The following is a 288,358-nucleotide window of genomic DNA, read 5'->3' on the forward strand; positions in this document are numbered from 1 at the left end:
AATGATAAGATAAAAACTAGGAATGAGTCTCTGGCTGGGAAACAGGGAAAGGAAACTATAATGAGACAGAACTCTGTGGATTATCCAAAACGTAAGATTTTAAGACATAGGAGCAGAAATAGGCGATTCAGCCCATTGAGTCAGTCCCACCATTTAATCATAGCTGATCCATTTTCCCACTCAGATCCTCTCTCCGGTCTTCTCTCCATAGCCTTTGATGCCCTGGCTGATTAAAAACCTAGCAATCTCTGCCTTAAATAAACTCAATGACGACCTCCACAACTGCCCGTGGCAATAAATTCCATAGATTTACCACCCTCTAGCTAAAAAATTCCTTAATATAGGTTTTAAGTGGACACCCTTTAATCCTGAAGTTGTGCCCTTTTGTCCTAGACTCTCCCACCTTGGGAAGCAACCTTTCTACATCTACTCTGTCCATGTCCTTCAACATTCAAAATGTTTCATTGAGATCTCCCTCATTCTCTTAAATCCAATGAGTTTAGGCCAAGAACTGTCAAACACTCATATATTAACTTTTTATTCCTGGAATTATCCCTGTGAATCTCCTCTGAACTTTCTCTTACATCAGCATTTCCTTTCTTAAATGCAAAGCCAAAAACTGCAAAATAATCTAAGTAAAGTCTCACCAGTGCCTTAAAAAGCCTTAACATCACATCCCAGTTCTTGCATTCTATTCCTCTTGAAATGAATGCCAGCATTGCATTATCCTTCTTCACCACCAACTGAATATGCAAGTTTACCTTCAGGCCATCCTGCACAAGGACTCCCAGGTTCCTTTGCATCTGAGTATTTGCAATTTTCTCCCTATTAAAAAAAAGTTTGCCCATTTATATTTTTCTACCGAAGTGCACGACCAAACACTTTCCAACATTGTACTTCATTTGCCACTTCTCTGCCAATTCTCTTGATTAACTGGGAAGATCATCCCTCTAAAGAGGAAACTTATTTTCAGAAAAAGCCCTGATGCCTGTAGAGTTCCCAGGTTTGCCTACGGGGACAGCATCCTTCTCTTTTAGCATCAGCATTAGCTTAGGGGTGCCGTGGAGAGAAAGTGATAAAGGCGACCACAATTGGATTGTCTAAAAGTATCGAAGAAGAACCTCTGACCACTGTAAGAATAGGAACTAGTTAAATGAATTGTCTGATCATTACCAATGCCACCATGTTCTCCATACCCATCTCTGCGGACATCCCTGCTTGCACATAAATGTTGAAACCATTGGATAGGGGGAATTTCTCTGATGGAGCCAGTCTCCACACCAACCTCTGGTACAGGAGGAGGATAAGCTTTTGACAGACACCTCCATTATATATAAATCAGTCCCTCTTTCCCCGTTAGATACTGACAGACCTTTTCTAAGTTAGGGACAATACTGTACAGTATGGCAGAAGGTATTTACAAGGAACTTCCTCAAATTAGGGTCCCACAAATGTTAGTTAATCAATGGGCCAGAAAAGTAAAATAAAAAGCCCCTCTTGTACTGTTGGCAATTCCTATGCTCGGCAAGTCCAGAAAACATTAATAGGACTGACTATCCCACTGCACAGCATGTCGAAAGAACTAAAGACTTGTTGATCCAAACCAAGGCTTTTATTAACTAGAAGACTGGAGCATATCACATGTAGGTCGACCAGTCCAGAATGACCTGGTCTGGCTAGGAGCAACCCTTTAAGACCTGCCAGTAGGTGTGGCTACGCTCTCAGCCAATCACAGTCATCCTACACTACCATCTGTACATAGACACATTGGTGATAGAATCTGTACTATCACACCCACATCAGCGATATTTGATTAATACCAGCGGAGAAAGGAAGAAGCTCCATTGCATGGCCTATTACATGATGCAGCCTGACTCTCACTGTGATCAAACTGTACACCTTCAATGAATGATAAAGGAGAGCTGAAGGCAAAACTACATGTGCACTTCAGACCAGAGGGATTGTGGGTCCTGGTAGACTGAATGGAAGAACAGAAAGGAAATTCCGAATGGGAAGTTCAACGTCCCATTTGAAAGTGACCATAAAACTGCCAACAAGATATCGGGATGATCATAAAACAATTGTAAAAGAGATTGGAACAAGAAGTGCAAGTAGAATTCTTTACGAAAGAGAGAGGAAAATTGTGTAAAAATCTGAAATCTAGATAGAAAACAACTTTTGAAAATCAACAGCCACCGGTAGAGGACCCAGAACAAGTGCCAGAAGGCGTATGGACACAACACAAAAAGCACTTGGGGAAGTACCTCACAGCATAAAGTTACTTTAAAAAATAATGTGCCATTGCCATACATTAAATAGCATGGTAATAGCAACTGGATCCAAAGAAGACATCACTCCAGTAATTGACTCACTATTGCAGCAAGGAGTGCTGGTGAAAGCCCAAAGTCTGTGTCCCACCCCTATATTACCCAGGCATTTTGTCTAGGACCTGAAACCTATTAATGAAATGGTCATTCCCCTATCGTTCCACTGGAACCTAATATCAACATTATACTTCTATACCTGCAGAAGCTAGCAGCTTTATGTGATATGTGCTCAGCATTCTTCTCCATACCTTTGCACAAGGATAACCAGTATCTGTTTGGTAGAATATTTTTTAATCTATGCGCTTTAACTTTAGATAAAATCTTCATATCTACATTGAGTTATGAAATAAGTCTATAAAATGAATATTCTGTTGATTCTTTCCCTTTTTTTCAAAGTAAGAGATATATTAGCCTCATTAAAAAAGATAAGGGAAGTTTCCCATCTTTAAATGAATCATTAAGCACAGAATCACCCTTCTTGGGTAGAAATGGAACTGAAATTTTCTAAAAAAACTCATCTATGTTGGCAATTTTATGTTCCATTTTACCCTTTCCTTTTCTAAATTGGTACATAATCTGATAATGAGAAATAGGTTGAGAATATGGGCTCAATTTAGAAAATGTTTTGGTTAAAATAGTTTTTCTCTCGCTAGTTCCATTACAGATAACCATCTTTTTCAGCTGTCTATGTTAGATACAGGCTTTAACGAATGGTATAGCTATCAAAAATTATAAGTATCTTTTTGTTCGAGCTAAATTTAATATTTCTAATAGACAATTTTTTAGATATTTACATTAAGCATTTTGTTCAGTCCAAACTTTCTGATTGTCCTTGAATCTCAAATTCTAATATTCATGATTTATTGTTTAACTTACAGTTTGTTCATAGTGGATTAATATTGTGTATTTATAACAATTTATTGGATTTAAGATCAATCTCAGTGGCTGGGATTAAAAATGATTGGGAACGTGATTTGAACATAACATTTTCAGATGAAGTTTGATCCTCCACTCTTAACTTGATTAATGATTCCTCATTTTGTGCAAGGCATTGTTTATTACAATTTAAGATGGTACATAGAATACGTATGTCCAAACTCAATTTATCTTGCTTTTATGCAGATGTTGTTGCATCATGTGAGAAGTGTAAAATTTTTGAAGCTTCATTGATTCATATGTTTTTGGAGTTCCCCAATTTAGGAAGATTCTGGGAAAAAAATTTCCAAACTTTATCAACAATTTTTAAGAACAAAATAGAACCATGCCCTATAATTGCTTTGTTTTCTTTCCGCATGAACTGGATATACCTTTGTTTGCATTCCAGGAGAAAGTTTTAGCTTTTTATCATGTTGATAGCCAGATGAGCAATATTATTGAAATGACTCATACTCAGTGGCTTCATAATGTAATGTACTATTTAAGATTGAATAAAATTAGATATAATATTTAAGATAGAAAGTTTCAATTTGAAAGGATGTGGGGCCCATTCATAGAACATTATCATGATTGGAAGATTAAATTTGGATTCTCTGTCTGGTTTCTGAAGCCTGCTATTTGGTCCATATCTATACATCCTTTTCTGCAAGGAAAAGGTTTACATCCGGTACCGCACATCCGGATGGCAGACTCTTCAATCTGAGGCGCCTGCAAGCTCACACCAAGACACAAGAGCAACTTGTCCGTGAACTACTCTTTGCAGATGATGCCGCTTTAGTTGCCCATTCAGAGCCAGCTCTTCAGCGCTTGACGTCCTGTTTTGTGGAAACCGCCAAAATGTTTGGCCTGGAAGTCAGCTTGAAGAAAACTGAGGTCCTCCATCAGCCAGCTCCCCACCATGACTACCAGCCCCCCCACATCTCCATCGGGCACACAAAACTCAAAACGGTCAACCAGTTTACCTATCTCGGCTGCACCATTTCATCGGATGCAAGGATCGACAACGAGATAGACAACAGACTCGCCAAGGCAAATAGTGCCTTTGGAAGACTACACAAAAGAGTCTGGAAAAACAACCAACTGAAAAACCTCACAAAGATTAGCGTATACAGAGCCGTTGTCATACCCACACTCCTGTTCGGCTCTGAATCATGGGTCCTTTACCGGCATCACCTACGGCTCCTAGAACACTTCCACCAGCGTTGTCTCTGCTCCATCCTCAACATTTATTGGAGCGACTTCATCTCCAACATCGAAGTACTCGAGATGGCAGAGGCCGACAGCATCGAATCCACGCTGCTGAAGATCCAACTGCGCTGGGTAGGTCACGTCTTCCCAAGATTGTGTTATATGGCGAGCTCTCCATTGGCCATCAAGACAGAGGTGCACCGAAGAAGAGGTATAAGGACTGCCTAAAGAAATCTCTTGGTGCCTGCCACATTGACCATCGCCAGTAGGCTGATATCGCCTCAAACTGTGCATCTTGGCACCTCACAGTTCGGCGGGCAGCAACCTCCTTTGAAGAAGACCACAGAGCCCACCTCACTGTCAAAAGACAAAGGAGGAAAAACCCAACACCCAACCCCAACAACCAATTTTCCCTTGCAACCGCTGCAAACGTGTCTTCCTGTCCTGCATCGGACTTGTCAGCCACAATCGAGCCTGCAGCTGACGTGGACATTAACCCTCCATAAATCTTCATCCGCGAAGCCAAGCCAAAGAAATACATCCTTTTCTGCAAGGTAACCTTGATTATTGGGGGGTTAGGTTTTTTGTTTTTTTTATTAACTTGTTAATATGGGATTAATTCTGGTTTTCATAGATCATATCATTAGACAGAATTTACCCTTTGTTTAGACTGAGGGATTGTCTAGAGTTATTCTAGAAAAAATATTCTAGAATTATTTTTAAGAGATATTTTTAAACAAACAAATATGGATAGGTTTTTTGATTTACATTTATATTAATTTTTGATATGTTTATGACATGACCTGTTATTTGCTTTATTAGAGGACTTTGTATGTAGGATTTATATGTTAAGCTCAATAAAAAATTAGTCTATGATGGGATACTTGACATTTCAAAGCAAGGAGAATTTAAAACCACTGTTGCTAGTTGAGAGTAATCTTGAGTAATAAGCGCGGTGCCAAGAGGTCAAAATAAACAAGACATGAAATCTCTGGGAACCAGGGGGAGAAGGTGGCTGGAGATACACCTGGATCCAAATACAGAATAGAGAGAATTGTTAAGTTAATCTCAAAGATTAATTGGTTCATGTATTGAAAAATGTATTTGACACGAATAGAATATAAGAAAGAATTATGACAGTTTATCTGTTTTCCTACAAAACATGCTGAAGTTTAAAATTTTGATGGTGGTGAATGCTGCTTAGACTCTCCATAACTCTGAGAGTGAATCTTGAGTTACATCTTTGAGTTAATTTCCATGATGGGGGTTGGTGGGTGCATGGGATTGACTACCAGAGGAGGTGGATGAGGCAGGTTCTGTTGTAACATTTAAGGAAAAATTGGATGGATACATGGATAAGTTTTCAGGGACCTGAGACAAACATGGGACTTGTGTGGGGGGACATTTAGGTCAGCTTGGCCAGGTTTGGTCGAAGGGCCTGTTTCCACACTGTGTGACTCCATGACTCTATAATGTGCTCACTTATTTTAAAGAACTATCAAGTTCCTAGAGATTTGTCCTTCTTTGATCATGTTATTTTTAACCATCTTATTTTTTTTCTTTGAAGAAGACCGCAGAGCCCACCTCACTGACAAAAGGCAAAGGAGGAAAAACCCAACACCCAACCCCAACCAACCAATTTTCCCTTGCAACCGCTGCAATCGTGTCTGCCTGTCCCGCATCGGACTGGTCAGCCACAAACGAGCCTGCAGCTGACGTGGACTTTTTACCCCCTCCATAAATCTTCGTCCGCGAAGCCAAGCCAAAGATTTTACTCATATTGGAACTGGTTTATACTTCCTCCTCTGGTTTTGATCTTCAGAGAATACAGATAGAATCTCATTTTATTAAGGCTACCATTATAGTTTCATGCTCATCCAATGTTAAGTACCCTTTGACGATTCTCAAGGATCATCTTTTGTTCCAGTTAAAGGCCTTCGACCTGAAATGTTACTAGTTTCTCTTTCCATAGACTCTGCCACATCTGCTCAGTGTTTTCAGACTTGCAGCATCTGGAAATTTTTATTTTCATATTTGTTTAATATTTGTGAATCTTTCAGTTAAACTGCAACATATGTATCGAACAATTGAGTAGATTCTTTATCATCCCACTGTACCAGTACAACCAGATGAAACAGCATTCTTCAGTTACAGTGCAAAACAGTGGAAATACACATTCAGGCAAGTCCAGTCCATATATACATATATTTAAAATAAAAATTCAGCTATGAATCTATTCAATTTCCAATGCTTCGCTATATACAATAGAACATTATAGACTATTTGTGAACATTGTGCTATTACTTAAAAATGTTCAGTTATTCAAGATTATTTTAATGTCATGTAATTAAACAGAAAATGTGATATTGAACGAAATTTCCTTTAATCTACTGTAAAGCAAAGATTCGCTATCAGCAAAAATTGTCTGGTGCCCCTTAGAGTCAGAGAAGGAGAAGCAGAATCTCTCCAGAGTCACTGAATGTCCAGCCTCTGCAATGACACAGGCTTTAGTCTAAACCGAGCTTCAGATATGATCAGGAAGCCTCCAGTACCCTCTCATATCCTGGTTCCGATACTGTTCAGCCAGTCTCGAGCCAGACACCTGCAGCCGCAGCCTGCGAGGTTCCTCGCCTTGTCACCAACAGCTCACCGCCAGTGGGCTTTACAGCCTCAGAGCCCCTCACTGGTCTGCTGCCAAGGTCACTGTTCCTCTACTTCTCCTTCTCAAACAAGGGGTGGTCTCCCCATTTTGTGGTGCACTGCACCAGTCTTCTTCTTCCCTGGAGTCTGCAACCCCTCATGGTTGCTGCCAATCATAGGGGCTGCCATCTTGGGCCCTGTAATGGAGGATTTAGACCAGCTTATGCAAGAAGGGATGCAGTTGCATCAGAAGACAAAATCTAAATTTCATCATGAGGCCCAGGATGCATATTTAGTAAATTCCGCCATGGGGCCCAGGGATGCATATGAATCAGTAGACATTATCCAACTTCCACCATGAGGCCCAGAGATGCAGTTGTCTTTTGTTGGTCACAGACTGTCAGGAGACCTTGAAGATAATTAAATCATTTGTTCAAAGAGATAAGATCTGAAGTAAACAACTTTTGGGTAATATAAGCCATGGTCCTACTGCTGAAGTTTGAGACTCTCCAAGAGGTGGCAACATCTCTCAGCAAGAAGAAGAACTTCAAGATTCCAACCAACGTCCCAGTCCGGGGAGGTGGAGAAGCTGCTACCGGCACCCAGACAACCTACTACAAGTGTCCGGTCGTCACCCCGCTTTGCAGTTGAGACCAGTCCAGGCATTGATAAGTATAATTGGGAAGGGCTTGCATGTTGTAGTGCGAATTCAGCTTTAGATTTAGTAATAAAGACTTGTATAAACTGAACTGCTCTCGGTGTGTGTCTATTTTCTTTTGGTAGCTCAAACACTGTGACCAATCTAAAATGAACAAAATGAGAGGTATAAGTTTACCCAAGACAATTGGCGCTGTGAGCAGGATTGGTCTCAAGATGTTTCGCCGAAAGAAAGAGGTGAGCCCTGAGCAGTTCTTTATTCCAGGATGGACTTCCAAAGACGATGGGTTTGGCATGTTGGCCAATACTCTGTGTTTGTTTGGACCACCCTTCAGTTGGGATGAGAAGTTAGATCCATCAAGTCCGCCTCTGGGAGAGCGGGTTGCCACTCTCCTTCGAGAAAGTAAATTTCCTGTTAAAAAGGGGACACTGACGGCCGGTTTTTGGCTGCTGGCCACAGTCTTACGCCACTCTGTTCAGCGTGAAGCAGAATTAGTTCAGCGATAAGTAGAATCTCAGCGTGAGAGAGCAACTAGAGGAGGAGCTAGAAGACCTGCAACAACGCTGTTCCATGATGAGTGAGATTGTTTGCACCAGTCAGGACCAACCCAAAGAATGGGAGGATAAGCATGTCCAAACGATCTGCCGTAATATTAAACTCCGGCAGCAGCTCTGTGCAGATAAGAAAAGGCATGGAGTAGAACCCGATCCACATCGTATTCATGCCATGATAAGGAATGGCGATGATCCTGATGTAATTGATAAATGGGACGGGAATATCTGGAATGATGACCATGGTAATAATGCAGATACTCCTCAGCATGTGCCTAACATACTGCACTCTCCACCTGCTGTTCATGCCGCCCCATAAGGCAGCAGACTTCCCAAACAGACGGAAGGGGGGATGATGTAAGGGTAGAGATTGAAGGGATAGATACCCCGATCTCCCAAGCGGACCCAGGGGAAAATACCCGAACCCCTGCTTATGCTCAATGGCCCACCCCCTCTACGGAATGGTCTAGGCCTCGTCCCGTCCACTGGGCAAAGGACCCTGTGGGCCAAAGTGTGAGCAGAGGACAAGAGCAGTCAATAATTCGTGACTTCTCTATAAAAGAGCTGGCTGCCATTGGAGATCGATTTAGGCAAAAGGCAGAAGAAACTCTGGCAGCCTGACTCCTGCGTGTTTGGGAGCAAGGAGGGAGTAATTATATTTAACCCCTGAGGAATTGTTCGGATTAGGAACATTGACTACTGATATCCGGGTCACTGCTGAGCTCCGGGTTAGAGGAAGAGATGTGGATTACTTACTTGCCACTCTAGGGGATTCCCTGCTACGAGTATACCCATCACCAGTAGATTGGGATTTACATTTACAGAACAATTGGGGCACCCCAGAGGAGGGTACAGCAGTAATTCATCACCAGGCCCTGGCCTCTGTCTCGTATGCAGGGCATTTGAGGCTGTGGGTACATGGGGGGAGCCCTGATGAAGAGATATTCACAGCCGGAATGCATACCCGATTGGTTCGTTCCGCCCAACCCACTGTAAGGGGACTAGTTCTGTCCGTAACTAGTCAGCTAATTGGGCACCCTGAGGCGGTGCACGCCTTATCTGGGCTTAGAGAATTAGAGTTGGAAAGTAAGATCCACTCACATTCAACCCAGGTTAAATCAGACAAGCAGGATAAAAGGAGAGGGACTGCTGCTAATAACGGACCGACAAGAAAGGACCTTTTTCTAACCTTGTTAAAGTTAGGCGTAGCTAAAAGTGATATTGATGGGAAACCTACTGCAGTCCTTTATGCCCTTTATAAGAGAAAGGCAGAGGAACATCATCCCCAGCTGTTGAATCTTCCTGGCCCAGCTGTGCCTTCTGCTCCCACTGCTGCTCCTATCGAGTCAGCTTCTCTTGCTCCAGTTATCGTGAAAAGATACAACAAATGGTTAAAAAGGCTCTTATGGATAATAGTGGCATGTGGGCCTGGAAGCCCCCGAACCCTAATAAAGCATGAGGGTGTGGGCAGGACCCCCATGTCTACTCCATTGAGATACGGCGGATACACGGGGACCCACGGCCCTACATACCGTTAACAGTCCAATGGGGTGGGGGTAATGACCGCCAATATTTGGCCTTGGTCGATACTGGTGAGGAGTACTCAGTGATTCCGGGTAACCCTGATCTCTGGACTGGACCGACATTTCGAATAGAGGGGATGGGAGGAGCGATCACCTTGGCGAATGAAATAAAAGTCCGCGCCACGGTGGGTGATGGCCCTTCCCCTATATGGTTACATGCTCTGGTGGCTGCCACTGACGAGTGTATCCTGGGTATTAATATGTTGACCGGTATGGCCCTTAATACTAGCCAAGGGGGATTTGCATTTGGAATTCAGACTATTACAAAAAGACTAGTGGTGGGTCGGGAGAACATTTTCTGGGAGAATTCTCCCAGAATCACAATGTGGCTTTCGTGCAAACACAGGAACTACTGACATGGTCTTTGCCCTCAGAGAGCTCCAAGAAAAGTGCAGAGAACAAAACAAAGGACTCTACATCTCCTTTGTTGACCTCACCAAAGCCTTCGCCTTGGATGCCCCCCAAAGTTCCTCAACATGGTTATCCAACTGCACGAAAACCAACAAGGTCGGGTCAGATACAGCAATGAGCTCTCTGAACCCTTCTCCATTAACAATGGCATGAAGCAAGGCTGCGTTCTTGCACCAATGCTCTTTTCAACCTTTTTCAGCATGATGCTGAAACAAACCATGAAAGACCTCAACAATGAAGACGCTGTTTACATCTGGTACCGCACGGATGGCAGTCTCTTCAATCTGAGGCGCCTGCAAGCTCACACCAAGACACAAGAGTAATTTGTCCGTGAACTACTCTTTGCAGACGATGCCACTTTAGTTGCCCATTCAGAGCCAACTCTTCAGCGCTTGACGTCCTGTTTTGCGGAAACTGCCAAAATGTTTGGCCTGGAAGTCAGCTTGAAGAAAACTGAGGTCCTCCATCAGCCAGCTCCCCACCATGACTACCAGCCCCCCCACATCTCCATCGGGCACACAAAACTCAAAACGGTCAACCAGTTTACCTATCTCGGCTGCACCATTTCATCGGATGCAAGGATCGACAACGAGATAGACAACAGACTCACCAAGGCAAATAGTGCCTTTGGAAGACTACACAAAAGAGTCTGGAAAAACAACCAACTGAAAAACCTCACAAAGATTAGCGTATACAGAGCCGTTGTCATACCCACACTCCTGTTCGGCTCTGAATCATGGGTCCTTTACCGGCATCACCTACGGCTCCTAGAACACTTCCACCAGCGTTGTCTCTGCTCCATCCTCAACATTTATCGGAGCGACTTCATCTCCAACATCGAAGTACTCGAGATGGCAGAGGCCGACAGCATCGAATCCACGCTGCTGAAGATCCAACTGCGCTGGGTAGGTCACGTCTTCCCAAGATCGTGTTATATGGCGAGCTCTCCACTGGCTACCGAGACAGAGGTGAACCAAAGAAGAGGTCCAAGTACTGCCTAAAGAAAGCTCTTGGTGCCTGCCACATTGACTATTGCCAGTGGGCTGATATCACCTCAAACCGTGCAACTTGGCGCCTCACAGTTCGGTGGTCAGCAACCTCCTTTGAAGAAGACTGCAGAGGCCACCTCACTGTCAAAAGACAAAGGACGAAAAACCCAACACCCAACCCCAACCAACCAATTTTCCCTTGCAACCGCTGCAACTGTGTCTGCCTGTCCCGCATCGGACTTGTCAGCCACAAACGAGCCTGCAGCTGACGTGGACATTACCCCTCCATAAATCTTCGTCCATGAAGCCAAGCCAAAGAGAGAAGAAAGAAAGAAAGAGTGGTGAGTCGGGCTAAATGGGATCCTGTGATGGTGCCTCCCCCTCCCCCCCCAAACCAGTATGCATTCCACAATATCGCCTCCCTGGGGGGCAGGAAGAGATTACTGCCACCATCGATGCTTTGCAAGAAGAAGGGGTAGTGAGGCCCACAACGTCGCCCTTTAATAGCCCTGTTTGGCCAGTCCAGAAGCCGGATGGCTCCTGGAGAATGAAAGTTGACTATCGTTTTTTGAACAAACATGCCCCACCACTTGCTTCGGCAGTTCTAGAGATTGTTACCCTTATTGAAAAAATTGCTACTGGGAACTCAGGAACATGGTATGCTGTCATTGATCTCACTAATGCCTTCTTCAGTATTTTTATAGACGAGGTCTCACAGGATCAGTTCGCCTTTACCTGGAAGGGGCGCCAGTATACCTTCACCCGCCTCCCTCAGGGCTATGCACACTCTCCCACTATTTACCACAGCCTAATTGCCCATGATTTGGAGACGGTGCCAGTATCGCCTTCCCTCTCAATTCACCATTATATTGATGATGTGATGATCCAAGGGGCCACGGAAGAGATGGTACAGGAGGGTATGGAGAGTGTTCAAAATACCCTGATGCAAAGAGGGTGGTCCATTAACCCCGCCAAGGCACAGGGCCCATCCCAGACAGTTATCTTCCTTGGAATACAGTGGCATGCTGGAGAACAGGTGGTTCCCGATAAAGTTCGCAATAAAATTGCAGTCTTGGCCACTCCTACTAACAAAAAAGAGACCCAGCATTTCCTGGGGTTATTGGGATACTGGCGGCGCCATATTCCACACTTGGCATTGCTTTTACATCCTCTATATAAGGTTACCCAAAAGAAAACAGACTTTGTATGGGGTGACAATCAGGAAAGGGCATTCCAGTCCACCAAGCAGGCTATTCTTCAGGCCTTGCCCATTGCTCCCCGCATCCCAGATACCCTCTACGAACTACAAGTCTCTGTTACTGATGATGTGGCATCCTGGAGCCTCTGGCAGAAACAAGAGGGCCGCCGAGTCCCTCTGGGATTCTGGTCACGTACCATGCCCGACGCTGACACTCGTTATTCTACTTTTGAACAACAGTTACTAGCCTGTTACTGGGCCCTGCTGAAAACTGAAAGAATGACAGGCGATGTAGATGTTCAATTGCGACCTGCACTTCCAATAATGAACTGGGTCCTGGTTAATGACGCTAATCTAAAGATTGGGCGGGCTCAGCAGTCTTCTATTGTTAAATGGAAGTGGTATATTCAGAGTCGTGCAACCAGACGTCCTGAAGGGGTGGGCCGCATACACGAACAGGTGGCTGATCTTTCGTCTCGTCATGAGGACGTTGAACCCGCCTTGCCAACTCCCCTACCCCCTTCACCAGTTCATTGGGGTAAACCATATGATTTGCTCACTCCAGCAGAACAAGAGGATGCTTGGTTTACTGATGGTAGCAGCCGGTGGGTGCAAGGAAAGCAGAAGAGGAAGGCAGTGGCTTACCATCCCAGGTCTGAACTCACTTATTGGAGGAGGGGGATGGTGGCTCCAGTCAGTATGCTGAGTTGAAGGTGGTCACTTTACCACTAGACCCCCATGATCACCCTCTTCGCTTGTTTACTGATTCCTGGGCTGTGGCTAATGGACTAGTGGAATGGATGCCTGATTGGCAAAAGAACAACTAGCTGATACATGACCTCCCAGTATGGGGAAAACAGTTGTGGCAGCTGTTGTGGGATGCTTCCCATCATCGTGAGATAACAGTATATCACGTTGACGCCCATACCAATGCGACGACAAACATGGCACAACATAATGCAGTAGCAGATCAGCTTGCCACTATCAGCCGCGCCGATACTGTCCCCCTGGCTCGATGGACACACGAACAGAGTGGCCATTTGGGGGAGAAGGGATCAGCTATGTGGGTTTGTACACATGCCTTACCTGTCCATCAGGACGACGTCCGCATGGTCGTGCGTACATGTCCAGCATGCCAGCTTGTGAAGTCCCGCACCGTTCCTCCTGGTCCGCATGGCCAAATAAGACGGGGAGCTCGCTCAGCTGCGGTCTGGCAATTTGATTACGTAGGCCCTATGCCAGACTGTATGGGTAAACGTTATGTCCTAGTAATGTTGACACCTTTTCGGGCCTGGTTTTTTGCTTTTCCCACCAAGACGGCTGACCAAGCTAGCACTACCCAAGGACTAAACCATTTAATTTCTCATTATAATGTACCAGAAGAAATTCAGACTGATAATGGCTCACACTTCTCCGGGAAGGAAATCTGTGATTGGGCAACTGACAACAGTATCTTATGGATCCACCATATTCCTTATTACCCACAGACAATTTGAATCATCGCCTTTTGAAGGGAGGTACACCTTTCCACCGACTTCTTTACGCTTCTGAACTACAGCCTATTCCAGAGGAAAAACAGTCATTTCCCCCCATTCCCGAGCTAGAGAATGCCAGACAAAAGGTATGGGTGGCACCATCAGGTAGTGGCCCTCCTGTAAAAGAAGAAATAGTGGCACCTGCCCAGGGTAACACTCGTTGGGTAGCTATTGAGGGACAGGATGATTTAGTTTGTTTAAATACTGAACGCTTACGGCATCGTGAATGACATATGTCAGGCTTCTTTGTTCCAGATCCTCCGTTTTGTGCTCCTGCTGATCTGGCTTAACAGCTGCTTTGGTGCCAGCAATTGGATTTGTAATGTCGAGGACGTTCCGAGGGAGTTGCCCGTGGGGGACACGCCTGATGCATTACACCAATGAGGTCCTCGGTCACCCGCCTCAAGTGCAGCTTACATAAATGTTATTGCCGGTCACGGTTCCTTTATTCTATTTGTGGATGGACCAACTGAAGGAGTCAACCCCTACTTCTGTGATGGTCGTTTTTGTACCCGCTTTTTGTCTTGTAATAACTCTGCACTGCCTGTCACTAAGTGGTGGGAGGATTCTGGTTCTGTGGAGGGTTGGTTGTCTACTTCACCATCTAACATTCCTTCAGATTTGTCCGACAATTCCTTTCTCCATGTTTCCTCTGCGTACGCTCACCGATTGAATATATCTGATTGTTGAATTTGTACCATAGGCCCTTTGCATACCGGTACAGGCATTCCCATGATCCCCAATCCTTTCACCCAAAAGGAGGTTGCAGCCTGGAAATATTTTGATCCCTCCAAAGGCAGGGTTCACATTGATGTTAATAAGCCTGTGCCTGAGGAGGCCCGGTTCTTTAGTCTAAGTGAAATTTTGGGTATTTTTCAAGGATGGCATATTTCTACCCCACCTTATAAAATCACACCCCCCTATTTTATTGTTTCTCAACATGTGACGGGCTCTATCTCCTTTTGTAAGTTCCCCGATAGGCCTGCTGATGCACTAGGATACAGTGACTGTCTGGCATATTCCCCTTTTATTTCCAAGCACCCTATGAACGGGACCTATTGGGTTTGTGGGTCTCGTGCCTTTGCATGGTTACGCCTTACCTGGGGTGGTTGCTGCTATTTGGGATACATCGTCCCCTACCTGCATCATATTTCTGCCATCTTGGGCCCAGACCCCATGGTTACTGGATTTAAAAATAAACCATCACTGGGTCCTTTAACTCTCCAACCAGATGGCATTAACACCAACTTTTCCAGTTTCTGCTATCCTGCTCTGCTTTTCCCCCTCCCTCCTTCCCTTCCCCACTCTCCTCCCTTCCCTTCACCTAGCCATCCTTCTACCTCGATCACAGCTGACCCCTCCTTTCCTTCTCTACCTATCACCTGCCTTTGAGACCACATCTCCCCCCTTACTCTTTTGCTCAGACACCTACTGACATTTTTCCAAACCTTGATGAAGGGCTCAAGCCCGAAACGTCGGGTATATATTTTTACCTTTGCTATATAAAGTACAACATTTGACCTGCTGAATTTCTCCAGCATTGTGCATTTACAGTTGAATCCAATTTTGATTCCCTCCCCAAAGCCCATCTTGGACAGCAGTCTAGAATGTACGTGTGCAATATCTTGTTAAAGGCCTTCTGATCCAAGCTGACGAGGGCAGGTGTCCACTTATTTGTCCTACATGCTATATCTGAGCAGCAGGAGGTTGTCAGCTTTTCCTGCCTGTAACAGGGCAGATTTGATCTGGGTGGATCACCTGTCCCAGAGCAGAATTGACCCAATTGGCAATGGTTTTGGACAGGATCTTGGAACAATGAAATGGGCCTCAACTGCTGATGTCTTCCCCTCTCCGCCATTTAAACCAGGTAACATCCTGGTCAACCTCTTCTGTACCCTTTCCAACCCCTCTTCTTCCACAGAACATAGAACCATAGAACACTATCACTTTTTTTGCCTCGTCCCACTGATCCACATCCATTCCATAGCCCTCCATATTTCTCCCATCCATTTACCCGTCCACGTTCTTCTTAAATGTTCCATACTCACATCACTCTCTGTGTATAGAAGTCCCCCCTCACATTCACCCTCAACCTTTCCCCTTTCACTCTTTACCCATGTCCTCTGGTTTGTATCTCACCTACCCTCAGTGGAAAAAGCCTACCTACATTAACTCTATCTATCCCCCTCATAATTTTAAATATCTCTATCAAACCTCCCCTCATTCTTCTGTGCTTCAGGGAATACTTCCTTCCTGTAATCCTCTCCTTTCACTGAGCTGTGACTTGAAAAGCTTCTAGCATTGACCTCGCACTTCCAGTACAATTTCTTTGGTTGCCCACCCGCCTTGTCGCTGCATCGTAACACTGAGCCCCTCTCCTGATGGCAATCAGAACGTGGTCCTTCTCCGGCAGAGCGCGAGCACGTGAGCCGGGTCCATCGCTAGTTGATTGACAGCTCAGATTGCCGAGGTCGTCTCGCGAGAGCGGCGTGAGAGGGCGGAGCTAGCCAAATTATATAAATGCCGCAGAGGGCGGCGGGAAGGTCTCATCCCCGAAGCCACAGCAGGAACAAGATGGAGGAGTACGATCTAGACAATGCCCTGGAAAGCGCGTCGCTGCCTTCGCGCACCTTCCTGTTTGGTGAGAACCTAGGCCGCTGGCGCGCAGGTTGGGGGTTGTGGCCGTCCGGCGAGGCGAGGCGGGTCGGTTCCGCTGACCGGGGTCCCGCGCCATGTGGCGGCCCACGTGTGGGAGGCCCCAAGGCCTCGGAGTGCAGGCTCGACTTGAATGGCGGATGCGTGGCGCTCACTCCTGGAGCGGGGTCGCAACGTGATCTGCCCGAGGGCGGCGGCGGCGGGGGGAGCTGAGCGTATGGCTCCGGGCCGGCGGTCTCGTTGAGTGTATTTCAGAGGGAGGGCGGGGGCGGGCCCGGCCCTTGGCCCGGGGGAACGTGTGTGGAGGCCCTCCGGCCCGGCCCGGCTCCGTCCTCCGCCACGTGTTGAACGCCGCAGCTTCACCTTCTCTCCTTTGGCAGGTTGCGAACTGAAGGCTGGTGCGAAGGAATTTAAAATGGACGTTACGGACGATAGTGCCGAGCATCAGCTGTCGCTGAGGACGGTAGGTCGCTCCCTCGCAGGGCATCTGCCGCAGTGAGCGTGGCCCACGTTTAATCCTGTCGGCGGCGGTTTTAATGGGGAAAATTGGGCTTCGGACTGATGGGACGAAGTTGTGTACGTTCGAGAAAATTCTTCCAGTGGCTCTTATAAATCACCTGATTCGCTTTTTTTTCGGATCTAAGACAAACTTCCTATAAATAAAACCCTGATCTAAGGAATCCCATCCTGATAACTTTTCTCTGAACCTTATCTCGCATAGTGTTTCCTATAATGTGTAACACATTATATATTATGCAATACTGTCTTGTAAAGTTCTGTCATGAGAATACATGTAATCACAGCCAATGAAGGCAACCATCCTGAGAGCCTTATTCATCATTTAATTGTCTGTTTTGCCACTTACAGGAAAGCCCTGCTGTTGACTGTATGTCAAATCCCTTGTTTGTCCTCTTAAACTCAAAACACAAATGCTGGAGGAACTCAGTAGGTATTGCAGTGTTCTTAGGAGGCTTAAAAAAAAGTAACATGTTTTGGGTCTTAGCCCTTCTTCAAGGCATACCTTATTGTTATCGTTAACCTGCTGAGTTCCTCCAGCATTTGTGTTTTTACTCCAATCAGTGTCTGCAGACTTTAGTTTCACTCCCCTCTTGATGTGTGCCCTGTTGATTGAAATTATATTTCCCATTACTCTGCCCAGTTTGCCACCTAATCCAAGTTCATTAGTAGCCTTGGGACAACCTTGCTTGCTATTGTTGTATACCTCAAAGGCCTCAAAACTGATTGAGCACTCATGACCTGATAATGAAAGGCTCAGCCTCCCTTTGGCCTCTACTTGGACTTCTTGTGAGAGCAGTAGTCATCAAATTTGTCACTAATGTGACTTTTGTTAAGCAGGCCAGTGCATATCTCATACATAGTACAACAGGTAAGACGAGGTTGCAGATGGATGAGGCACAGCAAGCTGTGCTGACGCGCGACTGTCAATGTTCCAACTCTTTGATTTTACCTGGCTACTTTTGATAAATTTATAAAATGTCTTTGGCTTTTTCTTAATGTTATCGGCAATGATCCTTTTAATCTCGTAATTTTTGTCTAAAGTATATTAATTTCATTTTACAGGTTTGTCTTGGTGCAGGTGCAAGTGATGATTTACACTTAGTAGAAGCAGAAGGTTTGAATTTTGAAGGCAAGAACACAAAGATCACATTAGCAGCTTTGAAGTTATCTGTGCAGCCTACGGTAAGTATGCAATAAATAACATCTGGAATGAATGGCTGTGGAAGAAATGGCTTGTGCTTTATTTGCAGCTATGAATAGTTTATATAGAGAGAAAAATAAGCAGGGTGGTTCCTCATTCTGTTTTACTTTAAAACCACTCTTGCTCCATGCCTATTTTCCACATCTTCCATGAAGACAAGTTGTAGACAAAATTATTTCAATGTATGAATTTCAGAGTTCAGATCATTATTATCCTAAAAATTTATTTGACAAATCATTGTTCAATTGGCTTCTAAAGAAGTTTAGATGTGCCCTTTCTTCCAAAAATATTTTCTTGGAGTCTACAGATAAATATTTCTTCTGTATTCAAATTCTCAAAAATTGGTGTTCTGTAACATTGCAGTTTGTCATATTTTTTCCAATTTGCATTGCTGTATGTGGTGCAGATGTGGCTTATTCCTTGCACTTCTGCTCCAGATCAGTTTCCCTCATTCTCCACCTATATATCATCTCTAAAAGAATAACTTGTTTGAGAGAACAATTGGAAATGGGCAAGACGGCCCTAATTCCACAACCTGATCCATCTGTATCTTTTATATTTGACCAAAATTTAATCCTACCCCATTATTAAATACCCCACAAATCAGTTAATTTTAGTGGAAGCTAATCCAACACAAGTTACTGCCAGTATTTAATATTCCCTCGTCAGTTAATTTTCTGCTCTCCACCAATGCAAGAGAAATCGGAGAATACTCACTCATCATCATCCACCTACATTTTCATTTTTTCTAAGGAAAAAAATTGGATTATATTGTAATACTGATAAATACACACACACAAATCATAGTCCACAAGCTATTTAGGTTTGTTTTGTCGACTAATTTGGATATTCCCATAAAAAACCTGATAATTTGGTAAAAGCAAATTATCAAAAGAATTTAATGTTCAGACAGCTTTCAGTATTTCTAACAGTTTCGAGGCAGTGTTTCCTGGAAATAAAATACATTTTCTTTTGTTTAAACCAGGTTAGTTTGGGAGGATTTGAAATTGAGCCACCTGTGATGTTCAGACTAAAATCTGGAGCTGGACCTGTGTATATTAGTGGACAGCATCTGATCGGTGAGTGGGCTCTAGATCTGGATGATGGAGATCAATGGGTGTGACGTTTAATTTTGTAGCCTGGAAACCTAAAAATAGGAGCAGGAATCCATTTGGCCTGTGATAATTGCTATTTGTAATTTAAGTGTCCTGTTTTCTCTGCACCCTTGATCCCTTTAGCCAATAGGGCCACACTGACTCCCTTCTGGAGTTTTTCTTTTCTGTTCTAATTGTTCTTGGGCAGTGGCCTTGTTTTGGACTTTCCCAACGTCAGGAACAATCTTGCTGCATCTAACTGCCTAGTCTTGTTGGAATTTTGTTTGCTCAATGAGATTCCCTCATTCTGCAGAATTCCAATGTGTGACTCAGTCTTTGCTTGTGCATGCTGCTGTTTTGCCAGGGATTGGTCTGTTGAGCCATAACTGCACCCCATCAATAGGATTGTGCTTTTAAAAGGTTGAGGACAAGGTGCAATCAAAATTAAAGAATGCAGGCTCCTGTATATTTTCCCCATTCCTACTTGGAGAGTATTTTGTATCTTTCAGCTGATTTGGAATCAGACGAAGAGGATGACAGTGTGTTGGAGAATGCTGGAGCAAAGCAAACAGTCAAGCGAGCAGCTCCTGAGGCATCAAAAGTTATGCAGGTGAGAATGCTCTGGCTTAATTTTTTAATTGCTGAATAAATTTGCCAGATTGCTGTGGCACTGTCACATTAGGTTTTGCTCAAGATTATGGAGGTTGTGAAATTGTTTGCTTCTCTTTGGTTTTCGCAGTATTACAATATAATCCAATTTCTTTTTCTTTTTAGAAAAAGATGAAAATGGAGGTGGATGATGATGAGTGAGTATTCTCCGATTTCTCTTGCATTGGTGGGGAGCAGAAAATTAACTGACTGGGGAATGTTAAATTCTGTGTTGGATTAGCTTGCACTAAAATTAACTGATTTGTGGGGTATTTAATAATGCGGTAGGATTAAATTTTGGTCAAATATAAAAGATACAGATGGCTCAGGTTGTGGAATTAGGGCAGTCTCGCCCATTTGCAATTGTTCTCTCAAATAAGTTATTCTTCTAGAGATGAAGATGAGGATGAAGATGATGAGGATGATGATGACTTTGATGAGGAAGATGAGGAGGATGAGGAAGAGGTAGCATTGGTGACCCCTCCAAAAAAGGTAACAAGTTGCTCGTAGAAAATCTAAGGGTTTTTTTGTGAGCAAGCAAATTGGTCTGTGGTACTGCTACACCACTGAAATAAACCCAAGAAATTTGGCCCATTGTGCCTGTTCTTCTCATCAACATGGCTGTGGACTTTGCTCTACTTTACTGGCTGTACCTTGTAATCCTCAATTCCCCTACTGTGTATTTAAAAAAATCTCTTGAATAAACAATTTAATAAGGCAATTTTTAATGCTTCAATTAGCAGAGATTTCTACATTCACTTTCTGGGAGGAGTTAGCGGGGTTAAATACTCCCCTGAATCTTGAAATTGTCCTCAAGACTTGTATCTAATATTGTCTGTCACTGGGAACAACTTACCTCTTATTTTGCTAATTCCTGTCATAATTTTGACTAGGATTACTTTTGACTTGGTCTCTCATTGGCCAGCCTCCTCATTTCCAGAATCAACACGATGAACCTCCTCTGCATTTTTTCAATTCAATCGCTCCAGCAATGTGATAATGTAGAAGCACTCTTGGGTGTGTCTTCATAAGAGAATGTTGCAATTTTTTAGTTTTAAGTAGTCTGGAGTAATGGTTTTCTTTCAAAAGTGTATGACTGTGCTTACACAACCTTTTTATATCTGCAGACTGTCCTCTACAGTCTGCTTTTCCACTCAATTTAGTGTCATCAGAAAGCTTGGATGTGGTGCACTCAATCCCTCCAAACCATTTATGTGAATTGGGGCCACTGCTGATCCTTGTGATCTCACTACTGAATGGCAACTGGAGAAGAACCTTCATACCAACTCTTCTGTTAACCAATTCGCAATCAATGCTGATGCATTGCTTCCAGCTCAGCCTGAAAAGACAGATGTCTCTTGTACAGGACTTGATTGAAAGCCTTTTATAAATCTTAACTACCATTTCTACCTTTTTCCATTACACTGATCTGCCATATGCAGAGCAGCCAGTTACAGAACCAAGAAAGAACCTGAATGAAATAAAAACATTGGGGATGAGAGAAATCCTCAGAGTGCTTTCCTGAATGTTTTAATTCCTCATTAATGCTACAATATGAATAAAACTAGATGCTAGTTGAATGATCAGTGAGGACAGTGTTCCTCATCTGGTGAAGTTGTAGGGGATATGTGGTGTGGTTGGAGTTGAGATTCAGATAGACCCATGATCTAATTGAAGGATCAATTAGCCAACTATGCCTGTAGCAGATGATGTAATGTTTTGTGTGTATGCTGGATGACATAGGTACTGCAAAACATCTCTTCCCCCCCCCTGTCAAAACTTGGTGTAGCTCACTAAAGCATTGGGTTTGGTAAATGGTTGTGATGTGAACATTTAAATTCTTTACTGAGTAAATGTTAATTTTCTCCATGGAGTAACTTTCAATTGCACTTTTTATTCAGAAAACCCCACTCAAGGGTACTCCTGGATTGAAGGGGGCAGGCCTGAAGGGAGCTTCCAACCAAAATGGCAAAACGCTTAAATCAACACCAGCTAAGCAGCAGTCAAAAGTTAGTGTTTGTATGTAATAACTTTAACATGTACCTTTTAAGACTTTCTGCCAAATGTTTGTGAGCATAGACTCTGAACAGGTGGCAATAAATCAAAATTATTTGGTTCATTGGTTGTTCAGGGACTATCTATATGTTGTTAATGTTTATGAATTCACTCTTCAGTGGTTTAAATTTTATTTAAATTTAGGGATACAGCATGGTAACAGGCCTTTTTGGCTCGTGAGCCTGCTCTGACCAAAATATGTGACCAAAAAACTAACCTTGTAAAGCTTTTGGAACATGGGAGGAAACCAGGAGCATCTGTGCAACTGCTGGGAGAACCTCGAAACTTTACAGATAGCTGTGCATTCAAATCTGGGTCACTGGCACAGTGATATCATTGCACTAACTGCTACAAGTGTTTCATTGGGATTCTCTCCCTGTTCATAGCTGGCACCCATTTCTTTTTTTCCCTGTTTTGAAGTACTTGTCCTTTTCCAATATTATTGAATTACTATCCACATGGTTAAATACCAGTATGCAGCACTATAACTGCTTAATATTGTGTGAAATTTACAGTATAAATTGAAGTACTTTGACTCTCTCCAGACACCAGAATCTACCAAGAAACCCAGCAGTAAGCCTCAGACACCCAAAACTCCAAAAACAGCTTTGTCTGTTGAAGAAATAAAGACTAAATTGAAGACTTCAATGGAAAAAGTGAGTGTAGTTGGGATAACCATTTGAATCTGATTACCTGAACCCACACTAACTGCAAGCAGGTTAGGTTGCCTTTATTTCACATATTATTGCTTAAGACTTTGTTCAGCTGTGGATTTAGAATTGTTGATGCCAACCCTAAGCCATTGAGCGTGTACTTCATGTAGCCAAAATCTGGTGAGTAGGGTTAAAAGTTGGGCTCAGACTAGTTTTAAATTCAAAAAAAATACTATTACTTGTGACGTATTGTTGGCAAAAAGTTTAGGATGTGCCTTCATAAATCAAGGCATTGAGTATAGGAGTTGGAGTTGTACAAGACTGGTGAGGTCAAATTTGGAGTTTGTGTGCAGCACCATGGGAAAGTAGAGAATAAAATTGAAGAGGTCTTGCAAGGAGAATAAATAGAAGTATACAAAATTAAAAGGCATAGGATAAATGCAAGAAGGCTTTTTGATAACTAAATTAACAGTGAAATAAATTTTTAAAGGAAATGTTAGAGGCAACTTCATAGAAGTGAGTGGAACAGACTTACCAGTGGAATTAAATAATGCAGTCTTTAGTCCGGGTGCAGGTCAGTGGGACATGGCAGAAGAATAGTTCAGCAAAGATTAGATTAGTAAAAGGGCCTGTTTCGGTACTGCAGTGTTCAATGGTTTGTATATAGGTATTGGAAGATGTGAATAAGATTATGTAATCCTTGTTATTTCCATTTGGACTTGTTCCTCAAGAGGCTATTAAATATGAGCATACTTTTAAATCCAGTCCTAATTTTGCATGTGCTTGAGTATTGTCTGGTCGTCAGAGATGGAAATTTTTGGGGGTGCTTAAGATCACAAGAATCATTCTACTATAAAGTCTGACCAAGACCTTTTAGAGGTTGGTGGGTGTATGGATGGACATTCTGAGGTGGCAATCGTGTTGGGTACTATTGGAATGTTTAGAGGGAAATGGGTGAAATGCAGGCAGGTAAGACTTGTGTTGGTTGGCATGGGCATACTGGCCTGTTACCATACTGCATGACTATAAACACCCATTGGATGATTCTAATTGTTTGCTACTTCTCAACAGGGTGCTGGCCTGCCCAGGGTGGAGGCAAAGTTCTCAAACTACATCAAACATGGTTTCAGAACAGAGGATCCAGAGGTAAGCATTGAATTAGGCTTTGATTGTCAATTAATATGGCAGATTACTGCTTTTCCTATGATCACTCTGACCAGAACATGCATTCAGGGAAGATGAGTTCCTTCAACCCTCCAACAATTAATATTTTGGAGGATTGTTTGTTGGTCAGGGTTAAATTAAGCGATGAGAGCCCATCAAAAATCAGTTTTATTTTGACTGCGCTTACTGTAGTTTACTGAAGGGTGTTACATAAAGATAGATGGTCTTGAAGCATGTCTTGGCCTAGATCTTCAAACTCTAGCACCCTGAATGCCTGCCTTCTGGTCATTCAGGCTTTAAGGCTTTTAATAATTGTTAAGTTTAACCACAAGGACTAGCTAGACTGATTGGGAAGATTATATAGCCAAGTTCCCACTATAAACTGAACTAACAGATATATAGAAAGAAAGAAATGTTCAACTTGGACAGTGGATTTCCAGTAATGGTTTGTTAGTTCTAATGAGGATGAGTTACTAATTTATGATCAAGTATGAAATGTCTGGTTGCTTTATCTAATGCATGGGAAAGAGGGAGCCTTTTCAGTGGATAAACTTGAGATGAATTGGCTAAAATGTCATTCCAAGGGGTGGCATGGTTGGCATAGTGGTTAGTGCAATGTCTTTACAGCGACAGCAATCAAGATTGGGGTTTGAATCCTGTGCTGTCTGTCAGGAGTTTGTATGTTTCCCCTGGGGCTCTGGTTTCTGCCCACTGTTCAAACATAGAGGTGTAGGTCCATAAGATGTAATTGGGTGGCTCAGTGTTGTGGCTTAAATGGCCTGTTTGTGCTGTCTTAATTTAAATGATTTTTTTAAAAAATATGAATAATAGGGCTTTGTCGAATGACCAGTAAGCAAAATTCCCTCAGGACCTAATCTGAGATTGTATGTACTGCAAACAAGAGGGATGGCAAGTGGTTAATCAAATACTTTGTTCTGTTGTGTGGTTAATCAAATAGTTTGTCAAAGGGATGAGACTCAGATTGTGCTTGTGGAAGAATGAGATGTTAAAATTGAAACAGCTTGGGGCTTTATAGGATGAATGCTGGGCTGATTTCCCATCACTGATATGTCTAGAATCAGAATTTTAATTGACTCTGATGTTAAGCGAGTCATCCATTGCTACAGCATTTGATGACTAAAAGAAAAAAAATGGGCTTGATCCTGGCCTTGTGTGGTCTTGGTACAAGTTTAATTACTGAGTTTCCTCCCACATTCCTATGTCTTAAGTGGGTTGAACATCTAGTGTATATTACCTTTAAGAGTTGGAAATGAAAGCAAATTGGTTAAAAATGAGTGGGTGAATTGAATTGCTCTGAAAAGTGCTGAAGTCCTGAGTGTACTAGAACATTAGTTGCATGCCCTAACACCACAGTGTTGACTAAAAAGGTAGTCCTCAGCTTCTAACCTATGTGAATTGTGTTCACCTGCACATACAACCAAAATTTTTTAATTTTTATGTAAAAGTTCATATTTTGTATTAAGTGGTCCCTGCTCCTGGCAGCAGCCTGGGGTCTCCATTCGTCCCCCCCATTGCAGCAACCCATGGTCCCCATTTCTCTCCCCCTGTGACCAAACCCAACAATATAAACTTGTTATCCTGCTGTATGTATAAATTAGATTTATAGTGTAAACATTGGGTACATGTGAACAGACTGTGATGCTTCTGGTAAAGAAATTATTTGAGAATTATTGCAGAGTGGAGTTAGGGAAGGAATTCTGCGTGCCAAGCAAAGTGCAAAAGTAGTTAAGGTTTCTGTGTAATCTGAGAGTAAAGCAGGAATGGGTCTATTTGACATTGTATGATAAACCATTTTGTCTTTTTAGATCATCAAGGAACTTTGGGCATGGAGACAGACTGTGAAGGAGAAATGAAGGACTGGCAACAGTAGTTCTCAGACATTACAGTGAAATTTTGTTCTTTCAAGTCAATAAATGTTTCTTTTACAATACTGTGGTTGGATAATAATATTTTTACTGGAATCTAAGCCTCCCAGCCCACCCTCACTAACCACAAATCACATTCATCCTGAGGACTTTGACATTGGCTGGAAGTTCTGTGGGCTCAGCTTGTCCCTGCCAAATCATTGCTTTCGTCACATTTTCCTGTACCCCTCAAATCCCCTTTCATTGATGGAGTATATACCTGGGTGTGAGTGCTTAACTCTGAGGCACTGCACTAATTATGGTCAGAAATGCAGCTTCCATGCCATTCTACTATTGCTATCTGGTTCCTGAGCAGTAAGTGACTGGTTTATAGTTCAAATTGGGGCTGAGCTGTTTGGAGGTTATAAAAGTCATAAGAATAAGTTTCCATCAGGGACATGACCAGTGAAATTTTGGGTTTCTAATACTCTGCACTTAAATCTTGGAAAATCATGGTCACAATTAGTTCTAAATTTATAGTGTTGGTACCATTTTTATATAAAAATGCATCAAGATCCTATTGCTAACATTGTAATATATTTTCTGTAAATCCAGGTTAGTGACTAAGCTTTTGCAAATTTGAGGCTCTTAAGCATGGATTGGCAAACTTTAAACCATCAATTTTTTTCATGGAATCCTTGCTCTCTCATTGACGACCCCCCCGCATGTAAAATAAATATCAGTGGAAATTTTCTCTAGCCTAGACATTTATCAACCCTTTGGATGGTCCCATTGACTTTTTGGGGTCAATATAGACCACTTTTCTGATCCCTGCTCTTTTAAGTTTTTTTGGGGGGGGAGCAGAGAATTTGGTATTGGATGCAATAACCCAAACCTACATGGATTCTGCAGAAGTGAACAGACTTGCTAATTGTAAATATGAATTGATACTTTTAATGTGGCTGACAAATGTGATTGTTTTCAATCACTATAATAAACTTGTAGGTATTCCAAGTTCTCCAAACTTTGAAAATGTCCTGATAACCTGAAATCTTTGGAACAGTTTTTTTTTGCATTAATAATATTTCTCATTGCTGAGATCAATTGAAAGTTCCTTTGCTCTTTCTAAATATTGGTGTTGCTCCAATATGCTGGTTCCAGGAGAGGACCTCCAATGTATGGACTTCTGGAACTTGAAGGTACTAAACCTCTCCCATGAATGCACACAGATGTGTGGTCTTGTGTGAATGGGTAAGGAAGTATTTCAATAGATTCTTATTACAAGTGATTTGGAATTGGCTTAGAAAATAAAACTTGAAGTTAACAAAGCTACAGTGTTTGGTGGGTTGGGTAATGCTTTGCAGAGGGAAAACTTGGGTTCATGACCTCAAATGAGATGCCTTATCAGTTTGCTTAGGATATGATTCAGCCATCAAAACTTACTCAGTACACTAGACAACAGTTTTTCCAAAAGGTTTGCTTCCTGAAAAATATTGGGAGATTTATTAACATCAAGCTGAACACAAGTATAATTTAAAATTTGCTGTATAATGTAGGAAGTTGGTGAAACATTGTTAACTTTTACTGAATTTAGCATTTTTAATTGCATAATGTTGCTGACAGTTTTTTAACTGACATAAAAATATTAGTTTGTTCTCCACATCTGATGCTGCTTGTGTCACTGTCCAATAATAGTTGGCTAGCATTGATGGATTAGTTGCCCTTGTGCTGCTTTTCCATGGTTGCAATGTCCTGGTGAAACTTTTCACCATGTTTGTCACTGACTTCACTAAGTTCAGCAGGGAAGTCCAAGTGCAAATGCAGAAAATGGATTTTCAATGACACATTGGCACGGTATGTGAAAGGAAAGGTAAGGTGATGTGATCAGCAGCCCAAAATCTATTGAATACACTTAAGTGTTCAGGAAACAGTGTTGAGCTTTTTGAAGGAGGTGCAGAAGCTTCATTCATAATATGGATTTCCATAAAGCCTTAAAAAAAGTGATGCCAAATGGTGGATCTGTAGTTGATTCCAAAGGTGACTAGTGATGCAAGCAGAGGTTTATAAACCTGCAGAACAAGAGGAATCACAGGTGGTGGGATAAATAAAATTAGACACTCAGCAGGTACCAAAGATGACCAATGTTTTTAATTGTTTTTATTTATTTTTGTAGAAGCATTAAATTAATTTTTGAATTTGGCATGTTTAGTCACACAATGATGCTGACACATTGCATTAGTTCAACTGACCCAAGTATGATTTGCCACTGATTTTTGTTTGAACTCAGTATCTGATGTCCAGCAAGTCGGCCAGCATTGAGTTTTCCATGGTCACAATGTCCTGGTGAAATATTTCACGGTGTTCGTCACTGACTGCACCAAGATCAGCGGGGAAGAAGTCCAAGTGTGAATGCAGAAAATGAATTTTCAGTGACATTTTGCACTTGATGGTTTTGTATAATTGAAGTAGACTTAAAATGGGACAGGAAATCACAAATACAGGTTATATCTAGTGGTATGTGATAGGAACATTTTAAGGTAATTTTCTTATTTTAATTTATTTTTCACACTATGAACCATATTAACCAAAATACACAAACATTTCCCTCTTGAATATAGTGTCCTTTTCTTCCCTCCTTCCCACCCACTCAACATATACATTACAATAAACCCATTAAACAATGTCATCACACAATGAAAATAAACAAGAAAATTATGTCATCTACTTTTACACACTGGGTTAGTTCATTTCATCTTCTCATTCTATCATTTTAGGGGGTGGAGGTCTGTGGTAAGCCCTCTGTTGTGTTCCATGTACGGTTCCCAAATTTGTTTGAATACTGCAACTTTTTTCCAATGGAATACATTTATTCATTTCTATGTACCATTGCTGTACTCTCAGGCTATCTTCTGATTTCCAGGTTGACATATATTTTTCTGCTACAGCTAAGGCTATCATAATAAATCTTTTGTGCTTCATCCAACTTGAGTCCTAATTATATTACTTAGAAGAAAGATCTCTGGATTTTTTGGTATGTTGCTTTTTGTGATTTTTATTTAATACCTGATTTCGATCTTCCCAAAACTTTTCCACTTTCTCACATGCCCAAATTGCATGTACTGTTTCCGTTTCTTACAGCGAAAACATCTATCTGATACTGTTGGTTCCCATTTATTTAACTTTTGGGATGTGATATATAGCCTATATAACCAATTGTGTTGTATCGTGTTTATTGTATTTCTCAGTTCCGGAGCATAGCTTTTCCCATGTTTCATTATCTTTATGTTTTGATCTTGTTCCACCTTTTTGGGTTTACAGCTTAATTCATAGTTCTCTTTCTCTTGCAGCTTGATGTCCATGTTTGTTATAAATCTTTTAATTATTATGTCTGTAATCACATATTCAAAGCTGCTTCTTTATGGTAACCTCAGCCTGCTTCCCAATTTATCTTTTAAGTAGGTTTTCAGTTGGTATGCAAACACTGTACTGTGAGTTATACCATATTTGTACTTCATTTGTTCAAAAGATAATAAATTATTTCCTAAAAAAAACAACTTTCTATTTTGATCCCTTTTCTCTCCCATTCTCTAAAGGAGAATCCCTATTGTGAAAGAGATTAGTTGATTTTGTGTCAGTAATTTGGTAGTTGGTAATTTGTTTTTTCCTTTCTACATGAATCTTCCAAATGTTGAGCAGATGGTGCAGTACTGGTGAACTATATTGCACCAGTTTTTCATCCCACTTATAAAGTATATGTTCAGGTACCTTCTCCCCTATTTTATCTAACTATCCTGATCCAATCTAGTTTTTTTCCCCTTGTTTGATAAAAATAGATATCTTAATTGTGCTGCTCTATTATAATTCTTGAAGTTTGGTAGCTGTAAGCCCCCTTTGTACCATTCTGTTAATTTATCTAGCACTATCCTCGGTTTCCCCCTTTCCATAAGAATTTCCTTATTATTTTCTTTGGCTCATTGAAGAATTTCTCTGTTAAGGGAATTGGTAACGATTGAAATGGGTATTGTATCCTTGGGAAGATGTTCATTTTAATGCAATTTACCCTTCCTATCAGTGTTAGTGGTAAATGTTTTAAGTCATCTTGTAATTTCTTAAATGGCTAATACCTAGGTATCAGATTACTTGTGTTTGCCATTTAAATGGTGACACTTAAACTTTGTGAAATCTGCATTATTCATTAGCATCGCTTCACATTATTTGCATTGATCTTATACCCTGATATTTCTCCATATTCCTACAAAATCTTCTGTAATTCTTTTAATGATAATTCTGATTCTGTTAAGTATACTATATCATCTGCAAATAGACTGATTTTATATTCCTTCTCTTTTATTTTATTTTCTGTTCTTATCAGTTCTGCCAAGGGTTCTATAGTTAAAGTGAACAATGAGGGAGATGGTGGACATCCCTGCCTAGTTGACCTGCTTAATTTAATTTGGTTCGATTTTATATAAATATATATATATATATATATATAAAATTGAACCAAATTTATATATCCATATCCATTTACTGTCACCTTCACCAATGGTCCCTTATATAATGCTTTAATCCAATGAATATATTTCTCTGGTAGGTTGAACCTCTGTAGTACTTTGAATAAATAATTCCATTCTACTCTGTCAAAGGCTTTCTTTGCACCTAAAGTAACCGCCACTGTTGGTGTCTTATTTCCTTGTACTGCATGGATTAAGTTAATGAACTTGCAGATATTGTCTGTTGTTTGTCCTTTCTTAATAAACCCAGTTTGATCTAGTTTTACTATTTTTGATACAGTCGGCCAATCTGTTTGCTAATAGTTTTGCTATTTTATAATCTGAGTTAAGTAGATATTGCTCTATATGTTGCTGGTGATGACCAATGTTTTTGAAGGCAAGAAGTATACTGACCTGAATTTCTCCAGCATTGTTTTTACTTCCATCATGGGGATTGCAAACTTAGAAGAAAAAAGATTTGAAATACTGTAATTTACATGCAAAGTAAATTAATAAGAACAGCCATTAAATACAAACTAAGCACTGATTCATTTCTAGATGGAGAAACTCAGCAGGTTATGTAGCATCCATAGGAAGTTGAAGGCAATATTTTGGGCATGAGCCCTTTTCCCAGAATTAAGGTGAACTGATAGATGCCTGAATAAAAAGCTGGAAAAGGGAAAGGAACATTGGTAAGGAGGTAAATACAGTAGGATAGAAGAGAAGCTGAGAAGTGATGGGGAAGAGAGCAGAGGGTTAAGGGTAGACAGAAGTAATCTGATTAAAAGGAAGGGAAGTGGGTGGGAACGATAGGAGGAGAAGGGTTTTTTGGAAAGAGACTGGGAGAGGGGTTAACAGATTGGAGAGTTGATTTATGACCTGAATGTCAATTATTTGTGTTTGGATTTGGAGATTATTCCATTTGCAAGTACAAATTTATGGTGAGTTTTTTTGGGGAAAAAAAACTTTCAGTTTTGTTAAAATGTAAAGCTCATGAAGTGTTTTACATTTTGTTGGTGTTCAGTGATACAAGGACAGCTTCTTCCCCGCTGCCATTAGATTATAAAATAATCTTTCAATGCACAGGGAAAGGATACACAAGATTATAATATACAGCCAATGAGAAAATAATAGTATCTTCATCTTCCCATACACGGAAGAAAAAAATTCACATACTAAAACCCCATACTCATCTGAAAAAAGTTTAAAAAAAAACAAAGCCTTTTATGCATTATAATTTTAACTTTTTATTGTAATGTTAGATTATATATGTATGTTTGCATGATGATACTGCTACAGCACACCAAATTTCAGGACAATAAATTCTGATTCTGAAATAAAAAGTTAGACTGTGTCCTGTCGTGCTTATCAGTGGCATGTAGAATTTCCAATCCCACCAAGCTCTGGAAATACAGGAGCATTTACCCTGTCAGAGCCCAATTGGATGAAGATGCTTATTCTTCATATACACTGTTAGAACCTCTGGAGGTCATGTGATGGAGTAGTGTCTAGTGGGTGTGGAAGAAGGTGCAGATACAAAAGGATTTGTAAAAAATAGATCCTGCAGATCTTGAGTGGAAAAACTCCAATAAGAAATAGAAATTGAAAGAGCCCACAGAGCATTGGTGCCGAAGCTGCAGTGAAATTGGAAACTGTACTTGATATTTCAATGTACGAGGGAGAAAATATTGGAACTGGCAATGAAAAGTGGGGGGGAAAAAATAAGGAACTACTGGAGTATAATGGGGAAAAAATATTCTTTTATATAGACATCAGTTTTGAACTTTTAAAGAAATGACAGGAGTTCAATTTAGCAAAAAATGTACTATAACTTTGTGTTGTGGCATCCAGCAATGTTAAAGTATTTATTCCTGGTGGACAAAATAGACTTTTCAGACACAGAAGCTCATCACTTTGCAGACTTATTACAAAATAAGCAAGAAGAGTAAAAGAAATATTAAAGGACTGTTAAGATAATGTATATAAATAAGTTGGAATGTTAATAGTTTTAGTACACACAGTTAAGATTTTAAAAAAAACTTTATATTTATAAGAACAATATATAGTGTTTTCTCTGGGGAGGGCTGGGAAAGGGGGAAGATATCTACCCACAGTGAAAACTGTTGATGTTTGCAGTTAATATCGCAACCTAGGTAGAAAGGGGAGGTGTGGTTGTCTTACGAGGTGGCAACTTTTGTTATTTTCTTATTAGTTGTGTTGTTCCGTATAGTAAAGATTAAGAACAATTTAAAGACTGATTTTGGAAGAAGAAAGATGGAGGAGTTGAAGTGGGAGAGAGCTGAAAATGGATGAGTACATTGAACTATATGACTATTAATATTAATGGACTCCACATCAAATTAAAAGAAAGTTACTGCACTACTTAAAGAAAGAACAGATATAGCACTTATACAAGAAACACACTTAACTGAGTTAGAACACCCCAAGTTGAAGAGAGACTGGGTAGGTCATGTAATGGCATCATAGTACAACTCAAAAGCCAGGGAGTTGCTATATTAGTTAATAAGAATCTGCCAATTAAGATAAATGAAGTAATATCAGACCCATTGGGTAGATACGTAATGATGAAGTGCCATATTTATTCAGAAGTTTGGAACTTGCTAAATATCTATGCACCTAATGAAGATAACTAGGAATTTATGCAGGACATCATTTTAAAGATAGCAGACACACTGGGACACATTTTATGAGGGGGGGGGGAACACTTTAATTTTAACCTATACCCATTGATAGATAAAACTAGGAAGACAACTAAATAATAAAGTAGCCAAATTTACAGTAAACTCAATGCATGGTTTGAAGATGATTGATATATGGAGAAAACAACACCCAAAATAAAGAGATGATTCATATTATTCAAACAAACTCAGAACCTGTTTTAGGATCGATATGTTCTTGTTGGCTCAGTTTCAGGGGAGAGTTTGAAAGACCGAATATAAGGCAAGACTATTATCTGACCACTCACCCTTGTTATTGACAATTGATTTGGAGGATATTCCACTGAAAACATACAGATGGAGGCTAAACCTTATTGTTAAAAAGGCAAGACTTTTGGGAATACATTGAACATATTTTGAGACAAATACAAATTTGGTAACAGATACATTTATATTATGGGGTGCAATGAAGGCCTTTATTAGAGGAGAAATAATTAGTTACATGACTAAAATTGAAGAAGAATACAGTCAGGAAATAGAACAGTTGGAAAAAGATTTAATGAGAAGGGAAGATATAGAGAAAGAGAGAGAATTGGCAGAGAAAAAAATAAAATATGATACATTACAAATATACAAAGTGGAGAAAAACATTATGAAAACAAAGCAAAGATATGAATTCGGAGAGAAAATCCATAAAAAATTGGCTTGGCAGCTAAAAACAGAAAAAGCAAAAATAAAAATCTTAGCAACAAGGAAGGAGGATAAACAGATTTCATATAACCCAATAGAGATTAATGGAAATTTTTAAAAAATTCTATAAGCAATTTTATCAAACCAAAAATTCAGGGAAAAACGACGAAATAGATGAATTATTATCAAACATTGAATTACCCCAATTACAATTGGAAGATCAAAATAAATTACTAAAACTCCTGACAATTGCAGAAATACAGGATACATTAATGACAATACTGAATGATAAAACGCCAAGCAAAGATGGATTCCCCACAGAGTTTTCTGAAGTATTTAATTACGTCCCTTTTAGAAGTAATGAAACAGATTGAAGAGACCCAGAATTTGCCTGACTCATATAAAACAGCAATAATTACAATAATTCCAAAAAAGGGAAAAGATCCGCTGTCACCAGCGTCATATAGACCAATATCTTTGCTAAATACAGATTATAAATTAATTGCAAAATTACTAGTGAATAGATTGACAGATTGTGTACCGAAATTAGTGAAGCTAGATTAGACAGGATTTGTTAAAAATAGAAGAGCGTCAGATAATGTCTGTAAATTTATTAATTTAATCCACACAACGCAAGTAAATAAAACACCAACTGTGCAGTTACTCTAGATGCAGAGAAAGCTTTCGATAGGGTGGAATGGAATTATCTATTTAAAGTACTACAGAAATTCAAATTACCAGAAAAATTTATTAATTGGATTAGAGCATTGTATAATGGGCCTTTGGCAAAAGTAGTAATAAATGGGTACATTTCAGACCACTTTAAATTGAGTAGGTCCACCAGACAGGGATGACCATTATCACCTTCCCTGTTTGCTTTGGCTATAGAACCATTGGCAGAACTGATAAGAAGGGAACCTAGGATAAAGGGAATAAAAGTAAAAGAGGAAGAATTTAAAATTAGCTTGTTTGCAGATGACATTATAGTATATTTAACAGACCCAGATAAATCAATAAAAAGGTTACATATAAAATTGAAAGAATATGGAGAGATATCAATATACAAGGTTAATATCAATAAAAGTGAAGTGATGCCAATGAATAAAGTCGATTATACAAAATGTAAAAAGGAATCCCCTTTGAAATGGCAATCACAAGCTATATGTTACCTTGGCATCAGGATAGATAATAATTTAAATTATTTGTATAAACTATCAACTGTTAATATAATAAATACAAGAAAATTTAGAGAAATTGAAAGACTTATCATTAACTTTAATAGGGAGAATAAACTGGATCAAGATTAATATATTTCCACAGATACAATATGTGTTCCAAACGCTACCGATCCCCTTGACGGGAATTTTTTTTGAAACTGAATAAATTAATAAGAAAGTTTTTATTGAAGGATAAAAAAAAATCAAGAGAGGCTTTGGAAAAATTAACATCAGGCTCTAACTTCTAGCTCATCATTGTTTAGAATTGGCCTCTGATGACAATTTCATCTGTAAACTTGGAAATGGATTTGAATCCGTATTTGACCACAGTCATGAATTTGAGGAGTATAGTAAGGCACTGAGTATATATACGGCTTGACAGTGCACTGGTGTTAAGGATTATGTTGGAGGAGGTAGTGTCACCAATCCTTGCTGCTTGTGGTCTGCAGGTCAGGAAGTGAGAGATCCAGTTGAAGAGGGGAATGCTGATATCAAGGTCAAAGAGTTTGGGTTGTTTATTTGGGAATATGAAGGTAGAGTTGTGATCAAAAAATAGAAGTTGGACGTATCCAGGTATCGCAGGAGAGAAGGCAGGTTCAGGGAGATGGTGTCTGCCATGGACCCGTTGTGACAGAAGGCATATTGTAGTGGATTGAGGCTGGAATCGAGGATCGAGGTGGTTCATGACCAACCTCTCAAAACATTTTGTGAAGATGGATGTCAGAGCCACTAGGCAATACTTATAAAAACAAGTTGTTTTGCTTTTCTTTGGCACCAGAATAATGGCGAAATTCTTAAAACAGGTGAGAACTTCAGCTTGCAGCAAGGAGATGTTAAAGATATCCATGAATACTCCTGCCGGTTGGATATCTCCTTTCAACATTTATATAACATACAGAGTCTGTATTTATTCCCACCCCCTACCCCAATACATGAAATCATATAAATTATATAGATACAAATATTAGTGGAGTCCATGAGCTCTACAGAAACCTAGGGGGAAAAAAAGTAAGGAATAAAAAGAAAGCTAAAAAGAAAACTAGATAAGCACATTGTCTATGTCATGTCCTATTTCCTTAATTCCACTCATTTCCCGACTGGACAGATTGTGACAATGCCCATATTTTGAAGATTTGATTGAGGTTAATGAATCTTAAAGAGAAAAATGTATATAACCACAGAGATTTAGGGAAGGAATTTCAGTTCTGGAATCAAGGTGACTGGAAGTATTGCAGCCATCCCCAATAATTCTCACCTTTCCTCTCCTGTCCTCCTATCCATCACCTTTTGTATGTTGATGTGTGCTCTTCCACCTGCCCTTTTTTCCTTCTCCCCAGCCTTTTAATTCAGGCAAGTGATACATGAATATGCGGAAGTCATCTACTGCATCCAGTGCTCCTGTTCTGAGATAATTAGATCAGCGAGGAAGATTAACGGCTGAAAGACCCACACAGGCTGCAGGCAACTTGCGGTCAGTGGACCCACATGGGCTGCGGGAAACTAGGTAATTGGAACCAGGTATTGGAACGGGGATCCAAGAGGGTGCTGAAGATTTCCTAATTGTGTTGGAGGTTTGGATCTGGAGCTCCTGTTAATCAGACAGGAGTCTGTGTGGCTGCAGAGACTACAGGAGTGCCAGAATGAATCCATGGTCATTCAGGGACTCTTTTTCTTCTCTTTCTCTCTTACTGTAAGTTGTGCCGAGTGACACAATTTTCTGCCTTGCAGCATGCAGGCAATTTTGTATAATGTTACACGTTCTGTTACATGCGTAATATTATTTGACAAACTAAAGGAATCTTGAATCTGACAAGTTCAGTATTTGCACTCTCCAGGAAAATGCCATTGATTGTTCTGTAATGCAGTTTGAGGAATTTGTCTCTTGCTGCGTGGCTCAAATACTTCTTCCTGGATTTTGCTCCAAATCATATTCAGATTTCAGATTTATTGTCAGAGTACGTACATGATGTCACAGAAATCTGAGATTCCTTTTTCCTGTGGGCACGGCAGAATTACCACTAATTGATAGTGCAAAAAATACACAATAAACAGGTAAACATGTAAATAAACAGAATTTAAAACAGATAATTAATGCAGAGAGAACAAAAAGAAAATCAATAAAGTGCTCGAGTTCTTAAATGAGTCTCTGACTGAGTTTGTCATTAAGGATTTTGATGGTGGAGGGGTAGCAACTGTTCCTGAACTTGGTGGTGCGAGTCTTGTGGGATCAAGACCTCTTTCCTGATGGCTGCAGCGAGAACAGAGCCGAGTGCTGCTGCCCTCCAACAACAGTGTTCCCTGTAGATGTATTCAATAATGGGAAGGGTTTTGCCTGTGATGTCCTGGGTTGTGTCCACCTTTGGAGGGCCTTATGCCCAGGGGTATTGGTGTTCACATACCAGACAGTGATGCAGCCGGTCAGCACACTTTCTATCACACCTCTGCAGAAATTTGCCAGGGTTTCTGGAGTCATACCAAACCTCCACAAACTTCCCAGGAAGTAGAGGCGCTGACGTGCTTTCTTTATGATACCTTTAGTGTATTGGGTCCAGGAAAGACCCTCTGAGATAGTGACTCCGAAGAACTCACCCTCTCCACCTCTGATCCCCCAACGACCACTAGATTGAATACCTCTGGCTTTCCTTTCCTGAAGTCAACAAATTGGTGACATTGAGTGCAAAGTTGTTAATGGTGCACCTTTCAGCCAAGTTTTCAATCTCCATCCTGTATAGGCTCATCCCTTTCCTTTATACAACCCACATTGGGCTAAACTTTTTTTTAAATTTTTTATTTTTCACACCATAAATCACATTAGCCATGATACACACTTTTTCTTTTTCACACATATACAGTGACTTTTTCTCCCCCCCCTCCCTCCTCCCAAGCCACCCCCCCACCACCCCCCCTCCCATCCATTTTAGGTATACAATCTAGGTTACATTAAACCAGTCAGACAATGTTGTCATTCAACAAAAATACACCAGAAATTCTACTGAGTCCATTCTTTTCTTTCTTTCTCCTTCCATCAACTTAGGTAATGATTGTCCCCGGTAGGTTTTCGCTATTGTATTTAATGTAAGGCTCCCATATTTGTTCAAATATTTCAATATTATTTCTTAAACTATATGTGATTTTTTCTAATGGTATACATTTATTCATTTCTATATACCATTGTTGTATTTTCAGATTATCTTCCAATTTCCAGGTTGACATAATACATTTTTTTGCTACGGCTAGAGCTATCTTAACAAATCTTTTTTGTGCATCCTCCAAATCAATTCCAAATCCTTTGTTTTTTATGTTACTTAGGAGAAAGATCTCTGGATTCTTTGGTATATTGTTTTCTGTTATTTTATTTAATATCTGATTGAGATCTTCCCAAAATTTTTCTACTTTCTCACATGTCCAGATTGCATGAATTGTTGTTCCCATTTCTTTTTTACATCGAAAACATCTATCAGATACTGTTGGGTCCCATTTATTTAACTTTTGAGGTGTAATGTATAGTCTGTGTAACCAGTTATATTGTATCATACGTAGCCTCGTATTTATTGTATTTCTCATCGTTCCAGAACATAATTTCTCCCATGTTTCCTTTTTTATCTTTATATTTAAATCTTGTTCCCATTTTTGTTTAGTTTTACCATTTGTGTCCTCATTCTCCTTTTCTTTCAGTTTAATATACTTTTTGTTATAAATCTTTTGATTAACATTGTATCTGTAATCACATATTCAAGGTTACTTCCCTCTGGCAAACTCAAACTGCTTCCTAATTTATCCTTCAAGTATGATCTCAATTGGTAATATGCCAGCGCTGTATCTCCAGTTATATTGTACTTATCTCTCATTTGTTCAAAGGATAAGAATCTACTTCCTGAAAAACAATTTTCTATTCTTTTAATCCCTTTTTTTTCCCATTCTCTAAAGGAAAGGTTATCTATTGTAAAAGGGAGTAACTTATTTTGCGTTAATATTAGTTTTGGTAATTGATAATTTGTTTTATTTCTTTCTACATGAATCTTCTTCCAAATATTGAGGAGATGATGTAACACTGGAGAAGTTCTATGTTGTACCAATTTTTCATCCTATTTATGTAATATGTGTTCAGGTATCTTTTCCCCTATTTTATCTAATTCTAATCTCGTCCTCTGGTTTTTCCCTTGTTTGATAAAAATCTGATAGGTATCTTAATTGTGCGGCTCTATAATAATTTTTAAAGTTTGGCAATTGTAAGCCTCCTTGTTTATACCATTCTGTTAATTTATCTAGTGCTATCCTCGGTTTCCCCCCTCTCCATAAAAATTTCCTTATTATTTTCTTTAACTCTTTGAAGAATTTTTCTGTCAGTTGTATTGGCAATGCCTGAAATAAGTATAATATCCTTGGAAAAATTTTCATTTTAATACAGTTTATCCTTCCTATTAGTGTTAGTGGTAAATCTTTCCAATGCTCTAAATCGTCCTGTAATTTTTTCATTAGTGGATAATAATTGAGTTTATATAATTGGCCGAGATTTTTGTTTATTTGTACACCTAGGTATCTTATTGCCTGCATTTGCCATCTAAATGGAGATTCCTTCTTAAATTTTGAGAAATCCGCATTATTCATAGGCATTGCTTCACTTTTATTTACGTTTATCTTGTAACCCGACACTTCTCCATATTCCTTCAATTTCTGATATAATTCTTTTATTGATAGTTCTGGTTCTGTTAAGTACACTATAACATCCGCAAATAGACTGATTTTATATTCCTTGTCTTTTATTTTTATTCCTTTTATATTATTATCTATTCTTATCAATTCTGCTAGTGGTTCTATAGCTAACGCAAACAATAAAGGTGATAGTGAGCATCCCTGCCGCGTTGACCTGCTTAAGTTAAATTGCTTTGATACATGTCCATTTACTGTCACTTTCGCTAACGGTCCCTTATATAATGCTCTAATCCAATTAATATACTTCTCCGGTAAACTGAATTTTTGCAATACTTTGAACAAATAATTCCATTCTACTCTGTCGAAGGCCTTCTCTGCGTCTAAAGCAACTGCTACTGCAGGTGCTTTATTTCCTTCTACTGCATGAATTAAGTTAATAAATTTACAAATATTGTCTGTTGTGCGTCTTTTTTTGATAAATCCAGTTTGGTCTAAATTTACCATTTTCGGTACCTGCTCTGCTAATCTGTTTGCTAATAGTTTAGCTATTATCTTATAATCTGTATTTAGTAAAGATATTGGTCTATATGATGCTGGTGAGAGTGGATCTTTCCCTTATTTTAGTATTACTGTAATTATTGCTGTTCTACATGAATCTGGTAAGCTTTGTGTTTCATCAATCTGGTTGATTACATCCAGGAGGGGCGGAATTAATAAGTCTTTAAATGTTTTGTAGAATTCTATTGGAAATCCATCCTCTCCTGGTGTCTTATTATTTGGTAATTTTTTTATTATCTCTTGTATTTCTACTGTTCCAAATGGTTCTGTTAATTTATTTTGTTCCTCTATTTGTAGTTTTGGTAGTTCAATTTTAATCAAAAATTCATCTATTTTCCCTTCTTTCCCTTCATTTTCAGTTTGGTATAATTGTTCATAGAATTCTCTAAAGTTTTCCTTAATTTCTTTTGGATTATATGTAATTTGTTTGTCTTTTTTCCTTGATGCCAATACCATTTTCTTAGCTTGTTCTGTCTTAAGCTGCCATGCTAGGATTTTGTGCGTTTTTTCACCCGGTTCGTAATATTTCTGTTTTGTCTTCATTATATTCTTCTCTACCTTATATGTTTGTAATGTTTCATATTTTATTTTTTTATCCGCCAATTCTCTTCTTTTAGTTGTATCTTCCTTCATTGCTAATTCTTTTTCTATATTTACTATTTCCCTTTCCAACTGCTCTGTTTCCTGATTATAGTCTTTCTTCATCTTGGTTACATAACTTATTATTTGCCCTCTAATGAATGCTTTCATTGCATCCCATAGTATAAACTTATCTTTCACTGATTCCGTATTTATTTCAAAATACATTTTAATTTGTCTTTCAATGAATTCTCTAAAAGCCTGCCTTTTAAGTAGCATGGAGTTTAATCTCCATCTATACATTCTTGGAGGGATGTCCTCTAACTCTATTGTCAATATCAAGGGTGAATGGTCCGATAATATTCTAGCTTTATATTCTGTTTTTCTTACTCTATCTTGCATACTAGCTGATAACAAAAATAGGTCTATTCTTGAGTATGTTTTATGTCTAGCCGAGTAATATGAATATTCCTTTTCTTTTGGGTGTTGTTTCCTCCATATATCCAAAAGTTGCATTTCTTACATTGATTTAATTATAAATTTGGTTACTTTGTTCTTTCTGTTAATTTTTTTCCCAGTTTTATCCATATTTGAATCCAAATTCAGGTTGAAATCCCCTCCTATTAGTATGTTCCCTTGCGTATTAGCTACCTTCAAAAAGATATCTTGCATAAACTTTTGATCTTCTTCGTTAGGTGAATATACATTAAGTAGATTCCAAAACTCCGAATATATCTGACATTTTATCATTACATATCTCCCTGCTGGATCTATTATTTCCTCTTCTATTTTAAATGGCACATTTTTACTAATTAATATAGCCACTCCTCTTGCTTTTGAATTATACGATGCTGCTGTTACATGTCCTACCCAATCTCTCTTTAATTTCTTGTGCTCCAATTCAGTTAAGTGTGTTTCTTGCACAAATGCTATATCAATTTTTTCTTTTTTCAGTAAATTTAGCAGTTTCTTCCTTTTAATTTGGTTATGTATTCCATTAATATTTAAAGTCATATAGTTCAACGTAGCCATTTTATACTTTGTTTATCTTCCCTTTCCGTTTTTCCATCATTACCTTTCCTCTTTTTCCATTTCTGTTTTCTTATTTTAAACCCTTTATAAGACAACATTCCTAAAACATCAAACATTTTCCTTATTCTCCTATTTATAACTTCTTTAGCCCCATCTCCCCTTCCCCTCCTGAGTTGTCCTTTATCCCTTGTTGGACAACCACATCTCCCCTCTCCATTTGGGTTGCGAATTCACTCGCAAGCGTCAACTGATTTTGCAGTGACCGCTATTCCCCCCCACCCAGCCCCCCCCAGAAAAGATTTCACTTTTCATATGTAACAAAGGTCACTCTTTTAATTCCCTCCTTATTCTCTCTATTCCATTACCTTCCCTTATTAATTCTTGTCTATACTATCTATATTTTCCTCTAAGTACAGATACATTCACGTATGCACATTATACCTATACACTCTTATACCTCTTTACCCACATACATATCAATCGTGATCATTTTTACTCTCATTACACGTCTTCATCCCTCAGTCTATTTTGTAATTGTTCTGCAAATTTTCGTGCTTCTTCTGGATCCGAGAATAGTCTGTTTTGTTGTCCTGGAATAAATATTTTCAATACCGCTGGATGCTTTAGTATAAATTTATACCCTTTCTTCCATAAAATCGCCTTTGCTGTATTGAACTCCTTTCTCTTCTTTAGGAGTTCAAAACTTATATCTGGATAAATGAAGATTTTTTGCCCTTTATACTCCAGTGGCTTGTTGCCTTCTCTTACTTTTTCCATTGTCTTCTCCAGTACCTTTTCTCTTGTAGTATATCTTAGGAATTTTACTAAAATAGATCTTGGTTTTTGTTGTGGTTGTGGTTTAAAGGCCAATGCTCTATGCGCCCTTTCTATTTCCATTTCTTGCTGAGTTCTGGACATCCTAGGATCCTAGGGATCTAATCTTTTATAAACTCCCTCATATTCTTGCCTTCTTCATCTTCCTTAAGGCCCACTATCTTTATGTTATTTCTTCTGTTATAATTTTCCATTATATCTATTTTCTGAGCTAACAGTTCTTGTGTCTCTATAGCTTTTTTATTAGATTCCTCTAATTTCTTTTTTAAGTCCTCTACCTCCATTTCTGCTGCTACTGCCCGCTCTTCCATCTTGTCCATTTTCTTTCCCATTTCAGTTAAGGTCATATCTATTTTATTCATTTTCTCTTCTGTGTTGTTTATTCTTCTTCTTAAATCATTAAATTCCTGTGTTTGCCATTCTTTAAATGACTCCATGTATCCTTTAATAAGAGCAAGTATATCCTTTATCTTGCCTTTCCCTTCTTCTTCTATTTCACTGTACTCTTCCTCTTCTTCTTCCTCTGGGTTGGCCATCTGTTGTTTCTTTGTTGCCATTGGGCTAAACTTGATTCTCAGATGTCAATCAGCCTCACCATTGTTTTACAAATGAGAAAGCACAGGTGGAAATACTGCAGGAAATTACTGTATGCATCTTCCTGATAACCATGACATGCACAGATCTTCTGCGTTATCAGGACCCACTCAAAGCCAAGAATGAAGAGTGATTTAAAAGCCTTTACAGTATGTCAAGTGAAAAACAAGATTATCTGACATCCTACATTATAATAGTGACCATCTTCAAAAAGGGAGTAATTTGATTACAGTAACGACTGAGCGGTCATCCCGATACCTGTGAATGGTTAAGTTGTAAGGATCTTTCACAACCACTGCCTTTCATGAGTGGCTCTTTGAATCTTGGTGCTGAATCCATACTAAAGACATAATCTTTAGTATAGCATCTGCATTAATACAGATAAAAATATTATGGGCTTTATAGTCCTCATGAAAACTTTTGAAATCTGTCAATCAAAAGGAACAATTAAGAATACTTAATTTTGGTTGTCCTCAGGAATTCATCTCCATTCTTCATTTGCAATGACATGAAAGCTGTGAGTTTAAGCAATAAGCCCTCCCTCTTCAGACTCAATCTCCATGTACTCAGGGCTCTAGCAAGACTACATCTTCACCCAATCATCTTCTCAATCTTTCGCACTTTAATTGCATCTCATGTTGCATCCCCTTAGATGAGCTAATCTATGGCTGAAGGGGAAATTACTCAACCTACATCACTACTCCTGAATCAACATCTGCCTATACTCAGTAGGCACTTTTAAGATGCAGCACCTGGGTAGCCCTCCTGGGACCCAGGTGCGATTAGTGGGGCAAAGGTGCTTCCAGGACCTTTTAAGCTGCAGGGGGATTGGGCGATTTAAGGGGGATTCCACTCCCGCGAAGATGTGTTGAATGACGCACCACGCACTTACTGGAAGTACTACCAGAAGTGATGAGTCGAAGTCCAAATGGAGAACGGGAATGAGAGCGATCTTCAGATACTGGCTAAGTAACTCTGCTGTGCTGCAGTACCATTGTCAGGCAAATGCTGCAGTCATTAGAGGAACAGCAGCAGGATGTAAGCACTGAACATTTCAGTAGATGCGGCCTGGTGACACATGCATAGGGAGCAACCAGGTTGGCCATTTTCATTTTTAAGCCGCCGGTGGATGCACCCTCGGTAAGTTTAACTGGGTTCCCTGACTACCTCTGAGGTAGGTCAGGAACCCAGTTGGATTTGGACCACACTGACCAAGTCAGACCCTTTCATGCTGCCACGTGAGTGGGACACTAACCAGGAAAATTGTCTGGTTAACCCCATTTTACACGGCAGCTTGAATGAGCCTAGTAACTGAGTTGTACTATGCACATGTTGCTTGTGTACAGGCACAGGCGGTTTCCTCACTTCAACTCATTCACTAAAATCTTCACTCTCTAGTATGTTTGAGAGGGTGGGCCTACTTGTAAAAGACCCCTCAAACAAGTGGAGGAGAGGAATCACCCATTCTCCAAATCCATCGGCAGAACAATGCCAGTAGCCTCTCCCAGGCCCCCGATTAGGTTCTGATTACAGTTAGCTCCCATGGCCAGACCACCCTTGCATGGTCAAGGCCAGATTGTTGAAGTAGGCACTCTGGTCAGTCACCAAAAAAACCTAGCCGGCCTTTTCAGCATTTATAGGAGACAGATAATATTGCAGACGTTTCGGGCTCCTTGAAGAAGGGCTCAGGCCCGAAATGTCGGCAATAGAGATGCTGAAAAGACCGGCTGAGTTCCTCCAGCAGAGTCATGGCCGGAGATCACCAGGAAGGCAAGGATAGCCCCCCTTCATTGGACCAAGCCACATTCCCCAGCCATCTCCCCCATCAAATACCTCGTCACCTGGCCGCTCCTGTTCATATCCCAAATGTCAGTTTTTCCCCTCCCCGACCAACCTGACAGAAGGCCCGCCCGCCGAGATCAAGCCAGCGCCTGAGAAACGCATGACGTCAGACGCAGCAGATGCTATAAATAACAGGCGTCCACGTCAGCGTCATTGCGTCAGATGCGAGGAGTTCGCCGATCGGTTTGGTTCGGATCAGAGCGGAAGGCGGACAGTCCGGGAGTCTGATCCCATTAATTTTAACCCAGTTTCTGATCGATATGGAGGCGGATGCAATCATCGAGGATAAAACGATCGAGCTGATGGTGAGTGGCAATCCCGGCGAGGTGTGGTGGCGGCGGCGGAGGAGGTGAGAGTAGCGGTGTCCCGGGCCTCGCCGGCTTCAGGCGCTGGGCTGAGGCGGGCAGGCGCCGGCACAGGCCGCAGGCTGCGGCTCGCACTCCAAGAGCCCCTGTTGACTCTTTGCACAGGCTGTAGCCGCCTTCATTGGTAATCGGGAACAAAGCAGGCGAAGATCCTACAGCGCATCCAAGTGGGGACAGTCGGTGATCGTAGCGGTGCAACCCTGGGCATGGGGTTGGGTGTCCAGGGTGAGCAGCGGGGCTTATAGAAAGGGAAGCCATAGAATGGGCAGGCCGGAGGGATGTTAAGAGAGGGCTGGTTGGACAGGCTAATGGGAGCAGGAGTAGTCTTCCTGGCCCTCAACATCTTTCCGCGCCATTCAATATGATCATAGCTGATCTAACCCGGAGCTCAGTACCCAAATACCCATCGCACTTAATCACTTGATTTTTAAAAAAAACTACTTCCATTTTAAATACATAATTATCCAGCCTTAATAACTCTGGTAGAGATTCTCTACTTTCTCTGAGGAAAAATATTTATATATCTCAGTTTTAAAGTGCCTTCCTTTAAAGAGTGGATGCCCTTAGGATCTATACTCTTTCAATCAGGTTGCTTTTCATTCTTCTAAACTCGAGAGAAAATAGATCTGGTTTCTTTAGTTGTTCGTGATAGTGCATCTTATCTTGGGAATCAACATACTGAATCTCCTGTGGACTGCCTCCAATACTACTGTTGTCTTTCTTTGAACAAAACTGCAAGATGCTCCAGGTATGCATCGCCATTACCGTGCACAATTATTCCTCATTTCTGAATGCTAACCCTTTTGCAATGCATGCCATTTGCCCTCTAATTACTTCTGCACTGGCCTTCTACCTTTTTGTGATTTATTCACTAAGCCATTTTCAACCTGTGTTTGGATATGGTCCCCTTTGGACTCTGCTCAAATTTTATGTGACCCCTTCCCTGTGAAGCAGTTAAGTTTCATTGGTTTGTTCCATATGTCTTTTCTACTGACTACATAAAAATACAGAAACAAATATTTTATTATTTCAATCCATTAATATGTTGTGGCCTCATGGAGAATGCCATTGCTAGACCACCTAGATCTTATTAGGTTCACTCAGTTGCAGTCTCTCTCCATTTGTATTTAATCTGCCAGTTGATTCTTCTTGCTGAAGTTCATGACTTCACACTTTCTCACGTTAAACTCCATTTGCTGTGCTTGATACCCTACATTTTGCCCCCTTCTCCAGATCATCAATATTAGTGAGGACCGGAAACTGATCCATGATGTAGTTTGGGATTTCTCTGCTACCTGGAAAGAGGCATTTGCTTCTATGTGATAATTGGTTTTTTTGCACATTTCTTCTAAAACTATGAACTTCTAGTTTGTACACCAGCCTTTTACTAGGAACAATGTCAAATTACTTTTGCAAGTTCAAATACACTACAATCCCTCTCTCTGCTTAAAACCTCCAAGAGCTCTGGTAAATTTGTCAAACATGATTTGTCTTGTTTGAAACCACATTGTCCAGTTTCTTTAACAAGGGAGTCATATTTGTGCTTTTCACATCCATTGACACCCTCAAGAAATTTAATGTGTTTTTAAAAACTAACCAGTGGGTTCAGCATCTCTGCAGTTAGTCCCTTTAATTCTTTCGGGTGTAGAAATTTGCCTGTTTTTAGCCCCATGAGATTTTTAATGCTTTGCACCATATGAGGAGGATCTTTATAAGTTCTTCCATCCTACTTGTATATGTCTCATCTACATTAGATGTGATAGGCCATTGGGATGTACAGGGAAGAGTGGTTAGACAGGCATTTTGGGTATAAGGGTATTGGGCAGAGCTTGAAATATGTTTGTTGCAAGGTGGAGTTATGTACACCAGTGAAATTGTGTGTTGGAGGGGTGGGTCAGACAATTGGCAGGCTTAGATTAGAAGTGAGTTGGGGAATGCTGTACACACTGGTATGCTGAGCATGGTAAAACGGAATGGCTGTGAGCTGAAGCATTGATGTGAGATGGGTTGCAAGAGGGAAAGTAGGTTGAGACCATCTGATCCAATAGATAGAAGATCCTGTGTAATGATTAAGGGAATGGTGTTTATGGTCCAGTGAGAACTGTGAATAGGAACCAGGTAAATGGATCAGAATATAATTTTTCTGGGTACACAACAATTGGTCAGAGCAGATATGCTTGTTGGGAAAGTACGTGTGAGGGAAAGAGAATGGTGTTGGGGTATAATGCTAGAGCAAAACCATCTGGAGTATTTTGTTTGGGAACAGATTTCATAGATGTCATTTCTGGTTTGCGGCATTTACAAAATGGACGATCCCTGTGAAGTGCTGGGTGAGGCTACAGCATAGTAATTGCATTGAATGTAGCTCTGGTTTGTGGAGTGGTATTGGGCTGGTTACACGTGAATTAGTATTTTGCTGTACTTAACCATATAACCATTTACAGAGCGGAAACAGGCCATGTCGGCCTTTCGAGCCCGCACTGGTTCACTTGAACAACTCCACTAGCTCAATCCTCTCGCTCTCCACCAATATCCCTCCAACCCCCTCACCTCCATGTACACATCAGGTTCCATTATTGTCACATACCACATTAAGAATGCAACATACACAAAATTCTAACTTTTGTCTAGCATAAGGTCCTGCAAAGAGAGTTCAGAGTTAGGCACTAGGTTGAAGGGCGTGACCTCCAGGATTGTGATCTCAGGATTGCTACCTACCCCACATGTTGTTAGTGGTTAGAAATAGGATGATAATGCAGCTTAACACATGGTGTATTAATTTGTTTGTTCATTGCACCCAAGATTATTACAGCATGCAGTTTGGTCTCATTACATATGGCAGTCTGTCTTAATAATGGATCAATCTGTCCAATTCCATAAAATATTATTAGGGCTGTCACCTTATTCATGGCCTTATTCCTTAACTGCCTTGGTTCCATTGGACTGAGACCCCTTGAGAAACTGTTTTGGGTAAATGAGCAAAGAATCAATTCTGTCTTTTAAGAAGAGGTTAGATGAATACATGGATATGAGAGGGTTGGAGGGTTATGGGCAGGGAGTAGGTAGGTGGAACTAGTTGGAGTTTCACATAACTTGGTGCGGACTAGAAGGGCCAACATGGCCTGTTTCCGTACTGTAATTGTTATATGGTTATATGGTTAAGGGATGTTTGAAAATAGGGGCAACATTGGACCTTTGGATTGTCTTGGGTGTTGTTTAAGATCAAACTGAAGAAAGAAGCAGTAGCTTGTATGAAGCTGAATGTGACAGGAAGAGCGCAGAGGACGAAGAAAGATAGCATTCTGATGGAAAGGAAAGGGTGGGGAGCTGGAGGAAGGGAGAACAATGAGCAAAAGAGAGACAGAGAAGGGATTAATGGAAATTGGAGAAGTTGATATTGATAGAGTCGGGTTGGAGACTGCACTTCGACACAAGCATCTGCAGATTTTTTTGTTTGTCTCCAATTGATTTCTGAATCTCTTTTGAACTGCCTCCAATGCTAGCATGTCTTTTTAAATAAGGGAACTAAAACTGTTCACAGTTCTCCAGGTGTGGCCTTTCAATTGCCTGTATGATTATAATACTTCTCTATTTTCAAACTCCAGGCCTCTTCCAGTAAATGCCAACATGCAAGCTGTCTTTTTTTTAAACTTGAAAGACTAGAAACTACTGTTTCCCTTGATCTAATAGTAGAAAAGATCCATAGAAAGAGAAAAATTGGCACTTTACAACATGGGAATTGTTAGTAATGGCCAACTTGTGTCTGTTTGCAGCACATCTTGCATGTGTAACTCGTGTTTAATTGAACCCAATGACACTGACCTGTGGTCTTCCCCAGCACACAGCCAAATTTAGGATTTAACAACATAGAAACTGGATTAACTGGACTTTGCCACTGGTTATTTCTTTTGAGCTCTCTTTCATCTATTCATGCATCATCTGAGAATATCCTTCCTATTTTCATCCCTAGTGATCTTGCCTGGCTTCTCTTAAAGTTAATCTGTGTTATTCAGTTAAAGACCATAAGACCTAGAAGCAGAAATAGGCTGTTCAGTGTAATCGAGTGTGATGATAAATTCCATATTCTTGGGTTAAACAATTGTTGTATTTATTATAGTTTGCCTTGCATTTATGGTTTCCAATATGGGCCTTTCAGATAAGTTTGAGCTTTGTCCTCACTTTCAAGCCTGTTCCTATTTCGTCTCAATCTTGTCATCTCTCAGATTTCTCAATTCTAGAGTCAGTGGTTGTTCCTATATGTTTCATTTTAAATGCATGTAGGTAAAATTTTATGCAATGTCCTTCCTGTTTGAACAGTTCTTGTTTATAATCTGTAATAGCATCCCCTCATTGTTGGAAAGATGGTTATGGAGAAGAGTTTTTACTTTTTCAGAGCCTGTGAATTTTTAACATAAAATAGAAATTGGTGTGCGCCTGTTAATTGACACCTGGTGCATTGGCCAGTTTTTCCCTGTCACTTGTATTCAAGTATTTCTGGTTGAAAGGGGTGCTAATTCTGCAATTTGTTTCTATGAAACCAAAATTTTGTACTGCAATGTATGTAAGTGTCTCCCTCAAATTGCATTTTATCTAATGTACCTTCAGGAATAATTTTTGCAGCCACTTGGCACGACTTCATTATGTAATTAGGTTTTGTATTGTGTGTATCTTTTGTATTGTGTGTATCTTAACTCTTTTTCTTATCTAATTTGGCTTAGCTTTTGGTTTCCTTAACAAACAGATTTGTTGCTCCTCAGTGGGTTTTGAGCTTTGTATTTTTCCCTTCATTTCTTGCCTCAGTTCCAAGTTAAGTCTCAGAAGTGTGTGGGAGATGGTGGATGTTGTCAGCCATGCTGTAGAATAAATTAATCTGGATTTCTCCTGTACAACTGGCTTGTCAGTGATTTGTGAATTGGGGCATGATTTGTGTTCTTTTTATTTAGGGCCTTGGTAAAAACACACCTGGGGTTTTGTGTATAATTTTGACATCCTGGCCCAAGAAAGCATATACTTATTACACAGAGTGCAGCAAAGATGTACTAGACTGGCTCCTTGGATGGCAACTCTGTCTCATGAGGAGAAATTGACTTGGCTGGTCCTTTTAATTCTCTTCCTGGAGTTGCAGTCGAAGAATCAAGAATATAGAAGAATGAGAATTAACTTCATTGGAAGTTACAAAATGTGTGAGTGTGTTAACAGTACAACAGGGGAGTAGATTTCCTTTGACTAAAGACTTTGGAAGATGGTTGAAGATCAACCAGGCCTTGTTGAATGATGGGTCAAATTTCATATATTCGTTAGCATTTCCATATCTTTATCAACACATTTTTACTGTTTCATAACATTCTTCCACAAATGCTTCACCAACTTTTTTCCTTGAGATCAGATGGAGTAATAGCTTCTTCCTCATTGGACAACATTTGCCATCCACCAACTCTACAGTACCATGCCTGTGACCAGAGAGGGCACAAAGATCATTGTCAACATGCCAGCAATTTATTCCTTCACTTCCTGTAGATACTTGCAAAATTATCCAATCCTCAAAAGCACGATAAACAAGGAAGTTCTCATAAATACATTGCAAAAATGTTTTTTTAAAAATCTGCCAGTCATGTTTTTGTACTGGTAGAATATCCCCAATTCCTTTCATGGTTTTTGCATTCAACCATTGGTTCTGACTCCTACCTTCCCCCTCCCCATTTTAAGGATGCTCTTACAACACTCAAGCAATACACCATTTTAACCTATATTGCTTGCTATCCAGCAGCCTTTTTTTTAAACCTTCCCTATATTTTCTGAACTCCAAGTATTAAATGATATGTCTTGTCCTTCAGAGATATTTTTTGCTCATTACTTCTATAGCGTTTTTTCACATGGCCATTGACAGTAAATGGTTGTATCCGCTACACTTTTTGCATTTAGATGTGTTTTTCTATTGTGGTGTCAACTGCAGCCCTCTTTCTGTCATCTTCTACTTTGCATCTTCTTTTCAGCAATATGCTTGCCAGTTTAAATGCCCCACAACCCTACTAATGAATCTTCTGCTCTTTATTACGTCTTAAGTAATGTCACAACTCCATGAGGTCAGCAATGAGTGGCAAGAAGTGGGTGGTTTTGAGAGATAAAAAAGGAGTTTAAGAAAGAGAATGAATGGGAGGAGGACAAAATTGATCTTGTTTGTCTCCATGCAATTGAAACTTCAATTTGCAAATACTTAGGCTCCCTTTATCTCTGAGGTAAAATGATCAATTATTAAAATCACAGTTAACTTCCTTTTAAAAGATCTTTGATGTTGCTCTAGAAGGAAAATTGATTTGTGTTCCAGATGTACTCCACCCAAGGAAATGCTGGGTTGCCATTACGAAACTTCTAGACATCAAGTGCACAAGCCATGTAACTTGACTGAGTCATGTTGGAACTATTTTGCAATTGTTCTTGTGATAATTATGCCCTTGCAACGTACATACAGTGTAAGTCAGACTTGCACCATGTGTCTCCAGCACTTCTGTGTATGGCACTAAAATCACAACATCTGCAGACTTTCCTGTGCCAACTTCCTATGCACTCTTCTATTAATGTCTTTGTAGACATTTTCTATCCTCCCATGCCTTTGATTCTAATTTTGTGCCATATGCATGTTTGTTTTTTTTTGTTAGCCAGTTATCTATCTGTAGCAATATCATCCAACATCATTGTTGTTTGTTAAACTGTTGGGATGCATCTTATCCAACATCTGATAATACAAATTCAATAAATCTCCTGGTTCCCTTTCATTCTCTTTAATTCAGACATTGTCAAAAACTTCTAAGAACTTCAGATATGATTTCTCTATCATGAAGCCGTTCTCTGACTCTAATTATGATTTTAAATGTCTTCCTTTTACTTTGAGCTTTTGAAAAACATTAGGATAGAGAAATCCCCAGAACTGGATTGGATAATTTCGCAAGTATCTACAGGAATTGAAGGATAAATTGCTGGCGTGTGGACAATGATCTTTATGTCCTCCCTGGTCACAGGCATGGTACTCTAGAGTTGGAGGATGGCAAATGTTGTTCAAGAAAGGTAATGGTGAGAATCCTAGGAATTATAGATCAGTGAGTCTTGTCAGTGGTGGCAAACTATTGGAGAGGATTATTAGGGACACGGTTCACAAGCATTGTTTTCTCAGGGATACTCAATATAGCTTTAAAGGGCAGGTCATGCCTCATGAGCCTAAATGAATTTTTCAAGGAGGTGACAAAAGAAATTGACAAAGGTAAGGCAATGGATGTGATGTATTTGGAATTTGGTAAGGAGTTTGACAAGGGCCTCATAGTAGGCTTATTCAGAAAGTTATGAGGTATGGGATCCATGAAACCTTGGCTTTGTGGATTTGGAATTAACTTGCCAACGGAAGGAGGTCAGTGACGAGTAGTGTTCTGCAAGGATCTGTTCTGAGATCCCTGCCCTTTGTTATTTTTTATAAATGATGGGTGAAAAAGTGGAGGGGTATGACACGAAGTGAAGAAATGTTGTGGATTGTGAAAAAGGTTGTTGTAGGTTACAACAGGGTATAGATAGGATGCAGAGTTGGGCAGCGAAGTGGCAGATGAAATTCATTTGAGAAAATTGAAGTGATGCAATTTGGAAGGTCAAATTTGAAGATGAATTATGTGGTTAATGATAGGATTCTCAACAGTATGGAGGAACAGAGATCTTTGTGTCCAGGTCTATTAATCCCTCAAAGTTGCTGTACTAGTTGATAGGGTTTAAGAAGGTGTATGTTGTATAGGACTTCATTAGTCAGGTTAGCTGCCAGTTGCTAGTCATGTTCCATAGGGTTTGACGTTGGGCTGCTCCTTTTGATGTTGTACATCATTTATTTAGATATGAAATGAAAGGCATTGTGGCCAAATTTGCAGATGATACTAAGGTAGGTGGAGGAGCCGGTAGCATTAAGAAACAGGGATTTGGACAGATTAAGAGAATGGACAGAGAAGTAGGAAATGAAAGTGGGAAGATGTACAGTCATGCACTTTGATAGAAGAAATGAACATACAGACTCTTTTCTAAATGGGGAGAAAATTTAAAATTCCCTGGTGCAAAGGAGCCTGGAAGTCCTCATGCAGCATGCCCTGCAGGTTGAGTCAGTGGTGAAGAAGGCAAATGGATTGCTGGCATTCACTTCAAGAGGAATTGAATGCAAGAGTAGGGATGAATGGGCTTGAATGGGCACTGGTGAGAAATGTTCCCTCTAATTTTATAGTAGTCAGTGTGCACAAAAATCTTGCACAATTCTTTTTCCTGTGACAAAAGTGTGCGTGCACTGAATGCTTGTGCAAATGTAAACTTGAAATTGCTTTTCAAGATAGCATATTTGATGGCATATATGATCCAAAGGCATACAAGACCCCTCCCATTTCAGTGGAGAATATTAATTTTTAAGTGTACTTACAGGTAAGCATTTAATGATATTGAATTATGTAGCTACAGAATAGCAGGGAAAAAAACCTGGACAAAACTTGCTGCTGGGACAACAGCAAAAATCTTTTTAATAATACTGCTGTAATTTACAAGGGAAAACAAAAGCAGGCAAGGTATAGGAGAAAATATTTTATAAAAACAAACTGCCACTATTGGTCCCTGTGCTGGTTCCACTGCCCCGCTCTTTCCTGGAAGGGAGCGAGACAATAGGATCAGCATGGGGACTGATGGTCGGCTGTTGGGGAGGGGGGGGGAGTAGAGGAGGTGGGATCATTCCGGGTCCTGTTGGGGTGGGGAAGTGGGATTGGTGTGGGGGCTGGTAGCAGACTGTCGGGAGGGAACGTGGTGGTGGGATGGCTGTGGGGGCTGGTGATGGGCTGTTAGGGGGGAGGGGGCAGTGGGATTGGTGTGGGGGCTCATGGGCTATTGGGAGTCAGCGGTGTGGTGGGATCAATGTGAGAACTGACAGTGGGCCCCTGGGAGAGAGTGGGGCAGTGGGACCAGTGCGGGGACTGACAGTGGGCTGTTGGGAGAGTCACCCGACAGCCTGCCACCAGACCCCAACGATAGATGAAGGTGATGCTAGTGAGCAACGTAGTGACGATGATCGTTGTGGGTGTTACTCACCATTATCACTATCTCTTATGGCTAATAAAACACTGTTGGGATGTTTTAATATAGTAAAAGTATAACCATTAGTTAACAGAAACAGTTAGCTAAGAGATTATTTCAGTTGATTTACTACATTATTTTGGGTAACTAACCTTTTGTGCGCCTTTAATTTCCATTGTGTGCTGGTTGCAAATGTATGTGTGTGCACATGTGTCCAGCTTAGAGGGAACAGTGCTGGAGAGATCTCACTTTTTTTTTTTTTTCTTTTTTTTTAAAACTTTTTTTAAATTATTTTTTAATTTTTTATTTTTCACACCATAAATCACATTAGCCATGATATACACTATTTCTTTTTCACACATATACAGTGACTTTTTCTCCCCCCCCCCCCCTTTCCTCCCCAACCACCCCCCCACCCCCCCCTCTCATCCATTTTAGGTATACAATCTAGGTTGCATTAATTCAGTCAGACAATGTTGTCATTCAACAAAAATACACCAGAAATTCTACTGAGTCCATTCTTTTCTTTCCTTCTCCTTCCATCAACTTAGGTAATGTTTGTCCCCGGTAGGTTTTCGCTATTGTATTTAATGTAAGGCTCCTATACTTGTTCGAATATTTCAATATTATTTCTTAACCTATATGTTATTTTTTCTAATGGAATACATTTATTCATTTAAATTTAGTAGTTTCTTCCTTTTAATTTGGTTATGTATTCCATTAATATTTAAAGACATATAGTTCAGCGTAGCCCTTTTATATTTTGTTTATCTTCTCTTTCCGTTTTTCCATCATTACCTTTCCTCCTTTTCCATTTCTGTTTTCTTATTTTCAACTCTTTATAAGACAACATTCCTACAACATCCAACATTTTCCTTATTCTCCTATTTCTATCTTATTTATCCCCAATCTCCCCTTCACCTCCTGAGTTGTCCTTTATCCCTTGTCGGACAACCACATCTCCCCTCTCCATTTGGGTTTGCGAATTCACTCGCAAGCGTCAACTGATTTTGCAGTGACCGCTATTTCCCCCCACCCCGCCTCCCCCAGAAAAGATTTCACTTTTCATATGTCACAAAGGTCACTCTTTTAATTCCCTCCTTATTCTCTCTATTCCATTACCTTCCCTTATTAATTCTTGTCTATACTATCTATATTTTCCTCTAAGTACAGATATATTCATGTATGCTCATTGTCTCTATTCACTCTTATACCTCTTTACCCGCATACATATCAATCGTGATCATTTTTACTCTCATTACCCGTCTTCATCCCTCAGTCTATTTTTGTCTTTACCCACATACATATCAATCGTGATCATTTTAACTCTCATTACCCGTCTTCCTCCCTCAGTCTATTTTTGTAATTGTTCTGCAAATTTTCGTGCTTCTTCTGGATCCGAGAATAGTCTGTTTTGTTGTCCTGGAATAAATATTTTCAATACCGCTGGATGCTTTAGTATAAATTTATACCCTTTCTTCCATAAAATCGCCTTTGCTGTATTGAACTCTTTTCTCTTCTTTAGGAGTTCAAAACTTATATCTGGATAAATGAAGATTTTTTGCCCTTTATACTCCAGTGGTTTGTTGCCCTCTCTTACTTTTTCCATTGTCTTCTCCAGTACCTTTTCTCTTGTAGTATATCTTAGGAATTTTACTACAATAGATCTTGGTTTTTGTTGTGGTTGTGGTTTAGAGGCCAATACTCTATGTGCCCTTTCTATTTCCAATTCTTGCTGTAGTTCTGGACATCCTAGGGTCTTAGGGATCCACTCTTTTATAAACTCCCTCATATTCTTGCCTTCTTCATCTTCCTTAAGGCCCACTATCTTTATGTTATTTCTTCTGTTATGGTTTTCCATTGTATCTATTTTTTGAGCTAGTAGTTCTTGTGTCTCTTTAGTTTTTTTATTAGATTTCTCCAATTTCTTTTTTAAGTCTTCTACCTCCATTTCTGCTGCTACTGCCCGCTCTTCCATCTTGTCCATTTTCTTTCCCATTTCTGTTAAGGTCATCTCCATTTTATTTATTTTCTCTTCTGTGTTGTTTATTCTTTTTCTTAAATCCTTAAATTCCTGTGTTTGCCATTCTTTAAATGACTCCATGTATCCTTTAATAAGAGCAAGTATATCCTTTACCTTGCCTTTCTTTTCTTCTTCTATTTCCCTGTACTCTTCCTCTTCTTCTTCCTCTGGGTTGGCCATCTGTTGTTTCTTTGATGCCCTTTCCTCCTCTTCTTTCTTGTTTCCATTGTCTTCTGTGGTCTCTTCTTGCTGCAGGTGTTCTGCAGCTGTCGTTGCCGGCTGTGGAGATCGACTCCCCAGCTGGTCCCCCCTCCCGTCGGTGTGTTTTTTTACATTCGCATCGCGCATGCGCGAAGTATCGCGCATGCGCGGTTGCGCACTTTTACTCGGCTCTGCGAGCCATTTTTGTAGTCCATTATTTACCGACCTGAGGGAGCGGGTTTCTCTCTCCGCAGCGGGCCTCTTCGGACAGGTAAGGCCTTCACCTTTTTCCTCCTTTGTCTTCTCTTCCTCTCTTCTTACCGTTGCTTTCGATTTTTCTTTTTTTGTCGCCATCTTCTTTCCACCTTTATACTCACTTTTCTGTAACTTTTATTTCTGTGCCTTTGTGTTTTCCTTTGTTTTTCCCGACTTTTCTGGAGAGGGCTGGAGTTCACCGTCCGGCCACTACTCCATCACGTGACTCCTCCTCGAGAGATCTCACTTGAAGTATTGTGAGCAGTTTTGGGCTCCTCATTTAAGAAAGGATGTGCTGATACAGGTACATAATCCTTTATCCAGAATCCTTGCAGGACAGTGTGTTCCAAATGTCGGATTTTTCCGGATTTCAGAACAAAAGCCAGCTGCCCCAGATTTAAGCCCACCTGAATTGTGCTGCCGTATTACACACCCTTCCAGTCGCGCTGCCGTCTCTCTGCCCACCCGAGTCGCGCTGCCGTCTCTCTGCCCACCCGAGTCGCGCTGCCGTCTCTCTGCCCACCCGAGTCGCGCTGCCGTCTCTCTGCCCACCCGAGTCGCGCTGCCGTCTCTCTGCCCACCCGAGGCGCGCTGCCGTCTCTCTGCCCACCCGAGGCGCGCTGCCGTCTCTCTGCCCACCCGAGTCGCGCTGCCGTCTCTCTGCCCACCCGAGTCGCGCTGCCGTCTCTCTGCCCACCCGAGTCGCGCTGCCGTCTCTCTGCCCACCCGAGTCGCGCTGCCGTCTCTCTGCCCACCCGAGTCGCGCTGCCGTCTCTCTGCCCACCCGAGTCGCGCTGCCGTCTCTCTGCCCACCTGAGTCGCGCTGCCGTCTCACTGCCCACCCGAGTCGCGCTGCCGTCTCACTGCCCACCCGAGTCGCGCTGCCGTCTCTCTGCCCACCCGAGTCGCGCTGCCGTCTCTCTGCCCACCCGAGTCGCGCTGCCGTCTCTCTGCCCACCCGAGTCGCGCTGCCGTCTCTCTGCCCACCCGAGTCGCGCTGCCGTCTCTCTGCCCACCCGAGTCGCGCTGCCGTCTCTCTGCCCACCCGAGTCGCGCTGCCGTCTCTCTGCCCACCCGAGTCGCGCTGCCGTCTCTCTGCCCACCCGAGTCGCGCTGCCGTCTCTCTGCCCACCCGAGTCGCGCTGCCGTCTCTCTGCCCACCCGAGTCGCGCTGCCGTCTCTCTGCCCACCCGAGTCGCGCTGCCGTCTCTCTGCCCACCCGAGTCGCGCTGCCGTCTCTCTGCCCACCCGAGTCGCGCTGCCGTCTCTCTGCCCACCCGAGTCGCGCTGCCGTCTCTCTGCCCACCCGAGTCGCGCTGCCGTCTCTCTGCCCACCCGAGTCGCGCTGCCGTCTCTCTGCCCACCCGAGTCGCGCTGCCGTCTCTCTGCCCACCCGAGTCGCGCTGCCGTCTCTCTGCCCACCCGAGTCGCGCTGCCGTCTCTCTGCCCACCCGAGTCGCGCTGCCGTCTCTCTGCCCACCCGAGTCGCGCTGCCGTCTCTCTGCCCACCCGAGTCGCGCTGCCGTCTCTCTGCCCACCCGAGTCGCGCTGCCGTCTCTCTGCCCACCCGAGTCGCGCTGCCGTCTCTCTGCCCACCCGAGTCGCGCTGCCGTCTCTCTGCCCACCCGAGTCGCGCTGCCGTCTCTCTGCCCACCCGAGTCGCGCTGCCGTCTCTCTGCCCACCCGAGTCGCGCTGCCGTCTCTCTGCCCACCCGAGTCGCGCTGCCGTCTCTCTGCCCACCCGAGTCGCGCTGCCGTCTCTCTGCCCACCCGAGTCGCGCTGCCGTCTCTCTGCCCACCCGAGTCGCGCTGCCGTCTCTCTGCCCACCCGAGTCGCGCTGCCGTCTCTCTGCCCACCCGAGTCGCGCTGCCGTCTCTCTGCCCACCCGAGTCGCGCTGCCGTCTCTCTGCCCACCCGAGTCGCGCTGCCGTCTCTCTGCCCACCCGAGTCGCGCTGCCGTCTCTCTGCCCACCCGAGTCGCGCTGCCGTCTCTCTGCCCACCCGAGTCGCGCTGCCGTCTCTCTGCCCACCCGAGTCGCGCTGCCGTCTCTCTGCCCACCCGAGTCGCGCTGCCGTCTCTCTGCCCACCCGAGTCGCGCTGCCGTCTCTCTGCCCACCCGAGTCGCGCTGCCGTCTCTCTGCCCACCCGAGTCGCGCTGCCGTCTCTCTGCCCACCCGAGTCGCGCTGCCGTCTCTCTGCCCACCCGAGTCGCGCTGCCGTCTCTCTGCCCCCTCGCCCACCCGAGTCGCGCTGCCGTCTCTCTGCCCCCTCGCCCACCCGAGTCGCGCTGCCGTCTCTCTGCCCCCTCGCCCACCCGTCTCGCGCTGCCGTCTCTCTGCCCCCTCGCCCACCCGAGTCGCGCTGCCGTCTCTCTGCCCCCTCGCCCACCCGAGTCGCGCTGCCGTCTCTCTGCCCCCTCGCCCACCCGAGTCGCGCTGCCGTCTCTCTGCCCCCTCGCCCACCCGAGTCGCGCTGCCGTCTCTCTGCCCCCTCGCCCACCCGAGTCACGCTGCCGTCTCTCTCCCTGAAACTGAAATGACATATGAGCCAGAAAGAATTACAGGGCTGCTATACTCTGGCGATTACAGAAATGTGGTTCCAGGATTCCATTCCAGACAACATACCTGGTCAGGTGCTGAATGACTGCACAGACCAATTGATGGAGGTCCTTACAGACTTCTTCAACTTGCCATTGAAGCAGTCCATCATCCCTGCGGGTTTCAAAGCAACCACTTTTATCCCAGTACCAAAGAGAGCAACAGTAACAGGCCCAGTGTTCCATTGTGGAATGTATCAAACCTCCCAGAAAAACTGGACCCATTTCAATTAGCCTGCAAATGAAACCATTCCATTGATGATGCTCGAACCTTGTCCCTTCACTCCATCCTCACTCACCTGGAGAATAACCTCATATGCCAGGCTACTGTCCTCATTGGGACTCAACACCCCTTTCTGTAACTGGACTCCAGACTTCCTAATGGAAAGATCACAGTCTGTCGAGGTGGGCAGCAGAATATCAAGCACTGACTCACCTCAGGGCTCTGTGCTGAGTCTGCTCCTGTGACAATGCCAGATTTCATTAATAACTTAGTAGTGGAGAGTGAGAGAGCCAAATTCCTTGGAGTCTACTAAATGAGTGACCTATCCTGGATACACAACATCTCCTCACTTGTCTGGAAGGTGCAACTGTGACTGCACTTCCTGAGAAGGTTGAGGGGGTAAGGCTACCAGCTGCCATGCTGTCAACTTACTGTAGGAGCTCTATCAAAAAAGTGCTGGCTGGCTGAATCACAATGTTGTAAGGTTACTGTAAAGCATTTGATCAGAAGTCAATCCACAGGACCCTAAGATCTCTGAGGTCTCTCCACCCCTACCTCCATCAACGTGATCTTCAAGGATCGTTTCCAGATGAAGGCTCGCAAAATTGTTGAGGACCCCTATCACCCGCATGCAATATTTTGCAGCTTCGCTTGTCAGGAAGGAGTATCAGAACCAGAACTACCAGGCCAAGAAACTTTGTTAATGTTGGCAGCGCCTGAATATCACGAGGCTCTGTCATGTGGGATTTTGAAAAATAGCGTTAAGGATTTGGACCCTCACACAAAGAAGGCTTATGGATTGCAATGTTTAGTTTTTAATGGAAATGTTGTTTCTTTTCTTTCTTTGGCTTGGCTTCGCGGACGAAGATTTATGGAGGGGGTAAAAAGTCCACGTCAGCTGCAGACTCGTTTGTGGCTGACAAGTCCGATGCGGGACAGGCAGACACGATTGCAGCGGTTGCAGGGGAAAATTGGTTGGTTGGGGTTGGGTGTTGGGTTTTTCCTCCTTTGCCTTTTGTCAGTGAGGTAGGCTCTGCGGTCTTCTTCAAAGGAGGTTGCTGCCCGCCAAACTGTGAGGCGCCAAGATGCACGGTTTGAGGCGATATCAGCCCACTGGCGGTGGTCAATGTGGCAGGCACCAAGAGATTTCTTTAGGCAGTCCTTGTACCTTTTCTTTGGTGCACCTCTGTCACGGTGGCCAGTGGAGAGCTCGCCATATAACACGATCTTGGGAAGGCGATGGTCCTCCATTCTGGAGACGTGACCCATCCAGCGCAGCTGGATCTTCAGCAGCGTGGACTCGATGCTGTCGACCTCTGCCATCTCGAGTACTTCGACGTTAGGGATGTAAGCGCTCCAATGGATGTTGAGGATGGAGCGGAGACAACGCTGGTGGAAGCGTTCTAGGAGCCGTAGGTGGTGCCGGTAGAGGACCCGTGATTCGGAGCCGAACAGGAGTGTGGGTATGACAACGGCTCTGTATACGCTTATCTTTGTGAGGTTTTTCAGTTGGTTGTTTTTCCAGACTCTTTTGTGTAGTCTTCCAAAGGCGCTATTTGCCTTGGCGAGTCTGTTGTCTATCTCATTGTCGATCCTTGCATCTGATGAAATGGTGCAGCCGAGATAGGTAAACTGGTTGACCGTTTTGAGTTTTGTGTGCCCGATGGAGATGTGGGGGGGCTGGTAATCATGGTGGGGAGCTGGCTGATGGAGGACCTCAGTTTTCTTCAGGCTGACTTCCAGGCCAAACATTTTGGTAGTTTCCGCAAAGCAGGACGTCAAGCGCTGAAGAGCTGGCTCTGAATGGGCAACTAAAGCGGCATCGTCTGCAAAGAGTAGTTCACGGACAAGTTTCTCTTGTGTCTTGGTGTGAGCTTGCAGGCGCCTCAGATTGAAGAGACTGCCATCCGTGCGGTACCGGATGTAAACAGCGTCTTCATTGTTGGGGTCTTTCATGGCTTGGTTCAGCATCATGCTGAAGAAGATTGAAAAGAGGGTTGGTGCCAGAACACAGCCTTGCTTCACGCCATTGTTAATGGAGAAGGGTTCAGAGAGCTCATTGCTGTATCTGACCCGACCTTGTTGGTTTTCGTGCAGTTGGATAATCATGTTGAGGAACTTTGGGGGACATCCGATGCGCTCTAGTATTTGCCAAAGCCCTTTCCTGCTCACGGTGTCGAAGGCTTTGGTGAGGTCAACAAAGGTGATGTAGAGTTAAATGTTGTTTAACAGTGATGTATCTAACAATGTGGTGGAATTGGAAGGGCACATGGTCTACAGGGTTGACAGAGTGACAAAAGCAATGGGTAAAAGTAGAGGGTCTGGTTTATGCATCTATGTGAATCAATCATACTAACTCTACCATTGCTAATACTTATTTCTCTGTGGCTCTGGAATACCTTATTATTAAGTATAGACCTTTTTATCAACTTTGAGTTTACATGTATCATTGCTATTACGGATAATGCTAAAGTAGCCATGAGAAACCTTATACTGTGCTCCCTTCCTTCTGTGCCTCCCTCTCTGAGGAGCTTAATTATTTCTACGCTCGGTTTGATCAAGAGAACAAGGAGGTCACCTTCAAAGTAGCTCTTCCACCTGATGAACTGCCTCTCTCACTTACCATCTCTGATGTTTGGGCCACCCTGTGTATGGTGAATGTATGGAAGGCAGCTGGTCTGGATGATATACCTGGCCAAGGCTTATTGTCTGTGCAGAACAGGTGGCCCGGGTCTTTAATCTGGCCCAGGCAGTTGTTCCCATGAGCTTTATGATTGCCTCCATCGTGCCATTGCCGGAGCGTCCCATCTCCATGAATAACTTCTCTCCAGTTGCACTCACCCCATCATTGCAAAGTGCTTTGAGATACTGGTTCTATCACATTTGGAATTCCGTTTGCCCATCACCCTGGACTCTCATCAATTTGCCTATCGTATCAACAGGTCAACTGTGGATGCCATTTTCTTGGCACTTCACTTCACTAGCTCCAACTCTTGTGTCAGAATGCTATTCATTGACTTTAGTTCAGCATTCTATACTGTGATTCCCTCCAAACTGATCACCAAATTTCATCAGTTTGGTATCAGCTCATCTCTCTGTAATTGGATCTTGGACTTTCTGACTAACAGACCCCAATCTGTTAAATTAGGCAATCTCTTCTCACCTGTATTCCCTTTTCACCTTTGACTCTGTTCCTGTATATGGTTCTAATTCCCATAATCAAGTTTGCAGATAACACCACAATGGTTGGCTTGATCAGAGGGGATGATGAGACTGCTTATAGGGTCAAGGTCTAGCACCTGGTTGCATGGTGCTAACAACAACTTGACACTTAATGCTCAGAAGACCAAGGAGATCATTGTAGACCAGGCCTGCTGGAAGCCACACTCGTGTCCCTATTTACATCATTGGAGTTGTGGTGGAATGTGTATCAAGCTTGGTTGATACACATTCCTTGGTTTCTATGTTTCCAATGATCTCACCTGGTCCCTGAACACCTCCATCCTGATTTTAAAAGGTGCAATAGCCCCTTTATTTTCGACAGAACATGAAGTACACCTCTGCCCCAGGATATTGATGGATTTTTACCGCTGTACTATTGAGAGCACACTACCTATGGCATCTCAATGTGGTTTGGCAATTGCCTCTTATCAGACTGTAAAGCATTTCAACAGGTAGTGAAAACTGCCCAGCGGATTATTGATATTTAATTGCCCACCATTGAAGAATGCTGTCTGGGCAAGGCGAAGAGCATCATTAAGGCTGCATCACACCCAACTATGTACTTTTTACTCTTCTCCCACCTGGTAGGCGCTGCAGAAGCCTTCTCTCTCGAACCATCAGGCTCAAGAAGAACTTTTTTCCCCTGAGGATGTGACCCTGCTGAACCTTAAATCACAGTGGCGAGTGGTCCTGCACTCACATTGTACTGTCACTACTTTTATAATTGTTTGCTTGCTGAATGCACTTGTTTTTATTTACACATAGTTATTTGTATATAGCACTTTTTAAACTTCTGTTTGGATGCTAATTGTATTTCATATGCTTTGTACTTTACTTGGCACAATGACAATAAAGTTGAATCTACAAACTGCTTCTTCCCTCAGACAGTGAAACTGCTGAATGACTGATGAACTGTCCATACAAGCTCTCTGCCACTCTATCTATTTATTTATATATAGATATATACAGTATGTGGTGCACATGCATCATATGTATGTGTTTTATCTGTATGCACGTTTGCATGTTTTTTGCACCGAGGACTAGATAACACTTTCAGGTTGTACTTGTACATTTGGACGATAATAAACTTGAGTTGTGGGTCGAAAGCCCTGAACTGTGCTATACTATCCCTTCGTCAGTGACTCAGACATTTTTATTCCAACAATAGATGCTAGTCTAATCACCCTTCATTTTCTGGCTTCTTGCCTTGGTTGAATAAGGATGTCATGTCACCAGTTTTCCAATCCTCTGATACTTCTCCATAATCTGTGGATTTTTTTAAAGATTAATAGTAATGGATCCATTCCGTAAGTAGTTTGTTTTAAATTCTTCGAATGCAAACCATTTGGACCAGGGGACTTGGAAGCTTTTAGCCCCATTAGTTTATCTCATATCAATTTTTAAATTATGGGTAATGATATTTCATTATTTTCCCATATTAACAGGATGTTTGTTGTGACTTCATTGTAATGTTGAATGAAAAAATGTGCTTAACTCCCCTGCTGCAGCCTTGACTAAACTCCAACATTTCTCTCTGTGAGCCGTGCAATCCATTCTTGTTCTTATTGGTAGCTATGGAATGTTTTTTTTAACAAGTCAGCCTGCCTTGACCTGATGAAGGGCTCAGGGCCGAAACATTGGTTATATCCTTTTGCTTCCTATAGACGCTGCGTGACCTGCTGAGTTTCTCCAGCACATTTGTGTATTGTCCCTGATATGGTTAACTTGATGTTGCACCTCTCTCCATATCATAGTTTAATGAGAGTGGGAAAAAAATTATGGGGAAAAGAAAAACTTCTGGGAACTATGTTAATTTTTGGAAGCAATCAAGCAAGTTCTGTAAATTCTTCAATTTGATTGTGATACTATTACTTTGTTCATCAATAGCCTGGATCTTTTTTCCAACAATAGAAGCTAGACTAATCAGCCTGCAGTCACTGCTTTATGCCTTACTCCATTTTTGAACAAGAATGGCAATTTTCCAATCGTCTGGTATTTCTTCATAATCTGGGGATTGAGGAAGGTTATAATTGTGTAAATCCTATCAAAATAGAACCTCAGTTGCATAATTTTTTTTCTGCAATGGTAATACAAGTTTACATAGCTTGGGAATTGAAGTTTTGTGTAAGAGGTTAAACATTAAAGATCAATAAGGATGTTAACAGCCTTGAATGTTCCTGAATGAACTAGAGGATGCAAGAACTCAGGAAAAATAGTGGTTTGACAGTGCTACCACTATATGATTTGGCCATATCATGGCTACCAAATCTGTCATGTGGTGAGAGAATTTCCCTGAGGGGTAATTCTTCCTTGAATTTGTTCTTCCCAACCTTCCTGTTGCAGATCTATTTGCTTGTGGATATATTGGTAGGAGTGACCACTAAATGGAACTTCTGGAGATGAAAGCTTTTTTATTGATGATACCTTCTGTGGTGTTCCATAGCAATATGACAATATTCAGTGGGAAAGATTTTTAACCTATCAAAACTGAGGCAGCATGAGCTAGCAGTAGTAGAAATGTATTCCTTCACAACTTTCAATGTTATGGCCTGGTTTATATTTTCATATTTGAGACAAGAATGAATTTTCCTCTGGTGTACTTCCTAGCTCGTCACCACTCAGAGCCATTTTCTGTTTGTCCACATTTTGTATAATCCTGGTACCATGTGGGTTGCCTGTGTGTACTCTGGTTTTGTTAGTCTATAAATATGTGTTGGTAGATGCATTATCATGGGATATTGCTCACCTGTGCACGAGGAGCAGTAAAATCTGGGGGTTATTGATGGAAATATGGGGTTACAGGGTTGATGGGGAAAAATGCTCTGAGAGCTGGCATAGACTTAATAGCTGAATGGGTTCCCTCATGTGAAAATATAAAATCGATCCACATGCTATGGTTGAATTATCAATGATAAAGTGTAGTGCTAAAGGCCTGTGATCCAGAATTATTGTTCCTTGAGCCAAACCACACCAATTGCTCAGGTAATGCACAACATATTGTCAAATGACAATGCCTCACTTTCCACATCTGTAGACTCTCTGCTATCCACATAAATAGTCTGCAGGGACAAGACAGTCTGATAGTTTACATTTTTTACATTTACAAGTCTTGTTCACTGAAACACAACTGCTGTTGCAAAACAAAAAATTCTCCCATTTGTAATGCTGTCCATGTGATCTGCTGAGTTAACTCCCCAACAGGACTGAAAGAAGTAATCACCTTTCAAATGAGAGCAGTGATTTCATGAGCACTTATCCACCATCCTGAACGTTCGATTCCTGCTCATTATGACTAGTTAATCATGTCCAAAAGATGAGGGATAAGGTTTTTTCAACAGTAGCTTCCACATTTGTGACCACCACTTGTAGTTCGCTCATTGAATCGCACAGCATCTGAACTAGATACTACATTGCTGCTAAATCAAACAATAAGAATAAATCAGTGAGCAGTATGGAATAGATCTCCATCATTGCTCATTGCTGCCCGAAAACCAATTTGGATGGACAGGAAATGCTGGTCATGTTGAATTCCCACGTATGAATAAAATAAATCCTGGTGCTGTGGTTATACAATAACAAAACAGAATATTTTTCTAATTAAAACTACTTTCTCTTTAAGTAGGAGGGGCTGAAGGTGGTCCTGATCTGAAAACTTTTGGAATTTTAAGGCATTAACTCCTCACTGGTTATATTTACATATTGCAATTATTTCCAGTAATCTTGTTGCCTATCTGCATATGGACACCAGGTTGGTAAGCAGTTCTTTCACTGGGTTGGGTTCCAATCAGGTCTCACTCAACTGCTTTATCCTTATTGTAATTCTGGTATCAACCACTTCCTTCATTGGCAATTATGAAAGAAAATTGGTAAGAGCTGTGGCCCTAAAGTCCCCAGTAGAAACAGTTAATTTGTGCTATTTATCTTTCAGTTTGGTACTTAATTGATCAAACAAGACTGGTGAACTGAAAGCAAGATTTGTTTAGTTAGTTTGACTGACTGGAGGGATATATATCACAGGATTCTGTGAAGACTACACAAATGTTGAGAGGAGACATCTGAAAATATTCTTGGCTTTTGGTAATGTTATGATCCAGAGGAAACATTCACAGTGCATTTTATATATTTTCTCCAGAAGTAAAAAGTTTCTTCTGTTTCTAGTTTTGTTTGAAATGCAAATTAACAATAATAGTGGTGGACCCATATACTTGAACCAAAATAATGAGTTTCAAAACAAGACAGAATATAAGAAGATACAAGAAGATTGTAATATAGCTGGGATTGAAAAATATGGAAAGAAGGTGGGTGGGTGGGTTTGAGGGTTTTGGAGAGAGTTTGGGTAGGATTGAGGTCCATGGGGACGGTGGTTAAATAAATCAGAAGGTTTAGAACTTAACTGTTAATGCCACTCCCTTTCCTGTTTTCAATAGTTGAACATGCTGTGTGAAAATGTTTATTTTAAACACAAGCTCAAAGAACTAGTGTTATTAAGAGTTTATATTTTCAAGCTTCTGTGGTGTGAGGTTTATTTTTTTGCTCTTTTGTGTTTCGTGACTATGGTATACCAAGGATAAATTTGTGTATGTTGGAATCAATTTATGCACAGATTACAATTAGATGCAAGGCATACAGTTACAAAACAGTATTTTCTAAAACACTTCATCCAATATCATATTTTGAGTAGATCAGCTGGAGCCACAAATACCAGACAGTGGCCCCTTTTGCATTGGCACCCTGTCCCAGGAATTAACTGGGAATTTATGGGGACAGAGTCCAGTGGAAAAGGAACATTGTCCAAATGCTGGCATCAAATGCTGGAGTGCTGATAAAACCAGTGGAAAAGGGACAGCAGAAAGTCACCCATTTCCAGTTGAAGGTAGAACTCTCTGATCCCTAGAGATGAGTGTGTTCAGTGGTAAAGCAATTAGTGCCCCAGATCAGGGTGGCCCAGTGGAAACAGCACAAAGGGCTTCCTATCCTGGGACACTGCACAGCCAATTAACTGGGATGCCAGTGGAAAGGGGGCTAGTCTTATTTGGCTTTACATTAGTCATTGTGCTGCAGAGAAACTGATGATTGCATTTGGAGTCATTGGATCAACTTTAATTTGGGAGGTCATGGAGTAAGTTAGAACCAACTCTTGTCTACGTCAACTATGTCATTCATCACCTTCAAATACCAGATCATGGTTCTGTCCTTCATCCTTCCAACATCATTGCATCTTTCTGTCAACATTTTGCAGTTTGCTTTTCAGAACGACATTGAGAAGGTGTCAATTCTCTTGAGTCAACAGGAAACTAGTTAAAGCTATATTCTGGGAAATTATTTGAGAAAGTACTGCAGTATTGGAGGCTTTGTGTTTGACATGAGATATTTAAACTAATCTCTCTTGGTTGGACGTGTAGATCTATGACATAATATGAATGAAAACAGTGAGATCGTGATCTGGCTATATCTAGAGCACACATGTCAAACTCAGGCCCGCAGGCCAAATTTGGCCCGTGATATAATTATATTTGGCCCGCAAGATCATATCAAATATGTATTAGAGCTGGCCCGCTGGCCGCCGCGCCGGTATAGCGCATGCACAGCTAATACTACAAACCCCAGAATGCTTTGCAAATGCGTTGGCGCCGGCCCATCAGCCCGCTAATCGCCCCCACCTCCTCTCTTTACTTTCATTAGCATCTGTGACCTGTCGCCCAACTCACACGTAATAAACCCCTTACGAAAAATAGCCGAACGAAAGACAGAAAACAGGACCTTTCAAGACAGGTGGGAGGCAAACTCTGACCCCAGAGTTTGATGAACTTGCATCTAAGAAGAGATGCCAAGTATCTGGTTTAGACCCAGGTGTATCAGAGTAAATCACAGTGTAGCAAGCTAAGCTTGGATTAATATTTTCTTTGGTTAACTTTGGACTGTTCATAGTTGAAAGATTGGATTTTCATTGAAGCAAGTTGTTATTTTTTTTGACTTGTTGGTTTGTGAAAAAAAAACATTTAGAAGGAGCTTAAAGGCTATAGAGAAATATTATTTATTGAATATTTTATTTCTCATTTGTTAATGCTTCTTCTGGAAAGAGTTTAACTAAAACTATTATTAAACATTTATTTTAATAAGAAAAAGTTTAACATTGCATATGTTGAAAGAAGAGAAAACATGCAGATGTTGTTGAAAATTTTCAATAAATATTTAGTTTGGCCCTCGACTTAGTCCAAGTTTTTAATTTTGGCCCTCTGTGAATTTGAGTTTGACACCCCTGATCTAAAGCCTCTCACCTATTTTGGAAGAAAAATCAGAGAGGAAAGTGAAAACAGGAGCATGTAAAGGAGAGATGGAAACACTGAAACCAAAAAGAAAGGGAGTTTGCCATTGCCTAATTTTAGATTTTATTATTGGGCAGCTAATATTAGATGTATTCCTCTTTTGGATTCTCTTATTTCGATAGTTAGAGCACCATTACCTTTTTCTGCTTCCAAAATAACCAATAATTTTGTTGTTAAACGTGCATTGAGAATTAGAAAACATTTTGGATACCATAGATTTCTGCTACCATACATATTGATATACAATTCGACCCCACCCCCCTTTTCAGCCTCATTTTAAAGGTTTTATGATATGTCTGGTGTACAAGTTGACCCCTCCCCACTCGTTTTCTGGCTGCCTGAAGTGCCCTGTTGACCGGCATATAAGCTGACACCCATAGATCACAATGCCTGAGATGGGCCGTTGATAAATCACCCCCACCCCTCCCCCTATAGATTGCGCAGATTGACCAGCTGGGTGTTGTCTGGAGGTGATTGCTATCATCGACACAACATGCGACAAAAATATGAAACTAGTTTTAAGTTGAAAGTGACAGAAATGGACAAGAAAACGAACAACTGTGTTGCTGCAAGATAATTTGGTGTGCTTGAGAAGTTGATAAGAGATTGGAGGAAGAAAGAAGAGATTTTAAGAAAAATACCAAAAAGGCAATGTTCTTTGAGAAAAGGAATCCCTTGATAGCTACTAACAGCATCGATGGGATTTTACAAACAAGTTTATACCATCCGCATAACATGCGGGAAAAGAATGCCACATCATGAAGAAAGCCTCTACTTCCTCAGGAGTTTGCGGAGGAGCTAGTGGAGTTGTTCAAGTGAACCGGTACGGACTTGAAGGGCCGACATGGCCTGTTTCCGTGCTGTAAACGGTTATATGGTTATGGTTAGCCAGAGTTGGAAAATTACATTGCAGAATGGGGAAGTGAATTGCTAATTAGTCACCTGAAATAAAATAAGAACATTTGCTCTGCAGTGGGCCAAGTCGCACCCAGACCTCAGTAAAGATTTTGAGGCTACAGTAGGCTGGTGCAATCGTTTCATGAACAGGAAAAATCTGATATTATGCCAAAAAACAAAAATTGCACAGAAACTACCGAAAGATCTTGATCATAAGGTTGTAAGTTTTCACCAGTTTATTATATGTAACCGGCAGAAACACCCGTTTGCATTGGCAAATATTGGAAACATGGATGAAATCCCCATAAATTTCAACATGATAGGCAATGGAAAGATGCTAAAACTGTGCAAACCAGAAGTACAGTCCATGAAAGGACCAGGTTTACTGTGATGTTATCGTGCATGGCTGACAGGATGAAGTTAAGACCCACGATAACCTTCAAACGGAAAATTAAGCCGAAAATGAAATTCCCTGCAAGTATTTTTGTACATTTTCATGAAAAAGAATGGATAGATAAAAATGGTGTAAAACTATGGATAGATAATGTTTAGAGCAGGCGGCCAGGGAGTTTATGCAAAGAACAGAGTTTGCTGGTCTGTGATGTGATTTGTTGCCACTTAACTGAGAACACTAAAAGTAGATTAGTACTACATAATACATGGTGGTTATCTCAGGTGGTTTGATATCTACATTGCAACCTCTCAATGTCTGCTTTAACAAGTCATTCAAAGACCATGTGTGTGAGGAATGAAATATATGGATGTTGAGTGCAGAAAAGTTGTTTACAAGAGGCAGGGCAACGTGTGCGGCATTGCTTGATGTCCTGTGTAACTTCATGCTCAAGGCATGGACAAAGTTAAAGTAGAGATTGTGATAAAATCATCTTGGCATATCTTTCAACATTCTGGTCCATGCTTTCAAACTCGGCAAGGGCTTTATTCATTTGTGAAAATGCCCTTAATGGTGAACCTATGGTTCCTCAATCCTCTTTTCCTCCTCCACAATGTGTTCTTCATCTAATTTGATTAAGTCCTCATTGGTCAATTCCTTTGATTCAAGATCTAATAACTCTTCCACATCTTCAATGTCGACTACCAAATCAAGATCCATTACAAGTGTCACAATGTTCTCTCTAATCTCGTCAAACACATCCTCATTCGAGCCTGTGTGAATGCAGCGTTTGTGACATTTTTTCCAAATTCCATTCATCCATCTTCCTGTAACATTCTCCCATGTTGCTGTGATGTTCTTGAGGCAATTAAGAATGCTGTAACCTTTCCAAAATTCATATAATTATGTTTGATCACTGTTGGTTGCTGCTATGTTGAGTGATGGTAACGAGTTTAAAAGTTTCAATCGCCCCTTAGTCCATCGGCTGAAGGATAGAAGTTGTGTTTGGTGGTAGAAATGACTCATTAATGTCGGGATTAAGGTCCAACCAATGAGGGGGATGTTATCTAAGATTTATAGAATCTTGAAAGTAAAACTATTTTCTAAACAATATTGCCGAACATTTGGAATGAAACAGTTAGCGAACCGGTCTTCAAACAAGCCCCTAGTCATCCAGGCTGTAAGGTTGGATCTGTAGAGGCAGGCAGGCTATGCTTGTTAATGCTTTTGAATGCATGTGGGTTCTTGGAGTGGTAATTGGCAAGGCTTCAGCTTAAAATTAGTATATTACCTCCCAGTAACAAGGTCACTCGATCCTTAAATGCTTTAAATCCCAGCATCGTGCAATCTTCTTTATGGATGTATGTTTGTTCTGCCATCCTCTTCCAATAAAAATCCCGTTTCATCCACATTGAAAATGTGTTCTGGTTGATAACCACCATCACGGATTAACTCGTCCAGACTTTCAATGAAATTTTGATGAACTCCTGAGACTTGTACATTGTACCTTCTTTTAAATCTACTAAACTAGCTATTTCTTGCAGTGAGGTTCCCAATGTAATCCTCTCCCATTTGCTCCTTTAATGGCTCGAAAAGATTTCTAGCCTTCGATTGAATCGTCCTTCGATTCAGTGGCGTGCGTTTCAGAATCAGGTCTTCCAACCATAACATTAATAACTTCTCCATCTTTGAATGGGCCCTCACCATTGCTTAGTTAAAATTATGCTGGTCAAACTTGCAGATCCTCTTATAGCCTCACGTATTCTCTCTGCATCCTTTAAAATCTTTGACATGGTGGAATGCAACAACTGTAGACTGCAATATTAGTGACCTTTATACCTTGGTCATGTTGGTTAATGGCTTTCATTTTTATCTTCAAAATTGTGGTTTTCCTCAGCAGTTCTATCACAAGGGATATGTTTTTCCTCTCGCTTGCCATGTTTCTAGTGCGACTACAGAATGGAAACTGCGTACATGGGCCTATACAGTGTAACGCATGCGCAGATGCATTTTTTAAAAATGCAGTATGTATGTGCGGGTGGTCATAACTTGCGTTGGTTGGAAATCGAGGACTACCTGTATTTACAGATTAAGAACAGTTTGAATTCCTTGGTATTGAGACTCCCTCAAGATCTAGAATTAAATATGATGGAGAAGATTTATAATTTTAAACCAAATCATAAAAAGATGATATCAGTTCTTTGAGTCATTATTGTTTTCTAGTGGTAATTCCCTGGACAAGACTAAGAAATTATGGGAGCAAGATTTTCAACAATTATTTTCTGATGCCCATCTTCTCTATGTGCCTGACATTCACTATTACATTTTAAAGTAGTGGATTGACTTCTCCAAAATTCAGTTGGCTAAATTCAATTCTAATGTTTCCAATGGCTCTGTCTGACCATGCCTTTCCAAATAATAAATCCTATCCCAAAACATAATCTCCAAAAGCTTCTTTATTATTGGCCTTTAATTTTCTGGATTGTCCCTATTTCCCTTCTTGAGCAAAAGAACAATATTGGCCACTATCCTACCATCCCCGTTGAAAGTGAGGATACCAAGATCTTTGTCAAGGCCTAAGGAATCTCTTCACCTGCCTCTTTTAATATATTCTATCAGATCCTGGGGATTTATCCACCTCAATGCTCTTCAGAAGACCCAGCATCATCTCCTGGTCTCAAAATGTCCTTCTTGATAAATACTAATGCAAAGAATGAATTTAGTACCTCATAGACTTCCACTGACTCCAGGCATAAATTCATTCCCTTGACTCATCCTATCATTTCCCTACCCCTCTTCTTGTTTTGAATGTAAATATAAAATGTCTTAGGATTTTCTTTAATCCTGCACACCAAGGACATACCATGGCTCCTGTTGGCCTTCCCAATACACTCCTTTTTAAAAAAAAATATTAAAAAAAAAATTATACATAATGACATTTTAAATATATAAACTTTTTTTCACAAACACAACAAACAAAAACAAAACAGTCTCTCCTCCCCTTCCATACATACAGATCCATTCACCATCAGGGCTTACATATATTTTAAGTATATAGAGTACAGTTGGGGAAACTTTTTAGATATATAATAGTTACTTTTATACCTTTTTTTGTTCCTTTTTATTACTATATCTGGGCCCCTATGTAGTCCAGGTCTAGCTGCCAGATCTTTACAAAAGTGTCAATTTATTCTTTAAGTTATATGTGATTTTTATTCCATAGGTGTACAGCTGTTAATTTCCACAGTCTGTCTTGCTATGAGTAGAGGGGAGTTGGACTTCCAAGTGATCACGATACATTTTTTCACTACCGCCAGTGCGGTCGGTATGAATGAGATTTGATATTTGGTCAATTTGTTGCTTATTTCCATGAAATTACCTAATAAATAGAGCTCCGGGTTTCCTGTGAAGGTCACTCCTGTTATCCTGGCTAATTTTTCTGCAATTTCTTGCCAAAATGGCCTCACTTTCATGCACGACCACGTGATATATAGAAAAGTTCCTGTCTCAGTCCCACATCTGAAACCCATCTCTGAAATTTTAGTTTTAAATCTGTGTTACTTTTGTGGGATAAGATACAATTGGTGTGTGTTTTTTAAAAAAAAACCAAAAAACTGAACCAATGCATATCTTGCATTTCTAATCAATGTCATGCTGGCCTTGCACCAATCTGACCAGCTTCTTTCTGAAATCACCACACCCAAGTCTGACTCCCATCTTTCCCTTGACCTCTGAAACCCTGGTTTTGCACTTTCACTCTGGAGAGCATTGTACATTTTTGTTATAAATTTGAGTGTATTCCCCATCCAGATCGTTAGTTCAATTTCACTAATTACAGGTGGGGTCACCATTGGTCTCCATCTTTATCTTAAGAATGATCTAAGATGGAGAAAACAGAAGAAGGTACCATTGGCTACTTAGTATTTGTTTTAATTGTTCAAAGGACATAAGAGTTCCTTCCGTGTAACATTCCTTAATATATCTTATACCTTTGTCATACCACAAATTTAATATTCTATTGCCCATGTTCGTAGGCAATAACACATTTTTATTGATATCCCTACGTTATTTCCTATACATTCATTAATTTCTTGCCACATTCTAATCATGTGTATTAGAATGGGGTTATTCGTATTTTTTTTTAATGATTTGACACTCCATTGCTTCCCCTCCTCCATCGAGTACATTCGCATTTGAACCCAAGACGGGGGGTTGTCTTCAGTGAAGAAGGCTGTGAGAAATCTAGCTTTTGCAGCTAGGTAATATGTTTTGAAATCTGGAAGTCTAAGTCCTCCCAGCCCGTAGTTCCATGTCACTTTTTCAATGCAATTCTTGGTACCATATTATCCCAAGGAACTGCCTAATATGGTTGTTTAGTAGCTTAAAAGTTTATAGGCAGCAATTTTTCCTAATACACTTCTTGAACTCCTCCTGCAACCCTTGTGCCTTGTATAATTTTAGTTTACTAAACTATACGTATACTAAATGTATTGTTCAAACATGATGATGGTGTCTGGATCACCTGTTAAATATTGAGTTTTAGATCTTGTTTAGCCTTTGGTTGAAAGAAACCTTCCATCAACCAATCTAATCCCACCAACTACTCGAAAACTTTGCCCTTGGTTTTGACCCCTCCAGCAAAGGAAATGGTTCCTTCCTATTTATCTTTGCAGTCTTAATTCATTACACAATTAAACCTCTGCCTTCTCTGTTCCAAAGAAAACAGCCTTTGCTTATCAAACTTTTTTCTGTAGGTGCAGTTTTCCAATCCTGGCTACATGTTTGTCAATTTTTCTCTAACCTTCTTCAGGCCACTTTTGTTTGTCATGCTGTCTGATGACTTTAATTGTACACAGTACATGAACTATAGTTTGATTAGTAATGTAAAGTTCTGGCATAACCATCTTGTTGTATTCTTGGTTTTTGCTTAAATATGAATGTATACTCCAAGGCTGCGTAATTATTATATTGCTAAGTCTTTCCTTTAAGACACTCCGAGCACCCTTTACATTTTTCTATTTTCACTTGTGGATAGGGTATTCATTTATTTGATTTCCCCAAATGCATTATCACTTCACATTTCTCTTCACTAAGTTTGTTTTGACAGTTTTCTTCCCAACTAAATTATCTAATTTTAATGCCTAAATCTTAGTCTAAAGCTTTGCTCCTGACTCCACCACACATAATTTTTGTATCAACTGCAATATACCTGTATTTTATCAGGGACTGGCTAACTGGGCTTTTCTGTTTTGAAAAATGCTAAACCTCCTTGAGAGTTCCTTAATTTCAATGTTAATCCTTCAGTGCAACACTATTTCCTTCCTCCTCCCCCCACCCCAAACATTTGGCGTTGCAGGTGCAAAGTATTTATTAGATTTCAGATTTATTGTCGGAGTACATGCATGACATCACATATAACCCTGGTTATATTTTTTGTATTCTAATGATTCTTTTTTCTGCTGGTTAGGCAAAAATTACCATTCATTGATAGTGCAAAAAAAAACTGTACTCAACGTACACATATAAACAAATAAAGAACTGCAAACAAACTGGGCAATACAGAAAGGAAAAAAAGTGCAAAAGTAAGAATCTTTAAATGAATCCCTGATTAAGTTTATTGTTGAGAAGTCTGATGGTGGTGCAAGTCACGAACCCCTTTCCTGATGGTAGTAGTGAGAAGAGTGTGTGTTGGGTGATGTGGATCCTTGATGATTGTTTCTGCTCTGCGACGGCAATGTTCCTTGTAGATGTTCTCGATGGTAGGGAGGGTTTTCTCTGTGATATCCTGGGCTGTGTCTTCTATCTTTTGCAGGTTTATTTGTATCCCCATACCAGACTGTGATATAGCCAGTCAGCACATTTTCCACCACACATCTTTAGAAATTTATCAGGGTTTTTGGAGCCATACCAAACCTCCACAAAGTCTGAGGAAGTAGAGCTGATGATGTGCTTTCTTTGCGATGCCATTAGTGTGTTGGGTGCAGGAAAGGTCCTCCGAGATGGTGACTCTCAAGAACTTAGTTGCTCATGGTCCACCTCTGATGCCCCACTGATCACTGGATCATTTACCTCTGGTTTTCCTTTCCTGCAATTAACAATCAGCCTTGGTTTTTGTGACATTGTGAGGTTGTTGTGGTGCAGCGTTCAGTGAAATTTTTACTCTCCATTCTGTATTCTGACTCACCGTCCCTTTTTATACAATCCACTACTGTGGTATTGTCAGTGAATTTATAGATGCTGATGTTGTTGTACTGAGCCACTCACTCATGGGTATAAAAAGAGTAGAGCAGTGTGACTAAGAATGCCGCCGTTTAGTGCTCCTATACTGATAGCAAAGGAGATGTTCTTGCCAGTCCTCACTTATTGCAGTCTGGAGGTGAGGAAATCAGTGAACCAATTACACAGTGGGTGTCGAGTCCCAGATCTTGGAGTTTGCTGATCAGTTTTGAGGGGATGAGGTGTTAAATACTGAACTCATTAAAGTCATTAAAAAGCATCCTGATGCATGCATCATTAGTTTCCATGTGTTCCAGAGTTTTGTCTGCTGTTTGTTTGAAATAAAAGTTTATTGAGAAATTACGGAAGTTTTAATTTGTTGTGTGCAATGTGAGAAAAAAATTGCTCGTCGAAGGGGAAGAACTGATGTTTTGACTCCACTTTGATCATAAATACATCAGCACACTGTCGCTTTGTTATTTGTTAATGGCAAAATGGACTGCTTTTTTTTCTGTTTCATTATTCGTGATTTGGTAACAACATTGAAATATTTTGACAAACCTCTGCATGTCAGAGCACTGGTCTTGTAAACCGGGGTCGCGAGTTCGTTCTTTGCTGGGGCCTCAATTCTGCAAGGGGTGCTGGACAGAGTGGCAACTCTGTCTTCCTTATGGTAGATAAAATTAAAGAATTTCATGTTATGTTGCATTCTAAATGTAATAACTATGTGACAAAAATGGAATCTTTACCTATACCTTTATAACTATTGACTAATTTTCATATGATTTCACTTTATTGTAACTTATCAAGGTTCTTCAATTCTCTCCATATACCTCCTTTAAATAACTCCAACAGTCATTCTTCGAAGTATGTTGGGATGATTTATTATGTTAATGATGCATATAAATCTGAATATAAATCCTAAATTCAGCAAGAAAACAAATCTCAGTGAAAGCTATCAGGGAAAAAGCAGCTACTTGACCCAAGTCGTCTGTATTAGAATGAATTATTATGAGCAAATAATTGTTTGGTTCTGTGTTCATATCTTTTTATACTATTTCTTTTCATTCACTTATCCAACTAGTTATCCTTGCTGTATGATGCAGTAATTCAGCAGGTCTTGCTAACTTCACTGAGAGGTTGTAGTTTATGCAAATTTTATTAACAATTATTGCTGCTGCTGAGCTTTCATCACCTGGTACACAAATTAACACGAGCCATTGGCAAGCATCAAACTTACCAGGGTTGATTTGAGAGTCGGAAGAAATGGGGGAAGGAGAGAATAAGAACCAAAAATAAATGGAGGTAAACAAGAAAATCTGTTGATGGTGGGGTCAAGTGCAGTACACACTGATTTAGTGCAGTATACACCAATAATAAATACGTTTCTTATTGAAAAGCACCCAGAACACATTTAAGATACATGGAAACATTTCTAACAGTGTACATTTGTCATCTTTTCCATTTACAAGTAAATGAGTTGTAATCACATCCTCCATATGGAAATGTAAGCATAAGAAGGAAGTAATGATAGCACAACAGTTTCCATTTCAAAAATAGGTGTAATGACTTTTTATAGAGGTAAAAAAAAAACAACTAAAATTGCAACTTCGAAATGGGTATATTGAGACCCCATGTGAATGGAAAAATAGAATATTGTTTAAACAGGAAGAAACCAACACAAGTTGCATGTAAGTAGAGCAAATAATTAGGTGGAATGCATTCGTAAATAGAAAACTGGATGGAGTACATATCTATCCTGCTGTCCAGATGTACAATTGGAGAGATCATACTTGGATAGTTTTGGTCTCTGGTAAAGGAGGTAATTTGGAGAAGGTTAATTCCTGTGAGGAAAGTTTGAGTCTGTGCTCACTGGAGTTTAGAAGAGCCAGGGGTGCTGAGAGTGAATTGAGAACCAGGAACATAGTTTGAGGGTAAAGGTTGCCTGTTTCAGAGTGCAATTAGGAGAAATTTGTTCTTTGCCTCTTGTGAACCTTTGAAATTCTCTCTGTGTCAGGAAGACCAATGTTTTTAAATGTGTCTTCCACTGTCACATATTAGGAGTTTGGGTGCTGAGCATTGAGAAATATTCTGCCACATCCAAGTGCACTTTCCTCTTATCACCTCATGTTCTTGTACTTGCCCCCTCTTTTTACCTTCACCTACCTATCTGAGCTGGGAACTGGATTTTTTTCCCTCTTAATTCAGAAGTGCTGGCTCTCATTGACGTTGAACAACTTGGTGCGATCAAACGTGAGGACTTTGTGGGAATTTTTTGACATGCTGTAGTAGGAGGATTCTTTCCCTCTCTGATTGCAAATTTTAATATTTAGATTCAGCTTTTTATGTAATGGGAATTTCCAGGCTGTATTCACAGATATTTTATTAGAACATTTTGGTTTTACTTCTAAATACTCAAATATACAATTATTCTAAAAAAGGGTTCATGGCAGCTAATATGAAGAGTCACCTGGGGGTGGGGGATGAATGGCCTACTCCCTATTTGGATGTTCAAATCCTTCAGTTATTATTCTAATGGATTGTTAGTCTGCAATAAAACAATTTGAAAGGAAACTAATTGACACAAGTAGAAATAAAGAAGATTTGCTTCAAATGGTACTTAACAATTGCAAAATCTTGTAACGTCTGAGAATAAAGACTAAGAAGCATGAAAAGGAAACAGAATATGCTAATGAAGATGGGAAATTCAGTGACTTTTTCTTATAACTATTGCATTATCCTTAGTTTCTGTATTGTAAAGTTCTTAAATGATTTATGAAGATCATTGAATGTTGCTATTGAATTTCAACTTCTCCTCTGATCTAAGGCTTCTGTTTTTAATTACTAACATAAAATAACCTACTTCAATCTGATCGTGTCTGGCTTCTAACTGCTTCTCTTCCTTCCTTTTGTTATCCTGCAGTGTTCTGTGCCCAGGTCTTTGTGGCTAGGCTGCTCCAACCTGGTAGAGAGCATGTGCGCACTGAGATGCCTGCAGAGCATGCCCAGTGTCAGATGTCTCCAGGTGCCTTATCTTCTTTACTTACTGTGTTTTTTTTTAATTTTTATGATTCTGTGACTGTTTATATGTAACCCTCTGAGTACTGACAAATTCCTCTTATGGTCTTTTTAGTGAAATTTGTTTGTGTGTACATGGGCAAACAAGTACAACAAATTTAAGGCTTGAAACGCGCATCAGCATGTGCTACATTGTATGGCTTGAAATGCAGTGGTAGTAGGGAGATTAAAACAGTTACAACTTTGGCTGTGGATGTGAACCATCTAGGCTGTCCCAAGAAATGAACCATCATACAGCTAAGTAGCATACTACTTACTTATTAGGCCCTTTCATACAAAGAAAAAGCCTGATTGTAAAGGCAGAGGCTCTCCACCCTTCTGTCAGGAGACTTACCTTCTTGAAAGCACCATAGCCTGCTCCAAGGCTCCGACTACAATCCCTTTCGGGGAAGGATAATCTCACATGAATGTACAGCTGCTGCAAGCTTCTGGTTAGGGGCGGGGTCCTTCAGGGCATTGTGCACTAGAGAAAATAATAACCCATGCATTTAGTTTAAAATTCAATTGTTATAGTATTGTTACATTTCATCAGTGAATAATGAGAGCATGAAATTAGTTTGGATATGATAAAAGCTTCCAATATTCTTTAGTTGAAATCCAGTAAATTCAAACTATTTGGAAGCTTCAGTATTAAAATTCAAGGGCACCCAGCGGGGACCATAAGGCAGCAGGGGCTGTCAGGTCAGGGGTGGCTAGCGGGGGCCGTCAGGGTGGAGGTCATCAGGGGCTGGCCGGTGCAGGTTGTGACAGCCTCGCCAGCCACTCTGGCACCTCACCAGGCCGCTTCAGCCTTTGGGGCCACTCTCTGTGGTTCAAAACGTGGCAGAGTAATGGCTGTCTTCCCTAGCTATAATCCCTCATGCAGCTGGAACTGTTCTGGGGAACAGAGCGGTTCCAGCTGCCTGTGGGGATTATGGGTAGGGAAGACGGCCATTGCTCTGCTGCATATTTATGATGGGTGGCACTACGGCACTAGTCGGCCCGGCTCTGTTGGGCACTATGAGGCACCGTTCGACATGAATGCCTTCCATGAAAGGTAAGTTTTATGTTTTCCCACCGTGCTTATAACTGGCCTCCAGGAGACCTGGCATGAAAGGGCTTATTGTCTCAGCTTGGACAAGATGAAGGATACAACACTGAAGGCAACCAGTCATTGTTCAACTGGGGCTCATTACCTCCAAAGCAGGAAGGCAGATTGACCAAATAAAGATGAGGAAAATTGAGCTGTTAATTTTACAGGATCGATTGCAGGATCTGTTGATGTAGCAAATGCTGGGAAGTTTGCCTAAATTCTGAGTGTTTCCGCGGCGCGTGCTCTCTCTCAGGTTGTGAGTGTTTCCGTGGCATGCACGCTCTCTTGGGTTGCATGCGTTGGCGGGGTGGGAGGGTGCGTGCGGTCTCTCTGGTTGCGAGTGTTGTTGGGGGGTGGGTGACAGAGCATGAAAGCTGTTGGCACTGGTACTTGGCCAGCCAAGCACCTGTGGTGTACCGGCAAATGTTAATGAGTTTTTGTAGTGTCCTTGCACGATTTTTACTACCTGGCCCAGTTAAATGATGTGCAAAATGGGCATAAGTACCATTGTAGAACATTAATTAGTCTTGAATGTATTCTCATAATTTGCAAAAGATTGGTAACCTTTGTGAAAATTTATTCCCTAAATAAACATATCTGGTCTGTAACTGTGCTGTATGCCTAAATGAAAAAAAAATCCTTCAAGGTATTGTGCACTAGAGAAAATAATAACCCATGCATTTAGTTTAAAATTCAATTGTTATAGTATTGTTACATTTCATCAGTGAATAATGAGAGCATGAAATTAGTTTGGATATGATAAAAGCTTCCAATATTCTTTAGTTGAAATCCAGTAAATTCAAACTATTTGGTAGCTTCAGTATTAAAATTCAAACTGATTCTTTATCCCCATCTCTTACAGCACTCAGAGGGTTAATTAATTTTGTAAAATCCCTTTTTGTTTTGCTTGAAGAGCTTGGTGTTTGACGTTTATGTGTTTGTATGTATTGTGTTAATGTATAAATTTGCAATGTTGCAACAACATTAATACTGAATGTGTCTGCATGCGGCATGTATTTTGATGTTATTTGCTGTAGCTGGTAATGTTTAGCTTTGAGGTTAATGCTGACTTTACGTATGTGTTCCAATCTGCCATCTTGTTCAGAAAATTGATATTGGCTCATGCAAATTTATATTTAGGACAGTAATGTGGATCATTTGCTGTGATGTGGATTCCAAGTATCTACAACCATTCATACTCAGGACTATGCCAATAAATTGGTCATTGACAGATTCTTGTATTCTTAACCTAAATGTAGTTTAGGTGGAACTCCCTCCACCTGGCTAGGCTGAGAAAAATGTGCTGCAGCACTGTTACATCTTCTGAACGTCGTCACTGTGGCAGTATAGAAAATGTCACTGGGAGTTTGCTCTAGTATGGTTTGCTAAACAGATGACCAGATGATCTGTTTTGAGAAATTTTATGGGAGGATGTCAGACTGACTCCCCTGCTATTGTTTCAGTAATACTGAGAGATATTTTCATTGCTCAGAGGGAGCAAAAGATCTTGGGCTATAATCTTATCCAAAAAATTGTACCTCCTGTAGCATACACTTAAATGTGAACCTAAATTTCATGATTGATCTTGGATTGGGCTTGAACTCTACAACCTTTGAATTCCAAGGTGAGTGTTCCTCAGCTTAACCATAAAAATAATCATGGAGATACAGGGCACTAAACAAGGTCCTTTAGCTCACAGAGTCTGTGTTGACTATAAACTGCTCATTTTTACTCCGTTCCTATGTTTACCAATTTTATTGTTTCCACATAACTCTGCTGAAGTTTCCATTTTTGTGCCCAGTTTTTTTGTCATTAATTATTCTTGGCAAACTAACTGATGGGACTGTATATACTTAAATGCAATTTCCATTGCATCACTGCACATTGAGACAGAGAGCCAAGTCTACCACTGCCTGATAGTATCCTGTAATTCTGTTAAGCAAGAATACGAATACAGGTGTACTCCCCTTTATAAATACTCACTTTACAGAAATGTGCTTTTACGAAGAAACCTGTGTTTGCTTTTACAAAAGGATTTTTGCTTTTATGAAAGCAGCGAGTCATAATAGAGGCTGCGCGTACATCCTGAGCAGCTCCTTCCCCAGGAACTATGAGATGTTAATAGATAGATGACCTTCTTCCTCTCTCTCCTACATCCCAGTCTCCTGTACCTCCCATCCAGTGGCATCACGAGAGTTGGTGTCACTCAGTGTGGTAACTCATGGTGTCCTCTTCCCACCCCACCATGGACCGAGTGTATAAGTACCAAGCATAATAGAAACAGGTGTGTGTTCCTTGTATGTCCGGAGTGATGGCAGTGGCACTGAGTGGGGGGGGGGGGGGGTGGCTCTGACCGGAGTGCATTAGGAGGTTAGTATTATTTTAGATTTTATGTGTTATTTGATGGGTTATTTTTTTGGGTCTGGGAACACTCAGAAAATTTTTTCCATAGAAATCAATAGTAATCACTTCCTCACTTTACACCATTTTGGCTCATGAAATGTTCCGTAGGAATGCTCTAGTTTCATAAAGTGGGGTTAAATAGTTATACCTGTATAACCATTTACAGCCAAGGGTGCAGTGCTGCCAGAGCTCACCAGGGCTCCACTCTGGCACCTCATGGGGCGGCTCCGGCACCACCATGTCACCATTTTTGGTGAGCTCCGGCACCTAAAAATTTAGCACTGCACCCCTGTTTATAGATAACAGTTATGTTGCATCATCATATGGCCTCTTGCATTCATTTGGCTTGGCATGAAGAATAATTTAGTTTAGATATACAGCATGGTACAGGCCATTTCGGCCCATGAGTCTGTGCAGCCAAATTTATACCCAATTAACCTACACCCACCATATGTTTTTGAACGGTAGGAGGAAACAAGAACCCCCGGAGAAAATCCATGGAGACAAAGGGAGAACGTACAAACTCCTTGCAGACACTGTGGGATTCGAATGCTGATCCAGTCCCAATCGCTGGCGTTCTAAAGGTGTTACATAAACCACTTCACCAACCCTGCCACCCTATTTTTTCCTAGTGTTTGAGGTAATGTTTCTGGAACGCCCCGCAGGGACACGTGCTAAGCAAGAATTGTAGATGACGAAGATGATAAAAGGATTGGATAGGCTGCTGGATTCAAGAACTTGCAAGTTGAAAGATTGAATGTTTGTGTCAGTATTCTTGCTGCAAATAGGAAGTCTACACAGAAGAATAGGGATTAAACTTGCGATATTAAGGGTTTCAGTTCCCTTGATTGGAGGACATGATTTCTCTGCTATTTGAATCAGCAGTCAATTTTTATAGGTTGCCCTGGTGCACAGTTCCTGTTTAACAATTGCATTTTACATATGTAAAGCCTGTGGTCTGCCATAGTTGTAGAAATGAGCATGTTTGCTCAGTCAGGAGGTTCTATCCTCGTTTTTTGTGCTTCTTCCAACAATTTCAATCTCAGGGCAGTAAGGTTAGTGTAGCAGTTAGTGCAACGCAGTTACAGCACCAGCGATTGAGACTAGGGTTCAAATCCCGAGCTGTTGTTAAGGAGTTTTTACATTCTCCCCGTCTGAGTGGGTTTCCTCTGGGTATTCTGGTTTCCTCTCACCCTTCAAAAAATGTACTGGGGGTTGTAGGTCTTTCTTTGGCTTGGCTTCGCGGACGAAGATTCATGGAGGGGGTAAAAAGTCCACGTCAGCTGCAGGCTCGTTTGTGGCTGACCAGTCCGATGCGGGACAGGCAGACACGATTGCAGCGGTTGCAAGGGAAAATTGGTTGGTTGGGGTTGGGTGTTGGGTTTTTCCTCCTTTGCCTTTTGTCAGTGAGGTGGGCTCTGCGGTCTTCTTCAAAGGAGGCTGCTGCCCGCCAAACTGTGAGGCGCCAAGATGCACGGTTTGAGGCGTTATCAGCCCACTGGCGGTGGTCAATGTGGCAGGCACCAAGAGATTTCTTTAGGCAGTCCTTGTACCTTTTCTTTGGTGCACCTCTGTCACGGTGGCCAGTGGAGAGCTCGCCATATAATACGATCTTGGGAAGGCGATGGTCCTCCATTCTGGAGACGTGACCCATCCAGCGCAGCTGGATCTTCAGCAGCGTGGACTCGATGCTGTCGACCTCTGCCATCTCGAGTACCTCGACGTTAGGGGTGTGAGCGCTCCAATGGATGTTGAGGATGGAGCGGAGACAACGCTGGTGGAAGCGTTCTAGGAGCCGTAGGAGTTGCCGGTAGAGGACCCATGATTCGGAGCCGAACAGGAGTGTGGGTATGACAACGGCTCTGTATACGCTTATCTTTGTGAGGTTTTTCAGTTGGTTGTTTTTCCAGACTCTTTTGTGTAGTCTTCCAAAGGCGCTATTTGCCTTGGCGAGTCTGTTGTCTATCTCATTGTCGATCCTTGCATCCGATGAAATGGTGCAGCCGAGATAGGTAAACTGGTTGACCGTTTTGAGTTTTGTGTGCCCGATGGAGATGTGGGGGGGCTGGTAGTCATGGTGGGGAGCTGGCTGATGGAGGACCTCAGTTTTCTTCAGGCTGACTTCCAGGCCAAACATTTTGGCAGTTTCCGCAAAGCAGGACGTCAAGCGCTGAAGAGCTGGCTCTGAATGGGCAACTAAAGCGGCATCATCTGCAAAGAGTAGTTCACGGACAAGTTTCTCTTGTGTCTTGGTGTGAGCTTGCAGGCGCCTCAGATTGAAGAGACTGCCATCCGTGCGGTACCGGATGTAAACAGCGTCTTCATTGTTGGGGTCTTTCATGGCTTGGTTCAGCATCATGCTGAAGAAGATTGAAAAGAGGGTTGGTGCGAGAACACAGCCTTGCTTCACGCCATTGTTAATGGAGAAGGGTTCAGAGAGCTCATTGCTGTATCTGACCCGACCTTGTTGGTTTTCGTGCAGTTGGATAATCATGTTGAGGAACTTTGGGGGACATCCGATGCGCTCTAGTATTTGCCAAAGCCCTTTCCTGCTCACGGTGTCGAAGGCTTTGGTGAGGTCAACAAAGGTGATGTAGAGTCCTTTGTTTTGTTCTCTACACTTTTCTTGGAGCTGTCTGAGGGCAAAGACCATGTCAGTGGTTCCTCTGTTAGCGCGAAAGCCGCACTGTGATTCTGGGAGAATATTCTCAGCGACACTAGGTATTATTCTATTTAGTAGAATCCTAGCGAAGATTTTGCCTGCAATGGAGAGCAACGTGATTCCCCTGTAGTTTGAGCAGTCTGATTTCTCGCCTTTGTTTTTGTACAGGGTGATGATGGTGGCATCACGAAGATCCTGAGGCAGTTTACCTTGGTCCTAACAAAGCTTGAAAAACTCATGCAGTTTGGCATGCAGAGTTTTGCCGCCAGCCTTCCAGACTTCTGGGGGGATTCCATCCATACCTGCTGCTTTGCCACTTTTCAGTTGTTCGATTGCCTTATATGTCTCATCCAGGGTGGGAACCTCATCCAGCTCTAGCCTTAGGGGCTGTTGAGGGAGCTGGAGCAGGGCGGAATCTTGGACTGAGCGGTTGGTACTGAAAAGAGATTGGAAGTGTTCTGACCATCGGTTGAGGATGGAGATCTTTGGACATTGGCGACTTCAGGGGTTTCTACGAGGCTCTAAAGGCTGTGTACGGCCCCTCACCCCAAGTCCAAAGCCCGCTGCGCAGCTCAGACGGCAAAGTCCTCCTCAGCGACAAGATCTCCATCCTCCTCAACCGATGGGGTTGTAGGTAAATTGGGTGTAATTGGGCGGCATGAGTTTGTGGGCCGAAATGGCCTGTTACCATGCTCTACGTCTAAAATAACTTTAAAAATTGACTGCCAGCTTTACCTGGTGCATTCGTGGAAGTTTCATCACATTTCTTGCGATCACCTCATTCAACTAATTAGCCTGTTCTTAGTCTCTTGCATTTTCATAATTGCAAAACATTTTAAGCTGTTTATAGTATCTGTAACATTTGTCGTAGTTTGCTCACAGCTGTATCTAGGAAATTAATCTTTCATTATTGGAAGCTCTGGGACAGATCTTGAGAACTTAACCAGGCATTTTGTATTATTTAACACTGACAAAGAAATACACTTTATGAGGAATTTGGTTTGCAGTTGTTTTGAATGAAGTTGACGATGCCATGTTGAATTTTTAAAACTGTTTGGTACTACTATTGGGATGTGCTTCTACGATATGCTGCATTGGCAATTCCTTCGGTTTGGTACAGTATTCTATTGATTCTAAGTGGAGAAAATGATTCAAGATCCAGAGAAATAAAATTGTGCATAGACTACTTTAAACTTGTTCCATCAATAGATCATAGCTAGTCCATTGACCTCTCCAACTACCAAACATCTGATGGTGCCTCAGAATATCAATTCAGCTGTGAAATCAGTTAATGGCTGAACATCCAAGGGCCTCTTCAGGAAGAGACTATAAGATTTATAATTCTCCTTTCTTGGCCCTGAAAGGTTGTCCCCTCATCCTATGAGTATATACACCATCAATCTGGACTCACCATTACGAAGAACAGGTTCTTGGCATATTGTATTTTTCAGAACTTTTATTGTCTTGTCAATTAGACCACCTGTTCTCCCATGTGTGAACAAATCATGTGTTTTAAAGACTTATTAATACTCTGGAACAAAGCCTGATGAATCATTAGTCCCTTTCACACTTGCAAGTTATCCCAGGAATTAACCACCAGTCGGCCTTTAAAGTGTCTAGTGTGAAAGGAAAATCTTCTCAACGCGGGTGTCAGATAATGTCATCTCACGCTGGGGATTGACAACCTCAACCCCTAGTATAATCCCTGGTGTCTGCAGAGGCCAGCGTTGCAATCAGGCAAGTGTGAAATGGGTAATTACCTTGTGGAATTAAAATGACCCAAGATTTTGCATGAGTGCAGGAACTTAAAGGAAGAAAAGATTAAAATGAAGGTACAGTATAAACTTTGCTGTGGGAAAGTCACAGTGGGGTTGGGGGGGGTGGGGAAATAAATAACAGTAGTGCTACAAACTTTCCCATGCTGTATAAATTGAGTGCTATTGCTATTTATTGCTCGCACTTTCCCATGGTCTCTTAAAAAGGTTTATTTCGGTCGATACAACAACAGGGGCTGAAGGGCTCATACTGTGCTGTACATAAAGTTTAATTATGTTATAATTGGGCATAATTAATTTTGTTCAAATAGAAGATCATAATACATTGATCAGAATTTAGGGCAGGTCCACCATTGCTCGATGCGTCCTGATGTCACCAGTAGAAGATAGAACAGTCCGAACCCTGGGAATGGCTCCCTGCAAGTGTGAAAGCGTTCAGTGTCCTAGTTAGGAGTGGTCAAGTGTGAAAAGCCAAAGCCACCATTGCTATCCCAGGACACTGAGCAGCCAATTTAGTGGGACCAAGTGTGAAAGGGGCTCGAAGGTTCTACCTTCAGCCCTTGGTTTTTTCAGAGTAATGGGCAATAGAAAGCATCAGTGTCCCAAGAGTGGCTGCCACCTCGCTAGATAATGCATGAACTACTTGTGTTTACATTCTTCAGTCCACATTTAAAGATGGATATTCAATACTATACTTTAGCATAATTAGAATATTTAATTCAGTTAAGCTAGGAAGTATGCAGATGCTGGGGTGGCACAAACATGCTGGAGAAACTCAGCAGCATCCATAAGGAAGTAAAGGATAACCAACATTTCAGCAGGGGCCCTTTGCTATGTGGCATTTATAATCTCTATTCTATTCTTTTTTAAGATTTGATTGCAAGGATTTGGACCTGGTAGTTTGCCTGATGGAAATGCTGCCTTGATGCTGCTGGAGGTTTCTGGTTTTTTTTATGGGTGTGATTCTCATTGTGCTAGATGAAGAATGAGCATTACTGATTCATGGATTAGGGATTTATTCTAAACTAGGCTTTATCAACCTCAAGGGGAAAAATAATAATCTACTGCAGCATGGTTTGGAAGTATAACCAAGGTTTAATTTAATATAAAAGCATGTAATATTCACATTGACCTAGCAGGAATCACTAGATATAAAGCATTTGCCTCAGCGCAGACTCTGGTAGCCAGATCCACTGATTTTCGAGGCTTAGCTCTTTGCAGGAAGGGATTTCAAGTTAGTATTTTTTAAATATTGGTCATCTGTACTGGAATTTGATTCTAAAAATGATCAGATAATGACTACAAATGAGCTGTCAAATTATAATAACATTGGACAACAAATTTTTTCAAAAGGTTTGCTTCCTGAAAAAAAACCAGGGCTTTATGATAAACAACCTCAAGATGAACACAAAAATAATTTTAGATAGGCTGTATCATGTAGGAAGTTGAAGAAACATTAAATTAACTTTTATTGAATTAAATATAATGATGCTGACATATTGCATTCGTTCAACTGACCAAAAATATTTTGCCGCTGCTTTTCGTTTCTACTCAGCATCTGATACCTCTCATGCATTGATGGATTTCAGTTGGTCTGATACCGCTTTTCTATGGTCGCAATGTCCTGGTGAAACCTTTCACCTTGTTCATCACTGACTGCACCAAGATCAGCAGGGAAGAAATCCAAGTGCAAATGTAGAAAATGAATTTTCTATGACACATTGCATTTAATAGATTTGTCTGGTTAAAGTAGATTTGAAATATGATAGGTAATCACAAAAGTAGACTATATCTAAAAAAAATGGTACCTAATAGGAAAATGTTGTTAATTTTTGTGATCAGCAGTACAAAATCAATAAAATACACCCAAAAATGTTCAGGAAACAAAATCTTTGTTGTGTAGTATAATTATACAATGGTGGTGCATTATTTTGACAGAAATAAATCAGTCCGTGATGCTAAACATTGTTTTACTGGCTGTTGTGGGAGCAACGATTTTTATAAAATCCAGGGAATTTTACTGCAGGAGTGCTAATTTGTTTCCCGAGAGAAATGTTTCACATTGCATTCATGAAGCATATTTGTGCTCAGTTTGCATAATGTGGATTTAGCACATTTGCAAATATCCTTTCAAAGGGACAGGATTATACAGCAAAGGTTCTTCCCAACTTGCAGCACACAATCGGCTTTTGATTGAACAGCGTGATCAGAGATTGGATGAGGAGTCTAGGTTCTTGCTCGTCATTTTAGTTGGTATGGAGTAAGGCTCAAAGGAAAAGAAGCAATTTTACACTTTATTTCAAATGCTAAGCAACAATATTGGTCCTTGTAACTGTGACTTTTTTTCCTGTTAAAGAAGCTTTCAAATTTATTGCGGTTACTGAGTAGGAGTGGGAGCCCAGGCTAACGTTTTACTCCCAAACCAGAAGTGCTGCTAACCCAGCTGAGATTAGGAATTCAGACGAGACTCTCTAACACACTAAAGGCCTACTTGAGGGGGCAGATAATATCATACACTGAAAATGTCAAGAAAAAATATATGATGGTGAGGTGTGCACGCAACCGTGAAGTGTGGAGAGAAGACACACACGTACATGAAGAGTCGAAGTCGAAGACTGATTTATTTCACTGGCAGCTCTGCTTACATTCTCTCCCTGCTGCTGACGACAGGAGTGATGTCACGGCAATGCCAATCTCTGATTGGACGGTGTTCCCGCTGTTGCTCATTGCGTCCCGCCATGCAGGTGGTCACCTGGGCCAAAGCGGGGTCAACGCGATCGGTGTGTTCATCGGCCATTTTGTGTACTGGGTTGCGTCCTGGTTAGCAGGCCTCCAAAGCAGAAATTAACAATCTGGAAAAATAAATGAAGGCATTATAGAACGAATATCAAAAAATCCAGGTCAAAGGCCAAACACCAAACTTTAGTAAATAAATAAATAGATAGATAGATAGATAGATTAATAGATCGATACAATATAAACATACAAAATGGAAAAATACATAATGACATCGAAGCAAACAAAATTATGATGGAAGAGAGAGCGTATAATGTTTGTCTTGGCAGGAATTAAGGAATGCTCGTGCACAAGAGTCCATAGAAGAATCTGCCATGAGGACTGCCTCAGGGCATCTCGTAAACTTATCGATCACTGAAAAGGTAGCGGTAGCCTCGTGAAACTGGAATTGGTCCCACAATGTCCATATGGACATGGTCGAAGCAGCGAATTACTGGTGGGAAGGGTTGTAGCGGTACTTTCGTATGAAAAGATTTTCGCCCTATACAGAATCACTGAAAAATCTTGAATATGGGAAAACAGGGTAGCGATCCGGTATAGTGGTGTTGTCGAGCTGTCTGTAATCTCCACAAGGTATCCGCCCTCTGGTGCATTTTTTTTGTGGATTGAATAGATGCCCATGCGCTGTCAGACCTGCGAATTATCCCCAGCTCTTCCATTTTGTGGAGTACTGTTTAGCTAACTGCAGTTTCTCCGCAGGCAAGTGACGTGAATGGGAGGACCCTTGGTAAAAATATGCTGAGTTACTCAATGTTTCGCGGTGGGGATCGAAAACTGCAGAGTAGTAATTTCGGGAAATTCTTCAAGTCTGGAGAACTTGTCAACAGTCATATGCAGGGCTTGAAGGCATAGCTTGAAAGATGGTACCATCCACCAGCCGATGCCCTTTTAAGTCCACTATGAACAAATGAGTTTGAAGGAAATTGGCCCAGAGTAACAGTCATGACACTGCTACTATGATAAAAGGCCGTATGTAAATATTCCCCTCAAACTGAACATTCATTTTTTTAGTACCATTTGTGGGTACTTTGGGACTATTGACTGCTGTGAGTTGGAAGTTAGGGGTAGGATAATGTGCACCGAAACCAGTTGGTGGAAAAACACTAACCGCTGATCCTGTGTTGACCAAAAATGTACATTGGGAAAGCTAATCTCAAACCTATAGAAGGCGCATAAATTTTTGGCCAGCCGTCATAGCCATTAACGAAGGTCGGCCAGGGCGTTTTCCGAGAATACACAGGGTGGCAGGCACCTATGTGCATTGACTCCCCAATGCTGGTCTTTAAAAACATCAGGTGAAAGTGTCGACAGGCTGTCTTCCTGACTTGAGACGTTGCCTCGTTATAAGGAGCTGGTGTGTTGAGAGCATTGGCTTGGGAAGTAGTGTCAACAATGGAGGTGCTGGGTGTGGACAGCTATGACATAGTGATATTGTCTGAAGACCTTTTAGTGTGTTTTTTTGCCAGCCACAGGCTGGGCCATGTCCATGTCTGCAGCTACTGCCCTGGGGTCTTCGAAAGAACTCTACGATAATGAGTCTAATGTCTTCTGGCACCTTCTCCAGGAAGAACTGTTCGAACAACATATCTGGCCATTGGCCTGATGTCAGGCACAGCATGTTGTACATTATTTTGGATGGGGCACGGTCACCCAGCTCTTCCATGTATAACAACTTGGCGGCCATCTCTTGATGGGACATGCAGTAAACTTGCAGCAGGCGCGCATTTAGAGTTACATACTTGCACTCTGCAGGCTCCAGTGGATCGCGCAGGACGTCACTGACTCGCTTGGCAGTGGCTTGGTCCAAGGCACTGACGAGGTGATGATAGTGAGTCGTGTCCACCTCTATCTTCCTGAGGTGAAATTGTGCCTCAGCCTGTCGAAACCAGAGCTCTGGTTCTGCTGTCCAGAAGGGCCGTAGCTTAACAGCTGCAGTATCCATATGGTCCAAAAGTTCGTTTTGGACTCATCAGGGTCACCAATTGTAGCCTCTGGAAACACAGTGGTGGCTGATGAACGCCAGGTAATGGCACACACAGTTGTAGGTAAATGCGAGCTAGTTTACTTGAGTCATCTGCATATTCTTTTAAAATACTGAACTCCGCGTGCTATGTCATGACGTCACTCGCATCCATGGAGTGGTATAACAGTGCTGCACTTGCCTTTTGGGCAGTATTCTGCTCTGGATTAAACCTTTGCCATGGTTAAAACTCTAAACTTGCTGTGGGAAGCATTTTAGACATGCTGACAGCCTTCATATAAATGATAAATGCCTTTCTTTAGTTGTAAACTTGCATGTTCTATCAGTTCTGAAAGTCCTAACTGAGCTTTGCATACACCTTGCCAGTAACTTCAACTGCATGTCAGTTTGGAGTGATGAATCATGGACAACTTCCACAACTTCTCCAAGATGTCACAACTATTTGTATAGTCAATACAACAGAGACTGAGGAGCACCACACAATTTTTACATACTTCAAATGATCACAAATCACTGTTTGATGAGAGAGGCTATTCAGGCTGTCTTAATTCACCTCGAAACCAATTTGCCACCGTATACCTATGTGCCATTGAAATATTGCTAGCTTTAAAATAAAAATACCCTAGTTGTCAGCTGCTCTCATCTGAGAGAATGTTTCTTGAAAATATTACAGAACTCAGATTTAAATTTATCTTTACCTGTTTGATTATTTACTTTGCTTTATTGAAGTACTGTAATTTATTTTGAATTTTAAAATTCCTATCCTTGCCTGATTTCTGTGCCTCTTGGGTTCCTCCTTTGAACTGAAAATTCATCTTTTTTTGTCAAATGCTCTTATCAATATACTGATGATCTCAAGGAAAAGTATCCAAAACAACATACTGTACAGTAAAACCCCTTGGTGTCCGGAATTCAATTAACTGGCAGCCATCTGCAACAGGCCAAAAATTGTGGAAAATAAATTTTAAAGATTAAAATAATAGGTAAAGATATGCAAGTTTAAAATTGTAAAAATAAATGTATGAAGTAACACATAAACCTTAGTGAAGATGGGAGCAAATATTCAACTACCGAGGGCCTTGGTTGTGCACCTGTTTGAATAAAGTTGTAGGAAACAGCAATGGCGTCATGCAGGATGAAGAGCTGGTTGATGCTGCTCACTGTTGGGATGACTCTCATAATGTGTCTTCCTATCTCTGCTTAGTAAGAGTCACTTTGATCAGAGGCTTTATCTGTAAACTTGGTGGGGTGGGGGTGGGGGGGAAGGTTTAATTATCTGTTAGGGGAAGGAACCTGCAGATGCTGCGATGTTTGAATGTTTTCAAAGAATGACTGAAAATAAAGTAAAATACTTTAAGGTTTATATATCCATTAAGTATAGTATTTTTGTCTTTTAAACTATTTATTCTTACTGCAGGTGTATTAGTTAGGCATTGTAAGAGTAAGTCTCAAACAACCGGAAAATACACTTACCTGGCATCTACTAATCCCCAATGGTGCCGATATCAGAGGTTTTACTGTATTATTAATTTATTATATTCTCTGATTTACAATCTGCAATGTTGACCATGTTGGTGATTCCTACTTTGGACAATAAGTGAATAGTAACCTCTTTTCAAATATATCCTTGATTATCTTAAAATGTAACCATGGTGATGGTATTGCTATTTTTCCCTTTGTGGGGTTCTTCTTGTTTGACTGAATTTAACTTTAATCTGCCATTAATCTTGCCATTTATTTACATTGTATAATTCACTCTAATTTTTGACCCATTTCATCCGATTAAATCTTCTCATTTCAATTTGGTATAATCAATATATTTGATCACTTGCATTGAATGTGATTATTGTATTAAAAAAAAAACTGTCGACCCACTTTTCTGTTTTGTACTTTATAAAAGTCATCCCAAGGATTAACGAGTTTGCTTAATGATCCTTCATTTGGGAATTGCGTAGTCAAATATCCTATTTTGTATTTGGGTATGATATTGTTCTTGTGAGATGTTATTTCTTCAAACACCTAATATTTCACTTCTAGATCACATTGACTGTCTTTTATTGTTTGATAATCCTGTTTAATTTCTGATGATGTTGCCCTTGCTCTGTTCAAACTGGTCTCTCTATCTCTGCACTTTGTTTTTAATGTTTGTGTGGATTGACTAGCCTGATTGTCAGTCTCACTGTACATTGGTATATATCTCAATAAACTTTAACTTTGATTCTATTGTACATGGAATTCAAGTATAAATAATGTGCTGTTCATTGTTTATTTTTTTTCCCTCCTTGGAATATGAAATCACTTTGATAAATTATCAAGGTTCAGAAATCCAATTGTCCAGAAGTCTTAAATCTGAATGTCAAATTCATTTTCTGAATTCATTCACATACCTTTTTTGTATCTATCAGCTTGAAAGAGAAATTCAGTTACAGATGTTCTACATGCTGGCTTCTCGTGACATGGAGTATGTGAAATCACATCTTGACAGGCAGTTGTTCTCGCAGCATTTGCCGATTCAGGTTTCAGTCTGAGTTGTCTGGACAAGGCTGAAATTATAACTAATCCTTGGGTCCATTATTCTATATTTTGTTGAAGTTTCGTGGCAGATTCCAAGGCTCCATGGCCCCGGTTTGTCGTAAAGCCAGATTGCTGATCACCAGCATTCATCTACCCAACTTGACCAGATTCTTTAAACCTGATTGGCATTGACGTCAACTGGTTTGCCCCTGGAGCCCATGGTCTTCCTTACAATTGGGCACCAACATCAGGTTCCTAATAAATGCTGGTGCCTGATCCCATGAAAATGACTCTAATTTTTGATCGTATAGAATTCACATACCATTGTCATTTTTCTTCTGTTGAAAAATCAGACTTTTTCTCTTTGTCTTGAATAAGGAAGTGGGTTAGTAATTCAGACTAATGGCAGCCCAGACTAGCCAGATCAGAATGGGCTACGTTATTAATGAGTTTGATTGTTACTGCTTTTTAAAGAAGTCTTGGAAGCATTTCTAAGGAAAAGGTGACAAACTTTTAACAGTTCCTTGCGTTATTCAGCTGCACGTACACTTTCTTTGTGCATTTCCTATCCATGGCAAAGTGCAGTATTCATCTGTTGTGCTTGAGCATCAACCGTCCTGCTGTTTTGAGCTGATCTGTGAACTACAGTAATTTTGGTTACATGTTGATGGTACATGAAACCATCAATGATCCATAATTACTGACACATTCTGGCACTTTTGTACCCATGTCCAGTGCCACTGGGAGTACTTTCAATGTCAATTTTTGAAGTGAAATGCACATTTAAACTTTTACTGCTACAGATGAAGTTGCTGTATTTTATGATCATTCCTCAACTCTTCTGTAAGTCATTTCACGTTGTCTACAATTTATTTGTTTGAATGGATATATCAAGACTCATCTGAAGTTCTGTAATTTTTGACATTCCCATTGGCTTGGAGCCAAAACATCAACTGCAAACACTGAGGAGCAGAGAGTCATTCAGCCCATCGAGTCTGCGCCACTGTGGTTGATGTATTTTTCTTTTCAGTCCCATTCTTTTGCCTTCTACCCTAAACCGTTGATACTTTTATTAATCAAGAACCTGTCATCCCCTGCTTTAAATATACCTGATGACTTGTCTCCATAGCAGTATATGGCAGTGAATTCTATAGATTCACATCTGTCTTACTGAAGAAACGTCCTCATCTCTTTTCTAAAGGGATCTCCTTTTATTCTGTTCTGATTCTAGACACCCACTACTAGGAACATCTTCATGTCTACTTTATTTTGCCTTTTGAATATTCGGTAGGTTTTGATGAGATCTCTCATGCTTGAAAACTCCAGCTATTGCAGGCTCAAATGCTCATCGTACCTTAACCCTCTCATCCCTGGGATAATTCTCATAAGCCTCCTCTGACCATCTCCAGTGACGGGCACATTAGTTGATAAGGTGCTCAAAACTGCTCACAATGCTCCAAATGTGATACCGTATAAAGCCTGACCATTAGAATTTCAGGTGCTTCACTAATGTTTTTCCATAATGAATACGGATGCAATCCTTGTTTAAAGCAATTGGAGGCTTCCCTGATCTGAATCTCGTGCATTATTAGGCTATAGCTTTGTAAGACGAGATCCCATGTATATTTAAATGAATGTGTTGTAGAGGGTCAATGATTGCTGAACTGATCCTTGATTGATAAGGTTACTCTCAACTATTTCAAATGTGGTAAAATGCAGATGTCAACCCAAAGTAATAAACAACAATACACCATCCAAAGACATCAACTCTTGGTGAATTAAAATAACTTTCTTGCAAATTTTAGTGAAAAAATGTCCACAGGACATCATAAAATAATGATAAAACTGGGAAGCCACCCAAAAAAATCTGGAAGAATCTCTAATCCTTGTTATCTATCACTTTCATAGAGATGTAGTTCTGAAACAGGCCCTGCTGCCCAATTTTCTCACGGTGTCTTCCTCAGCTGCTTGTCTCTCTAAGTTAGGCGTGTGAATGAGTACGAACTGGGGGTGCAGGTTAATTGGGCAGCACAGACTTGTGGGCCAAGATGCCTGTTACCAATGCTGTATGTCTAAATTAAAAATTAAAAGGTTGCCCACCTCCCCTTTAATGTATGTGCCCAAATATCTTTTAACTGTTAAACTTATTCCCATCTCTACCACTTCATCATTCCATATAACCACCACCCTTTGTGTAGGGGTGGGGGGGATGGCAGGGAGGAGGAAAGGTGCCCTCAGCTCCATTTTTAAGGCTTTCACCTTAAATGTACGCTCTCTAGTTTTAGACTCTCCTTCCCTGGGAGAAAGATTGACTATCCCTAATCAGTCTGTGTCTTTCCAAATGCATGTCAATCCTGTCTTTCAGAACCCCCTCCTGTAACTTAGCCACAACTGATGCTCACTTGCCTGTAGATCTCAGCAGCCTTTCTTGAGGCAACATTAGCCACTGTCTCTTCTGATACCTTACCTCTGGCTAAAGATGAAACAAATATTTCTTTAGGGCCCATGCAATTTTTCCCCTAGCCTCCCACAATGTCTCAGGTTTAGTTTGATGGTAACATTTGGATGTGAAGAGGAAAAGTTGAAAAACATTTAACACCTAGTATAAACAGAGCTCACACAGCTCAAAGTATGTCCCAAGTGTGTGTTGATAGACATAACATGCTGAATTTTTATCTGTGAGGCAAAGACCATGTGTAGGATAAGCTCATGTCCTGGCACCAGTGAGGTTTGAAGATGGGATAATCTTTCTAAAAAAACAATTAATCTATCAAAGCCTATTGGAAGGAACACCCCTAAAAGCTTCAAACTGGAGAATGGATAACTGAAGATGCAATTAATTATCCCTCAGCCCCCATAATGAGAAAGTTATTAACTTTTGAGCTCTAAATGATGAAACAAAGCATATTCCCGTCTACGATACTGAAAGCTAGAGGAGGAACACTGGCACTCAAGCTTAAATTTGCTGTGCCATAAAATTTGGAACATTGGGCTAAATCAAAGGTGATTTCTTCAAAGTCATTGTTTTTTATTAAAATGCAAAGAAAGCTGATTGTTATAACAGTTGAGGCACTATCTACTCTTGGAACTAAGGCACATGGACTTGCAGCCTCTCACATGGTAGGGTCTTGCTCGAAGGTTAGCAACCTGTGCACTTGAACTCCCAGAGTTCCTATTGTTAGTTTGTTCAAGGACCAGGAATGCAGATTTAAAGTTTTGGTCAAATTATGTTGAGGAAATTTGGGGAAAGCTCTAAATTTCACTACCTGCAGGGAAAGTGGAAGAGAAATCACTTGGGCTTTCCAAAAGGATAGTTAGCTATTTGAAAGAGAAACATCAATGCCACAGGTGCTGGAATCTCAAATGAACAAAGAAAAGCTAGAAGGACTTAATGGTTCAGGCAGCATCGATGGAGATGAGTTTCGTCAGAACCTTTTAAAGAATTTTTCGTGCTGTGGTGCAGCATGGAATTGCTCTACTTGGAGATTACATGGACTTGATGAGCTGAATGCTGCCAACTGTACTGGAATACTTTTGTTACCCTCTAATTTATCTTGAGTGTTATAAAATGCTGCATGTAGTTTAGATGGATAGAGGCCAAATACAGAGAAAAAGGACTAGCCCAAAGGGTCAACTTCATCGGCATGGCCGAGTTGCACTGAAGGGCCTTATCTGTCCCCTAAGGCTTTATGATACTATATATTAAAAAAAAGTTGACCCTTCAATGAAAATTACTTGATTTTTTTCCTGACCATTGTTCTTTCCCACTCATTCAGTCTATAGCCCCTTGAAGTTGTTCTGACACAGAAGTACAGAAGAAAGTAATATTAATTGTAATCAATGAAAATTTACTGGTAATAAAAAGCTAAGTGGGGAAAATGGGTTGTGAGGAAGAGAAATGTCCTTTGATAGATGTAGATGTTCCAGGCCTCTACTTGCAGACCATCTCCACTGTAACCAGAATTGAACACAATGCTCCAGCTGAGGCTAGAGTGTTCTCAAAGCTTTTAAATGCTCCTCTGAAGATGGAGGCCAGAACTGTTAGCCTTTATTCACCACTTTCTAAACTGGCCCTGCTACTTTCAGTGACTTATGCACCCACACTCCTTTTAGAAATGTATCTCATTATAATTATCAAAACAAAGATACCTGTCAGCTGTGGCAGGGCTTAAGAGACGTAACTTGCTGCAAAACTCAATCTAGGAGACACCAAAGCTTCCCTCCCAAATGAGCTCAATGTCTTCTACTCCAACTTTGACTACAAAAAAGTAGTTGATATATGGGCTGCCATCAGGAGAATGAATCCAAGGAAAGCATCCAGACCGGATGGAGTACTCAGCCAAGTATTGAAAAGCTGTACTGACCAACTGGCCATAATGTCTTCAATATCTCATTCTGACAAGGCATGGTACCCACCTGTTTCAAACAGACCTCAATTATACTAGTGCCCAAGAAGAGTGTGGTGACCTGCAGACGAGTGGCACATCCACTGTTTTGAGAGGCTGGTGCTGATGCATATCGACTCCTCTCTGAATAGTGACATTAATCCATTCCAATTTGCCTACTGTAACAACAGATCGATGGCAGATGTCATTTCACTGGGTCTGTGCAAAACACTGGAACACCGGGCCAGAAAAGATGCTATTTATTGGACTACAGTTCAACACTATCATCCCCTCAAACTTCAAGACCTGGGCTGCAAAAGTCCTCTGGGTAATTGGATCTTGGTTTTTCTCACTTCCAGTCCCCAGTGTGGACAAGCACCAGAACACAAGGCTGCGTACTTAGCCCCCTGCTCTACTCGCTTTACATCTATGACTGCATGGCTTGATACGGCAACAACCATTTTCAAATTTGCAGATGATACCACAGTAATGGGCTATATAAAAAGGGGCGATGATACAGGAGGGAGATTGAAAACATGGTTGATTAAGGTACTGAAAACAACCTCTCACTCAATGTCGCCAAAAGACTCTTAGGTACATGGATGAAAGAAAAGTAGAAAGTTAAGAGGTAGAAAGTTCACTTTTTATTTGGTGGGAATATATAAGTTGACACAACATTGAGGGCTGAAGGGCCTGTACTGTGCTGTAATTTCCTATGTTCTAAAGCCAAGGAGATGATTGTAGACTTCAGGAAGGGAAACCCAGAGGTGTATGATCCAGTGATCATTGAGGGATCAGAAGTAGAGAGGGTGAGCAAATTTAAATTGCTGGGAGTCACTATTTTGGATGACCTTTCCTAGACTCAACATACTAATGTCATCGTGACAAAAGCTCATCAGTGTCTCTACTTCCTCAGGAGTTTGCAGAGGTTTGGTATGACATTGAAAATGTTGGAAAGCTTCGAGCAGCTGCATCTCGGCCTGGTATGGGGCACCAAAATCTCTGAGAGGAAAGCCCTACAAAAGATAGTGGACACAGTATATGATGGGCAAAACTCTCCCCACCATCGACAAATCTATATGGAATGTAGCCGTTGTAAAGCAGCAGCAATCATCAAGGATCCACACCATGCATCTGTTCTTGCTGCTGCCATCAGCAGAGATACAGGTGCCACAAGACTTGTACTACCAGGTTCAGGAACAATTGCTACCCCTCCAGCCCCAGACTCCTAAACAACAGAATCAATCAATAAGTTCTCTTACTTTGCACATTATTTATAATTGAATACCCTGTACTTATTTTTTTCTGGATTTGCACAGTTTGTTTTGATTTCTTACTTTGTTTACATTTGTGTTTTGTATAGGTATCTTTTTCTTGAGAACAGTTTACAAGATTACTTTATTGTCATGTAATCTCTTCTTTGGCTTGGCTTCGCGGACGAAGATTTATGGAGGGGGTAAAAGTCCACGTCAGCTGCAGGCTCGTTTGTGGCTGACAAGTCCGATGCGGGACAGGCAGACACGGTTGCAGCGGCTGCAGGGGAAAATTGGTTGGTTGGGGTTGGGTGTTGGGTTTTTCCTCCTTTGCCTTTTGTCAGTGAGGTGGGCTCTGCGGTCTTCTTCAAAGGAGGTTGCTGCCCGCCGAACTGTGAGGCGCCAAGATGCACGGTTTGAGGCGATATCAGCCCACTGGCGGTGGTCAATGTGGCAGGCACCAAGAGATTTCTTTAGGCAGTCCTTGTACCTTTTCTTTGGTGCACCTCTGTCACGGTGGCCAGTGGAGAGCTCGCCATATAACACTATCTTGGGAAGGCGATGGTCCTCCATTCTGGAGACGTGACCCATCCAGCGCAGCTGGATCATCAGCAGCGTGGACTCGATGCTGTCGACCTCTGCCATCTCGAGTACTTCGACGTTAGGGATGAAAGCGCTCCAATGGATGTTGAGGATGGAGCGGAGACAACGCTAGTGGAAGCGTTCTAGGAGCCGTAGATGATGCCGGTAGAGGACCCATGATTCGGAGCCGAACAGGAGTGTGGGTATGACAACGGCTCTGTATACGCTTATCCTTGTGAGGTTTTTCAGGTGGTTGTTTTTCCAGACTCTTTTGTGTAGTCTTCCAAAGGCGCTATTTGCCTTGGCGAGTCTGTTGTCTATCTCATTGTCGATCCTTGCATCTGATGAAATGGTGCAGCCGAGATAGGTAAACTGGTTGACCGTTTTGAGTTTTGTGTGCCCGATGGAGATATGGTGGGGCTGGTAGTCATGGTGGGGAGCTGGCTGATGGAGGACCTCAGTTTTCTTCAGGCTGACTTCCAGGCCAAACATTTTGGCAGTTTCCGCAAAGCAGGACGTCAAGCGCTGAAGAGCTGGCTCTGAATGGGCAACTAAAGCGGCATCGTCTGCAAAGAGTAGTTCACGGACAAGTTTCTCTTGTGTCTTGGTGTGAGCTTGCTGGCACCTCAGATTGAAGAGACTGCCATCCGTGCGGTACCGGATGTAAACAGCGTCTTCATTGTTGGAGTCTTTCATGGCTTGGTTCAGCATCATGCTGAAGAAGATTGAAAAGAGTGTTGGTGCGAGAACACAGCCTTGCTTCACGCCATTGTTAATGGAGAAGGGTTCAGAGAGCTCATTGCTGTATCTGACCCGACCTTGTTGGTTTTTGTGCAGTTGGATAATCATGTTGAGGAACTTTGGGGGACATCCGATGCGCTCTAGTATTTGCCAAAGCCCTTTCCTGCTCACGGTGTCAAAGGCTTTGGTGAGGTCAACAAAGGTGATGTAGAGTCCTTTGTTTTGTTCTTTGCACTTTTCTTGGAGCTGTCTGAGGGCAAAGACCATGTCAGTAGTTCCTCTGTTTGCGCGAAAGCCGCACTGTGATTCTGGGAGAATATTCTCGGCGACACTAGGTATTATTCTATTTAGTAGAATAAAAAAAAATGTCATGTAATAAGACAGGTATAACATCACATTATATTTCCTTAGTCTGCTTGTAAGGAAGACAGGTTCATTATCATCGCTTAAAGTCAAAGAAAGAGAAACAAAAGAGAGTCCCCTCCAGAGTCACCGAGTATCTGGAATTTGCCTGCAGCACTCCTGCAGCCACACAGGCTCCAATCCAAACCATCGGCAACTCGAGTTCCAGTTCCAAACTTCTGATTCAATCAGGAAGCCTTCAGCACCCTCTAACATCACGGTTCTGTTACCTGGTACACCAGCCTCGAGCTAGTCTCCAGCAGTTCGCAGCCTGGTGTGTGTCCTTTGATTGCAGTCGCAGTCTGCATGGGTTTCTCACTTCAAGTCGCCAACAAACTCAGGGTTGTTTGTGATGTCATGTATGTACCGTCATGTATGTTCTCTGAGAATAAATTTGAACTTGGATGCATTATTTCACACTTCTCAGTGTTACACTTCATCTGCCACACACCTGTTCACTTCACCAGCCCGTTTCTCTCCGGCTGAAATGTATTACTGTTCTCTTTGCAGTTGACTGATGAAGATTAATATAGGTTGTGTATTTCTGGGCCTCCTATACTAATCTATATGATGCTTTTTCTTTCTCAACCCTCAATACAAGCAAATATATTATCCCAGCACCATGTGCTCTGAGTTAAAGAATCTCATGTGACAGCTGTAGCAGAAGCGATTCCGCTAAAAGCTTACAATTGTCATCTCAGTGGGAATGCTTGTTGAATGCAAAAGGGCTGCCACTTTCCAGAACTTTATCTATTAGCACTAGCTTTAAATTCATTGGGAATAAGTTATTATGTTCTGTGGGGGGGGGGAGGGGAGGGGGGGAGAGTTCCTCCAAATATTTTTTCACAATTTTAATTTCTTTGAGCTCATCTAGATGTTGGTTTTCAGGATTTGTAGTAGGTTTGCTATGACTTCCGTGAACACACAGCAGATATTTGTTTTATTTATCTGTTATTTCTTTATGCCCAATATGATTTCTCATGTCTTTGCCTGTAGGCCATCCACTTTACCTTTCCTTTTGACATATTCATAGAACCATGGGCTAGCTGCATTAATGTTTCTCTTGGAAGCTTCAGCAAAATGTCGTAAGATTCTAAACAATCCTAGTTTATTTGTAGTCTCTCATTTAGTCGAAATTAAAGCTGAGGATTTAGAATTTGTATTTAGAATTTTATCAAACACTTGATAAAATGGTCAGTATTTTATTAGCAATTTACAAACAAAATTCCTGTCCCAGACCAACTCATTTTAACGACAGTTAACGACAGGTACCATATCCAAAATGGATAATCTCACTACCCGACATTTTTATCTATTTGTCACATTTCAGTCTATTAATTTAATCCATTGTATCTTCATAGTAACATAACATAACAATTACAGCACGGAAACAGGCCATTAGGCCCTTCTAGTCCGCTCCGAACCAAACACCCCTCTCTAGTCCCACCTCCCTGCACAATGCCCATAACCCTCCATCTTCTTCTCATCCATATACCTGTCCAACCTTTTCTTAAATAATACAATTGACTCCGCCGCCACTATTTCTCCCGGAAGCTCATTCTACACGGCTACCACTCTCTGAGTAAAGAAGTTCCCCCTCATGTTACCTCTAAACCTCTGCCCCTTAATTCTTAACTCATGTCCTCTTGTTTTAATCTTTCCTCCTCTTAACGGAAATAGTCTATCCACATCCACTCTGTCTATCCCTTTCATAATCTTAAATACTTCTATCAAATCCCCTCTCAACCTTCTACGCTCCAAAGAATAAAGACCTAATCTGTCCAATCTCTCCCTATACTCTAGATGCTTAAACCCAGGTAACATTCTGGTAAACCTACTCTGCACTCTCTCCACTCTGTTTATATCCTTCCTATAATTAGGCGACCAGAACTGTACACAGAACTCCAAATTAGGCCGCACCAACGTCTTATACAATCTCAACATCACCTCCCAACTCCTATATTCCATGCAATGATTGATAAAGGCCAGCATACTAAAAGCCTTCTTCACCACCCTAAGTATTTATAAAAAAATTACTAAAAAACTATCAAATAAAATCTAACAAATTTTCTTGATTTTAGGAGTCAGAAGGTTCAGGTTGGGCGATTACAACTTAATTCCTACAGTTTATAAATAGGATTCCCAAATCTTTCCAGAAATTTCAAATTTGTTACATAAATTACATGTAATTATTTCAAGTGTCAAGGGACTTGGGGGGTAGCATCTATCTCAGCTACTTTTAGACATTAATAACTATGTCAAGTAGTTATGGCTGCATCATTTGGGTGCCTGTCTAGTCTGGTAACTCTCCCTTGTCTGTAAACTGACACATATTCAATTGCTCAACCATGTCTGAAATTAACCCTCCATTCCAGAGCTTGAACTTGAGTTAATTCTGATCAAAGGCTTTATGAAATATTAGCTGACGTCGTGTACATAAAACAAGTAAGACACAGTACAAAAGTGCAGAGTTACAGAAAGAGATAAATTGGTATGAGTAAACGCAGCAGAATTTTACATTTTTGGGGTTGATTCAGGAGACCATTAGTGGCGGGAAAGAAACTGTCCTTGAATCTGATGGTGTGTGATCTCGTACTTGTGAATCTTCTTTCTGATATGAGTGGGGGGTGGGGGGTGAAAAGAGTGTGGCTGGAATAGGATGATTCTCTTCATATGTTGGCTGCTTTTCCATGGAATTCGAAGTTATTGATGGAGGGGGGGGGTGTGTGAGAGATGAACTGAGCCATGTTCACAACCATCTGGAGTTTCTTGGGGGGGGGGGTTTGGGCAGAGCAATTTCCATGCTATGCAATGATGCAGCCTGACAGTATGTTTTCAGTGGTGCACCTATATAAGTTGTTCAGGGATGCTGGTGACGTGCCACATGTCCATAGGCTTCTAAGTAGAGCCATGGGTGCACTTTCTTGGCCATTGCAACGACATGGGTAGACCAGGATTACTCTGACCCTCTTTAGAAGTCTATAACCTTTGTCTTGCTGACATCAAGGGAGAGGTTGTTGCCCTTGCACTGAGCTAAAGGTCTTCTATGGTCCACCTATTAGATGAAGACACTGTCTATGACTGTGCTGTTATCTACAAATTTGTAGCTGTAGGAATGGTTTTTGGCCACAGCAATTTTCTTGGAAATTGTGCCTTAGAGCTATTAACCTCCGGTGCAGAACTTGCACTGCTCCTCTAGACATGAAGAATGAGACAGGCCCATACCTATTGGCGATCAAAGCTGTTATTCATTAGCTCTCTGATGCTGAATGAAAACAGCTTGTTGAAGGTTGTGTTGACTTACCTTTATTCTAACCTTGGATTTGCAGCTCAAGGCAGAGAGTCTTGAGTGACAAAACTCTAAATCTCTGGTTGTTTTTTATTCTTTACCATGTGGCCTTCAGTAAGTAAGTGGTTTTTTTTGTGGGGGAGTAATATTGGCTGATGAATTTTTTTTCAGTTGCATTAGGAATACAAAATTGAATGAGGACAACTAGAAAACTAGTGAGGGAGCAATGTTGTTACTCAGTGGCAAGGACTGAATTTACAGCTTGGTGTTGAACTGGTCAGCTAATGAATTGAGCTTCCTTTTGCTTTGAGGGACCAGTTGTTAGGGAAGAATGAATCACATTGCTCCAATATCACGCTGCCAGGCTTCTTCTTTGTGGTGACCCCTCTTTTGCTGGAACAGAATTCTTCAGGTTACTAAAGAGGTTGTTGATATTTTTTCTTTTGAATAATTGTTGTTTGCATAGTCATCCAACTTGGTGTGAATAAAATTTGTTCTTTAGTTACTGACCCCCCTTATTTGCTGCCAAACTCATGATGTATTCTTCTTTGTGTATTTGTATGGCTTCATGTCACTCTGCCTTTATCTGCCAGTGCACCACTTTCCCTTTCTCAGTCCCCAAGTCTCATTTATGTTTTTTTAAATAGAAATCCTGCAATATTTCCATCACGAGGACCCGCCAATAAGCCAGCTTTGGTCATTCACACTGAAACAATCAAAGCCGGCATTTTTCTGGATCAGTGTGGCTTTTTATACAGTAAACCGACATTCCACAAACAAAAGGGGTGGGCCGTGTAACTCAACAGCATCGATGCCTGTGTCTAGTGTCACGTATAACATACCGTATTTGACAGCATGTTAGGCTCGCTTTTTTCCCTCAAAAAAATAGCTCAAAAATTTTCCCCTGGTCTAGTATAATATGTGAGGTTCAAATTAGTGTGATAATAGTGAGTAACGCTGTTGGACCCTGCACTGGTCATTGTGTTGAGGAAGTGTCAGGTCCATGAGAGATGAGTCTGGACACAACAATTAATAGAAGAGCATAGGAAAATCATAGTGGGACTAAAATGCACACAATTTATAATGAGTGTGGGGAAAAATGCATAAAATTTAATAAGACGTGCACAAGGTATAAAAGAGCATGGGAAAATTACTGCAAGTATTGATCTATAGCAATGGATTTCAAACTTTTTCTTTCCACTGGAATAGGATGAGTCTCTTCATATGTTGGCTGCTTTTCCATGGAATTCGAAGTTATTGATGGAGGAGAGGGGATTAAGTAATCCCTTACTAATCACAGCTACCTATTGTTTGACATGATGACTGTCAAACTGAGGTCAAACCCACAGACCAGCTTGCTCACAATCTGACAGACCTAGTGTCAAATCTTTGTGCTTTGTGATTGCCCTCATAATATGGCAGAGTTAGTGTCAAATCTAGGATAAGTTTGCTAGTATATAAACTGCCACTTTTGGTTGGCCCATGCTTTCATTACCCTGCGCCTGTTTCTAGCTCTGAGTGAGATCAGTGCCTTACTTCCATTCTTGTTGTGCATCTTGATGTGTCCTGGGGTAGGTTTATTCTCTGTACAGTGGGTGACTTTATCTTCACATTAAGGTTAGGTGTGGGGTTAGGGTTAGTGGCCCACAGCAACAGAGCAGGGGAGTGGACCACTGGGAGAGAGCGGGAGAGCAGTATTATTTTTAATAGATTTTTCCTGTTGTCCTACTTGAATGTTTTTTCCCAAGTTTTAAATGCTTACCCATAAATACACCTGAATTGGTCCAGGAATACCAGAAGCGCCCTTTACACTGCAGGCATTCTGCGAACTTTACTAGGTACCTTTGAGGAAATAAGTCAGGTCTGGAATGATGGCACCCCTCTCCAAAATTCTGTCTCAGTGCTTTTTACACTACAGGTGTTCTGCAGAAAAAGGAGAAAATGTCACAAAAGGGCAGTGTAAAAAGCATAATTGTCTACTACTACTGCTTCTTGTGAGGTTGTTTAAAGATCAAATTTCTCTTTCAGTGAATTTGAAGAAATAATTTGAAATGATATATTCAGAAATGTTAATGTAATTGTGCAATAATTTTTCCAGGATTATAAATATCGTATATTTCGGAGTATGTCAACCCCCATTTTTCAGTCTCATTTTAAGGGTTTTTGGTTTATTCGCTGTATAAATCAACCCCCATTTTTTGGCTGCTTGAGTTGACCAGCATACAAGTCAACTCCTGAAGCTCGTGATACCCGAGATCGACTGACGTATAGTTCAACCCCCAAAGATCGCTGGATTAATCTACTGGATTGACTGGAGGTGATTGCTATCATGGAGGGTCCATCGACACAACGCAGTTCACAACGAAAATATGAAGCGAGTTTTTAAGTTGAAAGTAATAGAAATGGACAAGAAAACCAGCAACTGTCCTGCTGCAAGAAAATTTGATGCACTTGAGAAATTGGTAAGAGATTGGAGAAAGAAAGAAGAGACTTTAAAAAAAAATACCAAAAAGGCAACGTTTGCTGAGTAAAAAAATCATTCGTTGGCCAAAGTTGAAAAATTACATTGCAGAATGGGTACACGGGCAGAGGCAAGATTGTTACATAGTCTCCCAAAATAAAATAAGAACATTTGCACTGCAGTGTGCAAAGTCACACCCAGACAGACCTCAGTAAAGATTTTGAGGCTACAGTTGGCTAGTGCAATCGTTTCATGAACAGGAAAAATCTGATATTACGCCAAAAAAAAATGCACAGAAACTACCAAAAGATCTTGATCATAAAGTTGTAAGTTTTCACCAGTTTATTATACGTAACTGGCGGAAACACCAGTTTGCATTGGCAAATATTTAAAACATGGACAAAACCCTCATGAATTTCAATATGATAGTGAATAGATCAGAGGAATGGGAAGGTGTTGTTGTGAATGTCCGACAGGACGAAGTTAAGGCCCATGGTAATTTTCAAATGGAAAATTAAGCAAAATGAAATTCCCTGCAGGTATTTTTGTACATTTTCATGAAAAAGAATGGATTGATGAAAATGGTGTACAACTATGGATAGACGATGTATAGAACAGGTGGCCAGGGGGTTTATGCAAAGAACGGAGTTTGCTGGTCTGTGATGTGTTTTGTTGCCACTTAACTGAGAACATTAAAAGTAGATTAGTACTACATAATAGTTATCTCGGGTGATTTGATGTCTACATTGCAACCTCTCAATGACTGCTTTAACAAGTCATTCAAAGGCCATGTGTGCGAGGAATGGAATATATGGATGTTGAGTGCAGAAAAGTTGGTTGCAAGAGGCAGGGCAACGTGTGCTGCATTGCTTGATGTCCTGTGTAAATTCGTGCTCAAGGCATGGACAAAGTTAAAGTAGAGACTGTGATAAAATCATTTAAAAAGTGCGGTTTCTCTTGTGATGGTATGCAAGGCGATTTTTTTTTGTGGGACACTGTGTGGTGGTGTAATATATTATGCTGACTGCTTGCTAATGGTTATGACTGTAGATTGGCTCAACCCTAATGGTCCCGTTGTCATACCCACACTCCTGTTCGGCTCCGAATCGTGGGTCCTCTACCGGCACCACCTACGGCTCCTAGAACGCTTCCACCAGCGTTGTCTCCGCTCCATCCTCAACATCCATTGGAGCGCTCACACCCCTAACGTCGAGGTACTCGAGATGGCAGAGGTCGACAGCATCGAGTCCACGCTGCTGAAGATCCAGCTGCGCTGGATGGGTCACGTCTCCAGAATGGAGGACCATCGCCTTCCCAAGATCGTATTATATGGCGAGCTCTCCACTGGCCACCGTGACAGAGGTGCACCAAAGAAAAGGTACAAGGACTGCCTAAAGAAATCTCTTGGTGCCTGCCACATTGACCACCGCCAGTGGGCTGATAACGCCTCAAACCGTGCATCTTGGCGCCTCACGGTTTGGCGGGCAGCAGCCTCCTTTGAAGAAGACCGCAGAGCCCACCTCACTGACAAAAGGCAAAGGAGGAAAAACCCAACACCCAACCCCAACCAACCAATTTTCCCTTGCAACCGCTGCAATCGTGTCTGCCTGTCCCGCATCGGACTGGTCAGCCACAAACGAGCCTGCAGCTGACGTGGACTTTTTTACCCCCTCCATAAATCTTCGTCCGCGAAGCCAAGCCAAAGAAGAATGGTTTAACAGATGGTGCAACTTATCCCACTGGTCAGTAGAGGCGGCTTCTTCTGTTAATAAAAGCCTATAGAATGATATGTCTGGTTCTTGCTTATGGCATATCGCACTGACGATGAAGCTGAAACCACCTCATCAGATACAGTCCTGGACCCGTATGATGATCGTATAAGCAGTGAGAGTATGGATGAGCTTGCCACCATCTTTGCCTCAGACGATGATAGAGTGATTTTGAAGGGTTCGAAATGTGTGGGTATTTTCAATAAAAATCTCAATGAAAATCTGTCACAGTCGGGGTTTTTCAAATGTTGACATATGCCAGGTCGGCACTGGTGGATTTTGAGCTGAATTTAAGGTCTCAAAAGTATATGCAGTGTATAAGTTGACACCCATTTTTTTGAGAGATTTTTTGGGTTTCACAACTCGACTTGTGTGCTGGATGTACAGAATTATTCATGCTCAAAGAGCTGTTTTCCCTCAGCCATTAAATATTGTAGGATTTCAGTATGGGTTGTCTAGTCTACAACTCCAGAAACAATTTTTTTTTCTTTTCCACGACATGTAGTTTGCTGATACAAAATTATAACTTGTGTTCTGACTTCTCTGGTATAATCAGTATATCTGCCACTTAATGAAAAGGGCAGGGAATTAATTCTTAACTATCTCAAAAGCATGCCACTTGCCTGAACTCTTTCCTAAATCTGCATTTCTCACCTACATTTAGTGCTATTTAAAATTGGCATTTAATTTCCTTTGATGCATTTCAAATGAATATATCAAGCCTTTTTTTGGTTGCCGTTTGTGGCCTTACTTGATGATCCCAGCGCTGTCTCTATGCTGGAAAACTCTCCTTTTAATCCAAGCACTCACTGCAGGCACTTGATCCACTTTTCAGATGAAGACAACATTTTACTCTCTTGGATTAATGTAAGACGCCGTGAAGAGCAGAAAGGGAATTCTATGATTTATCTTGCCTGTTAGTTGCACTTTAACCAATTCGCCAAGAAATATTATCTTGCATCTTATCTCACTAATGTACTTTTTGTCTTACATTGCTGGGCATAAATTGGCTGCTATCTTTTGCAGCATTTTAAAAAAGTTTTGCGTGACTTGAGACAACCATCAAAATGCAAATTAATTCTTTTTGCTGCTTTAACCTACTAAGGATTTGTAGCAAATCTTCTGTTATGGTACCTTGCTTGGAATCATAGAAAATACTGCAAGAGAAGACCATTCATCCCTTAGAGCCTGCACCACCATTCAATCTGATTATGACCTCAGTAACTTGCTCCTATTTTCTTTTCAAATGGAAAATTAAGCAAAATGAAATTCCCTGCAGGTATTTTTGTACATTTTCATGAAAAAGAATGGATTGATGAAAATGGTGTACAACTATGGATAGACGATGTATAGAACAGGTGGCCAGGGGGTTTATGCAAAGAACAGAGTTTGCTGGTCTGTGATGTGTTTTGTTGCCACTTAACTGAGAACATTAAAAGTAGATTAGTACTACATAATAGTTATCTCGGGTGGTTTGATGTCTACATTGCAACCTCTCAATGACTGCTTTAACAAGTCATTCAAAGGCCATGTGTGCGAGGAATGGAATATATGGATGTTGAGTGCAGAAAAGTTGGTTGCAAGAGGCAGGGCAACGTGTGCTGCAACTCCCTTTTGAATATATCTAATACACTAGCCTCAAAAACTTTCTTGGTAGGAAGTTCCACACGCTCTCTGAGTGAAGAAATTTCTTATCTCAGTGCTAAATGGCTTGCCCCTTCTATTGTCGGGTATGAATTGTTGGAATATACAGAGTTGTTTATAAACCACAGATGATCTAAATGGCTTGGTTTATTATTGTAATGATGTATCTCATTCAATTTTCAAAACTGGTTGATGAGAATAGTCTGAAGCTCCTCAAGTATGGCTTCTACCACCCTGGAAATATATCAAAAGTGTTGACTAATTGTAACCAGTCTCAGTTAGCTTGCAATATACTTTTCCTTCTCAGAAACTTGTGGTGATAAAGCTTTGTTATAGTCGTAGAGCCATCCAGAGAGAAAATGCCATTCAGCCCACTGTGTCTACGATGGTCAGTGAATGCCCACCTGTAATATCTTGTATTTCACCACTTGGCTTTTTGTCCCTGGGCAATTTAACTACTCATTTAGATATTTTTTAAAAAAATGAAGTCACCCACTCTGTTTCTACCACTCTCTCTAGCAGGACATTCCAGGTACTCATCATTCCTAGCATTGACTGTTTTTTAAATGACAAGTAAAATCTGACCTGTATCAAACTACTCTACCTGAGTACCTCACAGAGAACTGATTTATCAAAGGTTCTTGATTCTCCATCTGAACACTCGCAAATATGTTCCCCTCCCAGGTACTTAAGATAAGCAGTCAATCTGTTCAGCTGTGAATGAGGTTCCTCTGGGATGGCAGATCAGAAGCCCAAGAGTGGAAGCACGTTGAAAATCAAACAGGTATTGAGAGAAGTAGTATGATCTAGGCAGTCTGTCAGCACATGAACAGATGTAGCCAGTCCCCAGTGATAACCTGCATTCAGCTTGAAGAGCAGGGTAAAGACCTGAGCCTCACACCATTCATTCCCAACCCTTGTAGGAAGCCTCTTCGCATTGCTGCTGATGCACCACTAGAGGGCAGGGATTAGTGCCAGGTTCCTGGCATAGCTGCAGTCTGCGAGATCTCTCTCTCTCTCCATACTGCTATGATGACTCCCTTTAGTGTTGATTCCATTAGTGTGTTTCCCATTCTGATGCAAGCCAAGGTAGCAGAATATTGCATCATAAATCTGTCTTGGCATCAGTATGAATTAAGTACTTCTATATGCATATAAACCTCTGATTAGGCCACAGTTGGAATACAGTTGTGGCAGCTACATTACAGGAGGAATGTGGAGGATTTAGAGAGTGTGCAAAAGAGGTTCACCAGGTTGCTGCTTGGATTAAAGTATTGGCCAGAAGGAAAGGTTGGACAAACTTGGATGTTTTCTCAGTTGTCGGAGTTTGTTAGAAGTACATGAAATTGAGAAGCATAGATACATTATCCTCTTCCCAGAGTGGCAATGTCAAATGCCATTCTGCATAGATTTAAGGTGAGAGGGGGAATTTTGAAGGAGATGTATGTGGTGGACAAGTTGTTTACACTGGGTGGTAGGTGCCTGGAACTTGCTGCCAGGGTAGGTAGTGGAAGTGTGGTTTTTTGATGTTCAAAAATGAGTCAGGAAATGCAGAGAATGCTTCAGAAAACTATCTAAATGCTTCCTAAACATTGCTATCACGCAAGTCATTTCCTACTTTTAATCAGTAAACTCCATAGTATACTTCACCAATGCTTGCTTGGGCAAAACAATCAGCATGGATGTGATGTGTGCTGTACAACTTTGACTCTATAACACTTGAGTGTTGATCACCAGTCAGATTTATTAATCTGAAATTGGATGTATATAGATAGGATTTTGAATTGTCTATATTTATGAAGTGGGAAAGCTCCTATATTTAGAATATTACTTCCCCAAACAATTTCCTTTTTCCTATTCAATTGCAGAATACATCGGGTATGGAGGATCAGAATGAGGACGAGTCCCCAAAGAAGAATACGGTATGGCAGGTAAGATTGTACAGAGAAATAGGGGAGATGTCCTAGGAATGTTCTTTTTTATTTAAGAGTATTGGGTGTCAGCAACATATTGCTGGTGGTGGTGGAGATTGGTAAAACAGGGACATTCAAAAGATAGGCACATGAATGTAAGAATAATAGAGGGTTATGGGTGTGAGGTAGGGAAGGAATAGATTGATGTGGAGTGGGTCTATAGGTCAGCACAACATTGTGGCCCAAAGGGCCTGTACTGTAATGTTCTAAATTGAAGACCATAGATGTGAATGACATTAGGAATGTTTGGGGCAAATTGGCCATACGTGGTTACAATTTCATTGTGTTATAGACTGCAAAGAATGGCCATTTGTCATTATATGGCTCATTTGGTATACAGCAGTACATTGTAGGGTTTTGGCATCATGCTGTTATCTCTTGATCTCAAAGAGTTCACTGTGTCAGGATGGAATTACCAGGCCCAAAGCAGTTCTTCCAAGTGAGGCAATACTTCACCTGCCAATCTCAAGGGGTCATTTATTGCATCAGGTGCTCCCGGAACAGCCTCTACATCAGGAAAACTGGACCCAGATTGGAGGATCGCTTTGTTGAGCACCTTTATTCCATTCACCATAACAGCTAGGATCACCCAGTGGGTCTCTAATTCCTTTTCCCATTCCCCCACTGACACATCCATCTATAGACTACTGTATCACCAATTTAAGGCCACTTACAAATTAGAAGAACAACTTGCATTTTGACTTAGCAGTCTCCAACCAGTCAGCATCAATATTGACTTCTCTAATTTCTGGTAAACTTTTCCCACCCCCGTTTTCTCCCTTCCCTTATTTTCTCTGATCCTTCAACCCACTTCTCTGCCTCTTTTCCTTCTCTTTCCACTCCCTGCCTCTTTGATTTGTCCATCACCCTCGTCTTCCATTCTCTAGCTCCCTAATACTTTTCCTTCATTCCATGATCTATTTTCCTCCATCAAACTGCACCTTTTGCAGCCCTCTGCCTCTTCCTCCCATGACCTCCTATCTTACATTTTCCTATTTCCTCCCACCACCTAGTTCCCCCTCCCATCTGTATTCACTTATCTCCCACCCCTACCACCCCCCAACTCCTTTATTCTGGCTTCTACCCTCTTCTCAGTGTGATGGATGATTAGTTGATGATCCTATAGCTTTGACCTTCCACTCCATCTTGATCCACTTAGAAAATGATGCATCATACACGAGGCTGTTGTTCATTTGACTGCAGCTTGGCGCTCAACACATTTATGCCTCAGAAGATGGTGGATAAACTGTCCTCGCTGGGACGAACACCCCTCTCGGCAACAACTAGTCAGTCCGGGCTGATAGCAAAAGCTCAAGTCCCATCACCTTAGGGCTGTGTGCTCGGCCCCGCTACTCTTCACACTGCTGATTCACAACTACACTGCCAGTTCGAACAGAATAATCAAGTTTGGAAATGATGCAATAGTAGTTGGCTTCATCTGCAACAATGATGAGATGGCTTTCAGAGAGGAGATTGAGCAGCTCATAAAATGTACAGGAACAGCATTGTGAGTCTCAGCGCAGACAAGACAAAAGGAGATGTTTGTGGACTTCAGAAGATCAACTATTCTCCATAACACATCAGTGGCTCCATTGTGGAGAGAGTGATAAGCACAAAATTCCTTGGTGTGCATATAGAGGATGACATCATGAACCTACAACACCTCCTTATTGGTCAGGAAGGTGCAGCAGTGTCTACATTTCCTTGGGAGGTTGAGGAGGGCAAAGCTACTGGTCCCTATCTTGACCACAACCTACAGTTGAGGGTGTCCTGTCTGGATGCATCATTACAAGGTTGGATAGGTGCAAGGCATGGAACCAGAAAACAATACAGAGGATCATCAAAATGGCCGAAAAGATCACTGGGGTCTTCCTTTTCTCTATTGATGACATTTCACTATGATATTGAGCCTCAGATATGGTTCAGAAAACTACAGTCGAGTACCCCTTATCTGAAGTTCCGAAAAGATCCAAAAACTGAATTTTTTTAATAGCACCAACGTGATGTCACAAGTGCTAGTTTGATTACAATAACAGTAAAAATAAGCCAAAATCTTTGCATCTGCCTGGGAAGATGCCAAACGGAGCCAGGTCCAAGACTTCAACATCGGTTGCAGCTGGAGTCAGCGAAGTCTTCTCCATTCTCAATAATGGGTGCGGTTCTGTCCACATTGAAAAAGTTGCCTTGGGCTCACGGGCAGGACCAGAGATCTCGGGCTCCCAAGAAAGAGCGGGGACTGGTGGCAGGGTGGTGTCGGCAACTGGCGATCTTTAGTAAGCAGAGATCAAGTTTTTTTGGGTAAATATTAAACATAATTTCATGTTAATTTTCCACTTGTGCTGTCATGTCGGCACTCAAGAATCCTGCCATTTATTGCTGCTCTTTAACTGCTGAAGCTACTGTGCTGCTTAGTTCCGTTTTCCCAAAATCCAAAAACACCCAAAAACCAAAAAACGCCTGGTTCCAAGCATTTCGGATAAGGAGTACTCGACCTGTATTGATGACCCTTTCCATCCAGGACACAGTATATTTGACCTCCTACTATCAAGGAGGAGGTTTAAGAGCATCAAAATCAGAAGTGCCAGGCTGGGAAATTGCCTCCTTTTGCAGGCTGTGAGATTGTGAACAGTAACTAGTAACTGAGTAAATCAAGTGTGGTTTTTTTTTGTGGGTGCATATGTGCACCGTCACACAGAGAAATGCTGTTTGTCAGGTTGTACTCTATATGTACAGTCAGATAATAAATTTGATCTATCTACAGGATATCTGTGTCGCAGTTCTTGAAAACCTAGATACAACTCAGGCTTTCTGCTTTATAAAATATGTTTAATAATGTTCTAAAAGCATTAATGCACCCAGCTCCAACAATCACACTATAGAAAAGAGGTGGTAAATCTCATGAAATGGTGCGAGAATAGCAACCTGAGTCTCAATGTAGACAAGACAAAGGAGATGATTGTGGACTTCAGGAAGACCAAGGATGGCCACCCACCACTCACATGGATAGCTTGGTTGTGGAGAGAATAGCACTAAGTTCTTCTTATGAACTTAGACTTACGAAGTGACCTATCATCAACAAAAAACTTCTCTTCGCTTGTCTGGAAGGCACAGCAATGTCTGCACTTCCTGAGAAGTCTGAGGTGGGCAAAGCTACCAGCAACCATCCTGTCAACTTTTCTACAGGAGCTCTATCTAAAGTGTCCTTCTGGCTGCATCACAGTGTGGAATGGTTGCTACAGAGCATTGAATTGGAGGTCAATCAAAAGGACCATAAAACCAGCTAAGAACATCACTGGAGTCTCTCTCTCTCCCTCTACCCCGTTGATGTGATTTACTGGGATTGTTGCTTAAAGAGGACTCATAAAATCAGAGAGGACCCTTAACACCACGTGCACAGCATCTTTCAGCCTCTCCTGTCGGGAAAGAGATATAGAAGTATTAGAGCCAGAACTACCAGGTTGAGGAACTACTTCTTACCACGACCAGTGAGACTTCTGAACTGCTAAAAAAAACAACTCTGAGACTCTGCTATTTATTAATAATATTTATTTTAAATATACATATATGTGTACTGTACTTGTCTGTATGTGATATGTCTGCCTGTGTGTTTGCACTGTGGACTGAAGAACACTGTTTAGTTGGTTTGTACTGGTGCAATCGGATGATAAATAAACTTCTACTTGAAATACATTAAACTGTTTTAACTATCTAAAAGAGAGTTATTTTAGTTAACAATCTGTTCCATTGAAACAATGATTGATTTTGAAATCACTATGTGCTGCTGTTTAAACCAGCCATTCTCAATTTTTTAGGCTAGGAAGAAGTCCAGTTTATTTGGTTTCTTCCATACTTCTCTCCTACTGATTGCATAATATTTTATGATTTCATTTCATGGCCTTCCCCTTAAATGTGCTGTGCCCCACAGGGGCCTATGGCTCCCATTGAGAATGGCTGGTTTAAACAAAGACAACCTTAAGTTGGACAGTACATAGCTTAAATCCATTTGACACTGGTTTGAAAACTGATGAATCATCCATCAAAGACTTGTAAGTTTAGGGGGCAGTTTGAAAACTACTGGGTTATATTAACAAGCAGAGGGGTGCAGGAGAAGAGTCTTTTAGCTAAGAGTGTTGTTGAATTTTGGATATAAACTCAGTGTCGTTCCTGTGCAAAAAGATGTTAGAAATTTCTTTGCTCAAATGATCCTTGGACACATGAATCAGCCAAAGTACTTTCTACCGTATTAATAGTTTCCCCTTAGAGTCTTGAAAGCTTGCATAAAATCATCCCTCAATCTTCTAAATATAAGGAATGTCACTTATTGGGTCTTGTACCAGAGTCAGAAATGTTGTTGAATCTGGCCTCAGAAAGATTCTGACCACCATGTGGGCAGTTAGTGCAACCCTATTACAGTGCCAGTGTCCCGGGTTAAAATCCGGCAATGTGCATAAGGAGTTTGTATGTTTTGCCAGTGACCTTTGTTGGTAAATTGGATGTAATTTGGTGGCATGGTTTTCAGTGGCCGGAATGGCTTCTTCCATGTTGTAAATAAAATAAATCAAATGGTGATCCCGCCTGTCCCTTACTACCAATGCATGCATTGGGAGGTGTAGCTCAGTCATGTATTTTAACCCATGCACATGTGCCCTGAGATCTATAAAATTTGCACTTTTTAACTTTGATTTCCATCCTTGGTATGTTTATTTTTTGACTAGCTAAATTGGCCATTTAGAGCCTTCTAAGTGAGTTATATCTGGCAGAAAGCTGCAGAAGTGTATATTGCCACCAATGTAACACAGTGAGTACAGAGGTCTCAAATGTGGGTAAATATGTCCAATTTAGAAGAGCATTGTTCCACTTGATGTTTAGCTTTCCATTTATACCATAATTGCATGGATGGAAGAGATGAACTGGTGATTTGTTTGAATTTGAGCTAAATTAATTAGCATACTGTTCAGCAGCATGGATCAAGCTGACAGTGCTTCATTTCCCCTGAGAGGACTGATCCTAGTGTGATCTTTCCTCACCATTTATCCATTGAAACTCTGGTAAATCCAAGCTGAAGTCCTCTTGCAATGCAGTTGCAGGAACCTGCGCAATGTGTGGCATGTGATTTAATGAGGGCTTTTGTATAGATGTAATCTAATTTTTATTTCTTTACATTCGACAGATGAAATCCCAGTCTTCCATTACTTTTTATTGTCTGATATTGTAATTCATGCACATGTACAGTGAGATCATTTAGGATTTCTGCTGTAACTGATTTTGGCTGTTTTTAAAGGCATAATCCAAAGTGGAAGATTCACACATACACAAATTTAACTCTGCCCAAGTTCTGTTCATTCACCTGATAACATTCCTTTAAACTTTCTTTTGCTTCTATCAAGTGCTTCTATTGTAGCTTTTATCAATTTTAGTTGCAAACTTTTACCATAATTTTTTAAATCTTATCAATATATAAAATAAACATAATGAATAACTGAGCTCACAACTCATATGCTTGAGGGATATCAATAATTGTATCCTGTCAATTGCAATATTTGGTGATTTTCCCCATTCTGTCTCCTGTTCTTCAGCTAATTTCCCAACCAAGTCAATGATTTGTCTCTAAATTTATGAATTTCAATATTTTGCCAGTTCTCCTATGAGGGAAAGGTTTTTTAGTCTCTCTGAAAGTCTAGATGATATCCATGGATGTCCTATTGTCCATTCTTTCTTTTATCTTTTCAAAATAATTCAATTAGTTCAGTAGGAAGGGTGGGAAATGGAGGAAAGAGGTGTGTGTGTGCGCGCGTGTGCGTGTAAATGTCTGTCTGTCATACAGTACAACTCCAATTCACTAAGATCCTCATTTATCCAAAATTTAAAAATAAATTTGGATACATGAGGATATCCAAAACAAATCAGAAATCCTCATACATCCAAGATTTTTTCAGAGCTGAGCTGACTTCACAGGTTGAAAAAAAAATTCACCTGACATGAAATTAGAACAACTACTGTCCTCACTTCAATTAACTCCCTCCCTTTTCTCTTTCCATTTCTTCTTTACCTTCCCCTATTGACTTTTCTCTCCAACTTGCCCCCTCAAACTGCATTCCACTATCTCCCAGCCTCAAGCGGTCAGAAGAATCCCTTGTCCCGGCATCATCAAGGAGAGCGGCCTCCTGAGCAGGAGCGGGACCTTGCGCTCAGTGGCATTCTCTCCCTCCTCAGCACAGCAGAGCTTCCCGTTGACGACTCTGAACTCTCCCCTCGGCTTACTACCGTACTCTCTCTCTCTCACACACACACACACACACACACACACACACACACACACACACACAGACACACACACACACACACACACACACACACACACAGGCTAGCAGGGGAGGATTCAGAGTTGGGTCTCGTGAGTTGGGGTCTCCCTGGGGATCAACAGCAGCAGTGCATACGTGTCTGGGATCAACGATGATTGGGAAAGAATTAAACATTATTTTAATGCTTAAAAAGCCTTTCCTTATTGTTTGTTATTTAAAGATCGATACAAGTGATTTGCTGTTGTTACTGGGCTGTTTAAAAAAAAAGAACAGTTCACAGAAAATACAGTTCTTTTGACATAGGCCCGGTCCCGACCATTTCGGATAATCGGAGAGTTGTACTGTACATAAATCACCATCAGTTAAAAAATATCAATCCTGCTTTACAATAAATAAAAACTGTTTTGAGTCCAGTCACAATGGTAATGTTGACAACATGGCAGCCAAACTGAACATAAAACTGCTTTATAATATTGACCAGAATCTGTTTTTAGAAACATTGACAAGAGGTACATATCAGGACAGTGAATATAATTTACCTCCATTTCTGTGCAAAGTTTTGTATATTCTAGGGAAAAACATACAGAATTTCTATTCTAATGTTTAATCTGAAAGTGGTTCTTCACACCGAAGACTGGGAGCAGTTCAAGATGCAGCAAAGGAGGACAAAGGGATTAATCAAGAGAGCAAAAATAAATTACGAAAGTAAGCTTGCGGCAAATATAAAAACCGACTGCAAAAGCTTTTATAAATATGTCAAGAGGAGAAGATTGGTGAAATCCAGAGTAGGTCCTTTGCAGTCGGAATCAGGGGAATATATAATGGGGAATAAGGAAATGGCAGACCAATTAAATTCTTACTTTAGTTCTGTTTTTACAAGAGAGGATACAAATAACCTCCCAAGGATGTTGGGAAACATAGAGACTAATGCAAGGGAGGAACTGAAAGAAATCAGTATCTCTAAGGACATGGTCTTGGGGAAATTGATGGGATTGAAGGCAGATAAATCCCAAGGGCCTGATCATCTACATCCTAGGGTACTCAAGGAAGTGGCCATTCAGATAGCAGATGCTTTAAGAATTATTTTCCAGAACTCGATAGACTCAGGATCAGTACCCATGGATTGGAGGGTAGCTAATGTTACCCCACTATTTAAAAAGGGGGGTAGAGAAAAAGCGGGGAATTATAGGCTGGTGAGCCTTACATCAGTAGTGGGCAAAATGATGGAATCCATTATTAAGGATGTAATAGCGGAGCATATGACTAGCAGAGAAGGGATCGGACAGAGTCAACATGGATTTACAAAAGGTAAATCGTGCTTGACAAATCTATTGGAATTCTTTGAGATGGTGACAGGTAAAATAGATGGGGGAGAGCCAGTGAATGTGGTGTACCTGGAGTTCCAAAAGGCCTTCGATAAGGTCCCGCATAAACAACTGGCTTACAAAATCATGGCTCATGGGATCGGGGGCAAAGTATTGATGTGGATTGAGAACTGGCTGGCAGGTAGAAGACAGAGAGTTGGGATAAATGGCTAGTTTTTTGAGTGGCAGGCGGTGACCAGTGGGGTGCCACAGGGATCTGTACTGGGACCCCAGCTGTTCACAATTTACATTAATGATCTGGATGAGGGGATTGGATGTAATATCTCCAAATTTGCAGATGACACTAAGCTAGGAGGGGTTGTGTGCACGGAAGAGGGGGTCAGGAAGCTCCAGTGTGATTTGGATAAATTGAGGGACTGGGCAGAAACATGGCAAATGCACTACAATGTGGATAAATGTGAGGTTATCCACTTTGGTAATACAAACCGGAGGGCAGATTACTATTTGAATGGCAATAGATTAAGAGATGGGGAAGTGCAGAGAGACCTAGGGGTACTTGTACATCAGTCTCTGAAGGCGAGCATGCAGGTACAGCAGGCGGTTAAAAAGGCAAATGGTATGTTGGCCTTCATATCAAGAGGGTTTGAGTATAGGAACAAGGATACCTTACTGCAGCTGTACAGGGCCTTGGTGAGACCACACCTGGAGTGTTGTGTGCAGTTTTGGTCACCTTATCTAAGGAAGGATGTTCTTGCAATGGAGGGAGTGCAGAGGCGATTCACCAGGCTGATACCTGGAATGGCAGGAATGACTTATGAGGAAAGATTGTGCAAATTGGGATTGTACTCCCTGGAGTTTAGAAGATTGAGAAGGGATCTCATAGAGTCATATAAAATTCTGGCAGGACTGGACAGAATGGATGCAGATGGGTTGTTTCCAATGATGGGAAAATCCAGAACCCGGGGCCATGGTTTGAGGATAATAGGCAAACCATTTAGGACCGAGATGAGGAGGAATTTCTTTATGCAGAGGGTGGTGAATCTGTGGAATTCATTGCCACAGAGGGCAGTAGAGGCAGGTTCATTAAATATCTTTGGCTTGGCTTCGCGGACGAAGATTTATGGAGGGGGTAAATGTCCACGTCAGTTGCAGGCTCGTTTGTGGCTGACAAGTCCGATGTGGGACAGGCAGACACGGTTGCAGGGGAAAATTGGTTGGTTGGGTGTTGGGTTTTTCCTCCTTTGCCTTTTGTCAGTGAGGTGGGCTCTGCGGTCTTCTTCAAAGGAGGTTGCTGCCCGCCGAACTGTGAGGCACCAAGATGCACGGTTTGAGGCGATATCAGCCCACTGGCGGTGGTCAATGTGGCAGGCACCAAGAGATTTCTTTAGGCAGTCCTTGTACCTTTTCTTTGGTGCACCTCTATCACGGTGGCCAGTGGAGAGCTCTCCATATAACACGATCTTGGGAAGGCGATGGTCCTCCATTCTGGAGACGTGACCCACCCAGCGCAGCTGGATCTTCAGCAGCGTGGTCTCGATGCTGTTGACCTCTGCCATCTCGAGTACTTCGACGTTAGGGATGAAAGCGCTCCAATGAATGTTGAGGATGGAGCGGAGACAACGCTGGTGGAAGCGTTCTAGGAGCCGTAGGTGATGCCGGTAGAGGACCCATGATTCGGAGCCGAACAGGAGTGTGGGTATGACAACGGCTCTGTATACGCTTATCTTTGTGAGGTTTTTCAGTTGGTTGTTTTTCCAGACTCTTTTGTGTAGTCTTCCAAAGGCGGTATTTGCCTTGGCGAGTCTGTTGTCTATCTCGTTGTCGATCCTTGCATCTGATGAAATGGTGCAGCCGAGATAGGTAAACTGGTTGACCGTTTTGAGTTTTGTGTGCCCGATGGAGATGTGGGGGGGCTGGTAGTCATGGTGGGGAGCTGGCTGATGGAGGACCTCAGTTTTCTTCAGGCTGACTTCCAGGCCAAACATTTTGGCAGTTTCCGCAAAACAGGACGTGAAGCGCTGAAGAGCTGGCTCTGAATGGGCAACTAAAGCGGCATCGTCTGCAAAGAGTAGTTCACGGACAAGTTTCTCTTGTGTCTTGGTGTATGCTTGAAGGCGCCTCAGATTGAAGAGACTGCCATCCGTGCGGTACCGGATGTAAACAGCGTCTTCATTGTTGAGGGAATTAGATATATTTTTTCAGTATAAGGGCATTAAAGGTTACGGAGAGAAAGCGGGGACAGGGTACTGAACTTTAAGATCAGCCATGATCTTGTTGAATGGCGGAGCAGGCTCGAAGGGTCGAATGACCTACTCCTGCTCCTATTTTCTATGTTTCTATACTGCATTCATGAGTCAGCCGAGATCATGAGTTTGTCACATACATTCCTGTACATTACCTGCTGCAGCTGAACAGTTATTTGTAAAATAAAAATGTAACAATAAACTTAGATGAATTAAAAAAGACAATAAGTATCTAAAATAATAATTATTCACGATAAATATTCTGTCCAAAAAATGGTGCAGAGATCTTTTGTAGTGTCAGAATAATATTGGATCAGCAAAGGAGCTTCAAGGGCCTGATAGCTGTTGGAAAGCAACTTTCTGTCCTCTGGTTTGTGAGTGAGATTAATGATTAAACAGCAATGTCAAGGTGATCCCTTTTTTGGTACAGAAATTTGCCTCTGCAGAATTCACAAGCCATGACCCAAAAATTGTGATATGGAATGAAATTCACTAAATTCAAATAGGGAACAAAATATATAAGTACAATATTGAGTATTCTTTTCATAAGTGTTTCTTGACACATGCAAATGTCATGGTTTTGTGATGGCAGGTTTCTTGAGTGCTGTTGAAACTGCATTGAACTAGCCACGTGTAGAATATATTGTTACATTTTGACTTGTGCCTCATAGATGGAAAGGTTTAGAGAATGAAGTGGTGAGTGACTCACTTATGAGCTGCTCTTGTAGAAGCAGAAGTGATTAGAATGCAGTAGTGATGACTCCAGGATTTGAGTGGCTGACATGCTGTTCATCATCAAGGCTTGACTCTCTTGGAGGACATGGTCATTCCTTGGCAGTTGTGCAACACATTGACTACTGCTTTGATATTGCTCCGTGCATTAGTGACTGCTTCATTATTTTTGATGAAACAGCTGAAGGTGTTATAGATTAAAGATACTTTTTGTTCAAGATTCGAGGTTCTTTTATTGTCATGTAATAAAAACAGAAAACATGAATTTACATAAAATTTCCTTAAGGTAGACAAATATTCGCCATTAGCACAAATTGCTCAGTGCCCTTTACAGTCAGAGAAAGAGATGCAAAAGAGTGTCCATGGATTCTTCTCCAACACTCCCTCAGTCTCTGCAGTCACACAGACTTCAATTCAAAAGCATTGGCAACCTGAGCCCCAGATCCAAACTTCTGACACGACCTGGAAGCCCTCGACACCCTTTTGCATCTCGGTTTTGATACCTGTTACCCCTTCAGCCAGTCTCTAGCAGTCTGCACCCTTGACTGCAATCTCCCACAGCCTACAGGGGCTCCTCGCCTCAAGTCACCACAGCCCGCTCCCTGTGTGTTCTTCACCTTCCGGGTCCTTTGCTGGTCTTCTGCCGTGGTCACTGACCCATGGGTCATCTCTGCATCTCCTTCTCAAATGGGGAAGTGGTCTTCCTGATTTCTGGTGCCCTGTGCCTGTCCTCTGCTTCCCCAGAGTCTGCAACTCCTTGTGGCCTGCTGCTGATCATAGGCACCCCCCTCTTGGGTCCAGACCCCATGGTCACAGTATTTTAAAATAAACCACTGTTGGCTCCTTTAACAGACCTTTTAAAGGCTGTACAGAGCCTTTGGCAGCCAGATTGGATGGTTGGGCCCCACGGGGAAGTGTGATATTTTTTATTGACCAGGTATACCATTCTGAGGAATTCCTATGGATCTCTTAGAAATGAGATGGCTGATTTCCAATTGTTAAAACATTTTCATTTGTATGTATCATAATTCCAGCTAGTGGAATATTTTTCTAAATTCCCACTGCCCACAGTTTTACCAGGTTCCTGGATGCTATATTTTGTCAAAAAACATTTGTGCTTAACTTGCCTCTAGAATCCAGTTTCTTAATTTCCACCAGCTGCTCCAACGTTGTGATGATGTGTCATAGCCATCAAACTGGTAGATCCCAAGCTCCCACACTCGTGAGTTGGTAATGCTTGTTAGCCCTGTCAATGACATCTTCTATCATTTTGGTGGTGAGAGAGAAAAAATTGATTTGCTGGTCTGTCTGCACATTCTGAGACTTCAGCATTAGCTAATTTCCAATTGGCTATTCTTGCATCATTAGTGAGTAGACCTTGCCTTCCCAATACTGTGGTTGACAACATTGGAACCATGTCACTGAAGCAAAACACAATGCAGGAGAAACTCAGCAGCTCAAACAGTTTACTTTATTCTTCTTTCTTTGGCTTGGCTTCGCGGATGAAGATTTATGGAGGGGTAAATGTCCACGTCAGCTGCAGGCTCGTTTGTGGCTGACAAGTCCGATGCGGGACAGGCAGACACGGTTGCAGTGGAAAATTTGTTGGTTGGGGTTGGGTGTTGGGTTTTTCCTCCTTTGTCTTTTGTCAGTGAGGTGGGCTCTGCGGTCTTCTTCAAAGGAGGTTGCTGCCCGCCGAACTGTGAGGCGCCAAGATGCACGGTTTGAGGCGAGATCAGCCCACTGGCGGTGGTCAATGTGGCAGGCACCAAGAGATTTCTTTAGGCAGTCCTTGTACCTCTTCTTCGGTGCACCTCTGACACGATGGCCAGTGGAGAGCTCGCCATATAACACGATCTTGGGAAGGCGATGGTCCTCCATTCTGGAGACGTGACCTACCCAGCGCAGTTGGATCTTCAGCAGCGTGGATTCGATGCTGTCGGCCTCTGCCATCTCGAGTACTTCGACGTTAGGGATGAAGTCGCTCCAATGAATGTTGAGGATGGAGCGGAGACAACGCTGGTGGAAGCGTTCTAGGAGCCGTAGGTGATGCCGGTAGAGGACCCATGATTCAGAGCCGAACAGGAGTGTGGGTATGACAACGGCTCTGTATACGCTTATCTTTGTGAGGTTTTTCAGTTGGTTGTTTTTCCAGACTCTTTTGTGTAGTCTTCCAAAGGCGCTATTTGCCTTGGCGAGTCTGTTGTCTATCTCGTTGACGATCCTTGCCTCCGATGGAATGGTGCAGCCGAGATAGGTAAACTGGTTGACCATTTTGAGTACTGTGTGCCCGATGGAGATGTGGGGAGGCTGGTAGTCACGGTGGGGAGCTGGCTGATGGAGGACCTCAGTTTTCTTCAGGCTGACTTCCAGGCCAAGCATTTTGGCAGTTTCCGCAAAGCAGGACGTCAAGCGCTGAAGAGCTGGCTCTGAGTGGGCAACTAAAGCGGCATCGTCTGCAAAGAGTAGTTCACGGACAAGTTGCTCTTGTGTCTTGGTGTGAGCTTTATATAGCAAATATAAAGATACAGAACCAATGTTTTGGGCTTGAGTCTTTCATCAAGCTATGAGCAAAATGTAGGCAGGTGCCTACACTGAAGCAAGTGGCTTCACCATTGAGCCATTGGACATATTTTGGATAACAACATCCATGATAATTGTCCCCTTCTGGCCTTCCAATGATGTCTCTGACTTCTCCACTTGAAATTTGGGAGAACCAAGTTGGAAGCAGTTGTACAGGATCCATACAGCTAGCTCCTGGAACATGTCATTTGGAAGACACTTTCTTTCAGCGTGAACAGAACTGCTTTCATCAATGGGCAGGAGAGTGTTTTGTCTTTCGAGCTTTTTCATCATTCAGTCAGGTCATATCCTTAGTTGGTTTACTTTCCCATTATGTTTGGTTTTGAAAATAGTCGACAGAGTATTGGGGCCTTTTCAGTCAAAGTTTCAGATTTCCACTTCTTTGGAAGAAGTACTGGTATTTCTAATTTTCCCTTCTAAATACTCTGAATGTAATTTTAATATTCTTCCCCCTCGCTTTGGATGCCCTTCTCACCAGGACCAGAATAAATATCCCATTTATTCCCACCATATTGAATTCTTTTGTCACCATAACCATCTCTGTTGAGTCACTCCTCCATGTCAGACACCAAAACCAATTGATGTTGATTCTTTAAAGTTTCCTCCACCAACCCCCCCCCACAGCCCCTGCATCCTGTGGGAGTGGGGTGGGGTTAGGAATCCTCTTTGTCATCAGAGTGATTACCCACCATGTGTGAGCATGCCTGTGATGTGATGGGACAGGTAACCCCTTCTTTGTTCAGTGTCACACACAGTTGTACCAGGGCCTGGTCTGTGATTGGGAGTGGTAGATCTGTACACTGCCTTGCAACGTCACACACCATTTGGCAATACTTGCACCTCAAAGAGATCAGCTCTCTTCCAGGGCTCTGGGTATGCAGTCTAGGTATTACTTCAGTGCCGCAGGGACAGGCTGCAGCATGCCTGAAAGTGCGATATTTCAGAGGACGCTGCATATAAAGACCTTTGTCTGCCCTCTCAGGCAGACGTGATTAAACATTTGTTGAAGTGCAGGGCATTTTTTCTTGAAGCTTTGAGCAACATTCGCAGTTCAGCTTGCGTTACTAAAATAGATTGTGGTCATTTGTCTTATGCTATTTGCGGATCTCACTGTGCATACATTTGCTGTTGCTTTCCCCCATTATAGAGACGATAATTGAGTTGGTGGGGTGGGGGGGGGGGATTTATAAATTGTCGGTGACATTGTTTGGGAGGTCCTGAAGTCATGAGGCATGTTTTTTTTTTGCTTTCAGAAGGAGGCATGGCAGCTATTTGTGCTCTGTTGACCCGCCTGAAATCAGCTAACTCGGTGATCTTGATATTTCAATCTCATTTTCTGTGCTGTGCTCTCCTTGCTGTTTGGCTGCTTGACCTAGTTTCCCGGTATAACACTATGGAGAAGCACAAGACCAGATCAATACCATTTTCTTTGCTTCGAAGGATGATAGCTTTGCACTGCTGTTGTGATTTTTTTTATTTTGCTAAATGCTTTAGGGATGCAATGCATCAAATATAGATCAGATTTTTTTTTTTTGCTTATCTAGGCCAAACTTGCGCACTGATTTAGATAGTTTATAAATATTGCACTTGGTTTAGATGTATTGTCTCTTGTGCTATACATTTTGTTATGTAACTGTTTAGCAAAAGAGAATTGTTAATTTATTGAGCAGTTCCTGAAATATTGCATCTCTTCAAGAAGGCTGGTATGTCTCAGCTGATCTGATGGCTGCTATCTTGCTCCTTCTCTCCATTAATCCAGCCACCCCCCCCCTCCCATTTCAACTCCACCCCCAAGCCTAGCGCAGAAAGTCTGCTGCAGTCTTTAAAGTGTTTAGTATTGAAGCATCTGTATTGATTTAGTCTCAAACTTCAATCTAAGTATCCATGTTTTTGTTTCCTTTTTTTATGATAAATGAATCCAGATCACGAATGGACCCCCTTCCATGATCGTCCCCAGAAAAAGGCCTTCGGGAAACTACGAGAAAGAGAAGGATTTGTGTATTAAATACTTTGACCAGTGGTCTGAATCAGATCAGGTGGAATTTGTGGAACATCTAATCTCCCGGATGTGCCATTACCAGCATGGACATATTAACTCTTATCTGAAGCCTATGCTGCAGAGGGATTTCATTACTGCTTTACCAGGTAAGATGAAATCAGGTGTATACATGAGGAAGTATTAGTATGAATGGTGTGTGAGATTCTTCCTACATTGTTATAGCTGGGGCCTTTTAATAGAGAAAGGTAAAAGTCTATGATGTAATGTATGAACAAAGTTGCAAAGAGAATAAATGAATCCTGATAAGTTGTGAAGTCAGGGATCACAGAAGAGAAGCAAGACTGTGTGTGGGAGGGGGTTAAGGAATTTGACAGTCTAAAATATGCAGGAACAGGAAAATTAAAATGGCAGCCAGGAGATGCTGGATACAAAGCAGGTCAGGCAACATATTTGGGGAAAAAACACAGGTAACATCTCAGGTTGAAGATAATTCATCAGAAGTGGGAATGAGAGAAAACTAGTTTTAAGTGAAGGTGGAAGGAGAATAGATAAAAGAGGTAATATTGGTGCTGCAATGAGGCTAGAGTGGAACTTTACTTTCTGGGACTTGGAAAGAAACTTGAGAAGTGAAGTGCAAAAGAGGAGTATGTTAGATTAAAATAAAAACACATGAAGCTGGATACATTAGCAGTTCTCATGAAGTGTCTTTGACATGAACTGTTAATTCTGTAACTCCTTCCACAGATGCTGCCTGACCTACTCAATGTTTCTAGCACTTTCTGCTTTTAATCCAAATGTCTATTGTCTATTTGTTTTCTTGATTTTCTGAGCATGCTGAACAGTTTGTTAACAATGTTAACAGGGGAGATCCTTTTGGGAGGGGGATGGGAAGAATAGAATGGAATTGTATTGTAATTGTTTTGAGATTACAAGGCGGTTCATAGATATAGATATTTTCTAGTTGCATAAAAGATATTCAAGAGTAATTAACAGTACTATTACTGGGAGAATATAAAAAGGAATGAACAGTAAGTTTTGATTTTAAATTGATAAACAGCATGGAACAGCCCTTTGCGGCTGCCAAATTATACTCGTATGCCCAATATATACAACCCTTGTGCTCACGAGGGTATAATATTTATTGTATTTCTCTGGAGTTCAACCATCAGTTCCCAGTATTTGTTTTTGATTGTAGGTGTTACAGGGAATGGCTGAAACAAATTAAGTCCGTGCCATTAAATCGCCCCAACCTTGGTGAAAGTTTGAAAATGTAGAAATAAAACACTCATTTTGATTATCCTTTATAGTTGCTGTGTATTTAACTGATTTTGTGGTCACTAGGTTAAGTTACTGCATTTGGCTCAATACATATGGGGAAAATAGTTCATCTGAAATGTTTCAATGTTAATAATCTTTATTATTTGTTGTCTCTGATTATTTGAGTGTTTTTTTGGAGCTTATAATGATCCCTCCATGTATTAATTCAGAATAACAGGACTGTTTATTTGTATCCCTGAAGATTTTCTTGCTGTTGAAATAAACAGATAGAAATTCTCTTGCCCACTATTTTGTAGACCCAGTGGAATGCTGGGATATCTTCAGAGTTTAGATGGCAGTGGCTGTACTTCATCGGACCCCCAGGAGATGGCAGCATTAGTTGACAGTTTTCCTCAGAATCTTTTTCAAACCTTATTCATCTTGAGCCATGGCAACACAAAGTATTGCAGAGCTCAAGCCTAAGTTAGAATGCAAGATAAAATATCAAAAATGTGCCCTTTTTTTTGATGTTCACTACAACGTTTGAGATTCCTCTCTCGTAAGGAGTTGGCTGTTGAACACACTTCATTTGGGGAAGTTTAGTGTTGGTTACAGATTTGGCTGGAATTACATAATGATGCTACATTTGAATTGACAGTGCCCAGCCACATCTGGATTCAATTGGTTTCTTTATCCATAACCTTGCCCTAAATAAAACAAATTAAAATTTTTGAAGATGTATGAACCAACAATGAATATGGTAACACTAGTCCCTTATAACACTGGCACCTTATCCTAGTAATTAATGGCCAGTATGAATGCTCGAGAATTGGCACTCAGGCATAAAATCACCCCGGGGATAGACTGCCTAGATAGGTTGTATCATCTCCAGGGTCATCTGATGCCTGTATGCTGATTAGCCTAGTATGAAAGGGACATGGATTATCCAGGGATAACGTAGTGACGTGTTGATGACATTTTTGCATGAGTGCAGGAACATGAAGGAAACAAAAGATTAAAAAGAAGGTATAATAAACTTTTTATTCAATTTACTAAATCCTGATCAATGTATTATGATCTTTTATTTAAACAAAATTACTCATGCCTAATTATAATATAATTAAGCATTATGTACAACACAATATGAGCCTTTCAATCCCTGATGTCCTGCCAACCTATATAAAACTTTAAATTTCTAAAGGACCATGGGAAAGTGATAGTAGCAATAAAACACACAGATGCACAAATTATAAAGACCGTGGGAAAGTTGCAGAGAGGGAGCAATGACGGACCTGTCCTCCCATAATTCCATGTGGCAGAGAAAGGGCTATAAGTACAGAGGACTCATGGAGGGGGTTTTCTGCCACACAGAATTCTCATTCGTGTTCTCGCTCGCGCTCTCTCTTGCGCTCACTCTCGCTCTTTCTCTCTCTCTCTCTCCCTCTCTCCCTCCCCCCACCCCCCACTGCAACTTTCCCACAATCCATTAAAAATTTATGAAGGTTTATATAGGTTGGCAAATTTTATGCCACTTTTTAAATATTTTGTTTTCTTCACGTTCCTGCACCCATGCAAAAATGCCATCAATGCGTCACTATTTTGTCCCTGGAGATTTTGTGCCTTTCACACTAGGCCAATCGGCACGCAGGGATCAGATGACCCTGGGGATGATGCAGCCTACCTAGGCGGTCCATCTTCTGCGTGATTTGACTCTTGTATGCTGATTAAGGAGCTTTCACACTGGACCCTTAACCAGAATGTTGGCCGTTAATTACTAAGACAAGGTGCCAGTGTGAAAGGGGCTATGGATGAAACAGGCTTTGCACTAACTGGTATCAGGTTTATCTGAGCCTGAAAATTACTTTGGCTTGGTCATCTTGCAAGAAGATAACAGGATTGTTACTTTGCTTCTCTCCAGGGTGCTGTCATGTTGAGAATGCTCGATGGGTTTACAGTGAGACAAGTCTGGACATAAGTGTTAGAATCACATATAATATTTGTTAACACACAGGAAACAAACAGGAGAACGTTAAACAGTACTTGATCACTATTTCTCTTAAGCGATGATATAGACTTCATCACCAACATCGAAGTACTCAAGCTGGCAGAGTCCACAAGCATCGAATCCATGCTGCTGAAGACCCAACTGCGTTGGGTGGGTCACGTCTCCAGAATGGAGGACCATCACCTTCCCAAGATCGTGTTCTATGGCAAGCTCTCCACTGGCCACCGAGACAGAGGTGCACCAAAGAAGAGGTACAAGGACTGCTTAAAGAAATCTCTTGGTGCCTGCCACATTGACCACCACCAGTGGGCTGATATCGCCTCCAACCGTGCATCTTGGCGCCTCACAGTTCGGCGGGCAGCAACTTCCTTTGAAGAAGACCGCAGAGCCCACCTCACTGACAAAAGACAAAGGAAGAAAACCCAACACCCAACCCCAACCCACCAATTTTCCCTTGCAACCATGCCTGCCTGTCCCGCATCAGTCTTGTCAGTCACCAACGAGCCTGCAGCAGATGTGGACATACCCCTCCATAAATCTTCGTCCGCGAAGCCAAGCCAAAGAAGAAGACATTCACCTGGACTTCAGTTGGACTCCGACAATAATGAACCTATACTCGGCCCGCCCATATACTTTAGTACACACACTACAAACAGGGACTCTTACACACACCCAGTTCCCTGTAAATATTACAATATTATGGCTCAGCTTCGGTGTAATGTACACCTTACCTGCGACACTTACAGCAATGTCCACAGTAGTGATCTGGCATGGAGCGATGAACGGAACTTGGACCATGAGGCAGAGAGCAAGAATGCTATGCATTGGTGTTACATACAATGATAATTTGTGCTTCAGCAAGCAATAACCCTAGGTGATTTAAATTAGCTAACGCCAAGGTGTGCACTAATGGGTGGCCGGAGTTCAACCTTTATTGACAGGTGATGTGACTTCTGAATAAGTTTCAGACAGGGAGGACATGACCACCTGCAATAGACACATTCCAGACAGGCAGGGAGGGAGGCCACATTCCTCTCCACACAACAGATGCCCATGCTTCTCCCCATGCTTCCACCTAAGCGAATGCCATGGCTACCAAGTATTTCAGCCTGAAATTCAGTGTGTCCAATTGTAGTGTGCTTGGCATGTTACAGCGAGGGTTGCCGTTTCAAATGGTGGCACATGCACACTGACCAACTTGATGTGTGTTTGGCCTTGTGGAACATTTATTTCAATGTGTGAGAGCATTAACATTGAGCAAATACTCTAAAAGGAAAACGGGTGACCAGCCAGAATAAGCATGACATTTGAAATAGTTTGCATCAATGGAAAGGTTTCTGAAATTGCATATTAAGAGAAGGATTAAAGAAATATTTAGAACCATAGAGCATTTCTTAAATTGCTACATTTCCTGTATATATATATAAACTGAAATATTGGTGTTTTTTTGGGTAAGGAGAGGACATCCACTGCTGTGTTCACTGTTTTTCCTCAGCCTGTGTATTATTAAAATAACTAAAAAAAAATGTATATTACACAAATCAAAAATTTGGAAGTAAGGAGTCATAAAGTTATTTCAACATGCAACTAAATGAAGAAGAATTATGCAGTGGACACTTTTTGAAGGGCTGCAAATGGAAGCACAGTGATTAACTTGGTGGTTTAGCAATCAAGAAAACTGGGATAATAAGGTGAATGTAACAAGTTCAGAAGAATGAGAGGAGATCTTATAGAAACCTATAGGATTATGAAGGTTATGGATAGGATAGATGTAGGAAGGTTTTTGAGCTGGCCGGGGAAACTAAAACGAGAGGACACAGTCTCAAGATTCGGGGGAGTAGATTTAGGACAGAGATGAGGAAAAATAGTTTTTCCCAGAGAGTAGTGAATGTTTGGAATTCTCTAACCAGGGAAGTGGTTGAGGCTGCCTCATTAAACATATTTAAAATTTGGTTAGATAAATTTTTACATGATAGAGGAATTAGGGGATATGGGGAGAAGGCAGGTAGGTGGAGTTAGGTCATAAATTACATCAGCCATGATCGTATTGAATGGCGGAGCAGGCTCGATGGGTCATTTTTGGCCTACTCCTGTTCCTACTTCCTTTGATCCTATGTAAATCCAACCCCCCCTCCCCCCAAGGCATATTGAAAGCTTTGAAATACATTGTAAAATCAATCTAGAAATAATAATTGAAATTTTTAAAGTTGTTTTCTGCAGTATAATTTCTCAGTATGGCTATATTTAACACTGTACATTACCAGGAGCTTAACCATCCTAGAAGTGAAGGTTTTCATTGTTCTTTTTGAGTTGAATGATTTGGAGGTTGCAAAACGAGTCAAAAGTGATATTTCACTCCAACTCTATTGATTAATGGAATTAGCTTCAAGAATGCTGGCATTTAGTAATTCTTGCTGTCATTTGCATATATCACTACTAGGTTTGTCCTGTTTGAATTTCATAGGTCATAGACTTTGGAATGAGCAATATTATCTTATTGACATTTAAATTCGAATCACATGAAGCTTGATGTCTACCATTGACTAGAAGGGCAACATTTTAAATTATATTTTGGCTCTGGGTGATGTTCATCTACTTGATCTGTGAAACAAAGTCTTTGCCATCCCAAAATTAAGAAGATGAAATGTCAGAGAAGAGCTTGATTTAATGTCAGCAGAGATTTAGATTACCACTAGTTGCTATTGTGGGCTTGGTGAAATAATAGGTCCTCCACAAAGTATCCAAGATCTTAGTTTATTGGTTGATTGATTATCATATTGTGGTAAGCTTTGACCTGTGTAGAATTTAAAACAAACTTTCAATAGCTTGTTGCAATGCTGAGGACTGTTCTAATGATTACCCTGCATAGTTCCAGATAAATGTACTGCCAATACAGTCAATGAATAGCAAAAGAGAACTCTGTTGAGTTTTTGGCAGGATTGAATGCAACTAGGGTACCTCCCTGCAGCTTCACTTAATCTGTTGCATCCCTGTAGGAATAACTAATGAAATCTGCGGAATGACTGATTTCAAACTGGAAGTTCATAAATAAGAGTTACGTAACCCAATGAAAAAGATGCGATGATTGTAATAAAAGCACAGAAATGCTGGAGGAACTCAGCAGGTTTCACAGCGTCCATAAGAAATAAAGATATATAACCAATGTTTTAGGCCTGAGCTCTTCTTCAAGGTGTGTACCTTCTTCAAGAAACCTTGAAGGGCTCAGGGTCAAAACATAAGTTATACATCTTTACCTTGTATGGGTGCTGCAAGACTTGAGTTCCTCTAGCATTTCTGTGTTTTTACCTAACTCACGCCAGCTGTAGCTAATGAATGACTCCAATATCTCCTTGCACAGTGTTTCCCAAGTAAGTGTAGCCTTGTCCATACATTTCACATTTTCATTTGCCTTCCCAATCTCTACTACAAGCTAACCAATTCATCTTCAAATTCTTAACTCCCAGAAGTCATTGGTCGAGACTGGCATAGGCCGGATGAGGTAACGACGAAGGATATTTTGAACCATTTGGGATTTTATGGTCATCCTTTCAAGTGACTCTTGTGGTTTTATTTAATTGTTAGTTTATTAATTGAATTTAACTTTCACAGTTTCCACAGTAGAACTTGAACTGCTGTCACTATGTTGCTGTGCCTCTAAATTACTAATCCTGTAATTTACAGCATAGACCAGTACAACACAGGAACAGGACCTTCAGCTCATTTGTCTGTGGAGAACATGCCCAACTTGAACCAATACTCTGCTGCTTGCACATGATCCATATCCCTCTATTGTTGCATATTTCTAGAAGCCTCTTAAATATCAATATTGTATTTGCTTCCACCACTACCCTTTGGCAGCCCATTCCAGGCACCCACCACTCTCTCCTTTATATATATGAAAAATAAACTTATCCCACGTATCTCCCTTTAAACCCCCCCACCCCCCTACCGTAAACACAGATCCTCTAGTTTGTGACATTTTTACCCTGGGGGAAAAATTCTGACTGTCTACTCTATCAATACCTTTCATAATTTTATATGCTTCCATCAAGTCTCTCCTCAGCCTCTGATGCTCCAGAGAAAACAACCTCAGTGTGTTCAGCCTCTCCCCATAACTCATACCCTCTAGGCTGTGACAGATTATGTTATATTTTGTATTATGTATAGATATGTTTTGGGAGATAAATTGTGGGGTTTTTTTTAGTGTAGGTCACAAACATTTCACAACACAGATCTCATTTAAAATGCCAGAGAGTCCAGGCTCTGAGTACCTTTGCAAAAACTTTGAAGAATGCCTATAGAGACTTCTGTAGATGTTAATTAGACATGATGTGGAGTAATGGATTATTGTTTTGGAAAGCAACAGATGAAAGGACTAAAGATTGGGTTCGGTGCCACAATCAGTCCGAGTGCAGTTTGTTGTTCCAAGAGGGTTATGTGTTTTTTCTCTGTGTGTGAGGGAGAGAGAGAGAGAATTCAGTTCTACAGTTTAGCAACAGCAGCTGGGACTGGAACAGGACAAACTGGCAAACTTGTGGAAAAATTCAATTTTGAAAGGTGGGTTGTGAGTTCTGATTTCAGCCTATTCAAAGCCCTTGTGGTCCATACAAGGACAGATGGCTGGCTGTGTAGTGTTTTACCTCTGATAAGGGTAACAGAAAAGGAACTCTTGTGATGACCTGAAAGAAAGGTTATCATCAGGAAAACCCTGATGGGGTTCGTTTATTTGGCAAGACACTAAAGTGGCTGATCAGAAGGAATCAGTTTGTATCCAACGAGCAACAAATCTCCCTCTGAAAATCGACAAGAATCTTCCTGAGTGGTAACCATTTACCTTTCAAACACCAAAGCCTGGTGAAGATTCATAAATGTTAAATTCTATGCACAATATAAGAATTGCCTCATACCAGTGAACTTGAAGGAGTGAGAAGTGAGATTGAACTGTGAATCAAATAACTACTGAATTTATACCCACGTTACATACATGTGTGCTTAGAATTATAAGGGGGGGGGGTTAAATTAGGATGTTAAATTGATAGTAATAAGTTAAAGTTTGATCCTGTTTTTATGTTTAAAGAAAATAAAAAGTAACTTTTGTTTAAGTAACCATTTGTCTTGGTGAATTTCTATTGCTGCTTGGTTTTGGGGTCCTCTGGGCCTGTAACAAGGTAAAGTCCTAGTAAACCTCTTCTGTCCCCTAACCAAATCCTAAACCTCCTTCCAGTAATGGGGTAACTAAAATTGCACAGAGAATTCCAAGTGTGTCCCAAAAAAGTTTTGTATAGTTTGCAACGTGACTTCTTTATTCTTGAACTTAATGCCCCACCAATGAAGCCAAATGTACCATACTTTACCATGCTTTCTACTTGTGTGACCACTTTCAATGGTCCTGAACCTCCAAATCCCTCTGCACAACAAAGCTTTTAAGAGCCCTGCCATTAACTGTATGTATTCCCCTTCCATTTGACTTTCCTCTGTGCAATGCCTAACACTTGTCTGCATTAAACTCTACCTGCCACTTCTTTGCTTAAATCTACATCTTTTGCATGCATTCTTTGATAACTTACTCCATTGTCTATAACTCCACCATTCTTTGTATCATCTGAAAATTTATTGATCCACTCTCCTACTTGTTTATCCAAGCCACTTTTTATATACAGTATATATCGCAAACAACCGAGGCCTAAACACAGATCCCTGCAGACCACCGCTGGTCACAGTCCTCCAGCCAGAATAACACCCTTCCAACACTAAAATGTGCCTTCTGTGGACCAACCAATTCCGTGTTCAATCTGTTAAAGCACAGTTGATCCCATGCATCTGTAACATGAGAGACTTTGTACACATATCCAAGTATACATCTACTTGCCTACCCTTGTCAACCACCTTTTTCACCTCCTAAAACATACAAACAAATTTGAAAATCATGACCATGCCTTTCCAAAAATTTAACAGCTCCACTGACACTATTCCTTTCTTATTGGCTCCTTACAAGCAGCAAGCCCAGCAAATCATTGTACTTGCCATGACGATCCTGGCCAGCATGATTGCTGGTGATCCATCCAGTGCTGAACATGTGGGTTGTGACCGTGCCGCTACTTCCTGGATATCTGTTCGCAATTCCTGGGCTTTTCCATGTGGGGATAACTGCATCAATTTCGTGGCCTGCCAAGAAAGCTGTCTGGAGGACTATAATAGTGACCTGGAACTTCACTGTCCTGCTCCTGGGATTTTATAGCTCATCATCAAAATGCACCTTGAGCTATTTTTCTACCTCTTTTTCTGATCTCCTTACCTTATTCCCCCTCCATGCCTCTGCCCCACTCCATCTTTGCCTACTACCAAATGCTGTTGACAAATTTCTGCACTGGTTTACCTACTCACCCTCCAATCTGAATACTGTGTCTCTTTAGCCACCTGATTTCAGCTTGACTCTCCTGAGTAGGATCCATTTCTTCTCAATCTCAGTGATTGAGGTACCTGCCCAATGTATTGAACTTCCTGGTTCATGTGTCCTTTCCATTTCCATTGAGTAATCACAGATGAGACCATCACTCATCACTCCCAGGGGTATTCTTTTCTATCCTCTTCCCATTTCCTATCCAACTTTGCTTTCTCTCATTTCTGGGAAAGAAATCTCTTCTAATCTGCCTTGCACTTAATGTTGACTTGGTTTTGCCAGAGATGTGAGTGATGACATTTTTCCTATAACTAAAACTTCCCTACCTAGTGGTGTTTTCCAGTGTTTACGCAATTTATCTTTCAACTGTTGCGTCCCTGTTCTTCCATCCAGTATGACCTTTCATTAGTTACTGATAGCATTCATGCCTTTACTAAAAGTTTGATTCTCATGTCCCTGGTGAGACCTTTGTACTCATTCTGGCCACTCCAGTGGCTTAACCCTCAAGTTTGGTTGCTCAAGTTTGAATCTGACGGGCTTGAATGGGCAGGACAGATATTAGTCACTTGTTACTGGATCTGGTTGCACAATATAAAGCTCCACTGGATGAAGCACTTGTTTGCTAAAAGTGATTATAAGAAAGCTGACATAATTTAATTGGTGACATGAGTATATTTGGGTGGCACGGGTTCTGAGGCCAGAAGGGCCCATTACCATGCCGTATCTCTATATTTAAAAGAGATCATTAGCAACAGCAGCTGGGACTGGAACAGGACAAACTGGCAAACTTGTGGAAAAATTCAATTTTGAAAGGTGGGTTGTGAGTTCTGATTTCAGCCTTTAAAAGATGGTTGTACATCTTTTTGTCTATCTCTTCTATCTTTTTCTGAACATGAAAGGAACTCACTTTGTTTTCATGAAGGTTCAAATACCTCAATCAGTTTCCTCCACAGATACCTCCTTTCTTTCCTCTACTGAAGCTCAGAAACTCTGAACATTCATCCTTCTGAAATTTACTCTCCCCTCCCACGCCAAATTCCCTCTGCTAATTTCTAAGATCATCTTGTCACTGAAACCCATCTTGTACTTTATTGACTTTATTCCAATTGAACTAACTCCGACTTAACCTTCTGATCAGATAATGTTGGTTCTTCCACTTTAGCTGTTCACCACCCCCCCCACCCCCAAATCTTCCAATTCTATCTGCAAAACTAATCCAGTTGCATCCCTGTATTTTTATAAATAAATTGCTCCTTTCCCTTCCAGTCCTTGAACCTCTATTTTCTAAATTTAATCTTATTCGAATTGAAATTGCTCAAATAAAATTACAAAATGCACTTTTTGAATTTGATACAAGGAATGTAACCTCCCATATCACTTAATATACTGTACCATCATCTTTATTTGGTTTGCTACACATCTTCCTCCTATGTTTCTCCTGCATTATATATGGGCTCACCTTGTTCCATTCACAGTGGATTGGTTTAACCAGACAATTCTGCAGAAGTGAACTTTGATATGTCAGTAGTCACCCCCTCGCTTTCCCCTCCCCCTTGCTCCCCCCTTTCTCACTCTTACATCACCATTTTTTTTCTGAGGATGTTGTTAGTTGTTCACATTGGTTTCCACTAAATTGGAGTAATTACTCCTATCTCAGGATGTTTGAACGGGAACCAGATTATTCAGACCCCTGTTTCGCAGACTTGATGTTTTGTCCACATTTCAATTCTGCTCTCCTGTTCAGAACTTTAACTCCATCTTGACTCATTCACTACATTAATCATTCTTTTCACTTTTGTTCTTGTGTTCTACTGACTGGCCTTCTGTCTTTTATCTCATAAAAATTTCATCCAGAACTCTGTTGTTTAAACTTAATTGTTCACTGAACGCACCTTGTTTTATATTTCCGCTCACTGGAAAATCTCTGTTTTAAAATCCCCTTCTATGTTGTCAAGTTTCTAAGTCAAGGCTCTGCCAGCCACAGCCTTTCCTTTCCCAGCCTCAATCTCCTGATGTCTAATTCATTGTGAAGCTTGCTTCAATGTTTGATCCATAAAACACTTCTCTTAGTTCTTTCATGCATTTCATCAATTAAAGGTGGCAAATGAATGCAGGTTGTTGTTGTCATCCTGAGAGTTTACAGGATGGTGGCTACCTGTCCAATGCTGGCATTGACATTCCCTATTCTAATTCTAGTTTACCCCTCTGACAATGTTCTGACACATTAGTGTGGTTGTCAACTGCATTTTGTAACTAGGTATCTAATACACTACGGATGCTTTATCGATATGTGAATGGGCAGGGGGATGCCGTTGAAATTGATGTTCTTGTATTATTCTATTCTGATGTTGGATTGTGATGGGGTATATTCGATCCCTTGTCTTGATGATGTGAGAATCTAAGTACCTGTCTTAGATGTTGGTATGGGAGTCTGGGCCTCTCCTGAGGTAGTGTGTGGGCCTGACCTTGCCAGGTTGTGAACCAAGATTGACAATTATTGTTGGATTAAGTGCAGGGGGTTTGTATCCTTGTGCTGATCTGTTGAGTCTGGGAATATCTGAGCTTCTCACCAAATTTCCACATTCCCAGTGTGCAGTTGTCATTTTTTTCCCTCTTCTCAGTAGTTCATATCTGCCTTTTGACAATGTATACAACTGGAATACATCTTCTTTTCTCCATTGGTAAACTTACAAGGTGCTTCTGGAGAAAAGGATAGCTTTGTGAAAATTAGTTTGAAATGTCAGGAAGTCAAGACACTTGACTTCACCACTGCCAACAACAGCAGTATTTGCACATATGGCACGCGGACCATCCCACTTCAGTTCAGTTCCAGCCATTTCACCTGGTCATTTACCCTGCCGGCAGTGGTGTTGCAGCCTTTATTGAGTGCAGATTTCTTCTGGGCACACTGCCTCCTAGTGGACCTCAAGGAACGGCACCTAGTTAATGCCCAGACCTTCTCACTCGGTGAAGCCAAGTTAACAGGTGGATTCTGTGACTTTGTCAGGCAACAAATTTGTCAGAGTACTAGCGGATTTCCTGACCATTATTATGCTGCGGTTCTCCTCAGACACCCCTAAGCATGGTATACAGCGCCACATTCCCACTCAAGCACCACCGCTACACGCATGGTCATGCAGGTACCTGTCTGACAAACTCCAGCTCGCCAAGGAGGAGTTCAGGAAAATGGAAGAGATGGGAATCATCTGGCGCTCAGGCAGCCCATGGGCCTCTCCACTGCACATGGTGTCCAAGTCGGATGGAGGCCAAGCAGCGACTACAGAAGGCTCAACGGCATCACCACGGCTGAACGCTACCCAGTGCCACAAATTCAGGACTTTATGGCCAATTTGCATGGGACACGCATCTTCTCCAAGGTTGACCTGGTCCGTGAATATCACCAGATTCCCCTCCACCCCAGTGATGTTCCCAATATGACCCTCAGCACCCCGTTCAGCTTATTGAGTTCCTGTGGATGCCTTTTGGACTCGAAAACGTAGCACAGACGTCCCAGTGGCTTAGATTTCGTCTTCATCAACATAGATGATATCCTGGTCGCCAGCTGCTCGCATCAAGAGTATTTAACACACCTGTGCCAATTCTGCTGCTGCCTGAATAAATATGGACTTGCCATAAACCCCACAAAATACCAGTTTGGCAGTCGGCCATTGATTTCCTTGGACACTGCATTAACCGGCATGGAGTGGTTCCTTTGCTGGTAAAAGTCAAGGTCATTTGCCATGCCAGGCCCAGTACAGTCAAGGGCCTACAGGAGTTTGTGGGCATGATCAACTTTTACCATTGATTCCTACCGTCAGCAGCCCGAACCATGTGACCCCTGTTTGGCCTGATGTCCGGCAAGGCCAAGAAAATCACCTGGGAAAGCAGCGACTTTCAAGCAGGCTAAGGACACCCTTGCAAATGCCACCCTCCTGGTACATCCACAGGTAGATGTGTTCACAGCCCTCATGGTTTGAGCATATCTATGTGGATATTGTTGGTCCGCTGCTGGTCTCCCGGGGGAGGGAGGGGCAAGGTACCTGTGCACCATGGTCAACAGGTTCACCACGTGGCCAGAAGCCAATCTGTTTGCCGGCAGGTCCATGGAGTCCTGCGTCAGAGACCTCATCGCAAGCTGGCCTGCCTGCCAGCATCACCTCAGACAGGGAGTCGCAGTTCATGTCCAGCCTATGGTCAGTGCTGGTACAGCTGCTTGGTACCCAGCTGCACCACTTCATGGCCTACCATCCACAGTCCAACAGCCTTGGAGAGCGTTTCCACCGGCACATGAAGTTGGCCCTGATGGCACGCCTCTGAGACCTGGATTGGGTGGTCGAGCTCCCATGGTTGCTGCTTAGCATCTGCACGGCTCCCAAAGAACATTTAGCTACATCTTCGCCAGAGTTGGTATACGGTGCTCCACTAATGGTTCCAGGCGAGTTTGTGCCAATGACCTGTGACACAGAGAAGACACCCGCGGTAGTACTCACAAGACTCTGAGAGTAGGTGGGAACACTAGTCCTGTCCCAATCTCGTGCCTTGGCCCTACACCCTCCTTTGTCCCCAAGAACCTCTGGGACTGCAACTACGTCTTCGTCCACAGGGGCATGTACCGGACTCCACGGCTGCGGCCATACTAGGGCCCCTACAAGGTGGTGCGTCAGAACGGAACCACATGCGTCCTCGTCGAGAGCGGCTGTGAGGAGACCTTCACCATTGATCGCCTCAAGCCAGCGCACCTTGACCTGGAACACCCTGTGACTGTGCCATCCAAACGGACTAAAGAGGTGTTGGCTTTGACTCCACACTTCCTAATGCTGGATCTCGGGTTGGGGGGTGGGTCACGTGGCGGCTCACCCACATAACAGACAAACCAGCTCACGGAGTCACGGACAAGACTGCGGCAGATCTGTCTGTGAGAGCTCAGAGTGCGGGACAAGCCGATAGCCTGGCGGCTGACGTCAGTTCCGCCCCACAGATTGCAGGGGCTGCTAGGAGAGGGTTCTTAAGTGCGAAGCATTTGAATCAGTAAAGCCGTTGGTTCAACTCACTTTTGACTCTGCGTGGTTTTTCACTCACTGCACAACTACACCGGCAACCTTATTGATTCCTTTTCACATCTAAAGTAATCAATATTTTCTTTTGACCTTTATCCTCCTTTTTCCCAACCCCATTGCACAGCCACTATGGAATTTTGTCTACATAGATTTTGTAGGTTGAAGTTCCTTTCTGCTTTTTTTTTCAAAAATAAAGATGTGTTTTCAGTGACTTGAATTTTGAAATACTGTGATTGTACTGTACGTCTAGTTGAAAGCACTGCTTATCATGAAAGATTATAATTTCTTGAGATAGAATTCAGATTTAGTTATTACTTTAGAGGAGAAGAAGAAATCCTCAGGAAGGACACTTGTATTCAAAGTTAGGAGGAGGAACATTGAAACTCTCTAAATGCATTTTTGGAGCATCTTCAACACATTTACATTTCAACAAGACTCTCCACTGCTGCTTTGAGGGTGACTAAGGATGGATAGTAAATGCAGCCTTCCAGTGAAGCCCTGAGACTTGATGCTCATTCAGCCGTTGAACTTGCACCACCATCTCATTTATAATAGCTAATTAACACAATGTCCGACCAGAATCAGTCTTAGACTACCTGGTTCTTCAAGCCTTCGGTATTCAACAAAGTATGGGCCAGTTGGGCTGAAGGGCATGTTTCCTGCTGCATGACACGTTATGGCCAATCTTTTATCTCATTGCCATTTCGCCATTCATGTTTCCATTGATTCCATTAATGTGCAGAATCCTGTTTTAAATTAACTTAACAATTAAGCTCCTTGACCAATGACTCAATCAGTCACCCTCCATCACCATCCTCTTCTGCCTGGCAGAACTTGTCTTCATTTTAAATAACTCCTCCTTTAACTCTTCTCCCTTCCTCCATATTAAAAGAGTAGCCATGGGTACACGCACGAGTGCCAGCTATGCCTGCCTATTTGTGGGCTTTGTGGAGCAATTCATGCCACAAGCCTACACAGGCAAGACCTCCTAAACTTTTCCTCTGGTTTATGGACAACTACATCGGGACTTCCTCATGCACCTGTGATGAACTTATTAATTTTATCCACTTTGCTTCCACCCCGATCTCAAACTCACCTGGTCCATCTTTGACAATGGTCTCCCCTTTCTGGAACTTTCTGTTTCCATCTCGAGAGACGAACTTTCCACCGACATGTATTACAAACAGTAAAGCTCCCACATCTACCTTGACTACACTTCCTCACACCCTGTCCCTGCAATGATTCCGTCCCCTTCTCTCAATTTCTCCATCTTCTGCCTTCCATTCCAGATCTTCAGAAATGTCTGCCTTCTTCCACAAACGTGGCTTGCTCTCCATTCAACTCAGCCCTCACTTACATCTCCTCCATTTCCCGCTCATCTGCCCTGGTCCCCTCTGCCCCCAGGCGCAGCAAACATAAAAGCCCCCTCATCTTCACCTACCACCCTTCTAGTCTCCGCATCCAACACATTATCTGACAGATTCCACCACCAGACATATTTTCCCTTCTCCTCCCCTCTCTGCCTTCCGTAGCGACCGCACCCTCTGTGATTCCCTCGAGGATTCATCTGTCTCCACCTATCACCCATCCGCCATCTTGCCCTGTGGTTGCAGGATGTGCAACACTTGCGCCCTCACCTCCTCCCTCCCCAAACAGGCCTTTCACGTGAAGCAACACTTCACTTGTATATCCATAGGATTTATTTATTGCATCATGTGCTTCCTATGTGGCCTTCTCTACATCAGAGAGACCGGATGCAAATTGGGAGTTCATTTCACCTCTGCCTCAACAGAGACCTCCCAGAGGCCAACCATTTCAATTCTGAGTCACATGTGTCTGTCCGTGGCCTTGTTTACTATCCCACCCTGAGCCCCTGCAGATTGGAGGAACAACACCTTATTTTCTGTCTGGGCACTCTCCAGCCAGATGACATTAGCATCTACTTCTCTGCTTTCTCCTAACCTGCTCACCCTTTTTTCCAGTTCTCCCACCTCTATTCCCCCTCCACCCACCCAGCAATCCCTCCTCCCCTGATTGCTGCTGTCCCCTTCCTCCCCTCTGTACCTATCATTTCTTGCCTTTGCCCACCACCCCCATCCTTTTGTTTGGATGCCCGCCAACATTTTTCCATACCTTGAAGAAGGGCTCAAGCTCAGAACCATGATGTATTGTCATAAACAAGTCATGAAATTTGATGTTTTGTGGCAGTATCATAATACATATTAAAACCATCTTATGACATTACTATATAAAAAAAAAGCATAATAACAATAACAGGGCACGATAAGTAAGGCCATGTCTTTGGTTCATTCAGGAATCTGCTGGCAATGAGGAAGAAGTTGTCCTTGTGCTCGTGTTTAGGCTCCTGTATCTTTTCCCCGACGGTAGCAGAGTGAAGAGGGCATGGCCTGAGTGATGGGGGCCTTTGAGGATAGAGGCTGCTTTTTTAAGACACCACCTCATATAGATGTCCTCAATGGAGTGAAGTCTGGTGCCTGTGATGTCGTAGGCCGAGTTAACAACCTTTTTGAGTATATTCTTGTCCTGAGTGTTGGTGCCTCCATTCCAGGCAGTGATGCACCCAGCCAGAATGCTCTCCATGGTACACCTAGAAGTTTACAAGAGTCTTCAGTGACCTATTGAACCACCTCAGACACCTCACAAAGTATAGCTGCTGGTGAGCCAACATGGAGGCTGCAGTACAGATCCTCAGAGTTATTGACACCCAGGAATTTGAAGATCTTGACCCTCTCCACCACTGAGCCCTTGATGAGGACTGGGTCATGTTCCCCTGACTTCCTTCTGAAGTGCACAATCATCTCGGTTTTGCTGATGCTGACCGCAAGGTTGTTGTTACATCATTCAACGAGCTGATCCATCTCCCTTCTGTACACTTCCTCATTGTCATTTGTGATTCTGCAGACAACCGTGATGTCATTGGCAAACTTGTAGATGGGATTGGAATTGTGCCTGGCCACACAGTCATGGGTGTATAATTGAGTAGAGCAGTAGGCTAAACACGCATCCTTGGGGTGTGCCTGTGTTGATGATCAGTGAGGAGGAGATGTTGTTTCCAATTTGTACTGACTATGGTCTTCCAACGAGAAAGTCAAGAATCCAGTTGTAGAGTGAGGTACAGAGGCCTAGAGTTTGTAGTTTCTTGACCAACTCTGAGAGAATAATGGTATGGAAAGCCAAGCCAGATCAGTAAGATATACCAACTACAATAGTATAAATTAAACTGCCACAATATGCCAAGTCAAAAGAGATAAATTTTAAAGGATAGATAAATAATCACAGTTGCAGTTAAAACAAAATTTAAAAAAAAGTGACATTTCAAAAGATCAGACAGGTCTTTGGTGGTCCTGCAGAAGTTAATGGTTAGGATAGTATGGAGGGGTTCAGATTTATTTCCCCTCTCACCCCCCCAAAAAAAAACCCTGCATTTTAACTCCATTTATCAGCCTTTAATTTGTAGTCCTTGATGCTTGACTTGGTTTTGAACAGAGAGTCTTGAAGATGGTGTATTTGGGGTTGGAGTGAGGGAGAGGTTTGGGCCAATGGGTCCAAGTTTATTTGTGATGATGTAGCTGCACACTACTCAAAGAAAGACACACACAGGTGTAGTGAGGTATAGCTCTCTGTTTTATTCAAGCTGAAGCCCTGCTTTTATACTGTTGACATTCATGCAGTTGGCCCCATCAACTGGCGTCACGTCCCGCATAATAATAGCAGGTTTACTGCGCGCGAGCTCCCTTCTTACATTACCATGTCTTCTTCCCCGCGCGCTATCCCCTAGCTGGCACCATGTTGGGGATGCTGGCCCCTATGCTGCCTTAGCCATACAACTGCCAATTTGCTTGCTAGGGCCAGTGCCGCTGCGCGGTCTGCTGGCTCCTGGTTGTGCTTGCTGCCCAGAGCACTGGCCTGATCGCCACTACAATGAAATGTTTATTTTGGGACTCAGCATACGGATGCTGTGGTAATACTGATGTACTCTCTACATGCACAGCAGGGACTGAAGATTCTGGGATGGGTTAGCTTCACATGGAGAAGCACTCTAATAGAGCTGTAAGATTGTGGGAAGACGTGCTGTGTTTACAATGTACACATTGGAAAAGTTGCTGACTGATATTTCTGTAAAGGTCATACAAGATATTTGAAACTCTAGCGTTCCATTGCAGTAAGGGAATAATTTTGAAAGAAGAAGTCTTTGCTTCAAGTGTGAATTCAGTTTTCTTTTTACTTTGTTTATTTGATCTGCATTCATTATTTCTTGCTGCTTATGGAATATAGGAAAATAAAGGCCCACCCATGTATGTGAATGTAACCATTTATTGACCCATGTACATACCTCCCTAATTTTATTAGGGGGCTGTGGTGGTGTAGAGGAGGCACTGAATGTGCAAGTGCATGGTTAACTTGACTTTCTACACTAATGATTATTGAGGGAAGGGTGGGCTTCATCTCCTCCCTACCACTCCTCCATCTTGCACCTCTTTTGGAGTATAATATGGCACTTACCCCAGATAAGTGGTATCTCTTTTTTTTCATTGACCCTTCTATAAATAATTTAGGATCTAGAGAGTATAAAACACATTTCCGGTGATGAGTACTCTGTGGTCGATTAGCTATGGAATGCTGTGGCATCAATTACTGGTTCTGTGATGCAAGTTCATTAATTGACAATAGTTGTGCCATTTCTGTCGATTTTCATAAAGATGTGGTGTGCTATTGCCTAAGTTGACTTCATCTGTGAAAAGGCTCACCGAGAGCCCCTCAAAAGAAAAAAAAGTTGTATTTCTATAATGCTCTTGAATTCCACTAAGGTAGGTTTGCACAGATGGCATTCAGATGAAAAAAATATATAAATGTAAATTTTAAAAAAACAACAGATGCTGGAAATTGAAAGGAACATAAAATAAATGATAAACTCAGCCAATCAGGCAGTACCCCTGAAAGGGAAGTGGCCAATGGTTCAGATCTTTTGTCAGAATGTAACTTTTTACCCTGCTAAATCTTGTTTCCCTATGTACAGATGCAACCTGACTTGCTGAATTTTCTAGTGTTTTCTGATTTTGTTTGTGAAAGATTAGCATATGTTTAGATGTTGTTTCTTAAGGAAGTTAGAATTGACTTGAAAAATTTCTTCTTTCCTTTGTTAGTTTTAAGTTGTCTTGCAGAGACAGACAAAAAGCTGTGATTTAATGTTGTTTCAAAGGAATGATCTCTAATAATAGCCTGATAGGGTTCCTTTCGTCCTCATCTTTCACCCCACCAGTCTCTCCATCTACCATGTCATCTTTCCATTCTATAAACTACAACTAGATCCCACCACCACTTGGATACATCTAATTCTCCCCATCTCTTTCTACCTTCTGCAGGGATTGCTCCCTCTGTAACTCCCTTGCCCACCTACCCACCTATCCATGACCCTGGTGCTTTCCCCTGCAATCACAGGAGTTGCACCTTCTCCTTCCCCACCATCTATGGACCTAAACAACCCTTCCAAGTGAGGCAAAGATTCAGGTACACCTCATCGACTGCATTTGTTATTCCTGGTGTGGCTTCCTTTACATCAGAGAGAGCAAACACAGACTTAAGGACCATTTCACAGGGCATCTACACTGTCCACAAAGGCCAGCCAAAATACCTGAGTTGCACCTCTTCAAATACCCCTCCCATTCCCACACTTATATGACCTTCCTTGGGATTCTCCCCTCCCAGTAAACAAGAGGAACAACACCTTGTATTCTGCCTTAGCAGTCTACAGTAGATTTGTGTGAATTTTAGAATTTACTAATTTCTGGCGACGAATCTTCCCACCCGCCCCCCCGCCTCTCACCACCCACTCTGCACCCTACCCTCTTTCCCAGCTACTTCTGTTCTTCCCTTCCTCCCTCTCCTCTTTGGGTCAGTCTCTTACAATCTGTCCTGCCCTAACAGCTCTTCCCCAACAGTTCTCATTATAATACTTTTATTACCATGTCAGATACAGCCTGCAACCTTTGTTTCGACATATCACTCTTCTCCACCATGTATGACTTGTCTTCCATCTGACCCCCCTGCTTCTCTTGCCTCTCTGTCTAGTGCCTGGCAATCAACTGCCTCTGTCCATAATTCTTCAATCCATCCTGTTCACCAATCCCTTCCACCCTGAGCATATTATAACAGCTCTCTCTTCTGCACTATGTCTTGACGAAGGGCTTTGGTCCAAAACATTGACCATTCTTTTTTTTTAACCCCTACTGATGCTGCTTGACCTGCTGAGTTTCTCCAGATTGTTGCTCCAAATTCCAGCATTTGCAGCATCTTGTGTATCCAGTCTTGCTGCCTGACCTACTGCAGTCCAGAAAATGCTCACAAGATATGAATTTCAGGAGTTTGACCAGTATTGTTGAAAAAGTAGCTAAATATATGTCTCCGTCATGTTGGCTTGTGTCATTGTCATAGTTCTACAGTATGGAGGCAGGTCGCTTGAACCATGCCAATCAGGTTGTCAACCGAAACAAGTCCAATTTGCCTGTGTTTAGCCCATTTCCCTCCAAATTCTTTCCTATATACCTGTCTAAATGTCTTTGAATGTTGCAGTTGTCTCCTTCTCCACCACTTCCTCAGGAAGCTTATTCCACTGGCGTCTCACCCTCTTTGTAAGAATGGTGTCTCTCAGGTCCCTTCTAAATCTTCCCATCACCTTGAAGCTATGCCCTCCAGTTTTTAGACTCCTCTACCCTGGGGAAAAGATCTATGACTATTAATTGTCATTTCAGGCTTGAGCCCTTTATCAAAGTATAGAAAGATGTCAGCAGGTGTCTGAATAAAAGAATGGGAGAAGGAAGGTGTGGTTGCAAAGGCAAGAGGTAATAGGCGGAGAAGGGAGGGAGGGGACAGCAGCAATCAAGGGGGGGAAGGAATGGCTAGGAAAATAGAGGGAAGGGGGAGGAAAGCTGGGAAGAGGGAGGAGAGGAGAGTAGGTTAGCAGAAACCAGAAAAGTCAATGTTAGACATTTCCAGCCAGATGGAAAATCAGATGTTGATCTTCCAATTTACGGGTGGTCTTAATGGGATAGTACATCAGGTCATGGACAGACATATAAGTATAACTGAAATGGTTGGCTACTGGGAAGTCTCTTTCACTGGTGCAGACAGAGCAAAGGTGTTCAGCGAAGTTACCTCCCAGTCTGTGTCCAGTCTCTCTGATGTAGAGAAGGCCACAAAGAGAGTGCCAGATGCAGTAAATAAATCCTGCAGATACACAAGTGAAGTGTTGCTTCACTTGAAAGGCCTGTTTGATGCCCCAGATTGTAGTGAGGGAGGAGGTGTGGGTGCAAGTGTGGCACCTCCTGCAGCTACAGGGTGGGGGGGAGGCTATTGGTGGGGAGGGTTGAGTGCACGAGGGAGTCACAGAGTGAGCACTCCCTACAGAAGGCAAAGAGGGGAGGAGAGGGGAAGATGTGTGTGGTTGTGAGATTTCCAGCACTTACAGCAGGATCCTACTGCCAGACACATCTTCCCCTCTCCTCCCCTGTCTGTCTTCTGTAGGGACTGCTCTCTCGTGCACTCATCCCTCCCCACCAATCGCCTGCCCCTGGCATCTTCCCCTGTGACCTTGATGTGATCCGCATTTGCTGCAATCTGAATCTGCCTTCTTCCTTGAGGAAGATGCCAGTTGTGCATATACATGAGCTACAGACTTGGATTTGAGCTTTTGTCATTCTGCTCCTGATGTTGGAGAGCTGGTGTCATGGTCTGGAAATAACAAGGCTCCAATTGTGCCTTTCCCATAATCATCATGACCCTCACCTTGAAGCTGGAGAAAGAGGAATGTAGCTATCTTTGCCACTTTTGCTCTGGGGAATAAATAACAAAACCTCTCCAATAGGTTTTGGTGTTGTAGTGGACCACTGACTGAAATGGAAAACACTAAATTCATTAAGCTAAGTACTGAAAGTTTTTGAGTGGAGGTACATCCTGCGAGCTGGATAATCTGTTCAAACATTGTAAATGTGCATTAGCAAAAGGATTCTGAAATTAATTGTACATGGATGGCTGTGTGTAGATATTCAGTTTATTGCCTCCAAGATCTCCATAAAATTTAATGGTGTTTAGGTGGCTTATTCACAGTGTGATCTGTGAAAACATCTGGCAGTGTTGGCAACTTGACTTGTGCTTGGAGAATGTGTGTTGTTCTGACTAAGATGGAGTGCTGGTGGTGACAGGTCTGTTACTGTTGGTGGAATTTTCAGGAATAGCTCAAATGATGAATTGAGCATATGTTAAATAACTGAAGTATTTTGGTTTCAGAGTAAATTTTCTTGGAATACATTACTGCCAATAGACTGGTGACAACACAGTAATAGCAGCTATATAAATCAAAAACTTCTTTTCATAGTCAGCCTGTGATGTACAGTGAGAAAATTTTGATTGAGATCACTGGAGAGTCTTAAAGGCTAACAATTTTGCAGTTTTAATCTGGTTTTGTTTATGTTGGCATAACAATACAAAGAGAAATAAATGATTTTTTAATTTACAGTATTTTACTAGCTTTAAGGTTCCATAGCATTTCCAGCCAATTAAGTAGTTTGAAGTGTAGTATCTGTCATAATGTAGGAAAGGTAATGGCCAAAGTCCCAAGGACACCAAAGAGCATTTTGACGATCTTGATTGTGAAAGAGATTTTGTTTTGGATGCTTTGAGAGCCTCAGTGTTCTTTTGAATGTATCACATTTTTGCATCCATTTGAACACAGATGGAATTTTGTTTTGCACTTCATTTGAGAGGTGGAGCAATGTTCCCTTGGGATTGCCCTAAACTCTCAACTTTCCAAATCTATGCTGTGAGTGCTGCCTCCGAACTATGCCTGAAATCAAAGATGGTTGTTACTGCATGGACTCTCAACACACTCTGTCCATTAGGAACATTCTTGCTTTGTAAAACTTCTCAAAAAAAGTATGAAACGATTGAAAGGCAAAAACAAGCCTGACACTAAATCTGAAATTTAAAAACAGGCAATGGTGTAAATAGTGAGCAGATCAGACAGCATCTGTAGTGGTTCCATCTGACTTGTTGAGTATTTGCAGTTTTTTTGATTTTGCACTAGGCAGGTTTGGAACTCTTTCCACCTATATTTAATTTTGGTGAATGGAAACAGGCTTTTTAACTCAGTGTGTTTACGGCACTGCTTTGTTTCACACACAAGCCTCCTTGTGCTCCATCTCTGACCATAAAGGTACCCTTTTATTCCATTCTACCCTCCTGCTCACCTTTGCTTATCTTATTTCCTGTAAATAATTTAACCTCAATTACTTATGATTGTGGGATCCACTCAAAGATCAAAATTTGAGTAGTTTCTTTGACTGTTTATATTTATGACAGCAAGTTTTGATCTCTCTCAGGAATGGTTTCATGTCCATTCAGGTGCTTAGATAAAACATCAATCAAGGCCACGAGACTATAGATAACAGAAACCAGGACATTGAATTTTATCTGCATGCCCTCCTCATCTGTCCACCTAGTTTTTGTCTCCCTTTGTTCACCTCTCCCACTCACTTGGATGCACCTGATTCCATATGTCCCTTATGCTCTCTGTTTTTACTTGGAACTACCAGTATCTGTTCTATTTTAAACCTGACTTTCCAATTGTACTGCTGCACACTGTTAATCTTTCCTCTTCTCCCTGTCCTGATGTTGGTCTCAACCGGAAACATCCAATTACACTATTTATAATAGAGAACCATGGAATATTACATTACAGAAAGTGTTCCTTTGGCCCATCTAAGGAATTAAATAATTCATCTAATCCATGCTGAATTATTATTCGGCGTGGTCCCATTGACCTGGACCATGGACTTCCATATTTATCTAATCCAGGTAACTGTTCAAACTTTTCTTAAATGTCAAAGTCAAGCCCAAATTCACCACTTCATCTAGCGGCACATACCACACTCTCGCTGCTCTCTGTGTGGAAAAAAGTTTCATCAAATGTTTCCTTTAAATATTTCACATTTCACCCATGCTCCATGTCCTTTATTTCTCATCTCCCCTAAACTCGATGGAAAAACTATGCTTGCATTTTCTCATCTTATAGCATGTATGCTATTATTATAAGTACACTATTGTAATTTTGCAAAGAATTTGTTTGGCTGCAGCAAGCAAGAATTTTGGTGCATATGTACATTGTACAACATATATGGTAATAAACATTTTTACATCTTCTGCCTGCCTCCATGGATGCTACTTGACTCAATGAATTCTTCCAGCATGCTATTTGTTTGCTCAAGGAGGTGATTAACTGTTTTTATAATGTTCTCACGGGGCCTCCGCCTGCCTCACTCGACCGAGGCCGGGGCCGCCGTCTCCCCCTTGCTCCTGCCCGGATCGGGGCCGCCACCGTCTACCCTTCGCCCGGACCGGGGCCAGGGCCGCTGCTGCTTTCCCTGTGCCCGGACTGGGGCCGCCGCCTCCCACTCTCTGCCCGTATCGGGGCCTCCGCCTGCCTCACTCCGGGCAGAGAGTGGGAGGCGGCGGCCCCAGTCCAGGCACAGGGTGAGCTGCGGCGGCCTCGGCCCCGGTCCGGCCAGTATGGACCGACCTAGGAGGGGAGGCAGGCCCCTCCAGCCCGGGTAAGAAACCTGCATAGGAGAAGGCCACTCCGATATAAAACCTACGACCCAAGGACCTCGCTGCCACGTCCCAGCTTGCTTGGCCACGGCACACGAACCATGGGTGTAAAGGGTGGGGCCAGTACTGCGCACACTGCACTCCACCTAAAAGCTCCTTTGCGCAGGCCCGAGGACAGGTCCACGTCCTCCCCTCCACGTCCTCCCCCTCCACGTCCTCCCCCTCCACGTCCTCCCCCTCCACGTCCTCCCCCTCCACGTCCTCCCCCTCCACGTCCTCCCCCTCCACGTCCTCCCCCTCCACGTCCTCCCCCTCCACGTCCTCCCCCTCCACGTCCTCCCCCTCAAAAGATGCTCACAAACTCAAGCTAGCATGCTGGAACATCAGAACCATGCTAGACAAGGCTGACAGCCACCGACCTGAACGTCGGTCTGCCCTCATCGCACATGAACTCCTCAGACTTGACATCGACATAGCCGCTCTCAGTGAAGTCTGCCTGGCAGATGTAGGCAGCCTCCAAGAACGCGGCGCGGGCTACACACTCTACTGGTCTGGCAAGCCTTCGGATGAACGACGCCTATCTGGTGTAGGCTTCATGGTCAAGAGCTTCATTGCCTCCAAACTCGAAAACCTTCCGACAGGCCTCTCGGACCGAATCATGTCCATTCGACTCCCCCTTCAAAACAAGCGTCACATCACCCTCATCAGTGTCTATGCTCCAACCCTCCAGGCAGAACCAGCAGAAAAGGACAAGTTCTACACCGACCTGCGCAACCTCATCCAACGCACCCCTACAGCCGACAAGGTTGTCATCCTGGGCAACTTCAACGCTCGTGTCGGCAAAGACTCAGAAACCTGGCCAGGAATCCTGGGCAAGCATGGCGTCGGCAAGTGCAACGACAATGGGCGCCTCCTGTTGGAGCTCTGCGCAGAACAGCGGCTTGTCATTACAAACACCCTTTTTCAGCAGAGGGACAGCCTGAAGACTATCTGGATGCATCCCCGATCCAAACACTGGCACCTCCTGGACTACATCCTGGTGCGAGAAAGTGACAAACGAGATGTGCTCCACACCAGGGTCATGCCTAGCGCGGAATGCCACACTGACCACCGGCTGGTTCGCTGCAAGCTCAACCTTCACTTCAAGCCAAAACCCAGGAACAATAAAGCCCCCAGAAAGAGGTTCAATGTTGGAAACCTGCAGTCAGACGAAGCGAGAGGAAACTTCCAGGCAAACCTCAAAGCAAAGCTCGACGATGCAACCCGCCTCACGGACCCGTCCCCTGAAACCCTCTGGGATCAGTTGAAGACTACCATACTGCAATCCACTGAAGAGGTACTGGGCTTCTCCTCCAGGAAAAACAAGGACTGGTTTGACGAAAACAGCCAGGAAATCCAGGAGCTGCTGGCAAAGAAGCGAGCTGCCCACCAGGCTCACCTTACAAAGCCGTCCTGTCCAGAGAAGAAACAAGCCTTCCGTCGCGCATGCAGCCATCTTCAGCGCAAACTCCGGGAGATCCAAAATGAGTGGTGGACTAGCCTCGCCAAACGAACCCAGCTCAGCGCGGACATTGGCGACTTCAGGGGTTTCTACGAGGCTCTAAAGGCTGTATACGGCCCCTCACCCCAAGTCCAAATCCCGCTGCGCAGCTCAGACGGCAAAGTCCTCCTCAGCGACAAGATCTCCATCCTCAACCGATAGTCAGAACACTTCCAATCTCTTTTCAGTGCCAAGCGCTCAGTCCAAGATTCCGCCCTGCTCCAGCTCCCTCAACAGCCCCTAAGGCTAGAGCTGGATGAGGTTCTCACCCTGGATGAGACATATAAGGCAATCGAACAACTGAAAAGTGGCAAAGCAGCAGGTATGGATGGAATCCCCCCAGAGGTCTGGAAGGCTGGCGGAAAAACTCTGCATGCCAAACTGCATGAGTTTTTCAAGCTTTGTTGGGACCAAGGAAAACTGCCTCAGGATCTTCGTGATGCCACCATCATCACCCTGTACAAAAACAAAGGCGAGAAATCAGACTGCTCAAACTACAGGGGAATCACGTTGCTCTCCATTGCAGGCAAAATCTTCGCTAGGATTCTACTAAATAGAATAATACCTAGTGTCGCCGAGAATATTCTCCCAGAATCACAGTGCGGCTTTCACACAAACAGAGGAACTACTGACATGGTCTTTGCCCTCAGACAGCTCCAAGAAAAGTGCAGAGAACAAAACAAAGGACTCTACATCACCTTTGTTGACCTCACCAAAGCCTTCGACACCGTGAGCAGGAAAGGGCTTTGGCAAATACTAGAGCGCATCGGATGTCCCCCAAAGTTCCTCAACATGATTATCCAACTGCACGAAAACCAACAAGGTCGGGTCAGATACAGCAATGAGCTCTCTGAACCCTTCTCCATTAACAATGGCGTGAAGCAAGGCTGTGTTCTCGCACCAACCCTCTTTTCAATCTTCTTCAGCATGATGCTGAACCAAGCCATGAAAGACCCCAACAATGAAGACGCTGTTTACATCCGGTACCGCACGGATGGCAGTCTCTTCAATCTGAGGCACCTGCAAGCTCACACCAAGACACAAGAGAAACTTGTCCGTGAACTACTCTTTGCAGATGATGCCGCTTTAGTTGCCCATTCAGAGCCAGCTCTTCAGCGCTTGACGTCCTGCTTTGCGGAAACTGCCAAAATGTTTGGCCTGGAAGTCAGCCTGAAGAAAACTGAGGTCCTCCATCAGCCAGCTCCCCACCATGACTACCAGCCCCCCCACATCTCCATCGGGCACACAAAACTCAAAACGGTCAACCAGTTTACCTATCTCGGCTGCACCATTTCATCAGATGCAAGGATCGACAATGAGATAGGCAACAGACTCGCCAAGGCAAATAGCGCCTTTGGAAGACTACACAAAAGAGTCTGGAAAAACAACCAACTGAAAAACCTCACAAAGATAAGCGTATACAGAGCCGTTGTCATACCCACACTCCTGTTCGGCTCCGAATCATGGGTCCTCTACCGGCACCACCTACGGCTCCTAGAACGCTTCCACCAGCGTTGTCTCCGCTCCATCCTCAACATCCATTGGAGCGCTTTCATCCCTAACGTCGAAGTACTCGAGATGGCAGAGGTCGACAGCATCGAGTCCATGCAGCTGAAGATCCAGCTGCGCTGGATGGGTCACGTCTCCAGAATGGAGGACCATCGCCTTCCCAAGATCGTGTTATATGGTGAGCTCTCCACTGGCCACCGTGACAGAGGTGCACCAAAGAAAAGATACAAGGACTGCCTAAAGAAATCTCTTGGTGCCTGCCACATTGACCACCGCCAGTGGGCTGATAACGCCTTATACCGTGCATCTTGGTGCCTCACAGTTTGGCGGGCAGCAACCTCCTTTGAAGAAGACTGCAGAGCCCACCTCACTGACAAAAGGCAAAGGAGGAAAAACCCAACACCCAACCTCAACCAACCAATTTTCCCCTGCAGCCGCTGCAACCGTGTCTGCCTGTCCCGCATCGGACTTGTCAGCCACAAACGAGCCTGCAGCTGACGTGGACTTTTACCCCCTCCATAAATCTTCGTCCGCGAAGCCAAGCCAAAGAAAAGAATGTTCTCACACAGGATCTTTAGCTTCTTGAAAACCTAGTAACAACTCAGCAAAATGCAAGGCGATAAAACACAGTTCAAGCTGGACATTATGGCCAGTAGTGAGCTCAAGTGAGAGTCAAGGAGTCATGGATCTCCTTCTGTGATCCATAAGCACCCACCCACCAATCCATCCAACCATATCTGGTTGCTGCTTGATTGAAAATATAAATCAGCACGTTTGGTACATGATGAAATAAATGTCTGGTTCTTCTGAAAAATTCCATTCATCTCAAAGTGGTCTCAATATCCCAATTTTGAGGTGGCATTATCTAGACTCTGATCCTTCTTGCAAATGGATGGCTGCTGGCATCTTTCCATTTTGCTTGCCTGTTCAACATTTTGTCTTTATTAATGGCACTTGCTAAATAGCAAAATACTTTTCTATTGATGGACACAGAACTTAATTAAATTACCTTGTGTCATTCACCCCTTGGATTTATTTCTTTGTTAAGCTCAAGGTTCCTCATTTGTTTCCACATTCAAGTTCATTATCATCTAACTCTACTTGCACAACCAGACAGAACAGCATTTCTCTAGAACACGTTGCCTGGTCCAAAGATCTTTAGCCTGAACTTTGAACCTTTTTTTCTACCAATTTCCCTGTGCTTCTGCTTTTTGTAATATTAAATCCATACCTTACCTAGTACTTTTCAGGTCAACTAAGGTTATTTAAGTTTAACATGACCCCTGCTTTTCATTTCTGTTTTTCCAGGAATGAATAGCAATGTCTTGCATTTTCCTGTGGCCCTCTGTCATGACTGTGTGCAACGGGTCCTAGAGAAACTTTGTTTTTTTTTGTTCCATTTCAACATTTTCTAAAGATTACTTCTTCTGAACAAGATGCACCACTTTCCACTTGGGATGTGGAGCTCTTACTTGTGTATAGAAACTTGTATTTTGTACCTAGGTGCCTATGGGAAATGGCAGGACCAGTAATATTTATAATGTATGAAATATTGAAGATATGTGCCTAGTTTCATAAGACTATCAAGAAAATTGAAATGGTGCAAATAGGACGATTAACTATGCTGTTGGAACAATACTGACTCAGCACACCACTAATAGTGCTTGTAAAGGGAATGCTGTCCAGTTCAGGTGGGACGAGTTTGTAATAAATGACTTACACAATGTGACTGGTATGACACCAAAAACCCTGGCATATTTCTACAGATGTGTGGTGGAAAGTGTGCCGAGCGTCTTCACCTTGGTCTGTTATGGGGACACCAATACCCTTGATTGTAAAGCCCTGCAAAAGATAGTGGGCACAAGCAAAGCCCTCCCACTATCAAGAATATCTACAAGGAACACTACTGTTGGAGAGCAGCAGAAGCAATCATCAAGGATCCACATCACCAGGACGGGCTCTGTTCTTGCTGCTGCCATCAGGAAAGTGGTCTAGGGTCCACAAGATTCACGCCACCGGGTTGAGGAACAGCTGCTACCCCCCCATTATCAGACTCCTCAACGATAAACTAATTCAAGGACTCTTTCTTGTGTACTTTATTGATTTTTAAAAAAATTATTCTCTGAATTGCAGTCGGTTTGTTTACAGTTCTTTGTTTACATGTATACTCTGTGTACAGTTCTTTTGTACTACCAATAAGTGGTAATTCTGCCTCAGTCGCATAAAAAGAACCTCAGGTGGTCTGTATGTACTCTGACAATAAATCTGAAAAAATCTTTGCGCATTCATATGCACTTTCAATTTAACGGACAGCATGTATGAATGAAAATCTGGCAAATGATTACATTTGATAAAATTTGCTGATGTTTAAATAATGATAATGTGATTAGAGGAAGACTTTGGACAAGAAGACACAGATAGATTGTCTGATTAGTTGGGTGAAAAGTGGCAAATAGCATTTAATTTCTACATGGTCAAACCAAAATGTATACAAATAGCCTGGAATAAAATCTGGAATGTGCACTTTAATTACATGTGAATTGTTTGATTAGAAATTTAAAACTGAGGAACACAGGAAAATAACAAAAAATAGTGTCATTGTCCCAAACATTATCGAGGGGCACTCTATATATAAAATTAGGGCACAAACTGTTAGCAAGAATAAAGGGACCTTTGAGTGTATGTCCATTGATCCCTAAAGACTGTAAGACAAAAACTAAGGTACTGTATTTTTATGCATATAACGTGCAAGTAATATGCATTTTTTTTACAAACCAGATACACCCCCCCCCCCCATGTTATATGTATGTGCGTGCTATACAAGAATATTTTTACATGTTGAAAGGATGCACACAATTAATAGTGGCCTTGGAAAAGACGTGCTGGCAATATATAGCGAGTGTGGGGAATATTAGTGAGCGTGGGAATATAATTGTGGCATTGAAAGAGCGCGCACAATTAATAGCGATTGCGCCGGCAATTTATAGCGAGTGTGGGAATATTATAGCGAGTATGCGAATATAATAGCAGCATTGAAAGAATGGATACAATTTATAGCTGCCATGGGAAGGACACAAGTTATAGTGAGCATGGGAATGTAATAGTGGCATTGAAAGAATGGGTACAATTTATAGCAGGCCTGGGAAATTTTGACCATGGGAATATCTCTTTTTACTGAATGCCATGGTATTCCTTTAAATAGGACATTCTGGCTAGGGCACTGCACCTTATCAATAAGGCACCTTCAAGCAGGGAAAACACCCATCTTCAAAGGTAGAGGTTCTTCGCCCTAATGCCTAAAGACTTCTCTGAATGCACCATGGCCAGCTCCGAGGTGTCGATTCCAACTCTTTTCGGGGAAGGATAATCGGCAGAGCGCTGCGCTCCGCCTCCTGATTTGACTGTACAGCCGCTGCAACTGGCTGGTTAGGGACAGGCTGATAACAACGTCACCCAGTGACCCATCTCCCCACTCCCCCCTCTTCCTCTATGACACCCTCAAGGCAGGGATGGCGGATGGGGGCCGTCGGGACAGTGGGGGCTTCCGGGCAGCAGGGTCTAGGGGGAGCCATTGGGCTGGCAGGAGCTGTTGGGGCAGCAGGGGTCAGTGGGAACCGTCAGGTATGGACTGTGACAGCCTCACCGGGCCGCTTCAGCTTTCGGGACCGCTCTCTGCGGCTCAAAATGGGGCAGAGCAATGGTCGTCTTCCCTACTCATCATCTCCCATGCAGCTAGAACTGTTCTGGGAAGCTCAGTGGTTCCAGCTGCATGGGAGATGATGGGTAAGAAAGACAGCCATTGCTCTGCCGTGTATTTATGATGAGTGGCACTATGGCACCAGCCCCCCTCCACCTCCATTGGTTCCAGAGGGCACTATGAGGTGCCTCTCGTTATGAATGTGATGCTAGAGCTGCCTTTTAGGGCTGCTATCTGAAAGGCAAGTTTTAAGTTTTCAATCCGCTCATGTAGCTTGCCTTCAGGCAGAGGCCTGTCATGAAATGGCCTCTTGTTTCGTCCCTGAAGGAGGAAATTAACATATCAAGGGCTCTGATTTGAGACAACTCTAGAATTAAAATCCTGTTCAACTCTGAAGCCTGTCTTCAATCTATTTAATTGATTTTCCTCTCCAAAGCGTATTAATGTGTTGGATATCATCTATATAATGGGCAATTGACACTTCTGTGGGAAGTTGATTGGGTGTTAATTGTGGGAGATTAACTGTGACAGATATTTGTCGTGTTATATGGCGAGCTCTCCAATGGCCACCGTGACAGAGGTGCACCAAAGAAAAGGTACAAGGACTGCCTAAAGAAATCTCTTGGTGCCTGCCACATTCACCACCGCCAGTGGGCTGATATCGCCTCAAACCGTGCATCTTGGCGCCTCACAGTTTGGCGGGCAGCAACCTCCTTTGAAGAAGACCGCAGAGCCCACCTCACTGACAAAAGGCAAAGGAGGAAAAACCCAACACCCAACCCCAACCAACCAATTTTCCCCTGCAGCCGCTGCAACCGTGTCTGCCTGTCCCGCATCGGACTTGTCAGCCACAAACGAGCCTGCAGCTGACGTGGACTTTTACCCCCTCCATAAATCTTCGTCCGCGAAGCCAAGCCAAAGAAGAAGAAATTTGTATGTGCTTTGTCTCGTGTCCTATTTAAATACAAATTGCTTTTGCCATTCAGAATTTAAAATACTACACCCGCACATTATATGTTGAGTGCATGTTATATGAAAATAGTTTTATATAATTTATGATTTTCCTGCACGTTATAAGTATGCGTGTGTGATTATATATGTGAAAATACAGTAGTTGAAAGAACTTACAAATCTTTCCCTTTATTAGTCAAGGTCTAAAATAGAAGAACAGGGAAGTTTTGTTGGAATGATGCACCACACTAGTTAGACAATAGCGTGGATATTACTCTACAACGTGGATGTGATTGCTCTAGTGAGGAAGCACATGGGATTTACTGGGATGGCGTTAGAACTGGAATATTGTAGCTATCAGATAATCCGTACTTTATTTTTATTGGGTGAGGGGAGAACTTAATGAGATGTATTAAATTATGTGGGCCCCACGTAAAGAGGAGCTGAAAATGAGAAGGCATAAATTTGAAGTCATTGGTAGATAGATTAGAGGAGAGATGTGGTAAAGCTCTTTCACCCAGAAATGGCAGGGATCTGGCACTATATTCCTGAATAGTCAATAGAGGCAGAGACCCTATTCATATTTAAACTGTACCTGATGTGAAGATGCCTTGCACACTAGGGCTGTGGGTTTACTGTTGGAAGATGGGGAGTAGGTTGGACAATTACTTTTCACCTGGCAAAGGCACAATTGGCTGAGTGGCTTGTCATACATTTTCTAAATATAAAGTGGCCTCATTCTGAGGGTGAAATTTATAGCTCTTTAGCAAAAACAGCAAATTCAATTTCTTTGCTCGTACTGGAGAAGAATTTTTTTAATTGACAAAAACTGCCCACGGCTTTATATCGGCCTCTAAAATTTGACACTGCAAGAAAAGACAATACTAATTTGTGTTTCAGACATAGAATCTGAACGATTGGTATGCATTTTAGTCATGGAGGAGAACTTTTGTGAGTTGGATAAATAGCTTGTGTGCCGGGTAATTAGAAAATTATTTGATTTGTTTTGTAGATCACAACTTTATCTTGCAGTTTTCTTTCAGTTTTAGAGGCAGGTATGAAGTCTTGGGCAATTTTTGTCAATTTAAAAAAAAATCCTTTTCCAGGAATGTTGAAGCAAATTTAGTGCTCCAATCTCTTCTTTGGCTTGGCTTCGCGGACGAAGATTTATGGAGGGGGTAAAAAGTCCACGTCAGCTGCAGGCTCGTTTGTGGCTGACAAGTCCGATGCGGGACAGGCAGACACGATTGCAGCGGTTGCAAGGGAAAATTGGTTGGTTGGGGTTGGGTGTTGGGTTTTTCCTCCTTTGCCTTTTGTCAGTGAGGTGGGCTCTGCGGTCTTCTTCAAAGGAGGTTGCTGCCCGCCAAACTGTGAGGCGCCAAGATGCACGGTTTGAGGCGTTATCAGCCCACTGGCGGTGGTGAATGTGGCAGGCACCAAGAGATTTCTTTAGGCAGTCCTTGTACCTTTTCTTTGGTGCACCTCTGTCACGGTGGCCAGTGGAGAGCTCGCCATATAACACGATCTTGGGAAGGCGATGGTCCTCCATTCTGGAGACGTGACCCACCCAGCGCAGCTGGATCTTCAGCAGCGTGGACTCGATGCTGTCGACCTCTGCCATCTCGAGTACTTCGACGTTAGGGATGAAAGCGCTCCAATGGATGTTGAGGATGGAGCGGAGACAACGCTGGTGGAAGTGTTCTAGGAGCCGTAGGTGGTGCCGGTAGAGGACCCATGATTCGGAGCCGAACAGGAGTGTGGGTATGACAACGGCTCTGTATACGCTTATCTTTGTGAGGTTTTTCAGTTGGTTGTTTTTCCAGACTCTTTTGTGTAGTCTTCCAAAGGCGCTATTTGCCTTGGCGAGTCTGTTGTCTATCTCATTGTCGATCCTTGCATCTGATGAAATGGTGCAGCCGAGATAGGTAAACTGGTTGACCGTTTTGAGTTTTGTGTGCCCGATGGAGATGTGGGGGGGCTGGTAGTCATGGTGGGGAGCTGGCTGATGGAGGACCTCAGTTTTCTTCAGGCTGACTTCCAGGCCAAACATTTTGGCAGTTTCCGCAAAGCAGGACGTCAAGCGCTGAAGAGCTGGCTCTGAATGGGCAACTAAAGCGGCATCATCTGCAAAGAGTAGTTCACGGACAAGTTTCTCTTGTGTCTTGGTGTGAGCTTGCAGGTGCCTCAGATTGAAGAGACTGCCATCCGTGCGGTACCGGATGCAAACAGCGTCTTCATTGTTGGGGTCTTTCATGGCTTGGTTCAGCATCATGCTGAAGAAGATCTACAGTAACAAAAATAAATGGTCAATGAATGAAATTGTGATTTTAATATTGCACTACATCACTACATATCAAATGTAGTACAATACCATGAGGGGTAGTAGTTGAGAGCAGTGATGTTGAAAATAATTCATGGCATACATTTTTATATGCTGCAAGTTGCTTTAATTGGTGATAATTACTAGTCTTCCCATTAATTAATGAGCTTTTTCTCAAATGTTCTTGCAGCTCAAGGATTGGACCATATAGCAGAAAACATTCTGTCGTACCTGGATGCAAAGTCGCTGTGTGCTGCTGAGGTGGTGTGCAAAGAATGGCAGCGGGTGATTGGTGAGGGAATGCTGTGGAAAAAACTAATTGAAAGAATGGTACGCACGGACCCATTGTGGAGGGGACTTGCTGAGAGGAGGGGATGGTGAGTTCAGATGACATGCAATGATCATTTTGCAGCACATCATTTCAAAGTAGTCAATCATGAGGTATTTATGATTGGTAATTGTGGGTAAACACCAGAATTTCCTCCTTTAACCTCTGTCTCCATCCCCTTACAAATGAATAGTTTGATTGACTAGGTCAAGTCATGGCTGGGTGTCAATCATACAGTTTGGGAATGGCCAGCTGTTAAGGCTATACTAAGTAAAGATCTTTCCTGTGGAAAATGCAGTTACTGAAATGGGTTTTGATGATCTGGATTATCATCCAGATATCATTTAACTGAATTGAAATTCACTGGCAGTTGTGAGGTTTGAATTTGTCAATGGTTCATTAGTCTAATCTATTGTTTGGGTGTCCCATATGATTATTATTGCCCCCTCTCCCATACTATTCTCCTGTTCAATTGTTTAAATTAGGAAATTATATCTATGTAAATCTTCAAGTATTTTGTTTGAATTGTCATGCCAGCCTTTTGTGCCCTTTATTTGCTAAGGCATGGAGAACAGATTGTGAGCAGATGGACAAGTTAAATGCGGATAGGATGTTTCTTGTGGTGTAGGAAATCAAGCTCGAGGAGGCATAGATTTAGGGAAAGGGGAAACCATCCATTTCAGACTGAAATGAGTAGGAAGCTCTTCCAAAAGAATGTGAATCATTGAAATTCTCATCACCAGTGATGTGGAAGCTGAATTGTGATGGACAGAATTTGGATTTGTAGCATGGTCTTGATTCTGGGGAAGAGACAAAATGTGGAGTCAATAAACCGGTTATATTGGTCATGGTCTTATTAAATGGTGCAGCATGCTCTAAGGGAAAGATGGTCTTCTGCCTGTGCTTATTTTCTTCTGGCCTGTGTCTGCTCCTGTGTTTTTTTTTTTGTTAAGAGGGCATGAACAACATGGGCTGAATGGCCTCTGGTGCCTTAGCCTTCTGTGATTCTACATAGATCGTGAGATGTCTGATTCAGCGCTGTTGGCCATGTGACCAGCATCACATAGTAAGCATGGCCAAATCTGAAGAGATTTTTGGTGCCAAGCGTATCAAAGTATGCAGTTACATAACGTGTACACATTTTACTAAAATTCTTCACAATTATAAGCACCCTCCATAGCCTCTCTTTCTGGCCTTGAGGTTTTTGCCTGAATTCTTCAGTGTTGATTTCATTCTACAAACCAGGAAAGCATCTCCAGACCAATTTAGTAACTAGGGTTGGAGTTCAATTACATTGAATGAACTCAATGCTTCAAAGCTGCTGAAAATATCCAAGGAACTGTTAGTATTCATCCAAACCTACATACAACTTTAATTTTGCCAGTGACTGGGTATTGCTGAGAGAAGGATTCGTATCCAGCTTGAGGGTGGGAGGCGGGGGAAGGAATGAAATCAGGAGAGATGTATGGGTGAATGGTCAGCGCTCCATCACAAGTCTTGCCTTCAAATTCCTTATGCTTTTAATTGGCTGAAACAAAGAAAATGTAGATATTGTCCAGTTTTAACATTATTTTGCTGTCACTAAATATCTCTTCTTCCTTTCAAGGGAACAATACCTGTTTAAAAATAGGCCTGCTGATGGTCCGCCAAATTCATTTTACAGAGGATTATACCCAAAGATTATCCAGGATATAGAGGTATGACAGTCCAAATCAGGTCTGCACATAAAAAGAAATGCAATGTTCTCAGTTTCTTTTTGATAGGATGCTGAATTGTGAATTGTTTACAATCCCTCTATAAATTGTGGTATTCCCAATGTAATTGTTTAGTGCAATCATCGTTTCTTGGTTACTTCCTATTTCCCTTTGGCTTTTCCAAAACTACTGTTACATGCAAGTGTGCAGGTTAGTGGTGCAGCTTAGTCCAATTGATGGCACACTCTTTTCTACACAACATTCATTAACTGGACTTGAAATACTAAAATCCTGAATATGTCTGTGATTGTCTGATCTCGGAAGCAAAGCAGGCTCAGGCCTGGTCAGTACTTGAAGGGGAGACTGCATAGGCATACACCTGCATAGGCAGGTGTTGTAGGTTTTTGTGAGGGGCACAGGACAAAGTGGCGACTCTCTGCCTTACGGTAGACAAAAGTTAAAGAATTTCATGTACGTTACATTCTAAATGTAGTATTATGTGACAATAATGGAATCTTTACCTTTAATTCTGCTCTTGGTGTGCAGCATTAGCTGATAATTCAGTATCTGGTGAAGGAATGGTTTTTTCTGACAACCATTTCTATTTTAAAGGAGCAGAAATCCTGTTGTGATTTTTAAAAGGAGATAAAAGTTTCTTTTCCAGTAATCTTCTGGTTTGACTAAAGTGAAGATTGAAACATGTGGCCCATAATTTAGAATTATCAAAGCAAGAAATAAAATGTTAGCTTTTTGCTGTGTGTTTGAGATTGCATATGGAACTGCAATCAAAATTAGCCATAAAGCTTCTTAAGGTAAGATTAGAAAAAATGAATCCATTATGTGCTCTGAATTCTAGGTATTGACTCCACCCACACATACACCTTTCTTGTCCCAACCATCTGTACTCCCCTCTGGCCTGATCTGCACACTCAACTGCCCCTGCCCTTCCCCATTTTGGTCTACTCGGCAATGCCACCCCCTTTCACCTGCTGCTTTAGACATGTCCTGGAGTGTCCTGAAGCCTGAGCAGTCAGCCTCCCTTTTGTCAGGTTCTATCTCCAATGCTGCACTTCTCTAAGCTCAATGCTCATGCATTGATTCTGGAAATCTTTCACATTTCCCATCACTAGTCTCTGAGACACTGAACTCTGTATATCCGAGGCACTAATTCCCAGACCAATGATACTGTAACCATTAAGGAGCTAGGCCAGCAAGAGATGGTTGGTATGATTGGCATTTTGTAGCTGGAAGTCTAGTAAATATTTTTTATCCTCTATGTACGGAAACTTGTTTAATGAATGCTGAGTGATGCCTCCCTCGACTCTTCCTGCATTTGCAAAGCAAACTTGGAGGGATTCCAATTTGCACAAGTGTTGGTTTCAGTCAATAAAGGCTGATAATAGCTTTCCTATGAAGTTCTCCATCTCCATTTGTCGTCTGGTTAATCCGACTTAAATAATATCAAATAAACATTTTTATAATTTTGCAAACACAGCTGTTGTCTGAAATGCTGTGTGGAATTTATTGTTCTATTAAAGCAAATTGGCTTTGGCATGCGTTGTAGCTGCAAGTGAATGCATTTTATCCATAAAGACGACCTTGTAAAACACACCTTTTATGATGTGGATAGACTTGTAAAACACTTGATGTGGTTTCAAGATATTAACCAAGGTCTTTTTGGCTGCTACACAGCATTCCACACATTCAAAAGAAAAATGAAATACACAAAAAACTATATTTTTCTTTTCAAACACAAATTATATAATTTTTCCAGCTGCTTTAGATGTTTATGAAGTTTAGTTTTTGGTTTATATTTGGCTGATCAGGACATAAATCTATTTTTTTTTCTTTCAATTAAACCTGCAATCTATTACAGGTAAACCTTGCTTTACGAATACCCGCTTATACAAAGAAATCCGTGTTCGCTTTTATGAAGAAATTGTAATAGGTTTTCACTTTTATGAAATATGCCTCCAAAAGTAGTCAGTGGGTCTTCGCTTTTATGAACTTTTTGTTTACGAACGGTTTCTTAGGAATGTTCTACCTTTGTAACACGGGGTATACCTGCATCAGCACAAAGCTCTTTCTGTACATTTCCACAGATCAATCAGTTATACTATTTGAGATCTAAATTACTGGTTATAATTGTAGTTGCCAACTTGTTGGTGGTAGCCCTTTTGCCCCTAGATTCAAGATGATAGGTTTTTATTCCACCGCTAACATTTGAATACAAAGACGAACTCTTCAGTTCAGAAGCCCTTCACACCAACACAAGTTATGGTTCTGAATTTAATTGCTGTTTTTTTCTGATTGTGGTACCTGTATTTTGCTGTATTTTCTATATAACACCTACTCCAGAATATGATCTGATTTGACAACGAATGAGCTGTTCCATAAAAGTTTTTTTTTAAGTTCCACTATAATTCCTGAAATGTCTACTACTACATTAATTCATTAGCGACAGTTGGCAACCTCTTTAATTGTGTGGCACATTATGGGTGGCCATGTCCCTTTACTTGTCCAGCCTTCTTGCATGCTAATAGTGAAGCCAAATTATCCTTTAACTTGTTGATTGAATCCATCTGTATTGATATCCATGGTCTTGGCTTTTCTAATGAATAATGGACAAAGATTTTTGATCTTGGCAACAGAGTCTTCATCTGAATGTGGTAGTAGTTTCCCTGCGTCTGGTACATTTTCTCCCATGCTGTAAGTATCTGTTCTGTATAGTTTTGGAACAGACATGAAAGTGAGAATGTTTCTTTTCTCTTGCCAGGAAGTTTGTGTTCAAAATGTGTGATTGACAAGTAGATGGCTATAGTCTAGGTGTTCATGGTGAGTGTGTATTAAATAAATGACACCTCCTTGCTTCCTCATCATGAATAATGACCTGATGGAAGGGTTCACGTCCTTTTATTGCAATGTATCTAGAGGCCCTCGGGTATTCTATAAATGTATTGCAGCAAAAAGAATACTGAAAGGTGTCTGAGGTTTGAATGTTTGGGATCCATTTCTTTATATCCTGCCCACCCAGGATTGATTTCCCTAACCTAAACTAATGTTATTTCTTTGTTCTAACATCTGTTTTCTTTCCTTTGCCAATTTAAATTCCGCTTGACAGAAAAAAAAAACACCTTGCCTCCTTTGTGAAGTGTGGGCTCTCATCCCATTGCTCTGTTAATTTACAGTGCTGTGGGATTTTTTTGGTTGTGAAAAACTTCATGAAATTTCCTACAATGCTTGAACCAAATGATGGTTAAATAGAATTACATCGAGTCATGAGTTTGAAATGTGCACCTGTGTCTCCTTGTTTCATGATAAATCTGCTTTTATATTTTAGAATTATGTTATTTATTCAGTCAACTAGTATCCTCTCCTTTATGTGAGTGCGTCAAGGAATAGTCATCAATTTTGGTAATCTCTTTCAGATGAAATAGAAATAAAAATAAGAATCTACTCGTATTGTTTTATTGCTAATTTTCTAGTTAAAGTAAAGCCCTACTGATACTTCACTGGATAACTTTTTTGGAATGCAGAGTGAAAACACTGAGAGTGTGGAACAGATTGTGTTGAATATATGAATAGAGAAATGTGTTTAATGAGCTAACATCAGAATTAAAATACTGTTCAGAAATATCAGTACACAAATGCATAGGCAGGAAAAGGGGTAACGAATGAAAATCACTGCTAATGTGGAAGATAAATACCAAAATGTGGAGCACAAGCCAAAAGGGGGTGGTATTGAGACACGTAAAGAATTTGCCTGGTCAGTTTTCTGTAGCTGGCTGCAGAGGCCTCTACAGTTCTGTAGTTTGTTCAAGGGAGGTGGGGTTGATTGGTAGTGCCAGCATTTCTTGTCCATTCCTAATTGCTGCTAAACCTAAGAGCAATTGAGAATCAATATTAATATGGGTCGGAAGCTCACATAGGATCATACTGGTAAAATATGGCAGATTTCCTTTTCTGAAAGACATAGTGAATCAGATGGGTTTTTATAACAATCCATTAGCTTAGTGATCACTAGACTTATTTCATGGTTTGAATTTGCATTTTATATCTGCAGTGGCAGGGTTTGAACGTGTCTCAGGGTCATTGATCTAGAGCTGTGGGGGCAAGTTCACTAACATAAGCACAGTGCTATTGTATAATTTAAAACATCACTAACCTGTCATTTACATTCCTGATCAGTGGACCTCAAATATTGCAGTTAGATTTGAATAACACGATTTTAATTTTGCCCAATAATGAAGATTCACTTTTTTTTATAAAGTGTAAGACTATGTATGAATTAATGTAGTCATTCATATGGTGATGAGCAAGTGGCACACACCAACATGGAAAATGGAGTAGTCCATTCAGCCCTTCAAGCCAAGTGCTCCATTTAAATCTAACGTGGCTGCTCATGCAACCTCAATGCCCTATACCTGTTTTCTCTCCATACCCCTTCAGCCATAAGGGCTGTATCCAACTCCCTTTTGAATATATCTTATCAATTGGCCTCAAAAAGTTTCCACAAGTTTACAACTTTCTGAGTGAACAGGTTTCTCCTCCTTTCAGTCTTAAATAGCTTCCCCCTTTTCCTTGCACTATTACCTTTGTTCTGGATTTGCCCAACATTAAGAACATTCTTCCTGCATCTAACCTGTTTAGTCCTGTCAGAATTTTTTGTCTCAATTAATTTCCCCCGCATTCTTCTAAATTCTTTGAGTATATACCTAGTCTGTCAGGTGTTTCTTCATCCATCAGTCCTGCGAACACAGAAATCAATCTGATGAACCTTCATTGCACCCTTACAATGCTGAGAATCGCCTTCCTTCAATTAAGATTCCAAAACAGAACACAATACTTAAGGTGTGACCTCACCAAGGTTCTATACAATGGGAGCATGCCCTTCCTGCTTCCATATTCAAAACCTCTTGCAATAAAAGCCAACATGCCTTTTGCTTTCTTTACCGCCTACTGTACCTGTATTCCAACCTTCAGTGCCTGTTAGTCATCCAGGTCTCCATGCACCTTTTCCTCATTTTGCACCATTCAAATGATCTGTCATCCATGTTGTTGCCACCAAAGTGAGAATCTCACATTTATCTGCATTATACTGCATCTGCCATACATTTGTCCACTCTCTTCATCTGTCCAGGTCACCCTGGAGCCTTTTGGAATCTTCTCAAATCACACTGCCACCCAACTCCATGTTATTTGCAAACTTGTATAGATATATTACATAAAATTCCATCTAGATCATCAACATGCATTGTAAATAACTGGGGACCCAACAATGAACTTTGTGGTACCCAACTGTAATTGCCTGCCAACCTAAAGAGGACCCATTCATTCCCACTCTCTTGTTTCCTGCCTACCAACTAGTTTTCTATCCACATTTGTATATTCATTCATATTCCATGTTTTCTAATTTTGCAACCAATTTCTTGTGTGGGACCTTATCAAAAACCTTTTGAAAATTCAAATACACCACATCAAACTCTTTTGGTTACATACCATTCTGCAAAATGTGTTACGCATGATTTCCTTTTTGTAAATCCATGCCAGCGTGAATTAATCCTGTCAACTTTCTCTCCAGATGTACAAAATTTACATCCTTATTAATGGACTCCAGCATTAACCTTACCACTGTAGTCAGGCTAACTGATTTATAATTCCCTGATTTATCTCTTCCTCCTTTCCTTAAAAAGTAGTGTCACATTAGTTACACTCCAATCCACTGGAACTGATCCAGAGTGTGAAGTATTTTGGAAAATAATCTCCAATGCATCTACCATCTCTTGGGCCACCTTGTCAAGCACTCTGGGATTCAGACTGTCAATCCCTGGGGATTTATTGAGATTCGATGCCATCAATTTACCAAACACAATTTCATAAGTGATAACAATTTCTGCTCTACACTAGACCCTCAGACCCCTAGTACAATATACATCTTCCATAGTGAAGACAGAAACAGATTTTATTCAATTGTCTGTCATTTCCTGTTCCCCATTATAAATTCCCATGATTCTGACTGCATGGAATCTACATTTGCTTTAATTAGTCTCATTCTCTTTATAGACACTTTTGCAGTCAGTTTTATTTTTGTTCTCTGCAAGTTTTTTATTGTACTTGATTTTTCTTTCCACTTCAAATCAGGCCCTTTGACTTCCTCTGAATTTCTCCCAGTCCTCTGATTTGCTGTTTTTCCAAGCCAATTTACATGACCCTTCTTTAGGTTTAATGCTATCCCTGATTTTTCCCTTGTTAGACATGGTTGAGCCACCTTCCCTGTTTTATTTATACAGCAGAGATGTACAGATTTTGAAGTTCTTCCGGATGATCTTTAAATACCAATCATCAACCTATCAAGTCTACCTTGCCAGTCTATCCTAGCCAATTCCTGGTTCACATTATTGTTGTTACACTTCTTTGTTTTGGAATCTCTGAATTAATGGTGTCACTCTCCATCCTGATTTTTAAAAAATTCCAACGTTCTTCCCCAAGGTGTCTCACTCAACAAGGTTATTAATTAATCCAGCCTCATTGCACAATACTCAATCTAGGATTGCATGTTCTCAAGTTGGGTTCCCAACATATTGGTCAAGGAAAACATCCCTTGCACACTCCAGGAAGTCGCCTTTGCTACCAGTTTGGTTTTCCCAATCTACCTGCATACTAAAATCACCCATTACTGCTGCACCTTTATGACATATTTTCCTTTTTACTTGCTTGATGTCATCTTCAGTCTCACTATTAATGTTTGGTGGTCATTCCTACCAATGTTTTCTGTATTCTGTTGTTCCACCTCAACCCATACAGATTCCACCTCATCCAAACTGATGTCCTTCCTTAAAAATTGTGTGAACTTTCTCTCTAATGAGCAATGCTACCCCACCTCCTTTATCTTTCAGTCTAAAACACACATTTCCCTTTAGTGTACAAGTCAGTCTATATCAAACATACATGTGGAGGGATTGCATTAATACCTGTGGCATGAGGGACACCTTGTGATGTTGTGAGACCCATGTGCAATCAGCGTTGGTAAGGCATTGAACCAAATAAAGGAAAGTTCAAAGTTATTGTCAGAATACATGCATGCCATCATATACAGCTCTGAGATTCTTTTTCCTGGGAGCCAGGCAGAATTTCTACGTATCGGTTATGAGGTTTTAAAATTTCATTCAGATTTTCATATGCTAGAGCTACCTTGGATTTTGATCCAAACAGCAGAGTTGAGAAATGGACTATTTCCTCTCCCCACCCAACCAGATAGAGGCACTATGTAATGTCTGGCATATACCTATGTGTATAGATATATGAAGTGCAAGTATATCACAACCCAAGCTCATGGGATCTCTATACAATGAATTAGGGGGTGTTTATACTTGTGGTGTATGGAGCCAGGTTTCAACCTGCTGCCAGGCAGAGGGATGGAGCTACAATTGATGACAAAGGAAGGAATTTCTTCGGAGTAAAAATAACAGATTTGGTGTTCTCAATAATCAATTGAGGGAAACTTTTAGTTTGTGTCTCTGTAGTTTAGATGATATATTGGGATGGCATCATGCAGCTGCAAACCAGAAAAGGCCAAGACTGAGCCTTGTACAATCAAGGTAATGATGCTGAGTCTCTGATTTTTGGTTTAAAACTGGAACCAAATGAGGGTCATCCTACCCAAAAGCCAGCACGGTTTGCATAGCAGTCTTTGCATCACGATTACAGTGCCAGTGACCAGAATTAGAATCCACTGCTCTCTTTTGTTAAAATATTTTTATTGATGTTTACATTATGCACAATTGAACAGTACAGTTATATTGTATAATTCAATAGAAGAAAATAATAGAAAAAAAATCTTAAAATTCAGAACCCTTACCACTAAGCAAGGTTAAAAGCTAACACGTAGGAATCAGAATGCTCTCTGTAAGGGATTTGTACATTCCCTCCTTATAACTTGTGTGGGTTATCTTAAGTTGCCTCCCATTTTCCAAAACATACGAGTGGGGTCAGTTAATTGAGTGTAATTGGGCGGCATTTCTTCTATGCTGTATTGTTAAAATTTAAAAAAAAATTAAAGTTGATAAAGCTGAAGAGGTGTTGGTGGCAGATGGAGCCAGCAATGGCCAAGGCTGCAGACCGGTTGGGAAGGACAAAAGGAATAGGCTACTTTTGTCCATTTGGTAATTTGTAACTTTGATCAGAGCTATTTTTGTTAGGGTGAATAAAATTTGAAAGGTTACGATATGTTGAAAGAATTGAGGATGAAAGTTTGTTTAGAGATGGTGTGGTTGTGGTGGCTAACAAAAAAAAACTGTTTTCAGATGAGAGTAGTGGTAATTCCAAATCTGAAGGAGAGGTAGGTAGTACCCAAGGGAAGAGAGCCCGTTATATTATTAGCTTGCAGAACAGTCTGCAATTTGGAAGTATTGTGGGAGCAGGGTTGCAAATGTAGTATCTGGTACATGGGTGAGATGTTCTATCTGGTGTGATAGGACAAAAACTAGGAAGATATACAAGTTAAGGACAATAGCAGAAACAAGGTTTTGGGTTAATGGACCAGAGGAATGCGAAGTCAATGAGCTCCTTGGAGTTGAGAAGGAATAGAGGGGGAGAAATGGTGGTTTACAGTAGGGTTATTTTTTGCAGCCCAGGATGATCCTAGAATACTGAACAGCTTGGTCAGATTAGAATAAAGCCTAAATGCTTTCTGCAATTCAGCCAAATTTTCCTGGTGAAAGAGTTGTCTGCTATATCCATTCAAATCTCTGTGGAATTCTTAAAGAAAGAAATTTGTAAAATATGAAATATCCATCTTTGATGTGATTTTTATCCTGCTGTGCAGTCTGTTGTAGAACTTCATGACATGAAGTTTTCTTTAGGGATCCTTCAAACTAAAGATCTCCAGACAGAGCTAAAATGGAATAGTAAGATTTAGAACCACCTTGAAAATTTAATTTACCTCATAACCATGCCTTTGAAACCATGACTTTCTGAGGTACCGTGCTAAAGTTTTGGCACAGGCATTTCTCTACCCATATTTCACTTTAAAGGATAAGCAGTCAGACTGATTAGCTTAAACGATTCTCAAACCTGTTATGTGGCATTCAATGATACTTAAGGTGTTCTTTTTCATTCCAGACCATAGAATCCAATTGGAGGTGTGGACGGCACAACCTTCAGAGAATCCAGTGTCGGTCAGAAAATAGTAAAGGTGTTTACTGTCTCCAGTATGATGATGAGAAAATAATCAGTGGTCTGAGGGATAACTCAATCAAAGTGAGTATTTCAGTATGTGTACTCCTGTGTATAAGAATGCACAACATTGTGCTTTATTCAGCGTTTTTTTTAAAAACTTAGTTTGTATTTTCTTCTGTCTCTAGGTTGCCCTTATAGGTCCTTGGAACCAATGAGGGAACAGAATGTTTTAGATCTAGAAGTAAGCCATGAAAATAAGGTTAATTGATAATCTGATAATTCAGAAATCTTGAGGGAAGTGTAATCATAATATGATAGGGCTTTGTATTACATTTTAAATGCTTTAGTTCAATCCAGAACTAAGGTCTATAAGGTTGTGAATTGCCATAATGGATTGGGAACCTACATGAAAAAAATGTAGTAAGCAAACAAAGATGATTTACAATTACAATTTTCATTGCACCAAAATCCAATGAGAAAAGTCATCTGCATGTGGATAGTACAAGGTTTAAAATAGCTGTCAATCAAAGGAAAAGCTTCTTGTGTTGTTTCAAAGAAAGGCAAACTTGAAAATTAAGAAACATTTGAAATCAACAAGAGAGAACCAAAGCATTAGTAATAAAGTGGAATAGTAGCATAAAAACAAACTGAAAGCTTTTTGTAGATCTGTAGGAGCCATCTTAGCATAAGTTAATTGAGTTGCAAAGAATGAAATAGGAGAAATTATCTTGAGGAGTAAGAAAATACTGAAGAAATTAAACAAATATTCCAAGGAGTCACACAAAAGACAATATACAAAACCACCTAGAGTAGTAGAGAGAAAACTATTTGGAGTGAATAAGGAGCTAAAAAGAAAGTTAAAGCAATTTAGGGGCTTGAAATCGATTAAATTCCCAAAGTAGGAGACCCTACATTGTAAGGTTTTGAAATGTATCCATGAAGATAGAAAAAGCATTAACTGACTTCTTCCAAAGTTCCATGGTCTACAGAATGGTTCCTATAGTTTGTAACTCCACTGTTGAAGAGAAATGAGAAAATGGGGAACTACAGACCAGTTAGCTTTGCACCAATAATAGGGAAATCTCTCTCTTTACATATTCCTATTGCCCTAGTTTCTGCAACCTTCTGGTTCCAGAGATTAACCACCTCCTTAGAGAAGAAATTCATATGAACTTCAGTTTTAAATGGCCATTCCCTTGTCTTGTAACACACCTAATTTAATCCAAGGACATCAGTTGTCTGTCATGTACAGACATGAGATTTATAGCTACAATGTCTTGCCTAATTGTGTCGTGTATTATGGTGTCACGGTTTGGCCAATGACAGTCTTTGGGTTTGGTTGGGGCATGGTGCTTTTCAAAACAAAATATGAGCACAGAAATAGGCCCTTTAATTTGTGATGAACTATTTTTCTATCTGGTTCCACTAACCTGCACCAGACCATATCCCTCCATATCTCTTTTATCCATGTACCTGCCCAAAATTTTCTTAAATGTCAAAATTGAGCCTTCATTCACACTCCTAACACTCAGTATGAAGGAAGTCTCCTTCATGTTCCCATTAAACTTTCACCCATAACCCATGTCCTCTAGTTTTTATCTCACCTAACCTCAGTGGAAAAACCCTGCTTGAATTTACTCTATCTATACATTACATAATTTTCTATACCTCTGTTAAAGCTCTCCTCATTCTCAGAAGATCCAGGGAATAAAGTCCTAACATGTTTAACCTTTCCCTGTAACTCAGTTCTTCAAGTTCTGACAACATCTTTGTAAATCTCTTCTGCACTCTTTCAATCTTATTAATATTCTTCCTGTTGTTAGGTGACTGAACCCACACACAATACTCCAAATTTGGCCTCAACCATGTCTTGAACAACTTTACAATAGTATCCCACTCATTTACTCAATGCTTTGATTTATGAAGGCCAGCATGTCAAAAGCTCTCTTTACAACTCTGTCTGCCACTTTCAGGGAATTATGTATCTGTATTTCCCAGATCCTTCAGTTCTATTGCACTCCTCAGTGCCCTACCATTTACCGTGTCTGTCCTACCTTGGTTTGTCCTTCAAAATGCAACCCATCACACTTGTCTCCATTAAATTCTAATTGCCATTTTGCAGCCGATTTTTCCAGCAGGTCCAGATCCCCTTGCAAGTTTTAAAGCCTTTGTCACTGTCCACAACACCTCCACTTTTTGTATCATCTGCAAACTTGCTAATCTAATTTACTACATTATCACACAGATTATTGATACAGATAACAACAATGACCCAGCACCGATCCTTAAGGCATACTACTAGTCACAGGCCTACAGGCAATCATTCACTACCACTCACTGGATTCTCTCTTAAAGTCAATGTTTAATCCAATCTACTACCCCACCATAAAAAACGGAATCTTCTTGACTAATGTTCCATGCAGGACCTTGTCAAAGATCTTACTAAAGTCCATGTAGACAATATTCATGGCCTTTGCTTCATCTTTTCTTAAGATGAGTTAAACATTACCTACCTCACACAAAGCCATAATGATTATTCCTAATCATTCCCTGTCTATCTGAATACTTGTATATCTGATCTCTTAGAACACCTTCCAATAATTTATCCACTACTGAAGTCAAGCTCACTAGGCTATAATTTCTTGGATTATTTTTAGAGCTTTTTTAAAACAATGGAACAATGAGCTACCTTCCAACCTTCTGGCACCTCACTCATGGCTAAGAACATGTTAAGTACAAGAAGTAAAACATGAAAGTCTGCAGAAACTGTCATTGAAGTAGAAACACAATGCTGAGAAACTCGGCAGGTCAAACAGTGTACTTTATATAGCAAAGATAAAGATACAAGATGAAGAGCTCAAGCCCAAAACATTGGTTATGTATCTTTGCTGTATAAAGTACACTGTTTGACCTGTGGAGTTTCATCCATAGTCTTGAATGAATATGCAACAATTGTCACCGAGACCTGCATAGATGAGTGTGTGCCCACATGCAAATACCGGGTGTTCCCCAACCAGAAGCCCTGGATGAATCAGAGAATCCGCAACCTACTGAGGGTGAGAACAAGGGTGTTTAAGACCGGGGATCGAGATCTTTACAAGAGGTCCAGGAAGGCCATCTCTGAAGCTAAGTATCAATTCCGAAGGAAGCGAGAGACAGATACACGCCAGCTATGGCAGGGAGTGAAGGCCATTACAGCTTACAAAGTGAAGGCAACACTATAGATGGCTGCAATGCTTCACTACCCAATGAGCTGAACAACTTCTATGCCTGATTTGAGAAGAAGAACCAAACAATGCCTACTAGAAGGCTGAGGACCCTGTAATATCTGTCTCTGAGGACAACATCAGAACATCATTCAAGAGGGTGAACCCTCGCAAGATGTTAGGCCCTGACAGTGTACCTGGCAGGGTACTGAAAGTCTGCGCCAAGGAGTGTTCACGGACATTTTCACCCTCTCATTGTGGCAGTCAGAGGATCCCATCAGCTATACAGATGAAAGAGGAGGATGTGCTTGCTGTCTTAAAGTGAATAAAGGTAGATAAATTCCTCGTACCTTGAGGGAGCTAGGCTGGAAATTGCAGGGGCCCTGGCAGATATATTTAATATGTAAACACATAATGCTGGAGAAATCAGAATCAGGATTTATTGTCATGAACAAGTCATGAAATTTGGTGTTTTGTGTCAGCAATCATAAAGCAAACATTCATATTATAACCATCTTACCACATTACTATAAAAAATATCATAAAATAATAATAGTGGATGAAAAGTAAGGCAGTGTCTTTGGTTCATTGACTATTCAAAGTGTAGCGTGGGCTGCCTCAAAAGCCAACGCCCAGTAACACTAGCTTCTGCTGTGATTAAATGCTTTGAGAGGCTGGCCATGGCCAGAATTAACATATAACTAAGTAAAAATGTGGACCCACTGCAATTTGCCTATCGTCACGATCACTTCACGCCAGATGCAATATCACTGGCTCTCCACTCATGTCTGGATCACCTCTAAAACAGCAATTCATACATACGGCTGCTCTTCTTCAACTACAGTTTGGCCTTCAATACCATTATTCCTTCAGTGCTAGTCAAGAACCTACAAGTTCTAGGCCTCAGTACCCCACTCTGCAACTGGATTCTTGACTTTCTCATTGGATGACCACAGTCAGAACGAATTGAAAACAAATTCTCCCCCTCACTGATCATCAACACAGGCGCACCCCAAGGATGCGTGCTTAGCCCACTGCTCTACTCGTTATACACCAACGAGTGTGTGGCCAGGCACAATTCCAATGCCATCTACAAGTTTGCTAATGACACCATGGTTGTCTGCAGATCACAAACGGCAATGAGGAAGCGTACAGGAGGGAGATAGATCAGCTCGTTGAGTGGTGCAACGACAACAACCTTTTGCTCAACGTTAGCAAAATCAAGGAGATGATTGTGGATATCAGGAGAATGTCAGGGGAACACAACCTAGTCTTCATCAAGGTCTCAGTAGTGGAGAGGGTCAAGAACTTCAAATTTCTGGGTGTCTACATCTCCAAGGATCTGTTCAGGAGCCTCCACATTGATGCAATTACAAAGAAGGCTTGCCAGCGGCTATACTTATAAGGTGTCTGAGGAGGTTTGGAATGTCACCGAAGACTCTCGTAAACCTCTACAGGTGTACCATGGAGAGCATTCTGACTGGTTGCTTCACTGCCTGGTATTGAGGCGCCAACACTCCAGAGTTTTGTTAACCCTGCCTGCGACATCACAGGCACCAGACTTCACTCCATTGAGGAGATCTAAATGAGGCGGTGTCTAAAAATGCAGCCTCTATCCTTAAAGACCTCCACCACCCAGGTCATGCCCTCTTCACTGTGCTACCATTAGGGAAAAGGTACAGGTGCCTAAAGACGAGCACTCAACAGCACAAGGACAGTTTCTTCCCCTCTGCCATCAAATTTCTGAATAGTCAATGAACCAAAGACACTGCCTTACTTTTCATCCACTATTATTATTTTATGATATTTTTTATAGTAATGTGGTAAGATGGTTATAATATGAATGTTTGCTTTATGATTGCTGACACAAAACACCAAATTTCATGACTTGTTCATGACAATAAATCCTGATTCTGATTTCTCCAGCATTATGTGTTTACATATTAAATATATCTGCCAGGGCCCCTGCAATTTCCAGCCTAGCTCCCTCAAGGTACGAGGAATTTATCTACCTTTATTCACTTTAAGACAGCAAGCACCTCCTCCTCCTCTTTCATCTGTATAGGTCCCATGACCTCACTGCTTGTTTGCCGTACTCTCATAGACTCTGTGCCAGTTTCCTGAATAAATATAGATGCAGAAAACCCATTTAAGTTCTTCCCCTTCTCTTCTGGCTCCATACATAGTTGACTATTCTGATCTTCAAGGACCAATTTTGTCCCTTACAATCCTTTTGCTTTTAATATACTTAGGAATTTTCCTTTATCTTGTTTGCCAAAACAACCTCCTGTCTTTCAGCCCTCTTGATTTCTTCCTTAAGTTTTTCTTGCATTTTTTTATACCCCTCATGTACCTCATTTGCTCCTTTCTGTCTATATCTGCTGTTCACCTCTCTTCCTAACAAAATCCCCAATATCTCTCAAGGTTCTCTATGCCTGTTAACTTTGACTTTAATTCTGACCAGGACATACTCTCAAAATTTTACCTTTGAAAGCCTCCCATTTACCAAGCACATCCATGCTAGGAAACAACCTATCCCAATCCACACTTTTTAGATCCTTTCTCATTTCTTCAAAATAACCCTTTCTCCATTTGAGAATCTCAACCATATGACCACATTTTTCCTTATCCATAATTGAAACTAATGGCATTACGATTGTTTGACCCAAAGTGTTCCCCCGCACACTCTTCTGTCACCTGTCCTGTCTTGCTCCCTAAGAGGAGATCCAGTATTGCTCTCGCTTTCAAGTTAGTACCTCAGTATATTTCCTGATCACATTTAACAATCTCTGATCTATCTAGCCTTTTTAGTAATCCCAGTCAATAGGTGGACAGTTAAAGTTACTTCCTTTGCTGCAGCTGTCTGCTATCTCTGCAGATTTGCTTCTCCAATTTTCATTGATGATTGGTTGGTCTGCAGTGCAGTCCTATTAATGTAGTAATATCTTTCCCATTCCTCAGTTCCACCCGTATAGCCCCAGTTGACGAGTCTTCTCATCTGTCTGAGAATACTGTGACATTTTCCCTGACTAACAATGCCACCCTCCTAGTTTCATTCCTTCCCCTTTATCATGTCTGAAACAACAAAAGTCCAGAACATTGAGCTGCCGATCCTGCCCCTCCTACAACCAAGTTTCACTAATAGTCACGCTGTCATAATTCCACATGCCAATTCACGTTCTAAGATCGTCTGCCTTTCCTGCAATGCTTGCATTGAAATAGACACACCTCAGAACATTATTCCTACCATGCATAACCTTTTGATTCCTGTCTTTGTATGCAGTCTTAACATAATATTTTTCTATCTCCACTTCGCCATCTGCTCTGGCATTCTGGTTCCCATCCCCCTATAAATCTAGTTATAAGAATTATGGCTATACCAAGAAACTATGCTAATAAAATGTCACAGTCCTCCACTAGAGTTCTTGCTGACTCTGAACTTGCGTGATCTTAGCTACAGTTGATTCATCATTTGTTGTTCTTGTTGTTGAGCTGGTTGTGATGGTTAAAGCTCTCTTATCCAGAGGTTAGCTTATCCATGATTTTACCAAAATGGGTATATACCTCGGGCACAGGATTATATGTGCAATTCTCCTAGTTTCAAATGCGACCAGACAAATCTGTATGATATGTCTATGATTCAATAACTGAAGAACCAAAAATTATACTGGGAGAAAAACACAGGAAATTTTGTTTTTACACTTAACTACTCAAGCTTTTATCTTAAAGAGCAAAACATCTGTGTTTGATTTTTTGAATTTCATTATGCTTTTTCATTGCTGCAGATCTGGGATAAACAGTCACTGGAATGTTTGAAGATACTAACGGGTCACACAGGCTCTGTTCTTTGTCTGCAGTATGATGAGCGGGTTATTGTTACTGGGTCTTCGGACTCCACAGTAAGGTAAGATGTAGGAACCCAATATGAATGTAAGACGAGCAATAATCTAAGGCTATTCAAACCCCACTATGGCAGCCAAATAACTTGAACTCAGAGAATGAAATAACTTTTTTTTAATATTAGTCTTGAGACTGCTGTACCTGAAAGGTACAGTCTTAAAAGCCAGTTGAAGTGGCTAATATGCTGCAGAGAGGAAAATCCTTGGACCTGATCTGGCCCATCCCCATAACTAGAACATGGCAGTTAAATCTTTCCTTGGTCTGAACGAACAGTTTCATTGTGCCAAAACAACTGCATTCAAAACAGGAAGAATAAAAATCCATGAACCATCTCTCATTGAATTATGCACTGGATTTGGTCATGGCAAAGTTATCCTTCCCATTTGACTTGGGCATCTGTAGCTATTTAAGTGGGAGGGCTTCATGAAAATGATTTGGTTAGAATCCTGATTCAATTTTTTTTGTTAATTGTCTCAAACTCCACTCCAATCCATGAGTGCATAAATTTTTTTTAATAAAAATTGAAATGTGCATACTGTCCTATCATTGGACAGATGCACCAGAAGTTTCAGCACAGTGGTTTGCAGGACTTGGGTCCACTCACCATTGATTCCAAGCTGCATAAACTGTTGATAGGTTTGGGTAAAATATTGGAATAGGAACCACCTCCCTCCTCATGAATATCAGCCGATGAGCCTGCATGTCTTCATGTTGAACAACATTTGGAAGAAACCGCAAGAAACAAGGGCACAGTGAGATCTTCAGTGCTGAACTTCAAGAGTAACTTGGTAGCACCATCACTGATATAGGTGTTATCAGCAGTTGGTGAGTGAACCAGTGTTAGGGATACACTTACTTCACTTTGTTCTCACCCATCAATCTGCCACAGATGCATCATTGCACAGTTCTTGTGGACGAGGAAGTGGCCCAAAGAATTATTTCAGACTCCTGCTAAATATATGATCCTTATCAGTTTCCTCCTAAGATTTTTGCTATCATAGAAGCCAGCCTTCAGACAGACTGTTCAACACATATCAAGAAAGGGCCTAGAACTGGATGGAACAAAGGTTGAGGGATCGGAGAATAATCCCACAGTGCTTCAGAACCAGGTTCCATTGGAATTACAATGCTCAATCAATTTAAAAATATGAAAAAATGCCCAGAATTGATTAACGCCAATAGCAAGAAAAATCCAACCTAATTATCAGTCTAAACTCAATCATCAACGAAGTGTTAGCTGTGCCCTTCATTAATAATTAATTGTCAATCTTCAGTTTGAATCTTGTCTAGACCACGACATCTTACAGCTTTCATGGACCAAAGAACTGAGTTCTAGAGGCAGCCTTTGACTCAGCCAAAACTGGTTAATGAGCAATAATGAGATATAAAGCCTTGGAGCCATACTTGACACAAAGGAAGGTAGTTGTTGGAAACCAAGGTCCTGGGTATTACTGTTAGAATTCTTCCAAGGCCCTGCTCTCTTCACTGCTTCATTACTATACTATCACTGATCCAGAGTAGGGGTGTTTGCTCTTGATATCATGATGTTCAGTTTCATTTGTGATTGCTCAAAATTGAAACAATTTTTGACTGCATGCAGCAAGGCCCTGATGCCATTCAAGATGATAAATGATAAATTATCAGTTGTTGATATTCAGTGGCACCATTGATATTCTGTGGATCACCGTTGACCAGAATTTGAGCCTCAACCTGCAGAACACCCACTGTAAGAACAGATTAGAGCTGGGTGTCCATGGCAAGTGATCTGATTCCTGAGTTCCCCAAACCTTTTTACCATTTATAAAGAACAGGGAAGGGATTGAATTTTCTCCACTTAGCAATACTGAGGATAACATGTGTCCTGCCTTCAGGAGAGTGAATCCGAGGAAAGCATCCGGCCCGGATGGAGTACCTGGCCAAGTATTAAAGATCTGTGTTGACCAACTTACCAAGGTATACACAGATATCTTCAATATCTCACTCCAGCAGGGCATGTTTCAAACATATGGTGCCCAATGAAGTGTTTTGAAATGCTGGTGATGAAGCAGATCAGCCCCTGTCTGAGCAGTGACATGGATCCATTCCAATTTGCTTATTGTAGAAACAGGTCTATGGTGCCATCTCCCTGGCTCAACACAAAGCCCAGACAGCAAAGATCCATACATCAGGATGCTCTTTATCGGCTACAGTTTGGCATTTACCACCATTATCCCCTCAAAACTGATCAGCAAACTCAAGACCTGGGAGTTTACACCCCACTGTGTAATTGGATCATGGATTTCCTCATCTCCAGACCACAATCAGTGAAGTTTGGTAAGAACCACTCCTCCACAATCTCCATCAGTACCAGAGCATCACAGAACTGTGTTTTTAGCCGCATGCTCTACTCACTTTATACCTATGACAATAGCACCCTCTACAAATTTGCCGAGGATACCACAGTAGTGGGTTGTATAAAGGAAAGGGATGAATCAGCAGACAGGATGGAGATTGAAAACTTGGCTGAATGGTACTCTAACAACAACCTTACAAAAACTAAGGAGCTGATTGTTGACTTTAGGAAAGGAAAGCCAGAGGTATACGATCCAGTGATCATTGGGGGATCAGAGGTAGAGAGGATGAGCAAATAAGTTCTTGGGAGTCACTATCTTGGAGGATCTTTCCTGGACCCAATGCACCAATGGCATCGTGAAGAAAGTACGTCAGTGCCTTTACTTCTTCAGGAGTTTGCGGAGGTTTGGAATGACACCAGAAAACCTGGCAAACTTCTATAGATGTGTGGTGGAAAGTGTGCTGACCAGCTGCATCACAGTCGGTATGGGATCACCAATACCCCTGAGCGTAAAGCCCCCCAAAAGGTAGTGGACACAGGACAGGCAAAGCCCTCCACACTATTCAGTACATCTACAGGGAACTCTACCTTCTCAGAGGGCAGCAACAATCATCAAAGACCCTCACCACCCAGCACATGCTCTGTTCTCACTGCTGCCATCAGGAAAGAGGTGTAGGTGCCATAAGACTCGCACCACCAGGTTCAGAAACAGCTGCTACCCCTTCACCATCAGACTCCTCAACAACAAACTCAATTAGAGACTCATTTAAGGACTCTTACTTGAGCACTTTATTGATTTTCTTTTCTCTGTATTGCACAGACAGCTTGTTTACATTCATTATCTGTTTACAGTTATTTTATATGTTTACGCTGTGTGCAATTTATTCTTTGAACAACCAATTAGAGGTGATTCTTTAGTGCCCACAAGAAAAAGGAATCAGGGTTGTATGTGATGTTATGCATGTACTCTGACAATAAATCTGAACAATGTGCTAGAGGGCTCAGCAGGTCATGCAGCCTCCATAGGAAGTGATCAAAATTTCAGACCTGGGCCCTTTGTCAGCAAAAACAGGCAGGCACCTGAATAAAAGGGATAGAATGTAAAGGGTAACCAATATTTTGGGCCAGGGCACAGACCTGAAACACTGGTTACCCTTTACTTCCTATGAATGGACCAGGACCAAAACGTTGGTCACCTTTTAATTCCTGTGGATGCTGCATGACTTGCTGAGTTTCTCCAGTACCTTTGTGTATCGACCCCAGAATCTGTAGACTTTCTTGTCTATTTTGTCTGAGTGCAGCACTAACAACTTCTGAAGTATAACTTGACCCACTTCATGTCCCGCATTTTACAGACAATGCATACAAGGCCATATGCAGTTCTTCCCAGACCCATTAGAATTAACTAAAAAGACAGGAAGCAAGATGAAGCAGCACCTCTAGGTCATCCCAATTTGGAAACATATTATTTGTCACCAGCGCAAATCCTGGAATTTCCAACACAAATTTGGGAATATTTTCACCAGGAGGACTGTAGCAGGCTGAGACATGGTTTATTGCCACTCCAATCAGAAGCAGTTATGCAATAGGCTTTACCAGCAACACCCACATCACCTAATTTTTAAATGAAAAGCTTAACATTGAAAGCTTAACAGGGGATATAACATTCAGTGTACTCATTTGGAGTACTTCTAGATCCATTGTAGTTTTCCACAGTATAATCCTGGTGTGAAATAATAATTCAGCGGCATTCCTTAATCATGCTTGTACTTACCCTAGGGTCTGGGATGTGAATACAGCGGAGGTTCTGAACACTCTGATACATCACAATGAAGCAGTATTGCATCTACGGTTCAGTAATGGACTGATGGTTACATGCTCAAAAGACAGATCTATAGCCGTGTGGGACATGGCCTCTCCAACTGACATCACTCTGAGGCGAGTTTTAGTTGGTCACCGGGCAGCAGTCAATGTGGTGGACTTTGATGACAAGTACATTGTTTCAGCATCGGGTGACCGTACTATTAAAGTGAGTTGAAATTTCCTATCATCTATGTTTGACTGTCTTTATGCTTAAAAAGCACAGAACTGGTTGCCATCAAGGACTGTTTTGTCCTACCAGCTTGGTAGGATGACCCTGAAGTAGGCTTCAATTTATAAGCATGCTCAGCAGTACTTGCCACTCCTCATTGAATCCTGGCAAAGATTGTGCCAGCCAAGTTCAAGCACTGTCCCAGATAATGATGGTCTTGGCAGCTGACCAAAAATGTAATGTTGCAAGACCAGTTTTCGAGTAAAAAAAAAAAGTCATACAGGAAATGAAATGTTTCATGCTGGTCAACTTGCAATTCAAATATGGTTAGACATTTTGCGTATTGACTACTCCCCTATTCTCTATATTTCAGCCCTCTTTCTAATCTCAGCTCCATCTCTTTTTCCTCCTCTCTACTGCGTAGTCTTGCTCCTAATACCTGGTTTTCTCCTCTTCCTTCAAGAGTTCTTCTGCTCTTGCTTTCTGACCTTTCTTCCTCCAATTGGTAAAATCATTGATCATGTGGCTCAGAAAAAGAACATTTGGCCCAATTCATCCACACCAATCAGTGAGTAGCTACCTGTGTTTAATCCATCACCCAAGAGGCTTTGTGCTAAGCAATTCATGTGCTCATTTAGATGCTTAAATGATGTGAGTGACCCTCCTCAATCGTTGTCTTAGGCACTGCATTCCAGGTCTCATCATACTCATTCTAAATCCTATTCCCTAATTTATGTATTCTAGTTTTACCTTCCTCTGATTGTAAAATGTTTCCTGCAGTCTTTGCTCCACATACTTTAATAAACCTCGAATTCTTTCTTAATATACTGCTCCAGCCTCTCATAACTGATCTGCTCCATCCCAGGGAACATCCTGGTGATTTTTTTTTTCTGCACGCTCTCCATCACTATCCTAGTCTTCCTATAGCTTGGTGACCAGAATAGCATAAAGTGCTCCAGCTGAGGTCTGACCAAGGGTGTATAAAATTGGATAATAATCTGTCTTCTTCTGTATTCAATGCCCCAACTACTGAAGGACATTCCATTTCCCTTCCTGTGTGCTTGTACTCCAAGATCCCTTTGTTGCTCATTCCTCCCCAAGACCTTACCATTCATTGCTTGCCTCATTGTGCTTCTCACCTCATACTTGTCTGGATTAAATGCCATCTGCCATTTTTATCCCATCTCACCAAAACATCAGCATCTTTCTGCAGCCCGTCTATGCCCCACACTCATAACATACCAAATCTTTGTGTCATCTGCAAATTTGTATCAGGCATCCACATTCAAGTCCTTCACATTTTTTGCAAACAGCAAGGGTCACGGCATTGATCCTGTGGGACACCACTAATCATAGGCATCCTCTGTCAACTCTTGCCAAGCGGTTTTTGGATCCCGTTTACGAACTTGTTCTGGATCCCACAGCCCTTTGAACCGGTCTCACATATGGGGCCGTATGGTGCATGTAAATCTCATCTACTCCTTATCGATAACTTTGTTACCTCTTCAAAGAATTCAATCACATTGGTTGTGCAGGATCTGCCCTTGACAATGCCATGATTAGTCCGTGCCTTTTCCCTTCTGCCTTTTTTTCAAAAGGGAGGCCACATTTGGCTGATCGCTGGTCACCTGGTGTCTTTTGAGTCCAATAAAAATTTTTAAATCTCGGCCAGCACACCAACAATCTCTTCCCAGGCCTTCCGTTGCAGCCAGTCCTGGGTATTTATCCACCTTTAACCTTGCCAAGGTATCTCCCCTTTTATTATGGAGACCTGCACTAGACATAATCTATCCCTGCATTGAACACTGAAAGGTTTTCATTTTGAACCTTGCCAATGGCTACACACAGATTGCTCCTGTTGTCCCGACTGGGCCCTACCTTTTCTCTGGTTATTCGTTTTAAATGTACTTGTAAAATGCCTTTGAATTTCTTGGTTGCCAATGGTCTCCCCTTTACAAGAACACATTGGCCTTGAACCTTTAAAAAATTTATTTGCTTTCCATTGTGCAGATGCCGACTTTGTTGCAAGTAGATGCTCTGAATTTGCATTTCCTAGTCCCTCCTTTATGTTAATGAAGTTAGTCTTCCCCCAATTCAAGATCTGTTACTGATCCATCCACTTCTTTCCATAGCCATGTTAAAATATGAAATCATTATCATCAACAACTCAAATGATTTCCCACTGACATTCCCTTCACTATACTCACTAAGACGAGGTCCAGAAATGCTCCTTCCCTCTTTGGGCTATCTATAAACTGCGTCAAAAATGTCCCATGGGTATACCCAAAAAATTCTGAGACCGAGAGGCAATCCCTGTTAATATTTGGGAAATCAAAATCATCCAATACAATAACCCTATTTTTATTGCACCTATCTGAGATCTGCCTCCTAATCCGTTCCCCTGTCTCCTATTGACTGCTGAGAAGTCTGTAATTCCCACAAATTTACATTCCTGGGAGTCACTATCTTGGAGGACTTCTTGTGCATCCAACGTACTAATGACATCGAGAAGAAAACACGTCAGTGCTTCTACTTCCTCAGGAGTTTGCGGAAGTTTGGTATGACAATAAAAACCGTGGCAAACTAACCTTGCAAAAGATAGTGGACCCAGTCCAGTACATCACAGGAAAAACTCCCCACCATCAAGAAATTTACATGACGTGCTGCCATCCGAGAGCAGCAGCAATCATCAAGGATCCACACCATCTAGGACATGCTCTGTTCTTGCTGAAAGAGGTATAGGTGCAACAAGACACAAACCAGCAGGTTGCTACCCTTTCACTATCAGACCCTAAACAACAAACTCAATAAGAGATTAATTTAAGGATTCTTACTTGGGACATTATTTATACTAAATATTTTTTTCTGCATTACACAGTCAATTTGTTTACATTTCTTTTTGTTTACCATTCTCTCTTTTGTATACATCTTTTCTTGAGTACATTTTTTTTACAGACTATTGATACGCAGAAATTCTGTCTCTGCCACAGAAAGAAAAATCTCAGTGTTGTATGTGATGTCATGTACATACTCTTGACAATAAATCTGAACTTTGAACCCCCAGCAAAATGACTACACCCCTGTTATTTCTCATCTACCCATACGACCTCTCAGTTCTTTGCCTGTTCTTATTGTTTCTGTTGCCTTGACTTCATGATGTACCTTTGTATTTTACCCTTAAGGTGTGGAGCACAAGCACTTGTGAATTTGTCCGTACCTTAAATGGCCACAAGCGTGGAATAGCGTGCCTTCAATACCGGGACCGATTGGTTGTCAGTGGCTCATCAGACAACACCATCAGGTTGAGTTTGCCAGTTCCTGGGTGTTCAATTTGATTTTTATCTCGAAAGAATGATTAACGTACACACATACAAATTTAAGAGCTCCAGCCTCTCAGGATGGAGTGGGACTAATGAAGTTGCCTTTTCAAGAAACAAGCTCGGGTGCACTGTGACAAATGTCCTTTCTAGTGTTATCGATAGAGTTGATTGTCATACACACTGCTGCAGCTGAACAGGTACTTCATAAGCTATGATAGTATACATTAAATTAAATTGAAAATAAGCACAAAAGATAGATAATATTCACAGTAACTGTAGTGCAGACAGTCCTCTTGTGGTATCGGAGCAGTCCATGATTTGTGAAACTAGGGCAGGTTCCAGTTTGTCCATGCCAGTCAATTTATACCCAATTAACCTACACTCCTGGTATGTTTTGAACAGTGGGAGAAAACTGGAGCCCCTGGGGAAAACCCACACACTCATGGGGACAGACAGCATGAAATTTGATTCCTCGTCCCAATTGCTGGTGCTGTAAAGGCGTTGCGCTAACTGCTGCGCCAACTGTGCTGTCCCACAGAAGAGACTGGATAGGCTGGAGTAATTTTCCCTGAAGTGAAGGAGGTTGAAGGGTGACCTTGATAAAGATGTATAAAACTATAAGAAACACAGATGAGGAAATTGTCACATTATTTATTTCCCAGGGTAGGGGTATCAAAAAAAGGGAAAGGAAGAAAACTTAAGGGGATCTGAGATTTTTATTTAGAGAGTGGTTGATTTCTGGATCTTGGTTGCCAGAGGAAATGGTGGAATCATATGCATTACTTAATTTATGAGGCATTAGGACAGGTGCTTGAACAGGCAAGTCATGAAATGACACAGTCATAATATGGGCAAATGGAATTGGTGTAGCTGAGGAAAAAAGGTTGGTGTGGACGGTGTGGGCCAAAGGGCTCATTTCTGTGCTGTACAGCTCAATAAATATTCTTCCATGCCAAGAAATTATCTGAGGTTATGATCATATATTATCACAAGATAATGTGGACACTTAAAGAAATGGTTTCAATGTTTCTCATACTGGGCTCACTGCAATACCCTAACTGCACACCTGTAGACTAGATAGGTATTGAGTTGCCTTGATTCATCCAGACAATTGGAAGCAGGTACTGCCTGAAATTGAAGGGAAATAATGTTAAAACAAATATGCATGGAAGCCTTAGGCTTTGTTAAACTGACTGCCAGTCAGCAGTTATATAGATAGGCACCAGCATGTTGCTATGTGTGAAGGTACATGTGCTCTGCAGCAATGACTAGGGGATTAGAAGCAGTCTCATTGGATCAAGGATCCTCACTTCAAATTCATTGAATCCAAGGACATTCCATAAATATATTGCAGTAAAACTGATAATTTTCTCTCTGACCATTTGGAAATCACAATGGTTCAGCACCTGGCTCACCATGCTCCCTTCCCATTTGCCAGGTTCCTGTTCACACACTCCCCTTAAGCTAATTTGGCTCACTGGGAAATCTATTCTAATGCTTTGCAACTTCTAAAAATGTGTTGGGTTATTGATAGGAATAACATCTAGTTGTTAGGAATATTTATCAATCCAGCAGCACCAAAGTCCCAATCATGCCAGATTATCAGAGTTTTATTATATTTAAATCAATTCCAGTTATTAATGCCTCTATCAGTTATAGTTAATGCAGGGTAGGTTTTTGATATCAGAAACTGGGAAAGGTTTTTGGGAAATGTGAGTTGGGACCCCATGATGTTACACCTGAAATCCTGGTCCCCACTCTTATCCGGCTCCTGGTGTGGAATGGAGTTGGAAGTGGGGCATTGACAACATTGGGAACTGTAGAGCTGAAGTAAGTTAGGGTGGCCATTTGTCTACCATGGAGGATGGGTCCAATCAAGCCCAGTCAGCATTTTATTTCAAGAAATCACTCTTTAAGAGAAGTGATGAAAATATTCATTCATTCTGTTTCCATAGTTGGGCTTTATCTTTCATGTGTCCAGTACATGTTTGTTTCATCCTAGTAGAATAGGACAGTGACAGTTTGGGCTGCGGGAGCTTGATGGTTATGTCTTGCTTGCTTGAACAGGTAGTATTCAACAAATCATTTCAAAACTGGGGTCTGCCCAGAAAAATGTCTGTACATCTGCAGACTATATTTGAAAGATACTGATTGACACAATTAGTCAACAAGTTTCTTATTAATGTAACAAACAGGTGGATCTTTGTCTCTTTCAGCAAACAGTTATTGTTCAATGTGCTAATAATAAAACGGAGGATGAGATTCAAAACAAAGGGTACTTGAAGTGTGGTCTACCTTTCTCTGTTTTATTCACCCTTTTCCTTGTTCTATCTTGGCCAAGTTTGACTTTTTAGATGTGTGACATTTCCAATGTTGAGTCTAGTCCATTTTCTTGCCATGTTGCTCCAGAAATATCTCTTAGCAACTGCAAACTGTTTGATTTTCAACATCTTTTCCATTCCATTTAGTCTGGGATGTTTCAAGATCTGCCCAATGAAGCAGTGCCTTCATGGATTCAGTGTGATTTCTAACTAAAATATAATGTTGTAGTACACTGAAACAGTTTGTGACATCTGTAATTCCGGTTTCAGGTTGTGGGACATAGAATGCGGTGCTTGTCTACGGGTCTTGGAAGGACACGAAGAGTTGGTTCGGTGTATTCGGTTTGATAACAAAAGGATTGTGAGTGGTGCTTATGACGGGTATGTAATCCTAATAGTAGAGAATAACTGTGGATTTTGAGGGGGGGAAATTAGTCGTTTTTATGAATGTTCTTTTCATGACCTTGGGATGTACCAGAATTCCCTACAGTCAATGAACTCTTTTTGAAGAGTAGATACAGGTACTCCCCGACATGCAACTTGTGCCCATTCACACATATGACCTAATTTTTAAAAAAGAAATACAAGAAAAAATATAAAATTTACATGGTTTATGTTGTATTTGACAAACTATAACGAGGATACAGGGCATGTAAGAGCCAAAATGTGCGTACTTACCATGTTAGTTGGCATCCCGGGGTCTATAGGCTGGGTGTGGTGGGTTCACATATTGGAGTTCAGTTGGGACATGCGCAAGAGTTAAAGGCGCAAATTCAGTATCATCGGAGACTTAACTCTTGCGCATGTGCCAACCGAACTCGCGAACCCACCACGCATATGCCAACCTAAAACTCACACATGCGCACAGGAATCAAGATTGTCACGACCAGCCTATAGACCCTGAGATGCCAACTAACAAGGCAAGTATGCACATTTTGGCTCTTACTTGCCTTATATCCCTGTTAAATGTATTAAATACAACATTCGATTAAAAAGTCTGCTTTAAGACTTTGGTACTCTATGTGCGCAAGCAAAATTTCGACACTTCCATTTCGATATACGACTGATCCTCTGGTCCCCATTGTGGTCGTAAGTCGGGGAGTACCTGTATTCACAAAGCTCCTTCAAGTTGGTTTCCATTGAGATATCCATTCTTCAAGCTTGGTGAAGAGCTGCTCTCTTACTTGTCAACAAGTTCCCAAGCTTTCACATCAGCAACATAATGTGCAGGATGCTTTGCCATTCAGCCAGATATGGTGCTGTATTCTGGAGCATTCTTTCCCCAGATTCTCCCTCCCTCCACCATTTCCCCAGATCTCCCCTTCCCCCCCCCACCATTTCCCCAGATCTCCCCCCCCCCCACCATTTCCCCAGATCTCCCCCCCCCACCATTTCCCAAGATCTCCCCTCCCCCCACCATTTCCCCAGATCCCCCCACCCCATCTCCCCTGAATTCCCCCCGGATTCCCCCTCTCCATCCCTGGATCCGATGGAATCAGCTCTCTTAATTTTCCAATGCATTCTGAGAAAACCTGAGTCTTAAACAGTAATTCACCAGGATGTGCAACATCCAAAGAAAACAATAAGCAGTTGACATTATTTGTCTTCTCAGAGAGCATCTTTCTCAGCACATCTTGACTCCTTTCTCTTCCTTCCAACAAACCCCCTCCCCCCCGCACCTGTATCTTGCCTGAACTCCTCACACTTCCCCTCATCTCCATCATATTTGGTCCTCTGCACGATTTTTGGCACTTGAAGAAGGGCTCAGGCCTGAAATATCAATTGCCTCTTGTTTTCCATCAATGCTGTGTGACCTGCTGAGTTCCTCCAGTACTTTGTGTCCTGTACAAGTTCCCCAGCCCATCTGAAGACTTCCTGTTTAGATTGAAAGATCTTCTTTACAGTTGCCAGCTTGCTAGCACTGGATACAGAAATCTGGTTTTCAAACTTTTGTCCAGTTCCTTTTTGAGAAGCTGAGGAACCCGGACTGCCCACTTGGCTTTCTTCCAGAGGAACATGACTTTCTGGAAAATCAATTCATTCAGATGCTGATCTACCTCTAGCACCATAATTTAGAATCATTTTAGCAAATTTTCCTTAATGCCAAATGTAAAAGCAAAAGCTTGCATTTAGAGAAGATGCAATAAAAAAAATAAATTTGTACCAAAAAGCCATATCGTCCAACTGGTCTCTTTGCATTTATCTTGTCCTAATCCCCGTGTGCCTGCCTAGTTCACCTTCCTGTACCATCTTCCCTTCACTTACTCTTGTTTCCTCGAAATGTAGTAAAAGGAAAGAATGTAGATTTTATTTAACATTTTTTTGAAAATGTTCACACAATAGAAGGCCCCTCTGGCCCATAAAACATGTGCTGCTCAATTACACCCAATTAGCCCCGTAAATTTTAGAGCGTGGGAGAAAACCAGAGAATGTACAACTCCTAACAGAGAGCAGGGAATTTTCTATGGCCATGCGACATCCCAAAATACTTCACAACCATGTAAGTGGAGCTCCTTGGAGCAGCATTGAAGTGATGCACCGTGAGTTAATATTTTAGTATGATAGTTCATGTTAAATATTGGCCAAAACATCACTGGGATCTTTAATACTTAACTGAGAGTGCATGTGGATTTGAAGTTTAATTGTTGATCTAAAAGGAGTAGCATTTTTTTGGGTATCTGGCACTAACTACAGGAAGGGAAGGCATCTCCCTTTCGTCTATTATAGATCATCATAAGAGCCTTCAATTTTTTCTTGCCAGTAGCCAAAGGGTACTTCTTGTACAAGGATATCCAAAGTCAGCATGAAGATGTGTCAAAAATTTAGGAAGGCAATTGGAACATTGTCCTTTACTGCAAGATGAATGGAGAGGTTTTTATTTTAAACTGAGGCTGCAGGGGCTTTGAAGATAATGTAGAAGAGCTTCATGGATTAATTCAGTGTAAGATGGGATTATTTACAGCAAAAGGTTGAAGAGATCCTAATCTTTCAAATCCATATCATGGTGTAGATACTTTATAGAGGTATAATGGACAGCATCGAATCCACGCTGCTGAAGATCCAACTGCGCTGGGTAGGTCACGTCTCCAGAATGGAGGACCATCACCTTCCCAAGATCGTGTTATATGGCAAGCTCTCCACTGGCCACCGAGACAGAGGTGCACCAAAGAAGAGGTACAAGGACTGCCTAAAGAAAGCTCTTGGTGCCTGCCACATTAACCACCGCCAGTGGGCTGATATCGCCTCCAACCGTGCATCTTGGCGCCTCACAGTTCGGCGGGCAGCAACCTCCTTTGAAGAAGACCGCAGAGCCCACCTCACTGACAAAAGACAAAGGAGGAAAAACCCAACCCCAACTAACCAATTTTCTCTTGCAACCGCTGCAACCGTGTCTGCCTGTCCCGCATCGGACTTGTCAGCCACAAACGAGCCTGCAGCTGACGTGGACATTACCCCTCCATAAATCTTCATCCGCGAAGCCAAGCCAAAGAAAAGAAAGAAATGGGGGGAGTGCAAAAAGTAGGAAGAAGCATTGACTACGATACATGACCTATCTTTTTTTAAATCTCAGAATCCTTTGCCTTGATGAAGCAAGAGAACAGTGCTCTATCCTTCTCAAATTTGGCTGCCCTTGGTAGTTCATCTTCATTCTACTTAAACCACAATACTGCATCTCTCTTCAAGCGTATTTCTCACTTGGTGTGGAGCTAATCTACAGGGAAATGGGAAACTCTGTACACGTTACTACCTCCATTTCAAAACCAATGTCACTCCAACTTAGGACCTTGGCATTCATTATTGGCTTGTTCACTGAACCATCCACCAAGAAAAGGTCTGCATACTTGGTTTTACTGAATCACAGCACTAGCATCCTCCCATTCCGACTTTCCATCCCCATTAATAAATAATAAAGGTCCAATACACAACTTTGGGAGACTTGGAGCACTTTCTAGGAGGCAACAAAGGCAGCTTTTGATGATGAAATTTGCCATGACCTTTGTCAGAGTGTCAGTACAGTCTTTATAGCCTTCTGAGGCCAAGTGTCTGAAAATCAATGATTGAAAATGGCTTGGAAGCTTAATAAGAAATATGATCAGGAATAGGGGTAAAATAGCCATCTGAGCCTGCCCTGCTATACAGTAAGATCATTGCTGATCTATCTGTTGGCCTCCATTCCACTCTTCTGTCTGAATGTATATTTTGACCTTTTATATTCAGTGACATTCTCTGAGGTAGAGCAGAAATACCTAATTTCCTTTATCTTTTAATATTTGTAAATTCCCCAATGAGAGAGCATCCTTAGAACAACTGTCCTCTCAAAACTCTAGTGACTATAAACCTAAGCTACACCACCTTCTGGTGTAAAACAGCCCCACCATCCATTGAATGAATCTGGTGAAGTTCTTGCATTGAAAGCCCTTGTAGCTTCAGTAAAAAAAAAGTTCTCCAGTCTTCATGAAATAAAGGACTATTTTCCAATTGCCTTTCTAACTTTTTGATATCATGCTGAAGCTTCATTTAAAAAAAAACACCAGTATCTCAACATCAAGAATGCACTGTTTCAATGATCTTTCCTATTTTTCTTACCATAGATGTAGTCATAGCTTTTAAGAGGCTGTTTATTAGATGAATGAATATGCAGGGACTGTGTCATGTGCAGACAGAAGAGATTTAGTTTAATTTGGGCATTAAAGAAGAAAATTTGCACACGCTGTGTCGTGACGTACACAAAGTGACCACTCCTGTTCCCTCCACCTTTTTCTTCAGGTGTCTGCCTGTTTTTACTTCAACCCGATGAAGGCCGAAGGTCTGAAACATTTCTTCCTATGGATGCTGTGTGACCTGCTGAATTTCTCCAGAACATTTGTGAATTGCATTAATTTAATTTGGCACAATGTGGTGCAGACATTGTGGGCCAACGGGTCTGTTCCTCTGCTATACTTATCAGAGTAGACAACGTCACATTTCTCCACGTACTCCATCTGCAGTCACTTCCTTTATCCAAGTCATGCAAATAAATGAGCTCCTTGTGCCACTCCTATTACAGCTTGCCAGTTAGTCTGAAAAATAGCCATACATCCCATCTAAAAGCAAGAAAGACTGGACATGTCTCACAGATCAAGCAACATCTGTGTTTCAGTTTAACTACTTTTTGATCAAAACAGACCTGAAATGTCAACTGTGTTTTTTTCTCTCTTTACATGTTGCCTGACCACCTGAGTGTCTTCAGCATTTTCTGTTTCTTATTTCAGATGTCCAGTATTTCCCTTAGTTTTTCTGGCTTTTGTGTATCACAATTGTCTTTTTTTCAGTCAGCTAATCCCTATCCATGCCAATATATTGACCTTTACACTAGGAGTCTTTTTCATGTGATATATCGTTTTATTTGGCATGCAGTGTGCTATTGAAATCCAAATGTCACTTCCTTTGCTTTAATTATCCTGCTTGTTACATCCTCAAACTACCAATAAATCTGCCTAATGTTTATATTGTTACACTACTTAGCTTCTGCCTGCTCGTAGTTTGAGTCTCTACATGTCTTGTTATTTGCATAATAATGCCGTCCAACATTTATGGATTACCAATGTTAATTGGCCTAACTCTCCCTTCATCCTTTCACGAATAGTAGTTATATATGCAGTTTTACAACCTGGAAGGATCTCTCCGGGACCTTGAAGTTTTGAAAAATAAAAAGCAAAGCATCTTCCACCTTTGGAGCTACTACGCATAAGGTCCTGAGCATGTCAGTCTCCAGTCCCATTATTGTAGTATTTCTTTACTGATAAGTGCTTAAATTTGCTCTTCTTTGTTTCTTGTAAGCCTTCCAGTGTGAAGGCAGGTGCAAAATATTTGTTTAAAATCTCATTCGACTCCTTTATTTTCGATTATGTCCCCATGTTTTAACTTTGTAATTCTCAATTGGTTTTGAAACACTTACCATGATATATTTGCCAAAGGATCCTTTACTTATCTCACTAATTCATTGCATTTCATTAAATGTAAGCAGTTCTAAAATAATCTGTTCCTGGTTGAGTTCACCATCTCAAATGCATTCCATGAAGTTATCCTCAATACCAGATTCGAAAATAGATAGAATCATAGAAAATAGGTGCAGGAGAATGCTATTCAACTCTTTCAACCTGCCTATGGCTAATCATATGACCTCAGTGCCCTTTCCCTGCTTTCTCTCCATACCCTTTGATCTCTTTAGCCAACAATGCTACATCCATCTTCTTTTTGAATGCATCTAATGAACTGACTTCAACAACTTTCTGTGGTGGGGAGTTCCACAAATTCTCTGAGTGAGGAATTTTCTCCTCGTCTCAGTCCTAAATGGTGTCTCCCTCATGTCTAGGCTATGACCCCTTATTCTGGACTTCCTCAGGATCATGAACATTTTTCTTGTCTTGTGTTTGAGAATTAAATGAGGTGACTTTGTGTGCAGTGGTTAGTTAAAGACCATGGAGTGCTTCACAGGTAACATCTAGCTTTGTGTCTCCTTTTTGTTCAGCAAAATCAAAGTATGGGACCTGCAGGCTGCTCTCGATCCTCGTGCCCCAGCAAGTACTTTATGTCTACGCACTTTGGTGGTATGTATCAGTGCTCTGGTGCGATCAAGCTTAAGGCTTGCTTTGTGGTATCACTGTTCAGACACAGATAGATTTATTGTTAATCCATTTGTCCTTCAGTTTAGTGTCGAGTATTCAATGCTCATAATGTGCTTCCCTCCACATTGGAGATAGCAAAAGCAGATTGAATGATTTCTTTCCCAAATACCCTTCTTCAGATGACAAGACAAACTTCAGCTTCCAGTGACTGGTCACTTCAAATTTCCATCTCTCTTCCACTATGATCTCTCTGTCTTCAGCCTCCTTTGTAACAAACAAAGGAACTGCTAAACGACCAAAGGGACTGGTCACATTAACCATCTGAGACTCTCATATTCCTGAAACAATATTTATTTATTTGTATAGATGAAATACTTGTCCTACATATTTATTGTTTTGTTTGTCTGTAAGTCTTGCCTGGTTATGTGTTTTGCATGAGGACCAGAGAACGCAGTTTCTTCAGGTTGTACTATACAATCAGATAACAATAAAATTGACGTGGCATCCCAATGGTGCCTAGTGTGTGGTCAAGGAACACCTCATCTTTCATCTGGGCTGTTGAGATCCTCAAGATGTAATATTGAGTTTAATGATTTCAGGTAACCATCTTTTTACCCCCACCCCCCCCCCCCCCACCTCCACAGGTGGTAGTTTTCTGTTTCTGTTTGTTCCCTTTATTTGATTTTCTGTCTCTTACTTCTCGTCTTGTAGTAATTATTGCTTTGTCCAACTTGGTTTGCACTCTATCATTAACATTCCCTTTATCCTCTTCACTCCTTACCCTTCTCTGCAACTTTACACGATTTTTCTCACTTTTTCATTTCTTATGGAGTTCTTAACATTGACACCCTCATTCCTCTGATTTTCCCCCAACCATTTTAAAAGGCCATTTAAAATCTGCACAGAGTCGACGACAGTCAGACTGGGAGGTTGGACCCCAAAGGGGCGCATTGCGACTTTGCTCCCTGGTCTCCGAGGATCCGCACCAGCAGCAGGACTGCCATTACAGCAGCTCCAGCAATGCCACATTTTTAAAATCATCATAAGGGAAAGTCAAATGCTAAGCCTTGAATGATAAGACACATGGGATGCAGGTTATCAACCAAAATGACTTAAAACTGGCTTGGTCATAGAAGATGGTTATGATGGATGGCTGAAATTCTGTGACCAGTGGTGTTCCACAGGGATCAGTGCTGGGACGTGTGTATGCATGCGTGTGTGAGCATATCTGGGGGGGGGGGGGGGGCATGTGCGTGTGCGCGCATTCATGTGTTTTGATGTTTTCATGTGGTCTGATTAGTAGGCTTACAGATTGACACAAAAATTGGAATTGTGGTTTGTGAGGAACATTGGAACATTGTCAAAGGATACAGCAGAATATAGATCGGTTGGAAATTTGGATGGAGAAATGGCAGGGAGTTTAATCTGGTCACTTATATCTTCCAAGAGGAAAGGATGCAGTAAATGGCAGGACCCATGGGAACATTGTTGTACCGAGGGATCTTGGAATGCAAGTCCATGCGTCCCTGAAAATGGCAACACAAGCATATGCACTTGGCATCCTGGCCTTTACTGGTCGGCACACTGAGTATAAAAGTTGGCAAGTCATGATGCAGCTGTATAAAAAGAGACACACAGGAGACTACAGATGCTGGAATTTGAAGCCAAACCTAATCTGGAGGAGGTCCTGATGAAGAGTTTCGGCTCGAATCATCGATCATTCTTTTTCTCCCATTGATGTTACTCTCCTCCAGCAGAGTTTGTTTGGCAGCTTGTCTAAAACTTTGATTTGACCACATTTGGAACATTATGTACAGCTCTTGTTGCTGCATTGCAGGAAGGATGTGGAAACTTTGGGGAGGGAGCAGATAAGGTTCCCCATTGGTGTTGCCCGGACTGGAGAGTTTAAGCTAAAAACATAAGGGCAAACGTGGATTTTTTTTCTTTGGGGCATTGGAGGCTGAAGGGTGACTTGATATAAAAGTATATGAAGTTATGAGAATCATTAATAGGCTAAACATTTGATCTTTTTTTCAGGGATGGAAATGTAAAATGCTAGATGGTGAGAGGGAAAAGTTTAAAGGAAATTTACGAGAAAGATTTTTATTTTGTGGAGGTGGTGGAAGCAGATGTGATAGCAACATTTAAGAGGAGTTTAGAAAGATATGATCAGACAGGGAATGGGGAGGGAAGATATTGACCTTGTTCAGGCAGATGGGATTGGTTTAGATTGGCATCACAATTTTTCTTTTTATTTAGAACACCCAATTACACCCATTAACCTACAACCCTGTACATTTTTGGAAGGTGGGAGGATCCACAAACTCCTTGCCAGATTTGAATTTGAGCTGATGCTGTAATAGCTTTGCTCTAACTGCTACACTAACTGTGCTGCCCCATGGGTATTTCGATATAGGCTGGCTCCTTGGCCTAAATGGCTCACCTATTTGCCATATAAATCTGCTGAGATATTTAAAAAATAATTTATTGACCTGTATTTGCATTTTAATTGTCTGTTACATTTTTGGTTACTAAGCAAGTGGCATGTTTTGGGACACCCTCTCTCTTTGAAGCAACCCATCTCAGTCCTGGCCTTTGAATATTGCCTCCCTGCCATGCCACTTTGAATGTTTTTCTAGCTCTAGTGACCCTGTCACTTCCTTTATATAATTGGCAGTTCAACGTGTGAATTTGAATTATTAGACATGACAAACTCATGACAGCGTGCTTCACCAATGTGTTTCACTTGACACCTTCAAGTAAAACTCAGTTAAATGGTTTCCTTCAGTTTTTACTCAACTGAAACCCTAAAATATAGTGATAAATGTAACCTGGACACCTGCTTCTCTCCCCCTCCACACCCCTCCCCACCCCATGCTCCTTTCCATCTCTTTCACTTGACCAGTCCCTTATTCTGATACACTGGAAGCACCCCCCCCCCCCCCCCACCTTATTTTTGTAAATTAGAAGCACAGAATTTTAGACCAAAACTTGCAGTGTGGAACAATTCTATTTTTCAAAGTTAGATTTCATGAAAGTGATGATGTTTGCTATAACAATGTTGACAACCTAAAGAATGGCCCCTTGCTTCAGGGCTTGGAGCAATTTTATAGTTGCTGGCTAGAAAACAATGGCTTTCATGGCAGAGCCCTGTCTAGCCCATCACTCATCAAGAGAACCACTACAAGAGCCGTTGGAGCTTGCGGTTGGTGCCAAAACTGAGTTACTGTGAATGCATCTTGCTAAACTACAGATTGAGGATATCCAACAGCAACGAGATTTCACACGCCATCCCTTCTGTGCGACTTTGTAGATTGTCATTGTCTATAATCCTCTCAGTGTCAACATAGTTACCCATCTCATTGGAGGAGTGTGCATAAGTGTCGCAACAGATAGGCGTTAGACATCAGAAGGACTGTATCAGGCATAAACTGTTAACTGAAGAACTTTGCTCTTGCTGGTTTATTTGGCATTGTTTCAACTTCTATTATTTATGCCCAATGAAGGGGAAAAGTAAATAAGATCCTCTTTTGTTCCATCTCCTGTCACCAACTCTTAAGATCTGTGAAAGTTTATGCCTAAAAGAGCAAATAAAAGAAAATATTTCCACTGGCAGGTAACCAGAGCACATAAATTTAGAGTAATTGGGAAAAGAACAAGTTGTTGTGTTCTGATCTGTACTGCCTGTAAGGATTGCAGTTTCAACAAGAGAAATTTTCAAGAGTTCAATAAGCATTTGAAAAAAAAAGAATTTGGAGAAAAATGCTGAGGGAGGGGGTGGGGTAGTTAAGACTGACTGGACAAATGCAGAAGACCAAGTTCTCATCTCTTACAATGGCAGGTGTTTTGGGGAAGGTGTTACATTGGCAAACTGTTGAAGTACAACTGTCCAGCATAGAATGCATCTGAAGATTTCAAGTTCAGGATAGACTCATTTCATGAGAATAGTTACGTGTAAACTAGTGCTTTGTGGGCAAAGCCTAGTTAGTGATTGAATCTATACCTTGATCTGTCATTTTTTGATTCCAGGAACACTCTGGCCGGGTATTTCGGCTGCAGTTTGATGAATTTCAGATTATCAGTAGTTCCCATGATGACACCATTCTGATCTGGGATTTCTTGAATGTGCCATCAAATAATCAGAATGAAACTCGTTCTCCATCAAGGACGTACACCTATATCTCAAGATAATGGAACAGATGGTCACTACCTGCAACAGGTATCATTGGCTTTCACTTTTTAAACAAGTTTTTGACTGTTATTCTTCTTCAGTAGTTTTACGTTAGATGCGAGTTCACGACTGTCCCAAGAAGCCTTCAAAATGTGATGATTTCATCAAAGTTAACTCTCAAGTAAATTTCTTTCTCTGGTGGGGAGCAGATTGAAACATTGGCTCAGCTTGTTTCTTACACAATGGCTGCTTTTGATCTGTTACCTGCATGAACTTGTGTACAATCTTTATTCTTCAAAATAATTTTCCTCTAGGACCATTCTTCATATGAACAGTCTTATTTCCCACAGAAACTGATTAAAGGCTTGCTTTTAGATATTTCAGAGAAGGTGTAACAAATTTTGTAATTTCAGGTCAGTTTGAATTCCCACCTCTTTTTAGCTGTTAAAGCAAATGATATTCAGATCAAAATATTCTTGACAGTTTTGGTCAAGTACAAATTCTTATTCCTTGATGTTAAATTCATCTTCTTTGCTGAAGCCTGATTGAAATTGTTCCCATATGATAAACTAGGCAATTTAACCTTTCACTCTCCAGCAGAAAATTGTAACTGAAGAAATAGAAAATGACAAAAGGGCCCTGAATTTCAGAGTTCTCAAACTGATAGTTTATTTATTGTCAAGAAATGCTGCATTTGATACATTCTTGTCTTGAATAATATTCTGATGAGATGGAATGACTACCATACCCACTCTATTTGGAGTTGAAAGGTCGTATGTCTGATCTATGCAATCTGCCATTGAAGGAAGATGTGTTTACAGTATATTACAGAAGGCTACTCAAGTGTGGAATGAGCCTATTATCCACTGTATTCCCTTTACATTCCGAATCATTCATCCCTCATTTTGCGATGATGTAATAATCAAGTAACAATTTAACATTGTAACATGTCCCCAGGTGCAGTTCAAGAATATTACTAAACAAACTTGCTTAAGGACAAGTAAAAATGCTTAACCAAGGATGTAGGATTGAAGAGACATCTGCAAGGAGTAGTCCCTTGCTGTTTGTGGAAGAGTATTCCAACTGTCTATCATCTTTTGGATGTAGAAGTGTTCCTTAACCAGCTGGCTCTAATTTTTAGTCAATGGTCCCAAGTAATTGATTCATGGCTGGCGTAAATGACCTTGTAATTGAGCCTTCCCCATAATTTCTTGAATACTTTGACTTTCAAAATTATGGTGAACATGGCCCCGATTTGTTTAACTTTTCAAGTAAAATTTGATAGCTCAGGATCAATGTATTCTTTTAAGTGCAATTGTACCCCTCATATTGTTTTAGTCCAGTATCTCGACCATGATTTTTAACATGTTGTCTTCATAAATTTCATAGAAAATATGCTTCAATGAGATCTCCCTGCGTTTTTATCAGTTGCAGTGAGTAGAACTCCAGTCTATCCAGTCTTTATTCACTTCTGCCATCTCAGGAATCAGTTTAGTAAACTTTCAGTGCACTCCCTCAAAGGCAAGAATATTGTTCCTCTTCTCAAGAAACCAAAACTGCCCACAATGCTCAAGGGGTGGCCTTACCAAGCCCTTACACAACTTCAGTATGGCCTCCTTGCTTCTATATTCAAAACCTCTCACAGTAAAGGCCAACATGCTATTTGCTCTCCATCATCTGCTATACCTGTATTCCAACCATCTTTCAGTTATAAAGGCTGGCATTTCAGTCATCTTTGAGATTTCTTTTGGCCCATGACATTTTAATAATTCATGTGTGCCATCTCCTAAAACCCTCTGAATCTTCACTATTTCTAGAGGATGTAAATAAAATTTAGAAAATACTCTCATCTATAATATGGAATTCAGAATCGATGATGATTGACTTGCAATTAATTGCCCAAAGTTTGTCCATACATTTAATCCATTCCTATATCTCTGAATTAAAAGCTTCCATTTGCATATCGGCTACCAACAAATTTGCTTGGATGGCTTCCTGTTAAAATAGAATCCGACCATTTAGCTCCATGAACCTCTGCAAAATGAGTCTGTGGCTGATCTCGAACCTTGTCCACTTTCCTACCTGATTAACTTGCATCCCAATTATCTCTGTTCAAAATTTATTATTTTAACCTTGAAAACACTCAGTGACTGAACCTGCAGAGGAAAATGATTCCAAAATTGCAACAATATCAGTAAAGAAATTTCTCCTCAAGGCACTGCTGACCTTTTTTTCTGTGACACGGCCATTATTCCAGATCCAGCAAATAAAATGGTGTCTCAGTAACAATCTTGTTAATCTGCTCTCAGTCTCTTGGTTTTCTCAAAGATGTAACCTCTTATTCTTCTGAATACCACTGCATAGCAGCCATTTTCCCTTGATGGACAACCGCTTCATCCAGAAATTAATATTCCTTTATGCTGCATTGGCAACTATGTTTTTACATTGTTGTCGTGTCTCAAAACTGCACATAGTGCCTCCTGGGTGGTCATCAAAGGTCTGTACGCTCCATTTTCATATTTTTTATATTCCTAAGAACTTAAAGGAGTGTGCTCCACCATCGAGCTTGATCCACTATGTAATAAGATCATGACTGATCTGGCTGTGGACTCAGCTCTTGAATCCCTCTGATCCTTCATCATTTACATGTTCCTGTCCTTACCTGCAAAAATCTGTCCAACGGGATCTTAAGTATATTTAATGAGTCAACCTCTAATGTTTCCTTTCATAGACTACACCTACAAGAGGTGCATCCAGCTGCAGTTCCTTACAGATCGAGTTAGCGAGCTAGAGCTGGATGGAATCTGTCCGAATTATTCGGGAGGCAGAGAGGGTGATGGACAGAAGCTATAGGGAGACAGTGACACCCTTGAATATAATGGAACCTTTACCAAAAGACCAGAGACAGGTATCTGGGTGACTATTAGGAGAGGGAAGGGGAATAGGCAGTCAGTGCAAAGCATCCTTGTGGCATTCCTCTCAAATTTATTTTTAAAAATTTAGCATGGTAACAGGCCACTTGGCCCACAAGTCTGTGCCACCCAATTTACACCCTATTTTCCTACACCCCCAGTATGTTTTTAACGTAAGGCAAGCAGCAAGTACACCATTTTGGATACTGTTGGGAAGGAATGATCTACTAGGGACAAGTTGTTGTGGTCATGTCTCTGGTACAAAGTCTGGCCCTTTGGATAAGAAGGAAAGGGGGAGAAGAGGAGAGCTATAGAATGGAGATTCGACAGTTGGGCAAATAGAGAGGAGGTTCTGTGAACAAGATCGAGACTCCTGGATGGTATGTTGCCTCCCAGGTGCTGGGATTGGGGATTTCTCCAATCGAGTTTACATCAGTCTCAAGCGGGGGAAGAGCAACCAGATGTCATGGAAGAAGGAAGCATATATTAGATTTGGGAAGCAAAAAACAGGAAGGACTGATGAGAATTTAATGGTAGCCAGGAAGGAACTTGAGAAAGGATTTAGGAGAGGGCTTTGAGAAGGCTTTGGCAAGAATGATTAAGGAAAACCCTAAGGCATCTGTGCTTGTGTGAGGAACAGATGGATGAGGAGAGTGAAGGGAGAACTGCTTAAGGATAAATGAGGCAATATGAGTGGGGAGGTCCTAAAATCCTAAATAAATACTTTGCTTCAGCATTCACTAGAGAAAAGGATCTTAGTCAAGGTGAGGTCAGAATAGAACAAGCTTATGTTCTGGACCATGTTGAGATTAAGAAAGAGGAAGTATGGATCTTCTTAAAAACATTAGGATTGATGTCCCTGGGACTAGATGAGATATACCCAGGTTGTTATGGGAAGGGAGGGAAGAGATTGCTGGGGTGTTGACAATGATCTTTGTGTCCTCCTTGTCAACGGGGAGGTGCCGGAGAATTGGAAAATGGCAGATGTGGTCCCTTATTTGAAAAAGGTAAAAGGGAGAATCCAGGGAATTGTAGACTAGTGAGTCTTGCATCAATGGTGGGAAAACTATTGGAGAGGATTCTTAAAGGACAGGATTTTCAAGTATTTAGAGAAGTAAAGTCTTCTCAGGGATAGTCAACATGACATTGTGAGGGGAAAGTTGTGCCTCATGACCCAAATTGGTTTTGAGTAGCTAACAAAAAAAAAATTGATGGTAGGGCATTTGACAAGGTCCCCCATGGAGATTCGTTCAGAAAGTCAAGAGGCAGACACCTGTATAAAAAGGTGATGGGAGGAATGGGGAGGACCACAGGCTAACAGGTAAGAGGTAATAGGTGGAAACAGGTAGGAAATAAGAAGAGAAAAGAGCTGAAAAGTGGTAGGGGAAGAGCCCAGCTCTCTGATAAGAGAAGGAAGATGGTGGGGAGTTAGAGGTAAGGAAACAGACGAATCAGGAAAGAAACACAGATGTGTAACTCTCAGAACTGAAACAGGTTTTATTTAACTGTATTTCTGGAGTAATCAACATATTTCTGAGGAAGTGTTACTTTAAATTCTTAATGCAAAGTCTCTGGTATTATAATTTGGCAGTTAAAATCTGTGCTGGAAAATGGGGTTCCCTCTCAAGGCTATCTTAGCTGCCTGTGGTATTTAGGCCCTTTCATACAGTCAAACAGCCCAAGTATAAAGGCTGAGATTCTCTGCGCCCTCATGTCAGGAGACTTAACTCCATGAATGTGCTCTGGTTGGCTCCAAGGCACTGACTGCAATCCCTCTCAGGGGAAGGGTAAGCGGTGGAGCACTTTGCCACCCAGCATGAATGTACTGCTGCTGACAGTGGCTGGCTAGGGGCGGGCTGATGACATTGCGATTATGCTGTCAGCCTATGACACATCTCCACTCTCTCTCCCATCACTCACCCTTCTCCATCCATGACCCCCTCAGGGCAGGGGAAGGGGCAGCGGCAGGGGCCGTCAGGACAGGGGCGACCGGTGGGGACAGCTAGTGCAGGCTGTGACAGCCCCAGTGGTTGCTCCAGATTCGGCCGCTCATCAGCGCCAGCGGCTCAAGCCCTGGCAGAGCAAAGGCCTTCTTCCCTACCCATAATCCCCCACACAGCTGGAACCGTTCTGGGAAACACAGAGTGGTTCCAACTGCATAGGGGATTATAGGTAGGGAAGACGGCCATTGGTCAGCCGCGTATTTATGGCAGGCGGGGCCACAGCAATAGTCGCTCCGGATGATGCACCAAGGCACCACTCTGGATAAAATCAGCACTGGAGCTGCCTTTTAGGACAGCTTCATGAACAAGTATGTTTAAAATTTTTATCCGTCTCTGAAGCCGGCCTCGAAGCGGAGGCTGAACATGAAAACACCTATGTCAGCACAAAGAATGCCAAATTGTGCTCCCTGTTGACCTGTGGCTGCTTCTGCCCTCTGAGCCTGCTGCCCTCTTCATCATTTCTTTGAGAGGAAGCTTGTTTACTCTTGGCTGTTGGATTTAAATGATTCGGGATTTCTTGTCAGCAAAAAAAAGCAACAATGAAATTGTTCGCAGTGAGACACTAACCACGATTCCTTTTTCCTGTGGTGTAGCTGGTTCCCTAGTGTTCCAAAATAAAGACGCTGCCATTTGATCATCGATCATTTTCAAACCTCTTCAAGAAAGTAAGGGCTGTATTTTTATTGCTGTTTGAATAGTATCTTTAGGTTTAGCACTGTTGCTCAGAGGTAAGTAACATGGTAACGTAAGGTACTGAGATAATAAATTGTGCTTATCCCAGTTTTTAGTCTTGGTTTTGATTTTCTAATGTTGAATTTCAAGTCAAGCAATAAATGAGTGCATTTTCCAGGGGATCTTCAAAACTGATGCAGTGCCATTTTACTGTACATCCTTAATGCTTAACAATCAAATGAATAAACAAGACAGAAAAAGTTGAGTCAGTGAGCAAATGGACTGTCGATTGTAACGTTCTACTTGGGGTCTGATTTTTTAAAAAAAATTCCTCCTGAGGCACAACAAAATTCAACCAAATTAATGAGTGTTGCTGGGGCGGACTGATGACATAGATAAAAGTTCACTGAGGCAGAATCTTTGTAGGTCTCTGAAACCTTAAGAGAAATAGGATAATAAAAAAATTGTAAAATACGGTTATTTGTCACATAATACGTAATAGAATGAGAAAATTGGTTCTTTCACAAGCAGTCTAACGGTTCAACGCTAACATACATACAGCCTTGTAAAGAAGGACAAGAGCACAATTAAAGTGTTACAGCAGAAGGAAAAAGTAATTAGTATCAAGTAAGGGTGCATGAGAGCACTGTTGTAAGATTCATTCAGGAAATTGTCTTTAAGCCTGTTGGTGTTCAATTTCACACTCTTGAGCCTTCTCAAGAGAAAGAAAAAATTGTGCCCAGACTGTGATTGGCTGCCTTTCCTAGGTAGCAAGAGATGGAATCCTTGGAGGGGAGGGAAGTTTGCTTGATGTTTTGAGCTTCCTTCTGCAGCTTCTTCTGATCTTGAACAGGGGCAACTCCCATCCCATGCTGTGATGCATCCAGCAAGTATAGTTTGAATGGAGCACCTGTAGATGATAGTGAAGGACATGGGATACATGCCAGACTTAGCATTCTAAGAGAATTAATGGGTTAGTGCTCTTTCTTGCCACCATTTAAACTTGAATGCTCTAGATCAGGGGTGTCAAACTCAAATTCACGGAGGGCCAAAATTAAAAACTTGGACTAAGTCAAGGGCCGAACTAAATATTTATTGAAAATTTTTCAACAACATCTGCATGTTTTCTCTTCTTTCAACATATGTAATGTTAAACTTTTTCTTATTAAAATAAATGTTTAATAATAGTTTTGGATAAACTCTTTCCAGAAGCATTAACAAATGAGAAATAAAATATTCAATAAATAATATTTCTCTATAGAGGATTTGTCAAATGTTGCTAGTGTGCTGTCGAATAGTAAAATCTGAGGGCTATTGAGAATGTGGGAGAATAACATGATTCCTGAAACAATCAAATGGGTGACTGATTGTGGGCATGAACTCGAGCAGGGTTATTTGCCATGCCCTTTTTCCATTGGTACAGATATCCTTTGATTTACACACTTTTCAAGTTTTATGCCTAATGAGCTTGTATCCAGGTGCAGGACCATTTTTAACCAGGAATATATTTATCACTGTGACATGAAACTATTGGAAGATCGTTTTATCCTGAGATTAAAGTTCATAATCCTTACTCAGGCCTGTGTGCGGGAGGGCGGGGTTTGCAGGCGATCGGGTTGGACAACGACAGTGCGGGGGCATCGGCTCTTGCTGCAGGGCGGCATCTCGGCGGATCAGCGGCCCCGTCACCTTGAGTCACGGGTCGGCCTGTGGCAGGGAGGGGTAGTGGGCAACGGTCCTGACGAGGTCAGGCCCGAGGCCTCCGGTTCCGGGCGCTGGGAAGCGGCCTTGGCTTCCCCTGACACCGGCCAGGCCCCAAAACCAGAGTCCACGGTGAGACCCTGCAACGTAAACAGAGGAGGTAGGGGCGATTAGCGGGCTGACGCCAATGCATTCTGGGATTTATAGTATTAGCTGTGCATGTGCTATACTGGCACGGCGGCCAGCGGGCCACCTCTAATACATTTTTGAAATGATCTTGCAGGCCAAATATAATTATGGCCCGCGGGCCAGAGTTTGACATGTGTGCTCTAGATCATTGGAAATATTTACTTTCAAGAACTTGGAGCTGTTTGTCTCCACTTCAGCACTATAGATGTGGACAGAGGTGTAGAATATGTCTCCTCTTCTGAAGTCTATGATCACCTCCTTCGTCTTGTCAACATTGAGAGAGAGGTTGTTATTTTGGCACCATATAATTAAACTTTAAATCCTCTTTCTGTATCATTATTTAATATCTGGCCTATGACTCTAGTGACATCTGAAAATGGAGTTAGGATGGTATTGAGCTACATAGTTTTGTATGTAAAGTGTGAGAATGTTAACTGAAGACTGGGAATGTTAACAAAATGAAGACTAAATAGGCAAAGAGAAAGTGAAGAACTGCAGATGCTGGAACCTTGTGTGAACAAAGAAATTGAGGTCAGGCAGCATCCATGGAGCAAAATGGTTAGTTAATATTTCTGGTTGAGAGATATGAGCAAAAATGGACTAAATGGGCAGTTTTTTGTTGTTTTAGGATGAATTAGTTTCAAGATGGTAGGTAAGTTGCATTTTTAATTTTGTCAGGTATAATTCATTGGTTCTGTTTTTGGCCTTTGAGCCAAAGTCATTGTTTAAAATCCTAAACATTTGGCTGTACAGAGGAAGTCCAGGGTTTTGCATATGCTCACTCTATAAAGTGAAAACAAGGCTGGAAGCCTGTCTTGTGTGTGAATTTTAAACGTCCATTGTACATTTGAAGGAAGAGCACTGAAGTAATCTGCTTTAGTGATCACATAAATAGTCAATCAGCATTGTTAAAACAGATTATCTGATCATTATAACTTGACTTTACAGACTTTGCTTTGTGCTGATTGACTGATCTCAATGCAAACTTTTCAGACTGGACATTCCAAAGTGCTTAACAGCCAATTAAGTTTTTTTTTCTCAGTCAGGCTACTATGGCAGTCTAGAAAGCTGTAGATAATTTAAAAACAGCTACACACTTTGATGAGCATTGAGTAACAGGAATGGAACATGAATCTGCAGTCTTTTGATTTGAAGAAGCATCATTAACACAGATGATGCTACATACATTTATGAAGAAAGTGCCCCATGATTTGTAGATATGAAAATGCTCAGCTCTGAAATGAAGAATGGTCTTTGTGGGGACAAGTGTGGAAGGAGGTTAAATATAATTATTGGAGCTTTTCCAGGTGATAGTCATCATGTGTGCTCCAGTGCGAATTGGTACAAATGCCTACTGTGTTCAATCTCCCAACATGAGCTGAAAGTCCATTCTAATTTGATACTTTGCTGCATGGATTCCTAAAGAGTAGAAGCCAAGGCTAAATTTCATCAATCTTCACCTTCGAATGTTGCTGGGTGTAAGGAAGACAAGTTTGATGCGTCCTCATTGCTACCTGGCCTGCGATCAGCAAATAGCAGAAACCAGTAAAACTGGGATCCATTCAACTCTTATGCATTACTAGGTCAGACACCCACCAGCTGAGCTAATAGAATTCCCAAACCAAGTATTTATAACGAGACACACCTGGAGGATGTAACTTTTTGTGGTTTTGTATCGTCCCCACCCTCCAATCCATTGAATAAGGAATGTCAGAAGTGTGGGTGGCAGCTGTAGTTTGAAAAAAGATGAAGGTGTAAAACTGCACAAGGTTACACTTGTCATTTCACAGAAAGATCCTTTGTCTGCTGAATAAACATATGACACGTGTATGTTTATGCATGTTGAGTTCTGTAATCAATTTTTTGAAACAAACCTTTAAAGGGGACCGTATATTCTAATAATATCATCCATCCTGTTGATCACTCTCCCAGTCAGATTGCTCACTATTCAATTAATTCATACTCTAAGCTGGCAAAAGATTTCTCAACATCAAAGTCACCAAATCAGGAAGGATGGTGGTTAGGAAACTGGTGTTCATGACTTATTGGCAGACGTATAAAAAGTTTGTTTTCTGGAAAGAAATACCCCATTGTATGCTGCAAGTTCCAATGGTAACTGTTGGGAGCAGGCTAGGAACATGCTGATGCATGTGGGACCCATTATAACCAATGCCTAGACTATTCTGTTTTGGAATTGGTTTTAATTTAATATAAAGAAAGATAATTTTGCAATGATTATATTAAGAGACAGTAAGAAAGCTGGAGAATTTTGATTGCTCATTTCCTTGGTTACTTTACACTGTGTCTTTTACACTTTTGACATTTTAACACTGTTCATTTGTGCTCCAAGATAACATTCATATAAAGTTCCTCTTTTGTAATCTTAGTCCTTTTTTTTGCATAGACTTGGTGCAACAAACAGTTCCACCTATAACAGCAGTAACTGTGCCATAAACATGAATAATCACAGGTATTTCCTCAGAAGTTCTACTGGACAAAACTGGACACTGAAGTGCATAAGAGGCAGTGGGTTCAGGAGACCAACAACTTAGTGAAAGAGATTAACTTTAAGCAATATCTTAAACCATAGAGGTCTTCAGCATGGAAACAGGCCCTTTGCCCCAACTTGTCCATGCCAACCAAGCTGTCCTTGCCTACATTTGGCCCATATTCTTCTGAACCTTTCCAATATCTTTTAACATTGTAATTGTCCCTGCCTTTACCACTTCCTTTGGCAGCTCATTACCTGTGTGCAAAGAAGGTACCCCTCAAATCCCTTTCAAATCTTTCACCTCTTACCTTAAATATATACCCTCTATTCACTTTTTGTGAATAGTAAATTAACTTCGTGATTTTATAAACGTCTATAAGATCCATGCCCCCCCCCCCCACCGCCCACTTTTTTCCTTGGCCTCCTGTACTCCAAGAAGAAAGTCACAGGTTATCCAGCCTTCCTGATAATTTAGGCCTGGCGCAGTCACATTCTCATCAACCTTATCTCCACCCCACTTGTACCTCCAAGTCTTTCTGCTCCGCAGAAAAAAGTGGAGAGGGATTTGAGAATTTGGGATTAGGAAGATTAACACACAATTGCCATGGAGGATTAATTAAATCAGAGATGTAGAAGAGGCAAAAATTGGAGCAATGTGATCATCTGGAAAGGTTGTAAAGTTAGAACATTGGAGCACAGTACTGTCCCTTGGCCCACGATGTTGTGCTCACTTATGGAAATCTACTGCACAACTTTCTAATTTCCCTACCTCACACTCATAACCCTTTATTTTCCTTGTATTCATGTCCCCATCTAAGAATCTTTTAAATGTTGCTACTGTACTAGTCTACACTAATCCAGATGCCTATTCAGGGGACATATCAGAGGTAACTTTCCTCCACTCAGATGTCTTCTGGGATTGGCCATTGTGGCCCAGGGAAAGAGGTGTGGCTATTCACCCTATCAAAGCCCCTCATAATCTTATGCCCCTCAATTAAGGTGCCTCTCCTTTATTTTAATAATTTATTTACGATCAATACATATAACAAATTTAAAAACACCAGATCACATTGTTACAGAGTTATTGATTTATAGAAAGAGAAAGGCTCGATCTTTGTCAACCTTGCTTCATAAGTCCTGTTCACTAATCATCCTGGTAAATCTCCTGCACCCTCTCTTAAGTATCTATATCCTTCCTGTAATTAGGCAATCAAAACTGAACACAGTATTCCAAGTATTGTCTAACAAGCTGCCACAAAATCTCCTGAACTTGTACAAAGTTACTCAGAAAATGATGGAGCAGAGGAGATGATGCTTTAAGATTTGCTGTTTTTGCTATTTGTTTGGTTTTGTCCTTTAAGATTCTTAATTTAATCCAACTGATTGTGAGTTCTCTATGACTAAAATTTATTGTAGTTTCCATCTAGCAGAAGGAAGCTGTACTTAAAAAGTTGATATGGTCTGGTCTTGGAGACAACCCCCAAGTGAATACACTTGTTTGTCTCAACAACCATTATTTTATGAAAGCAATTATATTTTAACATCAAAATGTATCAAAGGCAATTTAAGATAGGGTTATACAAATAAACCATTTCACTATTTGTTCAAACTACCTGGAACTCAAATCCCAGTTCATCATGGATTTTGGAAATGCACCAATGCCTTGCAAGAACAGAAGAATTTTTGAGCCAGTACCGATAATCAAGACTTCTGGCCTGAAATGTTAACCATTGTTTTTGTCCACTGATGCTGTTTGAGCTGCTGAGTTCCTCCAGAAGATTGTATGTTGCTGCAGGTTCCAGCATCTGCATCCCCTGTATACCCAGAAGAGTTTTTTGAGATGGGAGGATGGTGTTTAGAGGGAGTTGCTAGCAGTTGCCAAGGTAAAACATTTTCGACCAGTTAATTTAATATGGGCTCCAAGATGTCCCAACATACTTGGAGGTGCTGTTCTGACCTTGAGTGCTGTCTGGAATTTGCATAGTCCCCTTGTAATTGTGTGCTTTCCTTGGTACAGTGGTTTCCTCAACGTAGCAATGATGTGTTGGTAGGTTCATTTGATACTGTAATTTTAGGTGGATGGCAAGAGAGTGGGGAGTTGATGGACATATGAGGGAGAATAGGTTGCAGGGAGGTAATTTGGAAATGGGACCACTAGGACTTCTTTTGAGAACCTGCATGGATACATTGGACTGAATGATAGCGACCTTTGTCATAAAATACGAGTAACCAGACAAAGACTGTAGAAGTATAATAAACAAAGTGTTGCAGAAACTCAGCAGGCCATGCAGCATCCATAGGAAGTAAAAGGTAGTCAATGTTTTGGGCTTAGAAAAATGGATAGATGTCTGAACAAAAAAGTGGGGGGAGCTAGCCACATTCATAATATAGGAAAAGTGCTGGGCAAGTTACATAAAGCAAGATCATTATTTTTTGTGACTTGTCGGCAAAAACTGCTTTTTTTTATCCTGTTCGATTATAGCATAAAATCTTTTGCATGCATCCCAAATAGCAGATGAAAGTCCATTTAAATAACCTGTCCAAAGGAGGACACTGTCAGCAGTGATGAGATTATTCTCATGCACGAGCATCGAAATTCTTGCTGCAGCTGAGTGGATACATAGAGAAAATCTATAATAGTAAATTAAATTAAGAGTCAATAAATATACATTATAGATTTAAAGATTCACAGTATTCCTAATGCAAAAAAAAGTAAATTCAGATAGTGCGGTCCTTTTCTGCTGTCTGAGCAGTCTATTATTAGTGAACCAAGGGAAGGTTAGAAACTGTTCTTTAACCTGGAAGTTCTGCTCCTCTGACTTCTAAGGTAGCAGCAGGAAGAGGGTGTGACATCTGTTATGATGTTGGCGACCTTCTTGAGGCAGCACCTTGTATACAGAACATGTCTGCAAGGGACCTGGCTATGTTTACTGATAGAGTATCTGATGATCTATCAAATCTCCTCAGACTCCTTGGAAATGGAGGTGTTGGTGTGCCTTCTTCACAGTTGCCTTGATATGCTTGCTCTAGGAAAGGTCTTCTGAACTGAGATTTTGGCTCGCTCCATCAATTATGCACAGGTTTGTGGTCCCTCAACCTATCTTTCCTAAAATCAACAATCATCTCCTTAGTCTTGGTGATGTTCAGAGCAAGATCGTTGTTCTAGCACCACCAAAACAGATTCTAGATCTCCATCCTGTATTCTAACTCATAATCTCTGGTTCTTTGGCCAACATCGGTAGTGTTGTCAGTGAATTTGTAGATCGATTTACAGCTGAACCTGGCTATGTAGTCATGATTTACAAGAAATAGAGCAGGGGACTAAGCATGCTGCTTTTGGGCACCCCTGTGTCAGTGAAGAGGATGTGATATTACTGATCTGCACTGATTGGGGTCTGCTGATGAGGAAGTCAAGGATCCAGTTACAGAGAGAAGGACAGAGATCTCTATCCTTTAGCTTGGTGATAGATTTTGCTGGCAGGATGGTGTTGAACACTGAGCTGTAGTCAATGAACAACAGTCTGGCTTAGGTGTTCCTGTGGACGAGGTGATCTAACGCAGATTGGCGGGCCAATGAGATGGCATCTGACTTTGATAAGTGAATTGAAGTGGGTCAAAGTCCTTCCTGATTTGGGAATTATTCACTCCATAAACCAACCTCTCAAAGCACTTTATCATGGTGGATGTCAGTGCCACTGGCTGAAAGTCGTTGGGTCACCTCGTACTTCTTGGGTACTGGAATGATGGATGTTCTTTTTAAAGCAGGTGGGGACCACTGACTGTTGTTGCAAGAGGTTGATGCAAACACTCCAGCTAGTTTGTTTGCGCAGGTCTTAAGGACCTGGCCAGGTACTGTGTCTGGGCCAGAAGCTTTCTCAGGATTTTCCCTCCAGAAGATTTTGCTCACCTCAGCATTAGAGAGTGGGAGCACAAAGTCATTGAGGGCTGTGGAGGCTCGCGAGAGTTTTTGATTTTTTTTTCTTTCAAAGAATGCGTAGAGGCGTGGAACTTGTCTGGAAGAGATGTATCACAGTTAGTGACACTACCTTGTTTCGCCTTGAAGGATGTGATGGCATACAAGCCACCTTCACTACTTCTCTGAGTGGTCATCCTCAGTTTTGTAAGAGCAAGAATTTTCTGTTCAAATATGCGGCCCCACAATATTTATTCAGTATATTTTGATTTATATAGGACATTGAGTCAGTTTGCAAGGAATCTTCACTCTTCTGAATCTAAAAAATAACAGGATTTTTAACTTTAATCTGAACTCCTACATTGTAGGTCTCACTGATATAAATGTTGAGTAATAGTCGAAATATTACTGTGGTTGAGACCAGATCCAGCCTCGTGGCCTACATCTTAGGCAAGAATGCTACCAATTGAACCTAAACTAATATCAAGCCACCAAACTCACTAACAAGCAGTGAGAATATTCTTGTTTCTTCACTTCTGAGCTGAACAGTGAAGCACATGGTTTTTTTCCAATCGTAAATGGCAAAGCATAGCTCCAGAATTCCCTGGTCAGCCAGTTAGTCTTTTACCAGCTGACAAGGAGATTGAATGTTTGTAAATATCTTTAACATTTTAAAGCATTTAAATTATATTTAAAAAATAAGCATACTGATATATATTTAAAAGTTAAGGTGCTTATAAATATTAGAAAACAATAGGATCTAGTAAAACTAATTCGATCAAATCAAAGAAATGCTAACCCTTTTCGTTTCTCTTCTCCCTGCACAATCATTTGTTCTCCAAGAGACTGGCCTTGCTAAAACTGCACGAGGGATAAAAGATCGGCGGCAGACCACTGTGGGATTCCATGAGCAGGTGCTGGAATGCCACTGGACTGTCTGGAACTTCTGTCTGCACTAATGCATACTTGCCAGCAACTTTTCATGGATGCTTAATTGTCAGTGTGTTCAAGGGGAGGATTACTGTAGCTATGAATATGAAGGGAATTTGAAGCACAATAGGAGTGCAGCATGCTCAGGTTGTGGTAGGTGCTCATTCTTCTTGCACCATACAAATGCACTGGAGAAACTCAGCAGGTCACTTAGCATCTAAAGGATAACCAACCTTTTGGGCCTGGGCACTTTTGAGAGTAGAGGGGGACCAGTGAGAGAGACTCTCACAAAACTCCCTTTGAAGAAAGGAGGAGAACAACTTCAGGGTGGGAAACCTTGGTGGAAGAGACTTTGCAATGGAGCAGTTGAACGGAGTGAAACAAGAAAATCTGCACATACTAGGGTTAAATGCGGTAAACAAATGTGCCGGAGAAATTCAGAGGTCACCCAGAAATCTTTTTATGGATACTGTGTGGCCTACTGAGTTTCTCCAGCACATTTGTGTATGGCACTTGACCCCAGCATCTGCAGATTTTGTTTAGCTTGGTCACTCTGGCTACAATTTCTTGGTGTACCAATCACTGTGGGATAACTATTGGTGTGAATTCCAAGAGAACTGGACATAATGCCACAGATCTGGTGTATGTGTCTAACAGATCAATTTTTGTTTACAGTGGTAACAGCCCAACATCAACAACCTGGAGAGTCAGCTTGGATTTTAGAGTTAGGAATGGAAGGGGAAGACGGAAATGAAAACGAATAATTAATAATTTATTCTTTTGTTCCGTAGGGGCTGGAATTACTACTGGATATTAGCTATGCAGAGCCTGAAGATGACAATGCTGAAAACAAACCATGTTTAGTTGTGGTGGCTTGGTTTCTGTGGATGTGGACAGATTGAAACCAGCAAGATATCAGAAAAGTACTTCATGCCTTTTTACCCGTTCTCCATCTTGATCTAACCACACCTACCCCACCCTTTCCTTCCTGCGTTTCTTCCTCTGGAGAACTCCGAATGGATTTTTACTGCAGAACTTGCAAGGTTGAACATATAACCAGCCTGACCATCTGCCCTGGCGTATATCTACATAACATATAAAGTGAGGGCAATTTCTGGTTCCTAAAGTGTTTCAGAGATGGATTCTTTAAAGTGACCCTCTGCCACACGTCTGATTGGAGGAAGGACATGGCCCATTCAGTATCGTTTTGCCCTGAGGTGACGTCATTTATTGGGACTTACGTTTTTTGGTTTGGTGCCATATTGTTTTAGAACAACTAGAGTTTGTTTCTCCCCACCAAAGCTTTGGTATGTATTAGGATGCAGTATTCTGTCAAAACCTGTATAGGTGCCCCACAATTTGCTGCATTTCTCTCCGTTTCATTTGGATAACTAATGGGAGCATGCTTAGCACATGGAAACAGTGTGTCGGATGAGTTCCTAACATTGGTGTTTTTTGAATGGGGTTGGGGGTGCTTCTTTAATATGTGTATTATATATACATATATAATATATGTATTATGCATAAAACTAACAGTAAATAGAAGTGGTAGCTGCTTATATATGAAAATTACATGCAATTCGAGCTGTGTTGAATGTAGCTAGTTGTATATAAATGTTGTGTGTTGATTGTATAGTAACCAGTTCGAAGCTTCTCATGGTTTCTCCCTCACCCCCCCCCCACCCCCCTCCCTTTCCCTTCAATGTTCCAGAAACTAAGGGCTATGTTGCACTAACTGTGAAATGCATGTATTTACGCATTGACTGCTGTTCCCCTTGCCCCCCTTTAAAACAGGGCTGGAATGTGAACCCCATTCTAATTTTAATCCCCAATTAATAAGATAATTTCTGTTTTCCTTTCAAAGATTTTTTTTTAAAGAAATGTGTGAAAGTCTTGACATTTAATTTAAAACTAAATTTAATTTGTTAAGGAAAGTGGTTTCTATTCCCCCGCTCCCATCTCACTCCAAGCCCCTGGTATATAATTAGGTGCAGTTCTTGGACCAAGTAATTATTGAATATCTCTGTTTTTGTACATATTCTGGAACCTTCCCTGTGTTTTAGCCTGATATGGTCATCTGCTACCTAGCTGCCAGACAAGTTTCAGACTGAATAAAATTATTCTCTCCTCCTTCCCATGAACCTTCAAAGAAACGTTGCAATTCCCCACAGCACACGTTTTGTAGTTGAAGACTAATGTTTTAACACCTCTCGACTAATATTATTAACTTTGCAAAAGCTGTCTAAGTATTGCCTCTACATTTTATATATATTGCAAATGTTGTCACAACTGAGATTCTGTACTTCTCCCCCAAGGAAGGGGTTCAACTGCTTGTGTTTTACACACTTTAAGAGACGAGGCGGTCAGTCTCATAGAACCTGGTATCTTGTTTGTATTTGGGTGTATATTTTGTAATGCTTTAATTTAAAGACCTGTTTTGAAGTCCTGTACCCAGTGTGTCACTGCAAAGGAATCCTCTTTCAGTTGGCAGCTGCAGAACCATGTAGGAATGCAAGGAACTGAGGATTAAGGAACTGTTTGACATTGGCTGTACTCTACGAGTATACTTAGTGCTCACAGCTGTGGACCCTGTTGAGGGACAGTCCGGCTGATGCTCTGAAAAAGTGCTGGGATGCAATGATTATGTCATGTAATTATGTTTGAAACTTCTGAACTCTGCCATCTTACCAGCTGAAATAAGTATATATGTCTGGACAGTTAATTATGACTGTTATAAATGTACAGAAAATGTTTCAGTTCAAGCTTTTACCGTGGAATGTGCTTAATAAATTACTTCAATTTAAAAATAAATGCAGCCAGTTACCGACCTTCACTTGGGATACAGACAGACCAAGCTAAATACAGCAGCAACTGAATGTATAGAACAGTATGTCTTTCACAAAGCAAGAAGCCATAAATGTTTGCTTGGTTCTCTGAAGATCTTCCCAATACTATGCTGTCAGTTGTATAGAAGTAGCCTTAACATCTGATTTGTATTCCATTTAACAAAGGAAGTTTAGTGGTGATCTAATTCAATTCATTTAGTTGATAGATTGAAGAGGGCAGTATTTTCATATGAGGGGAATTTGGGGTAAAGGAGCATAATCTAAAGAAGATTTTAAAAAAAATAGGAGCAGGAGTCGGTCATCTAGCCCATTGAGTCTGCTCCTCCATTCAATAAAGTCAGCTGATCTGACCCTGAACTCAGCTCCACATGCCTTTAATTCCTCCATTTTTCAAAATTTTATTCTTTTTATCTGTGTTTAAATGCATTCAATGAGGCTGCCTCCACTGCTTCCTTGGGCAGAGAAATTCACATACGCTACTCTCTGGGGAAAAACAATTTTTCCTCATTGGTATTAAATTTGCTCCCTTGAATTTTGATACCATTTCCCCTAGTTCTAGTCTCACCTGCCATTGAGTACAACTAACCTGCTTATATCTCGTCTATTCCTGCTATAATTTTGAACCTCTATAAGATCCCCTCTCATCCTTCTAAACTCCAATGAGTACAGCCCTGGGCGACTCAATGAGCTAACCCTCTCAGTTCCAGAATCATCCTGAAAGCTCCTCACCACTGCCTCCAAAGCCAATATATCTCTTCTCAAGTAGACGAATCAGAACTGCTCGCAGTCCTCCAGGTGCAGCTCCACTAGGACCCTGTACGGTTGTTGCAGAACTTCCCTGCTCTTAAAACCAACATTCAGTTTATTTCCTTGATTTACCTGTTGCACCTGCAAACTTAATTTGATCCATGTCCATGCACTTATAAGCCCCCAGACCTCAGTATGCTGGAAACATTCACCATTTAAATAATATTCTGATCTACTATCTTTCTTTCTCAACTGGATGACCTCACATTTACCACTAGTTCAAACAGTGCCATGATAGTTGCTGGGAGCTGCCTGGAGTCCAGAGAAATTTGTAAATTACCGAAATCGCATCTTTGATGACCGCCAATTTTTTCAGTATCCAGAGATACATTCCACGAGGACCAGGGGGCTTGTCTACCTTTAGACCCTCTAGCTCACCCAGTCCTACCTTTTTAATGATGCCAATGGTATCAAGGTCCTCACTTCCCTTGGTCTTAGCTCATTACTATGTCTTCCACTGAGGGAATAGTGCTTTAAAGGGGCCAGCTGTGGTTATGAGATTTAAAGAAATTTGTTGGGAACCAAGGATGATAAAGTTAAAGAGATCAACTGTGAAGCAGTCAAATGGTGAAACAAGCTAAAGAATTGGACAGTTTACTCTTGAACCAGTGCAGTCCTCAACTTGAGTTCTCCATTGCCCAATATCTACTTGATGCAGTGGGAAATATGCACAGCAGGAAGGGGAATCCTGCTATCTGTTGGGAATTTGCGTGCAATAAATTTACAATCCAGTCCATATCCTGCTTTAGTTTGATCAGATCAAGAATGTGATTGAATCTGCCTCAGGGCTGGGTTAGACGGAGCTTTCCTCAAAGTAAAGACACAATGCTGGTCAAACAGTGCACTTTATGTAGCAAAGCTAAAGATACATAGTCAATGTTTTGGGCTTGAGCCCTTCATCAATGTTCCTTTACACAGTCTGACTAGTATCCCCAGTGAAAATACCTGGGAATTAATGAAGAGAATATTACATTCCATAGAAACTCTGAAGAACAATTGACACCCTGCAAGTTGAGTCTGAAAACAAGATTCCTTTATTGTTATGTACTAAAGACAGTGCAATTTGACATGGAATTTGCTTTCATCTGCCATAAGGAAGACCAATTCGTCATCGGCAGAAATTGCCTGATTCACCTCCAGCACTGTCACAGCCACGGTGAGTCCAGTCAAACCATCAGCAGCCTGAGCTCCAGATCTTAACCTCTGACATGATCAGGAAGCCTTCAGTACCCTCTCTCATCCTGGTTCTGATACCTGAGTACCCCTTCAGCCAGTCTTCAGCCAATCTCCAGGCATCTATCACCTGGTGTGAATCTCTCAACCACTGTTGCCCGCAGCCTTCGCCGTTTCTTGTTCTCGAGTTGGCAACAGCCCAAAAATTGACATTCCAGAAGAGATGAGAGAGTTTTCAACTGGTCAATCAATATTCGACAGAGAAGTTCTTTTAATGCGCAAGCCTTCATAGACACAAATCAAAGCTTCTGTGACCTGACTGATGCTTACCCAAAAGATTCTGCTCTTTTTAAATTTTAAGTTTCAATCAAAATTATTTTCTTTCATTTTGTACATTTTCAGGAAAGTATTGTTTTAATCCTAGACTTAACTGGAGCTTATTTAGAAAGAATGTGTGAATGGATGTGACCATGAGTAGCCAAATACCATGGTCTGGGCACTGGCTGTTTAGAGTGACATTTGATCAAGGGTGTATTAAATCACCAGAGAAAATCTATGATATATGAGGCTGTTCATCTCAGAATTGTGTTGATTGTTGAGCTACCCAAACTGATCCCACCCTCAGTAGGAGGTCAGGGCTCTGCAGCGGATGGCTGCATCTATGTAGTGCTGAGTTGTGGTCTCCACGCTTTCAGGAAATGAGTTCAGATGCCTGATACCATACAGGTGAAAGAATCCTTCATCTTACTAATCCCATCGATAACTGCAGTTTACATCCAAACCTCCTGATTTAGGTCTCTCTGCTAAGGAAAACTGCTTCCTATATATCTGAGCCCTTCATGATTTTACACACCCTAGTAAGCATTTCCTCAGCTGCCCATGTTACAAAGAAAGCACCCCTCTGCCTATCCATTCTCATTATACCCCACTGATACCTTGGAGGGCAGGACTATGAAGGATGGTCTCATCTTTCTTCTTTGGCTTGGCTTCGCGGACGAAGATTTATGGAGGGGTAATGTCCACGTCAGCTGCAGGCTCGTTTGTGGCTGACAAGTCCGATGCGGGACAGGCAGACACGGTTGCAGCGGTTGCAAGGGAAAATTGGTTGGTTGGGGTTGGGTGTTGGGTTTTTCCTCCTTTGTCTTTTGTCAGTGAGGTGGGCTCTGCGGTCTTCTTCAAAGAAGGATGGTGTCATAGAGGTTTACAAAATCATGAGAGGAATAGATTACATTAATGCAGTGAGTCTTAAGCCCAGTGTAGTGGAATCGGTAACCAGAGGGCATAGGTTTAAGGTGAGAGGGGATAGATTTAATGGGAACCTTTTTACATAGAGGTTAGTGGGAATAGGCTGGTAGGGGAGGTGGTTAAGGCAGGTGCTATTGCAACATTCAAGAAAAAAATTAGACTGATGCATGGATAGGATGAGACAGGTGGCACTCATAATGGTGGGACAGTTTGGTCAGGGTGGGAAAGTTGTTCCAAAGAGACTGTTCCCACACTGTATAACTCTGACTCCGTTTTTAAGCCTGGGAACAGTTTGCACATTGTCTTGCTTCAGAGATGGAATATGTTGTTGGTAGTCATCAAACCTGAGTGGGAGTTCAGATCTTATGAACAATTTTAACCAGTTCATGGGGAGAATGGTTGGGAGCAGCAACTGAAAGAGGAATTTAGAATATAGAACATTACAGCTTAGTATGTAAACTTACTCCATAACAATCTAATTTTTCCTGACCTCATGCACCTCTGTTTTTCTTACATCCTTGTGCCTATCTAAGAATCTTTTGAATGCCCCTATTATACCAGCCACCACCATCCCTGGCAATGCATTCCACACACCCACAACTTTTTTTGTAATTAAAAGAAAAATTACCTCTGACATTTCCCTTAAACCTTCCTCCATTCAGTTTAAATGGATGACCTCTGGTATTTGCTAATGTCAGCCTGAGGAAAAAGGTGCTGGCTATCCACCCTATCTTTGCACTTCATAATATAAGATAATACCTCTATTTAGTCTCCTCTCATTCTTTGCCAATCCAAAGAGTAAATCCTTGCTCAGTCAACCTTGTTTCCGAAGACATGTTCTCCATTCCAGGTAACATTCCAGTAAATCTCTGCACCTTCTCTGAAGTCTCTACATCTTCCCTGTAATGAGGTTACCAGAATTGAATTCAATGCTCCAAATGTGGTTCATCCAGAGTTTTACGGAGCTGCAACATTACCTCACTGCTCTTGAACTCAACCCCTGACAATTGAAGGCCAGTATACCATATGTCTCCTTAACTACCCTATCAACGCATCCCAACCTTGAGGGTTCTACGGACCTGGATCCCAAGATATCTCTGTTTCTCCATACTGTTAAAACTCCTGCCATTAACTGCATACTCTGCCTTCCAAAGTGCACGATTTCAGAGTGATCTAGGTTTAACTTTGCCTGCCACTTCTCCACCCAATTCTCCATCCTGGCTATATCCTGTTGTAGCCTACTATTGAGGAACAGGATCATGGAAGTGGTAAACTTTAGGTAGCACAGTGCCCATGTGGCAGTGGAAAATGATGGGCTTTAGATTTCTGTGACTGAGCCCAGTTCTGGAACCAGAGAGGCATTTACAAAAAGGGTATATTGAATCTTCTTGTGGTTTTAATATCAGGCCAGATGAATGTGTGGCTGAAGAGCTGGTGCAGGAAACAAGGATTTAAGTTGCCTAATTACTGGGATATTTTCTGGGGCAGAGGTGACATGCACAAGAGGGACAGGTTGCATCTAAACTGACGATCAGTATGTTGTGAGGGAGATCTGCCAGTGTTACTTGGGAGGGGTAAAATTAGATTGACAGAGAGATGAGGCGGATGAGAAATTGGGAGCTAATACTGTACTCTGACAACAGGTTTAGTGGACAGGACACGTGGGAGCACAGCAAAAAGAGAGAAGGGCCTGATGTTAAAACTGCATTTATTTCAATGTTAACAGTTTGACAGACTTACTGGGATTGGCTCAATGGATTGAGATATTACAGTTATAACAAATGAGGTTGAGAGGAAGGCAAGTCTGGCAGGGTCACAAACAGGCCTTCCAGAGGAAACGGAACTTCACTTGCATATCATCTGACCTGACTTACTGCATTTGGTGTATCGAGTATGGCCACCTCTGTATTGGTGAGACCAACGCTGACCAAGTGACCACTTCGCCCAACACCTACTCTCTGTGTGTGGCTCTGAGCTTACCATTCCCTCTCAAACATATCTGACCTCACCTCATCCATTATTAAGATGAGGCCAGAAATAAACTTGAGGTGCGAGCATATAAAAATGAGAGGAGATTTGATAGAGGTATTCAAAATTATGAGAGGACTAGATAGAGTAAATGCAAGCAAGCTTTTCCAGAGGTTGGCTGAATTAAGAGCGAGAAGACCATGTATTAAGGGTGAAATGTTTAAAGGGGACATTAGCGGGAACTTGACGCAGAGAGTGGTGAGTGAGAAACGAGCTGCCAGCTGAAGTGGTGAATGTGGGTTCAATTTTCACATTTAAGAAAAATTTAAATTTTTAGAAAACCCATGCAGACATGGGGAGAACATATAAACTTACAGTGCAGGATTCAAACCCAAGTCCTCAATTGCCGACACTGTAAAGGTGTTGCACTAACCACTATGCCAACCGTACTGGCCTAATTTGTATAGGTGCATGGACTAGCAAGGGCCATGATTCAGATACAGATCAATGGGATTAGGCAGAATAATAGATTGGCCATTTCTGTGCTGTTGTGTCCTATGGTTCTAAGTGGTGGCAATGGAATTTGATTGGCAAGGAGCGACATTGGGAGTTCTCAGCACTGAGCCCAGTCTCTGCAAAGTCTCAAGGCATTAGGTCAGACATGTGTGAGGAACCTTGCCGGTGGGTATGAGCCAATTTTCTTCCTGTGGTTGATAACACCACACCTTACTGTGGTCAGTAACATAGCAGCAGTATCAGGTGTAGCAAGTGTTTCTCTATGGGACTTCAATGGCACTGCCAAGAGTGGCATAGTAGTTCTTACTGAAGGTCGTGGAGAGCCAATGCAAATGTCAATCTATTTGTCAGCCTGAGCCTTGATTATTGGTAGGAATAGAAAATTTTGTGATCGAGTGCCTCATCCTTCATAGTGTATTGTTTCTCATCCTGTTAAACACATTGAATCAGAACAGAACCTGGCGCTTCCAAGAGGCACACTCCTCCATGATCAGCAGCCCTTGTGAGTAATGTTATTACAATGGACAGCCTCGTACATGCCTCAGTAGGCGGTGACGTGCTGGATTGTGTGCTGAGCAGATTTGTTGGAGCCAGCTGAACCATTTCACCAGTAAAGGAGAACACTGATGCTCTTTGTCCTAACTGTTTATCATGTAAATGTGAGTGGACAACGAAAGGTTGGAGATGCTCCATGGCATCTCCAACCTTGAAGTCATCACTGAAGTGCTTAGTAATTTACCTCAGCTGGCTCTCAAGGTCCAAAAGTCCAATGACTCTCTTTGAGTTACATTAAGAAACAAGTGAAAATATTGAGAACAGTAAAAGTCCCAATGTAATCATGGTTCTACACCTGCAGACTTGTGGTTCTACATCTGCAGACTTTCAGTCCACATCTTTAAGAAAAGCAACTCAGTACAGCAACAAGAAGGGGTGGCTTGGCTCGCATAGTGGTTAGTGCCACACAATTACAGGGCCAGTAACTTGGGTTTGAATCCCCTGTTGCCTGAAAGGAGTTTGTACGTTCTCCCTGTGTTTTCATGGGTTTTCTCCCACTTTCCCAAGACATATGGGATCAGTAAGTTGATTAGTCACATGGATGTTTTTGGGTGGCACAGACTCATGGGGCACAAAAGCTTGTTACTGTGCTATATCCCACTCAGTTGTATTGGTCCCTGCAGAGCACAACCTAGTTCTGAGCACATGGAAAGCTGTTGTTACCCTTCCACAAGGTTGCCTCAATCCAACTGCTCACCCTCCCCCCACCCCCACCCCCCGGCACACCGTTAACTTCAGTTAAATGAGAACCATGCACTTCTACATTCTTAGGAGAATTTCTAGATGCTGGAGTCAAAAAGCAAAAAGGAAATAACTATTTAGAAAAGCTGAATATAATGATGATGAGTTTCTTGTCCTACACATTGTACCGTGTACAGATGCACTAAAATTCTTCATTTTGCAGCTGATCAGATACTAGTAAATAAAAACTACAATAGTAAGATAGATGAAAATATTCACAGTATCCTAGTGTAAAAATATGTGCACAATTCTGCACAGTCCCCTTTGGTGATGGAGCAGTCCATGATTAACAAAGGAAGGTTCTTGAACCTAGAAGGTGTTGGTTTTCTGGTTTCTGAACCTTCTGCCTGAAGGTGGCAGTGAGAAGAGGTTGTGACCAGGGTGAATTGGGTCCTTTATTATGATGTCTGCAATGGATGAGAGGCCAAAGCCTGTGAAAGACCTGCCTGCCTATGTTTGCTACCTTCTGGAGCCTTCAGTGTTCCTGGGCACTCAAATTGACAAACTAGGCTGTGATACAACCAGCCTAGTCTATGTGGTTTTGTGAAATGTAAATCATGATCAACTTATTTGATGCTGGACTGATCTGCAGCTCAGGAAGGTGCATTATGAATGCCATAATCACTGAGAACACAGGATATCTCTGCTTGATATCTCCTCCGTGGTGACAACAAAGAAACTAAGTTCCTTCTCTCTCAATCTTTGAACTGTCATGGAACACATAGATGGAAGTCCATTGGCCGGAAATGCTAACTCTTCTTCTCTCTCCACAGGTGTTGCCTGACCTGCTGAGGATTCTCAGCATTTTCTCTTATTTGAAAAATGCCATTGAATGTCCATCAGCACAGTAAATCCCTCCAGCAGAGGTAGGGAATCAAATCTGAACATGCGGCTTGGGGGATTGTGTAATTGGTACAGGACCTGTAGGTGTCGCTGTTCTATCACCTCCAGGCAAACATTGAAATTGTGAAAATCTGCCATTGGATCTAAAACGAGTGCTGAACAAAATTTCCAAACTCCGCACATTTACTGCCTATTGTTATTTAACTAAAACAACACCTCATTCTATGAGGGAAACTAAAAGAGAGACATTTACTGAACTAGAGTGTTCAGTTCATCATCTGTGCCATTAACTCCAATGGCAGATTTCACCTGTTACAGAGTAGTAACTAAATCCTGGTCCTCTTTGTTATCCAACACATACCCATCAGGCTCGAGAAACTAGCATCTCGTCTTCCCAGTTATGTTGGGCAGACAAGACGCTGGCAGCTAGGCTCATGGGTGACTTGCTCCCCTGCTCACCCACGAGGTTCTGAGGATGCTTGTCATCTCACTGTGAAATGAAAATAGGTAAGAGCTTCCCAGGTATTTCCAACAATAATTTGGAAGGGGTACGAGGAGATTCGCCAGGATGATGCTGGGACTAGAGAGTTTGAGTTATAGAGAGGTGATAGGCTGAGTATTGCATGGAGTGAAGGAAGCTGAAGGGTGATCTTAGGTTTACAAAATCATGAGAGGGATGGATAAAATGAATCCTCACAGGGTAGATAATTCTAGAACTAGAAGTCGGAAGGTTTGAGGTGAGAGGGGAGAGATTTGAGATGTACCTGTCAAGGCATATTTGTCACTCAGCGGATGGTCCATATCTGGAACAAGCTGTGGAAGTGAACACACATTAATGCTCAAAAGACGTTAAAATAGGTTTATGGATAGGAAAGCCTTGGAAGGGTTCAAACGGATGCAGGCAATGGGACGTGTTCAGTGTAAATGAGGTGTGTCAAAGGGCATTTTCTGTGCTATTTGACTCCCTAACTGTGGCCCTTTGAACCAGTTCTTAACTTCATTAAGATGCAATCTGATGCTTCACATCCGCTGCACCTTCTGACGCAATCCCACAATCTAATGATTGGCCTGCCGAAAATCTCTAACTTAGATTCACTTGATGATTGAACTTTCATGGTATGGAATTTCAAAGGTTGAGAAATTTCTCTCCCCTCAACCCCATATGGTTGTCTCCCATTCTGAGACTCTGACCCTTTGTTTTCAACTTCACACTCAGGAGAAACATCCTCACAAATCTCTCAGCCTTCAAGGGTTTTCTGGAGCTGACCAATTCAGATAGGCATGGGTAAGCCCATTTTAGGCGACCCTGGAGCCAAGACTACGATCAGGCACTGCTTGATAGGATCCTGACTCCCCACTGGAGCCCAATAGGGGTAGCAAGAATCAGGGATTCTCCAGGGAATCTCACCCACCCACCCACCTGGTTACTCTGATGCAAGGCCCCTGAAAATAATAGACTGTTGATTGAGAGGGAAGTGGGCAACAAACATAATCCGAGGGAGGAACTCAGCAGGTTGAGGAGCATCAGTGGAATAAAAAGAATGGTTGATACCACTTTGCCTGATGTCACAGGCTGACTTAAGAACCCTCTGGAGGTTTTTCCTATCCTGACTGTTGGCACCTCTATTCCATGCAGTGATGCAACCAGGCGGAATGCTCTCATGGTACACATGTAGAAGTTTCCAAGAGCCTTTGGTGACAGACCAAATCTCCTCAAACTCCTCAGAAAGTACAGCTGCTGATGAGCATCCTTCATGAGATGGTGACACCCAGGAATTTGAAGTTCTTAACCCTCTCCACTGCTGACTCCTCGATGAGGAGTGGTTTGTGTTTTTCCTGAAGTCCACAATCATCTCCTTGAGTTTGCTAATATTGATTGTTGGCATGACACCACTCAACGAGCTGATCTATTTCCCTCCTCTACGCTCCCTCATCATCTTCTGTGATTCTGCTGACAACAATCGGGAAACTTGCAGATAGCACTTGAATTGTGCCTGGCCACACCATCATGGATATAGAGAGAGTAGAGCAGTGGGCTAAGCACACATCCTTAAGGTGTGCCTGTGCTGATTGTCAGATTCTGTTTGTGATCTGGACTCATAATGGTCTTCTGATGAGGAAGTCAAGGATCCAGTGGCAGAGGCCCAGGTTTTAAAGCTTGCTGGCCAGAACTGAGGGGAAGATGGTGTTGAAAGCTGAACTATAATTGATGAAAGGCAGCCTCATGTAGGTATTGCTGTTGTTCAGGTGATCCAGGAGTGAGCGGAGAGCCAGTGAGATTGCATCTGCTGTCGGACAATTGTGGCAATAGGCAAATTACAATGGGTTCAGGTCTTTGCTTGGATACAAGTTAATTCTGGCCATGACCAACCTCTCAAAGCATTTCAATACAGTAGATGTGAGAGCTACTGGAAGATACTCACCCTGCTCTTCATAGGCACTGGGAAGCCCTTTGGAAGCAGGTGGAAGCCTCCGACTGCAGCAGTGGGAAATTGATAATGTCTGTGAACACTGCAGCTCATTGGTTGGCACAGATTTTCAGTACCCTGCCAGGTACTTCATCAGGGCTTGATGCCTTGTGTGGGTTCACCCTCTTGAAAGATGTTCTGACATTGCCCTCTGAAATAGATATCACAGGGTTGGCAGCTTCTGCAAGGTTTCTCACTGGTCCAAAAGTGAAACATGAAAGTCTGCAGACACTGTGGTTGAAATGAAAACACAATGCTGGAGAAATTCACTGGTACAATTGAATTCACCTTTTCAAAGCAAGGAGTAATTCATCAAAGGTATTTATGATGTTTGGTTTCACATTGTAGGATGTGATAGCCTGCAAGCCCTGACATCGCTGGTGTGTATCTGATTTTGTTTCTAACTTCTCTCAGTACCGCTTCTTTGCTGTTAAGGTATCCTTCCGTAGGTTGTACCTGGTCTTCCTATAGACATCTAGATCACTTATGTGGTCAAGCCCTCAGCAGTTGCGAATCCTTTTTTCATCCATGGCTGATAGAGGTTTACAAAATGATGAGGGGTATAGATAGTGTAAATGTATGCAGGCTTTTTCCACTGACGTGAGGTGAGACAAGAACTAGAGGACATGGGATCAAGTGAAAGTTGAGACGGTTAAAGGAAACATTACGGGGAACTTCACACAGAGTGGTGAGAGTGTGGAATGAGGTGGTGGATGCAGGTTAGGTTTTTGACTTTTAAGAGAAAATTGGACAGATACGTAGATGGGAGGGTATGGAGGGATATTGTCTGGGTGCAGGTAGATGCAACAAAACAATAAAACTTCTGTACTGCATTGTTCTACAGCTCTGTTTCAAGACTGATTTAAGAAGGACAGATGGAGGCTCTGCTTAATGGCATGGCTGATAGTTGGGGATTGTCTGATATATTCATCTTCGAATGCTGCTTGAACAGGCCTTTGAACTCAGGAGTGCAGCTGACATTAGAGGCCCTTAGTGTCTGTTCTGCATCATCACTGGTTTTCAAAAGACAGATTGAAGTCTAGGAGTTTTATCTCCATAAATTACTTTCTGGAAATCTGGGAAACAGGGTCCCAGAGCAAAAAGCTCATCATCCAGTGACCGTGTTACACAGAAATGACTCACCAAGCTCAGCATGTCTGCAGAGGCTCTTCCGAACGCTGGTCGCTCTTTGCCGTTTGGTGAAGGAATATGGGAGCCACGGATCCCCTCCCCTCCTCACTCAATCAAGGAATTCACAGAAATCGCAGGCACGGTTGGCGGAGTGGTTAGCACAATGCCTTTACAGAGCCAGCGATCGGGACTGGAGGTTCGAATTCCGCACTGTCTGTAAGGAGTTCGTACGTTCTCCCTGTGTCTACATGGGATTTTCTCAGGGGGTCCGGTTTCCTCCCACTGTTTGAAACATACTGGGGGTGTAGGTTAATTGGGTCTAAACTGGGCGGCACAGATTTGTGGGCTGAAATGGCTTGTTACTGTGCTGTATGTCTAAAAAAAAATTAAAATTTTCCTCACTCGTTTAGGTGATTCCTTTAGATGGCTCAAACTACTGTTTTTTTTCCATCTGTAATAACTTTTGGAACCAGCAAAAGCACCGAAAGAGAAGTTTAAATCTGCACTGTTTTCTCTATGGTACCATGTCTTGCAGACCAATTTCCGAGGCTCGCAGACACAGGGCTGACCCTGGATAAATGACCTGACTGCTTGCCTTTGCGGCCCTGACCACCTCTGCCGGAGCAGCAAAATGGTGATGTACACCACCCGCACTGGGAGACGCCAAGGAACACTGCAAATGTTTGGCTGGTTCTGCGAGGCCTTTCCTTTGCAAACATCTGCACAAACAGATGAGTGCCAGCTTTTTACACCTCAGGAATGTTGAGATAAAAAGGGTTGTTTATTTTTCCATTTGGAGGAAAAGAAAAGAGACTCTTTCCCCGCAGTTTCTTTTTTCCAAAAAAATGGCATCATGCCTTCAGCACAGAGAAAGAGAGAGACAACGGGAGGCAGAAAGAAGGAGAGAGGGAGACTGTTTTCTCATTTGATTTATGTTTGAGTGACATGAGGATTTGTAGCCTGTCAGAAGGACTGTCAGTGATTGTTTCTGTCTGTATTTACTCTGAGTTTATATCCATACTAATATGTTGTAGATTGTCACAGGAAATATTAAGTGTACAAACTTCCAATTGAACAGAATATAATTAATCAACTACTAATCTATGAATCTGCCCACAGAAATGAGTGGTCAAATTGAAATGGGACTTGTTGCTCCAGCTTTCTTTGAATTGAATGCCACTCCTTGCACAATCTATCTTCTCTTATGGTGTTTACCTGCTGTGCCAACAGGGGTGGAGGCATTAGTTTATCTCTGGCAACTCCCTATGGTTGCACCTGTATGGCCAAACCTCTAGTCTCCTGTGCTTGGAGCAGGAGTTACCAGATCGTTTCTGAGTGGCTGTGTGCCTGCTTTGGAAAGTTGAACTTGAAGCAAAGAATGTGGTAAATGGCAAGATTCTTAACAGTGGAGGAACAGAAGTCTTGGGATCCAGGTCCACAGATCCCTTAAGGTTTCCGTGCAAATTGATAGGGTGGTTAAGAAAGTGGATGGTGCATTGGCCTTCATTAATTGAGGGATTGAGTTCAAGAACTGAGTTAATGTTGTAACTCTATGAAAAGCTGGATAAGCTACATTTGGAGTATTGCATTTTGTTCTGGTTCATTACAAGCAGGATGTAGGTGCAATGGAGAGGATGCAAAGGAGATTTACCAGGATGTTGTCTGGATTAGAGAACACGCCTTCTGAAGCAAAGTTGTCAGAGCTTTTCTCTGTGGAGCGACAGCGGTGCTTTCATAGAGGGGCCTGGATGGGGTGGACAGCCAGTACCTATTTTCCTGGGGTGATAATGGGCAATATGAGAGAAAATCTGTTTTCAAAGTTTTGGGGAGATGTCAGAGGTAAGGTTTTTCCATAGAGGTGCCTGGAATGCACTGTTGTAAGTGGTTGTGGAGGTTAGTGCAATAGGGACACCCAATTTGCACCTTATGAACCTACTCCCCACTGCATTTGTTAAGGGTGGGAGGAAGCTGGAGCCCCCGGAGAAAACACCATGTAGACAGGGGAAAATGTACAAACTCTTTATAGACAGGGGGGATTTGAACCCAGGTTCCAGTCCTGATCTCTGTCGCTGTAAATGTTGTTGTGTTAACCATTACGCCAACCATGCAAAGACTCTTGAATAGGTTTATGGATCTAAAAAAAAAAGAGGGTTATGGGTATGAGGTAGGGAAGAATTAGATTATTGTGGAGTAGGTTTGTACACATCATCGAGGCTGACGGGCCTGTACTGTGGTATAATGTTCCACGTTCTTCCCAGCATGATCTCACTCCACTCATTCTACTGTAATTATTAATTGACTTTGGGTGGCAATTGGCTGGGATCTGCTTTTAAAATCAGAGCATCCACAGAGCAGGAGATTTCTTCAACATCCTCCTTCAGTTAGATCTTAGCTGACTGCAAAGTATGAGGAGGCTGGACATCTCGGACCTCTCACGTTTTTTGGGCCCCAATCATGAGGCCCCAACAAACCCTAGAGGATTGCTCCTTGGACTGGGAACAGTGTAAGGTGTGGGTCAGATCCCACTGGGAAGAGCGAGTGGAGGTTTGGCGCAGAAGCCAATAAAATGTTGACCTTGTTGGGTGTGGAAAAAAACCACACTGGATGTTTAGCTGCAGATACTGACACGTGTCTGGAATAATGTGTTCTGTGCCACAGCTCATGGAGGACGTGCTAAGCTTGCAGGGGCTGGAGCACAGAGGAGTCTTCATTGCACGGACAGACAGCAATAGGCTTCAGAGTATCTATGGCTAATAAAAAGATGATTAAAAATCAATACAACAATTAAATGAACCCTGAAATCGCCCTTACTGAATGAAAGGGCCCAGTGATAAAACTGGAGCTGAGGCGCAATTCTCCACAAGGTGTGGTTGCTCAGTCCCACATCCCCAGCCAGATCTCACCCTGACCCAGGCTTGACTCCCATTCCAGTTTAACTGGGCAAGTGTAAGGAGGCATAACCAAAGAATTACACAGTCAGGTAGGATAAATGTGGCCCTTCCTGCTCTAATCACCACAGTACACAGACCTCCACCGGTTTTTTCTAACTCTGTCTCTTCCACCTTCCTCTTCCCTGTAGAAGTCCTCTCCAAAAACTTGTATAAAGTCTTCACAGGGAATGTAGAGAGAGGTAAAACAGGAGCCCGCAGAGGCTGGAGAACTGGAACAAGATGGAAAATCTCAGCAGGTTGGGCAGCACCCAGGGAAAGTGATGGACTATTGACATTTCGGGCCTGAGCCCTTCATGGGTGCCAAAGACCGGGCAAATTCATGAAAAATAATGCAATGGAGTGGGTGGGTGGAGGGGCACAGGTCTCCAGGTGAGATATACAGATTGGAGGGAGAAAGAAGAAAGGGAGGAGGCAGAGAGGTGAGAAAAATGCTGTCTGATCAGAGGAAGGGAAGGCAAAATGCAGTCCCCACTTTACTACACTCACAGTCCACGAGGGAAAACTTTGTGACTGCTATGATTGATATTGAGGCTGATCTTTAATGTTGAAGCTTCAAGATTCTTTTATTTTCATGTAATGAATCAGGTGTAATGTTACACAAAATTGCCTTTAGTCTGCTGTAAGGCAGACAAAGGTTTTCCATCAGCAGAAATTGCCCAGTGCCCCTTAAGGTCAGAGAAAGAGAAACAAAAGAAAGTCCCTTCAGAGTCGCTAAGTGTCCGTGGATTCACATCCAGCGCCTCTGCAGCCATGCAAAATTTAGACCAAACCATCGCCAACTCAAGCTCCAGATCCACATCTCTGACACAATCAGGTAGCCTTCAGCACCCTCAGCACCCTTTCACATCTTGATTCCAATACCTGGAACCCCTTCCGCCAGTCTCCAGTAGTGTGCAGCTTGGTGTGAGTTCTTTGACTGCAGTCGCCTGAAGCCTGCACATGTTCCCCGCCTCAAGTCACCAATAGCCTGTCACTTGTGTGCTCCAGCCTCGGAAACCCTCACTGGTCATCTTCTTTGCTTCTTCTTCTCAAACTGGGGCAGTCTTCCCATTTCTGGTACCCTGTGCCAATCCTCTGCTTCCTCGGAGTCTGTAACCCCTCGGAGCAACAGCTGAACACAGACATCACCATCTTGGGCCCAGACCCCATGCTCACAGGATTTTAAAATAAACCACCATTGCCTCCTTTAACAGGCCGTTTAAAGACGGATGGAGCGATGGGTAGATGAACTGGGCAGTAGAACCCTGCGGAGCAGTGCTGTGACTCCACTCTCGGCTCTCCACGGGTCTGTACTAGCGGAGGTGCTGCCGATGCAGCAGCTCTGGCAGCACCGCCATATTTTTTTTTTAGAGTGAGCCCAACAAAAGATAACACCAGGACACATTTTCTGTCCAAAGGGTGGAGAAAATCCCCCCTCGAAAACAAAGGCAATCAGCGAGATGCCAGTGCCAGTGGGGGGGAACATTGCAGCTCTACAGAGGTTTCTCGGTATGGTTAGCGACCTGGGCAAGTTCATGCCAAACTCAAGTGAACTCACAGCTCCATTGAGAGAGCTTGCACACAAGGACGTGGAGTGGACTTGGAATGAGCAGCAACAGAATGCTTTTGACACCTTGAAGCACATGTCATGCCCACCAGTTTTGTCATATTACAACGTCTGAAAGCCAGTAATGCTGACCTGTGACACCTCGCAGTATAGACTCAGTGCGACATGCTTGCAAACATGAAAGCCAGTGGCCTTTGCTTCGAGGTCACTCACTGATAAAGAGACCAGGTACATGCAAATCGGAAAAGAATTGTTGGCGGTGGTTTTTGCCTGTTCCAAGTTTAATGATTACATCTGTGGTAAGCCAGTGACCATAGATACTGATCATTAATCCCTAGTCACAATATTGAAGAAGCCCATACACGCAGCACCAGCGAGGTTACAGATGACGATGCTCAGGCTTTATAAATACAATATACAAGTGCGGTAAAGAGATGCACCAAGCTGACACATTGTCTCATGCCCCCAGAGACTCAACTGTCCAACAGGTTGAGGAGGAATACAATTTCTATATAATGACAGTCACTCACATATCCTCACCTTGCCTGGAGGAGCTAAGGAGACGCATGGCAGAGGATGCTTCTTTAAAGACCCTTGGCACATTCATCAAGGGTGGTTGGCCACCAGCAGTGCGCCCCCACTTCCTGTTCCGTGATGAGCTGCTCATCGACTAAGAGATCATAATGGAAGGACAGAGAGCTGTGGTCCCCAACTTGTTGCAGAAGATGTATATCAACATCCTGCACAGAGGCCATGTGGGTGCAGAGGCAACAAAATGGAGGGCGAGGGACATAGTTTTTTGACCTGGGATGACTGAGAACATCGACCAAGAGATGCAAGCTTGTCGTGCAACAGCACTAAGCCACACCAGCAGAAGGAACTATTACAGCTTCAAATGGTTCCAGAATTACCTTGGTCAACTGTAGCAACTGAAATTTTCAAGTGGTGATGTCAGTAATACTTCGTGTTGGTTGATTCATATTCAGGGTGATACGAAATAGACCTGTTCTGTGATGGTACTTCCACAACAGTCGTCACCAAATTGAAAAGGCACTTTCAGTGCATGGAGCACCACACACCCTGTTATCAGATAAAGGCAGACAAGTTTACAAGCAAAAAATTTAAGGACCGCAGCAGAGTGGGACTTCACTCACATCACCAGCAGCCCAGAATATCCACAATCTAATGGGTTGGCTGAGACAGCTGTAAGAAGTGCGAAACAGCTCATGGAAAAGTCCTACAGGGAGAAAACTGCTTAACCAGAGGCACATCCTCGTAACGCCACGCTTGGGTGTCCGGCACAGAGACTGATGTCGAGACAGACACGCATGACCTTACCTGTGGCAAGGAAGCTTCTGGAGCACAAATGAGAAATCCACAGGAGATCAAGGCCCAGCTGTTAAGCAAAAGACTGTCACACAAGGAGTACTATGACAAACTGAATTGACCACTCGAGCCTTTGACAGAGGGACAAGTTGTCAGGATGCAAACTCCACAGGGCATGGTAGAAGAAAGCTGCCAGGAGCTGAGGTCATATCTATTCTGATCGGAAGGGTAAGTATTCAGGAGAAACTGATGACACATCCTTTCTGTAAGGGAGCCAGTCCTAGTTCAATGCGATCCTGACGAGACTGTGTACCAGAACATGGGACTTGAATCTAAAGACAGTGTTACCCTCTCAGTAGCCACACCTGAGATAATGGACAGTGCACATTCTCAGGTTGAGGTACCACAGGCCTCTACCTCCACAGAGGGCCATTACAAGATGCCCTCCAGGCGCCGCTGTAAATGGAACCCCACGTACAAAGCTCCCATTTACCTGTAAGTAGTAGGAAATAGTTATTGTTATAACCTCTCCTCTCGAGTCGTGTTGTTACTACCACATCGACACAAACATAGAAAATATAGGGTATCATTGCTTTGGGTTGAAGTCCTTCGGGGATTTGGAAAAACAGGAAGGTGCCTAAATAAAAAGGTAGAGGAGGAAGGGGAAAAGGCCCAACCAAGGTGGATATAGATGGGAGGTAGAAGAGAAAGATGCTGATAAGTGGTGGGGGAGGGTAGCTCTCTAATAGGTAAAGGAAGGGGGAAGGGTGGGGAGCTGGATGAAAGGAGACAGAGGAATGAGTGAAACAGAGACTGGGAGAAGAGTGTTACGGAAATTGAAGGTCGATATTGATGCTATCTGGTTGGAGACTCCCGAGAAGGTGGTGTTCCTCCAATTTGCGGATGGCCTCAGTTTGGCAGTGCTGCTAAAGTGGCAATGGTGTGTGGAATTCCTTGTGATGTAGCCGACAGAGTGAAGGTACTCAACAAAACAATCTCCCAGTCTGTGTCCAGTCTCCCCAATGTAGAGGATGCTGAATTTGGAGCCCTGGATGCAGTTAATGACCCTGACCTCAATGAAATGGCAAAAACATTGACTGCCTTTTACTTTGGATGCTGCTTTTTCTCCAGCACTTTAGTATACTGCACTAGGCCCCAGCATCTGTAAACTTCCTTCTATGCCAGCACTGTCTGAATACTTGATTCAGGACCTTTGGGTCTCCTGTCTGCTCATGATAACCTCTCTCCCACAGCCCACTGCTACAATAGCTGTGGAGACTTTACCCCTCTGATCCATCCACCAGAGTTCTTTTCCAAAGAGAAAACTTTACCTCCTGTGAATGATGAGGTGTAACTTTGAAAAATTGTTCAAAGTCATCAAAATTTAAGGAGCAGGTGAGAGATTTGCAGAGCATCTACACTGTCCACATTGACTATCCTGAGCTTCAGATTGCTGCCATTCCAACTCCCCCTCCCATTCCCACACCGACCTGTCTGTCCTGGGCCTTCTCCACTGCCAGAATGAGGCCCAAGGTAAACCAGAGGAATGACACCTTGTATTCTAACTGGATGGTCCACAGCCCAATGGTATCAACACTGAATTTTCAAATTCCAAGTAATGAGTCCCCTCTCTCTTTTTCAGTACCCTTTTTGCTCTTCTTTCTTTCCTTCCCTCCCTTTTTGTACCCCTTCCCACCCACTCAGCTCCTTACCCATTCACATTCCTCCTCCTCTTTGGTTCCACCCCATCTCCCCATCGGATGTTCCTGCCCACTTCCCTCCTTTCTGTTCCATTCGTCTTTCTTTATCCCACTATTTTCACCTCTTCTGGGGGTCTTAGTCCATAGCTCATTGAAAGTAACCACACAAGTAGATCGGGTGCAAAAGAAGGGTTGGCTTCATTTGGAAGAGCATTGAGAACCAGAGTAAGGAGGATATGCTGTAGCCATATAAAAATTTGGTTTGACCATACTTGGAATACCTTGAGCAATTCTGGCCGCCCAGTTACAGAAAGGATGAGGGGGCTTTGGAAAGGAGACAGAAGAGGTTTACTATGATGTCACCAGGATTAGAGAGTGTGAGTTATGGGGAAAGATTGGCCAAACTTGGATTTGAGGCATGAAAGGGTGGACGGTTAGAATCTTCTCCCCACGGTAGAAGCATCACATACCTGAAGATATGAATTTAAGGTGAGGGGATGGAAGTCTAAGGGAGATGTGAGGGGCACATATTTTACACAGTGGTGGGTGCCTAGAACAGGCTGGCATGAGATGCGGTGGAAGTTGATACCATAATAGCATGTAAGAGCCTTCTAGGTTAGACAGACACATGAATATGAAGGGGAGGGAGGGACATCGATCGGGTGCAGGCAGCAGAGTTTTAGTGTGATTTGGGTATCATGTTCAGTGTAGATACTTTAATTTAATTTTATGGGTACAATATGGTAAAGTGCCCTTCTGAGAACATACAAACTCCTTAGAGGCAATGTCAAATTCGAACTCAGGCCAGCGATGCTGTAATATGTGGGCCTAAAGGCCTGTTCCTGTGCTGTACTGGTCGATATTCCCTGTTAAAAACAAAACCCGCAGCTGTTGGAGTTCTGAAATATAAAAAAAATGTGGAAAATATTGCTGCATCTTCTAAACTCCAGCAAATATGGTCTAAGAGCCATTAAATGCTCCTCGTGTGTTAACCCTTTCATTTTGGGATCATTCTTGTGAACCTTATCTGGATCCTCTCCAGTGCTGACACATCCTTCTTTAGATAAGGAGTCCAAAATTGCTCGTGGTACTCCAACTGCGCTCTGACCAATGCCTTATATAATGCCTTAATATTACATTTCTGTTTTTATATTCTGTCCCTCTTAAATTGAACGCTGGTATTGCATTTGCCTTCTTTACCACCAACATTACCTTTATGGAATATTGCACAAGGACTTCCAAATCCCTCTGCACCTCTGAACTCATTGCCCGTTGAGAAAATAGTTTATGCCTTTATTTCTTCCACTACATTTCTCTACATTGTGTTCCATCAGTCATCTTCTTGCCTCTCTCTTAACCTGTCTGTCCTTCTGCAGACTCAGTACTTCCTCAATATTTCCTGCTCTTCCTCACATCTTCGTATCATCTGCAAACTTTGCCACAAAGCCATCAATTCCATTATCCAAATCATTGATGAGTACTGTGAAAAGAAGTGGTCCCAGCACCGAGCCTTGCGGAACGTCACTGGTAACCAACCAGAAGACCCCTTTTATCCCCACCCTCTGCCTCCAGGCAGTCAGACAATCTTCTATCCACACTCTGTTGCAAATCATCCACGAGAGAATAGGGAGTAGTCTCAATGGGCCAAATGGCCTAATTCACCTCCTATGTCCATGGTCTCAGTTAGTGGTCATATTCAGGCTGTTTGAGTGGAAAAGACATCCCCACACAAATCAACTCCACTATAAGCTCATTCTCTGTTGACACAGAGGAGTAGAGACTATATGTTGAGCCCAAAGCAGGCATTGAACTTGTGACCCAGTCAACACTAAACTCTGAGTGGGAGCATAGATCCATTGGAAGAATTGGGGGCCCTGGATTATCAGGGAGCTGAGCATGGTAATTTCATGTGACCATTTATACTATTCTTTTCAAAATTGAAATCTGGATGTGAATTTCCAGATCTACATTTTATTTGATTGTAGAAAAGTACATTACAACCTCTGAAAAACGTTTTACATGTACTGTTTATATATTAACAAGGAAGTTCATTGATGAGAAATCTATGTTTAATCTTTTCCAAAAATGCATTTATTTCAATGTGTGGACATTGATTTTAGCATTTATTGATACTTTTTGAAATTGTAATATCAACACGTATTTCTTTTTCTACATGTTCTTTTCTGGCTGTAAACTATATTTTTGAAAGTTGTTAAAAGTTTTACAAAGGCTATTAATGCTTAAACGTGAAAATTCATAGATGTGAAACAAAGGTTAAACATTTCACAAAAAAGCATGTATTTTAATGTTTGTAGTTTCATTTTAACATTTATGTTATTATTTCTAAAATTGAAATGTAGAAGTGAATTTACGCATCTACATTATGCTTTCTTGTAGAAAAGTACTTTTAAAACCTCTGACAAACTTTTTACATGTGCTGTTTCATAGATGTGAAACCATGTTTAAACTTTTCTCAAAAAAGCATTTATTTTCAATTTTGAAAAGAATAGTATAAATTGTCACATGAAATTACAAACATGAATATAAATGCTTTTTTGAGAAAAGTTTAAACATGGTTTCACATCTATGAAACAGCACATGTAAAAAGTTTGTCAGAGGTTTTAAAAGTACTTTTCTACAAGAAAGCAAAATGTAGATGCGTAAATTCACTTCTACATTTCAATTTTAAAAAGAATAAAATAAATGTTAAAGTGAAACTACAAACATTAAAATACATGCTTTTTTGAGAAATGTTTAAACTTTGTTTCACATCTATGAATTTTCACGTTTAAGTATTAATAGCCTTTGTAAAACTTTTAACAACATTTAAAAATATAGTTTGCAACCAGAAAAGGAAATGTAGGAAAAGAAATACGCGTTTACAAGAAAATTTGAAAAAGTATCAATAAATGCTAAAATCAATGTCCACACATTGAAATAAATGCATTTTTGGAAAAGATTAAACATACTTTTCTCATCTATGAACTTCCTTGTTAATATATAAACAGTACATGTAAAATGTTTTTCAGACGTTGTAATGTACTTTTCTACAATCAAATAAAATGTAGATCTGGAAATTCACATCCAGATTTCAACTTTGAAAAGAATAGTATAAATGGTGACATGAAATTACAAACATAAAAATAAATGCTTTTTTGAGAAATATTTAAACATGGTTTCACATCTATGCAACAGCACATGTAAAAAGGTTGTCAGAGGTTTTAAAAGTACTTTTCTACAAGAAAGCAAAATGTAGAATCGTAAATTCACTTCTACATTTCAATTTTAGAAATAATAACATAAATGTTAAAATGAAACTACAAACATTAAAATACATGCTTTTTTGAGAAATGTTTAAACTTTGTTTCACATCTATGAATTTTCACGTTTAAGTTTTAATAGCCTTTGTAAAACTTTTAACAACATTCAAAAATATAGTTTTCAACCAGAAAAGAACATGTAGACAAAGAAATACGTGTTTATATTACAATTTCAAAAAGTATCAATAAATGCTAAAATCAATGTCCACACATTGAAATAAGTGCATTTTTGGAAAAGATTAAACATAGATTTCATGAAACAACTTTATTTGGATGTTTGACTGAATGGGAGGGAGGGTATGGGTGTGGTGAGGATTGTTCTGCCCACAACTTCACTGGAAATACAAACAATTTACGAATTCAATGTGCTGTGCAAAGGAAATGTGCAAAGCTCTTATGTGGCTTCTGAAGAGCCCCAGTCAATCTCCTACCTTCGTCCATCCATTCACAATGCACATTGGGATGGCTCAGTAACCTGGTCTTGTGTGATGTGAGTATATCCCACTCACTCCTCCCGGGCTAGGTGGAGATGGGCACAGTCAGCAGCTATGTATGTAGAACCACCAAAATTCTCTGGTGGCAGCATGTTTAGCATAGTGGTTAGTACCAGCCCGGGTAAGAAACCTGCATAGGAGAAGGCCACTCCGATATAAAACCTACGACCCAAGGACCTCGCTGCCACGTCCCAGCTTGCTTGGCCACGGCACACGAACCATGGGTGTAAAGGGTGGGGCCAGTACTGCGCGCACTGCACTCCACCTAAAAGCTCCTTTGCGCAGGCCCGAGGACAGGTCCACGTCCTCCCCCTCAACGTCCTCCCCCTCCACGTCCTCCCCCTCCACGTCCTCCCCCTCCACGTCCTCCCCCTCCACGTCCTCCCCCTCAAAAGATGCTCACAAACTCAAGCTAGCATGCTGGAACATCAGAACCATGCTAGACAAGACTGACAGCCACCGACCTGAACGTCGGTCTGCCCTCATTGCACATGAACACCTCAGACTTGACATCGACATAGCCGCTCTCAGTGAAGTCCGCCTGGCAGATGTAGGCAGCCTCCAAGAACGCGGCGCGGGCTACACACTCTACTGGTGTCGGCTTCATGGTCAAGAGCTTCATTGCCTCCAAACTCGAAAACCTTCCGACAGGCCTCTCGGACCGAATCATGTCCATGCGACTCCCACTTCAAAACAAGTGTCACATCACCCTCATCAGTGTCTATGCTCCAACCCTCCAGGCGGAACCAGCAGAAAAGAACAAGTTCTACACCGACCTGCGCAACCTCATCCAACGTACCCCTACAGCCGACAAGGTTGTCATCCTGGGCGACTTCAACGCTCGTGTCGGCAAAGACTCAGAAACCTGGCCAGGAATCCTGGGCAAGCATGGCGTCGGCAAGTGCAACGACAATGGGCGCCTCCTGTTGGAGCTCTGCGCAGAACAGCGGCTTGTCATTACAAACACCCTTTTTCAGCAGAGGGACAGCCTTAAGACCACCTGGATGCATCCCCGATCCAAACACTGGCACCTCCTGGACTACATCCTGGTGCGAGAAAGTGACAAACAAGATGTGCTCCACACCAGGGTCATGCCTAGCGCGGAATGCCACACTGACCACCGGCTGGTTCGCTGCAAGCTCAACCTTCACTTCAAGGTAAAGCCCAGGAACAATAAAGCCCCCAGAAAGAGGTTCAATGTTGGAAAACTGCAGTAGAGGTTCAATGTTGGAAAACTGCAGTCAGACGAAGCGAGAGGAAACTTCCAGGCAAACCTCAAAGCAAAGCTCGACGTTGCAACCCGCCTCACGGACCCGTCCCCTGAAACCCTCTGGGATCAGTTGAAGGCTACCATACTGCAATCCACTGAAGAGGTACTGGGCTTCTCCTCCAGGAAAAACAAGGACTGGTTTGACGAAAACAGCCAGGAAATCCAGGAGCTGCTGGCAAAGAAGCGAGCTGCCCACCAGGCTCACCTTACAAAGCCGTCCTGTCCAGAGAAGAAACAAGCCTTCCGTCGCGCATGCAGCCATCTTCAGCGCAAACTCCGGGAGATCCAAAATGAGTGGTGGACTAGCCTCGCCAAACGAACACAGCTCAGCGCGGACATTGGCGACTTCAGGGGTTTCTACGAGGCTCTAAAGGCTGTGTACGGCCCCTCACCCCAAGTCCAAAGCCCGCTGCGCAGCTCAGACGGCAAAGTCCTCCTCAGCGACAAGATCTCCATCCTCAACCGATGGTCAGAACACTTCCAATCTCTTTTCAGTACCAACCGCTCAGTCCAAGATTCCGCCCTGCTCCAGCTCCCTCAACAGCCCCTAAGGCTAGAGCTGGATGAGGTTCCCACCCTGGATGAGACATATAAGGCAATCGAACAACTGAAAAGTGGCAAAGCAGCAGGTATGGATGGAATCCCCCCAGAAGTCTGGAAGGCTGGCGGCAAAACTCTGCATGCCAAACTGCATGAGTTTTTCAAGCTTTGTTGGGACCAAGGTAAACTGCCTCAGGATCTTCGTGATGCCACCATCATCACCATGTACAAAAACAAAGGCGAGAAATCAGACTGCTCAAACTACAGGGGAATCACGTTGCTCTCCATTGCAGGCAAAATCTTCGCTAGGATTCTACTAAATAGAATAATACCTAGTGTCGCTGAGAATATTCTCCCAGAATCACAGTGCGGCTTTCGCGCAAACAGAGGAACCACTGACATGGTCTTTGCCCTCAGACAGCTCCAAGAAAAGTGCAGAGAACAAAACAAAGGACTCTACATCACCTTTGTTGACCTCACCAAAGCCTTCGACACCGTGAGCAGGAAAGGGCTTTGGCAAATACTAGAGCGCATCGGATGTCCCCCAAAGTTCCTCAACATGATTATCCAACTGCACGAAAACCAACAAGGTCGGGTCAGATACAGGAATGAGCTCTCTGAACCCTTCTCCATTAACAATGGCGTGAAGCAAGGCTGTGTTCTCGCACCAACCCTCTTTTCAATCTTCTTCAGCATGATGCTGAACCAAGCCATGAAAGACCCCAACAATGAAGACGCTGTTTACATCCGGTACCGCACGGATGGCAGTCTCTTCAATCTGAGGCGCCTGCAAGCTCACACCAAGACACAAGAGAAACTTGTCCGTGAACTACTCTTTGCAGATGATGCCGCTTTAGTTGCCCATTCAGAGCCAGCTCTTCAGCGCTTGACGTCCTGCTTTGCGGAAACTGCCAAAATGTTTGGCCTGGAAGTCAGCCTGAAGAAAACTGAGGTCCTCCATCAGCCAGCTCCCCACCATGACTACCAGCCCCCCCACATCTCCATCGGGCACACAAAACTCAAAACGGTCAACCAGTTTACCTATCTCGGCTGCACCATTTCATCAGATGCAAGGATCGACAATGAGATAGACAACAGACTCGCCAAGGCAAATAGCGCCTTTGGAAGACTACACAAAAGAGTCTGGAAAAACAACCAACTGAAAAACCTCACAAAGATAAGCGTATACAGAGCCGTTGTCATACCCACACTCCTGTTCGGCTCCGAATCATGGGTCCTCTACCGGCACCACCTACGGCTCCTAGAACGCTTCCACCAGCGTTGTCTCCGCTCCATCCTCAACATCCATTGGAGCGCTCACACCCCTAACGTCGAGGTACTCGAGATGGCAGAGGTCGACAGCATCGAGTCCACGCTGCTGAAGATCCAGCTGCGCTGGATGGGTCACGTCTCCAGAATGGAGGACCATCGCCTTCCCAAGATCGTATTATATGGCGAGCTCTCCACTGGCCACCGTGACAGAGGTGCACCAATGAAAAGGTACAAGGACTGCCTAAAGAAATCTCTTGGTGCCTGCCACATTGACCACCGCCAGTGGGCTGATAACGCCTCAAACCGTGCATCTTGGCGCCTCACAGTTTGGCGGGCAGCAGCCTCCTTTGAAGAAGACCGCAGAGCCCACCTCACTGACAAAAGGCAAAGGAGGAAAAACCCAACACCCAACCCCAACCAACCAATTTTCCCTTGCAACCGCTGCAATCGTGTCTGCCTGTCCCGCATCGGACTGGTCAGCCACAAACGAGCCTGCAGCTGACGTGGACTTTTTACCCCCTCCATAAATCTTCGTCCGCGAAGCCAAGCCAAAGAGTATGGTGCTATTATAGCACCAGTGACTGGAGTCTGTATGTTCTCCCTACGTGTCTATGTGGTGGTTAAGGCTTCCTATGCGTTTTAAGGATGGTCAATGCAGGGACCAATGATGTGAGTAGGAACGATGATGTCCTGCAAATGGAATTCTGGAAGTTAGGTACAAAGTTGAAGGAGAGAACCTCCAGGGTTGTGATCTCAGGGTTGCTATCCATGCAACATGAAAGTGAGAATAGAAATAGGAAGACAATGCAGCTCAATACATGGCTAAAGGGATGGTGCAGAAGGGAAGGCTTCAGATTTTTGGATCATTGGTCTCTCTTCTAGGGAAGGTGGGACCTGTACTGGTGAGACAATTATCATCTGAACTGGAGAGAGACTAGGCTCTTGCAGGAAGATTTGCTCGTGCTGCTCCAGGTTTGGTGGAGGGGGGAGGGGGGGGGTTTAAACTAAATTTGCAGGGGGATTGGACTAGCATGGCAGAGCAGATAGTGGCATGGAGGAGATAAAAGATTATGTTAAGTCTGGATATAGAGACAGGAGTCAAAAGGGTTATGCACGGCAGAAATAACGTTCTCGGGTGCATTTATTTCAAAGCAAGGAGTATCCTAGGAAAGGCAAGTAATCTTAGAACATGGATAAGCATGTGGAATTATAAAATTGTGGCCATCAGTAAAATTTGGTTGCAAGAGGGGCAGGACTAGCAGCTCAATGTTCAGGGTTTCATTGTTTCAAGGTTTAGGTGTGATGAAATGAGAAGAAGTTGTATTGCTTGTCAGGAAAAACATCTCTGCCATGCTCAGACAGGACAGACCAGAGAGCTTTTTTTTGAGGCCATATGGGTGGAGAAGGGGAATGGGAAAGGTATGACCACGTAAATGGGGTTTTATTATAGACCACCCAATAGTCAGCAGAAATTGGAAGAGCAAATCTGCAGAGAGATAGCAGACAGCTGCAGGAAACAAAGTTGTGAATGTAGGTGATTTTAACTTTCCACATATTGACTGGGACTCCTATACTGCAAAAGGGGTTTGAGTTTGACAAATGTGTTCAGGAAAGTTTCCTAAATTAATATATTGAGGTACCAACTGGAGAAAGTGCAATACTGGATCTCCTATTGGGGAACGAGACAGGACAAGTGACAGATATATGTGTAAGGGAACACCTTGGGAACAGTGATCATAATACCATTAATTTCAAGATGCTTATGAATAAGGATTGGTCTGATTATTGGATTGAGATTCTAATTAGTAAAAGGCTAATTCTGAGGAAATGAGAAGAGATCTAAAAAGAATGAATTGGGCTAGGTTATTTTCTGGCAAGGATGTGCTAAGTAAGTGGAGGGACTTCAAAGGTGAAACTTTGAGAGTGCAGAGTTTGTATGTTCTGGCTAGGATTAAAGGAAAAATTAACAGGAATAAGGAACCGGCTTTCGAGGGATATTGGGGATCTGGTTCAGAAGAGAGAGGTATGTAGCAGATGTAGGCAAAAAGGAGTAAAGGAGGTATTTGAGGAGTATAAATAATGCAGGAAAAATTTTTTTTTTTTAACTTTTTTATTTTTCACACCATAAATCACAATAGCCATGATATACACTTTTTCTTTTCCACACATTTACAGTGACTTTTTCTCCCTCCCCCCTCCCTCCTCCCAAGCCACCCCCCCACCCCCCCCCTCATCCATTTTAGTTATACAATCTAGGTTGCATTAATTCAGTTAGACAATGTTGTCATTCAACAAAAATACACCAGAAATTCTACTGAGTCCATTCTTTTCTTTTCTTCTCCTTCCATCAACTTAGGTAATGTTTGTTCCCGGTAGGTTTTCGCTATTGTATTTAATGTAAGGCTCCCATACTTGTTCGAATATTTCAATATTATTTCTTAAACTATATGTTATTTTTTCTAATGGAATACATTTATTCATTTCTATATACCATTGTTGTATTTTCAAATTATCTTCCAATTTCCAGGTTGACATAATACATTTTTTTGCTACGGCTAGGGCTATCTTGACAAATCTTTTTTGTGCATCTTCCAAGTCAATTCCAAATTCTTTATTTTTTATGTTACTTAGGAGAAAGATCTCTGGATTCTTTGGTATATTGTTTTCTGTTATTTTATTTAATATCTGATTGAGATCATCCCAAAATTTTTCTACTCTCTCACATGTCCAGATTGCATGAATTGTTGTTCCCCTTTCTTTTTTACATCGAAAACATCTATCAGATACTGTTGGGTCCCATTTATTTAACTTTTGCGGTGTAATGTATAGTCTGTGTAACCAATTATATTGTATCATACGCAGCCTCGTATTTATTGTATTTCTCATCGTTCCAGAGCATAACTTCTCCCATGTTTCCTTTTTTATCTTTATATTTAAATCTTGTTCCCATTTTTGTTTAGTTTTACCATTTGTGTCCTCATTCTCCTTTTCTTGCAGTTTAATATACATATTTTTTATAAATCTTTTGATTAACATTGTATCTGTAATCACATATTCAAGGTTACTTCCCTCTGGTAAACTCAAGTTGCTTCCTAATTTATCTTTCAAGTAGGATCTCAGTTGGTAATATGCCAGCGCTGTATCTCCAGTTATATTGTACTTATCTCTCATTTGTTCAAAGGATAAGAATCTACTTCCTGAAAAACAATTTTCTATTCTTTTAATCCCTTTTTTTTCCCATTTTCTAAAGGCAAGGTTGTCTATTATAAAAGGGAGTAGCTTATTTTGCGTCAATATTAGTTTTGGTATTTGGTAATTTATTTTATTTCTTTCTACATGAATCTTCTTCCATATATTGAGGAGATGGTGTAATACTGGAGAAGTTCTATGTTGTACCAATTTTTCGTCCCATTTATATAATATGTGTTCAGGTATCTTTTCCCCTATTTTATCTAATTCTAGTCTCGTCCAGTCTGGTTTTTCCCTTGTTTGATAAAAATCTGATAGGTACCTTAATTGTGCGGCTCTATAATAATTTTTGAAGTTTGGCAATTGTAAGCCTCCTTGTTTATACCATTCTGTTAATTTATCTAGTGCTATCCTCGGTTTCCCCCCTCTCCATAAAAATCTCCTTATTATTTTCTTTAACTCTTTGAAGAATTTTTCTGTCAGTTGTATTGGCAATGCCTGAAATAAGTATAGTATCCTTGGAAAAATGTTCATTTTAATACAGTTTATCCTTCCTATCAGTGTTAGTGGTAGCTCTTTCCAATGCTCTAAATCGTCCTGTAATTTTTTCATTAGTGGATTGTAATTGAGTTTATATAATTGGCCTAGATTTTTGTTTATTTGCACACCTAGGTATCTTATTGCCTGCGTTTGCCATCTGAATGGGGATTCCTCCTTAAATTTTGAGAAATCCGCGTTATTCATAGGCATTGCTTCACTTTTATTTACGTTTATCTTGTATCCCAACACTTCTCCATATTCCTTCAATTTCTTATACAGTTCTTTTATTGATAGTTCTGGTTCTGTTAAGTACACTATCACATCATCCGCAAACAGACTGATTTTATATTCCCTGTCTTTTATTTTTATTCCTTTTATATTATTATCTCTTCTTATCGATTCTGCTAGTGGTTCTATAGCTAGCGCAAACAATAATGGTGATAGTGGGCATCCCTGCCGCGTTGACCTGCTTAAGTTAAATTGCTTTGATACATGTCCATTTACTGTCACTTTCGCTAACGGTCCCTTATATAATGCTTTAATCCAATTAATATACTTCTCCGGTAAACTGAATTTTTGCAATACTTTGAACAAGTAATTCCATTCTACTCTGTCGAAGGCCTTCTCTGCGTCTAAAGCAACTGCTACTGCCGGTGCTTTATTTCCTTCTACTGCATGAATTAAGTTAATAAATTTACAAATATTGTCTGTTGTGCGTCTTTTTTTGATAAATCCAGTTTGGTCTAAATTTACCATTTTCGGTACCTGTTCTGCTAATCTGTTCGCTAATAGTTTAGCTATTATCTTATAATCTGTGTTTAGCAGAGATATTGGTCTATATGACGCTGGTGAGAGTGGATCTTTCCCTTGTTTTAGTATCACTGTAATTATTGCTGTTTTACATGAATCTGGTAAGTTTTGTGTCTCATCAATCTGGTTGATTACATCCAGGAGGGGCGGTATTATTAGGTCTTTAAATGTTTTGTAGAATTCTATTGGGAGTCCATCCTCTCCTGGTGTCTTATTATTTGGTAAATTTTTTATTATCTCTTGTATTTCTACTGTTCCAAATGGTTCTGTTAATTTATTTTGTTCCTCTATTTGTAGTTTTGGTAGTTCAATTTTAGTCAAAAATTCATCTATTTTCCCTTCTTTCCCTTCGTTTTCGGTTCGGTATAATTGTTCATAGAATTCTCTGAAGTTTTCCTTAATTTCTTTTGGATTATATGTAATTTGTTTGTCTTTTTTCCTTGTTGCCAATACCATTTTCTTAGTTTGCTCTGTCTTAAGCTGCCATGCTAAGATTTTGTGTGTTTTTTCACCTAGTTCATAATATTTCTGTTTTGTCTTCATTATATTCTTCTCCACCTTATATGTTTGTAATGTTTCATATTTTATTTTTTTATCCGCCAATTCTCTTCTTTTGGTTGTATCTTCCTTTATTGCTAATTTTTTTTCTATGTTTATTATTTCCCTTTCCAACTGCTCTGTTTCCTGATTATAGTCCTTCTTCATCTTGGTTGCATAACTTATTATTTGCCCTCTAATGAATGCTTTCATTGCGTCCCATAGTATAAACTTATCTTCCACTGATTCCGTATTTACTTCAAAGTACATTTTTAATTGTTTTTCAATAAATTCTCTAAAATCCTGTCTTTTAAGTAGCATGGGGTTTAATCTCCATCTATACATTCTTGGAGGGATGTCCTCTAGCTCTATTGCCAATAACAGGGGTGAGTGGTCCGATAATAGTCTAGCTTTATATTCCGTTTTCCTAACTCTCCCTTGAATGTGGGCTGATAACAGGAATAGGTCTATCCTTGAGTATGTTTTATGTCTAGTCGAGTAGTGTGAGTATTCCTTTTCTTTTGGGTTTTGTTTCCTCCATATGTCCACAAGTTTCATTTCTTGCATTGATTTAATTATAAATTTGGTTACTTTGTTCTTCCTGTTAATTTTTTTCCCCGTTTTATCCATATTTGGATCCAAATTCAGATTGAAATCCCCTCCTATTAGTATGTTCCCTTGCGTATTAGCTACCTTCAAAAAGATATCTTGCATAAACTTTTGATCTTCTTCGTTAGGTGAATATATATTAAGTAGATTCCAAAGCTCTGAATATATCTGACATTTTATCATAACATATCTCCCTGCTGGATCTATTATTTCCTCTTCTATTTTAAATGGCACATTTTTGCTAATTAATATAGCCACTCCTCTTGCTTTTGAATTATACGATGCTGCTGTTACATGTCCTACCCAATCTCTCTTTAATTTCTTGTGCTCCAATTCAGTTAAGTGTGTTTCTTGGACAAATGCTATATCTATTTTTTCCTTTTTCAGTAAATTTAGTAGTTTCTTCCTTTTAATTTGGTTATGTATTCCATTAATATTTAGAGTCATATAGTTCAGCTTAGCCATTTTATATTTTGTTTATCTTCTCTTTCCATTTTTCCATCATTACCTTTCCTCCTTTTCCATTTCTGTTTTCTTATTTTCAACTCTTTACCAGACAACATTCCTACAACATCCAACATTTTCCTTATTCTCCTATTTCTATCTTCTTTATCCCCAATCTCCCCTTCCCCTCCTGAGTTGCCCTTTATCCCTTGTCGGACAACCACATCTCCCCTCTCCATTTGGATTTGCGAATCCACTCGCAAGCGTCAACTGATTTTGCAGTGACCGCTCTTTTCCCCCACCCAGCCCCCCCCAGAAAAGATTTCGCTTTTTATATGTCACAAAGGTCACTCTTTTAATTCCCTCCTTATTCTCTCTATTCCATTACCTTCCCTTATTAATTCTTGTCTATACTCTCTATGTTTTCCTCTAATTACAGATACTTTCACATATGCCCATTGTCTCTATTCACTCTTATACCTCTTTACCCGCATACATATCAATCGTGGTCATTTTTACCCTCCTTACCTGTCTTCATCCCTCAGTCTATATTTGTCTTTACCCACATACATATCAATCGTGATAATTTTTGCTCTCATTACCCGTCTTCATCCCTCAGTCTATTTTTGTAATTGTTCTGCAAATTTTCGTGCTTCTTCTGGATCCGAGAATAGTCTGTTTTGTTGTCCTGGAATAAATATTTTCAATACCGCAGGATGCTTCAGTGTAAATTTATATCCTTTCTTCCATAAAATCGCTTTTGCTGTATTGAACTCTTTTCTCTTCTTTAGGAGTTCAAAGCTTATATCTGGATAAATGAAGATTTTTTGCCCTTTATACTCCAGTGGTTTGTTGCCCTCTCTTACTTTTTCCATTGTCTTCTCCAGTACCTTTTCTCTTGTAGTATATCTTAGGAATTTTACTACAATAGATCTTGGTTTTTGTTGTGGTTGTGGTTTAGGGGCCAATGCTCTATGTGCCCTTTCTATTTCCATTTCTTGCTGTAGTTCTGGACATCCTAGGGCCTTAGGGATCCATTCTTTTATAAACTCCCTCATATTCTTGCCTTCTTCATCTTCCTTAAGGCCCACTATCTTTATGTTATTTCTTCTGTTATAATTTTCCATTATATCTATTTTTTGGGCTAGTAATTCTTGTGTCTCTTTAGTTTTTTTTATTAGATTCCTCCAATTTCTTTTTTAAGTCTTCTACCTCCATTTCTGCTGCTACTGCCCGCTCTTCCATCTTGTCCATTTTTTTCCCCATTTCTGTTAAGGTCATATCCATTTTATTTATTTTCTTTTCTGTGTTGTTTATTCTTCTTCTTAAATCATTGAATTCCTGTGTTTGCCATTCTTTAAATGACTCCATGTATCCTCTAACAAGAGCAAGTATATCCTTTACCTTGCCTTTCCCTTTATCTATTTCACTGTATTCTTCCTCTTCTTCTTCCTCTAGGTTGGCCATCTGTTGTTTCTTTGCTGCCCTTTCCTCCTCTTCTTTCTTGTTTCCATTGTCTTCTGTGGTCTCTTCTTGCTGCAGGTGTTCTGCAGCTGTCGTTGCCGGCTGTGGAGATCGACTCCCCAGCTGGTCCCCCCTCCCGTCGGTGTGTTTTTTTTCATGCGCATCGCGCATGCGCGAGGAGTCGCGCATGCGCGGTTGCGCACTTTTACTCGGCTCTGTGAGCCATTGTTGTAGTTCTTTTTCTACCGACCTGAGGTAGTGGGGTCTTCTCTCCACAGCGGGCCTCTTCGGACAGGTAAGGCCTTCACCTTTTTGTCTTCTCTTCCTCTCTTCTTTCCGTTGATTTTGATTTTTCTCCTTTTGTCTCCATCTTCTTTCCACCTTTATACTCACTTTTCTTTAACTTGTATTTCTGTGCCTTTGTATTTTCTCTTGTTTTTCCCGACTTTTCTGGAGAGGGCTGGAGTTCACCGTCCGGCCACTACTCCATCACGTGACTCCTCATGCAGGTAAAATCTTGAGGGAAATCAGGAGGCATAAAAGAAGACAACGTTGCTTTGGCAGACAAAGTGAAGGATCACTTTAAGGGTTTCTACAGGAATATTAAGAGCAAAAGGATAGTAAGGAACAAAGCTGGTCCTCTTGAAGATCAGAGTGGTCAGCTATGTATGGAGCCAAAAGAGATGGGGGAGATCTTAAATGGTTTTTATTTGCATCTGTATTTACTCAGGAAACTGACACAGAGTCTAGGGAAGTAAGGCAAACAAGCAGTGAGGTCATGAAACCTGTAAAGATTAAAAAGGAGGAGGTGCTTGCTGTCTTAAAGTGAAAAAAGGTGAATAAATCCACCTCCCTCCTGCCCCCACCACCCGAACCTGATCAGGTATTCCCTTGGACCTTGAGGAAAGCTAGTGCATAAATTGCAGAGGCCTTGGCAGATATATTTAAAATGTCCTTAGCCACAGGTGAGGTGTCAAAGGACTGGAAGGCAGCTCATATTGTTCTGTTGTTTAAAAAATGTTCCAGAAATAACCCAGTGAGCCTGACATCAGAAGTAGTTAAGTTATTGGAAGATGTTCTAAGACATCGGTTATACAAGTATTTGGATAGACAGAGAATGATTAGGGATAGTCAACATGGCTTTGTGTGTGGTAGGTCACGCTAAACCCATCTTGTAGAGTTTTTCGAGGAGGTTACTAGAAAAGTTGATGAAGGAAAGGCCATGGATATTATGAGGCTGTCGACAAGGTCTCGCATAGGAGGTTAGTCAGGAAAGTTCAGTTGCTTGATGTTCATGGTGAGGTAGTACATTGGATTAAACATTGGATTAAACATAAAATCCAGAGAGTGGTAGTGGATGATTGCATCTCTGCCTGGAGGACTGTGACTAATGGTGTACCTCAATGATTGGTGCCAGCTTCACTGTTGTTTGTCAGCCATATCAATGATCTGATGATAATGTGTTAAATTGGATCAGCAAGTTTGCATATGACACAAAGATCAGATGTAATGGCGAGGTAAGATTTCAAAACTTGCAGAGGGATCTGGACCATCTGAAAAATGCGCTGCAAAGTAATAGATGGAATTTAACACGTGCGATGTGTTTCATTTTGGAAGGACAAACTAAGGTGGGACATACACCGTAAATGGTAGGGCACTGAGGAGTGCAGTAGTACAGATGGATCTAGGAATACAGATTCATAATTCCCTGAAAGTGCCATCACAGGTAGATAGGGTTGTAAAGAAAGTCTTTGACACATTGGCTTACATAAATCAAAGTACTGAGTATAGGAGTTGGGAATATTATGGTAAAGTTGTATAAGATATTAGTGAGCCAAATATGGATTATTGTTTGCAATTTTTGTCACCTAACTACAGAAAAGATATCAATCAAATTGAGAAGGTTTATTTGGATGTTGCCAGGACTTGAGAAAATGAGTTACAGGGAAAGGTTAAACAGGTTAGGACTTTATTCATTGAAGTGTCAGAGAATGAAGGGAGATTTGATAACCACATACAAAATTATGAGGGGTATCGATAGAATAAATGTAAGTAGGTTTTTTCCACTGAGGGTAGGTGAGATACAAACCAGAGGACAAAGGTTAAGGGTGAAAGGGGAAAAGCTTAGAGGGAACATTAGGGGGGAACTTCTTCACATAGAGGGTGGTGGGGGTATGGAACAAGCTGCCAGCTGAAATGGTGAATGTGAACTCAATTTTAACATTTAAGAAAAATTTGAGAAGGAACATGGATGGGAGGGGTATGGAGGGATATGGAATGGGTGCAGATTAGTGAGACTAGGCAGAACAATAGTTTGACACAGACTAGAAGGGCTGAAGGGCCTGTTTACTATGCTGTAATGTTCTATGGTTCAGTCACATTAGTCTCCTCTCTTGCTTGCTGGTATTCTTGCTGTCATTGATCCTCAGGAGAGGCCTTGATTGGACATGAGAGCCATGCCCAACTTTGGAACCAAGGCTCAACATTTGAAGATCATTATGGACTTCATCAAGACCTATGACAAGGTCCCTCATGATAGGGTAGTCCAGAAGGTCAGATCACGTGGGCTGCAGGGTGAGATGATCAAATGAATACAGAATTGGCTTGATGGTGGGGGTGTGGGAGGAGGGGGGGAGAAGAGAGACAGAGGGTTGTAGAAGAGGGATGTAACTCAGAGTGAAGGTCTGTGATCAGAGTTGTGCTTCAGAGATCAGTGCTGTGTCTATTGTTGTTAGTCATCTATCTTAATGACTTGGATGACAATGTAGTTAGTATGATTAGGAAATTTGCAGATGATTCCAAAATTGGTGGCAGAGTGAATGATGAGAGATACCTGACAACCGTAGGATCTAGATGAACTGGGAAAGTGGGCCAATCAATGGCAGATGGAGTATAACTGGGACAAATGCAAGGTGTTGTACTTTGGTAGGTTAAACCAGGGCAAGACCTGAATGGTGAATGATAGGGCCCTCAGGAGTATTGTGGAACAGAGAGACTTGGGGGTACATAATTCCATGAAGAGGTTGACAGGCTGAAGAAAACAGGATTTGGAATTCTTCCTTCATCCTTTGTGGAGTTGAGAAAAGAAATGTGTTACAACTGAACAAGATATCGGTGAGAGCACACATGGAGTACTGTGAGTATTTCTGGTCATCCAGCAAGAGGAAAAACATCATTAAGCTGGAAAGGACTGTAGTAAAGGTTCATGAGAATAGTACTGGGACTGCTGGGCTTGAATTATAAGGAGAGGCTAGATAGACTGGGGCTTCTTCCCTAGAGCTCAGGAAACTGAGGGGGGGGGGGGGGAAACTAATGTTTGTAAAATCATGAGAGGTGCAGATAAGGTGAATGGTCATAGGCTTTTTTTCCCAGGGAAGGGGAAAATATATCTGGGGAGCACAGATTTAAGGAGAGAGGGGAAAGATTTAAAGGGGACCTGAGAGTGATGAGTGTGTCGAGCGAACAGCCAGAGGTGGAACAATGGTAACATTCAAAGGTCATTCAGACTGGTACATGAATGGGAAGGGTTTAGAGGGAAATGGGGTGAACACAGGGAGATGGAACTCATTTGGTTAGTATGGAGAAGAAGGGCCAAAGGACCTGTTTCCCCACTGTAAAACTCTGTGATTTTATTTGGTGAATTACTGGGGATGGTACCTGTGTGGGGAGATGTCAGTAATCCCAGCAAGAATCAGTAAACTCAGCAAAGAAAAGTCAATGTGAGTATTGATGGGAATAACCAATGCTTCAAAGCAAACTGTCTGGAATGTGTTTGTAACTGCCCAGAGTGAGCTCCAGTAGCTCTGACCCTGACTATGTGTTACTGCCTACAGTGAACCACTGTTATTTTAGGCTTTCATTACTTGCTTATAAACTCTGTAAGAATGTAGGCTTCGGTTAGAAGCCACTTCCTAACCAGTCTAGCAAACCTACAAATTTGCCACAGCTATTTATGAATGAGTTTTCAGCACCAGCTTTTGAAAGGATTTAACCTTGCGCTAAATGCACTGAATTTCCTCAGCATTAACAATGGGGTTTGAACTCTCCTCCCCTTGTCAACCTTTAGGTCTTGAAGCAGGTTCTCAAGACAAGCTTGCTGCATCTTCACTCTGAGCCAAAAGCAAGAAACTGCAGATATTGGTATATTGAGCAAACAAGGTGAGTCCTGGGAGAGGATCCGACAGGGAAGGAGACCACGGCAGTGGACCAGCAAGGGACTCGGAGGCCACAGGACTCACACCAGGCCACGGGCTCATGGGAACCAGGTATTGGTGAGGATGCCAATGGCGAGCAGGGATCCCAAAGGATCTCAGGCACTGACAGCTTCAAGAACGTATCATGTGCTGGGAAACAGGAGCTCAGACTCGCTGCTGGAATGGACGTGAGATTATGCCAGCTACAGAGATTGTGGGGATGTTGGGGGGAATCCACAGACAGTGTCTCTGAAAGGACTCTCTTCTGCTTTTCTTTGATTGGAGGGGGTACCAGGCTAGTGGCACCTCTTTGCAGCACACAAATGTTAACAAAATTTTGTGTAGTTATGTGCATGATACTAAAGGAATCTTGGATCTTGACCCCAGCGGGTCAGGGAGCATCCATGGAGAAAAATGGTCAGTCAGCATTTCAGGTTGAGAACCTTCTTAACCATACAAAGGTCTTCACGAGTCCCAACCCAACATGTTCATGGACCATCCCTCTCCATCAATGCTCACTGTCTCCCTCCAGCTTCTCATTGTTTGCTCAAGAATCCAGCACCTGTGTCCCTGTGTTTCTGGATTGGGGTGGGGCTTTATCTGAAGCAGGAAAACTCAATGTTCATTCCACTGGGTTTAAGGATGTCCAGGAGGAATCTGATGTGTTGTGCCTCAAGTTTACACTTGACCTTACCCTCGCAATGGACAGACAGGGTGACAGGGTTAGTGCAATCCCAATATAGCACCAGCGACCTGGGTTCAAATCCATTCCTGTCTAAAAGGAATTTTTACATTCTCCCTGTGACCTGTGTTGGTTTTCTCTAGGTGCTCTCATTTCATCCCATATTTAAAACATACAAAGTTCGTTGGTTTATTTGGTATAATTGGATAGCACAGGTTTCATGTGCCAGATGCACCTTATATTACACTATATTGTTAAAAAAATGACTGTGGGAATGTTGAAGGAAACTAAAGTTCCAGCTTGAACCCAAGGACGTCTTCACTATTGAAAGGTGTGTGCAGGTACAAGGAGCACCAGATGGTTCTGATCATGTATGGTGGAGGTTCTGACCCTCTCCACCTCCGTCCCATCAATGCCTGGTCTGGTCTGGTCTGTTGGCCTCTCCTTCCAAAGTCAACTAGTAGCTGCTTGGTCCTGGTGATTCTGAGAGCAAGGTTGTTCTGGTACCACTCAACATTTCCAGTTATTCGGTGTCATGTGGTGGTGTGCTTGGGGGAAGCTGAGATGTGACTTGATCTCACATGAAATCACTGCAGGTGGAACAGAGTCCCAACTTCTGTGAGGTCCAGAAGTGCGACTCTGTCTGGAATCTTGAGCAAGTAATAAGGAGCTGGAGGGACTTAACAGGTCAGCCAGCATTTGTGGAGGAATGATCTATCAACCATGAGCAGGCTAGGGCTTTATTCCTTGGAGCAAAGGAGGGTGAGGGGTGATCTCATAGAGATGTGCAAAATCATGAGAGAAATGGATTCAGGTGAACGCAAGGAGACTTTTGCCCAGAGTAGAGGAATCGATAGCCAGATAGACATAGATTTAAGGTGGGTGGGGTGGGGGGAGAGATTTAACAGGAACAGGGGGGTAACATTTTTACACAGGGTGGTGGGTGTATGGAACAGGCTGCCAGAGGAAGTGGTTGAGGCACTTTAGAAAATGATGAACAGACGCATTGATAGGATAGGTTTAGAGAGATCAGGGTCAAATGCAGGCAGGTGGGACTAGGGTGGGTATTGTAAGGTAAAACATCATGAGATGGGAATGTGTAGGGAGTTACCCTGTACAGGGCAGTAACAAGAAGGGGAGGTGTCCTTGTACTCCTGTTAGGTAAAACATCATGAGATGGGACCGGAGAAGGAGTCACCCAGTACTAAGGAGTAACAGAATGCATCCTTGTACTTACAAGATAAGAGAGACATTGATGGATTGAGAGGCAGGAAGCTAGCAGGGAAAGGATAGCAACAGTTTTAGTCATTGGACAAGTAATGATATGATGATGTTCTAAACATGTATCCAAGGGTATAAAAAATCACCATTTTGCTGATAACGGCAGAATGCATTCTCCGGCTAACTTTGTTAGTCGCAAGTGTTACAATCCGGTAATAAAGAACAAAGAACCCTGATTTCGACTCAGCCTGGTGTTTGTCTCACTCATTCATGAACAAAGCAGACCTAACAATTTGGTGACCCCGACGTGATGGGTGAGTGAACACTGGACGACGGTTTCTGTTTTTTCTGACAATCATCTCAGCCGGCTGATAAAAAGGTCCAGAGAAGCCTGTTTTAACAAAATTCTCTTTTTTTTAAAAATCTTTATGATTGTCAGTAAGAACTGGAGATCGGACAAATTAGACGACCACAATTGAAGGTCGCATGCCAGGATTGTAACACGTAAGTGATTACAGACAAGATAAAAGTCCTTAAGGTGTTTGAATGACATTTATTAAGTGCTTCGCAAGAAACTACTAGAGTTTAAAAGTCTTTATTGTGTCGTTGCAAAGTCCAATAGAGTGAGAAGGTGGTCTATAAACAATTGAGGACCTGAGTTTTCTGCCCTAAACTGGTTATTAAGAGGAGAAATCTCCCACGTGAAGGTTGGGCTTTGAAAGAAAACAAAGGTTCAGGCTTATTGGCCTCAATTGTATCTGAGAGACTGACTTATAAATGTCCGGTAGGTATGATAATGTCTGTACACTTGAGAAGTTAAGAATTTATTTCCCCAATTCGCCGTGGTGGAATACCACAGCAGACACTAGAGACCTTGAGACAACAAAAAAAGTACTCAGGGACGCCTGCCTGGTGAACAAGAACGACGACAGAAGGCTGCGACAGCTGTGTCCGGATCAGGTAGGAGATATTAATGAAAAAGTTGACAAACTCCTAAGAGACACCCAGTTTATTCGAAATACTTTTGATAAGTTAAATGAGGGTATTCCCAACATCACCAAGGAGATAAAGTTACGTAAATTCATAGATTGGTACAGGGAAACAGGACAAAAGTATAGCCCAAATATTTGGTTTTCTAGTTGTAATTTAACTTTCAGACCCCTTTGGGAAAACAGAGAGTGGAAAACGAGCAATCAGAGTATACAGGACAGTCTGAAGTCAATTGGAGGACAAGACTTAGAGACTGTTCTTTTAAAAGATATTAGTCATCCAGCTTGCAAGGAGACATTTTTAAAAGCAATTTTCGTTGACATAGATCCCCTAAACGGACAAAAACCTAAATTAAAACAGGCATTAGAAAGCGGTCCCGCAGCTATGGCTGTACAGTTGCCTGCTAAGACTTTTGACCAAGTTATTAAGGAAATTAATCAGGAATTAGAGGAGCGAAATACCAGTAATGCGGCATTGGAAAAACAAAAAATGCTCCGAAAATGTGTAGACCGCTGGAGGAAGAGGGGTTGGTTACCCGGGGGCACTGAGATGTTCCTGACAGGTGAGGGAAACAAAAATTTTAAAACGTAGAGGCTTAGATAAGCTGGAAGAAACAAAACACAGAAGGGAAAGGAAAAGTGCCTGTTTCCAGTTTCCAGCCACGAAGTGTCCGGGTTTGCTCTCTCCCTCCCTCCTTTCACCCTCCCCCCTCTCTCTTCTCTCCCCCCCTCTCTCTTCTCTCCCCCTCTCTCTCTTCTCTCCCCCTCTCTCTCTTCTCCCCCCCCTCCTCTCTCACCCACTCCCCCTCCCAATCCCAATCTGTGGCGGTGCTGCCCTGAAATCCCCAGGTTGGGCAGGGCAGAGAAATACAATTTGGTTTTAATTTTGTGCCCACAATTCCAGCTCCGCATCAAATGGGATCCTGTTTTATCCTCTCTCCCTCCCTTTTTCCCGCACCCCCACCATTGCGGGATCAGGGCAGACATTGTGGGCTGACGTGTAGCTCACTCGAGGTGGGAGGGAAGGAAGGAGTGATAGTTCCCAGTGGTGGGAGACCCAATCTGATCCAGACCAGTGATCACAGGATGAGAACCTTTTAAAACCTTTGAAACGAAAGTGTTAATCTGAAGACTTTTCTCCCAGTGGGGCCAGTGCAAGGCATTTTCTCTCTCTATCTCTTGTGCTCTGTGTATCTGCCTCTCTATCTCTTTCTCTCGCTATGCTCTCTCTCTCTCTCTCTCTCTCTCTCTCTCTCTGACACCCCAGATGGGATACTGGAGTCACGTCCCTTATATCCAGATATTGAGACACTGGGGTGTGACAAGAACCACGGGAATAGGGACACATCAGACGAGGTACAGGCCCCTTTAATAAAAATAGAAGGGGGAGTAATAGATGTAGAGACCCCTCTGGAGTCCAAGAAAATAGAAAAGGAGTTAGAGATACAGAAATGGAACATGAAAAAGGTTCAGGATAACATTAAAAACTTAAACAGAGATATTAATGTGCTGGGGCAGATCAGTGAGGATCAAAAAGATTTAATGGTAGGTGTATTGAAGGAAGTGGAAAAGATAACTACAACACTGTCAGGAGAAATTAAAGCTGAAGGAATGGTAATAGGAGTAAAGGACGAAAAGTGTAGTACAGATGAGGAAACGAGATACGATCCACCATGGGAGGAAAGTAAAAGGAAAAGACTCGGGAGGGAGAAAAATAGACATGCCTACCTGGACATAGTTAGAACAAAAGAGAAAGATGTGAAACAACTAAACTATGGCCGAAAAGATTATCTTAGAGATGAACGTGACCAATATACCTTTGACCCTGAGACATTGGAAACTGATAGGGACAGTGACAGTGACAAAGAAGAGTCAGAACAAGGTGGGATAAATAAATGCATGCCAAGAGTAAAGAAGGAGCAGAAATCCCCAAAATTGAGATATCAATGCCCATTACTGATCACGGGACGGGGAACTCAAAAATATGTACCCTGGTCACGAATGGACTTAGAGAGTTTAATGAAAAAACTACCTCCGTTGAGTAATGGGGCTAGTCCATGGATTTCTTGTTTTGAGCGAGAAACCTGCCAAGAACAATTAGCACTCGCAGATGTCAGAACTATCATGATAAAATTAAAGGCAGAAGGGGCCCTGAAGCAAATAGAGAAAATTGTAAGAAGCAGTAAATTGGGGGATGAAATAGAATTTAACCCACTTTGGAATAAATTTTGGGAAGCACTTAGAGAAACATTTCCTACACCCTATAGTTTGGATGCCTTGGTAACCCTTCAACTAAAGGAAGGAGAGACTGCACACGAGTATTTCACTCGAGCATGGGACTTATGGGAAACAGGGACTGGAGAAAGACCCGACCACAGCCCCTTAGGAAGGGCTCACTTTCGTAATGGGATAATAAACGGACTACCTGCTACGGTTCAAGCAAAATTAAGGGACATTGTGGGAGTAGAGACAATGTCAGAGGATTTGTGGAAAAGACACCTGACACATGCAATCAAACGACATCGTCAATCAGAGCATGCTAAGTCAGAAAGTGCGTCCCAGAAGGAGGTGGACAAAACAACCGATAAATTGGTGAGAGCTATAGAACATATAGGGGTTAAATTAGCGGCCCAACAGATAGTCCCACAGGTCATGGGGCCAGTGATAAATCCGGGACCCCAAGTAAGAAATGGTTGGGAAAGACAGCTAGGTACAATGTATAGAGGGGAACATGCAGTATGCTGGTACTGCCAAAATCCTGGACACTACCAGCGGAACTGTCCGGAGGCTGGGAGAGCAAGGGGAAAAAGATTACCCTCTATTAGAGGCTATCGGGGAAGAGGAGGAAACTTAAGAGGACAAGCAAGGGGTAGGGGTGGACATATTGATGGGCCCCAGAGAATCGGGGGGTGGCAGAGTGATCAACAAGTCCAGGCACCTCAGTGTAATGACTATATTGAGGAAGGTGCTGAATTTGATTATTGACGGTGCCCAGGAGAATCAAAAATCACGCCTCCCTGGGAGCCACCAAAAATTTGGGGGACGGTAAATGGAGAAAAAATTGAATTTATGGTTGACACAGGGGCAGCAGTTACGACAGTGATTAAAAAACCCCCAGGGAGCACATTTTCGGGCAAAACATTATCTACAATAGGATTCTCCGGGATAAGGGAAACACAGCCCTATACAGATAACATCGACATGACATTTGGACGACAAAGGGTTAAAACGCCTGTCCTGGTTGTGCCAAGTTGCCCCATTAATTTATTAGCAAGGGACATTCTTACCAAACTAGGAATAACCATACAATGTTCTGAGAAGGGCCTTCGGTTAACATACCCAGGGGATACAATAAGAAGGGAAGGACAGTTTATAGTAATGACCCCATCTAACGCTTCAGAAGACTCTGTGGAGGTTAGTATTTTCTGGAGTCGGCTACTGTATGATGAACCAGGCCCAGGGCTGATTAAACAGTTTTTTGAGTGGAGGGCTAGTATTCCTCGGTATGGGGATTACCATTATCCACTAGATCCTATGCATGTTACATTAAACTACACCATCCACCCGGACCAGGAATATGAGGAGAGGTGGGACTCTCTAAAAGAAGGGAAGACAGAAACGATACATTGTCCATTTATCTTTGTAGGTAAGGAGGGAATAGCTGCTATGGTTGTCATGACAGAAGAACAAATGGAGTGGTTCTGCTTAGGAGTAGAAAGTGTGCCTCATGTGACCTTGGGTATTGACAAAGATCATCACGCTCGACAGCTGGGTCCGATGGTAAAGGAAGCGATAGGGTGTGAATACAGGCAGACAGAAATCCCGGGATATTCCACCTCGGAGGGAGGAAAATTTGTCAGACTGAATATTGAAGCATGGGACCAGGTTGTGAATGAGAAAGTAGAAAGAGACCGAGCCATAGAAGGAGAAAATATTGATCACAGAGACTCAGACAAATATCTTTCTAATCTGAGTCCACATATACGGACAACGGGGCCCTATGATGTGGGAGTAATAAAAGGAGAGGTATTTCTAGAATTGGCCAACCCCGGGCAGAAACCAATATGGAGAAAACAATACCGCTTGTCGCCCAGTCAGGAGGAGGGTATTAAAGGAACGATAGAAGGGTTAATGGAGTCAGGGGTTTTAAGGGCGGCACCTGACAGTATGTGGAACACGCCCATCATGCCTGTTCCCAAACAGGGTAGAAAAGACTGGAGGATGGTACACGACCTCCGGGAGATTAACTTGGCTACCAAGACCATCGGGAGACCAGTCCCAGACCCATATGTAGCACTTAGGGCTCTGAGTCCGGAGCACGAATACTATACTGTCATTGATCTGGCAAACGCATTCTTCTGCTTGAAATTAGCTGAGGAATGCCAAGACTGGTTCACTTTCACTTACCAAGCACATCGGTACACATACACTAGATTACCTCAGGGTTATAAGGACAGTCCAGGACTGTTCAATCAGGCCCTTAGCGAAATCCTAATGAAATTAAAGCTCCCGGAAGATGTTACACTGATTCAGTATGTAGACGACCTACTATTAGCAGGGAAAACGCCACATGGGTGCCTGACAGGGCAGCCAAACAGGTTACTGGTTATCATGAACATATACAGGGGATGATTTTGAGGTCCCATAACAAAAAAAAATGAATCTGAAACTAAGGAGACTTGTAGCAGATTGAATGACTACACAGATGAGTTTTGTGGAGGAAGAGTGCTGTACAACTGGCTCCCCGCTAACTGGGATGGTCGGTGTGCTCTAGTAACCCTTAATGCGCCAGTGCTGATTGTCAAAATGCAGGAGGGAGACGAGGATTCCCTAGAATTGCGCCACACAGAGAGTTGGCTGTGGAGAAAAAGGAGGAGTGTTGGACTCTTGGGGCCGGGATGAAGGAACCCTGATGGGGTATGGATTGATGCCATTGGCCAAGCCCGGAATATTCCGGACGAATTTAAATTAGCCGATGAGATTGCAGCTGGGTTTGAAAGCTTTCCTGTTTTTAGTGCAATTTTTCCCATCACTGTAAATAAAAATGTTAATAGGATCAACCTTATTCACTATAATGTCCAGCGCCTTGCAAATTTGACCAGGGACGTTGTTGAGGCAATACATCAACAACTGTCAGAAACTTCCCTTATGACACTTCAGAATAGGATAGCGATTGATATGGTCCTGGCAGAGAAAGGTGGAGTGTGTGCTATGTTTGGAGATCTATGCTGCACTTCTATCTCTAATAACACAGGGCCAGATGGATCACTCACTAAGGGGTTAACGAAACTTAGGGCATTGGCGAAAGAATTAAAAGCCCAGTCTGGAGTCTCCAATCCTGTTTTATCCTGGTTACAGGGAGTGTTTGGGAGATGGAGCACATTGTTAGGACAACTTTTGCTGGGTTTGTTCATTTCTGTATCAATTTTTATCACTTGTGGCTGTTGTTGTATTCCATGCATTCGAACGCTGGTCACGAGGACCATAGAGAAAGCCTTTGCTGACCGTGATGAACTGCCTCCGAAATATCAAGCTGTGCAGGCTGTGGAGCAAGACTATCTCACATTACAGGAGACGGAGAAAGTTGCTGAGATCGATCTGGAGTCTGAAGGGGAATGTGATGGGAAGGAGGGATTGTGAATTAGATTGTTACACATATAATTTTAACCTTGCTTGTAACCCAAATATTATAACATTGATTGTAACACAAACATTATTAATCAGATTGTAGAACAAGTATTATGAATTAGATTGTAGACCATATGTTAACTTGGGAATTTACTAATGTACGGGGGGTTAGCTAGTTTTTTGCTTGGGGGCAAATGGGATGAAACTTGTAAACGGGCAATGGGATCGGGGTGACGGATGGGGGGTGTACGCAAAGGAGGGTTGGGGGAACCCTCGCCCACCAGCCGAACTACCCTGTGAACAGAACCCGTATAGAGCTTGGCAATAATAGGCGAAATAATGTAACGCGGTGGTAGCATAGTCAGGGCGAGATTGTCCTCTAAAGAGGACAAAGGAGGGATTGTAAGGTAAAACATCATGAGATGGGAATGTGTAGGGAGTTACCCTGTACAGGGCAGTAACAAGAAGGGGAGGTGTCCTTGTACTCCTGTTAGGTAAAACATCATGAGATGGGACCGGAGAAGGAGTCACCCAGTACTAAGGAGTAACAGAATGCATCCTTGTACTTACAAGATAAGAGAGACATTGATGGATTGAGAGGCAGGAAGCTAGCAGGGAAAGGATAGCAACAGTTTTAGTCATTGGACAAGTAATGATATGATGATGTTCTAAACATGTATCCAAGGGTATAAAAAATCACCATTTTGCTGATAACGGCAGAATGCATTCTCCGGCTAACTTTGTTAGTCGCAAGTGTTACAATCCGGTAATAAAGAACAAAGAACCCTGATTTCGACTCAGCCTGGTGTTTGTCTCACTCATTCATGAACAAAGCAGACCTAACAGTATGTTGGGCCAAAGGGCCTGTTTCCACACTGTATGACTCCATGACACTATAAACGCTGCAGAATGAAACACAGGACTTAGTGCAAAGTTACAGTGAGAGACAACTTCAAGCTTGGCTGAGATCCCCATCCATTATACAAAGATCTGGATGAGGAGGAGATAAAGATCTGGAGGAGATAAAGATCTGTGAAGACCAATCAGTGGTATCATTAAACTGGTTCACCCAAAGCAGTAACTAATGGTGTCACCACCAGCACCTCCCCCCACCCGCCCCATGGACCTCCTCCTATACCAGACGATGCAGAATCCTTAGTAATGTTTTTTGTTCTAATGTTACTCGTGAATCGTAATTCCCATTTATCATAAGAACATAAGAAATAGGAGCAGATTTAGGCCATCCGGCCCATCGAGCCTGCTCTGCCATTCAATAAGATCATGGGTGATCTGATCATTGACTCAACTCCACTTTTCTGCCTTTTCCCCATATTCCTTATTCCTTTTTGATGTAAAAATCTATATAACTGAACCTTAAATATGTTTAATGAAGTAACCTCAACTGCTTCTCTGGGTAGAGAATGTCACAGATTCACTACTCTCTGGGAAAAACAGTTTTTCCTCATCTCCGTCTTAAATCTACTCCCCTGAATCTTGAGGCTGTGTCCCCTAGTTCTGATTTCACCTACCAGTGAAAACAATTTTGCTGCCTCTATCTTATCTATCCCTTTCATAATTTTATATTTTTCTGTAAGATCTCCTCTCATCCTTCAGTACCCTGGGATCCATCCCATCAGGACCTGGGGATTTGTCCACTTTCAGTCCTATTAGTTTGCTCATCACTATCTCTTTTGAAACAATTATCTTATTGAGGCCCTCACCTCCCTACACATCCCTATCAATGTTGTTTGACGTGCTGGATGATCCTTCAACCATGAAGACTGACACAAAATATTTGTTCAATTCATTGGCCATTTCCTCATTACTCAACATCAATCTCCCTTTCTCATCTTCCAAGGGACTATTTCTAGGTCTAGTCTAGGTTGGCTCTAGCCACCCTCTTCCGTTTTATATATTTATAATTTTTTTTGCTATCTGCTTTTATACTTTATGCTAATTTACCTCAATAATCCTTCTTCCCTTTCCTTATTTCTCATTTAGTTCTCCTTTGTTGCCTTTTAAAGTTTTCCCAATCCTTCAGTTTTCCACAACTCTTGGCTACTTTGTACACATGAGCTTTTAATTTTATACTCTATTTCCTTAGTTAACCAAGGCTGACTCTTCCCTTTCTCTCACTGCCCTTATTTTTAACAGGAACATATTTTTGTTGAGCACTGTGAAAAATCTCTTTGAAAGTCTTCCACTGTTCCTCAACTGTTCTGCCAACTAGCCTGTGTTTCCAGTCCACGCTGACCAATTCCTCCCTCCTCTGTTGTAGTTGCCCCTGTTCAAGCATAATACACGAGTTTTAGAACTAACTATTGCACTCTCCATCGGTATGAAAAATTCAATCATACTATGATTGCTTTTTCCAAGAGGGTCCCTAACTACTAACTGAATGTAACGGCAATGGTAGTGAGATAAAACACACCAGAAAATTTGACAAAAGCAGCGACTATAAATACAACAGCAGCATTGAAAACAATAGCGTGTGCTTGTAGCGTGGGCAGACGAAATCACATGATTTGAAGAGTCATTGTAATTGGGTTATAATGACAGCTCTGACCGGAGCACATTAGAAAGTTCAAAAAGTAAATTAGCATAGAGTTTTAGCCTTGTAGGTATATTGATACATGTAAGATGGGTTTACGAAAGAGTGTTTTTGTTATAACTAAATACAGGGATGTTTTTATAAAAAAATAATAAATTTCTGCTGAAACACTGCACAAAAATTTTAGACAGTAATTTTAGTGTCACCCCCTTTGATGGTGTCACCCAGTGCAGTCCACGCCCCCCTAGTGACCCCTGTGAGACCAAATCAATCAGTGGAGTAGGGACTAGAATCAGAGTCTTTTGACAAGGAAAAACACAGTAAACTTGTTAACTGAGTGTATTTCAATTCAGAGTAAAGAATGGATATAACCAGCAATGGATGGGAAACACAAAAGGGACAAAGGTGAAGAATTCACAGTGTTTAATATGAAATATTTCTGAGATCATCTATGATTTCATTCAATGATGGAACAAATGTCGAAATGGCACGTACCTGCTTCTATTATAGCACTGGAGAAAATAATGGGATTCAAGATGGATCAGTCTCCAAGAGCTAATACAAAAGCAGCATATAGTCATCTTTAGGGTGGCACGGTTGGTATAGCGGTTAGGTCAAAGCTGTTACCACGTCAGCGATCGGGACTGGGGGTTCAAATCCTGTGCTGTGTGTGAAGAGTTTGTTTGTTCTCCCCAGGTCTCTGTGAGTTTTCCCCAGGAGCTCTGGTTTCCTCCCACTGTTCAAAACATACTGGGGGTTGTAGGTTAAGAGGGCGGCATGGGCTCCTGCACCGAAATGACCTGTTACTGTGCTGTATGTCTAAATTTAATCAATTTACCATTCATTAAATCCCACAGCACAGAAACAGCCCCACAGGCTCAACCTGCCCACAATGGATAACATGTCCTCCTGCTTTAGTCCCACTTGCATGCTGGGAATGATCAATGGGTCAGTCAACATCTGTTGTGGGAGAGACGCAATCTACGAAAGTAGATCGCTTCTGCCCCAAGTTGTTATAAATGAGGAAAGAGTGGAATTGTATGTCATTGACTTCCAAAGTTTAAAATGTGCCATTAGATTGGAAGCATCCAACTGCTACTCAATTATATATGGAGAGTGGGAGGATAAAGCTGTTAGTTTCAAGAAAATTTTAAATAAACTATCAGACCCAGCGCTTGGAGCATGAGCATCTCTGAAGAATTTTGAGCTAACCATCACAAATCTTAGTCAGTGACTCTAACCAGGCCTGTCTGAAGAAAACGCTATCAAATTACCACCAGTATGTAACCTGTGGTACCAGAGGTCCCAGCACTCTCAATTGCTGCTACAGCAAGATACAGAAGGTCTCCTGTTCTTTCCTGAGACCATTTTGGCAAGTTGGATCACCTGGCCATGGTCCTTTTGCCTTCATACAGACAAAGCCTAAAGAGAGAGGCTCCGGAGATCAAGACAGCAAGAAGGTGGTTGCAAGAGGCTGAAGAATGGTTACAGGACTTCCTCGGGTCAACGGATTGGGTGGTGTTCAAAGACTCAGCTGACAAACTGAATGATTACACCAGGGCTGTCATAGGACTTTAGCAAAGCATCTGTAGATGAGTGTGTGCCCTCCAATTTGGGTTTTTTCCTAGTCAGAAGCCCTGGATGAACAATGAAATCCAGAACCTGCTAAGAGCCAGATCCAGAGATCCAGATCAATACAGAAGGAGCAGGTATGACTTGCGGAAAGCCATCTCCTGGACAAAAATGGAAACAACAAAGGATATCCAGAAGCTGTACCGTGGCCTAAATGCTACAAAATTGAATGGTGCACCAACAACAACCTTGCACTTAATGTCACCAAAACTAAGGAGCTAATTGTTGACTTCAAGAAGGGAAAGCCAGAGGTATACAATCTAGTGATCATGAGGGATCAAAGGTGGAGAGGGTGAGCAAATTTGTTTTTGGGAGTCACTATTTTGGAGGAACATTCTTGGACCCAACACACTAAAGCATCATGAAGAAAGCTCGTCAGCACCTCTATTTCTTCAGAAGTTTTCAGAGGTTTTGTATGACACCGAAAGCCCTGGCAAAGTTCTACAGATGTGTGATGGAAAGTGTGCTGACTGGTTGTATCACGGTCTGGTACAGGGGCCCCAATACCCCTAAATGTAAAGATCTGCCAAAGATGGTGGTCACAGCCCAGGACATCACAAACAAAACCCTCCCCATCATCGAGAACATCTACAGAGAATGCTGCTGTTGGAAAGCAGCAACAATTATCAAGGATCCACACCACCCAACACATGCTCTGTTCTCGCTGCTGCCATCAGGAAAGATGCCAAAAGGCTCACACCCCCAGGTTCAGGAACAACTGCTGCACCTCCACCTACAGTCTCCTCAACAACAAACTCAATCAGATACTCATTTAAGGACTCTTATTTGTACACTTTATTGTTTTGTTTCTCCTCTCTGTATTGCAGTTTGTTAACATTTCTTTATTTGCTTACTTGTGTATGTGGAGTACAATGGGTTTTTTTTTTGCAATTCCTTGCCTACAGAGTTGTATATGATATCTGCTCTAAAAAATGAATTTGAAACAACAGGCATGGATTAATCCAAGACCTAATCTTGTTTACATTTTTGAATGGTCTTCATGAGGAATTACAAAAAATAAGATTCCACACAGAATTATTAGCAAGAGAATAGACTTGGGGAGAAATCTTACAGCATGTGCTGGGAATTGCAAAGTTGAAACTCACAGTTCTGGCATTCTGAGCTTCTGTAGTTCGGGATGTTTAGAATCTGTCATCCAAATTTGTACTCCTTCACTAATTCCGAATAAAACCCAATTAAAATCTAAAATTAATTAGGCTCTGCACTGATCAATGGCTCATTAAACTACTAGTGCAATTTTTTTCAATGTCAGCCTATAGCATTTGTGACTTTCATTTTCCACAGTTGTATACCAAGCTCTCTGGACTCTGGGCAGGTCCCAATGGATTGGGACCTCTCATTGAGAAATAGTGAGATCTCTGGGTAGAAATTGTTGCATTAGGCAAGCGCAGCATGGTTTCAGGAAGGTGCGCTCATGTTTTACAAATTTACTGGAGTTCCTTAAGGTTGTAATGAGTGCAGTGAACAGCGAGGAATGGGTGGATGTTGTTCTTGGATTTCCAGAAGACATTTGATAAGGTTCTATAAAGATAATTATAAGGGGGATGGGTGGAGTTGGAGTCATGTATGTCTTCTTCTTTGGCTTGGTTTCGCGGACGAAGATTTATGGAGGGAGTAAAAGTCCACGTCAGCTGCAGGCTCGTTTGTGGCTGACAAGTCCGATGCGGAACAGGCAGACACGGTTGCAGCGGCTGCAGGGGAAAATTGGTTGGTTGGGGTTGGGTGTTGGGTTTTTCCTCCTTTGCCTTTTGTCAGTGAGGTGGGCTCTGCGGTCTTCTGCAAAGGAGGTTGCTGCCCGCCAAACTGTGAGGCGCCAAGATGCACGGTTTGAGGCGATATCAGCCCACTGGCGGTGGTCAATGAGGCAGGCACCAAGAGATTTCTTTAGGCAGTCCTTGTACCTTTTCTTTGGTGCACCTCTGTCACGGTGGCCAGTGGAGAGCTCGCCATATAACACGATCTTGGGAAGGCGATGGTCCTCCATTCTGGAGACGTGACCCACCCAGCGCAGCTGGATCTTCAGCAGCGTGGACTCGATGCTGTCGTTTAACAGAATATAACATAATATAATATGATATAACATATTACATGGATAGAGAATTGGTTGACCAATAGAAAGAAGAGAAATGTTTCTTTGGTTGGCAATCAGTCATGAGTGCAGTGTTGCAGGCATCAGTGCTGGGCCCGCAATTTGAAAGAGGGGACCAAGGGTTGTATCTACCTATAATGATGGCAATAAATTGAGTGGCGAAACAAATTTTGCAGAGCATGCAGTGAATCTGAAGACTTGTAGAGATAGGTTAATTGTCTGGGAAGGGTCTGGTAGTAATGTTGGTAAATGTGAGGTCATTCACTTTAGGAAAAAATAATAAATCAGATTATTATTCAAATGGTGAAAGATTGTCACGTGCTATTGTGTGAAAGGACTTGAGGGGTGCTTGTTCATGAATCGCAACAAGTAATCAAAAAGCCAAATAGGAATTGACCTTCATTGCTTGAGGGATTGAATTTAAGAGCAGGAAGGTTCTGCTGCAACTGTACAGGGTCCTGGTGAGGCTGCACCTGGAGGACTGTGAGCAATTCTGGTCTCCTGATGTGAGGAAGGATGTACTTACTGGCTTTGGATGAAGTGCAGAGGAGTTCACCAGGTTTATTCCAGAAATGAGGATTTTAGCCCATGAGGAAAGATCGAGTCACCTGGGACTATATGCACTGGAATTTTGAAGATTGAGAGGGGATCTCATACAACATGTAAAATTATGAAATAAGGATAGAAAAGATAAAGGCAGGAAAGTTGTTTCCACTGGTATGTGAGACTAGAACTAGGGAACAGATCCTCAAGATTTGTGGACGGAGATGAGGAGGAACTATTTTTCCCAGAGAGTAGTGGAATTCTCTGCCCAACGAAGCAACAGAGGCAGCCTGATTAAAAATGTTAAAGAGAGATAAACTTTTGCATGTTGGGGAATTAAGTGTTATGAGGAAAAGGGAGGTAGGTGGAGCTGAGTCCATAGCCAGATCAGCCATGGCCTCATTGAATGGTGGAGAAGGCTCAACGGGCCAGATGGCCAGCTCCTGCTCTTATTTCTTGTGTTCTTTGTTCTTGCTGAGAGGAATATAATTTAGGGCCAAATTCAGCTACAGTGCAATTCATAACTTTTCTGATGACACGACCATTCTCGGCCAAATGAAAAGTCAGTATAGAGGATGGAGATCAAGAATCTGGTTGGGTGGTGCCAGAACAACAATATTGCTCTCTGTGTCAACAAGATTAAGGAGTTCATTGTGGACTTTAGGAAGGAGAGGCTGAGGGAACAAATACCTATCTTCATCGACAGGATGGATGGCATTGGAGAGGGTTAGTAGCCTCAATTTCCTGAGTGTCCACGTATCAGGGAACTTCTCCTGAAGCCAGTGCATCGAGGCAACCATGAGTAGGCACACCAATCCCTCTACTTTTTCAGAAGTTTGAGGAGATTTGGCATGTGGTTGAAAACCCCATATAATGTGTGTGGTGTGGAATGTATGCTGACTGGTTGCATCATAGTCTGGTTTGGAGCCTCGAGTGCCCTTAAACGCAGAAGGCTGCAGAACGTGGTGAACTGAGCCAAGTCCATCACAGGCTCCGACCTTCTCTCCGTTGAATGCATCGATGTGGGGTGCGGCCTCAAGAAGGCAGCCAATATCATAAATGGCAACCATCACCATGGCCACAACTTCTTCTCACTGCTCCATTTTGGCAGAAGGTACAGTTCAGAAGCCTGAAGTTCAGTACCTTCAGGTTCAAGGACAGTTTTTCCTGCACCTATCAGGCTCTTGAAACTCCAGTATCACCTGAACCGGAACACTACTGCAAGTCCAAGACCGCCAAAGACCTTTCTGTACTACTGACATCCTTTTACATTTTTTTCCCCTCTCATGTTAATTCATGCATACTGTTTTATATCTGTATAACTACAGCAACCAAGAACTTTGATGCATCTGTACATTGGAACTGCAGTACAGGCCCTTCAGTCCATGATCAATTGCTGACCTATGTAAATGTCAAAAATCTGACCCTTCATAACTTCACACCCACAATTCTTCTTACTTTTCTCTGCCTATCTCAGAGTATTTTAAATGTTCCTATTATACCAACCTCCATCGCCACTACCAGCAATACATCCCTCCACTCCGTGTAAAATAAAAAAAAACTTACCTCTGAAGTCTCCCCTAAAATTTGACCTTAAGCACGTGTCCTCTGGTATTGATCATTGCTACCCTGGGAAAAAAGCTGTGGGACAGATATTTTTGAGCCTCTTGATCAAAGTCAATGGGTGACCGTGAGAAAAGCCATTCAACAAGAAGACCGTAAATCTTGGCAAAACTCAGCATCCACAGGAATGAAAAAGTAGCCAATGTTTCAGGTTTGAAAAGGCAACTTCCTTTAACTTCCTATGGGTACTGTGTGACCTGCTGAGTTTCTCCAGCACATTTGTGCACTGCACTTGACCCCAGCATCTGCACACTTTCTTGTTCAACACCTTAATCTTGGACAGCTTCTTTGAGTTAAACAATTAAACCACTCAAAAAAAGCTCCTGGAGAAAGACAAAGATTGGAGATGCAGAAGTCTTGAACAAACAAAGAATTGCTGGAGGAACTCAGTGGTTCAGGCAGCGTCCATGGTTAGAATTAGTCAGTCAATGATTCAGGTTTGAACACTTTATTACCCCCATCTTATTTTAGTCTCGATAAAGAGTCCCATCCCGAAAAGTTGAATGACCATTTCTCCCCATGGATGCCACCTGACTTGCTGAGTTCCTCCAGCGATTCTTCATTTGCAGTAAACATTCTGCACCTTGGACTTTTTCCCCATTGTGCTAAAAGGTTAAGTTTAGCAAAGAGGATCCTGGCCAGTGAATACCCATCACAAGGCAGTTGGGCAAAGATCCTCTTTAGGTGCTGTAAAACTCTGACTCTGTGTTACTTTCAGATGTGTCTCATTAATGTTTGTGGTTATATGTAGAGTAACAGGTTCACTTTTTCATCAGTTCATTTTCTTTTTTAAAATATTTTTATTGGTGTTTACATTATAAACAATTAAACAGTATATTGAGCTATAAGATTCAATTACGAAAAACTTTCCTTCTGGAAAAAAAAATCCACAGCATAATCACATTAAAGAAATAGAATTTAGCAACACACAAAAAACTCCAAAAGAATAAAACAAAAAATTTAATTCAAAACCCCCACCATTAAACAAGATTAAAAGTTGACATGTAGGAATCAAGTGACAACAACTTGGAAATGGACAGCACTGAAGTTACAGAACAACCCTAATTCTTAAGATTATGAAAATAGTCCATAAGTGGGCCCCATGTCTTTTGGAAGTTAATATTTAACTCTTTAAAGGCATATCTAATTTTTTCTAAATTTATCATTTAACCGTTTTGTATGTGGAGGTGGAATATTGTCTTTCCATTTAATCAAAGTTGCACAATGAAGTAAAAGATAAAATTCAGTTTTGAGTTAGAGTCAGTAAAACATCATCATCTTGAAATTATCCAAATTGAGCAATTAAAGGGAAAAGTTCCATTTGAACTTGAGAATCACCGATAATGTTTGAATAGCATCTTTCTATTTAGTTTCAAGCCCAAGAATAGGCATCCATTTTATGGGGGATATTTTAATAAATTAAAGGGCGGTACGGTGAGTGTAGCAGTTAGTGAAATGTTAATACAGCACCTGGGAGCCGGGTTTCAATCCACCACTGCCTGTGAGGAGTTTATACGTTCTTCCCGTGTCCGCATTGGTTTCCTCCCAAAGAAGTACGGGGTTAGAGGTTAATTGGTCACATGGGTGAGGGCTCATGGGCCAGAGCTGTGCTGTGTCTCTGAAATAAATGAGTTATGTACCTCTCCTGTTCTCCCAAAGCCAAGGGGGTAGGAGGTGAATGTTGTTCTCTGCTGTCATTTTGGACCATCTTTATTCGAGGGACTATGCTGTAAAGTACAAGCCCATATAGCAAGAGAAGTGCACAATATGTTACCTTGCAGTAAATGTGGAGAAATATTGTGATAAATGATTTTAAAGCAGGAAATATTGAACGGTTTCCCTAGGCGTTTAAGCAAACAAGTACTATTAGAGGCTACAAGAACAGGATATAGATTAAATATTTATTCAGCTACCTAGTATAAATGAAAGAAGGAAAAATAATTAAAGCCAGATATCAGGGTGACAAAGGTACAAAGAAGCATTCATGTCTACCCAAATGGTGGCAGTGATACAATGGTGGAGTGTCAGGAGTGATATATAGTGATACAATGGTGATACAATGATACAGTGATACAATGGTGAAGTGTCAGGAGTCCAACCTGCGAACCTTTTGATGATGGATAAACAATGTTTTTTTTGTATTCTGATGGTGATTTTGACCTTGGATCTAGTGTGTTGCTCTTGGCCATGCTCTTCCACTTCCCTGTTGCCCTTGGCCAGGGCAAAACTTGTACCTGCCTTTGCAAAGAATGCAAAGTGGTTTTGAGTGTTGAATCCCTTTTTTTCAGGGAATGTCAAAGGAAGGAATAATGATTCTAGACTCGACACAAAGGTGTGATATTGCTGCACCATGCTGCTAAGGATGGCTTCATCACCATGAGTCAGGAGATTGCAGTGCTTGTAAAGATTTCGCCATTTTCTGCTGCAGATACTATGATCTGGTCTCTCATTATACACTCTGTCCTGTATTTCATTCTGCTCTGTTTGTAGTGTCATACAGCATGGAAACAGGCCCTTTGGTCCCACTTTCCCACTCTCCAAAATATCCCACCCACACTCACCCCACCTGCCTGCTTTTGATCCAACAGTAAGCATTTGATTTGTAGGGTCTATTTTCCAAGGGAAATTTTCATAAAATAAAGGGTAGTATAGTGAGTGTTCACATTTTTTTATCATCCAATTGTACAAGTACAACCCAATAAAACAACGTTCTCCAGACCTCAGTGCAAGAATGTGCACACACATCCAGAGCAAACACACATGCAGACAAGTCTTGGAGTGTATGTATGAGCAGTTCATTCAGTCGCTCAGCAGTCTCACTGCTGTGGGAAGAACCTGTTTCTCAGCCTGTTGGCTCTGCCTCTTGATACAGTGTATCCTGTATCATTTTCCTGATGCCTTGTGTGGGCTGGTAGGAGTCCTCAACGATTTTGTAAACCCTCTTCAAAAAACAATCCCGGTTGATCATGTCATCGGGGGTGGGGTGTGGAGGGTCTAAACCAGCCATTTTCAACCTTCTTTTTGCTGTGGCCCCCTTAGATTCTGCTGAAAGTTTATGGGCCCCCCTTCCCTGTGAAGCAGCCAAGTTTCATTGGTTTCTTCCATACTTCTCTCCCACCAACTACATGAAAGATGTTGGTTACGTGAAGTGAAGGAAATCGAGGCTTTTACTCTGAGCATAATAACTTTGGCTTGTAATTCCAGAGCAAACAAACAAATAAGAGATGATTCTTATTGAACATGTAGGAAAGACGAAAACATGAGCATACTACAAAAAAAAATTAAAAATGATTCTTAGAGAACAATGGTTTGTGCACAATGAACATTAACTTGAGGAAGTGAAAACTTAATAAAATTAAATTTTAAAAAATTCTTATAAAATGAAAATTTTAGTGAGAACCTTGACCTTGATGTTCCTGTGCAAGTTTTTGGATGTCAGGCTCCAAATTGAATAGTGATGGTTGTAGGTCTCTTCGTGTTGTGATATCAAGTCTGTTTTGGAATTTTGTCAAGGAAACTACCTTGCTGAATCTACATTCAGCTAAGCAAGTTTAGGGAAAGGGAATGAAAAATATTTCGGCCTTTTCCCCTAGTTTTGAAAACCTATTTGATGGATCACTCAACCCAAAAATCTTTTTTCTAAAAATAGATTGAACTTTCAGTACGCAATTATATCCACTCTGAAGATCCTTCTCTTTAATTTCTACGTCAACATCAGTGGGTTGTTCCTCAAAAGGATCGAATGTCCAACATGGGTTATTGAGCTTTAAATATTTCCTGGAGATATATATGTGCTTGCTTTAGGTGTTTCATATAAACAATAATGTCATCATCTTTCAGTGCCTCTCCTTTTATGTTCAGATTTGGAAATTGTAAAAATTCCGGATGCCTGATTTGCTCCATTGAGGCCAAGCTTTTTAAGAAGAGAAACAATGGCCTCCTCACTATCAGTGAGGTTATTGTGTTATTCTGTAAAGTCTGGTTCAATGAATTGAATTTATCAAAGATATCTGCCAGATAAAATATGTCTGCCTTTGCATCAATGAATTTTTCCTCCATGCTCGTTATGAGAAAGAAAGGAAACAATTGTGTCCCAAAGTGTAACAAAACAACAAAGACATTTCCTTTGGACATCCACTTCAGCTCAGTATACAGCAGCAGCGTCTGGAAATGCCCCTCATTTCCTTCACACAGCTGCCGGTCCTGAAGGGGATGTGATTTTATAAAGTTTGCAGTCTTTATGACAATGGAAAGCAAACTGTTTCAATTATATCTGAAGATTTTAGCCACTAAATGCTCCCTATGCAGTGAACAGTAAAGACAGAAGGTATAGCATTTTTCAGGTGTGTGATGATCCCTCTGTATCATCCAATCATTTGAGCGGCACCATCAGTTGCATAGGCAACCATGTTCTCGAATGGAATGCTATTTTTCTTTATGTAATTCTTAACTTCTTTGAAAATAGTCAGTCCTTTAGTATCTATTTTAATCCTTCTGGCAAACAACATCAGCTCACATCCATTCCAGAATCTGGCATAAGCCATGAAAAAGTGTCATTCTCTTGCAGAGAGGATTTATCTAATTGTAAAGATAATTTCTTGGAATGTTATGAAATGACTAACTGATTTTTAATGTCTCTTGCCATCTCATCAATTCTTTTAGAAGCAGTGGAATTACTCAAAGGAATTGCCTGATTAGTTTCTTTGCCATTTAAGTTCACGATATTATCAAGGACACTGAAGGTGATTCAGCGACATTACTAGCATTTCCACATTTAGCAATCAATTCACTTATCTTGTATGATGCAAGATGATCCTTTTCTAATTTCTGTGACATTTCAGTAATCATCTGTTTAAGCTTTGGCCTTCCCTCAAAATGATCACCAAGGGTTTTGAAGTAATCCAAGGGTTTATCTTTCTTCCCTGTATGTACAGTCTCTAAATGTTGTTTCAGCTTGCTTGGCCTTGTGCTTTCGTTTGAAAATGTAGTCAAGCAAATCAAACACATGGGCAGAGAAGGGCTTTGCGGAGATGTAATGAAACCATAAGATAAGTATTTCACCAAATACTCATGACACATTTTTTTTGCTGAGGAACTCATGGCAAAAATTATTTCTGAAAGTAACAAAAATCAACTATTACAAAAATGAAAGCTCTTCTTACAAGGGTTAGCTTAAAAGGCGTCTTACATTTTATGGAAAATAGTGAACAGCACACACCTTCTTTGATAAAAGTGAGCAGAAGGAGACGTATATTGGCTACCCATCACGAAAACCCTAAGCAAACTGAGAGTGCCTGTGGATGTGAGAAATATGGAGCAAAACCTTACTGCCTGCATACTTATTTGTTGGAATTGAAGGCAAAAGAAGAAAAGAGAAAAACTATGTGGAAGGCAATTCCTAGCCAAAGCAGGTTCCATGTCAATCAAACACAATCGTGTCGAAGCAAGGAATGCTCTGAAAACATTATTAATTTTCCACATTTATTGAGGTTATTCTAGACTCTCTCCAAATGCCTCCAGCCTTGAAAAAAAATCCTTTATGACTTGGCAACTATGCAGCAAAGCCGAGCAACAAAGTCCTTTCCTTCTCCCCAAACTGTTTAATCCATTCAGTTTCCATTCCCACCTTGGACCCCCTTAAAGATTTCAGTCCTTGAATGTGCTGTGGTCCCAGGTTTGAGGGGGGGGAGAGATGATGTGGTGAGGGGCAGTGTAGTCCCCATTGACAATGGCTGCTCTAAACCCATCCTATCTATGTATCTGTTCAACTTTATCTGTATTCCCTTATGCTTCTGTTCTTCAGTAATCTGGGTGCTGTGGGATATACAGCTCTCTGTGCAGGCTCGTATTAAAAAAAATTGTTGAAGGGATATGGGTTTTGCAGGCTGAGTCAGCATACCCTGAGAAGATGGTGGGGATTGTCATCTTGATCTGCTACAGTCCTTGAAATGAGAGGTCCTCCACAGGCACTGGTCGATCACCAAATTTCCTCCAGTATTATGTGTCCTCCCCAGTAATGCTCTGCTCTCTCTTAGGTGGCACTTCTCTGGTTGGGTTTGAACTTGCATTCCTCCCACCCTGATGACCATCCTGAGCCAAGGTGGCACTGCCTGAGGGATGGGAGAGGGGACACCAGGAAGTAGGAAGGATCAGTGCGGTGGTCTATGTTTGGAGTCACAGGAGATTCCAGCAATCTTAAATGAAAACTTCTCTGTATTTATCCTGGAGAAGGTCATAGAATGTGATGAGTTCAGGAAAGAAGAGTCTCATCCTGAAACAGATCAACATCACAAAAAGAGAGGTGTTGATGGTCTGGAAACACTTAGAGGTGAATAAATCAATGGCACCTGACCAGGTGCATCCTGAGATGTTGTGGCATTCAAAGGAGAAGATTGCTGGTGCCTGGCAGAGATTTGTGTATCTTCTTAAAGGTAAAAAAATCATGAGACGAATATATTCAGTGAACATAGAGTCTTTTGCCCAAATAGGGGAATTGGTAACTGGAAGACATAGGTTTAAAGTGAGGGGGTGGGGTGGGGAGGGATTTAACTGGAGCATGAAGGGTAACTTTTTTTTACACAGAGGGTGGTGAGTGTGTGGAATGGGCTGCTGGAGTTGATGGCTGAGGCAGGTACTGCTGTAACGTTTAAGAAATATTTGGACAGATAATGAATAGGATGGGTTGAGACAGATATGGGCAAACATGGGCAAGTGAGATGTATGAGTGAGTCATTTTGGTCAGCATAGGCAAATTGGGCCGAAAGGCCTATTTCAATGCTGTGTGACTGTGGGGCAGGGAGCTGTTCAACTGTGGATGAAAAGTTAGAGGTAGCCCTCCCTATCCTGCTTATGGGAAGTGAGGCTAGAATATTTAGAGCAACCAGGAGCAGGAATCCTGGCTGACTGCTTTCTTCTTCATTATTTTAGCATCCAGCAAGAAAAGACGAAGAAGGGAGAAAATTGATTTTGAGAACATTTGAGTGCAATATCAAAACAAACAGGAAGAACTTCCATTGATTAATAGGAAAAAGTTGGCCAGGTAGGTGTGTGACCCCTAGAGAATGATGGTTCAGGACCCATCAAATCCCATGCTGTCTGTAGGGAGTTTGTACGTTTTCCCTGTGTCTGCATGGGTTTCCCCCGAGGGCTCTGGTTTCCTCTTACTGTTCAAAACAAACCAGATTTGTAGGTGATTGGGTGTAAATTGGGTGGCACAGATTGTGGGCTGAAATGGCCTGTTTCCGTGCTGTGTATCTAAATTTAAAATTTAAAAAAATAGGAAACAAGGAAAGGGCAGGTATTTTAAATGGATTTTTCCACATTGTTCTTCACTGTGAAGGACATTGCAAACATCTCTAATATGACAGATGGGCAAATTTTTCAAGTAACAGATAGGAACTTGTAAAAATCCCATTTGCCAGGGATAAAGTCTGAGAAATTCATGAGGTGAAAGGTGGACAAATCACTAGGATCTGATGGCCTGAACCAAGGGTTTTATAGGAAGTGGCTGGGCAGATTGTGGATCTGCTATTTGAAATCTTTGAGTTCACTGAGTTCCAGGAGGCTATCAGAAGATTGGAAAACAGTCAAAACGACTCCCTTGTTCAACCATGGAGGAAGGCAGGGAACCACGGACCAGTTAGTTTAACATCCATTGTTGTCAAGATGCTGGAGTCAATCATCAAAGAGGAAATGACTAATTATTTAGGAAAGCTGAACACAATCAAGCCTAAATAACGGTTTTATTTAAAACACAAAAGTGCTGGTGAAACGTAGGAGTTTCTGCTGCAACCACAGGAGGCAAAGATAAAGAACCAATGTTTAGGACCTGAGCCCTTAGTCTTTACTTTTGTTATTGACTATAATCACAGTATCTACAGACTCTCTCGTTTTACTCCAATGAGGTCTTATGAATTCTTTCAAGATGTGACAGGGAGAATTGACTGAGGGGACATGTATGTAGATGTGGAACACTTAAGCCCCTTTCACACTTGCATCCCAGTAAATTGGCCATTCAGTGTTCTGGGATAGGAATGGGGGTTTGTCCTTTCACAGTAGACCACTCCTAACTGGGAGTGCATACTTGCAAGGGTTTATCCCCGGTGTTTGGTCTGTTCTACCTTTAATAGGAAGTACTTGCAATGCAATTGCCCATTTCACACTTGCCTGATCTCAACGCAGGCGTCTGCAGATGCCAGGGGTCGAGGCCGGCAATCCTTGGTGTGAGGTGATGTCATCTGACGCCGGTGTTGAGCAGATTTTTCTTTCAGACTTGCTGATTGGCGTTTGGTTCCTGGGATCACTGGCAAGTGTGAAAGGGGCTTTAGATTTCAAATGGGCATTTGAAAAATTGCCTCATAGAAGAGATGGGAGGGAGCTACAAGAAATGAGTTGCGGAGAAATTTCTTCTCTCAAAGAATAGTGAATGTGTAAATTTATCCACCCCCTCCCCCAGATGATAGAGATAGTTAAGGCAGAAATAAAGACATATTTGAAAGATTTGGAGTTGGAGGTTATGGGGAAATTGCATAAAAGAGAAGTTGAGGCCAGCATATGTAATCATGTTGAATGGTGGGGCAAGTCAGAAGTGCCTCTTCCTGCTGCCACTTTCTTGTGTTCTGGTGTGTTCTTGTCAGGTGGAGTCAACCGTAGTTCGCCAGCCAGCAGCCTACAAAGATCAGCCTCCACAAAGTGACTGAATAGCATAGAATCACTTGGAGGCCATTTGGTCGTGCAGTCCTGGTCGGTCAGAACCTCGACTCCACCACATCAGTTGAGCTTCATTGCTGCTGTTGCCTTTCCCCACCAGCATCTCCTTCCTTCAGTCTTGAAGGCACGTGGCAGAGCTTCAGCCACTGTGATCTCCATGGTATCATCTGTAACCTTTACAACCCAAATGTAGCACAAGCTAAGTGTTCTTCCCAACTGTGGTGGAAGCCTCCAAACCACATGCATCCCAACTTGGAAATGTATCCGATGAAGGTTCGGTCATGATAAAGGTTTCTGGTCCAAATCGTTGAACCATTCTCTTTCTCCCACAGATGCTGCTCGACCTGCCAAGTTCCTCCAGCAACTTGTTTTTCTGAGGGAGGGGATCGCGTAGACATTGAGTCATAAAATTACCAAAAGACATAGGAGCATCAAAACTGTTCCACCATTCAAATCATAGCTGATGTATTAATTCTTTCAACCCATTTCTCTGCCTTCTCCTCATAATCTTTGATCCCCTAACTAATCAAGAACCTATTAACCTCATCTTTAAATCTACCCAATGTCTAGGCCTCCACAGTCTTCTGTGGCAACAAATTCCACAGATTCACTACCCTCTGGCTGAAGAAACTTCTCCGTTCTAAAGGATGCCCTTTTATTCTGAGGCTGTGCCCTCTGGTCCTAGACTCTCCCACTCCTAGAAACATATTTTCCATGTCCACCTCTCTCCAACCCTTTTAACATTCAGCATGTTTCAAATGAGAGGCCCCTTTCTTCCTTCTAAACTCCAGCTTGTTCATGCCCACCAAACACTCCTCATACATTAACTCTTTCATTCCTGGGGTCATGCTCGTCCACCTCCTCTGCACTCTGTCCAATGCCAGCACATCCTTCCTTAAATTTAAAAAAAAAACAATGACGTGGTTGTAGTTGCTGTAACATCAGCACTACTGCTGGTGTGGACCCAGGAGAGCAGAGACATAGTTCAACTGCCCGGTCCCAACACCAGTAGCTCCAGATGGGTGTTAAATGGCCTGCTAAAGCCGCCAATTAAAATTCTGCAACTACAGATCTGTGCACAAAATGGGGGCTCCTGTGCTTGACAGCGGCCATAAGAGGTTGCAGACTCTGGGGGAATAGCAGACTGGCGTAAGGCACCAGAAACGGGAATAACATCCTCCCACTCTCCAATCCCCACCACCCCTCATTGAGAAGAAGTCCAGGAGATGACCGTACAGGATAGTGATCATGGTGGCGGACCAGCAAAGGGTTCAATGGCTGAGGGGCTGACACAGGCTGTGGGCGATGTGGATGGGAGACTGGCACATGGGAACTGGATATTGGAGCCAGGATTTGAGAGGGTACTATGAGCAAGAGGGACTTGCAAAGGCTTCCTGATCATATCAGAGGTTTGGATCTGGAGCCTGGATTGCCGATTAATCAAATGGGTCTGTGCGGCTGTGGGAGTGCTGGAGGTGAATCCAGTGACACTCGTTTTTGCTTCTCTTTCTTCCTTTCTGTAAGGAGGGCCGGGCAACACTCATGGTGACTTTATGGCAGGCAGAAGGGAATTTCGTGTAACATTACATGTTCTGTATTATGACATGAATCAGCATTACATCTTTGACTTTATGTCCTAGTCCTCTCAAAATGAGTGCTAGCCATGTATTTGCCTCCAAATCTGAGGGGCATGATACCAACTCCCTTGCATTGTGTCCCTCGTTCCTGGATCCTCCACTACCACGTCACTCAAGTTGTCAGCCTTGGGGCAGTTGGCTGAATGCAGGAGCTCCTGCCAGGAGGGTGCTTGTTTAATCTGGAAACCAGCAAGTTCCTAGTTTCTGCTGAGCCTGGATCCTCCCAGGCAGAGCTTGTACTCCTGCTTCCTGTCCTGTGTGTGAAACTGATAGTGAGTTTATTGTCATACACATTGCACACAAATGCAACAAGAGTTCTACCTGCTGCAATCAGGAACTTTGTAAAAATAATTACTGCAAAAACAACTAAGAAATTACCATAGTGTACTTAATTGAATTAAAAAGAAATGATCAATGCAAACAAAAGTTAAATAACAAATACTCACAGTTATCCAAATGCAAAGAAGCGACCTGCAAATTTCCCTGATTAGTGTAACAAGGGGAGGTTCAAAAAACTTGATAGGTGTTAAATAGAAACTGTTCTTGAACCCAAAGGTAGTGGTGAGCAGTGGTTGTGACCAGGGTGAAGGGGGTTGATTATGATTTTTGAGACAGTGCCTCACACAGATGGATTCAGTGGATGGGAGGTTGGAGCCTGTGACAGACCTAGCTACATTTTCTACCTTCTGGAGCCTTCTGCATTCCTGGGCACTCAAAGTGTCAACCCAGATCATGATGCAACCAATATACTTTCAGCAGTGCACCTGGAGAAATTTGATAGAATATTAAAAGACATGCCAAATCTTCTCAGACTCCTTAGAAAGTTAAAGCATTGGTGTACCTTCTTCAGGGTTGCCTCGATACATCTGAAATATGGACTCCCAGGAACTTGAAAGTGCTAACTCTCTCCACCTCTGTCCAATCAATGCAGACTGGTGCATAATCCCTTGTCCTGCCCTTCCTAAAGACCACAATGCGCTCCTTGTTCCTGACTGTGGTGACCATGTGGTGTGGAAGCAGGTGATGTCTAAACTTGCTGTCGAATGCAGCGTCAAATCAACTTACAGGTCTGGTGTGAAGATCAAACATACTTATTAGGAAAAAACGGACAGATGCATGGATAGGAAAAAAATGTAAAAATACAGCACTGTAAGAGGCCATTTTGGCCCACAAATCCATGCTGCCCAATTTACACCCATGGTACCTTTCAAACAGTGGGAAGAAACCTGAGCCCCTGAGAAAAACCCGTGCAGATACGGGAGAACATACAGTCTCCTTACAGATAGCATGGGATTTGAACCCCAGTCCCAATTGCTGGTGCTGCAAAGGCGTGGTGCTAACCGCTACGCCAACCATGCCGCTATATTTAGAATTTTGGATTGAGAGGGATATGAGTCACAAATGCAGTCGGGTGGGACTAGTGAGGGTGGGACATTTTGGTTGGCGTGAGCAAGTTGGGTCTAAGGGCCTATTGTTAAGCTGTCTGACCTTATGACTAAACTGTACAAAGTATTTGGAGCCAATGTACCTCAGTAACTCCTCTAGTATAGAAAACTATACAATTAATCTGCACAGCAAGATCCATTGGCAGTTGTGTTAAGCTGCTGGAGTTGCATGTTGAATGCATCACCTGGTGACCAGGAGTTTCTGCAAGAGGGAAGATTCCACAAAGGTCTCCCTAGATTGAATTGCCATCATCTGGGTCACTGTTAAATCACCACCTTTTAGCCATAAAAAAAAATCACAAATAAAATACAACAGGCAGCCCAGTGATGTGTTGGGTAGTGCCGTTGCCTCACCTCGGGCAAGATGCTGAGAAGATTGATGAGGATGTAGCCAGGACTTGGGGGCCTGAGCTATAGGAAGAGGTTGAGCAGGCTGTGGCTTTATTCCTTGGGAGCATAGGAAGATGAGAGGTGATCTCAGAGATGTTCAAAGTCATGTGAGAAATCAGGCGGCATGGCCTTTACAATGCCAGCGACTGGTACCAGATTGGTGCTTGAATCCCATGCTGTCTGTAAAGAGTTTGTATGTTCTCCTCGTGTATGTGTGGGTTTTTTCCAGGGACTCTGGTTTCCTCCCACAGTTCAAAATGCCCCAGGGATGGTGTCGGCTAATAGAGTGTAAACTGGGTGGCATGGACTTGTGGGCTGAAATTGCCTGGCTCATAACAAACATTTTGCAAGGTATACGGATAGGATGGATTAAAGATATGAGCAGGCAGGTGGGACCAGTGTGGGTTGGACATTTTGGTCAGTGTGGGCAAGTTGGGCTGAAGGGCCTTTTTCCTCACTGTATGACTCTGACTTTATCACATGTATGTTTTAAACAGGCTGTCACCGGTGCTGGTGTATGCCCATTAGCTATCAGAAAACGAATTAATTTGGTTCCAATAACTCGCAAGTGCAGGTTCGCTTCGAGGGGGTTAATTGATATTGGGTTGGCACTGGATACAATCACGCTCTGCGCCAGGAGCTGTGAAC

General features: G+C 41.9%; 2 protein-coding genes and 1 long non-coding RNA gene across 16 annotated transcripts; 2 read left to right on the top strand and 1 right to left on the bottom strand.

The window, feature by feature from the left end:
* Window positions 1–16,513: 16,513 nt before the first annotated feature.
* On the top strand, window positions 16,514–25,958 carry LOC138743485 (nucleophosmin-like). The gene is made up of 11 exons (XM_069898934.1): window positions 16,514–16,657; window positions 17,052–17,134; window positions 18,253–18,372; window positions 19,377–19,470; window positions 19,995–20,095; window positions 20,260–20,291; window positions 20,526–20,625; window positions 22,035–22,142; window positions 22,734–22,844; window positions 23,913–23,987; window positions 25,832–25,958. The coding sequence occupies exons 1-11, from the start codon at window positions 16,537–16,539 to the stop codon at window positions 25,877–25,879; spliced, it is 993 nt and encodes a 330-aa protein (XP_069755035.1). The 5' UTR covers window positions 16,514–16,536; the 3' UTR covers window positions 25,880–25,958.
* A 2,054-nt stretch (window positions 25,959–28,012) lies between these two features.
* LOC138743486 (uncharacterized) lies at window positions 28,013–45,148 on the bottom strand. Of its 3 annotated transcripts, none has more exons than XR_011344923.1 (3): window positions 45,093–45,148; window positions 30,778–30,824; window positions 28,013–28,340 (listed from the first exon to the last, which is right to left on the bottom strand). It is a non-coding gene; the product is annotated as an uncharacterized lncRNA (long non-coding RNA). The 3 variants fall into 3 exon arrangements; XR_011344924.1 differs by having other exon boundaries at window positions 28,013–28,242; window positions 45,032–45,115; XR_011344922.1 differs by having other exon boundaries at window positions 45,032–45,115.
* Window positions 45,149–45,207: 59 nt separating this feature from the next.
* Window positions 45,208–220,863, top strand: LOC138743487 (F-box/WD repeat-containing protein 11). 12 transcript variants are annotated; one of them, XR_011344925.1, is made up of 15 exons: window positions 45,208–45,345; window positions 79,756–79,857; window positions 113,508–113,570; window positions 128,720–128,942; window positions 164,343–164,529; window positions 166,087–166,177; window positions 175,295–175,432; window positions 182,343–182,461; window positions 186,569–186,818; window positions 190,004–190,122; window positions 192,733–192,843; window positions 194,856–194,962; window positions 197,230–197,269; window positions 198,089–198,205; window positions 198,974–199,053. XR_011344925.1 is itself a non-coding variant. In XM_069898938.1 (15 exons), exons 1-14 carry the CDS (start codon window positions 45,301–45,303, stop codon window positions 198,144–198,146), a joined length of 1,653 nt encoding a protein of 550 aa, XP_069755039.1. In that variant the 5' UTR covers window positions 45,208–45,300; the 3' UTR covers window positions 198,147–198,194; window positions 198,974–199,053. The 12 variants fall into 12 exon arrangements, 11 of the variants coding, with proteins under 11 accessions (XP_069755039.1, XP_069755036.1, XP_069755038.1 ...); XM_069898938.1 differs by having other exon boundaries at window positions 198,089–198,194; XM_069898935.1 differs by lacking the exons at window positions 194,856–194,962; window positions 197,230–197,269; window positions 198,089–198,205 and adding exons at window positions 203,100–203,289; window positions 218,844–220,863 and having other exon boundaries at window positions 198,974–199,052.
* The last annotated feature ends 67,495 nt before the right edge of the window (window positions 220,864–288,358 follow it).

Source organism: Narcine bancroftii, chromosome 9 (assembly GCF_036971445.1).
Source record: "Narcine bancroftii isolate sNarBan1 chromosome 9, sNarBan1.hap1, whole genome shotgun sequence".
Taxonomy (NCBI): Eukaryota; Metazoa; Chordata; class Chondrichthyes; order Torpediniformes; family Narcinidae; genus Narcine; species Narcine bancroftii.

Coding starts and splice junctions, on each gene's coding strand:
- LOC138743485 (XM_069898934.1), top strand. CDS start 16,537: ATGCCGCAGAGGGCGGCGGGAAGGTCTCATCCCCGAAGCCACAGCAGG. Junction 16,658..17,051: donor TTCGCGCACCTTCCTGTTTG/GTGAGAACCTAG, acceptor CTCCTTTGGCAG/GTTGCGAACTGAAGGCTGGT. Junction 22,143..22,733: donor CAGCTAAGCAGCAGTCAAAA/GTTAGTGTTTGT, acceptor GACTCTCTCCAG/ACACCAGAATCTACCAAGAA.
- LOC138743487 (XM_069898935.1), top strand. CDS start 45,301: ATGGAGGCGGATGCAATCATCGAGGATAAAACGATCGAGCTGATG. Junction 45,346..79,755: donor ATAAAACGATCGAGCTGATG/GTGAGTGGCAAT, acceptor GTTATCCTGCAG/TGTTCTGTGCCCAGGTCTTT. Junction 128,943..164,342: donor TTTCATTACTGCTTTACCAG/GTAAGATGAAAT, acceptor ATGTTCTTGCAG/CTCAAGGATTGGACCATATA.